The following is a 288,358-nucleotide window of genomic DNA, read 5'->3' as shown; positions in this document are numbered from 1 at the left end:
TTGAGTTTTTTGGTCTGTTTTCTTTTACAACCTGACTTATATGGAAATGTTTTGCATGACTACATATGTATAACATATTATATTGCTTGCCTTTTTTTTTTTTAGTGAGGCAATTGGGGTTAAGTGACTTGCACAGGATCACACAGCTAGTGTTAAGTGTTTGAACTCAGGTACTCCTGACTCCAGGAGCAGTGCTCTATCCACTGCACCACCTAGCTGCCTCTATCTATTGCTTGCCTTCTTAACAAGGGAACGAGGGTGGAGAGGGTGGAAGGAAGAGAATTTAGAACACAAAGTTTTTTAAATAGATGTTAAAATTGTTTTTACATGTAATTGGGGGGGGTAAATGCTAAATAAACCAAAAAGAAAAAGGAAAAAGGTACCTACTATATGCCAAGGCACTGTGATAAGCTGTGGAATCAGAAAAAGTGGGAAGACGAGGAGAAAAGAGCAAATACCAGATGGTTCCCAACAGAGCAAATGTGCCAAACAGGGTAGAAATTATGTAGGTTACAGTGGAGCAGGTTACTAGTACACTAAAACCCCAGATCTGTTTTGGACCATCTGCTACATAGAATACCTTCCCCATTTTGTAGCTGTAAGGTTTAAAGTTTTTCATTTTTCCCTATTATATTTCATCTTATTCAATTTGACCGAATGCTCTAGCCTGTCAATAACTTTTCAGATGCTGACTATTGCCTAATTTCTTAGTAAACCCAGGTGCAAACTCAAGGAAAAAGAAAGGCAAAGATAATGACCCTGGTACTAAGCCACTTGACCATAAAAATGGTTAGCACTGCCTGTAACTTAGATGCTGACAGCAAGGCTATGTGTTTAGGGAGATGAGCAGATGACTTGAAATCATCAAGGCAAGCTAGATGATCTTTTTTCTATTACCACTTATCTTAAGTATTAACTATTACAAATATTTTATCCTTTCCTGTCTAAATATTATTGAATTTGGCAGAAAAACATACAAAAGAACAACTCTGGCTTCTCTCCATCATCAGTTATCCCATCCACCAAGGACAATGTTTGTATCTCTTTTTCTGATTCTCTTTTCCTCAATATAGCTAAAGTGGAAAGGGCTACTTTTTGTTATCTTAAGCTTTCCAGGCCAGCCTTCCTCATTTTGAGCTTTAGTATGCCTGATGATAGTGATCCAAATTGAGTAGAGAGTTCCCTATGCATTCACATTTGTCTCTTTAAACAATGCTCCTTTCTTCTCATAAAAAATTACTCTCCTTATGATGAGTTTCAATAATTCCATTTCAATTCAGTTTTCAGAGCCTCCCATCCCTCCTGGGTGACCTTTCCATGTAGAATTTTAGTTTATGGGTTCCTTCTAAGCCTTTCTCTAGGCCCTGTGGAATTTGTTGTCCTAAAATCTAGGATATATGTCACACTATTTCTACCATAAACTATAACATGGAGTGGTCACTTACTCAAAGGTTTCCAGCATTTCCACCATAGTAATCAATTCCTCCATGTTTTTTAATCAGATTCAGAATAGAATTTCCCCTCATTGGTTCCTATACCCTTTCAATCAATCATTCAACAAACAATTATTAAATTCCTAGAAATCAGTCAATTAATTTAGGTACTAGGAATATGAAGTCAAAAAGTGAAACAATTCCTGATTTCAAGAATCTTACATTCTGTCAAGTGATACAACCTATGCATATGTAACTATATATCAAATATGTGCAGAATAAATGCAAAATGAATATAGGGCAGTTAATACAAGGTAGTAAGAGAGGAAGGGCACCAACAGTTACAGAGATCAGGAAAGGTTTTATGTAGGAGGTGATACTTGTGTCATGTCTAGGTGGAAGTTGGGAATGTTATGACTGGGGATAGGTAGAAATACAAAGACAAAAGTGAAGCAATCTCTGATCTCAAGGAATGTATGTTCTCTTAGAAGATATAATATATACATATTAAACATAGATATAAGGGTGGGGGTGGATTAAGTTAATCATATCACTTAACTTTAGCCCAGATACCTCTAACACTGAGGATACCTCTATCAAATCAACCATCAACAGAAGGCATTAAACTAATCTATGCCCAATCCTGACTAGGAATTTCAATATCTGTCAGCATAGAGGAGAGAGAAATTTCAGCCAAGTTCCTGAAAGGGAATCTCTTGGGCAGGGAGGAGTAGAGCCTCCATAACCCTACCCTCCACCATTGACTAGAGAATGACCTTGTGAATTTCAGAGGGTCAGAGGATTTAGGCTTCTCATCAGTGTCCTAGTAGCATTCCTAGGATGAAAATGACTGCCAGTATTAGCAACTAGGAGAAACTAAACACACTGATTCTTCAAGACACTATAAGGATCCCAAAAGAAAGCTTCACTATGTTTAAGGAGAACATATTGAGGACTCTAGTACGTGATCTTCTAGGAACTATGAATTAACCTCTTAGCAAAATGTACTCTAAGTTTGAGCACATTTTCCTCTAGACCAGTGGTTCCCTTTTACTGGTTCAAGAACCCTTTTGTGGGTCCACAATGATATTTCAAGGTATTCATGCTAAAATTTTTATGATGGCATCTGAAACAGAACATAGTTACCCGATTATGTTACAAATATATTTTTCCTCTAAGACAACAAGCATGTGCATTTTTGAAACACCATAGGTTTGTTTCTACAGCAATTCAAAACCATCATGATCTTCTGCAAAACAATTTTAGTGTTAGTGCAGCAATTACATAAAACCCTTATTTCTTCTGATGAAGAGCAATATGTTCTTTGAGTTTCTCAACCTGTCATCAAGTTGTTTCCAAACTGCCACAAAGGAATGACATTTGCATTTAAACTAATTCTGAACAAATGGTTAGATGCATATGCGTACCCTCATTTTCATTCTGTATACTGCACCAAAATAGTTCCCTCATTCCCCTCTGTTACCCTGTAATCATGTGATTGAGACATTACAAATGTTTGCATTTTTGCAGCACAAATGTCAAACTGTTTGAAAACTATGATCGTTGGTCACAGGGGCCATCTTGAAATCATCATGGACCATCATAAACATTCTGTAGAAACAAATCTTATGTTGCTTCCCTTTGCGGTATTAAGGTTGTTTCCCAATTTAAACTTATCATTACTTTTATTACTATTTGTTTATCTAGTGAATTTTTGAGCAAACTATTTGATAACACTGGTCAGTCATTCAGAAGAATTTATGTGGGTATGTATCTGGTGTGCCAGTTGAAGAATAGGAAAAAGTTACATCCTAGGAGATTCTTTCCTTACAAAGGTTAGCTTATATGTAAGCTTTGTTTAAAATCAAGCAATATATGCAATTGAATTTTAAGTACATTCTTTCATTTAATACAGTGCTTGCCATTAGCCAGTAAAAAAGTGAATATTTTATATCATAACTATTCATTTTCACTGTTAGTTTAGCTTGTTAAAAGCAAGAGCGCTTATAAAATTCTCCTACTATTTTCAAACACATATTTGTGTGAGCAAGCATTTTCATTTTATTCTTGTTTTAAATCAAAATACTGAAATAAACAAAATGCTGAACCAGATTTGAATGTTTGTCTGATGATGAGTCAAACATTGCAAACTTTTGTTCAGATAAAGAAAGCCCAATATCAAAATTAAGTTTATTTTTGATTATTATGTTATAATAAACATCTTCCAAGTTGGTCTATTTAGTGAAAATATCACTTATATTAAAAATATTTTATAAAATAACAAGAAGTATAATGTTTTATACATAATAGTAAGCATATGAGATCTTGCTGGATTACTTTTTGTTCTTAATGAATGCTCCATAAAATATTCATAATTAATTTTAGAGTTTACTCTTTTGGAGATGTTCATAATTATAGGTAGAATAAACATTTGTATGTTGTACTTATTGGTCACAAATAATTTATTGTTTTATCATTAATATAAATATTATTAGCAAATATAAAAGAATATTATGATTATCATATTAAATTATCTGGTTGTTGAAAGAGGTTCACAGAACAAAAACTGTTGGAAATCACTGCTCTAGATTCTGTATGTACTTATGGAAGAGCGTACCCCCACTTTTTTGGAGGATATGATATTCTTACTATACAACTTTAGTAAATAACTCTTTCTAAATGCTATTTAAGCATAACTAACTCATTGGTATTAAATGATAATCATGCAGAAAAGTGCACCAATGGGGATTTCTGAACTACAGTACTGGAAAACCACTTGCTTATTTCCTTGAGGGAAGAAAAGCCAGCCTTACTCTAGGGCTAGTGTCAGTAGGGGATTGGGAAAACGAACTTGGAGCATATGTTACCTAGCATATAGAAAATAGATATCAGGCCATTGGGTGTGTGGAGAGCACTGGTATCTGAATGGGTCAGGAGAGTCTTCAAATAGAAGGTAGTGGGGCAGCTAGGTGACGCAGTGGATAGAGCACTGGCCCTGGAGTCAGGAGTACCTGAGTTCAAATCCGGCCTCAGACACTTAACACTTACTAGCTGTGTGACCCTGGGCAAGTCACTTAACCCCAATTGCCTCATTAAAAAAAAAAACACAAATAGAAGGTAGTGCTTGAGTCATAGTTGTCATTGTCGTCGTAATCATCATCATCATAGCAAATAGTTCTATAGTATCTCCCATGTGCCAGAAGATGTTCTAAGCTCTTTATAAATGTTATCTCATTTGATCCTCACAGTAACCTTGGGGGGAGGTGGGTGCTATTATTATCCCCATTTTACAGATAAGGAAACTGAGTCAAACATGAGTAAAGGAAATTAGGGATTCCAGGAAGCAGAGTTAAGGAGGGAGTGCATGCTAGGCATGGAAGAGAGCCAGTGCCAAGACCTGAAGATGAGAAATAAAGTAAGTAGCACATGGGAGGCATAGTAAGAAGGTCAGTTAACTGGACTCTAGAATCTGTGGAGGGAATCAAATGAGCAATAAGGTACAAAAGATAGATCTGGTCCAGGTTGTCAAAGAGTTTAAATTCCAGCATATATTTGGTTCTAGAAGTAACAGGTAGACATTGGAGTGTGTTGAATACAAGAATGATATGGTCAGACCTGCATTTCAGGAAAACCACTTTGGCAACTGTGTGGAGGATGGATTGGAATGGGGAGAGACTTGTGGCAGAAAGACTCATTAGAAATCTATTGCAATAACTTAAGATGAGGCCCTGCACTGGGGTGGTGGCTGTGTGGGCAGAAAGAAAAGGACAGATGAAAGAGATTAAAGACAGAAATGGGGTGATCATGAGGGTAATCTGTTAGAGGAGACAGGAAATGTAGATATGAATACATTCAGCGGGGCTGTTTAGTGAGGAGAATGGCTACCTCACCATCAGAAAGGAGTAACAGAGAGAAAGATAACATCAAAGAACTGTGGGATGCCAGGAAAGGTCACTCATATCAAATGGTCCCTATGTTCTCAGTAAAGTATGGGTGTATCTGCAACTGAGATGTGGGAGTGATGTCATGGGAGGCTTGAGGAGTGAAGAGAAGGGAGAGAAAGTTTGGAATAGGTGAAGCAGAGAAGGAAGGAAGGAAGGAAGCAAGAAAGCAAGGAATCAAAGGAAGGAAGGAAAAGGGAAAGGAGGGAGAGAGGGAAGGAAGGAAGGAAGGAAGGAAGGAAGGAAGGAAGGAAGGAAGGAAGGAAGGAAGGAAGGAAGGAAGGAAGGAAGGAAGGAAGGAAGGAAGGAAAAAAGAAACAAACAAGGATTTATTAAAGTCCTGTTATGTTCCAGGTACTATTAAGCACTTTACATATATTCTCATTTGATCCTCACAACAATCCTGGGAGGTAGGCGCTATTATTATCTTCAATTTACAGTTGAGAAAACTGAGGCAGACAGAGGTGAAGTGACTTGCCCAGGGTTATACAGCTAGGTGTATAGAGCTGGATTTGAACTCAGGTCTTCCTGAATCTAGATCCAGCACTCTATCCCTTGTGCCATCTAGCTGCTTCTAGGTGGGATATGGGATATAGAGAATTGGATAGGGAATCAGTTAAGAAGTAAAAGGACTGCCATCTTGCAATGAAAGGCCAATGGAGAAGGAATGGCATCCATATCTGGTGTTCCAGTTCAGCACAGTTGTGTGACCTCCTCTATCTCTGTTCAGCAGCATGTGACCAGAACCAGAGAAAGCAAATGATGGAAGGTACCAAGGATTGAAGTCAGGAAGGGATAAGCAAGTACAGGACAAGGGAATGAGGGGGTTAAAAGTAAGTTGAATTGGGGTGGCTAGGTGGTGCAGTGGATAAAGCACCAGCCCTGGATTCAGGAGTTCCTGAGTTCAAATCCGGCCTCAGACACTTAACACTTACTAGCTGTGTGACCTTGGGCAAGCCACTTAACCCCCATTGCCCCGCAAAAAAAAAAAAAAAGTAAAAGTAAGTTGAATTGATTAATGAAAGGGTCGAGACTGGGAAAGGAGGAAAGTAAAGCCAGATCAAGAATGATGATCTGGGGAAATTGTTGAGAAGTAGAAAAATGGAAGGTCAGGGTGAGGATGAAAAACAGATATAGGAGCCCTAAGTTATAGAGTTGTTGCTTATTCTTCAACCATGACATCAGGAGGTGATGTCATGACTTGCAGTGAACTGGATTTAAGTGAGGGAGGGCTGTGAGAGATGTGATGAGAGGAGGTAATGATTAAATAAAGAAATTTCAGAAATTTTCATTACAGCAAAATAAGACATGATTAGCCACTCTACTAGAGAGAGACATTATATTTTTTAAGTCTTTGCAATTCTAACTGTTTAACATTCTGTTACAATGCCTGTTTTGCATATAGCATCTCTGAAAGATTTTTCATTGGGTTAACAGTTGTGTATTAACTGATTCCTCTATAAGGGAGAAAAATGCTACATCACCGGTGATAAGGCTTCCTAGCACACAGCAACAGAAAGCCAGAAGGTCTGTCACTTACCAGGCAACTTTTATTCAGCCCCCTACTTAGAACCATAAGCTCTACAGTTTCTTTTGGAGAACATTGCATTTGGATTTTTTGTTGTTGTTGTTGTTGCAGGGCAATGGGGGTTAAGTGACTTGCCCAAGGTCACACAGCTAGTAAGTGTCAAGTGTCTGAGGCCGGATTTGAACTCAGGTACTCCTGAATCCAGGGCCGGTGCTTTATCCACTGCACCACCTAGCCACCCCTGCATTTGGATTTTATGGAAGGATTTAAAAGTTATAGAAGAAATAGTAAGCTTATAACTGGCATGTCCCCTGATTATTTGTCTACTAACAAATCAAAATTACTGCCACTTCTCTTTTTTTCTTCAAAGGGTTGGCTCTTGGAAATATGGAGTTAAATGTAGGTGATTACATTTTATGGGTAAAATGCATACAATCAGTGACATTTACATAGAAAACTCAGGGCCCCCTTCTCAGTAACACCCATGTTTATGGTACTGCTGTGATAGTTATCTATTCAGATTCATAGTTCTGAGCCCCTACCAATGTATTTATTTTTTACCAGACCAAAACAGACAAATTTTAATTCAAAGGAAAGATGTTAAATTAAAACAGAATGGCAATGGACTGCAAGGGATTTGAACCAGGTGCTTAACATTCTTGGCACTTATTCCCAAATGACTATCATTTACAATATGTCTCCTGGGAGTACTGTCTCACAATTAGCACTTAAGTTTCCCCAACTCAGCAAAAGAAGGGCATAGATCAGTTTACTCATATCAAAGGATATGCACCACACTGCCAGTCTTGGGAGAACTCCCTCATTGACACAGAAACTAAAGAAAACAGTAGAGATCACTTCTCCCTTCTCTCAGCACAGCAGCAGCAGTCTAGGGTATGTTGGTTTCTCTTAGTCCCTCTGTCCTGCCTGTGCTGACCTCTTTTGACATACCATGTCTGTCAATGTCTAGTTATAGCTGCCATTTTACTGATTTATCTTACAATAGACTCCCTCATGAAATTCCGGTAGCCTTTTAAGCTGAATTACATTGACCCCTGAAGTCATGCCTTCAAACATAGGCTTCCAGGGACTGTAGTCCAAAGATAATTTCCACAAATGAGCAAGGCTCCCACAATCCTAAGCATTTTGATGACTTTTAGAGATGGGGGAAAGGCTGAAAATGTTTGCAAATATGGGAATTGTTTCATAGGGTGCCAAAGTTACCAGTGTAGGCAAACATCTAAGTAGGCTACAACCAACAAGGATGTCCATGCAGGAAGTGACCTAAATGGCATCAAGAAAAGGGATGGATAGGAAAGATGGTGGGCTTCTATTGTAGCCAGAGAGAGGGATAACAGATGGATGGCTTCAGTATGTCATCAATATCCACAAAATAATAAAAGATGCACAGAAGGGCCCCAAGCAAGAGTTTGGGCAAATCCTCCATGGAGAAATTATGAAAGGTTTGGACAAGAAGCAGAGCAGGTGAGATGGGATAGACAGTGACAATTTATGCCAGCACCCATACTGCTGAGATCATTGATCTATGACGGTATTGAAACCCATGAGTAAAATCAGTCAATGAGACACAGCTTCTTATGCCAGGCACTCTGGCAGGCCCTAGGGACATAAAGGGGTTGCATTCTCCTGGGCAGGCAGCTCTGCATTGATGAGGTTTTTGCCACCATTTTTCTCCCTGAACTATGAAATAGCTCAGGAAAAGGCCTGGTTTGAATTTCAGTACTTCTGTTGTCCCACCCCATCATCTGAAGGAAGCACTAGTGAGGAGTTGAATGGATAAAAGAAAGACCATTCAAGGCCAGAGAAGGTGAGGGATTCAAAATGTAGTTAGTCAGGGGCAGCTAGGTGGCACAGTGGATAGAGCACTGGCCCTGGATTCAGGAGGACCTGAGTTCAAATCCGGCCTCAGACACTTGACACTTAACTAGCTGTGTGACCTTGGGCAAGTCACTTAACCCCCACTGCCTAACCAAAAAAAAAATGCAGTTAGTCTCTTTATCTTTAATCATGACTCTTACATCATTTTCTAGTATTTTTCATAGCAAAAGGACAGCTTTTGAGTGGTACTTGTGATTTAAATAGGCTGCCCAGGGTTTCAGGGGTGGGGAGGGGGGAACCTACTGATCACATGCCACATTATTCTTATGAGTAAATGCATTTGGAATTCCAAATTAATTTGCAAGCGTTTGAAACAAAACCTGTTCATAGATGGGTGAATGCCTGTAATGATAACATTATTCCAAACATTTTCCTCACTACTCCGCACTAGCCCCAACTCCACTTCCAGTCCCTATGTTATTGTTGTTGTTTGTCCTTCATTCTGGAAGAAGACCATGACATCCAGAAGTGATGACATGATTTGCAGCGAATTGGATATGAGTCAGGGAAGGCTGTACAAAGTCACCAATCTCCCTCCTCCAGAGCCATCTGGAGCCAACAGGATGACTGGACATGGCCCTGGATGTTTGAGGCAATGGGGTATGTGACTTGGCCAGGGTCACACAGGTAATAAGTGTCAAATGTCTGAGGCTGGATTTGAACTCAGGTCTTCTTGACTCCAGGGCCGGTGCTCTGTGCCACCTAGCTGCCCCCCTCCTTACATACTTACAGCAAATGACCTAGCCTCGGAGAAGATGGCAGCCACCTAGTGGCAAGCCTCTCTTCTCCTTAAACCTTGGCATCATCAACCAGTTTCTCCTCCTTCCCTTTGGTTATCCCCTTCCTTCTTATCTCCCAAGACTGCCATCCCCTGTCTCATATATCTGCTATCATTTCTCTAACAGTTCTCCCATCTGCCAACAAACAGTTTCAAATTTTTTTTTTTATAAAATCCTTTGACCCTTCCACTTCACCCAGAGAGAATTCCTATCTCCCTCCTCCCAGTCAATACTAAACTTCTTGGAAAAGCTCTGCAGATCTATTCTTAGTCACTCCTCTCTCCTTAATCCTTTAGAATTGGGCTAATACTCCCTCTACTCAACTAAAACAGAAAACTAATTCAAAAGTTACCAGTGATTTCCTAATCCTTTATCTTTCTTGACCTTCTTCAGTGTTTGAAACTGTCTACGACTCTCCACCACCAAACCCATCCATCTCCTTTGATTTCAAAAACACCTTACTCTTCCTGGCTCTCCATTGTGTCTAGTTATTACTTCTCTTCTCCTGCATTGGCTCCTGCTCCTCTTCCCAACCCCTCAATCTGAATGTTCTTTGAGCTTCCTCTTGACCCCCTTCATTTGTCCCTTGATAATCTTAGACGTTCCCAAGCATTCCCATTCCTAGTCTCAATGTGTATCACTCTTCAAGGTAAAAGTTGCTATTTACGATCCTGACATATCTTCTGAGCCCTAGAACTATATAGCTCTATCCCACTATAACCACCTTAATGTTTCACCAGCACCTCAAACCAACAAGCTCTGTGATCTTGGATGAGTCACTTAATCTCATCTGCTCTTAGCTTCCTTAATTGTAAAATGAAGATAATAATAGCACCAAGCTACCAGGATTAGCACAATGCCTGACACATAGTAGGTACCTAAGAAATACCTGTTTCAGGGGCAGCTGGGTGGTGCAGTGGATAAAGCACTGGCCCTGGATTCAGGAGGACTTGAGTTCAAATCCTGCCTCAAACACTTGACACTTAATAGCTGTGTCACCTTGGGCAAGTCACTTAACCCTCATTGTCGCGCGCACACACACAAAAATGCCTGTTTCTTTCCTTCTGTTTATATGCTATAAACTTCAAACCCATGCTTTTCCTACAGATTATTTCTAGCTTCATTGCTTTCATTTGCTATAAAATCTAGTTCAACAAAAATGAAAATATACCTCTTCCCATCTTAGAACCTTGGGAAAAATTATATTGGAACATGTAGCTATAAAATTCAGTCTTTATATACTGTTTGCTATTTTCTTATTTTGCTTCTTTCAAATAGTCCACTAGGATTTTAGAGAATAAGAGAAGACTCTTTGAGAATCTTCAGTTACTCTAGGGGTAACAAATCATTGTTATTATTAGAAATATAAATAATATATTGTTATAAATACAAAGCAATTCTCATCATGCAAAAAAGCCACTCAATTTCATTTTTTCTTCCTTAGAGAAATATAAACCATTTAACTCTCTCATTTTAAAATAACAAACAAGGATTTTATTTTTAAACTAATATATGTATAGATATGCATATACATATGCATACAAACTGTATTGGTATATATATATGTGTTGCATGTTCCTCTCCTTTTTAAAAAAAATGACTTGTATAAAACTTGAATACAACAAATAATCAATGATATTTTTCAGTTTATACATATACATGCATATGTATGTATTCCTTTTGAAGAGATATGACTTGTTTTGACCATTAGATCAATCACCAAGCATTTTTAAAATACCTACTTCAGGTTCTAGGCATTGAACTAGGTGCTAGAATTACAAAATGGCCAAAGAAACATTAATGCAAAATCAAAAAAGAGTAAAATTAGATGAACACCTGAAATACTGACCATCACAAACAATTGACTTGGAAAATAGGAGACAAAGAGATTCTCTCAAATCAAGATCTCAGAAAACTATAATGAAACAAAAATGCCTACATGCCATATTTTAAGAGAGGTCAGAATGTAGTTTGATAGAGTCTACAGATTACTCCAGGAAGGGAAAAAATTGTATAGCATACCCAGAAATGTGAATGTTAAAATACAGAGTCCCCAGATCAAGGAAGTGTCCCTGTTGGCATCCAGGAAGAAAAAGGTCGAATTCCTAGTCAGGATGGCACAGTACTAGATATCAAGTACAAGAAAGTAAAGTTTAGAAGATGATATAACAAATGGAAAAAGAAAGCATGTGGACCCAGAAATAATTTATCATGCATATTAATATAGGATTAAATAAGATTAATATATTAGCCAAGAGGATTAAAATAATCCTCCAGATAAAAATGGGCTTTTAACATAATTGATGACTCTAGTATTTCTACTTTTTTTAAAAAAAAACATACTTTGAAAGAATTTTTGAAAAGTAAGTAGCATGGGGGACAGCTAAGTGGTGCATTGTATAAAGCACTGGCCCTGGATTCAGGAGGACCTGAGTTCAAATCTGGCTTCAAACACTTGACACTTACTAGCTGTGTGACCCTGGGCAAGTCACTTAACCCTCATTGCCTGGCAAAAACAAAAAGAAAAGGAAGGAAGGAAGGAAGGAAGGAAGGAAGGAAGGAAGAAAGAAAGAAAGAAAGAAAGAAAGAAAGAAAGAAAGAAAGAAAGAAAGAAAGAAAGAAAGAAAGAAAGAAAGAAAGAAAGAAAGAAAGAAAGAAAGAAAGATAAGTAGCATGGAAAAAAGAAATTCAAGAAATGTGAAAGGATGTTAGAGATCTAGCCTCATAATACAGAACTCAATTCAATCCTTACCTTGACACACTCAAGTTGTGTGACCCTAGGTGAGCCAACACCAGTATTATCTGCATGGTAGTAGAAATCCCTACACTGCTGAAATCATATTTCCAATTTTTTAAAAAATATATCAAACAAAAGTATACTAACATACTTCCAGTAGAGCTGTGAGTTGATTCAATGATTGAGGAAAAGAATTTGGAATTTTTCTAAGAAAGTAACTGTAATATACATACTCTTTGACCCAAAAATCACACTTCTATTTATACATACCAATTAGTATACATAAGGGGGAAAGTCTGATTGCCTTAGTTGCTTCATCTGTAAAGTGATGATAATAATAGTATCTTCTGAGGATTATAGTTAGAATAAAATGAGACAATTATTTATAAACTGCTTTAGAAACTTTAAAGGGCTATATATAAAGTTAGCTATATACCTGATCATATTTTTATTTGTTTGTTTGTTTGTTTGTTTGTTTAGCGGGGCAATGAGGGTTAAGCAACTTGTCCAGGGTCATACAGCTAGTAAGTGTCAAGTTATCTGAGGCCAGATTTGATCTCAGGTCCTCCTGAATCCAGGGCTGGCACTTTATCCACTGCAGCACCTTGCTGCCCCCTTAACATGTTTTTATTTTATTTTTATTTTTTGGCAGGGCAATGAGGGTTAAGCAACTTGCCCAGGATCACACAGCTAGTAAAGTCTCAAGTGTCTGAGATCAGATTTGAACTCAAGTCCTCCTGAATCCAGGACTGGTGCTCTATCCACTATGCCACCTAGCTGCCCCAGAGGAAAATCTTAATGAGAGGAGTGATCCCCAAATGAGATGGACTGCTCTGGGAGGCAGCGGCTCCCCCTCAATCTGAATGTTCTTTGAGCTTCCTCTTGACCCCCTTCATTTGTCCCTTGATAATCTTAGACGTTCCCAAGAATTCCCATTCCTAGTCTCAATGTGTATCACTCTTCAAGGTAAAAGTTGCTATTTACGATCCTGACATATCTTCTGAGCCCTAGAACTATAGCTCTATATCTACCCCCTGAACATGTTTTTAGAAGCATTTTTTGTAATAGAAAAGAAGCAGAAACAAAATAGATGCCCATTAATTGGGAAATAACTAAGCAAATTGTGGTATGTTACAACACTGTTAGAAATGATAAATATGATGGATACAAAGAAACATGAGAGGACTTCTACAAACTGATGCAAATGGAAATTATAACAATAACAAAACTGAATTGAAACTGAATTCTACAATCTTATAAAAGCAAATATGGCCGCAAACAGAACCATGAACATGTACTTCCTCCTTTGTAAAGAGAACTATGGGTGTGGAAGTTACATATAATGTTGTTTGCTTGATATGTTGGTTAGCTCTACTGATTTTTTTTCTTTTTTTTAAAAGTCTTTGTTACAAAGGATGTTTCTCTGGAAGAGTAATGAGGGAGGGATTTATGAGAAAACAGGAGAAGGAAAAACAAAATATATCAATAAAATATTTAATAGATTTCTTATATATTTTCTTTTTATATTCTTTTTATATAGATTTCCTCTTGTGTCCTCTCCTTCATCCCTCTCAGAGAGCTAACCTTTATAACAAAGAATGTTTTAAAAAGAATATTAGTGAGGCAGCTAAGTGGTGCAGTGGATAAATCACCAGCCCTGGATTCAGGAGGACCTGAGTTCAAATCCAGCCTCAGACACTTGACACTTACTAGCTGTGTGACCCTTGGCAAGTCACTCAAGTCTCATTGCCCTGGGGGAAAAAAGTTAGGAGGGGGAGAAAGAAATCAGCAAAAGCAATGAATATATATATTTTTTAAACTGACATTATATACCAAGTTCCACACCTATAAGATGCCTGATCTCTGCAAACAAGCAGGGGATGGGGAAGGGGGTATTTTCTTAAATCTTGTCTTTGGGTCCAAGCTTCATCTTTGTAATTTCAGAACATTAATTTTCTTTTTTAAAAAATAAAACTTTATTGACATTTTTGTTTTTATATTACCTGAATTTCCCCCATATCCTTTCCCTTTAAGATGTTGGAAATGACTACAAGGGTAGGGCCTTACAACTTCAAGGCTGGAAGTATTTATTGAAGTATATACAGGATTACTTGGAAATCAACAGCCCTGTGGTCCTTCCCTATTAGATCTTTCTTTCTTTTTTGGGGTGGGGTAGGGCAATGGGGGTTAAGTGACTTGCCCAGGGTCACACAGCTAGTAAGTGTTAAGTGTCTGAGGCCGGATTTGAACTGAGGTACTCCTGAATCCAGAGTGGGTGCTTTATCCACTGAATCATCTAGCTGCCCCCCCCCCTCCCCGCCATTAGATCTTAAATGTCAGTCCCATTCACTGGTCAGCCCTCCGGTTTCAGATTTCTGTATTCTGAACAATACTTTGTGCTCCACTGACATTTATAGGGATAGGGACTAGATCTGTTATGTCATTGGAATGGGAAACTTCCAGTTGATGAAAGTCTCTCTACCAATACAGATTGGTAGACAAAGAGGTTAAATGACTTGCCCAAGGTCACATTACCCATATGTCTCAGAAGCAGAACTTCAACTCAGATCTTTATAATGCCTCTTATATAACGTATATAAATACATATAAATGAAAACAAAGTACTCTTGGTTCAGAATGCAGTTGTTTGGTGTGTGTTCTTCCTCTTAGGCCTTGAGACCATATGCTAATGCTTTGAGAGACACAATGGGTCTGGGCTTTTTCTCTTGCCTGAAAACAAAGTAGTTTTGGGAAGGAGGGCACCAGCATCTGGGAGATCAGTTAAAACGTCATATAAAAACCAAATGAATATATATATAAATGAATTTTGCTATTCGTAATTAGCAAGCTGTGAAGCCCTACCTAAGAAAGAGAGGCAACATATACCATGTCATCCATCATCCTGACCAAATGCTCATTAACCACTTAGTGGCCAAGTATAAATGTCAATAAATCAGTCACCAGCCTGTTAATGTGATTCCGTCCCCCTCCCCCTCCAAGACAGCCCTGGATGACATATCTAAGGTGGGGACCAAAAGGCAAGAGCACTAGGAAAATGGTTCTTGCCTCCTCTGTCTCTGCAAGGGAGCTAATGGAAACCGGCTCCTGAGAATCAAAGACCTAAGCAGAAAAACAAAACTCAAGACATGGGTAGGTAAACGAGACAACGGAGTTACCAATAACCATTGTCTATCATATCTCTACATTTACTAGAAATACAACCCTCAGTCCTTGTCTTCCTTGTTACTAGCTCCTTTGGAAAATATATCCCTTTTTAAAAAAAAATCTAGAAATGTGCATTTTAGAAAACTACTTTCTCTCAGTTATTTTTAGTATAATTTTGATTTTTGTTTCGTTTTGTTTTGGACCTATGTAGGGAACTCTCAGCATGGAAACCCCCTTCAGTGATTCAGACAGGCAACTCATCTGTAACTTAAGACTACTTAAAGTATGGTCCATGGTACTAAGGAATTTAATGAATTTCTCAGGGTCATATAGCCAATATATTTAAGAGGCGGGACCTGAAGCCAGATGTTTCTTACTACATGGTCAGTTAGTTGTCTGTGTACTCCACAACACTTCCTCTGTGATGTTAAATTCAGCCCTGTTTAAGGTATATACACATTAAAAATCTTTCCCTTTCTGTGTTCTAGTTCTCTGAAGCCAATGGAGGAAAGCAAAAATTGTAAGAACAGTGTCAGGGGTTGTTTAATTTCAGAAGGAGCCTGGATAAGAGCCAGCTACCAAACTCTGCTCTAAATAAGAGTCTGTCGACATGTTTCAGTTTGAGATTTGAGATTAATTAATTATGGGAAAATTCGTAGGATTTATTTAAAGGGTCACATGGGAAAAGTCACATACTCACTGAGTAGCTGGGTCTAAAGTTGAGGAGGGGTTCCAAGATAGGACAACTTGCATATGGAAAATTACTAAGAAACAAAAAGATGGCTAAAATCCTTACTTTCCAAACAAGAATTGAGAAATTATTTTTGAAATTACTGTAGAGTAATGTTGTAAAATTCTTTGGATGGGAAACTTGGCTAGCGATTTTAAAAGCATTGTTCATATCTTCAAGGGATTGGAATACATTCACATATGTTTAATGAACAACTAGGTAACATCAAGTAAATTCAAATTGAGTTTCAAACTCTAACAGATATGGGGGGCAGGGAAATTTGGTCACTAGAATATTATTGTTATCAAGTTATTAATTTTTAAGAAGGGTAAATAGAAAAGAGAAAAAATTTAAAGAGAAAGGAGGGAGAGGGAGATAGAGAAGGAAAGGAAAAGGGAGAAGGAGAGGGAGAGGAGAGAGAGAGGAAAGGGAGAGGAGAGGGAAAGGGGTGGTGGTGAAGAACACTCAGGAAGAAACAACTAGGATGGCAAAGAAACCCAAGTTTATGCCATATAAGAATCAATATGAAGCAATGAGGGTTGTTAGCCTGAAAAAGAGGGGTATTAGAGAAGCATTATAACTGTGAAGGATTTCCAAATGGAAGAGGAATTAGACATGCTGAACTTTGCTTCAAGGGAAAGAACCAGGAACAATGGTAGAAGTGACAAAGAGGTGAATTTAGGTATGATTTAGGGAAAGTCTTCCAAATGATTAGAACTGTCCAAAAGTGACATGGGGGGCAGCTAGATGGCGCAATGGATAGAGCGCTGGCCCTGGAGTCAGGAGTACCTGAGTTCAAATCCGGCCTCAGACACTTAACACTTACTAGCTGTGTGACCCTGGGCAAGTCACTTAACCCCAATTGCCTCACTAAAACAAACAAACAAACAAAAGTGACATGGGCTGCCTCAGAGGAAGTGTGTTCTCCTTCACTGGAAGGCTTCAAGTCTAGATTGCACAACCACTTCATGGGTATATTTTACAGAGGATTCATTTTTAGGAATGAACTCAAATGGATGGCCACTAAGGTCCCTTCTGACTCTGTAACTCCATAATTGTGATTCTTTATACCATATTGGAAGCAGGGCAGATTCTCCAGACTTGTTCCTTAAGAGATCTTTCAGACCAAATAGGTCTGGAAAACAAAACACATTTAAGCCAACCTTATATGAATGAGACTGCTATAATACATGGAGAGACATAATTCTGTGGTGGAAAGGACACTGACTTTAGCATTAGAAGTCCTGAGTTTGAAAGATTGAGACATAGTGTAGGGAAGTGGATAGAGCCCTGGGGTTGAAATCAGGAAGATCAGCATTAAAATAACATCCTAGACACTTATTAGCTTTGGGTAAATCACTTCTCTGGCCACAATTTCCTCATCTAAAAATGAAGGGGTTGAATTTGATGACTCCTAAGAATGCTTCCATCTTGAAATCAGTGATCCTATAATCTTTTATTTAATTACCTGAGTGACCTTAGGGAAGTCATATAACATCTCTGGGGCCTCCTAAACTCCTTCCCAATTGTAAATCCTATATTCTTAGCAGTGTTAAAAATTAAAATAAAAGATTTCATTTCCCACATAAGTCTTTAGAAATCTTCTGTCATTTGTATAGCACTTTAAGGTTTTCAAAATGTTTTACACGGATTAAATAATTTGAGCCTCGCAATGACCCTGTAGTATAGCTACTACATATGTTAACATAGCTACTAATTTACAGATAAGGAAACTGAGGCCCAGAGAGATAAAGGAACTGACCTAAAGTCACATAGGTAGAAAATGTCAGATGTGGGATAAGAACCTAGGCCTTCCTAACTTTATGTCCACTTACTACACCCCCTCTCAATAAACTATGTTGTTCTGATAAGAACTATCCGCTGACAAAAGATGGAATTCTCTCCATGCCTTAATTGATGGCCTTCATGAATTTTTGACTGAAGTCTTTCTACCTCAGTGGGATCTGCTGGAGCTCGTGTTAAACTGACGGTTTTTAAGAACCCAGGAAGGTTGTCCTGATGCTTCAAGGAAGGCCTGAATTGGAGGAGATTATAGGGGCATAGATGGAGAGGTTAGAAGGGACCTTAGAGGGGAAGCTAGGTGGCACAGTGGATAGAGCACTGGCCCTGGATTCAGGAGGACCTGAGTTCAAATCTGACCTCAGACACTTAACACTTACTAGCTGTCTGACTCTGGGCAAGTCACTTAACCCCAATTGCCTCACCACAAAAGCTTGCCCTGCATCTTACAGATGAGGAAACTACAGGACAGAGATCACATGGGCAGTCAATGTCAGAGCCAGCATTTGAACCCATTTCCTCTAACAAAAAGAAGTTTCTGCGCCCTTTCTATATGTGCCATATTGCTTCAGAAGTGGCTTCACATGCTGAAATTCTTCTGTACCCTTGATTGAAAACAATAGGGTTGTTTCAGTTTGAGACTTTTATCATATATAAAACATCCAAGAAACTCTCAAAACTAAAAAAAAGTAAGAAACATTAAAAACCCTGAAATATGAAAGTATTCTGGAGAGTTAAATTAGAAAGAAGTTATTATCTTCCTCCTACCATTTGTCCTAATATTTCTCTCAATTCTTAGCACAGGGCCTGGCACGGAATAGGTGTGTAACACATGTTTATTGACTTGACTTATTCTGTTTATCTTAGCTTTTTCACAAATAATAAAAATAATGACATTGTGGCTATAAGAATTTATAGATTTCACGTTTCCTCCTCATTTCCAATGCCTCTACCGTCTCTGTCAGGATTCCCTTCACATTGCCAGTCACTCTAATTTAACAAATGTTCTTAGTGATCTGTTCCCTATATTAATTACCTTTTTAAGAAAAAAAATCCTTTCCACATCGAGCAATAGTTCATTCTTTTGTTAATGCAAACTGTCTTGCCCAATTCTCTTGCAACTTTTGGCTTTGCAATATTGGATACCTATTGCCTCATATCCTCTTTTGGAATGATCGATCTTTGAAAGAATCGCTGTTCTTCAAATAGATGTCTTTCTGAGAATGTCGGCATCAATCTGGGCAAGATCAATTCCCAAATCCATAATGTTCTTGGAGTACAAGGGGAGTAATAGAGGAGGCTTTCTAAAAAAAAAAAAATTTTTTGACGACTCCCTTCAAACATTCTTTGATCCAGCCAAATGGGGCTTCTTGCCTTTCTTCATGTATGACATTTTAGCTCCATCTCTCTGTCCGTGCACAAACTGGGCCCCATGCCTAGAATGTGATCCCTCTTCCCCTCTTAGAATCTCTACTTCCCTTAAAAGTTCGGCTCAATTGCTATCACCCACATGAGGTCTTTCCTGATCTGTTCCCCTTGACTCACTTTCCCCCAAAGTACCTTAAATTTATTCTGTATTTTCTACATACTTATATGTGCACATGTTGACTTCCCTCATAGAATGTAATATCTTTGAGGAAGGAAATGTAATTTTTTGGTGTTTTATGGATGTGTTTTGTTTTTACATTACAAACAGATTTTTCCCATTCTGTGAGATGTCTCTTATAACAAAGTACAATAATTAAGTATAACTAACAATATAGTGACTTCATTTGAAAGTATATTCAAGGGGGGCTAGGTGGCATAGTGGATAAAGTGCTGGCCTAGGATTCAGGAGGACCTGAGTTCAAATCTGACATCAAATACTTGACACTTATTAGCTGTGTGACTATGGGCAAGTCACTTAACCTTCATTGCCCTGGAAAAAAAAAGAAAGTATATTCAACATTCCAAATCTGCATCTCTCCCACCTCTTTATTTTAATCAAAATAAATCTATTTCCCCCCCTCCAGCTTCCCATCCCATTTATATTATAACATGAATATTATTTTTTAAAAATTTTAAGAGAGAAAGGAAATCCAAATTCCTGGTAACAGATCTCAAACAAGACAAATTCCCTCCTTGGCTCTTTACAAAAATATAGATGTCTCATTTTTCATCCTAAATCTGTTATCATCTCCCTTTTGGGAGGTGGATAGTATGTGTCATCATCAGTCCTCTGGAATCATGGGTGGTCATTGGATTGATCCCAGTTTTTACAGCTTTCAAAGTTGTTTGTCTTTATGATGTTGTAGTTATTGTATAAATTGTTGCCCTGATTCTGCTCATTTCATTTTTCATTTATTTGTAAAAGTTCTCAGAATTATTCACTGCTATGATATTGGTGTTACAATAGAAATTGTTCTGCCTCTGTTCACTTCACTCTGCACTAATTCATATAGGTCTTTGCACGACTCTTTGGAACCATTTATCTCCTCTTTTCTTATAGCACAATAGTGCTCGATCGCATTTATATATGACAATGTATTGAATCATTCCTTAATTGATGGGCATCCCTTTGGGGGTTTTGTGGGGAGGAGGGTTGCCACCACAACAAGAACTGCTACAAATATTTTTGCATTCATAGGACCTTTTTCTCTTTCTTTGATCTCTTTTGGGTATAGGCCTGGTAGTTTTATAGCTGGGTCAAAGGGTACACACTGTTTAGTCATTTTTGTGCATAATTCCAAAGTACTTTCCAGAAAGCTTATATCCATTCCACCAAGAGCACATCAGTGTGCTTGTTTTCCCATAGCAGGGCAGGAACTGTTAATTTTTTCTTTTTATCTCCCACACCTAGCACAGTGTCTGTTACGTAGTAGACACTAATTAAATACTTCTTGTTTGATCCCATTTATTTAAATCAATAATCAATTGTTGGCAGCAGCTAGGTAGCACAGTGGATAAAGCACCAGCCCTGGATTCAGGAGGACCTGAGTTCAAATCTGGCCTCAGACACTTGACACTTGCTAGCTGTGTGACCCTGGGCAACTCACTTAACCCTCATTGCCCTGAAAAAAATCATCAATAAACATTTGAATAGTGATAGTTTAAGGATAATAGTATCTCTGAGAAAGTTCTGCCCTGCTACAAAATCTATCCACAACAAACCCTTGCCTGGTGTAATACAATTTAAGAAGCCAGCTTCCTAAGAAAGAAATGTTGCCATCTGAACAATTCTAAACATTTGGCTCCAAGAACAAAACCCTCTTTTATGTGGGCTACCAAATGAGAAAGTGGTAGACCTCAATTATCTTTTCTAATTTAAGGGGACTATGTATTCCATCACTATATTTTTTTGGCCACACCTCAGGATACAGGTGCAGTTCCTTTCCCAGCATTCCACATTGGATGAAATGTTCCACATTTGGATCCAAAATATACTGTATGTTCCGCAGATGAGAGGAAGAGCTTCAAGTCCTGGGTTATTTTAGGAAAGCAGCACTTTAACTCAATGGGGGAAAAAAGAAAGTACTTTTTCATATTTAATACACATTGTGCTCATCAATGGGACTGCTGTTAACCTATGTTCTGCATTTTTAGATTTGTGCCTCAGACACAAAAGTTGTTGGTTAGTAGGATGCCTTATTGACCACTAGATATCCTAGAAAATGAGATAAAATTTGAATATCTACTCCTAAATTCACATACAAAATGGGAGGAAATTTCAAAGATTAAATGGGTCAGGCTGGGGTACAGAGGAGGCAGAGAAAGTGAAAGGTTATAAAGGCAGGATGGGATAGTAGAAAGAGACACTTGTTTTTGAGTCAAGAAAGACTTGGGTCCCAATCCTGACTAACATTAGCAATGTATATGACCCCTGGCAAGTCACTTAATCACTGTGAGCCTCAGTTTCTTCATATATCAAAAGGAATAACACTATCTGCTTCAGTGAATTGGTGTGATGTGTTATGCAAATGTTAGAAAACTATAGAAGGGTAGAATGTTACCACTTGGGCTAACAGACAAGAGGAGGAAGTCTGAATAAAGTGAACCTGAAAGTGAGGAAAACCTGATTTCCAATTGTGAATCATACAGTTATGTAACCCTGAACAGATTATTTATCCTCTCTGTGCCCCATCCTCATCTGCAAAATGAGGAGATTGGCTCCACAGCCTGGAAGGTCCTATCCAGTTCTAAATCTATCATCTATGAGATCTTAAAAGAGGTCATACATTTTCAAACGTCTTGACTTGGGTTTCCTCAGAAATGAGTCTTATGTTGGCATGTTTTATCAGAGAAGTTCATGATTTCATTTTTGGAACAATCATTATTGGCTGGTAAATTGTGAGTAAAAGTTTTTCAGAGATTATATTCAATATCGGTACCTTGGGTTTAAAAGATGCATGATATTTTTTTGCAAATGCTTTTCAAGGATCTTTTTAGGGCTGGTAAGTTCTTGGTGAAGAATCGCATCTTGCCCATGCATCCATAACAATGTAATTGTTTTTAGGACTTGAAACATTGTCAAGTTGGGTAGCACTTTTTATTATAACAATTTAGTATCACTAAACTAATGGACTTCAGTGTCTTGTGATCATTCCAAAAGAGACAAACATTTACTTCCTTTTCAAATTAAACAAACAAATGAATTCCTATGAAGAGTTTAAATGGGGGTAAGATTATGTTTGAAATAAGGTCTGGTACATTTAAAGAAATGCTAGTCATTTGGTGCATGTGCTCAGCTGACTACAAACAGGACATAATACTATATTTTTTAAAAAATAAAGTTTATATTTATTAATTTTGAATTTAAATACTAAAAGACAGAAAAAAGAATATCCCCATGTACATAGCACAACATAAAAAGAGAATTCAATATAAAATCATGAATTTCCATTTCACAGTTTACTTTTTAAAAAAACACTATGTAAATACTAGATACCATTTTCAAAGCTACCCTGCTTTTCAGTGCTTCCTTCTGAGTTTTCTGTTGTTCTATGTTGTGCACTTTTTTTCTCTCTCCTTCCCCACCCCACCGTAGAGAAGGCTACCCTTAGACACTAACATATGGGGGAGGGTGTATACACACACATGTATACATGGCATATATACATTATATGTGTGTTATACATACACATGTATATGTCTGTGTGTATACATAATTCACTTGTATATTTGTAAAACCATACTATACATATTTCTGTTTATCAGTTCTTCCTCTGGATGTGGGTAGCATCTTCCTTCATAGGTCCTTTGTAGTTGACTTGATTATTTATAATATTCAAAATAACTTAGTAATTCAAAGTTGTTCTAAAAACAATATTGCTGTTATATTCTTTCAAATAATGATATCTGGGTTTGATGGATTAAGGTCCAAATTAAACTCATTATGAAATGTTTCTATGTACAAAGTATTTCAGTTCATTGAAATGACAGCATGGGATGACAGTGGAAAGAATGTTAAACTTTGTGCCCTGGTACCTGAGTTCATAGAGCCCCTTCCTTATTCACTTTGTACTTTTGGGCCATTAAGTATTAGCTGATATGGGCGGGGGGGAGATTTTTTTTTTGTAGGTGCCTGTGGGAAAGAGGAAGAGACATTGACTGCCAAATATAATGGATTATAATCTAGTCCTTAAAATATTTTTGCAATTAACTTATGGATATGATCCTTCATTTCTGAATACCATGACTCATTCCATTGGCAATTCATTTTATTTTATTTTATTTTATTTATTTTAAACTTAAGAAATAAAACACTTCCATAACATAGTAGAGTAGGAAAAAAGATGATTGTAATTGCACTCTCTCTGACAATAGAAAATGTAATGTCACAAAGGTGAATTCTGAGATCCATATTGACAATAAAGGGTTGAAAGCACACAGTGGGCAAAAGTCCTAGCAAACTTGAAAAATATTTAACTGAACAATAATGGAGCAATGCCAGACACTAAAAGTCACCAAAGATAATTTTAATTGTTGTAGATATAATGGTGTTCAATGACAGATGTTTTGGAACAAAAAGGTTATTTCCTGCGAATTTCAGTAAGTTTTTTCTCCTAAAATAAACTCTCATTGATTGTGAAAATTACCAATTGTCCTCAATGGCTAATGGACACCAAGCTGGCTAATAACTTTTCATTTGAGTCACTCCTACATGTTGGTTTGTAAACATTATCTGGAGGAAAAATTAAAAGACATAATGTAACCCTGTGGTATTTCTCCCTATGGAGAAATTAAAGGACTCTTATGTAAGAGAAGCACATAAAAAAAAATTGAAGTTAAAAAAGTGCTTAAGGACTCAATGTTGCAATTCTCCCAGTGAGCATAATTTCCTCTCTCTCTTCCCCTCACTTTTTTTGGAAGTGAGAAGAATCTATTTTGTATTAATTCATTTTAACTAACATTTCAAGTAAATATAGTCCTGCTATTTAACAAGACACCCTTATTTTTATAATAATTTCTGTTGATTCTTGGTCTTCCTTTAAATGCTCAGATTATATTAGGACAAACCACACTTAGGAATTTGCCTTTGTCGAGTAACTCTAAGCTTGCTTTAAGTTCATCTGAGGTTTTCTGCTAGATGCGGCTATAAATTTATGCAGCATCAGATTTCATTCTTTGGTTTTATCCTCTTTCTTTGGCTTTTTTCCTTTGTGATTAACCTATGGAGTGTTGTTTTTCTTAAAGCATTTTTGTTTGTGCTTTAAGTATTATGGGGAAACTATTGAAATATTGAGATATATTGGCCCCGGTACCTTTGGATAGCATGAAAATGGTTCTCTTCCTATTAATATTTCAGAAAAATCGATCACTCCTGGGGTTTGTAAAATGGCCTTAAGCTACATATATTCCCATTAATTAGAATCTCAGAGTGGGGCTTCTTGGAGCCCATGACATGATCTTGCCTTTCTTATGAGATTAATTCTCCCTATTTTCAGGAGAACTTAGTTTTATAGTAAAATATTCACAAGATAGTTTTCACAAATAGTACTTCATATGGTATCTACTAGGACAATGTAAGACTGGAGGCCAGACCTGTGATTTCACAGGTCTTGGGAACTCCCTGGTGAGGAAATTCCCTTCGCCAATGGAGATTGGTAGCTTTTCTGCAATTCATAGTCTTAGAGTTGCCCAGAGCACAGAGAGATTAAGTTGTCCAGGGTCACACAACCAGGATGTGGAAGAGGAGGAGGAGGAGGACAAGGAGGAGGAAAAGGAAGAGGAGGAGGGGAAGAAGGGGGAGGGAGGAGGAGAGGAAGAGGGGGGAGGAAGAAATAGCCAATTGTCCTGACTTATGTCTTGCCACTGGACTCCAGTGACTCTGGAGGAGAGAGTGAGGCTGATGATCTTGCACAGCTCTGCCTCACTCAAATCCAGTTCACTTGCAAGTCAAGACATCACCCTCCTGATATTGTCAGCTGTTTTCAAGAATGAAGGATGATGAAGAATAACCGCAACCAGGATGTTTCCAAAATAGGGATAATTTCCCTAGTTCCTTCCAGATTTGAGACTTTCTCTCATAATAATGTATCAATATTTTTAATAAAAAGAAACAAACATATAGTGAAATTTAAAATAAATAAGGAAAACAAAATAATTTGAAAATCATATTTAGAGAAGCAATATGGTGTCCTAAATAGCAAACCAGCCTCTAGTCCAAAAGACCTGAATTCAAGTTCCTCCCCACTCCAAACTTAGACTGGTTGAGTGACTCTTTATAAGTCACTGAACCTATCCTGGCCCCTTACCCCAAAAAACTCTCTCAGATTCTCAAATGCAGAGCATTTGAAGATTTCTATTCCTAGAGGGAGTTTTCATCATTAGGAGTTCCTTACACAATGAAACCACAACTCCAGACTCATTTTTTGTTTTGGGGTTTTTTGTGGGGTTTTTTGTTTGTTTGTTTGTTTGTTTTTTGCGGGGCAATGAGTGTTAAGTGACTTTCCCAGGGTCACACAGCTAGTAAGTGTCAAGTGTCTGAGGCCATATTTGAACTCAGGTCCTCCTGAATCCAGGGCCAGTGCTTTATCCACTGTGCCATCTAGTTGCCCCTCCAGACTAATTTTTTAAAGGATCATTCATGAATAATTAGCAGTAATGAATGGTTCCTTGCTGTTCCTCTCATAAGATCTCCAACTCCCTACTTCCACAAGTATTCACAGGCTGGACCACATGCATGGAACGTTCTCCTTCCTCATCTCCACCCCCTGGCTTCCTTCAAGTCTCAATTAAAATCCTACCTTCTATAGGAAGCCTCTCCTGACTCCCCCTCAACCTTAATGCTAGTGCCTTCCTTCTATTAATCATCTCCCATCTATCCTATGTACATTTTTTGTTTGTCCGTAGTCATTTGCAAGGTGTCTCCTCCATTACACTATGAGATACTTGAGAGGAGGGATGGGTTAGATTATATTTCTTTGTTAGTTGTTGTTGCTATTGTTTTTTTTGTTTTTCTTTGTATCCCCAGGGCTTATCACAGTGCCCAGAACATTTAATAAATAAATGTTTATTGACTTGTTGAGTTAAGTAAAAATGATTTTAATAATTTTCTGATGTTTGATCAGTTGTTTCTATTTATTTCATTCTATTTTGTAAGTAGAAATAAATGTTGAATCTGATTATGAGAATGACCTAATCCAAATGATATTGCCAATTTTGAATCTATGTGTAATAAAGCTGTCCCCCACATGTAGCATGGTGGGTGTCATTGTGTGGCTCAAAAGGAGGCATAATTGATATCTCTAGCTTCTTCTACCCCTACCTTCCTCCAAAGAAGACTTGATTTCCTCCAAGGAGGAAAAACAAGAGGTTGGGGCCAAAAGATTGGCCAATCTGCTCCCCTCAAGGGTTGGCCTCTACTCTAACAGGCTAGGATTATATCTATCTATTCCCTTAAATATTATTAGGTTAGAGGATGTAGTTTTCAGTTCAAAACTAAACCTCTGATTGTTGTTTATTAAATAGAAAAAGAAGACCCAATTTTTATACCCAAGGTTTGACTCCCTTACAGCCAGTTCCATAGTGAATATATGTAGCCAGTATCAAAGAAACAGGTTTATCAAAGCCAATAGCAAAATAGAAATCAGAAAAGGTATGCATAGGAAAACATATATTAGACAATAAAGAATGAAGACACTCTCCTATTGGGAGCAAGGTAACACAGCTCAACTCAGGGAGAGTCCCACATCTCACCCAAGGAAAAATTGCCTGAAGTCTCTGTTAAGTAAGCTGGGTTTAAGGACATGAAGAAGACTGTAAGTTCTTCTCCTATCAGCTTCTACCCAGAGTCTTACTTTCCCTTCAGCAACCTGAAGTGGGATTGGCATCATCCATCTTCCTTCTCAAAGATGGAAGCCAAAGGGATTTCCTTCTGGCCACTGAAGTGACTATAGAACCCAAAGAGAGTCAGAGGCTGAAGAAAATTGAAGAGCTCTCCTCTGTCCTGATCTTGCCAACTCCACCCAGTAAGGGGCATTGATTTCCACCAATGAAGAGAAAATCACATACCAATGAGTTTTGGGATGAGGGTTACATAGGAAAATCATGAAAGTGCCTTGGCCAATGGTGTCCCTGCCTTGCGTCCTCTGGCACCAGTCCATCTTCCATATTTCTGTCCCATTTGTATTCTTTTGTTCCAGATCTGTGATTTCATCACAGTAGGGAACTCTCAGTATAGAAATTCTCTCCACTCATGTAGATCAGCAGTTCATCTAGAACTTAGAGTCTTCAAGAGGTGCCCAAGACACAAAGGGATTGAGTGACTTGCCCCTGGTCACACAGTTAGTATGAGCTGGAGCCAAGACTTGAACTAGATCTCCCTCCCCTCTCCTTGGCATGTCTTATTTCCTTCAAAGTTCTGTTCAAGTACCATCTCTAACAGCTCATTATAATTCCCCTGGTTATTAGAGCCCCACCCGAAACCAAGTTACTTTGTGTTTATTTGGTATATATTTTACTGTGTGGAAACTTTTGTTTTTGCTTTTTTATCTTCACTGCCCAGAAAGCACAGTGCCCAATATCTACAAGATACTTGAGTAGCTGAACTAGAACATTGAACATGAAGTCAGGAAGGACAGAGTTCAAATCCTGAATCAGACTGTCTGCATAACTGCCAGCCTCAGTTTTCTCATTCATAAAACGAGGAGAATAATTAAACCCACCTCACAGGTTTGTTGTAAGAATCAAATTATCCACATATAAAATGTTTTGCAATCCTTAAAGTGCTATATAAATGCTAAGTTGTTGGTCCTTTATCCTCAAAGAGGACCATGACAGATGTCATAACTTGCAATGAATTGGATTTAAGTGAAGAAGGGCTGTGCAAAGTCACTAGCTTCACTTTCTCCTCTGGAGCCATCTGGGTCCAGTGGCAAGATATACATCAGAATGACTGGAGATAGCCCTAGATGTTTAAGGCAATTGGGGTTGTGACTTGCCTAGGGTCACACAGCTAGTAAGTTATCTGAGGTGAAATTTGAACTTAGGTCTTCCCAATTCAGGTCCAGTACTCTATCCACTGCACCACCTAGCTGCCCCATATAAATGCTAGTTCCTGTTATTATTATCATCAGTAATACTAATAATAATAAATGCATGAATTGAATTCAATTTAATTCCTTACTCCAAAACCATCCCTCCATCCACATTCCCTAACCATTTTTATCTCCAATTACTATACTTCGTTGAAGTTTCTCGAAACACCTTCCCAAGTGGAAAGAGGCAGATTAACCAGTGGGAAGAATGCTGACAATATGTAGATGAGTATATGGAGCCCAGGTAGAGAGACTCAAGAGGTCTGGCTTCTAGTCTTTGCCAGGACATTGACTAACACTGTGACTAGAATCACTTCTCCTCAAGCCTAGGTTTTTTCTTTTGTCAAATGTCTATAAAACCAGATGATTTCTAAACAACATGATTCTGTGACTCTCAGTCAGACATTCTGTGTCTTAATTTCAGCACTAATGTGTAGAAGCTGTGTGATTTTACCAATTTGATCATCTTTTGGCTTCATCCAAAAATTTGCAAACAGCTATGTTACCTACTTCACATCAAATACCATAAATTACCTTCTCTGGGGGAAAAATGTATATATGACACACTTAAATTTAATGTGCATTGTAACAATGATCAACTGGGAAAGGTTTAACTGTTCTGATCAACACTGCAAAAGTCATTCCCTGCCTTGTTCACTGGACTCATGATGAAAAACGCTAACCACCTCCAGAAAGAGAACGGATGAACTTGGAGTGCAGATTGAGATGTTTTCTTTTTCACTGTGTTTTTCTTGCTTTTTTTTTTTTTGCAACATGGATAATATAGAAATATGTTTTGCATGACTTCACATGTATAATGGGTATCATATTGCTTGCCTTCTTAATGGGTGGGGCTGGAGGGAGAAAGAGAATTTGGAATTCAAAATGTTTACCAAATGAATGTAAAAAAATGTAACCAAGATGTTTGTGCAACAAAAAGTTTAATCTGCATTATTAATGTTGTCTCCATCACTTTCTTAAGTCTAGACAATCAGTAAAAGTGTAAATCAAGCCCTGATTTAGAACTTTTGCTGATTTCTGATGTGTAAATGTTCACCCAGAAGATTTAACAATTGACTCTCAGGAGGGGATAAGGATGGCTTCAGCACTTCCCTCTTTCTCCCAAGAATGACATCATGGCCTAGTCAGTTTCTCCTACCTGTAAAGTGAAGAGGTTGAATGAGATGATCTTTAAGGTCTCTTCTTGTTCTACATCGAGGACCCAAACTTCCCTCTCAACTCTAAAGCGCATAAGCCTATAATATCTTTGAACATTCTAATGTACATATCCTAACAGTAGTTAATGGTTAGTCTCTAACCATAAAGAAATAGGTAACTTCTGCATTGTAGTTATCTGTGTTTGTGTGTTATAGTTGCTGTATAATGCCTGGGGCTTTTGGGAATGAAGTGGTAGAAAGGGTTGCCCTGGGAGGTTTTCTGATATGAACAGAATGACTACTTGACTGACCCAAACAAGTCCTCCAAACTACCTAGAGGTCGCTAGTCCAAGTCTTTCCTGCAGAGATATCATATATAAATTCCATACCACATTACTATATTCAAAATCAAACAATTTTTATTTTTATACCCAAAAAAAGAGGGACTTGCACATGGAATTATAGAAGGTTATTTGTACTTTTTTGGAATAAATTTAAATTCAACTTGTTGAAAGACTATCAAGACTTTCTATATAATCTATATAATGTGTTACATAATTCATTATGATAGTTGTAAAAATATTTATTATTTATTTAAAGGATATGATTACCATAACAATGATTTCCAGCTTTTCCTTGAATTAGGACCACCTTTTGTTGCTTGGATGATTTTTGTAATGGTGCTATGTGATATCTCCATGTATTTGTTCATTTTAGAAATTAAATGTCATTTTTAAATCACATTAATTTTACTTTGGAATGTATTTGAGAAGGTAGCTACTTCACTTGAAATAACTTGAAATACTTTGAGATGCTGAAAATTCATGGCAGGGAATGACTTTTGCAGGTAATTGTAACAAGTAATCTAAGAGTTTTGAAAATAAAGTAATTTTTTAATCATAAAATTATTTTATTATTATCCAGTTACATGTAAAGATAGTTTTCAACATTTGTTTTTTTATACCATTTTGAGTTCCAAATTTCTCTCCCTCCTTGCCTTCTCTCCTCCCCTCTCCAAGACAGAAAATAATCTGATATTGGTTATACATGTACAATCACATTAAACATATTTCAGCATTAGTCATGTTGTGAAAGAAGAATCAGAACAAAAGGGAAAAAACCTCTAAAAAGAAAAAAACAAAAAGTAGAAACAGTTCAATCTGAATTCAGATTCCAGTTCTTTCTTCTGGATGTGGAGAGCATTTTCCATCAAGAGTTCTTTTTTGGAGGGGGGAAGAGTTCTTTGGAATTGTCTTAGATCATTGTATTGCTGAGAAGAGCACAATGTTGCTGTTACTGGGTACAATGTTCTTCTAGTTCTGCTCACTTCATTCAGCATCAATCCACTTAAGTCTTTCCAGGTTTTTCTGAAATCTGCCTGCTCATCATTTCTTATAGCACAATAGTATTCCATTATATTCAAAAATAAAGTAATTGGGCAGCTAGGTGGTGCAGTGGATAAAGCACCAGCCCTGGATTCAGGAGGACCTGAGTTCAAATTCAGCCTCAGACGCATGACACTTACTAGCTATGTGACCCTGGACCAATCACTCATTGCCCCGCAAAAATAAAGTAATTTCTACACAATGACTACAACAATGTAAATGGAAAGACTATATACATGAAAGTGAACACTAATTATAATGGCCAACATTGGTCTTGGAGAACAGGTGAATAAATGTACCCCGCCCCCCCCCTTCATGCTGTGACAAGTAAAAATATATGTGGTTGCCCTATTACTGTCCCAAGTATAGGGAAAATTAGCTGAGGTTTATAATATATTTGTTACTTAGAAATTAGAGGCTACTACACCAGTTTTGGGGCCTTAAGCATTTATTAAAGTATATTAAATATTAGTAAAGAGAGTGTTCATGGCTCTGAAAGATAGGAAAGCCTAGAGAAGAGAGAAAATGGGGAACCCCAGAGGGCTGCCTCTGCTCTCACCTAGTGCCAAAAAAGTGAGTATCTCTGCAAGCTTCCTGAGGGCAGGAGCAGAGCCCACCCATACACATTGTTCAAAGTTAATTGGCTAGCATCACTCAAATCTATTGGTTCACTGGATGCCCAGTCATGCTGAGGTCAGAGAACAGATATTCTAGCAGGAACAAGGCTTCCAGGCAGGTGTGGTTTTGAATGAGGTAACTTCCTGACTCTGGGCTGACCTTAAGAAAGGTCAGGTCCAGCTCTTTTGGTGGCCTCTGGGGAGTCCCAAAACCCCATTATTTTCTCACAATGCAGAGGTTGGGGGTTATACCAATATATGATTGCATATACTATCAGATGGTAATGCATTGGCTCATTGTGCTGAAATTTATTTCATTTTCTTTTTTAACTTTTGTTATAGGGGCAGCTAGGTAGCACAGTGGATAAAGCACCGGCCCTGGATTCAGGAGTACCTGAGTTCAAATCTGACCTCAGACACTTGACTAGATGTGTGACCCTGGACAAATCACTTAACCCCCATAGCCCTGCAAAAAAACCCAAAACAACAAAAAAAACCCTTTTGTTATAAGGGAAGACTCATCAGGTGTGTATGGTAGGATTAGGAGAGACATTTCCAGAGATATACCCATTCGGGGTTATGAGAATTACAGTTTCATTTTAGATTCCAACTGCAACCTACCAGGTTATTTTTTGCATTTACCAAGACTTTTTTACATTTCATTTTTCTTATGGGCAGCTGAGCCCTGCAGAAGATGAGCAGTAGTTATCACATTAAGTTCTCAGAGTCCTGCTGTTTTTCTAGTTTCTAATAGTGATAATCACCATACCTAACTCCCTAAAATGGAGGAAGTGTTCCAATGGATCTGCTCCCAGTCTCCCTCACCTCATCTTCTAGCCTTTCCATAGAAAGTTAACTTGTTTGGTGAGTAATATCATTTGTGCTGTTTTCATTTATTTCTTTTTGTCTTTCTAGTTATGGTTTTATTTTTAATGATGGGAGGAAAAAAACATCAATTAAGCACCAGCTAAGTGTTGGGTACAAATACAAAAGCAAAAGACAGTCCCTGCCCTCAAGGACCCTTACAATCTAATCTTGGGAGACAGCTCCCTGGGAGTGGTGACCCAAGAGGGATTTGGGAGCTTGGATTGTTCATGGCATAGTGGGTAGAGTCCTAAAGTACACTGCCACTCCTTTTCCCAAAGCTAAGACAAAGTTGATCTAATACATTTTTGCACATTAAGAGTTCAATTTTATCCATAGCATTAATAAATGCTTTATCTATCAATCGATCATGCATCAATGGACATTCACTTTAAGGTTCAGGAAGCATAATTTGTCTCATTTAAATAATTATGTTTTTCTACCAACACAAATTTATCCTACAGAGATTTTTTGCAGGGATGAATTTACTCTGTAAGATGGGAAAGAATGTTTTGGGAGATGAATGTGATACACAAAAAAAAGGAAGGAAAGAATAAAGGAATGAAGGAACAAAAGAGAGAGGAAGGAAATAAGCAATATTTGATTGTGAATTCAATAAATTCATCATAGTGCCCTTTAGTGAATGAATAGACAATCCAAATTGATTCACCTTTTTCAAACTCTGTACCATTTTTAAAAAAAAGATAATTCCATACTACTTTCAAACTTCCTACTGTTATCAGAGTAAATACCTCAGGAAGGTGTTCAGGAACTTCCCCCAAAAGAAATTCCAATGTAAAGGTCAGAATGAATGGGATTATCAAAGGAGCTTCAAATGTAAAGATTTCTTCCAAGAAACCCACGCTATGGTGGTGGAAAGGAGATCTTACCAAGATATCCTAGCAGTAAACAATACTCATCACTCTCCTTTTTTCCTGTCCTCTGCTGCTCCTACTAATCATATAATACTTTGCATAAAATAGATCAGTAATAATCTCCAGCATTTAAATAGTGCCAATCATTTGCCGGGCACTGTGCTAAGCATTTTACAATTATTACCTCATTTGATCTTCACAACAACCCTGGAAGATAGGTGCTATTATTATCTTCATTTTACAGATGAGGAAACTGAGGCAAACAGGCTAACTTGCCCAGGGTCACACAGCTAGTAAATGCCTCTCAGTATTTGAACTCAGGTGTTTCTGACTCCAGGCCTACTGTCTGTCTCCTAGTCCCTCCAATACAATTCATATCCAACTTACCAGGAGTTTTAATGTTAAAAATGGTGTAGAAATGGGGCAGCTATGGGGCAGATAGGTGGCGCAGTGGATAGAGCACCGGCCCTGGATTCAGAAGGACCTGAGTTCAAATCCAGCCTCAGACACTTAACACTTAGTAGCTGTGTGACCCTGGGCAAGTCACTTAACCCCAATTGCCTCACTAAAAAAAAAAATGGTGTAGAAATAAAGAGGAAATGCTTTGTAACTTTAAAACAATAATGAAAAATTGATCCCAAGGGCCAAAGTGCCAGTTCCATTGAAAAATTCTAAGTAAGAACTCTATGTCCTAGACGTTTGAAAGACTCTGAAGCAATTTTACCCACAGGTGCCAAGTTCTGGTAAACTAAAGATTGAGAAGGAACATGCTCTGATGACCACAGAAGTCTGCTTTCAATTTTGGTTACATTCTCCACTGATAACAGTATTTCTTAACCTGGAGTCCAAGTGGATGGACTTCAGAGGGATTTTGGATGGGAAAAAAAATTTACATCTTCATTTTCATTAACCTTTACCTAAAATTTAACTTTCCTTTTAGTTAAGAATTTCAAAAACAAAAACAAAAACATTGTTCAGAGAAAGGGTCCCTAGGCTTCACCAGACTGCTGAAGGGGTCCATGAAACAAAAACAGTTAAGAACCCTTGACCTAGGGCCACCCACAAAACAGACACCCAAGAGCCTAGAAGATTCTTAGATACAAGTTAGGCAGAGAGGGAAGAGAACAGGAATAAAAGCAAAATTTGGAATAAAAGGGAATGGCACATTTCTAATCATCCTAGTAAAAAAACTCACCTCCCAAGATTCCTCTAGGCTCAATTTTCCTAACCTATAAAACCTGCTTAGATGGAGAGAGTGCATATTCACCTATAATTGTTTGATGTAGCAAGAGCAAGGTTACCACACTGAGCCAAATGTTCTCAAGCACAATTGTGGTCAGGGAAACATGGATATAATAACTTTGAGTCACAAGTTAGGGCCTGTGGCTACTTGAGTGTGGCTCAAGCCAGCAGGTGAGTCTGGGAATAAATATCAAACACCTCTGTGGGTGTAAAGGATTGAGAGTATAGCACGCATCTGGGAAGGACAGAGTTTGTAATGCTAGTTTGTAACTTTATGTTGAGCTGTGGATTTCCAAGCTTAACTTTCTAGAAGCTGTTCATAGGTGAGCAATGGAAACTTGTTTTGGGCCACATGATCCAAGAAGCTTCAATTATGCATATGATTAACTAAAATGTTTTTTCTTGACACTTACAAGCTGTGTGACCCTAGGCAAGTCACTTAACCCCCATTGCCCCGCAAAAAAAAAAAAGTTTTTTCATTCAATTAGCCTTGCAATATTTAATAAAATGAACATCCGAATACAGTTTCCGCTAGGTGCTTAGGAGTCTCTAAAAGATATAATCTCTACTCCTCACTAACAAAATAAAAGGTGGCATAAGGTTCAGACACTTAATTCACTATTTCAACAGATCCAGCAACTCATCAATGTGAGCATTCGTTGCCTCCAATGTTGCAAATCTCAATCCATCATTTTTCATCCTCTGTGATTATCATCATTTCTTCCCATGAGTCTTTGATAGGGGTTCCACCCAACATGCATGACAAGCATACCAGTTTAACCCTTAAGGCTGTCCATCCCTCATTCTCACAATATCTACTCCTCTATTCATATGTCACCTAAATTATAGCTTTGATGCCTCCTCTTGCATTTGCCATGCTTTAAAATATATTGCAAACTCTTTGTGCTCATCATTCCTCTCACGTTGCCTTCTGGGTTGTCTACAACTTTAATTTCTTTATAAATTGTTATTTAGGGGCAGCTAGATGGCACAGTGGATAGAGCACCGGCCCTGGAGTCAGGAGTACCTGAATTCAAATCCGGCCTCAGACACTTAACACTTACTAGCTGTGTGACCATGGGAAAGTCACTTAACCCCAATTGCCTCACTAAAAAAAAAAAATAGAAATTGTTATTTAGAGCACAGTGCCTGGCATTTAGTACATCCTTAATAAATGCTTGTTGATTAATTGATTGTGGTGTTCCAAGATTTCCTGCAATGTGGAGCATCACTGGAAGAATATTGGTGTTAAAAGAGGAATATTTCAGGTAACAGATTGAGATCACTAGATACACTGTAAAACTTGTTAAATGAAATCCATCTTTCTCTCTTCCACTTTTTAATCTTTCTCTTTTTTGTCGGGGGGGGGGCAGGGAAATGAGGGTTAAGTGACTCGCCCAGGGTCACACAGCTAGTAAGTGTCAAGTGTCTGAGGTCACATTTGAACTAAGGTCCTCCTGAATCCAGGGCCAGTGCTTTATCCACTGCACCACCTAGCTGCCCCTCCACTTTTTAATCTAAGCCTAGTTCATTATTCATGTTTAGTCTATGTGTCATATAGTCATCTATGTGACATAGATATTAGACTAAGGAATCACTCAGTGGGCTGTCTGCCCCACTTGAGATTCTATACAATAAGCATTCTTCATCCACTTGGTTTTTCCAGTAGATACAAATAACCATAATTATAAGGTATAATGGAGAAGTGTGTTAAGAGATACTAAGCACTATGGTAGTTCAAAGAGACAGAGAGAGAATTACTTCTAGCTGAGAACATCGGGGAGGAAATGAATCAGGAAATGAAATTTAAACAGAGAATTTAAGACTGGTAAGAAACTGGGAATATAGACATTGGTGGTAAAACTGTCCAGAGGGGAAGAATAGCACAAAGACACAAAGAAGGGAATTAGAAGAGACAGAGGAGTGTGTTTAGAGGACAGAAGATAGTATGGTTTAACTATATTGTTATCCCTTCTACATCACAAATTTTCCCATCATGGTTTTGATATATTTTGGGTCAGCATAAGAAATTAAATGGGAATTTGGGGGGAGTTATATGGAAGCAGCAAATGGCACACAAAGACCAGCAGATGACGCAGAAAAAGTTTAGAAATTCAGAAATGCATGAAATATGTGTGTAGTAAACACACCCCCAAAAGAAAAAGAAAAAATTCGGACTTCTTCTCAAGTATGAAGGGAGGGTCAAAAAATTTTACATGGATTTTCCAGATCCAGGGGGCATTATGACCCTAACCCCTGAAATGTGGAAGGAATAATTATTATAGGTTTTATGATAGGAGAAAAAGACTAGAAAGGCACACTAAAGTCAAAGGAAGAACCTTAAAGAACAGAAACCAGAGTTCAGACTTTATCTGGTAAGAGTGTCATTGTAGGTTTTTGAGTGAGGTAGTCATATAACCTCAAAAAATACTTTAGGAAGAACTAACCCTAAATCTGACATGTGTATAGGATAGATTAGAAAGGGTGATATTTGAAGTTTTGAAACTAATGAAGAATAAGTGGGAATCATTTAAAGTTTGGCGGTAGGAAAGTGAAATGACTAGAGCTATGTTTTAGAAAGATTCATTTATGGCATTGAAACTTTTCCAGAGACATAATGGTATCATATTTTTCCTTCTGCATTTTTAATGCTCCATCTTTGTCTCATCTGCCTTTTCCCACCCTGTGGGGAATTGGCATTCCCCAGAGTTCTCTCTGAGTTCTCTTCTTTTCTCTCTCTGAACTCTTTTCTTTGGCTATCTTGTAGATTCCCAGTTTTCAACAATCCCCTCCATATAAAAGATTTATGTCTTGTGAATCCTGATCAAAAGGGATTGACTAAGAATGAAGAGGGGGTGGAAAAAAAAAACTACCAATAGATTTCTGTTGAATTAAACACCAAAAAGTGTAGGAGGTAGAACATGAGAAGAAGTGTAGTAGAGAGGTCCATTAATTCATAAAGATAATATACAGGAAGAGGGGCGATAATACAAATTACTTCTGCTCACAAATGCCTAGAATATATTTGTTTGTTTGCTTTTTAGTGAAGCAGAAATGTTAACCCAAGGAAGTAAATTCTGCCTCAAAAATGTGACTGAGAATTAAGAATATAAGATTTAGAGATGGAAGAGACTTCAGATATTTAGTCCAACTCCTTAATAAGGTATGTGACTCATTACCTGAATATTGCATGGAAGCATATACCTTAATCAAAAGGAACAAATTAGATCTTTAAAAAAAAAAAAAAGGACAGTAGGCTAGCATATACTCCTCTGAAGAAATCCATGAACAAGAGAGTGGTAGAATTTGGTTGAGATTATTTGGGGGTGACCAATGAAGGGATAATTTGATGGAAGTATCCTAGAAACCACCTTGCCAGATGGCAGAATTGGATGATGAGTTCAGGAAGGATGTCACAAAGAAATGGGAGAAATCTACTAACTGAATATTTACTAGTCTCTGATCACTATAGGAGAGTTGATAAATTCTTGGTTGTCCTTAATGATAATTTCTTTCTTTAAAAGGTAAATGGTCAGAGAAACTGCTATTCTTTCCCCCCCAAAAAAGTCCATTGATCTTTTTTTGCATTACTTTCATTTTCAGATATATTCCTCCCCCCCTCTTCTACCCAGAGTGCCATCCTGAATAGCAAAGCCTTAAAAAAAAAAAAAAGAGGAAACAAAAGTAATTTAGCAAAACTAAGCAACATAGCCGCTGAGTCTGGCAGTATAAACAATGTTTCACACTCCTAATCCCACACTACTGCAAAGAAAAGAGGAAGGTACATTTTCTCATCTTTCTTTCAGGGTCAAGCTTGGTCAATATATTACACAGCATTCAATTTAGTTGCTTTGTTTTATATTTATATTGTTGCAGTCATTGTGTATATTGCTTCCTGACTCTGCTAACAACTTTACACTAATCTATAAAAGTCTTTTCAGGAATTCACATATTCCTTATTTCTAATGGTACAGTAATATTCCATCATATTCTTGGGACTGATATTCTAGATCTGATTCTGACCAATAAGGAAGATCTAATTGTCCAAGTAGAAATGTCTGATTCCTTTTGAGGAAACACTATCTTTTTTTGGGGGGTGGGGTAAACGTGAAAGAGAAATCATAAGGGACTTGATAAGAGTAAACTGTTTATATTTCTACATGGGAAGATGACATAGTTCTCTCCTAAGAACTTTATCACTATTAGGGTATTTTAAAAGAGTCTACATGGAAGGAGGGTGTGAGAGTGAATTGATTATGTTGGGAGGATGTAAAAAACAAGGAAAGATGAGGAAGTAGGATGCTCTGGGAGAAGGGGGAAGGGAGAAGAATGGTGAAAATTATCTCACGTAAATGAGGCACACAAGGAAAAGCATTTACAGTAGAGGGGAAAATGGGAGTGGGGGTGACAGGCAACCCTTGAATTTCACTCACATCTAAATTGCTTCAAAAGGGGAAAAATATCTTTACATATTCAGTTGGTAATAGACTTCACCTGGGGAAGTAGGAGGGCAAGGCAAGAAGGAAAGGAGAAAAGGTGATAAAAGGGAAAGCAAACAAAAGAAAGCAGCAGTCAGAAGCAAATCAGATTTAAGAGGAGGGACAGGATAAAAAGAGAGATAGAGGGATACAAAGAAGAAAATAGGATTAAGGAAAATACATAGTTAATTATTGTAACTGTGAATATGAATAGGATTAATTCACCCATAACAACAAAAGTAGATAGCAGAATGGATTAGAAAACAGAAACTAAGTGAGTTTCCAAGAAACAGAGAGACACACATTAAAATAAGGGATTAGAGCATAATCTATTATCCTTCAGTTGAAGTAAAAAAAAAAAAAGGTAGAGGTATCAATCATGACCTCAGATGAAATAAAAACAAAAACAGAACTAATTAAAAGAGATTAGCAGGGAAACTACATTTTGCTAAAAGGAACCATAAGCAATGAACTAATACCAATACTAAATATATATCCACAAAATGACATAACGTTTTCTTAGAAAATTCTTAAAGGGAAAGTTAAATAAATTACAGGAGGAATTAGATAGTTAAACTATATTATTAAAGAACCTGAACTTTTTCCTCTTTGAGGTAGATAAATTTAACCATAACAAGAAAAAAATCAAGGAAATGAACAGAATCTTAGAAAAATTAGATATGATAGATTTCTGGAGAAAACTGAATGGGAATAGGAAGGAGTATGCCTTTTTCTTAGATGTACATGGCACCTTCTCAAAAACTGACCATGTATCAGAGCATAAAAACCTCACAACCAAATGCAGAAAAGCAGAAATATTAAATGCACTCTCTTCAAACCATTTTGCACTGAATAAAGGATTATGGAAGCACAGATTAAAAGGTAATTGGATCTGGGGCAGCTGGGTGGCACAGTGGATAAAGCACCAACCCTGGATTCAGGAGGACCTAACTTCAAATCCTGCCTCAGACACTTGACACTTACTAGCTGTGTGACCTTGGGCAAGTCACTTAACCCTCATTGTCCTGCCCCCCCCCCAAAAAAAAAGAGTGCAAAAAGAAAAAAGGTAATTGGAGAGGCTGTTAGGTGGTGCAGTAGATAAAACACTGGCCCTGGATTCAGGAGGACCTGAGTTCAAATCCAGCCTCAGACACCTGATACTTACTAGCTGTGTGACCCTGGCCAAGGCATTTAAACCCCATTGCCCCACAAAACAAAACAAAACAAAACAAAGGTAATTGGAAACTAAATCTAATCATAAAAAATGAGTGGGTCAAAGAATAAATCATAGAAAAAATAATTGCATTAAAGAGAATGACAACAATGAGACAACATTCCAAAATTTGTGGCATGCAGCCAACGATTTATATCTTTAAATGCATACATCAATGAAATAAAGAAAGAGATCAGTAACTTGGGCATGCAACTAAAAAACAACTAGAAAAAAAAGAATAAATTAAAAATCCCCAATCAAACACTGAAAAGGAAATCCTGAAAACCAGAGATTAATAAAATCAAAAGTTTTTTTTAAACCCTGTAATAAATAAAACTATGAACTGGTTTTATGGAAAAAATCCATAAATCATTGGTTAATTAGATCTAAAAGAAAGAAGAAAACAAAATTACTAGTATTAAAAATGAAAAGGGTGAATGCACCACCAATGAAGATAAAATTAGAACAATTATTAGGAGTTATTTTGTCCAATTACATGACAGTAAAACTGACATTCTAAGTAAAATGAATGAATACTTATAAAAATATAAACTGCCCAGATTAACAGAAAAGGAAATAGAATACTTAAACAACCCTATCTCAGAAAAAAGAAATTGAACAAGCCATCAATTAACTCCCCAAGAAAAAAATCCCCAGGACCAGATGGATTAACAAGTGAATTCTATCAAACACTTAAGGAACAATTAATCCAAATATTATATAAACTATTTGAAAATATAGGTGAAGGAGTCCTATCAAATTCTTTTTATGACACAAATATGGGTTGTAAAATTTTGTTTTTGTTTTTGTTTTTGTGGGGCAACAGGGGTTAAGTGACTTGCCTAGGGTCACACAGCTAGTAAGTGTCAAGTGTCTGAGGCTGGATTTGAACTCAGGTCTTCCTGAATCCAGTGTCAGTGCTTTATCCACTGTACCACCTAGCTGCCCCCACACATGTGGTCTTGATACCTAAACCAGGGAGAGCAAAAACAGAGAGAAAAATATATAGACCAATTTTCTTAATGAATATCAATGCAAAATTTTTAAATAAAATACTAGCAAAGAGATTACAGCAATATATCACAAAGATCATACACTTTGAGCAGGTGGGATTTATACCAGGGATGCAGGGCTGGTTCAATATTAGGATAACTAAAAACAGAATTGTCCATATCAATAACAAAACCAATAGAAATCATATGATTATCTCAATAGATACAGAAGAAAAACTTTAATCAAATGCTATATGTGCATGGATAAATATATATATATATATATATATATATATATTCCTATTGAAATCACTATAAAACATATGAATCAATGGAACTTTCTTAAAATGATAAGTAACATCTATTGAGAAACCAGAGCAATATTATCTGTAATGGAGATAAATGTTAAGCCTTCCCAATAAGATCAGGAGTGAAGCATGGATGTCCAGTATCACCACTATTATTCAATATTGTACTAGAAATGCTAGCTATAGCAATAAGAGAAGATAAAAAATGAAATTCCATTCAAAATAACTGTAGACAATATAAAATATTTGGGAATCTACCTGCCCAGGGATTGTGTAAACACAATTACAAAACACTTTTCACACACACACACACACACACACACACACACACACACACACACACACAAAAGACCTATCTAAATAATTGGAGAAGTATTCATTGCTCATGGATAGGCTGAGCCAATATAATAAAAATGACAATTCTCCCTAAGTTAATTTATTTATTCGATGCCATACCAATCAAACTACCAAAGAATTATTTTATAGAGTGAGAAAAAATAGTAACAAAGTTATCAACAATCACATGAAAAGATGCTTTAATTCACTACTGATTATAGAAATGCAAATGAACACATTTTTTAAATGTCATTTGCTATAATGAATGGTGGGGGCAGCTAGGTGGCACAGTGGATAAAGCATAGGCCCTGGATTCAGGAGGACCTGAGTTCAAATCTAGTCTCAGACACTTGACACTTACTAGCTGTGTGACCCTGGGCACGTCACTTAACGCTCATTGTCCCACAAAATATAAATTTATATATAAATACTGAATGATTCCATTTATGGATGGTGTGGTACTAGCTGATGGAGAATCTGTGTTTTCTTGGTGTTGTTAAGCCAAAATTATCACAAACAACAGAGAACTGAACCATACTTTGTTGCATCTGAACTTCAGAGGTTGCACTGAATTCACAATCATCTGCAAACAAAAAATAATGCACCACCACTCCCCCCCACTTTAGCCTTGGCTTGTAGACGTTTTAAGATGAAGAATTTGCCATTAGCGCAATAGCTGACCTTGATGCTGTGTTCGTCCTCATTGAAGGTATTTGACAACATGGCTGAAAACATCATGCTAAAAACCATTGGAGCAAGCACACAGCTTTGTCTCACTTTGTTGGTGACTGGGAAAATGCAATAGCATCATTCATTATATGCAAGCCTGCCATTGTGAAATTGCCATATGGTACTGATGAACTTCTCTGGGCAAGCAAGTTTTGAATAATTTTCCATAAGCCTTCATGACTGATAGTATCAAAAGCCTTAATGACTAAGAGAGAGACCCCCACACCCCACCCCCATTGTCGCAGGGCAATGTATTTCCTTTACCTTTATAGAGATGGACAATTGGAGAATGGCTGAATGAGTTGTGGTATATAATTGTAATGGAATACTATTGTGCTATAAGAAATGACAAGGAGGGTGCTTTCAGAAAAACCTGGAAAGATTTACATGAACTGATACAAGATGAAGTGAACAGAACACCATACACAATAACTGCAATATTGTAAGAATGATCAAATGTGAAAGACTTGGCTACTCTGATTTAGACAACGATCCAAGAAAATTCCAAAGAACTCATGATGGAAAAAAAAATGCTATCCACCTCTAGAGAAAGAACTGGTGAACTCTGAATGCTAATTGAAGCATATTTTAATTTTTATTGTATTATTTTGTTTGTTTTCTTTGGCCATATGGCTAACATGGAAATATGTTTTGCATGGCTTTACATGTGTAATCACTATCAAATCATTTGCCTTCTCAAGAAGGGGCAAGGGAGAAAATTTGTAACAAAATTTTTTGAAATATTTTTAAATGTACATGTAATTAGGAAATATCTAACAAAATAAATAAAACTGATTTTAAAAATTATTTGTATTTGTAATTATGTATTTGTGCATGTGTTGCATCCCACAAGTAGAATGTAAACTTCTTAAAGGCAGAGATTACTTCTCTTATTGTCTTTGTATCAACAACATCTAGCACATTACTTTATACATAGTAGTCTCTTAATAAAAGTTGGTTTAGTTTAATTTCATTTTAATGAGGAAGAAAATGCCAAGATGTTAAAAAAAAACACTTATGTGGATTCATCTGCAAAATTAGATTTTAAAAAATATGTTCCAAAGAAGGAAATGAAAGCAGCTGAGGTCTTTGCATTCCATACAAACTAAGCTACCAGCTGCCCCCTGGGATCCTCGTTTTCTTGCATAGGCTGTCCCATAGATGGCACAGTAGAGAGAGTGCTGGACTGGAAATCAAAGAGCTGACTGGAAATCAAGAAGAGCTGAATTTTAATCCTGCTTCAGACTAGCTGCATAATCCTGAGCAAATCACTTAACTTCTTTCAGACCTGGTTGCCTTCCACTTAAATTGGGTATGATCATAGACCCTACTTCACAGGATTGTTATGGAAACCAAATAGGATAGTATGTAAAGTGCTTTGCAAAGCTTAAAGTGATACATAAATGTTGCTGTTCCTGCTGCTGCCTACAATGATCTCTCTTCAAATTTACCTACTGGGGGCAGCTGGGTGGCACAGTAGATAAAGCACTGGCCCTGAATTCAGGAAGACCTGAGTTCAAATCTGAATTCAGATACTTGATACTTACTAGCTGTGTGACCCTGGGCAAGTCACTTAACCATCATTGCCCCACCAAAAAAACAAATTCACCTACTGGCTTCTCTAACTTGCTTCAAAATAGTTTAAATTGCACTTTCTACAGGAACTCTTTCCTCCTCCCTCTCCTCCCCCCCAGTGGCTTCTCTCTGTGATTACCTCCCATACACTCTATATTTTGTACATATATCATTTTTACCTCTTGTCTCCCTCATTAGGACATGAGGGCAGAGATTCTGTTTTTTCCCTTTATTTGTATTCCTAGAACCTAGCATGGTGCCTGGCACATAGTAAGTGTTAAAAAAAAAAAAAAAGATTGTTAGATTAGTTTGATGTCAATGACAGAGATTAACAGAGGAGTTATAATTCAATGAAAGGTGGTGGCAGCTAGGTGGCACAGTGGCCCTGGATTCAGGAGGACCTGAGTTCAAATCCAGCCTCAGACACTTGACACTTACTAGCTGTGTGACCTTGGGCAAGTCACTTAACCCTCACTGCCCAGCCAAAAAAAAAAAAAAAAAAGAATTCAATGAAAGGTGAGTAAGCGTGAAGGTGGCTTTCTCAAGGAATTTAGCTAGGAAAGGGGAGGAGAAATATAGGACAATAACCACCAGGGATGTTGCCATCGTTCAGTCATGTCTGACTCTTCATAATCCCATTTGGGGTTTTCTTGAGCAAGATACTGTTGTGGTTTTTCATTTTCTTCTCCAGTTTATTTTAATAGATGAGGAAACTGAGGCAAACAGGGTTAAGTGATTTGCCCAGGGTCACACAGCTACTAAGTGTCTGAAGCTGAATTTGAAATCTGGAAGGTGAGTCTTCCTCCAGGCCTAGCACTCTATCCACAGTACCACCTAGCTATCAGTAGAGACAGTAGGAAGGAAAGAAATAAGCTTTTATTAAGCTCCTGGACTCCAGTGACTCAGGAAGAGAGAGTGAGGCTGCAGCTTTGTGCAGCTCTGCCTCACTTAAATCCAATTCACACATAAAACAAGAAATCATCCCACAGTGTCATTGGTCCTCTTCTGTAACAAAGGATGAACAACAACAATAGCTTTTTGCTGGTCACTGTGCTAAGTGCTTTACAAATATTATCTCATTCAATCCTCACACCAGCCTGGGGAGGGAGGTTCTATTATTATCCCCATTTGACAAATGATGAAAGTGAGTCAAACCAAGGTTAAGTGATTTGCCCAAGGTCACCCTGTTAATAAGTATCAAAGGCAGGATTTGAACACACATTCTTCCTCAGTCCAGGCCCAGTATTCTATCCACTGCACCACCTAGCTGCCTAGTGGGATCCGGTCAGGGGTTTTCAAGGACAGGGGAGACACAGGCAGCAGGAAGGAGCCAGTAGATAGGGATCAATTTAAGATAAAAGAGGGGGGAAGTAATTTGCCAGAGAAGTGAGGAAGGGATGATGGGATCAATGGCACACAGAGAGAGGTTAGATGGAAAGAAGAGCCACTTCCTTATCCTAGATCAGAGTGAAGGAGGAGACCATTGGGAAAGATGTTCAAATGATTTGAAATGAGGTGAGAGGACAGCATTCTCAGCAAATGGCCTTCATTTTCTCAGTAGAATATGAGGTGAAGTTGCTGCTGTGGAGAGTGGGATAGTGAAAGGATTAGGGAGGGATGCAATATTGGCCTTGAGATTCTATAACGTACATTTGTAGCGCTCCCAGTAGATATGGTTTTCTAATTTCCCTCAGCTACATTCAATATCACATGAGTAGGACTGATGGAAGCAATACCAGGAAGAATCCGGGTTTAGGTCTGGTGAGGCATGATTGGCAATAACACAGGGAGGCAAGAGATTCTAGGATAGAGAATAGTGCAGAGTTGAGTTGGATCATCGAACAGATTAAAATAGGAAAGGGAGGACCATGCAGGAGCCAGTGCACCAGTGATGACCTTGCTGCGGTTTATTTGCTTCCACTTCTCCACTATGTACAAAATGGAACTCATCCCCTTTCTCTCTAAACTCACCTCTTTCAAAATCCCTTATTTTTGTTGAAGGCACCACCATCTTTCTAGTTATCCAAGGTCCCAATGTTGGAGTCATCCTTGATTTTTCTATTTTTTCCCCTATCCCCACTCTACCATACAGGTCAGTTGATAGTACTTCTTTTTGGTTGGGACACAGTGCACAAGGGTGGGTAATACGAAATAAGATTGGGAAATTATGTTATCCCAAAATTATAAAACACCAGACTGAAGAGTTTGTATTGTATCCTAAAGGTGAAAGAAAGCCCCTGAAACTTTTCAGAAAGGGAATGATATGATCAGAACAATATGGCAAGTGCATATCCAATTTATGGATGATCTTGGGCAAGGAGTTTAACTCTCAGTGCCCTGGGGAATCTCTCTTAAAAATAAAAATCGCGGGGCAGCTAGATGGCACAGTGGATAGAGCACCGGCCCTGGATTCAGGAAGACCTGAGTTCAAATTCGGCCTCAGACGTGTAGCACTTACTAGCTGTGTGACCCTGGGCAAGTCACTAAACCCCAATTACCTCACCAAACAAACAAACAAACAAACAAAACACAAAAAAAGAATATGGACATTAAACCTTCAGGGCAGGGGCAGGTAGGTGGCACAGTGGATAAAGCACCAGCCCTGGATTCAGGAGTACCTGAGTTCAAATCCGGCCTCAGACACTTAATACTTACTAGCTGTGTGACCCTGGGCAAGTTGCTTAACCCCAGTTGCCTCACTAAAAAAGAAATAAATAAAATTAAAAAGAAATAAAAATAAAAACAGAAATTGCAGAGCAGCTTCAGGCATGCATTCTTCATCACTGAATCCTCTGCAGTTCCTAGTGCCACTTCTTGCACATAGTAGGTGCTCAGGAAATTTTTACAAATTAAAACCAGTGGTATAATTTAAGTTTTAAAGTAGAAATTTAAAGTAGATTCATGACAAAGTCTGAGGGTTACAAAGTGACAGAAGCAGATGTTGATATAGTGGGTGCACTCACACATTGTCCTAGGTCCCTCCTTTCCTCACTGCGGAGGACTTTGTTCTGGCTTTGTTGATGTTTTCCTATAGAAGATGTGACCTTCCCTGGAAGTGGTTAACTCCTTGATAAGGTGATAATTCCTTTTCTACTCCAGGGTCCCCAGGACACTACTTTGTTAATGAGTTTTACATTATTTATAGCCAACTCTTCTACCCTTCCTCCCCAACCGCACCCTCAGGTTTGGCCCATTAAAAGAGATCGCAGAAAGAGAAGAAAAGGATTGCAAGATTTCAAATATTCAAGAGAAAGATGCCTATCAAATATGACTTGGTTCCCTGGCATTAAACTCAGAAGCCATGAAGTTCCTCTATCAAGTCTTATGCTCTAGAGAACTCTGTACATCAGGGAACCACATGGTCTCCCAAGAAAAGAGAGAAACTGGGTAGCCTAGAGATTACAGCTGATAGAGGGCACCACAGAGCAATAAGGGGTTCCTGAGTTCCTGAACTGAGAAGGAGCTAGAACCCCAGAAACCGCAAATAACAGTCATGACATGAAAGAAAAAAACCCGGACCTTGCATTTTACTTGTACTATAAGTCATGTGGAATGTGTAGTTATAGGGCAAAATAGTAGACAGTCTATCAAACTTGTTCAATTCATAGCTCACCCAGGAAGATACCATAAGTCCAGTAAACTATATAGATCTGTGGGGAGGTGGTCATCATTGAAAGGGAGGAAAGCTTTCTTCTCCCCCAACCTAGAGTATTTTCCCTTTGTGAGAAAGGCAAAGAAAAGGGAATACGAGAAGAAAGAAATTCTTTATCATTACTTTTGTTTTTTGTTTTTTTTTAGTGAGGCAATTGGGGTTAAGTGACTTGCCCAGGGTCACACAGCTAGTAAGTATTAAGTGTCTGAACTGAATCCAGGTACTCCTGAATCCAGGGCCAATGCTCTATCCACTGTGCCATCTAGCTGCCCCAACTATCATTAGTTTTAATATTATGTTAGATACATGTTTCAAAATTGTGACAAGTATAATAAAAATGAGCAAGTAAGCAACAAAAAACCATGAAATGCCCCATCTCCTTCAATGTCAAAGAAATAATGTTAAAGAAATAATATTTAAATTATGTCATTTTAGATTACTTCCAAAATGTCAAGGAAGTGTGGGGTGGGGTGGAGGACATCTGTGATCAACTGATTTCCTTCCTTCTGCCCCAAGCCCAGTTGATAAAATCACAGAAGATAAAGGGCTGGTAACAGAGACTACAAGGTGTTAAGGTATTAGATGATGTACAAAGAGGAATTTGTAGTTTGTCACCCCTGTGACAGAGGTATGATCAAAATTGTTGAAATTCCCAAGTGATAGACTATGTGAAAGTTAGACATTCCCTACCAATCCAGAGTGCCTAGGAAGAAGATAGCTTTAAGGAGAGTGGCCTCTGTGAGGTTATTTACAGAGAAGTGAGTCAGGTATAAGGACCTTATTTGAGTGACCTGCCCAAACAAGGAACTGCAACGAAGGAGAGCAGCAGAATTAGCATATCCAGAGATGGAGGATGGGAGGAAAGAGGGAGGGATAGAGGGAGGAAGGAAGCAACTGAAAAATACCACTGTAGGAACAGGGATTGGAAAACAGAGGCCTCTCCACAAAATGGAGGCTCTAAGAGGAACTGACCAGTGGGAGAAGAATGGCAGGCTTTATAGAAGAGTATACCAGAGTAAGCAGGCCACTGGGAGAGTAAGCTGTACTGGGGTGAGGAGGCTTCACATCTGAAGGAAGTTCAAGGATGAATGAACAATTGAAGTGTTTTTAATTTTAATACAGTTTTTAATACAGGTTCAAATCCAGACCATGGTAATAAAGTAAACATCACAATAAAGCAAGTCACATGAACTTTTTGGTTTCCTCATGCATATAAAACTTATGTTTATACTATAGTGTATTAAGGGTGTGATAGTATTATGTCTAAAAATGTATATACCTTAAAAATATTTTATTGCTAAAAATGCTAATCATTATCTGAGTTTTCAGCAAAGTTGTAATCTTTTGGTTGGTGTAGGGTCCTGATTTAATGTTGGGTGGCTCTGGCAACTTCTTAAAATAAGACAATGGGGCAGCTAGGTGGCGCAGTGGATAGAGCACCGGCCCTGGAGTCAGGAGTTCAAATCCGGCCTTAGACACTTAACACTTACTAGCTGTGTGACCCTAGGCAAGTCACTTAACCCCAATTGCCTCACTTAAAAACAAAAAATAAGACAATGAAGTTTGCCACATCCATTGACTCTTCCTTTCATTTGAACACCTAGAGGCCATTCTAAGGTTAATTGCCTAATTTCAATATTATTGTGTCTTAGGAAATTGGGAGGCCTGAGGAGTAGGAGAGGCTGGGGAAGGCATTTTTCAATTAAATTCATCATCCTATGTGGGCCTGGTTTGCAGCACCCCAAAATAATTATAATAGTAACATCAATGATCACTATAACAGACATAATAATTACTTAGATATGACACAAATATATGACATGAGCACATGCTGTTAGAAAAATGTTGTCAACAGACTTGTTCAAGATAGGGTTGCTACAAGCCTTCTATTTCTAAAAAATGCCATTTATTCAAAGCACAATAAAGCAAGATACAATAAAAAGGTATGCCTGTATAGAGAAACTCAGGAACAGAACAAAGATGGGACTGAGCTGAGTTGTGAGTTACCTCCAGCTATCTCCCGTGTATGTGTCCCATCTTCTCACTAAAGTTGTAATTGGGAGAGTACTCAAAGTTTCGAGGGAGATGTTTCATAGCTTATAATGACATCAAACTAACTGTGTCTCCTAGCTTGAGTATTTAAGGTAAGCACACTGATAGGGAAAATGAACTTTAGTTTTAGGATTATGAACCCTTGGGTACCTTGAAGCTGAGGTTAACAGCCCTATGGGGATAAAAACTTCAAATCCAAGTTGTGGGATGGTAAGAACTCAGGGGTTAGGGATGTTATGGAGAATTTAAGTTATTCTATCAGTCAAACAATCTTTATCTTGTCAGGGTCTTTTTGAACTGATATATTTTTACATTTGTATTCTAATATGACAATTTGTACATAATGTAAAGGCCAGGGCAGCTAGGTGGCGCAGTGGATAGAGCACCGGCCCTGGATTCAGGAGGACCTGAGTTCAAATCCAGCCTCAGACACTTGACACTTACTAGCTGTGTGACCCTGGGCAAGTCACTTAACCCCAATTGCCTCACTAAAAAAAAAAAACAAAAACAAAAACAAAAAAACAAAAAACAAATAATGTAAAGGCCACTAAATCCAGCCTGAGTTTACCTTTGAGACAGTCATTGAAATATTCTAGAAATGCCTTGACATTTATTGCTAACCATTAGACATATGTAATAGAGTGTCCTGTTAAGACTTCAGTAAAAGCTTAAGGTTGTAAAGAGTAAAAAAAAAAAAAAGCAGAGAGTATATTCTGCATCTTAAAGAGTTTGAGACTTGACTAATTCAATGACAAATGAACTTTGCTTTAGGACACGGATTGCATTTATACATTTGTACCTAACTTCTTATCTGGATAAAATCCCAAAGGAGTCTGAGAAATATAACTGAATTGCAACTGACCACCATAAGTTAAAAGGCAGCTATATGGCTCAGTGGATAGAGCTGTATGCCTGGGGTCAGGAAGACCTGAGTTTAAATCTGGCCTCAGACACTAACAAGCTGTGGGGCCCTGGGCAAGTCACTTACCTCCCCCTCCCTTTTTTTTTTTTTTGCTTTAATCCACTGGAGAAGGAAATGGCAAACCACTCCAGTATCTTTGCCAAAAAAATTCCATGAACAGTATGACCCATGGGGTCCTGAAGAGTTGGACATGACTCAGCAACCACAACCATAAGCCAAAGGGAGTACTTAATTAAGGGAATTAGCTTTGAATCAGGAAAGATTGTTAAATAAGAAGAGCTATCTCTTCTGCCTGGAGTTAACCTACCTCATCTCTGAGGGAATCAAAAAGGAGAGACTTGTGCCAATCCTCAGCTGAGGGTCGTTGACCTAACAGAAGGAGCATGGGTAACTAACATTCCAACCCAAAAGAACACTGTAACACTCTAGCTAAAGAGAGTTCAGGACCACCCAGCTGAGCTAACAGGAAAATGACCCATCTGACCCAGACAAAGAGCCACCATGCCCAGTGCCTAAGTAACCTGCTGAAGTGGAGCCAAGTGAAGATGTAAATTAACAGCCAAGCTAGGTGGAGACCTACAGGAGACAGTTGGTTAATTGACAATTTACTAGAGGGGTCTGGTTAGACTATATAGTTTGAGGAGTCAACTGCAAATGAAGGGTCATTGAATCAGTGGGATCTGATGAGGTCACTAAAGCAAAGAAAGTAGAAGACAGTAAGATCCAAGAAAGAGCCTAGTTGGATATTTATACTTGGAGGATGGGAGTTGCAAGATGATCCAGCAAAGGAGGCCAAAAATGAACAGTCAGATAATAGAAGAAGCAAGAGAAAGCATTGTCATAAAAGTCATTTTAGGCCAAGGGAGCCAAAAAGAGGATGCTGAACTGTGTCTGAAGCTGCAGACATGTCAAGATAAGAACAGAGAAAGGCCACTGAATCCAGCCTGAGTTTACCTTTGAGACAGTCATTTCTATAAAACAGTGGGGTCAGAAGCCAAACTGCAAGAGGTTGAAGATTAAGTTTGTGGTAAAGAAGTAGAGGCTAGAAGTGTAGTTTAGTTTGGTTGTGAACGTCTAGAAAGATCTGAGGGACATAACAAAGAAAAAAAAAGAAAAAAACCCAGTTGAGTAAAACAAATCATTACATCAATCTTGTCCATCTTAATATGCAATGTTCCACATCTATAGAAAAGGTAGAAATGCACTCTCATGTCTCTTCAGCCAAACTTGATCTTTATGATTAGTGTCCAGTTTCACTTTACATAGTTGTAGTCATATATATTTTTTTCCCAATTCTGCTTATTTCACTTTGTATCTGTTCATATAAGTCTTCTAATGATTTTTTTTAATGGTGTGGTACTATTCTATCACTTTCATATACTACAGCTTGATTCACCATTCTCCATTTGATGGGCATCTACTGTTTCCAGTTCTTTGCTACTGTGTATAATCTGGTTTTGCCATGCTCATAGACTCATTGCCATGGAAATGTGGTGACTGGAGTATTTCTTTGCTAGCCAGGCAGATTACCCAGAGTTCCCAAGGTTCTAATGGTTTTGGCATTGATTGTGAATGGACTTCTGATGGTTTCTAGGAAGAAGGGACCAACAAAGAGGCTGCCTTGAAAAAAAGGAGCCAGAAACAATCTATCCTTGCTCCTTACAGCTCACAGAGTGAATAGTTCTTCCTGTTTCTATCACCAATCCTATTTCTTTCTTTTCTTTTTCTTTAATTATGTAAAACATTTCCATATTAGTCATTTGGTATAAAAAGACTTAAATAAAAGAGGAAAGAAAGAAAGAAAGAAAGAAAGAAAGAAAGAAAGAAAGAAAGAAAGAAAGAAAGAAAGAAAGAAAGAAAGAAAGAAAGAAAGAAAATAAGAAATAGCATGCTTCAGTCTGTATTCAATCAATATCAGTTCTTTCTCTGGAGGCTGATAGTATGCTTCATCATTAGTACTTTGGGATTGTTTTGGATCATTGTATTTCTGAGAATAGCTAAGTCATTCACAATTCTTCATTGAACAATATTGCTGTTACTGTTCTCCTGGTGCTGTTCACATCACTGCATCAGTTCACATAAGCCTTTCCAGGCACCAACTGTCTTTCATACAGATCCTCTGTCACAGGGACCAAGGTCCCCACTAAAAGCTGCTGGTCATGCATGTCTTTTAGTAAGGAACCGTAGTACATATGTTCCCAGTGGAAAGGGCCAGGGCAAAGACCCACCCCCATACTTGTTCATGGGATGATCCTCCCTATCTACAAAAAGAAGCTGTGAATTTATAATGCCTTTAGGTTGATAAATGACATTTCAGCTAAAAAGAAGAATCATGGTCCTTGAGCAGAGATGATGAAATAAGCCTTTCTCCTATCAATAAAGAGGTAGGAAACAATAGGTATAGAAAGTTTCATGAACTGACAGATATAGTTACTATATGTATTGGTTGCTTTTCCATAACTGTTTTTCCTTGTTATAAGGGAAGATTTAAATGGGATGGGGGGGGTATTGTGATATGAATGTGGTGTAAAAGAAACGTGCATCAATAAAACTATAAAAATACAAAGAGAAGGAACAAGTATAAACACTGCTATACAAGACTGTATAGCTACCATAAATGAGTGGTCTGATTAGAAGAACATTCACTTTCCTAGTCCTAGAACGAAGCAATGGAAGACTAGGATAAGTATTAAATGGTTAATGTACTCTTTTCCTGAACCCTTGGCTGAGTCACCTTATTTGAAGAAAGATTATACTGAATTTTTTTAAACACAGCATTTTAAAAAATCATTGGTATATTAAAATGTCTAAAGTCTTTTTCCCAAAGGAGCCAATTTGAGTATGTTCAGAATCCTATGGAAATCAATTAAATTACAGTCAACCCATATTACTAGACCTCCATTTCCTCCCCACATGGCATGTATTTTTATTGCACAATTATAAACAGAAAGGACAATGTTTCCTTAGTGAGAGGGAAGGCATATATATGAACTATATACATATGTGAACTATATACACACACATATGTGTGTGTGTGTCTGTGTGTGTGTGTGTGGGGGATGTTTATATGCCGCTAGATGGCACAGAGGATAGCGATTCCTTGAGATCAGGAACTCATCTTTCTGAGTTCAACTCTAGTCTCAGATATCTACTAGCTGTGCGACTGTGGGCAAATCATTTAACCCTGTTTGCCTCATTTTCTTCATCTGTAAAATGAGTTGGAGAAGGAAATGGCAAACCACTCCAGTATCTTTCCCAAGAAAACCCCAAATGGGGTAACAGTCAGACATGACTGAACAACACATGCATACATGCACAACATATATATATATATATACACACATGTATATATGAATGAAATATATGTGAGTGTTTAATTCAGGTTCAAAAGAACTACAGCCTAAAATATACAATGTTCCAAAAGTCTCAGTGCAGTTCAGGCTTTGTTTAAGACTTTTGGGATAACATGTATCTAACTCAAAGAACCAACCGGAATAGGAGTGTGGGGAAGGAGGTGTTAGCCCATCAGTGGAAGGAGGAAAGAGAACAACCATAAAACCCAATAGATCATCTCAAGTCATCAGGACCAGAGTTGGAATCCTAGAGCTGCCCCCTCACTGTCTGGGTAACCTTTGACTAGTCACTGAACTGAATCTGTGTGTGAATGTATATCCCACAGGGTCATAAACCAGGAGATTTTGTGCCTGAGATGAGTACCACAAACTTTGCCTATCTCAGCAGCTTTAAACACACTTCCAGTTGGTGGGGGAAGGGGGTATTGTAGGGGGCAAACAAAGACTGGCCCCAGGACAATGTGACCTTAATACTGAGGAGACCAGCAGATGGGGTCATATGTCTAATACATGCCAGAGCCAGCCCTGAGCCCAAGAGCTTCTGACTCCAAATCTGGTGTTCTTTTCACTTATCCATACTGCCTTTCAGGGGTCATTTTTATATGAGATCATCTATAGCTCAGATAAAACAAGATTTAGTGGGAATGGATGGAAAATATGGTGTTAAGTATGAAGTAGGTTAAAATCTGGGACCTTTGTCTCCAGATCAGAGCTCTTCACACAATACCATGATACTAGGGAACTGTGAGCCTATTTTCTTATGCTCACATTGCTTCTGTTTTTGTACTAGTAGTGCTTGGCTTGGGTGGGATGGGCTGGGATGGGGAGAGGACTAATAAGTCCCTCCCAGTTGAAAAAGGTCCATGACTAGTAAACCTTGCTACTGCAGAAAAGGAAGAATAGTGTCATTTTGGATCTCAGATGTGAAGCTGAGGCACTCCCAACCCAAAGAAAGATTGCACCCCTGTTCATTTTCCCCTTCTTTCTTTCTTTTTTTTTAAGTGAGGTGATTGGGGTTAAGTGACTTGCCCAGGGTCACACAGCTAGTGAGTGTTAAGTGTCTGAGGCTGGATTTGAACTCATGTCCTCCTGACTCCAGGGCCAATGCTCCATCCACTGTGCCACCTAGCTGCCCCCCCCCTTTATTTTACTAAAGAGCTAACCTGCCCTCTAATTCCATTATGGAAGGGTTTGGAGATAGAAAGAAACCTTAGAGAAGGCCTGGTCCAGTCCAATTCATTCATTTTACAGTTAGGAAACAGTAGGGAAATGATTCATCAAGGTCCTACATGGGTTAAGTGAGTGACAAGGCTGGGCTTCCTACCCACTCCCTAGAATTCCAGGTGCTTTTCCCTGGGCCCATGCAGGAGGGTCCTTTGGACAAAGAGCTTGCTGTCTTAGTTTTCCGGGATTTGCCAGGTTTTGCCAGGTTTCCAGTCTAGGTTGGACAGTGAGGAGCTTCTGATCTAAGATCGACCTCAAGCAGTTTTCACTCCGTCTATTTGCCAGTCGAATTCTAAGTCGGTCTCTGGTTTAAGTTTGTCCCCCAGGAGTTTCCCGCCTAAGTCGGCTTTCCTGTCCTCAAGGGACTTCCAGTCTAAACCTGTGTGGAGGATGAGTTTGTCTAAGAGGAGCAGCTAGTCCAGCGGTTTGAAAAGAGAATGCCCTGAAGGAGTTTCACTAAGGGTGCTGGTAATTTTTTTGGAATTTACAATTGCATAGGCTAGTTCTAGTCTTCCTTAAATTGTATGCAACAAACCCTAGCAATTCTTCACATTTGCATGACTGCACTTGCCTATTAAGTGTCGCTACTTCCCCCACAACGTGCCTCCCCTCTAACAGCTTCTAGTCTATCGTTTCCCTAGGAACTTTCAGCCTAAATCTGGCTGTCTCCAAAGAGCTTCCAGTCTTGCCCAGGGTAACAGAAAGCGCACAGTTTGAGACTTAAGTAGCCGGAGAACTTCTGCCCCGGCTTTCCCTTCTAGATGCAAAGTCCCTACACATCTCTGCCCTGCCCTGCTTCCCACTCCCAGGACCCCTGGAGGCTCTCCAGGCGGACCTCCAGGGTCCCAGAGGGAAGCCGAGCTCTAGCCCCTCCTCTGCCACCCGAACCCCCAAGTTACTTCCAAGTGTGTGCACGAGGGTCACTCCTTGGGAGGCTGTGCTGTCCGCGGCCGGACTCCCGGCTGCCTTGGCCCAAGCTCGGAGGCGGGGACCGCCGGAGGGGCCGAACAGGGACCTGAGCGCTGCCGGGGCTGGCCGCGGGTTAGTGTGGTGTCGGAAGAGGCTCCCTCCTGGGTCAAGAGAGCCAGCCAGCGAGCAGCGAGCGCGCGGGGAGCCCAGGTCCCAGCGCGCCGCCCCCGCCCCCGCTCCCGCCCCCTTCCTCCCTTCCTCCTCCTCCTCCTCCTCCTCCTCCTCCTCCTCCTCCTCCTCCTCCTCCTCCTCCTCCTCCTCCTCCTCCTCCTCCTCCTCCTCCTCCTCCTCCGCCCCCTCCCCTCCCCTCTTGTGCTCCCTCCTTGCCCCCTCCCAGTCCAGGATCCTGCCCCCAGCCTCCGCCCCCGGCCCCGGCCGCGGCCCCACTTGGCGATCGCGCAGGAAGAGCGCGCTGACACTCCGGAGCCACAGCAGCCGACACAGCCACCGGAGCTGCCCAGTCTGGCTCGGCTCAGCTGGGGCGGACACCGGGAACCAGGGACGCCACCGGCCGCAGGTCAGAGCGCCCCCGCCGGGCTGGGCTTCGGGCGAGTGGGGAGAGGGCTGGCCAGAACAGCCTCGGGCTGGGTGCCTGGGGCCAAGAGCCCTCACGCTTCTGGGTGTCCTGTAGCCGGGAGCACTCATGTTGCTGGGTGTCCCAGGGACAGGGGCACACACACTGCTGGGTGTCCCGGGGCCAGCAACACTCTCGCGGCTGGGTTTCCTGGAATCAGGGCACCCTTCTTGGCGGTAGTGTGTCGAATTACTGGGGTCACGGACCTAGATGTACTGGGATAGATACACAGGCGTACCCAGTGTCCCGAGCCTAAGGACACGCGGGGCTGTGTGTGCCCGGGTCACTAAAGGGGACTCACAGCTCTTGTGGCTCCGGCTGAGGGGGACCCTGAGCCGAGAGGACGCGGCGGAGGGTGCGTGTCCCCTGTCCCGGGATAAGGCGCTTGGGTCGTATGTCACGGAAGAGAGAGGACACCGAGGCTTGTCTCCAGGGCTAAGGAAGGCAGGGGGCTGTGTCCTCGGAAGGGGTCATAGAATTTAATGCCCTGGGGTCAAAGGGAGCTGAGTCGGAGTGTCCTGGAATAAGGAGAGCTGGGGGAGGGGGTCGGTGTACCCTGAGACTAGGGGGAGAAAGTTTTCAGAGAGACTATGTGCCATGTGTGAAGGACAGACGCCGTGCAAGTGGTCCTCTCCCCACCCCCACTGGCCTTGCCGACCTAGGCATGGGAACAGAGCATCTCTCTCTTTTTGATTGTCCTTCCGGCCGGCCGGCCTGCCCAGGAGTTGTAGTGCAGGGAGGGAACAGGTGATGCCAACCCCCAGCCCTCATCAAGCGCAGGGAAAATGCACGGGGCAGGAGGGGCCCAGGGATGCCAGCCTGCGTCCGAGCGACAGAATGAGCGCGCCGGTCCTAGAAGCTACCAAGTGTGCCGGCCGCCGCCAAGCCGCGTCCCTCGATGCCATGTGGGCAGGGCGCGGGACAGCGGCATTCTGTGCTCTTCTGGACTCTGGTGCGGGAAACGAGGCCCGTCAGGTAAACAGAGGTGACAGGTCCCTCGGTGCTGGGGGTGGAAGGTGGGTGTGAGTGAAGAAGAGAAATGTGGTACTTTGTGCCTTGGCTTTTGGGGAGGGGCCAGGGAAAGGGAGCCGGAAACTGGGAGTCACCGAGCCAGCGCTTTTATATGGGGTCAGGTAAAGAGGAGGAGCAGCTGCTCCACTTTGATCCGGAGGTCTAGCAGGGCTGCGCCGGCACCTTCAACTTTACTAACTCTACAACTCGGGTGAGTCAGCTCGCATCAGCGACATTTTCTCGAAATGCCTTGGAGAGAACGTTTGCGGAGCGTCTGGCTTTTGCAATAGTTAGTGAAGGCTGAGTCGCCTGAAGCCCAGGAATGGTACTGCTAAGACCACTGGCCCATAAAACCAGAGGGAAGGGCAATACGTATGTCTGATCATACTGAACTCCAATGCTATCTGGACTTGTAAATATCTATTATTCTGACCAGTAAACATTAATGAGCTTAGGGCCAAAATGCAGAAAGGTGTATTCCTTTTGGTAATTTTACCTAAATTAATCATTGAAAACACTTGGACGGGGTAATGGACTGTCTTTGGACAGATTTTAATTAAAGTCTATTGTTTTATCAGCCATGCTACTTCTCACTCTGTGTGTGTGTGTGTGTGTGTGTGTGTGTGTGTGTGTGTGAGTGAGTGAGTGTGTGTGTGTGTTTACAAGTTGTAAAAAGAAAGTTTCCCTCTTCGGAGAGACCAATTAATTACTTGTTCATAAAAGGGACCCTGTTCAAACTAGTGTGTAAGCACACTGGACCTCAGGTGCCCAGTAGCCCTCCTCTCGTCCATGGTAAACTGATCATTCTCTGGGCTGAAAGCACAGCTACATGGCAATGGACGACTAAGAAATTGGAGATGCGTGTTCCATAGAAATTTCAGGTGAAAAAAATTACTTATGAAAGTAAATACTATAATAAGATTATGGACAACCAGCCTCTACATCATTGGCCATGATACCAAAAAAACAAACGAACAAACAAAAAAACCCAAACCCAACCTGATAGGCTTTTTTGATTATGCTTTTCCGGGTAAATAATATTAGACAGATTTCAGGATTTTACTTGTCGATACATACAATGTCTGAGTTTTTCATTCTTGTGAATAGCCTCAGCTTTAGTTATGATACAGTAATGTACAATTTTACATGAGAAATTAAATATTTATAATTACTAAATCTTATATTTAGAACTGGAAGGGCAATTAAGAAAACATTTTGGAGAGTTAGAGTCTTAGACTTGATGTAAGAACAAAACTTCCTGACAGTTTGAACTAACCAATCCAAAATACTATGGACTACCTTCCCTTCCCCTGGAGGTCTTCAGACAAAGGCTGATACTTGTCTTGGGGACTGTTACTCAGATACTGGTAGGGCTAGATGACCTCTGACATCCTCATTCAACCTGAGAGTAAGTAATTCTGTGACTGCAGTCCTAGTAATTTTCTCACTTAGATTCATGGCAGTTTGTCTAAATGTCTTATGATCAACCAGCCCCCCTTTCACCATTTTTATAAACTCTTCAATTGCAAAGTATTCTGTTATTTTTCTTTTCCCAAAGCCTGGTAAACAGTAGGGGCTTAATAAGTGTTTGCTCAATTCAATCTAGAACATACCAGTCAAAAAGGAAAATACAAAAACATTACCACACATTTTCTTCTTTTGTCATAACATACACTTTACACAAATGATTTTCTTCCTCCTTTATTTAAATCATATGATATATGATATTCAGCATGCTGATGATAACTTAAAAACCAGATGGGTATATTAAATTTTAAGACTCAGCTGGGGACTAGCATAGGTTTTTTGTTGTGTTTTTTTTTTTTTGCTACATGATATAGGAAAAACCCTACTTCTGTTGCTCTGATACCAGATTTTTATCAAATATTCCTCTTCAGCCTTTTGTTTTCTAGTTTTTAACCACAAGCACAGTAAAAACCAACATTATTGAAACTAACATTGGCATCAATGAAACAGGAAGCTGCTCAAAGTAGAAATTATATTCTATAGTTTCAGAGACAAAATGACCCCCTTTAAGAAGAGGGGGGGAAAAAGATTTCTCTAAAATTGCTTAAGTCAGATTCCAGCATGAGTATCTTGGGATGGGAAGAGTAGGTTTGAATTATTTAAAAGCCCAAAGAACCACCTAACTAATCCATAACTTTATTAAAACTGAAACACGGACCAGTGTCACTTCTTTTATTAGATCTTCACTACTCAACTACTTGGAAAACAACTTTTGGAATTGCAGTTTTAAATGATAAATGTAGCATTTTCTTAGAAAAGAGCTGGTTTCTTGTTCTTTAGAAATTAGGTCTCATATATTTCAGCTTGATTGATTTATTGATTTATCTATTTATCTATTTATTTTTAGTGAGGCAATTGGGGTTAAGTGACTTGCCCAGGGTCACACAGCTAGTAAGTGTTAAGTGTCTGAGGCAGGATTTGAACTCAAGTACTCCTGACTCCAGGGCCGGTGCTCTATCCACTGCGCCATCTAGCTGCCCCAGTATTATTTATTTTAAAAGAGTGGCAAATTACTCATAAAAAAATTACAGTGTTACTTTCACAGTCCCCAGGATATTTAAAATTTATACTAGGGAGAAAAAGTTTGATTTAGGGGTATGAATCAGAAATACACAATGATGCTCACTAATAAGCTACTGTGAACACATCTCTTGTCTTCCGTTCTCTTGAGAAGTCTGAATGCAAACTCTCTTCTCAGCCAGCTAATTTGTTAAGGATTTAGAATCAACTTAGAGATATTTCTATATAATTATGTAATCATATGATTATTACCATAGTTCTGTTACTTTTAGGATATAAAACAATATGTGGCATTAGTAACAGAAGTCTTTCATGAAACAAAAAGTTATGATACTCTCAAGTGTTTTATTTATTGAGGCCTGTACTCATTGCTTGAAATCTTCGGCCTTAATGAATTTGAATGTCACTTTATCCCTTTTTTTCTTTAGCTGTGTTTATACATAGTTAGAGACTAAGAAAGAAAGATTCCCTCATTTTAGTTTATCTGAATTTGGAAGTCAGTCCGGTTTTGACCTTTTGGGGGCTGTCCTAACAAGCTGCAGTCAATTGTATAGACTGAATCCTTAGGTCTCCTCTTATTCCATTAGGTGAGTACAAGTGGGGAGAGGAAGGTTCTCATAGCCTACAAAAAAGTTAAATTTTTAATATAAGTTCTACCACTGTTAAAAGTCTATTCATAGGGACAGCTAGGTGGCACAGTGGATAGAGCACCAGCCCTGAATTCAAGAGGACCTGAGTTCAAATGTGGCCTCAGACACTTGACACATACTAGCTGTGTGACCCTGGGCAAGTCACTTAACTCCAATTGCCTCACTCCCCCCCCCCCAAGTCTATTTAGTTACACTAATGAAGTAATAAGGGCAATGGAAAATGACCTCTTGAACACAAATTGGGACTAATTAACATCCCTTTTAATCTTGCCTTGCTCTTTACTGATCCACTTAAAGTCCTATGAGTGAATGGAATGGCCTTGTTTATTTGCAAAAGCCCTGTAAGACCAGAAATCAAACTTTTTTGACCATAAAAAGTCCTAAGAGCAATGGTAAGTAATATCCATCTTGGCAACCATGGCTAACCTCAGTATGTTACAGAACTTTTGTAATAAGGTATCGAGATTGGTGATGTTAACTGAGGGATGTTGGAAATAGGAATTTATAGAGGCTTTCTGATTTTGAATCCTTTGTAGCATTTTTTCTGAATCTTTTCACAATTACAGAAGCAGATTTAGGTTACTTTTGGAGGAGATACTGATGATTTATTCTAAAACTGTTTTTTTTTTTGCATTAATGTTTTGGGTATGCCAAAAGATAAAATATTCATTCATTCATTCATTCATTCAAGAGAACTAATTGAAGTAAGCATGTGGATCGTCACTGAAAAGCAAACCATTCTCAATTTAATAGATTATATTTTGGGAGTAATTATGCCTCGATTAACAGGGTGTCCCAAAAGTCTTAGTTCATTAGTCTTCATGCCCTTTTAAGCCCTGATAGTTTAACACAGCACTAAGACTTCTGGGCCACCCTGTATTAGATGGAACAATAACTTTTTTTTTTCTGTAATGAAAGATGCTTTAATTGTTTTTATTAGCACAAATAAGAAATAAATATTTCTTGCTATTTTTCTTCAGTAATAACTTTAACAAAACAACCATATGTGTTCTTTAATAATAACCACTCAAGTTATGAGTGTAAGATGTGTGTTTTAAGATGTAACTGGTGTTTTTAAATAGACTATTTCAGCAGTTCAGCAATCTGTGAAACTTAAAATATTGTGTTTTGCAGCTCACTCAGTCTTCACCTTCCTCTTCCTGTTCACTTATAGACTGGAAAAGAAAAATGATCTTTCCTGCTTTTTAAATGCCCAAATGATTGCTTAATTTAGAATAAATTAATTCCGAGGAAGAAAACATTCTACATCTGCTAAAAGAAAGTGTTGTTCAGTCAAATGGCCATTTTAATAGCCCCTGATGAATGGAGGTGCTAAAGAGGCTCCCTTTAGTTCTTGGGTGTGACTTTCTTTAACACCCCCTCTGCAAACATTTCTTCAGATATATGACCTTGGCCCAGAAATTAATTACATTCTGTATTATGGTAGGATGCTTGCTGGATGCTCATCTTCTAGTCAGCTCTTTTCCTACTGCTTAGAATGAATACAAATGCTAAATATTGAGATCTTTAACAAAAAAAATAAATAACTACAAATAGTATGGCCTGTTGTGAAACTGTTTATAGAACATTACAGAAAAGGTCATCTGGAAATAGTAACTCAAATACTATAGAATTTAAGTCTATAATTCCCGTTGCATTATAACATTTTTGGAATTTGATCACATTAAAATGAAAACTTTGTATTTTGTTTTTATACTAAGCATTTTTTATCATTGATTTTTTTTTTCCAGTAATGGTTTTCCTCCATTCCCATGAAGTGGTCGGTTTTTATAGCAGAAGCCCCTAGAAAGAAGAGACTACTTTTAACCAGCAAACGTTTAAGTTTTCTTTATGAATCATACAAAATCATTTTAAAATCCAATGAATTTTAAGAATTGCAAATACCAAGAAAAGGGGAGTGTGTGAGATGAATCAGTTTATTACTGAATTGTTCCCTTAGTGATTTCAGTTTATGTGCATCTCCCTAAACCTTCACTAACCTCCAGGTAGAAATGTCTTTTGGAAAAAGGGAGTGGGGGGGGGGAAGGGAATTCCTGTCCTGAGGACAAATAAAGGAGGTCTAAAATGAGCCTCTGAGGCCAAGACTAAATTGTCCTGGCAGTATAACCACTGTACTACGGAATACTGAGGAAGCGAAGAAAGAACATGAGCAGAGGCAGAAAGGAAACAAAGGGAGGGGAGGGATGGTTCATGTTGGGGGTGAGAAGGTGCAAATAGACACAGGAAGGGAGAAAGGCAGGAAGGAAGGAATGAAGGAAGATTTATTAAGCACCAACTATGTGATTCTGTGTCACGTGCTGTGCTAAACACAAAAATTATCATTCTATTTAATCCTCACAACAACCCTGGGAGGTAGATGTTATGATTATCCCCATTTTGCAGTTGAAGAAACTGAGGCAGACAGGTGAAGTGGCTTCTCCAGGGTCACACAGCTAGTAAGTTTCTGAATCAGGATTTGAACTCAGGGCTTCCTGAGTAGTCAGTTAGATGGATAGAGCACTGAGCTTGGAACTAGGAACATTCTTCTTCCTGGGTTGAAATCTGGCCTCAGACTAGCTGTGTGACCCTGGGCAAGTCACTTAACCCTGTTTGCCTCAGTTTCCTCCTCTGTTAAATGAGCTGGAGAAGGAAACGGCAAACCACTCCAGTATCTCTGCCAAGAAAAGCCTAAATGGGATCACAAAGAATTAGATTGAAACAACAGCTTCCTGATAGCAGTCCCAGAACTCTATCCATTGTATTACTTAATTAGTCAAAGGCATTGCCATGCTTCTAGTCACTCTGATATGAAGCCTCAGAGTTATTTTGTGCTCTTCCTTCTTCCTCATCCTCCATACCCACTCAGTTGCCATAGACTCTACTTCCATCTGGCTCCTCTCCACTTACACAGTAGAGAGAAGGAGACAGATTCGGGTTTTTAGACTATTGCTGGGACCTCTGTCTTGGCCTCCCTGCTTCCTGGCTCTCCCCACCTCCAATCCAACTTCCACATAACTTCCCAAACAGAGGTTCCTAAAGTATAGATCTAATCATATGCCTCCTCTGCTTAGAAGCCAACGTGGCTCTGTATCTCACCTGGGCTCCAACAATTCCAGTGGAATCCAGGCTGTATTTACTTCACTCTCCCTCAGGCACCACATTACTGAGAAATTTACCCACACTCTATTTCCCTGGTGAGAAGTTCCAATCCCTACTGGGATGGATGCCTTTATAGATGCAATTCCCCATTCCTGGAATGCTCTCCCACCTTCATGCTGCCTCTTGGAATCTGACTTCCTTAAAGAATTAGCATTAATTTTCCTCTATGTGATTTCCACAGATATTTGTTCCCCTCTGTCCTCCCCCCACCGAATTACTTCATGTTTACTTTGTATTTTGTGCATCTATCCATGTATAGGTTGCTTTCCCTGGTAAATAAATGCCTTGGAATCAGTAACTGCTTCTTTTGGTTTTCTTTGTATACCTAGCACCTAATACAATGAATGCCTGGCACATTGGCCCTTAATAAGCATTTGCTAATTAATTCCAAATGACTTAGCTGAGCCCTGGGCTCCTGTAGCCACTTCATCATTTGGTTGGATGAGCCTGAGATTTCTCAGAGGGAAGGTTCTTTTCTAAACTTCTGAGTACCCTTCTTGTGACAGGAAGAAATGACCTCATCTGCTAAGTCGACCAGAATCAATACAAATACAAATGTAACTTTGGAAGCAGGAACTTGACTCATGATACAGTGATTTGATTTATAGTCAGTTTGGTGAATGTAACTGGTGTCCAGAAATGTTTCAGCTCAATCATTTTAGGAAATAGATTGGGGTATTTCTAGTTTGGACTGATCAACTATGTATTTACATTTATTTTGGTTTGGTTTGTTGTTCAGTAAAATAATGAATATTGGGGTTTGATTTGGTGTAGGGCTCAGCAGAGGAATCCAGTTTTACCCAGTTTTTGATGTGTAGTTCAAGGCAGTTCCGGTCACAACTTTGAAGTAATATAGCTGGCTTTCTGGGAGAATTGTTTGGTGTAAATTAGACCTACCGAACCCAGTTCTTTGCCCTAGCAGATAGAGTTCAGATTCACATATACTTACTGAGAGAAATTCTTCCTCGTTTTACTCGAGAGATGCCAGGGAGGTGGAGAAATAGGAAAACACCTTGAACTTTGCCCCAGCCCCCACAATCTGTAGACTGTATTGTGGTAGGGCAGGCACCTGGCTATTATAGCTCACATTTTTAAGATCTGCAGTGTGTTTTAAATACCTTCTCCTACTTGAGACTTACAAGAGTAGTCTTGTAAAGTATTATCAGTCCCATTTTATAGATCAGGAAGGGGGAGGCTCAGAAACAGCAAGAGACTTGCCGAAGGTCGCACAGCTAGTGTCAGAGGAAGGCTTCAGACCCAAGTCTTCCTGACTCCCAAGTTCAGCATTCTGTCTGCTTTGTCAAGCTGCCTGTCAGGGAAGCAGAGTATAAACTGGAGCTTCTAAGAATCTATTTGGATGTTGAGGTTGGGCTGGGAGAACTGAGTAACTTTACAGCTTGTGGTTAATTCTCTTTCTGTTTGAGATAATGTAGCCCCTTGAAGACAGACACGATTTGACTTGTCTTTCTTGACCCTAGGTCTTTCTGGTTGTAGGCCTGCTCTCTAACCACTGTTCTGCTGGACATATAGTAAGTGTTTAAGAAATACCTATTGATTGATGGTCAGATTATGAGCTACCTAAAGGAAGGGACTGCGTCATTTCATTTTTGTATTCTCAGCACCAAATTGAATGTCAAATGGGAATAGAATGGACTGTTCTTACCTGCCCCTTGAAAATAGGGACCCCACAACCTGTCTTTCCACTATAGCTTTTCCTTTGAAGGTTTTCCATCTTCTACTTTACAACTTAAAAAATTTGGCCAACATCTTAGTTTGTCACTTTAGTCTCCTGGGATTCATTTCTGAAGAGATGTCAAGGATCATCTGATTTATACTAGGAATTTTGCAAATGAGGAAGCCGGTCTTAAATGTTATGTGGCTTGCTCAAGGTCACAACAAGCACGAGTCAAGATTCAAACCCCAAACTTTAATACCTTTCATCTTCTATTACTCTAGCTAATTAAGACTCTTTTGGGTTTGGAGACAGATTCATAGTTGTCCGTGAAGCAGGAACTTGACTTGTGCATGATACAGTGATTTGATTTATAGTTAGTTTGGTGAATGTAACTGGTGTACAGAAATGTTTTGGCTCAATCATTTTAGGAGAGAGATTAGGTATTTCTAGTTTGGACTGATTAACTATGTATTTACATTTATTTTGGTTTGGTTTGTTTTTCAGTAAAATAATGAATATCGGGATTTGATTTGGTTTAGGGCTCAGCAAAGGAATCCAGGAAGGAAGAAAAGGGGAAGATTTCTCTACTTAACAACTTTCCCTAGGGCTAGCCTTAAAAGGCTAATTGAAAAAAAATGAATTAGATTGTAAACTCCTCAAGGGCAAGGACTGTCTTTTGCGTCCTTTTTTGTATCTCCAGAGCTCAGCACAGTCCCTGCCACATAGTAGGTGCTTAATGAATATTGATTGATTGATTGAAAAGCATTGAAGAGTGATATTGCTTTTCCCTGCCCTCATTTTCTCTTTCATGAATAAGAGAAGTTAGATATTTCATCTCCAAGAATATTTTTCTCCCAACATCTGAACATGCACAGTGTACTATTTCCTAGTATTAGTCTGCCTAAGAATTATTTGAATTAGATTTGTGGTCTGGTGATTAATGTGTGGGGTGATAGAACTATCTTTCTTTTTACTTTTTCCATGACCGTGACACTCCTGTGCCATCAGCCTTAGCTTCTCCAGTCTTTAAAAGTGGCCCTCCCCCGACAAAGATTAGGATCAGATTTTAACCCTGTCCAAGTTTTTATGATGGAAAAAACGGGGACTGAAGAGGTATGACTATCAGAACTGTGTTCTTTCTCGCTTTTCTTTTTTTTTTTTAATTTTAAAGGAAGATTTAAAAAAAAAATTTCCTTCCTTTTTGTGGGGGCAATGAGGGTTAAGTGACTTGCCTAGGGTCACACAGCTAGTAAGTATCGAATGTCTGATGCTGGATTTGAACTCCGGTCTTCCTGAATCCAGGCCCAGTGCTTTATGCTGCTCCAATTCCTTTCTTTCTAACTGACAACACAGAGCTCCTAGTAATATTTCCTCCTCTCCTTTTTTCTTTCTCTTCCTTTCTTCTGTGTGATTCTGTTACCAGTAAAATGGGTAATTATTAAGTTGTTCTATCAAATAACCCCAACATTTGCTTCATTTATTTGTTTTTTTCTCAAGGATGTCATCAAATGATTAGAGCAAATCCACGTGCTTCTGTTCATAGAAATGAGGCAGTAACCTTGAAAGCAATGTCTTTTTTTTTTTTTTTTGGTGAATTGAGGAACAGGTTGTGTGTTACAGACAGGAATAGGTCACCACCTTCCTTCGTAATGAAGCGTATTGTGTCCAAGTCATTCTGTTTTTACACTTTAGTCAGACTAAAGCCTGTAAAATCTAAGACAAAGAATCTCAAAGTCCCATCTCGATGGACTGACAGCTTCTTGTGCTGCTGCTTGATAATTACCTCTTTTTTAAACAGGTTTTTAAACTCTGTATGCAAATATGTACATTATGTTATCCATTCTTTCAACGTTTATTAAACATCTGCTGTGTTCCAAGGTGCTGTGTTGGGGCTACAAAGGAAGCCTTGTCCAATCCCCTCTGAGATTACATTCCATCTACACTGTCTATGTCGTGCACGTACCCAGTTATTTTCACATTGGTTTCCCCTGTTGGAAAGTGAGCTTCTTAAGGGCAGGGAGCATTTGGCCTTTTGTTATATCCCTAGTGCCTAGCACTGTGCTTATGATATTTGTTGACTTACTGAAACAACCCCTGGCCACAAGATAGTTACTTTGAGGAGGGGGGCAGGTGAAGGAAGGAGGAACCCTGAGTCCATATAAATAAATATATAATATAAAAAGTAATTTTAGGGGTGAGGAGAAGGTCCTGGTAACTTGGAAAAATTGATGATTAGGATAGGTCTCTTGTAAGAGGTGGGCCTTGGGGCTGAGCTTTGAGGGAAGCTAGAGATTCTAAAAGGTGTGTTTCAAGTATGGAGGTGGGTGAGACAGCCCAGCCTGTGTGCATATTAACCTGTACATCTATGAGAAAGGTGCAGAGCATGAGTGATATGGATGTCCACAATGAGGTAGACTTTATCAAAATAAACATGTCATTCTGCTTTCAAAGAATAAGAACATAGCCAGGTATGTTGGAGGATCATTTTCTTCCATATTTCCCTGATGCATTAAGAAGTAATTGGGGGGGGGGGGCAGCTAGGTGGTGCAGTGGATAAGAGCACCGGCCCTGGAGTCAGGAGTACCTGAGTTCAAATCCGGCCTCAGACACTTGACACTTACTAGCTGTGTGACCCTGGGCAAGTCACTTAACCCCAATTGCCTCACTAAAAAAAAAAAAAAAGAAGTAATTGGGGGGCGGCTAGGTGGCGCAGTGGATGGAGCGCTGTGTGATCTTGGGCAGGTCGTTTAACCCCCATTGCCCTGCAAAAAAAAAAGAAGAAGAAGTAATTGGAGGGGGCAGCTAGGTGGTGCAGTGGATAGAGTACCGGCCCTGGAGTCAGGAGTACCTGAGTTCAAATCCGGCCTCAGATGCTTAACACTAGCTGTGCGACCCTGGGCAAGTCACTTAACCCCAATTGCCTCACTAAAAAGAAGAAGAAGAAGAAGAAGAAGAAGAAGAAGAAGAAGAAGAAGAAGAAGAAGAAGAAGAAGAAGAAGAGGAAGAAGAAGAAGAAGAAGAAGAAGAAGTAGTAATTGGAGGGGCAGCTAGGTGGCACAGTGGATAGAGCACTGGTCCTGGATTCAGGAGGACCTGAGTTCAAATTTGACCTCAGACACTTGACACTAGCTGTGTGACCCTGGGCAAGTCACTTAACCCCAATTGCCTCACCCCCCCCCCAAAGTAACTGGAAACATTATGGTTTCATACAACAATCATGCTTTGGAATTTTAGTTTTCATTGCCGAGTATCCTTCCACATGATGCTCTGGTTCTGCTTTTGGCCAGAGCAATCCTAGAAAGATGAGTCAATGGTGATTCTAGATCCCATTTCTGGGTTGTAACTGATGAGTTCAGAACTCATCCTTTTCTTAATGTTCTTTGTCTTTGCCACACAGCATGATCTTCCATCTCTCTGTGTCTGAACTCTGCTGCCAATAATTTTGTTTCCTGCCTGTTTACACAGATCTTTCTGCAGTCATCCAGCTGATGTGATTTTTCAGTATCTGGAAGAACTCAGTAGCCTCACAAAGCAGAGTTCATGAGCAGGTGGGCTGTAAGGAGGGAAGTACTGTTTGTCCACTTGCTAAGGCAGAGCCTCCCAGAATGCTTTTTGGTGAAGTGACCATGAATAGGTTCAAGGTCTGGTTCTCAGCTTTTCAGATTTAGCAACTTAATTGTTATCAATTGACTCAGGGTGGAAGTAGAGTGTCAGGTACCAAAGAACTCACAAAATGCTGATTTATAAACTAGAAGAGCATTATATTTATTTAGAATGGAATGCATGCCTTCCCAATGATGAGAATAGACACATGTATAGTTCAGGGCACCTGAGAAACTAACTAAAATTGTAATTAGAAGGTTTCTTGGTGAACCAGGAATGAGATAAAAGGGATTCAGATAGTCTTGGTCCTCTCAGATCAAATAGAATCTACTCTGTTTCTTTTTCAAATCCCTTCACAAGCTGGCCCCAGCCTATCTTTCCAGTCTCATTGGATGTTACACCTCTTCCCACATTCTGGGATCCAGCCAAACTGGCCTTCTCTCTATACAGTCACATGTCCCATGAGTCTTTGCACTGTCAGGCCTCCATTCCTAGAGTTCACTCCCTCCTTACCTCTGCCTCATAGGATTTCCCTCCTTCCTTTCCTTCCTTCTTTCCTTCCTTCCTCCCTTCCTTCCTTCTTCCCTTCTTTCCTTCTTCCCTTCTTTCCCTCCCTCCCCCTTCCTTCCTCCCTCCTTCCCTTCCTTCTTTCTTCCTTTCTCTCCCTCCTTCCCTCCCTTCCTTCCTGATTCTGGCCAAACCCAGTCTTCAAAATGTAGCCCTCAAAATTCCCTCAACTGCTAGTGTCCTTCCTGACAAATTACTATGTATCTGTTTACTTTGTATTTCTTTGTATTTGTTCTTTATGTACTAATGTATTTGTTTTCTTTACCCTTGGTATATAAGCTTCTTGCAAGTAAGGATTGTTTGATTCATGGTATTGGTATCCCAAGTGCCTAGCACAGTACCTGACACATGACAGGTGCTTTGTAAATGCATGATTGATTATAGTGTGCTTTCTCCCAGGTGTGGTTGAACCAGATGAACTAAATGTGTCCCTCTCTAGTGACAAGCATGTGTTTCTACCACATGTAAGGTCTTCTTTCCTTTGGACAGCACTGAATCTAGTCAGTTAAATTTGTACTCTTTGGAGATCCTTTTTCTAGACTTCATGTAGATCAGTGTTATAAAACTCAAATAGAAAGGAATCCTCACAGGCCACATATTGACTTAGAAAACTATAAATTAACATTATCTATGTGTTGTTTTTTTTTAATTTTGTTACGCATCTCCCAATTTCACTCACCACTTGGGAGTTTTCCAGCTGTTTGCTTCCTGGGGCCTCCAGTGTGACACCTGAGATATAGACTTTCTAGTACCTATAGCATTTCTTTAGCTATTTATTATTCATTTAAAAAACCAATTTCTCTTCTATTTGTAATAATTTAAATCTCTCCTTGAGTTGAGAGAGGCAACCTAATCATAGAATGATAGGATTTATATAGAGATAGATATACAATCCTAGTGCAATGATTCATATACATCGTTTGTTCATTAGGTGTTGAAACATCCTTTTCATTTATCACTATTTTATCAAATGCCTCTGACCCAGCGAACTCACCTAATTTCCTGTCTGTTTGGGCCATCAGATCGGTAGTTTGGGAAAAGACATTTGACAGGCTGTTGTTAGACAATAAGTTCCATAAAAACACAAGCCGTGTCACATTCTTTATTTTTTCCATTGTGCCAGTCATAGTGCTAAATAAATATTAATAGGTGATTAAAACAAATAGGGTGTCCCAAAAGTCTTAGTGTAGTTTTATCCTGTTAAAGCTTAGAACTGCATTAAGACTTTCAGGACACTCTGCATTTTTTCATTGAATGAATAAATAAATCAATGAATGAATAGCTTGGAGACTAGAAGGGAGAAATGGGGGCTTGATACCACATTTAAGTTGAAAAGTCATACTCAAAATCTCAGTCTCAAAGAAATTCCAAAGGTCTTCGGATGCATACCTATACAGGTTGAAGGAATCCAAGGATATTTGAGGTAATATGGCACAATGAGACCATAACTGGCTCTGGAGTCAAAGGACCTAAGTTCAAATCCCTCTTCTTTCACTTAATGGCCTGTGTGACCCTGGGCAAGTCACTTAACCCCAATTGCCTCACTAAAAAAAAAAAGAAAGAAAGAAAAAAAAAAAGAAAATATGCTGTTGTCTCCTTGTACCTATCAGTTGTGTTTCTATTTCCCTTTGGGTCACCTAAAGAGGTCTTCAAATATTTGAAAAGCTATCTTGCAGAAGAGAGATCAGGTCTATTCTGTAACTCCAGATATCACTTTTGAGGATCGTGAAGCGACAAAGCAGGTGCTGACCTTCATTGACAAGGGAAATTTCTATATCAGAAATTCCCTGTGTCAATGAAATCATGAGCATGAGTCTGATTCTCCCCCCCCCCCCAAAAAAAAGGTCTTGGTATCTCCAGATATCAGAATCTGGACCACTGCATGAAAATTACAAGGTAGCAGATTTTAGGTCAATATTGGGGGGGGGGTGGAGATGAAAACAATGCCCTACCAGAGCTATTGAGAATGTCAGATGATCTCCCTTATGAAGTAATAAGCTTCCCGTCATTGTCAGCATTTAAACAGAAACTGGATTCACCATCCATAGAGATGAATTCATCTCTTCATTCACTTATTAAGCAAAGAGTTATTGAGATTATAAGGCATGGGGGGAAGAGGGGAAATAAACAGAATAAGACATATTTCCTGTCTTCAAAGCTTACTGTGTAGTGGGGGAGTTAAGATTTACATGGGTAATATAATAAAACAAACATCAAAGTGTGAGCAGAGCAGTATATGCAAGGTACAATGAGAGCTGAGAACTAGAAGAGATTATTTCTGTTTGTGGGGAGGGAATGTGGGTAGGAAGCATTTGAGCTTCTATGTTATAGAGTTAGAGAGGAACCCTCCTCCTGAGTAGAATTTGAAGAAGATTGAACATTTGGTTATCTGGCTTAGCATTTGCCCAGTTCAATGTTTGTACATCATCACTAGTCTTTCTATGGATTATTTACTTGTTAGACCATCCCTTTCCATTCCCCTTCCCTAATCCCTTCATTCTGACAACTCACTTCTCAGATTAGATGTCTGGTTTTCTCTCCCTCACATTGAATTTATATTCATAATCAGTGACCAATAAAGAACTGTTATAGATTTTAGGTTACAAATGGCCATTAAGAGGCCTACATACCATGTTGTATAGTTTGCAGTAATAACCCAACAAATTAAACAAGGGTTTAAAATAGCAAGAGAACAGATGTTTCCCCAAAGCTTTCTTGCAGCAACCTTGGTCCTCTGTGTGAAAATTGTAAAACTGCCAGAAAAATATTTTTTAAAACCTATATAAATAGCTTTTGAATTAATTCAATTCCCCCTGCCCCTCCCCCTTTTTCATTGTATTGTACAAGAAATCCCAAAGGGAGTCCCTGGGAGTGCTTTCTCCTTTCTCCCAGATTAGGGGGTTGGACTTTTGCTTCTCTTTTTCTTTGGGACTGCTTTGAAGAGCTTTTCATTGCTTTGGAATTGGAGGACAGCCTTTATTAAATTATTAAATTTTATTATTTATTATTCATGCAAAAACATGAATAATCACCTTTTCAAAAGCTATTCTGAAGTTTTTTTATGTTAGTAACTATTCCTCTCATCTCTCTCTTCCCTTTAATTTGCGACCATTTGTCCAAGTTGTAAGTGGGGTGTTTTTCCCCCCTTCTATTTATATTGGGCAAAGAACAGGCTTTCAGTGGGAGAGACAATAGTGGAAAGAGCCCCAGGTTTGAGGTCAGGGGACTGACTTGTTGCTTACTACTTATATGATTTGGGGTGGTGCAGTGGATAGTGTGCTAGTCCTGGAGTCAGGAAGACCTGAGTTCAAATCTGGCCTCAGATGCTTATTAGCTGTGTGACTCTAGACAAGTCACTTAACCCTGTTTGCCCCAGTTTCCTCATCTGTAAAATGAGCTGGAGAAGGAAATGGCAAGTCACCCTAGTATCTTTGCAAAGAAAACCCCCAATGGGGTCATGAAGTGTTAGACGTGACTGAACATCAGCAACAACTAAGCTATATGACCTTGGACAAGTCACTGTCTAGTCTCATCCATAAAATGAGATTGGACCAAATCAAGTCTGTTTCAGTCTTTCCTTTCTATGTAACTATGACATTCTAATTTTAATAAAATAAAAATGTCGCCTCCTCCTGGAAAAAAAACCACTAGTCCCCAATCCAGTATCTTGATCTCATAGTTAATATTGGCTTTGAGCAATGGTTTTCCAATGTTTGGGAGGTTTTGTTTTCTTTCTTTCTTTCTTTCTTTCTTTCTTTCTTTCTTTCTTTCTTTCTTTCTTTCTTTCTTTCTTTCTTCTCTCTTCTTTCTTTCCTTCCTTTCTTCCTTCCTTCCTTCCTTCCTTCCTTCCTTCCTTCCTTCCTTCCTTCCTTCCTTCCTTCCTTCCTTCCTTCCTTCCTTCCTTCCTTCCTTCCTTCCAGGGCACAATATATTTCCTTGCCTTAAAGAATGCAGAACTGGAGAGGGGGAAACTTGGGCATCTGCTTGTGATTTTTAGGATAAATGGGGAAGGGGCACACCCTTTGAGAATCACTGGTTTAGGCTAAGTTTCAACTTTCAAGGGATAAATAGCAAGTGTCCAAATTAAGATACAATAACTCAGAATTTGATTAGTGAATCATCTGGGAAGAAAAATCATTTTAATGAAGTCAACATGAGGATGGTGGAAATTGGGTAAATCCTGGTCTCTTCCAAGGTGGGTTGCTGGTGAGCCAGCTGAGGCAGAGGTAGCAAGCGTTGTCCTGGGTACTGTTCTCTGGGCATATATCCCAGCCTAAAGGGAGGGAGAGCAGTCTTTCTTTCTCTACTCAGGCCCAGCCGAGTTTATCCTCCGGGTTCCAAACTGTATGTAGCTAAGAAGCCACAGGAAGGATTATATGAATATATGTTTATATATGTATATATTCTGAGGCATCGAAGGGGTGTAGTGTGGTAAGGATGGATATCTTGGAATCATTCAATAATCAGCTTCTATCTGAGTTACTTGTATCTCAATTTGGAAGAATTGGATTTTTGACATAGGTCTTAACTGTTAGTGCAGCTGTAGTGAGATGTAATCAAAAGATTCATTCTTTGCACTGTCTTATTCAGTTCAATGAAATTTGTGTTTATGACTTATTGTGTGCCCAGAATATATATATAACATATATGCTAAATGTATATTCTCATATGATAGATAGATATAGGTATGTTATATATTAGGCATTAAGACATATTCTGTGTAGAGAGAACCCCAAGAGTACCCCAAACTCCAAGAAGGGGTTGGTTAAGATTGATACGGTTAGCAAAGCATCTTTTGGCTTTAAAGATAATTTCCCTGTACTCAAATATTCATGAGATCTATGACTTCATCAATTTTCATAGCTCTCTCTGACAATACGTAGTTGACAACCCGTCTAGTGTGGCTCTTGCCCATATCTTCCCCAGATTTCATCACGGGGTCCTCCGCCAATATGTCCTTTCTTTCTCCTGACATCTTGAAGGTACCAATGAAGTCCTCTGGCTGTCCACCTGTCATTACTTATTCATCCTTGACATGTGACCTTGACATACCTTCTTTTCCTGTCATACATTTCTGTGGTAACATCTTTTTAGTTCTGTTCTTTGAAGAGATGCACATCACTTCTTGTCTTCTGGACGTTTCCACGCGGGTTCCCCAAAGTCATTTCAAACTCAGTATGTCCAAAATTGAAATCATTATCTGTTGTCCTAAACCCGCCCCTCTCCCTAAATTCCCTTTTCTGTCGAGGACACCAACATCTTCTAGGCACTGAGTCATTGTTAAATCTTCTCTCTCACCCCCACATCAAATCTGTTGGTCAAGCCTCCACAACATCTATCATCTCCACTCCCTTCTCTTTGAATCTACTCTGCCTCTCTTCACTCACAGGGACACCATTCTAATCTGGCCTTACTTGCTCTCTCTTTTTTTTTTTTTAGTGAGGCAATTGGGGTTAAGTGACTTACCCAGGGTCACACAGCTAGTAAGTGTTAAGTGTCTGAGGTCAGATTTGAACTCAGGTACTCCTGACTCCAGGGCTGGTGCTCTATCCACTGCACCACCTAGCTGCCCCCCTTACTTGCTTTTTACCTGGATTCTCCCAGCTTCCAAATGGTCCCCTCTCTAATTCAGCCTTCACACAGTTGCCAGATGGTTTTTCCTAAAATGGATACCAGATGGATTTTTTTCCTAACCAGCTCTAGAAGCTTCAGAAGTTCTCTATGTCCTATAAGACAAAATACATACTCTTATGTTTCACACTTAAGGCCCCTCACTCTAGGACTCCAGCCTTCCTTTCTGTACATATATCACATTACACTCACTCCCATATTCCAAGTATCAACCAATAGTATCTTACTTACTCTTCTCTGTACAAGATAATCACCCACCTACCTTCCTTTACACAATATTGACTTATTCACATATGTGTTGGAACCCCCCAGTAGAATGTAAGTTCCTTGAGGGCAGAGATTTATTAATTTTTTTGTCTTTGTAACCTCAGAGCCTGGGGAGATGTATTGCATATTTCGGATGCTTAATCAATCCTTATTGAATGAATGATGGCACAGTTGGGACTTTGGTGATTTCTCCTTGATGGGGTGTGACCCATTGACACTACATTGAAGTTGGTTGAGTCATGGCATTTGGGATAATTGATTGAATCAAGGCTGGTGTATATCTGAGCTACACCCTTGGACTTGACCTTTATAAGGGAGTAGAAACAGATGTAGAGAGGAGACAAAGACCAGAACTCATCCTCCACTCCCACCTCCTACCCCTACCCCAGGGATTTAAGTCTTCATTCTGTGTGTAGCCCCTCTCCTATCTGTATCACTCAGCCTTGCACTCTGATCATAAGTTCTACTAATGATTTCAAAATAATACTTTATGTCTAGAAATTATATTCACATTTACCTTTTCAGAAAACTTTTTTTTCATGATGCAGAGGTATATTTTTATATTTCCTTGGACCCGGAGTCATATGTTTCTTGGCTGTATGGCCAACTACAAAATTTACAGCTTTTCTTGGGTTTGTGCAACTTTAGACCTTATCTTAATTGACCATATTTTGAGTCATCTCATTTTCTTAGCCATAGCAAGTAATAACTGTGCTGCCCATCAGACCAGCCAGATCATTGATTCAATTTAGTTATTAAAACTACAGAATATATCCAAGTGACCAATTAAAAGCAGATTTATAACCATGTGAAACTTTTTTGGGGGAAAATTACCCATTCCTTTAAATTTTAAGAAGAAAAAGAACAGACATAAAGGGATTTTTAAGGAATCCAGATGGAGTTAAAAGAATTAGTGACATTTATACTGTAGTTGGAGATTTTCATTGCTTTTCCAACATGGTCTCCTTTAACGCTCAGACCAACCTTTTAAGCTGGGTTCTACAGGTATTGTTATCCACATTTTACAAATGAGGACACTGGCTGAGGCTAGTTCAATGACCTGCTTCTGTTACCATAGCAAGTCAGATTCAAGAGGTGAGGATTCGAACCCATGTTTCTTGAGATTCCTGGTCCAGTATTCTTTCTACTACACAACCCTGCCTTGAGGGATAAAGCGAAGGTACTGGTTCTGGAGTTTTGGCATTGGTAGTACCTGCTCATAAAGCTCGTGTCAGAAATAACTGAAGGATTCCATTTCATTTTTCCTGAATTCATTTCAGGTCCATTTGCATTGACTTGTTTGATTTATTGCATTCCTACAATGTACTCAGCACCAATCAGTCAGTCAATAAGTGTTATTTTAAGCCCCATGGGATACTCTCAAAGGAGCAGAAGACATTGTCCTGGTCTTTGAGGGGTCTATGCTCTTCCTGGAGGTGAAAAGACTGAAACACATGCATGAAAAGATAACAATAAACAGTGACTGTCCTGTGAATGGTAAGACTAGAGTTTCCTGTTCCTTGGCTCTAATCAAATTGTGACTGAGGGACTGAGTCTTTAAACCACAGCTACACACAATGGTCACAAAAGATTTGGCAATAGTTCTTAAGATCCGACAGTTCCTCACTGAGAGAGCTATTCAAAAGTGGAATAGGCTGCCTCAGGAAGTAGAGGGGTCTTCAAGCAAAAGTGGGGAAGACCTGAATTCAAATCCAGCTTCAAACTTTTACTAGCTGTGTGACCCTGGGCAAGTCACTTAACTTTTTTCTGCCTCAGTTTCCTCACCTGTAAAATAGGGGTAATAATAGCACCTATCTCGCAGGATTGTTATGAGAATTGAAGGAGATAAAATCTGCAAAGTATGCTTGCTACATAGTAGGTATTGATGATAACTCCTATTGTTAGTATTGTTAGTATTATTACCATTGCACCTTTCATGATCTCTTGTAGAGGAGCTTCTTTCTGAGAGGTAGTAGTAATTGGACTAGATGGTCTATGAGGTCCCTTTCCACTCCAAAATGTTCATTCAGGTTCTATGACTTTAAGTCTCAGAATGACCTTTGACCCTGAAGAAAAACACTGGATGTACAGTTAATTCTTGATGATTCACAGTAAATTTTTAATCCCTGCATGATTTCCCTAGCCATGTAGCATGACTATGGCCTGCCTTCCCCTGCATCAATTGATACACTAAGAAAATACAAAACAAATTTAGTATTGGCTCATGTTAAATACAGTTAGAAATGTAAATGTTTTGCACCCCACCCCCTCACCCCAAGTCATAGAATGGAATTGAACAAATGCTGCCATAGAAATCCTGAGAATCGTTAGTTCAACTCAGCAACAGATATTTACCATGGTCAAAGTGCCATAGCTGAATTAATTTCACACTTGGTTGAAGGAGGCCCGGGAAAAGCAATACTGCATTTAGAAGTTAGAAGATTTGGCATTAAATTCTAGTTTTGCTGCTTTGTAGATCTGGGAGAGCAAACCTTTTGGGAATTTCAGTTTCCTCTTTTTTTTTTTTGGTGAGGCAATTGGGGCCAAGTGACCTGCCCAGGGTCACATAGCTAGTTAGTGTCAAGTGTCTTGAGGCCGGATTTGAACTCGGGTCCTCCTGAATCCAGAGCCTGGGCTCTATCCACTGCACCACCTAGCTGCCCCAGTTTCCTTATTTTTATAATGAGAAGATGAAACTAGATGACTTCTACATCACCTTCTGGCATTTGCTATGTTATCCTACACCTATATCATCACTGAGGTCCCTTCCCATGATAAGCCTTGTTTTTTTACTATCTTAACATGGTTGTGTAATCATTTCACGTCTATGAGTCTTGGGCACCCAATAAGATTTTGAGTTCCAAGAGAGTAAGAATGTGACTTTATATTTCTTTTGTATCCCACTTGAAACCTACCTTGGTACCATCACTTAGTAGGCACTCAGTAAATCTTTGCTTAATTGACTTGATTCTAAACACAGGTGTGGAATTTTCTTAAAAAAAAATTCCTTTAAAATAACTGTGTTTCTACTGCTCTCCCTGTTGACGAGTATGAAAGAAACTTGATTGAATGTCTTTCTTTTATTTGAATCGATCTTATGATCTTACACGACAGTGGGAAGCACAGTGGTTTAAAACCCATGCCAGAACCTTGAATTTTCTAAAGCAGGTAAAATGGGATATGAAAGGGAAAAAATGTTAATTACAGGCTTTAACATTCTACCTTGGATCTTTCATTGTTCTGGTCAGAAGAACAGGTTTTTAGAGCCCGAGGGCTCTAGCTGTATATTACTGTTCTGGTTTGGAAACTTCCAGTGGCAACTGTAACCAATTCTGTTGGGTGCTATTGGCCTAGAAAAATCTCCCATTTTCCACAATCAACAATATCATCCTTGGTAGATATGGGAAAGGATGAATAGGAATTTTTTTTTTTTTACTTTCACATTGAACCATTTGCCAAGTGGCCATGAAGCTATTGGTCTTTTTTTTTTAAAATGATGGCGCAATAAATATGAATCGATCAGCTCACCCAGCTGTTCTATATGTCCTCGAATTGTTTTCATTATAGTATCAAACAGTTAAGCAGCCCCAGTCTTGCATAAGTCAGCAATTGTGTGTGACTTAAACAGTACCTAATCAAGATAGAAAATGAGGATAGTGATTTATATACACAAGAGAAACAATTTGAGGGACCAGTTTTCATATGGCCTTATGAAATCCACACCTACTCTTTCTCTGTAGGAATTAATCTGTTGATGTGGGAGTCTAATAAGAAAGAATAACTGTAGAGAGTTTGTACCTCTTCTCCCATGGGCAACCTGCCACCCTACTCCTACTGTTGCACCTGTTCATCTACTGGCAGTATTATCGATAAATAACCATAGCAGCTCTTATTCATATTGTACTTTACAGTTTGCAGAGTGGTTTCTTCATAATGAACTATGTAGGGCAAATGTTATCCCCATTTTGCAGATGACGAGACAGATGCCCTGAAAGGTTAGGTGATAAAACATAGCCACAAACTTTAAAGTGGCAGGATTAGGATTTGGGGATTTTGATCCCGGGACCAGCACCCTTTCTTGATAACTTAGTAGGGAGTTAGGATGTTCTAGAAGGAAAGGAAGAGAAATAAAGAAGTGAGAGTTACTTGAATCTATGACATTTTCCTTCATTTACTCAAAAAGAATTATAGTAATCACTGAGGGCAATTTAAAAAAAGGATTGTAAGCTATGGCCCCTTGCCCTCCAAGAGATTATAGTCAAGTGTGGGGCAACATATGGATATGTGTTAAAATTAGTAAAGGTAATGAGTTAGCATTTTGGAAAAAATTGTTGAGGTCCAAGTTGGGAGATTTAGTTTTAAATTCTTGTTCTACTCCTTGTTACTAATGTGACCACAAGCAAACCATATAATTAGTTTTGACTTCCATTTCCTCATCTGTAATAATAATGAGGATAAAATAATAACTAATATTCAAATGGCAATCAAAGGTTTGTAGAGTCCTGTCCATGTTATTTCATTTTACGTTTGAAACAACCCGATGAGGTAGGTGCTGCTATTATTACCTTATTTTACAGTTGAAGAAACTGAGGCTAAGTGACTTGCCCAGGGTCACACAGTTCATAAGTGTCTGAGGCAGGATTTGAACTTCAGTCTTCTTTGACTCCAACTCTAGAATCCTTGCCTGTCTGTCTAGCTGCCTCACATCTGGAAAATAATGGACACGTAATGAATTATCTCTAAAGTTCCTTTCAACTCGAAATTTCATAATCTTGTGAAGAAGTAAAACTAAATAGTTAGACAATATATAACATTGAAGATATGATGGGCCTGCAGCTAATTAGAAGCAGACCAGCCCCAGTGTTCTTAAACAATAGCAAATATTGTTTGTATAAGGCATGGTGACATTTTTTAGACTAACATCTGTGGTGTCCTGTTGGCATTAGTACCACTGTTGTGGTCCTGTATTGTAGTATCGCTATTGTGGTGGTGTTCAGTCGTTTCAGTCATGTCTGATTCTTTGTGACCCCATTTGGAGCAGAGATACTGGGGTGCTTTTCCATTTCCTTCTCCAGTTCATTTTACAGATGAGGAAAATTAGGCAAACAGGGTTAAGACTGCCCAGGGTCACACAGCTAGTAAATGTCTGAGGTCAGATTTGAACTCATGAAGATGGGTCTTCCTGACTTTTAGGCTCAGCACTCTATCCATTGTGCCTACTATGATTGTATTTTGCTGCATAATAAACATTTTTGTGTATTTATCAAATCTTAATAAAATGTCAGCTCTTAACCACTTTTATACATTTTGAATTTTTGAAATTCAAATGTACCTTCTATGACATAAACACTACAATGTATCATACATATCCCCCCAAAAATGGAGAAGGAAAAGACTAGTGTGGGCTGGAGTAGTTGAAAGGTGCCTGGACTTTAAAAGCTAAGTATGAGACCAATAGGCAGAAAGAAAGAGAAGAGCATTCCAGTGTGGAAAGCCATGTGGGCAAAATCAGGATGGACATTTCAAACAACATCCAAGAGTCCAGGCTAGCTGACAGGGGAAGCTTTGTTTTAGGAAATAATTAAAAAGAAACTTTAAGGAGGCGGAATCAAGATGGCAGAGAACAGGTAAGGACTCACTTGAGCTCTCCCAAGTTCCCCTCCAAACAACTTTTTTATTTTTATTTTTTTAAAATTAACTAATTAATTAATTAATTAAAGTTTTCAACCTTTGTTTAGATAAGATTTCCAATTTCAAATTTTTCTCCCTCCCTCCCCTCCCTGCCCCCCTCCCCTAGACAGCAGGTAATCTGAAATATAACATTAAACATATTTCTGCATTAGTCATGTTATACAAGAAGAATCAGAGCAAGAAGGAAAAACCTCAAAAAAGAAAAACAACAGCACCAAAACCAAAAGAGATAGATAGTATGATCCAATCAGCATCCATATTCCACAGTTGTTTTTTTTTCTGGATTTGGAGAGCCTTTTCCATCATGAGTCCTTTGGAACTTTCTTGTACCATTGGATTGGTGAGAAGAATCTAGTCTATCACCAAACAGCTTTTTAAAAAAGCCTTAAGAGGTACACTAAGGCCAAAGTGCTACCCAAATTAGGAGTCGACTATCTTGGTAACTGATCAGCCCCGCATTGTGGGTGGAATTCATGCATTGGCAGGTGGCTATCTATCAGAGATTCAGTAGGAGGGATTTGTGAATTAGATGGTATGGCAAGCCAAGTCTGACTCGGGCTAGTCTAGTGCTTCAGGCTTGAGATGGGAACAAAATGAGACACTTTTAGATGATGTTGCAGTTAACTAAAGGAAGTTTAAATGGCTTGGAAGTCCTATTCAACAACCATACAATCTACAATAGTAAAGCTTCCCTGCCTCCCATATTCACTATAGCACTATCGTGGTTAAATGCGTTTGAAACCTGATAGGGAAGCACTCAATCCCTCCTATTTTTGACTTTTCGTGTAGTCTACTAGGAGCCTCTAACAGTGTTTGGAATATTAGTCATGTGGGTCAATTAGTCTGGAGAATGATTTCAGTACTTTAAGGAAAATTGGCTTGAGGGGGAGAGCCTTGGGAAATGCAAGGCCAGCTGAGGTGACTGGACTTTGGGAAATCACTTCTATCATAGGTAGGATGTTGTACTGAGTGTTGATTAAATAATGAAATGAGTGAGCTCTAAGGCTCTTTACAACTCTGGAGCTGTTATGATTCCCTAATCCTATTTTGTTCTACCACTTTGGTAGAATGCATTCCTATTTCTTCCCTGAAGAAATTAGTATCATGTCCTCTGCTTGAATTAGACCCTTTATTCTATTTTCACAGAACCTCTCATTAAAGGCATTGGTTCTTAAACTGGAGTCTATGAATTTGTTTTTAAAAATATTTTGATAGCTGTATTTCAATATAAGCAGTTTCCTATATATGTATTTTATATCTTATTATATGCATTGAAAAACGTGATTCTGAGAAGGGGTCTATAGGTTTCACCAGGCTACAAAAGAGATCCATCTATACAACACACAAAAAAGGTGAAGGACTTCTGATTGAAGTTGAGAAGCTTTTATTAAGCTCTACCATGGATCAGGCACTGTGCTAAGTGCTGGGGATACAAACAAAGGTAAAAAGATGGTCCCTGATCTCAAGGAGCTCAAAGCCTAATGGGGGTGATAACACATGGACAACTATGTATTGGAGATGATTGATAGCGGGAAGAGAAGACGCTAAGCATTAAAGGGGATCCAGAAAGGCTTCTTGCAGATGAGATTTTAGCTCCACACCTGGGTCTGCATTAACCTGTAAAAAAAAAAGTGAAATCACCTATAAGCAGAATATACTTTAAAAATTAAGATTGGAATGAGTACTGCCTCAGAGAACAGAGAGAGACAGAGACAGAGACAGAGAGAGACAGAGAGAGACAGAGAGAGAGAGAGAGAGAGAGAGAGACAGAGAGACAGAGAGACAGAGAGAAAGAGACAGACAGACAGAGAGACAGAGAGAAGGAGGGAGGTATGAGGCAGTACTCATTCCAATCTTAATTTTTAAAGTATATTCTGCTTATAGGTGATTTCGCTTTTTTTTTTTTTTCATTTGGCTTCTGGTTTCCACTGGTAAGGCAGATTTCAACAGAAATCAGAGTTACATAAGACATCGTCAAAAACCAGCTGATCTTCCCACAAGTTTTCTCTTACTTCTTCTCTGACACATTACTGTGGTTATATGAGACTGAGCATTATACTCCATGAGAGGAAGCAGGGAGAGAGCCGTATTGGGGATGCCATTTTTCTGTGGGTGCAAGTTCAAACAAAATCCCATAAGGCTTAATGCCATCAAAATATCCCAGGATTGAAATAAGAATGGAGGGAAGAAGAAGACAAAGAAGGGAAGAAAAGGGACTCAGGATCCTTAACTGCCCAAGTGACCTTGGGATTGGTCCATGTGGCCTCTGAGATCTCTTCTAGTTCAAAATCTATGATTCTGTGCTATTTGGGGCATAAAAGAAAAAAATAATAGCTTGCATATATATATATACACACATATATAATATATGTATATATACACACTGTATAAGTATACATATATACGGTGTCCTTATGTATATGCATACATATGCATACTGCATGTATGTGTACAAATATACTATATGTGTATGCATACACATATAGTATACACACATGCTATATATGTACACACATATATGTAACATATAAGCTTATGTCTATAATAGTTTATGCATATCTTTAAGGTTTGCAATATATTTTATATAATGATCACATTTGAGTCTATTTTTACCCTCACTTTTTTTTTTATCTTTTTCTTTTTTTGGTGAGGCAATTGGGCTTAAGTGACTTGCCCAGGGTCACACGGCTAGTAAATGTTAAGCGTCTGAGGTCGGATTTGAACTCAGGTCCTCCTGAATCCAGAGCCAGTGCTTTATCCGTTGCGCCACCTAGCTGCCCCTTTACCCTCACTTTTATAGATGAGGAAACTGAGGGTCTGAGAGGTTAAGGTTTGTCATCTTTCTCTTTAAAAAACTAGCAAAATGCTGGCAGAATTGTGTTTCACAGTTTTTTCAAAAAGAATAGCCCCACCATGCCAAGGATCAAGGGAACTTTGTGAGACGTCTTTAAAGTCCCACCCTCTCTGTGTCTTTGGAGAATTCTAGCATGTCTAACTCGGAGAAGGGGCATTATGTTAGTTTTAGACAGGTTATTATAGCTTTTTTTACTATCATTTGAAGGGAAGAGATTAGCAACAGAACAAGATTGTTTAGATAAGCAAAACAGACTTCGGTCTGGGCATTTTGAGAGCCTTGGTTTTCTTGGGAAATTATTCTCTTTACTTTGGAAGAATATGTTGTTAATCCAACCCTTTTTGTGATATGGTCTCCCATATGCTTCTGTTCTGAGCTAAAAATAGTAGTCTTAAAATTTTCAGAGGTTTTTAAAAGTAAAACTTTTTTCTTGAAAATTGACCACATTTTTTTTCATTCTAGAAAGATGATTACATTTGATTCTCATCTTATCTGAAAGTATTACCTTAAAACTAGTCCCTTAAGGAAGATAGGGAGCTAAAAAAGTAATTGTCGGGGGCAGCTAGGTGGCGCAGTGGATAGAGCACCGGCCCTGGAGTCAGGAGGACCTGAGTTCAAATCTGGCCTCAGACACTTGACACTTACTAGTTGTGTGACCCTGAGCAAGTCACTTAACCCCCATTGCCCCGCAAAAACAAAACAAAAAGTAGTTGTCTTTCCTGTGACTACTTTTTCACCCCCCAAGACCAGTTTCTTTATGGCAATGTGGAAAAAATGTAAAGTGGCCTGTATTTGGAGGCTCAAAACCTGGTTTCCAATTCTGCCTACTTACTACCTACCAGCCGTGTGGCCTTGAGTAAGTCATTTAACTTCCATGGACCTTCTTTTCTTTATCTCTAAAAGTTTTGGACTTGATGGAATCTCAGGTCTCTCTGTGCTTTAAATCTCTGACCCTATATGCCCCGGCTGATTTGAAAGACTGCTGGTGACAGATTTTTTTTTTTTTGGTTTGGTTTTTGGGGTATTTTTTTGCGGGGCAATGAGGGTTAAGTGACTTGCCCAGGGTCACACAGCTAGTGTCAAGTGTCTGAGGCCAGATTTGAACTCAGATATTCCTGAATCCAGGGCCAGTGCTTAATCTACTGCGCCACCTAGCTGCCCCCCTGGTGACGGATTTTTGAGCTTTCATAATCTCTCTTTTTGATATGGTGTGTCAGAGGTCAGTGATAACTTCCTCTGATTCTCAAATTCCAAGTGGAAATGTGATGCAGTAGAATTTGAAGTCAGAGGAATTAGTTTGAATCTTAGCTCTGTCATTTACTGTTTGTATAACTTTGGACCTCGGTTTCCTCATCTTTAAAATGAGAGGGTTGGACTGGATAAGCTCTAAATGTATCTTTCTTTCTTTCTTTCTTTCTTTTTCTTTTTTTCTTTTTTTTTCTGGCGGGGCAATGGGAGTTAAGTGACTTGCCCAGGGTCACACAGCTAGTAAGTGTCAAGTGTCTAAGGCCGGATTTGAACTCAGATATTCCTGAATCCAGGGCCAGTGCTTTATGCACTGCACCATCTAGCTGCCTCCTCTTTCTTTCTTTTTTGGTGAGGCAGTTGGGGTTAAGTGACTTGCCCAGGGTCACACCGTTAGTGTCAAGTGTCTGAGGTCGCATTCGAACTCAGGTCCTCCTGCATCCAGAACCCGTGCTCTACCCACTGTGCCACTTAGCTGCCCCTAAATGTATATTTCTATTAAATAACTCCCTTTCTCCTTCTCCCTCTCTCTTAATCCTTCTACCTCCATTTTTCTCCCTTTCCTTACTACCTCTTCTCTTTGTCTTTTTCTACATGCTCTTCCCTCCCCTTTTGTCCCATGTTCTCTCTTTCTCCATCTTTTCTATCCTTGTGTATTTCCTCTCTTCCCCAATTTTTTGCCTCCTTTCTCTCTCTTCCTTTCTTTTTGTCACTTAGCCCCCATCTTCTTGGTTCTCTCTTTTAACTTTCAAAAATATGGAGCAGAATAATATTTCTGTTTCTTATTGAATAGGATTTGTATTTTCTTTTCTCAGTTTTAAAAGCAGGCTAATTTTTAAACTAACAAAGTTAAGTTTCTAGTTCCCTGTGTGTGGTTAAGTTGGGAAGGATAGGGTTGGGTTGTCAATGACCCTTGCCAATGTGTTTGGGATGAAGTTGGTTCATGGTGACTTCTTTTGGAGGGGGGGCACAGGGCAATGAGGGTTAAGTGACTTGCCCAAGGTCACACCGCTAGTAAGTGTCAAGTGTCTGAGGCCGAATTTGAACTCAGATCCTCCTGAATCCAGGGCTGGTGCTCTATCCACTGCGCCACCTAGCTGCCCCTAGTGACTTCTAAAAGTATAATTTCCCTGGATAGTCAATGCCCCTTGCTATTGGGTTTGGGATGAAGTTAGTTCATGGTGACTTCTAAAAGCATATATGTATTTTATAGGTTGTTGAAATATAAGGTATAGTTGCCGTCCATTTTTTAAAAAAGTGTCTCACACAATACTTTGCACATACAGTTGTAGATCCCTGATCTCCAAGAGCTTATAATGTTATTAACAGTTTCTCTTAAAGTACACATATTCAAGCATTTATATATAGACATTCTGTGTATGTGAGTGTATGAGTTTTATGCTATAGCTTCTGAATCCTCCCAAAAACCACCAACCACTGTCAACACATACAACCATTGACTGGTTATCATCATCTGGCTGACAATCATAGATATAATTTAAGGGTTTGAAGGCACGTTCTATACTTGGACTGTATCTCTGATGAAGTAATCCATGCAAAACTTATGGTCGAAATTGAATATGCTTCATCTTATACATCTTTGCATCTCTTAAAAGTGCTCTGCATATAGTATGTACCCAAGAAGAATCTATTGAATGAATGGAATATATCGATTGGTTTTTCTTGATTTAGGTTAAATTTTCTTGCTTAGGTTAAATTATCCAGGTTTCACCTCCAGTATCTAAATTGTTTTATTTTATTGAAGAATCAATCAAATTTGTCTTCCTGGTTTTCAATTGAGGAAGTATCTTTCATGGTTTCTGGATAGTTATGAAATGCAATTGGAAATTTTGTTTCAGATTTAAAATTTGATAGGATATGGAATATTGCCTAACCAATCTTGTTGTTGAAATCAGTTGTGAGTTTGCCCAAAGTGTTTATATAGGTGTAGATTAAAAAATTTTTTTTTCTTTTACAGTTGGCTAATTTTTTGGCTGATTCTTTGTTGGTATGCAAGTATTTTACATCTATTTTATTATGTCTTTCTGAAAATTAAATGCTAAGTAGGTTAAAACATTAAATTCTGGAGCAGCTAGGTGGTGCAGTAGATAGAGCACCCGCCCTAGTTTCAGGAGGACCAGAGTTCAAATCCAGGCTCAGACACTTGACACTTTCTAGCTGTGTGACCCTGGGCAAGTCACTTAACCCCAATTGCCTCACAAAAAACCCCAACCCCCCCCAAAAAACCCATTAAATTCTATGGTGATGCTTAGATAAAGTTATAGTAATATATTTTGGTCCTAGAGAACAAATTACCAAGGACAGAATGAAAAGGAATGATCCTGAGTTACACCAAGAGAGTTAAATGCCACAAGTAATAAAATTTTAGATTGGACTCCATAATTAAGTTAAAAGAGATGAACAGTTTGCCTATGAGGAGATTGACAGTAGATCATCACACCGAAAAATGAACAATTCTCACTAGCAACTAAAGAAATTAAAATTAATCAACTTTAGGCTAACATGATATAACTGTTAAGCTATTAAAATTGCTGATAAAATACGATGTTGTTAGGGATGTGGGAGAACAAATTTCTTTGATCATTGCTATTGATATTGTCTGTGTAACATTTTACAACTATAAAATGATTCATATCCATTAACCTGATAGCTCCATTTTGGGAAACTCCCTCCCTTTGGCCTCTCCCCCACCCACTGAGAAGCCAAGCAATATGATATCAATTAAACATATGAAATCATACAAAACATATTTCCATATCAGTCATGTTGCCAACAAAAGCAGGAAAAACGAAGAAAGTAAGAAAATTATACTTCAGTTTGCATTCAGAGTCCATCAGTTCTCTCTCTAGAGGTGGATATCATTTTTCATCATGGGTTTTTCAGAATTTTCTTGCATCATTGTATTGATCAGATTAGCTAAGTTTTTCACAGTTGATCATCATTACAATATTATTGGTACTGTGTACAATGATCTCCTAATTCTGTTCACTTCACTTTGCATCAGTTCACATAGGTCTTCCCAGTTTTTTTCTGAAACTGTCAGGCTCTTCATTTCATATAGCACAATAGTATTCCATCACAATTGTACACCCCAACCTGTTTATCCATTCCCTGATTGACAGGCATCCCCTCAATTTCTAATTCTTTATCACCACAAAATGGGCTGCTATAAATATTTTTGTACATGTGGGTCCTTTTCCTTTGATTTCCTTGGGATATAGACCTAATAGAGTTATTGCTGGATCAAATAATATGTCCAGTTCTATAGCCCTTTGGGCATAGTTCCAGATTGTTCTCCAGAATGGACCAGTTCACTACTCCACCAAAAGTACATTAGTGTCCCTCTTTTCCACACATCTCCTTTAGTATTTGTCACTTTCTTTCATGTGAGCTATTCTGATAGCTGTGAGGTGGTACCTCAGAAATGCTTTAATTCATATTTCTCTAATCAATAGTGATTTAGAGCATTTTTTCATATGACTATATACATAGCTTTGATTTTTTTTTCCTCCAGAAACTTCCTGTTTATATCCTTTGTCTATTTATTAATTGGAGAATTACTCTTATTTTTATAAATTTGACTCAATTCCCTATATATTTGAGAAATGAGGCTAAAGTGATTGAAAATGTTAAAATAGTACAAACACACTGGCTACAATATGTAATATGCATGTTATTTTATATGTTTACACACATAAGTATTTTTAAATGCAAATTTTGGGGGCAGGGCATTGAGGGTTAAGTGACTTGCCCAGGGTCACACAGCTAGTAGGTGTCAAATGTCTGAGGCTGGATTTGAACTCAGGTCCTCCTGAATCCAGGGTTGGTGCTTCGTTCACTGCGCCACCTAGCTGCTCCCATATATGGATTTTTAATAAGACTCAAGAGAATTTGGAGTGATATGAATAGAGTTTAAAGTAAAATAAATTCATTTTTGTAAAGTTGCTTATAATCATAATAAAAATAGATTTTAATTAGGGAAGTCAACCACTTATTTGGGTCAAATTAAGTAGAAATCAGGCCTATGAAGGCTGGACAATTGGTCTACACCTGCTTCCTTCATTTCCTCACTTGTAGCCCAAAATCTGGTTTTGGCCCTCAGAAATCAACTAACAGCTTCTTTCTGAAAGTCATCAGTGACCACCTCCCAATACAATGACCTTTTCTCCTTATCTTTCTTCTTGCCCATCTTTTCAGCATTTGGCACTCCTGACCACCACTCTTTTCTTCAGTCTCTGCTCCTCAGTTTTCAGGTGCCAGAGCTAGGCAAATTGTTTCCCTTACTCTGCTCATCCTTCTCTCTTTTGCTGACTTTTCTTCCTTTGATCTTCTTTCTGTGTCCCTTTCAATGCATATCAAGGTAGAATCCTCAGCTTTTGCTCTAGACCCTCTCTGCCCCAATGAGCTGATTCATTTGCAAGTTCTCATACTTTCATACTAATGACTCGGATCTTTATCTCTGGTCTTGCTCTGGAGATCAGCTAGTCAATCAACAAGCATTTGTTAAGGCCTATTTTGTGCTGAGCACTGTGCCAGATTCTTGCCATCAAGAATTTGGGATGATAATATATATATATATATATATATATATATATATATATAGAGAGAGAGAGAGAGAGAGAGAGAGAGAGAGAGAGAGAGAGAGAGAGAGAGACAGAGACAGAGACAGAGACAGAGAGGCAGAGAGACAGACAGAGACAGACAGAGAGATAGAGACAGAGACACAGAGACACAGAGACACAGAGACATAGAGACACAGAGAGAGAGACACAGAGAGAGATGGCTGCACAATAGATACAAACCAGTTTGAGGGGAAGGGTGCTAGCAGCTGGGGAAAAGGCCTAGTCCCAACTTCTCCTTTTACATATGAGTAAACTGAGGCCTAGGAAGATTAAATATCTTGTTCAGCCCTAAAACCCAGGTGTCCTACTTTTCAGTCCAAACTCTCTTCACTTCATCATACTGCCCTTCTCCCGTCCTGTGTCCAGTCTTACAGCTTCAGCTGCCTAATGGACATTTTTACATCCATCACCTCAAGTTCAATATGTACAAAATTGAAGACATCATCTTTCTCTCAAACTGGCTTCCCTCTCCTGACTTCCCTTTTTCCATAAATAACACCACTATTCTCCCACTCAGCGAGGCTCAGAAAATCTCTAGAGTCATCTCTGAAACTTCCCCCCTTATCTCAGTCACCAAATTCCATCAGTTTTAACTTAAAGTCTCTTGAATTCAGCCCTTTCTTTTCTACCTTCACTGTTGCTGCCCTAATCTAGGACCTTATCACCTCCTGCTCTTATTCCTGTAATCGTCTACCCTTGAGTTTGAGTACACACACACACACACACACACTAATCCATCCTACATACCACTACCAGACAGGTTTTCCAAAAACACTAATTTCATCATGTTTCTCTGCTCAAGAAACTCCAATGGCTCCCTTGTTGCCCATGGGAAAAGGGCATGTCTCAGACTGACACTCAAGGCCTTTTGCAATTTGATTCAATTCAACCCTCCTATCTCACCCTGTCCCACTTCACTGTCAACCTATTGTTCCAGTAAGAACTCTCTCAATGACATAGAATCTGGCCCTCTCATTTTTGCAACTGATAGTTTTGCGTAGGTTCTTCCCTACACCTCCCTATTCAAAGTCTATTGCTTCTTCATGGGCTGTCTTAGATCCGAATTCTTTCCCAAAGCCTTCTTGAGCACTCCATCCTACAATAATGTATCTTTACCTCTTATCACAATTATCTAGAATTATTGTGGTGCTTAATCAACCATATACCTATACACAATATATGTATTGTATATTTGTGTATAAACATGAGTGTGCAGATGTGCCTGTAGATTCATATGTCTGTACATGTACATATACACACAATACATATGTGTATATACATAAGAGAGACAGAGAGTTCTCACCCAGAGATTCAGGTTGTACTGATCTCATTAAGCTCCTGAACCTTGTTATTATTGTTGTTCAGTTATTTCAGTCATGTCTGACTCTTCATGACCCCATTTTGGTGTTTTCTTGGCAAAAGTACTGGAGTGGCTTACCCTTTCCTTCTCCAGCTCATTTTATAGATGAGGAAACTTAGGGAAAGAGGGTTAAGTGACTTGCCCAGGGTTACACAGCTAGTGTCAAGTGTCTGAGGCCAGATTTGAACTCATGAAGATGAGTCTTCCTGACTCCAGGCCCAGCACTCTTATCGTCTTCACCATCTAGTTGACCTCTCATTTAGTTTAATCCTTCCATTTAAGAAGTGAGGCTTGAAGAGTTTGGATGGTTATCCAGAATCACAGCCATGTCCTGGCAGAGCTGGGTTCCTCTATGTGACTTTTGTCTCATTCAGTACTGAATCCTAAATTAATTAACAACTTTAGGTTCTTGCCATCCCTGACTATCCAAGATCCTTTGACCTCTGTATCTCCCTATTCTAGAAGGAGGAGAGAGTAGGAACAGTTGATTTTTCTTTCTTTCTGTTTTTTTTTTTGTTAGTGAGGCAGTTGGGGTTAAGTGACTTGCCCAGGGTCACACAGCTAGTAAGTGTTAAGTGTCTGAGGCCGGATTTGAACTCAGGTCCTCCTGACTCCGGGGCTGGTGCTCTATCCACTGCGCCACCTAGCTGCCCTGGAACAGTTGATTTTTAAAGACAGATTTAATTGGCCATTTCCCCCAGTTTCAGTTCTCAGATGCAAATTTCCCATTTCTTTGCTATGAGGAATCTAACCAGTCTTCCTTTAGTAAGCTTTGTGCTCTGCAAAGGATGAGTGGAGTTGACTCATAGCAGGTGTTCACACTGCCATCTCACAGGGTCCCAGGATCATTGATTTAGAGCTGGAAGTACCTGGAATCCAGTAGAGTCCAACCCCCTCATTTTACAGATGAGGCACAGATGAAGTCCGGTAGGGCTGTAAGGGACTCTCTTCCAAGTTCACATAGGAAATAAGTAGCAGAGCCAAGGCTTGAACCCAGGTTTCCTGATACCGTTCCATGCTGCTTCCTTGTGGACTAACCGCTTTGGCCAAGGAAACAAGAAAAATGCCTCTAAAGCCACCAACTAGTTAAAGGAAGTCCATGAAAGACCGCCAACTCTAAACTCAACTCTCAAAATAAATGCTTTGTCGTAATTAAAGCAGGGATGGTGTTCTTATTAATAACAGCACTCAACACCAATAACAGTACTCAACACTTTTCATCTTCAAAGCCTGTGTATTCTCAGTATATGCCATACCCTGAAGGGTATTAGATAATAACTACGCAAGGAAAACTTGAAAAGTTCAGTGGGACCGGGTAGTACTTTTCCAGATTGGGACTGCTTTGACCTCTAACATGAAGGAACGTTTCAGCCCCGAAGTTTTCTGCTTCCACAGGACATGCTGGGGCAGTCCGACAGGAAGGGGGGAAGCGTGAGCCCACAGGTATCAGCATTGGAGAGAAGAAAGCTCAGTTTGTTTGTGGGTCAGAATGTGCAAACTGTTCTTCTTTGCCTGGGTGCTGGGACTGCTAGGCTAGGGCTGATAGGATTCCTGGCACTGGCATTATTTTGTCTTCCCAGGGAGGACAGCTTCTGTGAGATTCCTTCATCTTCTTCATAAAATTCTAAATGTTTAGGTCCCAAGTCTGTCCCTGATTCACTTAGGAAAAGTGACTAAGCCCTCTTTGCTTTTACTGTTGTTTATCTGCTGAAAGTAGACTGTGTCTCCACTGCCTTTGGGAAAAGTCTTTGTAGTAGATGGGTTATGCCCTCAGTTTCTTTCTTTCTTTTTTTTTTTTTAGTGAGGCAATTGGGGTTAAGTGACTTGCCCAGGGTCACACAGCTAGTAAGTGTTAAGTGTCTGAGGCTGGATTTGAATTCAGGGACTCCTGACTCCAGGGCCAGTGCTCTATCCACTGCGCCACCTAGCTGCCCCATGCCCTCAGTTTCTAAGCAACAACCACATGCCACTTCTATCCAGTGACAGAGTCCCCAAGGTAGGGTTGCATTTATCAAGTGGTCTTTATTTTGAGGTAATGAATGCTTCCTAGAGTTGATAGTAGAAAGAGAGATGGAAATAGAATCCAAAGACCTGGGTTTGGATCCTGTTTTTCCCACTTACCACCTCTGTGACTTTAGGCAAGGGGCAATGTCTCTGTGCTTCAGTTCCTTCACCAGTAAAACAAAGATAGAATTGTTGGACTCGATGGTCTATGAGGTTCTTTGTTGTTCAGATGTTTCCATTGTTTCTGATTCTTTGTGACCCCTTTTGGGGTTTTCTTGGGAAAGATACTGAAGTGCTTTATTTTCCATATGTAAAAACGGAGGCAAACAGGATGAAGTGACTTGCCCAGGGTCCCACAGCTAGTAAATGTCTGAAGCTGGATTTGAACTCATGAAGATGAGTCTTCCTGACTTCAGGCCCAGCACTCTGTGCACTGCGGCTCCAGTGGCAGCCCGTAAAGTCCCTTCAAGTTCTAAATCTGTGATCCTATGACTTCATAAATCCATGGGCCACTCTGTGACGCAGATGTCCTTATTTCTCCATGTAAAATGGAGAAGGGGACAGAACAGAGCACCATCCTTAGAGGCTGTAAAACCTGGATTCAGGTCTCTTCCCTGGCACATAATGGCCAGACAAGTCACTTAACCTCTCATTTCCCCACTCCCCTAACCCACTGGACAACTCTCTGAGACTGTTATAGTTGCAGAGCAGGGAAAGGGGGTTTCCTCACCAGGAATGAAATCACAGATTGAGTTTTTTTAAAGTGAATAAGAAATAAAAATAATAAATAATAGATAAATGCTGAAAATTTACATATAACTGGGGGAAAAATAAAATACTATTTAAAAAACAATTTGGGGGGGGCAAGGCAATGAGGGTTAAGTGACTTGCCCATGGTCACACAGCTAGTAAGTGTCAAGTATCTAAGGTCAGATTTGAACTCAGGTCCTCTGGAATCCAGGGCTGGTGCTTTATCCACTGCACCACCTAAATGCTCCCCCCAAAATACTTTTCTAAGGTGAATTATATACCACCTTGGAGAGAGGGAGATGGGACCCATTACATAATCAGTGACAAAGTTTGAAAGCCAGCAAAGGGAAACCAGGAGGTGCCTAAAATAGGGATTATTATAGTGTGTTCTCCTGGCCCTCCGTGATGTAGCATTCTCATAGGCTCAAAACTGCATGGGTTTAGGATAAGGGAAAAGTTCTTTCAGAGGGAGGCTGAATAAGTTCTCCCTAAGGACTTTGTTTGTGACCATATGTTAAAATCAAATGTTTTGGGTTTTTTTTTTCCTTTTTCAGATCTGAAGAAGGCAAAGTTGAAAACACATTTACATACAACCAGGAGACAGTTTTCTAGATTGAGTCAACTTTGAAGGTAGGTGAAAATTAATTTGGATACTGAATTCATATTTAAATGTGGCTCCTTAAAGAGCAAGCCATTTTTCCCGATGTTCTTTTCTACTGTAGAATTACTTAGAAAACTTTATTTTGACTATTATAGTACTTTTCATGATATCATTTTACCATCCCATTAAAGGAGCAAAGAATAGCACATTTTTCCTAAGACAAAACAAAGATAGGAAAAGAGACCTAGGGATGGTGAAATACATCAATGCTTGGAAACATTTCTCTAATCAGTTTTCCAAATTGTTCTTATTTTTCTGTGGCTAATAATACATTAAATCATTTTCAGTTTCTAAGCCTTTCACAAGAAGGCAATGTGGTATAATGGATAAAATAGTTTTGAAGTCAGGAAGACCTGACTCTGCCACAGTGGTCACTCAACCGTGGACAAGTCACTGACCATCTTGGTGACCTTGTACAACCATGTGAGACTCTTAGAGGTGACATTAAGGTTTCCACACTATGAGGTCAATCTGTGTATTATGAAACTAAAATCTTTTAAGCATATAGGCATTCCCTCCTTTCCTCTTCATGCTCAGCTCCAAAAATAATAATTACTCATCCGTTGCCAATAGCCTATATGTCAGAATAACTGCCTTCCCAGGGTTGGATTTATGACTGGGTGTGGTACTCAGCCATACAAATGATTAGATTTAAGGGATGCCAGGCAATGTCTCCTGTCCCTAAGTACCTCTCAGTGTCTGAAATTCTACCATTCAAGATTTTTTCCCCTTTTTTGGTCTATAAAGTGTGCTTTTCTCTTGAGTTCTCTAAAAATGTCACTGGGAGACCTGACCATTCAAGCTTCCATTAGGAAGTATGAGTCGAGAGCAAGTTTAAAGCAAAGGCCATGGGAAATGGAACGCGGAATAGACACCTCGCAGGACAAAAAGGAGAGTGACAGCAAGAGGAGAGAAGGATCTAGAAACGGGAGATAGAAACACTCAGGACAAACTTTGCCAATTTTAGTTTTGCTCAGGGTCTAGTACTGTGGTAACGGTGCTCAGTGTTATAGCTCCACTCTCATTCTAAACAAGGAAAAAGACATTCTTTCCTGGCCTGAATCGACCTGAGGTCATAGAGCTGGAAAAGACCTCAGAAGATGGCAAATCCAACCCCTTCGTTTTACTTCTCACAGAGGTTCCCCCCTTCCCCTCTCTGCATTATGCTAATGCAGCCCCCAGCATGGGATTGGAGAGTTGGGCAAGTTGGTCAAGAGACAGGTGATGTCAAATGTGATTTTAAGTTCTGGGGGAGGAAATCAAAAGATTGTCAAATTTGGAATCAGAACTTCTAGGTTCAAATGCCAACTCTGAAACCTGCCACCTGTGTAACCTTAGATAAATTACTTAACTTCTCTGGGCTTCGTTTTTCTCATCTGTAAAATGGATTTGGATAGGTGACCTCTAAAGTCCCTTTATCATTGTCATTTAGCCATTTTTCAGTCATTTCCAATTCTTTTTCTTTCTTTTCTTTTCTTTCCTTTCCTTTCCTTTCTTTTCTTTTCTTTTCTTTTTTTTTTAGTGAGGCAATTGGGGTTAAGTGACTTGCCCCCAGGGTCACACAGCTAGTAAGTGTTAAGTGTCTGAGGCCAGATTTGAACTCATGAAAAATGATTCTTCCTGACTCTAGGCCCAGCACTCTATCCCCTGTGCCACCTATCTATCCACAAAGTCTCTTCTCTAAACTCTAAATCTATAATCGTATGGTATATTTTTGTGGATTTGAGAAGATTACATTTGCTTTTGTGGAAGGAGATAGAGCTGTTGACTACCATGTAGTATTTTACAGTAAAAGTGAAATTATTGGGGTTCCTGGGTGGCTGGGTAGGTGGAGAACCAACACAAATGATGATTACTTTTCCTTGTAGCACAGTGCCAAGCCAATGTTTGCCCTTTGGAAGTGATGTATCAGTGTCTATGGCTGGATCATACTGCCAAATCCCCTAAGTCTTTTCTTGGAACCTCAGGGTAACTCCAGGAATCCCTAGGACTGCCTCTGGCGAGGTGTAGGGGCTCCTAAAATCACTAGGTATACAAACTTATGCTCTTAGGGAGCACGACAAATCCACGAGACTCATTTAGAATGCAAAATTCACTCTTTGAGAGTAAGGGTCATCTCACTCTCTGTGTTTGTCATCCCTAGAACCTCTTTAATAAATACCTGCTGTGGGGCAGCTAGGTGGCACAGTGGATAGAGCACCAGCCCTGGATTCAGGAGGACCTGCGTTCAAATCTGGCCTCAGACACTTGACATTTACTAGCTGTGTTACCCTGGGCAAGTCACTTAACCCCAATTGCCTCACCCAAATAAATAAATAAATACCTGCTGCTTGATTAATTAAACTCAATATATCTTGAGGAACCCAGGTCGTGGCTTTTCTAAAGTCATTAATTAGCACAACAAACAGAAGCCACCATGACTGACTGAGGAAGGCACTTGTATCCCAGACTTGAATTTCAGTTCTTCTAGAAACCATAGAAGGACAGAGGGAGTTGGGAGTTGAGTGTAGGTTAGGACTGTATTCCTTAATTTTGTTCACTCACCTCCCCTGGTTGTCCTCCCCCCACTCCTTCCGAGTTCCGCAACCACTTAAAATTGGTAATTCCCCATTCCCTTGGCAGATTTTTCCTATGATAAAGACCACATTTGCTACACTCTACTTTTGACTGCCCTCTCACACAGTTTTCGTTGGTACCAGTCAGTCAACAAGCATTTATGAAATGTTTTCCATGTGTCAGGCACTTTGTTAAGTGTTGGGGATACAAACAAAGGTTAAAAAAAAGTCCCCAAGTCCCCTTCCTTCCAGGAGCTCCTATTCAAATGTGGGAGACAAGATGCAAATCATTATGTAAATAGGAAGAGAAATACAGGGTAAATAGGAGGTGATATCTGAGAGAAGGCACTAGTAGTAGGGGGCAGAAGTGAGACTTGCAGAAAGTCTGGAACCAGGAAAACCGTAGCTAGAGGTGAGGCGGGAAGAGCATGCAGACATGAAATTAAAAATGGAGTGTTGTTGGGGACAACTAGGTGGCGTAGTGGATAAAGCACAGGCCCTGGATTCAGGAGGAGTTGAGTTCAAATCTAGCCTCAGACACTTGACACTTATGTGTGACCCTGGGTAAGTCACTTAACCCTCATTGCCCTGCCCCTCCCCCCCAAATGGAGTGTTGGGTGTGATAAGTAGCACATAGAGTAGGTAACTGGATCATAGAATACACAGAGGGGAATAAAATATGGAAGAAGATGGGCAGGCAGAGGCCAGGTTGTGAAGGGCTTTAAAGGAGAAATGAATTCAAAAACACTAACTCAGAACCAGAAGAATCCTGCCTAGAGTCTGGCTTGCAAACCCTCTTTTCAGTGTTCTATGAACCAGAATGTAACCAGAAGACTTGTATCTGAGCAGCAGGGTTGGTTAGACAAGAGAAAGCCCTCAGAGAAGAACCAACTGAAATTGAGGACTATCTGTGCCCCTAAGAAAATTAGAGCATTAATTCAATTAAAGAACGATTTATTGAACACCCCTTAGGTATAAAATGCTATGAGAGGCACAGATGGGGATACAAAAATGAAGCCCTACTCCTTGTTTACATTGTAATTATTTTAGGAAGGGTAAGACACCCCTCCCCCCGCAACCCCCCCTCAAAAAAAACCAAAAAAACAAAAAACCTAAGACAAGCATATAAATAACCAGTAACACAAAGTAGAATGAAATAAGTGTCAGTAGAAGGATATGTTCTAAGTCAATGGAGGTTCAGAGGAGGAGCTCACGTTCTGGTTAGGTGCCATTTAAGCTAGACAGGAAAGGGTGCATATGTCCACAGGTGGAGATACAAGGGTAAGGGTGTTTGAGGCAGAGGAAACAGCATGAGCAAAAGCAGAAAAGGGTTAGGAACGAGAAATAATATACTGCATCTGGATCCTAGAGTGCCTGTAGGCCAAAGAGGTACCTTAAGGCTGGGAAGACAGTTTCAGGTTCTATTTTTGAGGACCTATAATCTTTTTTTTTCTTTTTTTTGGTGGGGCAATGAGGGTTAAGTGACTTGCCCAGGGTCACACAGCTAGTGTCAAGTGTCTGAGGCTGGATTTGAACTCAGGTCCTCCTGAATCCAGAGCCAGTGCTTTATTCACTGTGCCCCTGAGGACCTTTAATCTTAAGTTGTAGAATTTAGACTTTTTGTTTGTTTCTTTCTTCTTTTTGGTAAGCAGTAGGGAGCCATTGAAGGTTTTGGATCACCACAATGGGAAGTGGGTTTTAGGAAATTTATTTGGAAAACAATGTATTGGTTGGATTGGAAAGTAAAGAAACTGGTGTCAAGGAGTCTAGTTAAGAGACTTCTCTGTTAGCCCGCTAAAGGCCTTCATTAAGGTAGGGATGATAGGAATGGAAAGGAAGAGAGGGATATGAAGGCATTGTAGAGGAAGAATCACAAGGATTAGACATATCCATAAGAACTGAGCATGGAGTAGGGGTGGCTTACTGAATAGGGGGGCAGGGACAAGAAAAGAGAACAAATCAAAGACCACCAAGTGTTCAAACTTGGGCAACTGAGGAAATTGGTGGTAGCAGTGAACAAAAATGAACAAGTCCAGAGGAAGTCACTAAGCTGGAAAAGAAGAGTTATAAGTTGTGCCTATTGGATTTGAAGTACTGCTGGGACAGAATATATTTCACTTGGAAAATGACAAGTTTTAATTTTTTGCAAGCATTTAATTTTTATGCAAACATTTACAAAAAAATAGTAACTTTTCAGATATGAAAGACAAAGCCAGAGGCCTAAATTTGACAGCTGTCTTTTTTTGTGTCTCTGTCTCTCTATACATTTGTGTGTGTGTGTACACACGTGTGCGTGCGCACACACACATACACACTTTTTTTTTTTTTAAGAAATCATAGATTTTTAGAAACAGCCTCTAAAATCCCTGGGCCATAACTGACTTCAGAATCCTTACACACTTTTACATGAAACAGGAAGTAGCAGAAATCCTGAGAGACTGCACCTCTCATCCCCTGGGAGTCACTCCTTTGTCTAGATGCCTCTCCCTGATCAGCCAACAAACCTTTGGGGTAGTTTTCCCACCCAGCTCCTTTCTGAACATTCCCCACCAACTGTCCACCATTAGGAATGGCTCCTACATCATAAATTTTCTAAGTCTGAAACTTGGTACACAGGAAACCCTGGAGCCCGGGCAGCTGGGAGAGTTGCTTGTGGGGTTAATTTGTAACTAAGACAAATGAATCTATAAAAAGAAGGAAAGCTCTGTAAGAAATATGTTAACTCATGGCAAAGGGGTGGGGGAGGGGGCTTAGATAAATGATATCTGAACTTGTTTGGTCCCAATGATTTTATGGCTAAGGAATTCAATTATAGGTGTGCTGGGTGCAGCAAATCACAATTCTGTAAATTACTAATGGGACACAAAGATCTTTATCATTTTCTGTATGTATCCACATGCAAAGTTCAGTCCTGCCCTCTGTAAATAAACTCTGATGCCTGTTTTATACTACCATGCCTTACCGCTCCAGGGGTTGGAGCATAGATAATATACACTTTTGAAACCTCACAGTATGATATTGGGCATATTTATAAATGAGATTAGAAATAGGGTGGATTGCTTTTCTTTTCAGGATCGGGACCATTAATTTGTTTCGTTTTGTATTATTAGGCCTTATGACATTTTAAAAAATGACTCTATATTGGCTAACCAATGCATTAAAAAAAAATCACCAGGAATTAGAAATTCTTTTAAGTAACAGAATCTCAGAGTTGGAAATTACCCCAGAGGCCATTTAGTTCAACTAGTACCTGTACAGGAATACTTGGATGTAGCATTCTTTAGAAGGGTGGGGGGAGACCCACCTAATAGCTTAGGTATGGGCTGACTTTTTATTTGACCAAGCAAGGCTGATTAACCTCTAGGCAATTGTAGATTTTTTTTCCTAAAGGGTTTTGTACTATATGTTGCTTAAAGTCCCTTCCGGTTCTAAATTTATACTAAATTTAAAGATTTTGACTTTCAGATGGTCCCATCTTCTACAAGAAGCCTTCCCCCATTCCTCTTAATGCTCTGACATTATCTCCCAGTTTTTCCTGCCTATATCTTGTTTGTGTGTAGTTTTTTTGCATGTTGTCTTTCTAATTGGACTCTGGCTCCTTTGGGGAGAAGGGAGGACTTTTGGTTGGCTTCATTTTGCTGTTTGTTTTGCCTTTCTTTTTTGCACAGTTCCTGGCATGTAATAAATGCTCATTGACTTGACTTTGCTTGTTGGCCTGAGCTTTCATTTCTTAGCTGGTTCCTAAAAGGCATGGCGGACCTTCTTCCCTATCTGTCACTAGAAAATAATTGCTGCTTAACAAGCCGTTTTACCAAGGGGATAAAAATCAATGATTTCTTAAAGTGCTGTTATTATTTAATTCACAAAATCATAGATTTAGTTATGAAAAAGCTCTTAGAAGTCATCTAGTCTGACCCTGCCTCCCTTGTTTTACAAACGAGGAAAATGAGGCCTTGAGAAGTTGTCAGATTTTTACAATTTAAGTTTAAACCTTTTTGGGGAGGGAGAGAGAGGAATTCATATAAATATAATTTAATTTAACTTGTTAAAGCTGAAAGATATCATCATGAAATAGGAATTGTAGATTCTCATTATGTAGTATCTAAAATATGTTCAGTGGGGCAGCTAGGTGGTACGGTGGATAGAGCATGGGCCCTGGATTCAGGAGGACCTGAGTTCAAATCCGACCTCAGACACTTGACACTAGCTGTGTGGCCCTGGGCAAGTCACTTAACCCCAATTGCCTCACCAAAAAAAAAAAAACCTAATAAAATATGTTCATATTCTTTTTTTAATATATAAATCTCTATGAATAGGTCACAACAGGCCATATCACATCTTTAACTATTTTTTCTTGTCAATGTTCTCAATACTTGGTACAAGGTCCAGTCATTAATTATGAACCTAAGTACCAAATCTTTCATGATGATATGAGAATTTAGCAATCATTTACCTATAAAACCAGCTTTGATAAATTTCAGGATAAAGGTGACTCACTCAAAAATACATAAAATGTTGTGATGAAATTTATTAAAAAATCAAATAAAAGCTATTTAAGTTTACAAATCCCTCAAACTATTGAAAGTACAATCTTTTAACAGCAGTAGCTTCTTCTGCAGATACAGAAAGATTTTTTTTTTAATCATTTGGACTTCAGTTTAAATGGAAAAATCATTTGGGAATCAAAGAGGCAGAAAAGTTCATTTCCAGTTTTGTATAAGCAAAAAAAAAAAGTGAAGGTTGAGTTAACTACAAAATACAATTTAGAATTCCCACACTGTTGGCTAGTCTGAATGGTCAATTTCATTTTCTTTAACAAAAGCAAAATTCACCTTTTCAGGTAGTTATATAAAATTGCTAAAGATTTTGAAATTAAATATGTTTATTTTATTAAAATAATTATACATTCATTATTGAAAAAAGCTACTGATACCATAAGTTTATTGATTGGTTAAATAAAACCATTTAAGTATCACTTGTTTTGGGTAATTAGCACTTCTGTCTAGTATAAAGTGGCAAGATTTGCCCTTGAATAGGACCTATTCACTTAGAGATGGTTCACCCTCCAAGGATTTCAGAAATGTTTTCTATCAGTTTTGCTAATACTTGAGTTATCCAGTTTTTTTGTAGTTGCCAAATTAATCTGAAAAAAATTCAAGTACGCTACTACTTGGAAATTATATACTCTCTATTTTGTAAGAATGAAATATTGATCTCTTTCTGAGTTATGAAGAATGTGAATCAAATTTCAATAGAGCTTGCCTTCTCAATGGGTGGGGGAAAGGGAAGGTAGGAAAGAATTTGGAACTTAAAAAAAAAAGTTAGAATATGAATAAAGATTTGACTAAGCCATAAAAATGTACCTTTTCAAGGAAAATGATTATAATGAGACTTCTTGATCTGATTAGTAAATTAAGCCTAGTTTTCTTGACCATCAATTCAATTAAGATCTATATCAAATCCGTATGAAAATAAGTCAGTTCCTTTCCAGTCAGCAAGTATTTATTAAGCACTTGCTCTGTAGTGGGTCTAGAGGTATCCAAAAAAAAAATGGTCCCTACCTTACATGAGTTTACATTCTACTGTGTGAACTGTGTTTGTCAATTTTTAAAATAATTTCCTAATTTTGGTTATTTGCAAAGCAATCATACTTCTGCCATTAACCACTACCACCATGACTACCACCACCACCACCATCACCATCACCATCACCACCATCAAAGGAACCAACCTATATTGCACCACTATAGTCACCACTAGCCTGGACATTGAAGAAGTTCAAGTCAGATAGCTTTTCCCTTTTTTTCTCAAGGGAAATGAGGTTTTTTTTCTATTCCTCATATCTACCACACACCCATTGCTCTGTCATACCAGGGGATCCAACTTTATACTACTGAATTTATTTTAAACAGATAAGCCAGAAACATGGTACATAGCTTCATTTTTCTTGAGCTCACAAAAAGGACCACGTCCACGCTTTTCCTGCACAAACCAAAGACTTGTCTTCTTTTCTCAAGGGCCATTAATAATCTTTAAGCTTTCTGATTTACTGTGTTCTTCCGATGACCTTAAAGGTAACACAATTGTTGTCTCTTTCATGTTATTTTCGGTGTTTTGATAGAACACTCGCCTTTTTCCTTTAATCCAAGTCCTGAGGACCAAAAGAATTTAGATTGTTAAAAGTTCATAATTTTCAGCCTTTTTTATCCCCAATAGAACACACATAGGAAACATGGTGATGTAAACATCTTCATTAATCTTTGAAAGTCACAAGACTTGGTTGTTGTGACAAGAAACAATTAGGAGTAAATTTCAGGGAAATACCGTAATGCTGTTGCTTTTGTTTTCTTTTGTTAACAAGCCACATGGCTTTCCTCTCAGACCTGAGGAATACAGAATTCGGACTTCTTTCAAGATCGCAATGTCATCAGCATTATAGGAATATACACTTTCCTAAGTTTGTTCCCTATAATTTGTGATTGCTATTTTCCTTATCTTCGAAGGAAGTACAGCAACTCCCACTGGGGAAATACCATGTTAACTCGATCCTAAAATAAATCTAAGGGAAAGGTCACATCCTAATAACTTGTGCAAATCTAAATTCCCATGGAGATTGAAAATCATTTTGTATGAGTAGGGCATTAACAATGCACTGTTGAACTTCTCCAGAGAGTGTCTTAGAATCCAAGAGCACTTTGTGTACAAGTGTAAGCACCAAAATATAGATACAACAGGCAAGACTAAATGTTTTTAGTGCTCTATTGCTATAAATATTCAGAAAAAAATTTTGACTTGAATAATAAACAACAACTTTAAAAAAAAAACTGCCACCTTTCAGTGGAAATGTAAGAGGTATTACTAAGCTGTTATTACAGTTACCACATGCTAATGTTGAAGATGCCTATGGGACTCTTCCTGAAATCACGAAAATGCCTTGGTAAATGGTGTGACCACCAGAAGCTTGCCAGGGTTGAAGACACATTTGGGACCTTGGTGATGAGAAGCCCAATCCTCCAGATGATGTAGGCTATGTGTCTCTCAGACCTCTATTATCTATCTCTGGCATTGGTTTCTGGGGGGAGGGAGGAGGTCTCCTCCAGGTCTATTTCGGAACTTTTTAAAAGGCTAATTCCAAGGGAAGAGCTCATATTTATGTGACTCATACCCTCAGGTGCCTTCATCAGGCACCCCCTATCAGTGGGACAACTCCATCAAGGAAATATTAAAATCCAAAATGTGATATCCTTGCATAAATTTATGCCTGGGCTGGAGGGACATCTATCAATCCCATGAGCTTCAGTTTCCTCCTCAGTTCAGTGGGATCAATGACAGCCCTGCCTACTTTATAGCCTCGTTGTAGGAATAAAATGGGATAATGGACATACAGTGCTTTGAGTAGCTTAAGAAGCAAACAAATATAAGGTACTACAAGTTTAGCAAGCCTTCATTCTCTCCCACTTAACCCAAATGATCTCCTGTCTCCAGCTTCCTTTCCGCTCCAAACCATGTGTATGATACTGCCAGATTCAATTCTCTAATGCACAGCTCTGATCATTAGTTCCAAAAAAACTTCAATGCTGAACGGGTAATAACTACTTATATCTAGAGTTTACAAAATGTACAAATAATAACATCTGACATTTCTGTAGCATTTTTTAGGTTTACAAAATCCATTACATGAATTATCTCATTTGCTTCTTGTGATCCCTTGTGGCAGCTCACACATGCGTTATTAATCCTGTTTTGGATATATGACCCAGGTCCTCATATCCAACCATGTCATTTTACAAATGAAGAAACTGAGGCATGAGAAGAGCAAATAGCTAGTCCTAGGTCACACAGGTAATTAAAATCAGAGGCAGGATTTGTACCCAGGTTGTTAGCCACCAGAACTATATCCCCTCTGCTGTCCTCCTGATTCCAGGGCTGGCACTTTATCCACTGTGCCACTTGGCCACCCTAATATCAAAGCCAGTCCTTTTTCCTGTCTCCCTTAGATTAATCATAGTTAGACAGTTTCCACTGGGTTAGTAGTATTATTTTCTGAAAATAGCTGCCTCTAACTAATGTCCAACAAGAGTAACACACAATAAATGTTGAATTTTGCTCATATCGGTAAAAGTTTCTTGAGGTCAGAGACTAAGTCTCCAGCATGGTGTCTCATACTATTTTTTGTTTTGTTTTGGAACTGTGATCTTATTGTCATAAGAAAGTCTCTATTAATATAAAACAGTAACCATAGTCTGCAATTTATATATACTCTGTACAATTACTTGAGGCACTGAGAAGTTAGGTGAATTATCTAGGATCATCCAGCCAGTATGTGTCACAGGTAGGACTTGAACCCAAGACATTATGACTCAAAGATCTGACTCTCCAGCCACACCCTATTCCAGAACACAGAAAATATTTAATAAATGCTTTGTTGACTGACTGCTCTGGTGATTATCTTCATTTTTCAAATAAAGAAGCCCAGAGGAGAGAGATGTGTCCACCTTCCCTTCAGGTAAAAGCTATGGTCCTAATAATCCCAATTCCGGGGCTCTCTCTCTGCTCCAATAATTGTCTTTGCTTCAGTCCATATTATCTTTTTTCTCTTCTCTTCTCTTCTCTTCTCTTCTCTTCTCTTCTCTTCTCTTCTCTTCTCTTCTCTTCTCTTCTCTTCTCTTCTCTTCTCTTCTCTTCTCTTCTCTTCTCTTCTCTTCTCTTCTCTTCTCTCTCTCCTCTCCTCTCCTCTCCTCTCCTCTCCTCTCCTCTCCTCTCCTCTCCTCTCCTCTCCTCTCCTCTCCTCTCCTCTCCTCTCCTCTCCTCTCCTCTCCTCTCCTCTCCTCTCCTCTCCTCTCCTCTCCTCTCCTCTCCTCTCCTCTCCTCTCCTCTCCTCTCCTCTCCTCTCCTCTCCTCTCCTCTCCTCTCCTCTCCTCTCCTCTCCTCTCCTCTCCTCTCCTCTTCAGCAGGGCAATGAGGGTTAAGTGACTTGCCCAGGGTTCACACAGCTAGTAAGTGTCAAGTGTCTGAGGTCAGATTTGAACTCAGGTCCTCCTGGCTCCAGGGCCAATGCTCTATCCACTGCGCCACCTAGCTGTGCCAAGAGCATAGAACCTTAATGTAAGTGGTTACATTTTTTTTAGATGCAGAGACCCTCCATTTTACAGGCAAGATGGATGACTTCCGTGAACACAGCTAACCTTGTCTGTGGTATGCTGTTGAATGCCAACATGTGTGTCTTTCAGATGCTTGTTCTAGATTATTAGTTCCTTGAGGGTGGAGACTTGGTCTTGTTTCCCTTTACAGTCTTTTCCATAGTACTTTGTACCAGCTATGTGCTCAGTAAATATTTGTTGCTGTTTTTCATTTGAATTTTGCTCTAGGGCAGTGTGGCTCCTCATTCTCAAGCCTCTACCCTCCCTCTGCCAGTGGAAGCCTGGAATGCTGTATTAGATTTTTTTTTTTACATGCTACTGCACATTTCCTTGACAATGATCATTTGATTCAGTTCGATTCAACAAGCATGTGTTTGCACACTTAAAGAGCATGTAAACCTTCCTGCTTGGATGCTCTGACTGATGGGTCCCAACCTGCAGTCTATTTGTATCAGCTACCTTTTGGTAAATCATTGAGAGTTTTCCTTACCCAACAATTTCAGCTTCAGCCAATTCTGCTAACATTACTTCACATAGGAAATAAAGGTGGAAGTTGCTTTTTGCTTTTTAACAGTTATTCATGTATTTCTGGAGCTAGCTGCCTGTTGTTGTTCAGTCATTTTCAATTGCGTCCGACCCTTCATGACTCCATTTGGGTTTTTTTTGGCAAAGATACTGGAGTGGTTTGCCATTTCCTTCTCCAGCTCATTTTAAAGATGAAGAAACTGAGTGAGCTACTTGGTACTTTTCATCTATGTTACATGAGAAGGAAAATCCAACTCCTTTTATTTCTAGGTTGCATGAGATTCATCATTTATTTCATGTTGCTATAGGGTCACAGTTTTGTTGTTGTTGTTGTTGTTACATTTAAGTTCTCAAGGGGTCATAGATTTTGAACTGGAAAGGACCTAAGAAGTCATTATACCTAAGCCTTCCCCATTACACATGAGAGACTGAGACTAAGGGAAATAGGATGGAAAAGGTTGACATGTAAGACACACTTGTGTCTGTATCCAACTTTAGATTCATAGAAAATGTTATCTGTGTACCAAGAAACTGTTTGTGAAATATGATGCTTTTAATTTTCATTTATGATATGTATTCTAGAATTATAGAGTGAGAAGAAACCATAGAGACTATTTGTTACAACCTCCCACATTTAAAAAATGAGCAAACAAAGGGAACAGAAACCAGAGATATTAAATTACTTTGCCCAAAATCACATAACTAGTGAGTGACAAAAACCAAGACTAGACCTGAAGTATTCTTCTGACTCCTTGCCCAGTGCTCTTTATACTCCATCATACAACCTCATACGTCAAAATGCAAAATAACAGCAATTTATATTAGGATCACATCCCTTTTAAGAATGACTGATCTACAGCCAGTGAAACAGCAAATAGTAAGATGGGATAATATGAAATATTAACTCCTACCACAAGTGACAATTCATTAAGCCATTAGATTTTTAAAATAGCTATGTCAAAAATAATTTTAAAAAGGGGATTCTACTCATCTATATTTCTACCCATAGTGCGCAAAGACTCAAAGAGTAAACAGCTCCACTGAGGAGGAAAAGGGGAGGTTGTCTAAAGGACTCATCAGCCCACTTAGATTTTTTAAAGATACATAAGGAAGATGGAAGTAAGGGTAGTGATGTAGTATAGCTTAGTATTGTAAAAAACAATGTCAGCATTGAGATAAGATTGGTGAGAAAAATTAAAGGATATCCAACCATATTGGGAGAAAGAAGGGGAGCAAAGAAGAAAGTGAATCACTGCTTAGTAAATGGGATAATGGAGGGTTACAGACGACTGAGACAAAATTCCACTTATTTTGCTTCTCTTTTCTCTGCCAATGAGCTTCATTTTGGAAATGACAGAAAAAAATGGCTAGTAGGGAGCAGATGTCCAAATCAGGAGATTATGAAAGAACACTTAGCTGTCCTTGGAGACATTCAACTTTCTGGCCTATCTTCAGGTACCAAAAGAATTGTCATGTGCAATTGCTGAGCCACTGTTAGAAATGTTAGAAATTCTCTTGGTGAACAGGAGAGCGGGAAAGAACAGTTGTCACCTTGACTTTCAAAAAGGGGAAGAAAATGGAGTCTGTAAATTCTAAGCCAGTGAGTTTGACTTTGATACCTGGAAAAATTCTGGAATATTTTGTTTTTGCGGGGCAATGAGGGTTAAATGACTTGTCCAGGGTCACATAGCTAGTAAGCGTCAAGTGTCTGGCCTTTGATTGCTTACCACTTTATCAATGATTTCATAGATGGTATATATATATATATATATATATATATATGGGTTTTTTTTGGGGGGGGTTGTGTGTGTGTGTTTTGTTTTTGTTGTTTGTGGGGCAAACTTGAGTGACTTGCCCAGGGTCACACAGCTAGTAAGTGTCAAGCGGCTGAGGCAAGATTTGAACTCAGTTCCTCCTGAATCCAGGGCCAGTGCTTTATCCACTGTGCAACCTAGCTGCTATTGATGGTATACTTATGAAATCTGCATATGAACACTAAGCCTGGAAGGCTAGCTAATACATTGGGTAGCAGAGTCAGAACCGAAAGATCTTGACATATTAGACTGTGGGGTCTGCCCCACAGAATGTAATAAGATCAACTGATGTAAAATCATATGCTTGGATTATAAAAATCAACCATAAAAGTAAAAAATGATCAGTGGGAAATCACCCAGAGAATAGCAATTGCAGTGATACCTCAAGTCATACTATATAGGGATTGGTTGAAGAAAATGGAGGCATTTAGCCTAGAGACAACTTAGAGGGGATGTGATGGCTGTTTTCAAGCACTGGAAGAGGTATGTGACCAATTGATGTGATCTGTTCCATTTGACCCCAGAGGGCAGAACTAAAAGTAGTGACTAGAATTTACAAAAAGGCAAATTTAGATTTGACATGAGAACAGAATTCTTAAAACATTAGTTCAATCCAAAATATAGAATGGGCTGCCTGGGAGGTAGTGAGTTCCTAATAAAGGGCTTAAAGCAAAGGCTGTATGACCACTTGTTAGCTATGAAGGCATTCTTTCTTTATTTTTCTGTTGGGGCAATGAGGGTTAAGTGACTTGCCCAGGGTCACATAGCTAGTAAGTATCAAGTGTCCAAGGCCAGATTTGAACTCAGATACTCCTGAATCTGGGACCGATGCTTTATCCATTGTGCCACCTAGCTGCCCCCTGAAGGCATTCATTTTTAAGCATTGTTAGATTAACTGGTCATTGGAGTCCCTTCATACTCTGAAGTTAGAACACCCAATGGATGAGGAGTCTGAAAAAAAAGGGACTCAGTCACTTTACTTAGCCAAGAACTCACTACGCGGCAAGAAAAAGGACTAGGATTCAAACCCAGGTCCTAGAATTACAAAATGCTGTGTGATTTCCACTGTGCTGCAGAGAGAATATGTGGATCAGAAAGTTAAGAAAAGGCCTATCTATCCTAGAGCTCCAGCCTGGCCTGCTTGTTCCTCCAAGTCCTCCACCATGAGCCTGTCCAAGAGCCCAACTGAGAGTTGAAGCTTCCTCTGAGTCCAGAGGAGAGGCGGTCCTTATATCCTGCTTCAAGCTAATTGGCTAGCATCACCCAAATCCATTGGTTCACTGGACTTGAGGGTGGTCCCTGTTGATGTCAGTGTTCACACCTTCTGAGAACACACCCTCTTGAGGGCCAGGCAGGTGTGGTTTTAATTGAATTAACTTTAAGTGAGTTAATCAGGGAAGTCAGTCAATCCAATCTAATCAATCTCCCCTTTCCCCTCTTTCCCTTCCCTTGGGTGGTCCAAAACCCATTATTTTCTCACAAGTAGATGATCAAATACAAATAGATGGCTGGGGAGACACTAAAAGTCTACTAAATTAAACAACACAAGAAGAACTTGATTTGATTTGTTAAGTGTTTCCAAATAATGAAATAGAGACAACATGGTAAAATAAAAATGGTGCTGGTTGGGAAGGGGAAGGTGAAGGCCAGTTTTTCTCTTTGTGTTCTTAATAAATCATAGCCACACCTTTGTTCCACATCTATAAAATTAGGGAGTGAAACTTTGATAAAAAATATGAATATCTCACATTGATATCATGCTTTGAGGTTGTCAAACAGCTTTGTTGAAGTGCTTGTCTGGATAACAAAAATTCTATGATTCTTTGAAATCGACATTGGTCTCCAGGTAACTTCTAGTCCTGACATCTCAACAAACATGAGGCAATCAGAGCATCAAAAGAACTTAAGACATAACTAACAAATGTATCTCAAAAATTATATAATTTCTAAAACTCATCATGTCTTCACACATTGGAGCAAATGTTTCCCGAAATATTACACAAGGCAATAAACTTTTTTTAAAACAAGGGCTCTTAACATTTTCATGCCCTAGACCCCTTTGGTAATTGGATGAAATCTGTAGACCCTATCTCAGAATAATGTTTTTAATTAAGGTGTTATTTTTTCCCATCCAATTTCATAGACCCCACCTTGAAATTTATCCACACACCCCTTGATTTAGATATATTTATTTAAAATTTCATTCCCCCCAATTACAAATAAAAACAATTTAAACATTCTTTTAAAAAAAATTTAAGTTTACCCCTTGATTTAAAAAGATAAATTTGAATATTTGAAAATGACAGCCAAAAAAAAAATGCCCCATTCACCAGGAATTGGAGGGGCATGATAACAGGTAATAGTTTATATTGGTCCCTGATACCCACAGCTCAAGTGAACAACAAGCTTGGGACCAATTTATTTATTTCCTAGTAGCACATTTAACTCATACCCTATTAAGTGTCTTCCTGTCTCCATGTCTAGCTTTTCCTTTCTAGCTTTCTTTGTATGTGTTTCTCTTTCTCAAAGTGCATGTCTCTGGACTCCTCCCTTTCCCCACCCCTCTGTCTCTCTAAGACACACTTTCACATACTTTAACTGGCTACAATATAGAAATGGACTATATGTATTACTGTTGGTTGTGTTTTTTCCTAATTTTACAAGTGAATAGAACCTTTTCTTTTCTTTTTTTTTTTAATGTTTGGGTTTTTTTTTTTACTTTTATATAGTTCTTGATGAGAAAAAAACTGTTTCCTATTCCTGAGGATATGGTTCTGACTGAGACAGAAACAACATTTATAATCTAAGAAAAGATCAAATTTGGAGTCAATACCCTCAAAGCCAAAATTCCAAAATATTCCTTCTGACCCTTGTAAACTAAAAAATCAAGGACTTCCCAATGAAAAGTGGCCCCTTCCCTTTGCTGTCAGCCTCACTCTTTCCCAGCCATCCATTTCCCAATCTCTTCTTGAGTTTCCTTTATGGCATTGCAGACTTAGTTTCATTTTGTTCAACTGGGAACTACTTTTTTTGTGAATTTACTTATTTGGCGTCACCATAATACTTCAATTCATTGCTTCATTGACATTTTGGGAAAGGATAGTTAAGCCTGGAAATTAGCTAAAATTCTCATGAGAGCTTTCGAGAATTTTTAAAAATAGACATTTGGTTTTATAGAACTTTAAAATAAATCTTTTTTTTTCAGTTTTCCATCTTGTTCCATTTTAATTGTATCAAGTATTTTTCCTTTGTGTAAAAAAAATTTTTTTAGATTATGGAAAAAAATGGGTGCAGAAACAGCAACAAAGAGAGCTATTTCTGAACAAATTTTGTGACACCAAATTGCTTCATTGCAGAAAAAGCCACAGTAAGTCATCCCAAATTTAGTAATCTAGCCTGGCCAAAACACATGATGTGAGCTGTCCATAGGCTCACTGGAAAGGTTACCAAGAGTCACCCGAAGAAGTTTTGCTTCCTCATTGGGTTCTTGCTTACACAGGAAATAGCCGAGTTGTAAAAAGTCTGAAATATGACAATATAACTTATTGCATTCTTAGTTAGAAGTATTTTGCCCAAGAGTTCAGGGGAACAAGAGGAAATTTAGCTTACAAGTACCCACCAGAGGACATTTTCTAGACCATCCCATAGGCAAGCCTGTGACTGTTTTCATCCTTCATGTGATAGAAAAGGTATAGCCAAACCCAGACCAACTCAGACCCCACTGGTTCATTTAAAAAAAAACAAACCAAAAAACAGAGTAGAATAAAACTGGGAAATTTTTGGTCCAAGCTCATGTCTTTAGGGCACTTTCCAGGAAACTATCAGTTTCAGTTAGTGCTTGGTAGAGTCTTTCCAGTCTCTGGATCTTATTGATAAAGGATTAGGGTCAGAGGTCTTGGATTGTGGTGTTAGCAGATTTTATCTCTGGTGGCCCAGGGACTGAGAGACATCCCTGGCCCCTTTCTGATACCCTACCCTTCCTGGTTCACTCCCCTAAAGATGGAATTCTTCTTGGCCTTTTTTTTTTTTCTGGGATAGATATTTGGAGTTATGTGGGGGTAGTTAAGATAGCTCACTGGTGGTGATGGTGGTGTAGGGGACAGAGCACTGGTTTCAGAGTCAGGAAGAGCTGAATTCAAATCTTGCCTCACACACTTGACCTTTCTTAACCTTTAGTTTCCTCGTGTTCAAAGTGAGAATGATAACATTAATTCCCACACAACATTGTTGTGAGGATCAAGTGAACTAATATCATGTAAAGCACTTTACAAACCCTAAATAAAGATTTGGTATTTATATAAATATATAAATGTAAACTGTTATTATTTTGGATGCAGACAAGAGCCCACAGATTACTACATATGCTCACTTAACTGAAGTTTAAAATGTTGGGCATGAGCTTGAAGTTGCCAACCAAGTGAAAGAACCAGCTCTTCTCTCTGAGGTTTCAAGTGAAGATAGTGAACAGCATCACATGTCTGTGTCATCTGCTGTTCTGGGAAAATGTGGACACAGAGATCACCAAAGAGAATTACAATTTTCCCCTCTACCCCCTCCCAATACATTCACCTTCTTGTTTTTGTTTTCTATAGCTACACAATAACAGTCAGAAAACAATACGATAAGTTCATTGTGCCATGGAGGCTTGGCTGAGGAAGGCTGGGTAATTATGTCATTTAAAATCTATTAGGGATGGGGTGTGAACGGAGGGTGCTGTGAAGGAGAAGGAAACTGAAGTATGGAGCCAAGTCTTTTTCTTCCTCTTCTTTGGTTTGAGCTGTTCTATTAGCACCATCTGTGTCACCATTTACATCACAAAGTCCTGTATTCAGGGAGTTTGAACTTAGCTGAAAAATCTGGCTTCTGGGTTGAATCTTGGCATGTGAGGACCAAGGCAGGAAACAAGGATTTTATTGATTTGTTTATATTTAGATCTTTTGAGTTAGTGTCTTTGAGCATTTAATTTAGATGATCAGTCAAGAGGGCCTGGAAAACACATTGGATATGTTACAGTAAACGTTACCTTGCTCCAGGTTGGGGATTTGATCCTGGGAAGCTTGGGAGAAACTGAAGTCATTGTCTGCTGCTTATTTGGCAAGCTGTTGAGAGAGAATGAGGAGCCCTGGCTTAAATAGACAAGAGGCCTTAGCAGAGAAGACATCCTCATAGCTGGTTTGAGTTGGCATGCTTTTTGGCATGCCAAGAGAGGCCTGGAACCCAGGGGGTCTACAAAGGTTGAAACACCAACTCTTCTGGCATGGAGATGGGTGGGTGACATTCCATGGGACAGCCCAGGAATATTCAGAAGCAAACAATAAACTTTGAAACATGCATGTTATAATGGAAAGCACACTGAGTTGGGTTGTCTGAGGCCTAGCAATACCACCAACTGGCATAGCTTTGCTGCGTGATCTTAGGCAAGCCTCTGTCAAGTGAGGGTATTACACTTACATAATCTTCAAGGCCCTTGCAACTCTGTTATTCTGTGATGATCCATGTCACAAAGACAGTTTTATAAAGTCACGGTGCTAATAAAGTTGAAAAGCCTTATATTTCTATTATAGGATTCCCATATAATGTGATAAGTTAGTCAAATTAAATATTTTATATGTTTTATTGTAATGAAAACATATTATCATAGTTATTAATTTTCTGGTCTAAGATTTTTGCCCATTGATTTTCAGTTTCTTCCAAGGAATGAATTCTTTTAGGCTGTTCTGTGATATATATTTTTTTTACTTTACTCTCAGTTCCTAGAATATCTTTTAACTTAGGGGAACAGGTGGCTTCTTATTGGGGCACATTATTCCATCCCCCATCTCTCTGTCTTGCTGTGCAGCTCATTACAATTGGCTCTGGATTGAACTAAATCAATAGTTAATCTATACAATGTAGCTTTAATAATGGGTATATATATTATTTATAACTGATTAAAGACTTGGATTAATGATTCCATAGTGAGGGTCAGGGATCCCTTAGGGGCCACATCTTGATTCTGGAGGGGGGTGGGTGTTTGTTTGATCAAGCAGCTGGAGAGTGAGAAAATGGATAGTATCCCACCCTCATCTCTATAATGAATTGTGTGACTTGTTTCCAAAATGAACACCAAACCTGTTCTTTCCTCTGACATCCCCAAATTCTGCCCCATTGGGCTTCCACTTTCACTACCACCCCCATTCTGAGCCCAGGGTCAGCCCCTTGGGACAATTATAACCCAACTGCTACCTGATACACCCACAGCTCCTGCTGCCCCCATTTTGAGGATGTTCTGATTGACCCACCATCATCACTTCATGGTTTTAACAGGCACCCCCTTGAAGCAGCCTCTATCTATGCTCAGGAGCTGTGACCAGTGAGTAAGAGATCCGCCTCCCCACTTTACATCTGGGGTGGAGAGGGGAAGCTGCACAGGATGAGCAGGCATGAATAGATTGTCATCTGCATCACAGATCTCCTTACATTATCTTTACCCCAAAAAGCATCCCACCTTCACATTTCTCTGATACTGTTGAGGGCTCCACCATCTTTCTAAACACTCAGGTTCATAAAACCTCAGTGTTATCTTACACACCTCCACACCCCACATTTCCAGTCCCTTGGCAAATCTAGTCAGCTGTGTTTCCACAATTCTCTACCCTTCTCTACTCACCCAGTCACCACCCGGTTGTAGGCTTTCATCACCTCTTGTCTGGACATTTGCAATAGCCTCCTCGTTAGTGTCTATGCCTCAAGTGTTACCCCATTCTTCTCCCTCCTCCAAACACCTTCCAAAGTCATTCTCTTAAAGGGCTGTTTTGAACATGTTACTCCCCTCCTCACTAAACTCTAGTGACTCACATTTACTCCAGGATCAAGTATTATTTGATCTCTAACTTGTCCTTTTTTAATTTCTATTTTGAGTGTGTTTTATAATGTACGTGATTATTAGTAGCATTTTGTTGTTGTTGTTGAGTCATGACCCTGTTTGGGGTTTTCTTGGTAAAGATACTGGAGTGGTTTTCCATTTCCTTCTCTAGTTCATTTTACAAATGAGGGAACTGAGGTAAACAGGGTGAAGTGACTTGCCCAGGCTCACACAGCAAATGTCTGAAGCCAGATTTGAAGTCAGAAAGATATGTATTTTTGACTCCAGACCCAGCACTCTATCCACTGTGCCACTTAGCTACCATAGTACCTATACCATAGTACTTGTAGGATGGATGGATGGATGGATGGATGGATGGATGGATGGATGGATGGATGGATGGATGGATGGACACATACATGGGGGGTGCTCTAAAGTTTAGAGACCACTAGTCTCCATCAGAGTTAATTATTTGCAATTAACTTTAGAGTAGGGGTCGGGTCCTACTGGTAGATGTTGAAAGCTTGGCACCAGATGGTACCTTCTCTGAGCTTTAGCATGGTTTAGAAAGGGGCCTGGCAGTGGCCTTCTGCTCAGAGCCTTGACTCTCAGCAATATGGACTCATACTTAAAGACTTCATCATGATCACCCTCCTCATATTGTCCATATTCGACCCTTTCTTTTACAGTCTCAATTATTGTTAGAGTTACGGGTAGATTTCAGAAAGTCCATGAACTTGAATGGGAACAAAATGACTTTTAAATTTTCTTTCATTTCATTTATCTTCCTCTGTCATTCTATGTATTTTATTTTGTTCCTTTAAGAACATGTCTTCTGAGAAGGGCTCTGTAGATTGTCAGATTGCCAGAGGGGTCTATGCCCCAGAAAAGGTTAAGAACCCCTTAGCTTAGAGGAAGGTTAACAGGGAATGGCAAGGTAGAGCCCTGGGAAGGTACTGTTAATGTTTTGAGCCTGTTAGAGGCTAAGTTGTATGAATCTCAATGGTGCCCCCATTTCCCTATATCCCCCTGATAAACTTTAGATGTGCAGTTGAACTGACAGTGTATACTGAAACAGGAAGAAAGGCCCATTGAGGAAAAGAATGCAATAGGGGAAGATAAGATCTTAAGACCCCAGTCTTCAACAGGGGGAAAAATTCCCCTTTCTTAGCCTTGGTGACAGTGAAGAGTTAATCTGAGATATTGTTTCATCACAAATACACCTGAATGGAACCTCCCAAATTAATTAGTCAGACTGGTTCAGTCATTGTGTGTGTGTTGACCCACCCACGTTGCGTAGGAAGAAACATATTTTTTAAAGTCCAAAGCAATATTATGATTACTTTTTTTTATAGCTCAAATGAGTCTAGTTAACTCATTCTAGCATTTGGCCAAACAAGCATATTAAGATAATCTATCGTTCCCAGATAAATCTCATGGTGAAATGACAGCCAACCAGGAGTTATCTTCTCTTGGATGGTTGCCAAAGCATGATAGAGACCTGAATCCATAAGTCTGTGAAGATGTCTATGAAATCAACCAAGGGGCTGAAGTACCTGACTTGCCTTTATTGTTCTCACTATGAACATTTCTTTCACTTCTTTTCCCAGAGACTCATCAGGTAAAACTTTGCTTAATGGGAATGTTCAGCGAGCGAGTGCATACTGGTTAACATGGGCTAACCAGAGCAAAAAAAAACCTTTTAGTTTCAAACTTTGTTGTCAAAAAACATTTTCTGAAATGTACCAGGCCTTCTCCTGCCTTAATGAGTTGAATCTTTCTTTGACTTCAGAGGACATTTAAGTTTGCATTTAGTTTGGAGTAGAGTTATTTTGTCCTTCTACCTGCCATCTTAACAGTGCCCATTGGGGCAGCTAGGTGGTACAGTGGATAGAGCACCAGCCCTGGAATCAAGAGGACCTGAGTTCAAATCTTGCCTCAGACACTTGCCACTTACCAGCTGTATGACCCTGGGCAAGTCACTTAACCCCAATTGCCTCACCAAAAACCAAACAAACAAACAAGCCAGTGTCCATTTATTTAAAACTTTATAATTAATAAAGTGCTTTCTTCACAACAACCCTGGGAGACAGTGGGAGTACAAGTGTTATTGCCCCAGTTTTACAGATGAAGAAATGAAGTCTCAGACAATTTAAGAGACTTTCTCAAAGGCACACAATTGAGTTTGAACCCTGAATCGAACTGGTTCTTTTTCTATTGATCCTTTCAATGTATCCTTTGGCTTCAAAGCCTTGACTCTGTGAGGACAAGACCCTATCTTATTCACTCAGCAGAGTGCTCTGTCCAGAGTAGCCAGTTAAAAATGATATAATTATTTTTTTTAATTGAATCAACTCTTAAAAGACTGTAGAAGAACTATAGCATGTGCAAGGACATTGAGGTAAATCTTTACCAGTTTCAGATAAAAACTGCCCCAAAACTGCATATTAAAATAATTCTTAGTTATCCACTCATTTTCTGGACATTTGGTTCTTTTAAAAGTCATGGACAAAATTCTGGTTAACTGAAGATTCTGTTTATCTAAGTTGCAGTTTTTACTTTAAAAAAATATTTTCTGCACAGGCTCCTATGGTGTCTCTAGTAGGACGACCCTAGTGTGTTAATAATCATGTTGATAATAATAGTCTGATATCGAGAAACCTGGAGGGTCTTGCGTAGGCTGATGATGAGTGAGATGAGCAGAACCAGAAGAACATTGTACATGGTATCATCAACATTGAGTGTTGATCTACTGTGATGGACTATATTCTTCTCACCAATGCAATGGTACAGAAGAGTTCCAGGGAACTCGTGATAGAAGAGGATCTCCAAATCCAAGGAAAAAAAAAAAAGAACTGTGGAGTATAGATGCTGATTGAACCATACTATTTCTTTTGTTTTTGGTGCTGTTGTTTTTTCTATTTTGAGGTTTTTCATCATTGCTCTGATTTTTCTCTTATAACACGACTAATGCAGAAATAGGATTAATGTTATTATGTATACACACACACACACACACACACACACACACACACACACATATATATATCAGATTACCTGCTGTCTAGGGGAGGGAGGGGAGGGAGGGAGAAAAATCTGAAATTGGAAAGCTTGTATAAACAAAAGTTGAGAACTATCTTTACATGTAACGGGGAAAAAACCAAAATACTTTATTAATTAAAAAAAAAAAAGCCTGATATTGAGGACGTCATTCAGCATAGTCTTTCCCTCCTTCCACAGTGTTATGCATGTAGGAGATAGGGAAAGTGTTCATTGTATTATTGGTTCAGAGCCAAAAGGACCTTAGAGATCATATAGTTTACAGATAAGAAAACTCAGACTGAGAGAGGTTAAGACATTAGCCCAAGGTTGTAGAGATATTTTAGTGACAGAGACAGGGTTTCAACCCAAGTCTTTTGACTCTGGATTCTTTGTTCTTTCTACTAAGTCTTGTTCCCCTCATGATAGACTGTTGACTTGATGAATTTTTTATTTGATTTTGGCAAGGTCAGCTTTTAAAAGGTTAGACTTTTTAAACTCGGTGCATACTTACATAATTCTAATGCATCCCTGAACATATGTGTCAGGGTCAGTGGCTTATGTGTGATCCCATTCATTTTCATTTAACAAACTATTCTTGAAAAAAAAAATACATGTTAAGAGAACTGTGCTGAAGAGAAGTAATGTCTGGATGTGGGATAAGATGCCAAGATAGATAAGACACAGAATTTGTCTTTGTGGAACTTATACTCTGATAAAGGTGGATATCTACCTCCATAACCCGAGTACAAAATAGAGCATGATAATTACTTATGAGAGACAGAACCAAAGTGTGTTATGTGATCTTCACAAAGTTAGGGATGGAGACTAGACCTCTGTTTTCACTGATCCACGGAACTCCCTCTCCCAATGCAAATTTCTCTGAAATTTGCAGTCAAATGACTTGCTGAGGATTAAACACCAGGATGTCCCAGAGGCTGCTCTTGAACCTGGGTCTTCTTGGCTCCAAAACTGGCTCTCTATCCATTATGACACAGCTGCCTCTTTTAATACAGAGATGGGAAGTGAGGTGGGAGCAAATCTTTATGTGATCTTTGCAAAATGAATTCCACCTGGTATTCAAATTCAAAGTGACCAAGAGCATGCATGATCCAAGTTTGTGTTCTCTTGTTTTAATAGCTGCCATACCTCCTATAATTATCTATGCTTCTTATTTACCCATTTTTCCCTATACTCTTCTTAGTGTGGGTTAGCCTCTCCTGGATGATTAAAACTAACATGTATCAAACATCCTTTTCTCAGGGCGTTCACAAGATATAATTTTACTGGTATAATCTTGGTCAAGTGATGCCCATAGGTAATATACAAGTTCATGTCTGAACTTACTGTTGGGCCCATGGTAGGTTTTCTGCTTGATTATACTGTCTGTCTTCCCAAATTTTAGTGTTGGAAAACTTTTTTTAATCATTAATTTATCTGACTTAGAAATAATCTAGGGGGCAGCTGGTGGTGCAGTGGATAAAGCACTGGCCCTGGATTCAGGAGAACCTGAGTTCAAATCCGACCTCAGACACTTGACACTTAATTAGCTGTGTGACCCTGGGCAAGTCACTTAACCCTTACTGCCCCCACAAAAAGAAAAGAAATAATCCAGTTATGCAAAATAGAAGTAATACAAGTTGATGCTGTAAATCTTTTTTTTTTTCTAGCCATAGGTTGATTCTCTTAATTGTAGTTTAGAGATTGATTTAGTGGGAGGTTGGCCACAGGTGATTAGATATTATTGATTTCCCTTATGATTGTATAATTATTTCATAAAACCAAAAGAATATGCTAAAATTGATATCACCAATCCACTGGCCACTTGACTTTGGTGCCCTCAGTCATTGCCAAAAGATTCAGTCATTCTGTTCATCTGTAGTTTAGGACCCCAACCTTACAAGTAGCAGAAATTTAGTGATACTAAATTGTGAGTTCCGCGAGGGTAGGGGTCCTGTCTTAGTTAATTTTTCTATTTTCTATAGTATTTAACACAGTAACAATAGCTAGCTATAATTTATAGAGTGCTTTAAGACTTGCAAATTATTGTACATATGTCAGCTCCTTTGATCCTCACAACAACTATATGAGGTAAATGCTATTATTATCCTCATTCTACAGATAAAGCAACTGAGGCTGAAAAAGGCTAAATGACTTGCTTAGGGTCACACAGCTAATAAGTCAGAGGCCACATTTGAACTCACATCTTCCTGACTCCAGGTCCAGCTCTCTTATCCACTCTGCTACCTAGCTACCTCCAGGTACTTAATGCATGCTGAAGTGGAATTCTGGATCTTCTACTATTTGTGGAGCTTATAGGTTGTCTGTTAAATTTTACTGACCTAGCCTTTCTATGTCTATGTCTTTCTATACCTATTCTTCTATAGTCATCTATCTAGACCAGGGCTTCCTAAATGTTTCCCACTTGCAAACCCTTTTTGCCCGAGGAATTTTTATGCAACCTCAGTTCTCTAGCGATATAAACTAGGTATACATAACCTTTTACTGTTGCCAAATTTTCATGATCCCCACAATCAGTTACACAACCCCATATGCAGTCACGACCCACAGTTTAAGAAGCTTTGATTTAGACTTAGCCTTAAACTTTTTAATATTTTTCTCCACATGAACTGAATGTTTCATTGGGGTATGGTCAATACCTATTACCTGGTAGAATCCTAGATATGTCTAAGTACAGTTTGTAATTCAAATGGGTATTGGTTATCTCACATCTGGCTGTTTGGTGAGAAGCAGCTTGATGCAGCAATTCCAGCTGCGAGAGAGCCCAGGGCAGAAATTATGCTCTGCCAGTTCCCACCCTCCTTTGCAAAAGAACTGACCTAAGTCTTTAATATTCAAAACAAACAAACAAACAAACAAGAAGGCACGCACACTCATACATGCGAGTGCGTGCACACACACACACACACACACACACACACACACAAGAACATTTTAATCTGTGGGTCCCCAGGGAAATGATGGTAGTATTATTTCTAGAATAAGGTGTAGCAATTGATCTGGAAGAGGGCAGTAGGTGAGAGTTAACTGGGCCAATCAGCCTACAGTGGAATGTCAACACAACTCCTGGCTTTAGGGACCCCAATTTCCACTGTGGAACATACTCATGTGCTAAGACCTCCATCTCCACCTTGGAGATGATGAAGGAGGTCTCTATTAAAAAACAAACAGTCTTCAACCAGCATCCAGTGTGCTGAGATAAATCGCTTGCTGATAAGCATTTAGGAGAAGCAAAATGAAAACTGATCAGACCTCAAGCTCTGAGTTGCATTATGAATCAAGTGCACAGACCACAAGATTTATTAGATTAGTGACTGCTGCTGATTTGTGGGACATTAATAAGGTCAGGAGTTTGCTGTATCTCACTTGTCTTCAATACGAATGTTGGGCTTCCTGTGTGAGGCTATTCACATTGGGATGATCTCACCTCTTGACAGTCTGTGAGTACTAATGATACTGAGTGACATCTAGCAGAAACCTTTTCAGAGGAAATAAGAGATAAGAGATAGTATGACTCTTTTTTAAATGAAAAAGTCCTACGCTAAAACAGAAGTTCTTAACTTTTTTGTGTGTCTTGGACCCCCTTGGCAGTATGATGAAACCTTTCTCAGAATAATACTTTTAAAGATATAAATACAGAGGATTACAAAGGAAATCAATTATATTGAAATACGGTTGTCAGAATATTGTGAAAATAACAAGTCCACAGGCCCCAAGTTAAGAACCCCTGCTCTAAAAGAAATATTGTCTAATAATCAAGTTTGAACCTGAAGAAAGGACAAAATATACCTCTTTCCTTCCCTTCCTTTCCAGAGAAAGGGAAATCTGAGTATGGCATATTGCATGTACCATCAGATTTGATTGATTTGTTGGTTTTGCTGAGCTGCTCCCCAAACCATTTTTTCTCTCTTGTTTATTCCTTTCTTTTTTAAGCAACGCATGGCTCTCTGAGGAGGGGAAGGAGAAGAATATTGGAAATGAAGGTGATTTTTTAAAAAACAGACTTTTAAAATACATGCATATTATATGTGTACATATATATATATATATATATATACACACACATGGGGGGGGGTGGAGAGAGAGAGAGAAAGAGAGAATATAAGCAAAAAACAACACATGTAACTGAGCAGTTCTGTGGTGGTCCCCATAGTATCCTTTGATTTCTGTAAAATGTTTTACTTTTGCTGTTTTCCCCTTTAAGGGATTTACCAAAAGGCTTGGGTGTCAATTTCATCATGATCATTTCCTAGATCATTTCCTAAGTTCGTAATGATTAACTTGTCAAATGTATTTTAAATGAAGCCCTTCAGTTATTAAATTACAAAATAATGCTTTCAGTGTCCTGGTCACAGTGTACTCTATCTGAGAGAATGAGTAACAACAGCAGGGTTTCCATGTAACAAAAACAGGATGAGATCCAAAGGACTACTTGGTGGCCAGAGGGTAGAGAAGGTGGGGAGGGGAGGAGGGAAGAGATGGATGGCCAATACCAAAAAAAATTATCTTTCCCATATACAGGCTCAATAATCAATGAATCATAGACTTTGAGTTGGAAAGCAACTGGTGTGTGTGGGGGGGTGTCATTTGGTCCAAAGCCATAATTTTACAAATTAGGAAACAGAGACCTAGAAAGCATGAGTGACTCAATCCATATTACACAGCATCAGAGCTGTGATTCAAATCCAATTCCTCTGACCCCCAAACAAGCACTCCCCCTACAGCATCAGTTTAATCCATCTCTTTCCTAACTTTCCCTGCCCTTACACCAAGTCTAAATTTGCTTCTTTGCCATTTCTATAGTGTCAGGTACTGATCTAGGTGATCAGATGAGGTAATATTATTAAAGTGCTTAGCACAGTGCTTGCACATAGTAGGCACTCTATAAATGCTTATATTCCCTTCCCTCTTCCCCCTGTTGAGGATGCAGGAATAAAAGACAAGTTCTGTAATGGGCTAACAGGCTGTATGAGGAATTGACCCCAGCAGACACAGGAGATTTCATTCTAAACTATACAGGTACATCCTCGATAACATTACCTCATTGACATTCAGTAGCAATTCCATTGATATGTCATCAGCAAACTTGACAGAATCATCTCAGAAATCCTTCCGTAGCATGTTTTGGCACTTTGCCTTTTTTATAACATTGTATTTCCATAGCCCTGGTAATGTCATCTTAGCAACTGTTGTGTTTTTGAGGAACAAACTGACATTAGGCAGAATACACTTGTGGGATTTACCAGGAAGAGAGGAGCATTTCTTAAAAAGGAGAGATCTTGGTGGCTTGGCATAGTTGGAGGAGGCGGGCTTTGAGTTGGAGCTCAAAGACTAAAATTAAAATCAATGGGAGGGTCTTGACTAGTTTTGCTAGTTGTTTTCCTCTTCCTTTTTTTTTTCTTTAAAATTTTTCTTTGTTATAAGATGACTGTCTGGGAAGGGATGAGGGACACAAAGGGAAATTATCAATTTTTTAAAAATTAAAATAAAGGAAAAGGGCAATGTGAGAAAGAGGGGAAAAAAGAACAATGACAAGGAGTTGGGGAGGGAATAGACTGAGTCTAACTGGAATTGGAATTTTCAAATTGTGGAGAAGAAATAACTATAGAGAACCTTTAAAAACTAAGTTTAGAATGACTTAGGTGTGGTATTCCCCGAATATTGTGGTATCCAATTAGTAGAACTCTTAGGGCCCCAGATTCCTAGAATCCATAGAATGTCAGATCTGGAAATGAACTTAGAAACCTTTAACCCAACCCCTTCATTTTACAAACTCAGAGAACCGAGAACTTTGCAGGTCCCTAGAGGTTAAATGAGGAAGAAGTCACTTTCCTGACATGCTTTAAAATTGAATGCCCTATGGAGACCAAATAACTACTTTTGGGGGGATTCTTGGTAATTAAATTAGTATTGGTATGTGAGTTCATCTGTTGATTCAATGAAAGCATCCTCAGGACAACTCCAGTAGGAGATGGGTTGGAAAGGGATACCATGCCCATCCTCGAGTTGCCACATGCCTTGATTTCTTTCACTAGGTCTCTATATTTTGAAACCTTTTTATTTCACACAGATTAGAAATTTTTGAGTATTTAGTGTGGTGACAATAAAAATGTTCAGTTCTTAATAGATGAAGATTTTTGTTGAGGGGGTAATTGTGGTTGATGGTTTTATCTGTGATTATCATTATTCTAGAAAAGTCATTCTTCTCATTTTGTTCTATGGAATTCAGATGAAAGTGGTCCTGGGACAAGTTGCTATTCTGACATTTATGTTTAATTCTCTAGAGATGTATTGTACAAATGGATAAAATTATGATAAATGTTAAATAAAGTATTGGGCTAGAAGTTCCTTCTCTTTCAGTGGCCTTCTCATCTGGGAACTTTCCTCAGGACAGGGACCTGTTCACCCTAGAACATCCCTTCATCATGGTAGCCCCATTCTTCCATTGGCTCATTTTGCTTTTTCTGATTCTTTAGACCTCATCAAGAGTATCTCCCCAACCCCAACCCCGACCCATATCCCACTTCCAGCTCCTTTTGGGGGGGGGCAGGGCAATGAGGGTTAAGTGACTTGCCCAGGGTCACACAGCTAGTAAATATCAAGTGTCTGAGGTCAAATTTGAACTCAGGTCCTCCTGAATCCATGGCTGGTGTTTTATCCACTGTGCCACCTAGCTGCCCCCCCCCCCAGCTCCCTTTTAAGGGACTATCTTAACCCACTGGAATGTAAGCTTCTTGAGAGCAGAAACTATTTTTTTTCTTTTTTGCTTTTATTTCTCTGTCCAGTGCTTAGCAAAGTGCCTTGGCACAGAGTAAGTACTTATTAAATGCCATCCTGTATGGCATGTGATAATACATACGATGACAAAGATGATATTAACCATATCTTCTTCCCACATGATTTCATTTTCTTTCGCCAGATCACTATGTTTTGAAAGCTCACATAGCCTGGAGATTCTGAATATTTGGTATGGTGACATTTATTGTTGTCTTAAGTTGTTTTATATACAGAAAATAGTTCAGGCTCTATGATAACACTCCAGTTTTTGGACAATCTGTGAATTGAGTTCTCAAGGATGTTTCTAGATCTGTGTCTATAGTATGGGGATTTGCCATCTACCAGTCAATGGAAGACTCAGGTTGTATAATTATAGACACCCACTTAAGTCTTGTTTGGTATTTGGTAGGTGAAAAATTTCGGTTGCTTTTGCAATAATGGTTAATTTGTTGCTGTTGTTATTCATGGAGGAGCTAGACCTGGAACTCAAGTCTTCTGACAGTCAATCAATCTGACAATCCTTTATACAAACTTGCACCTCACATCTTGATTTCAGTTCAGTAGCAATTTCCATCATTTAGGCAAATGAAGATCACCATCCGTGTAATCCTGTACAAGTAACAAAGCACTTAAACTCTATTTTCTAATTTAATTTTCACAAGAACCCAGTGACAGGTAGGTCAATATCATCCTCCTCCTTTTGCAGATGAGGAAATTGACAGTCAAAGAGATTAAGTGATCCGCCCATTCACATGTGGAGTAAGTAGAAGAGCAGGACTCAAACTGGTGTTATGACTTCAAACCCAAAGCCATTTCTTCTACAGTACAATGAATGTTTCGTCTCACGTCTGTTGGCATCTTGTTTATGTAAGGCCTGAAAATCCATCTCACTGCATGTGATGCTCTCCAATCATTCATTAGGGAAAATATTTCTTTTATTGCTATGCCTGGGCTTACCTTTTCATATCAGTCCCAATCAAGAAATTGTCTATATACCTTGAACTCCACCACTAACAAGTTAATGTGATCCGGCCTTCAGCCTCATTTTCTTTATCTGTGAAAGAAGCTGGAGGATATGATAGGATTCCACTTTTTTTTTAAAGTATATGATTCCTTTTTAAAATGGAAGACTTGTGTCTTTGAAATGTCAGAAAATGAATTTAGAGCTAGAAGGGACCATGGCTTCCATTTTTACAAATGAGGAAGGTTACTGGGGCTCACACAACTGACATGTCCTCTACCTGCTGAAGGTCACCCCAGTGAGTAAGAGACAGAGCTGGGATTTGAACTGGAGATTTCTAACAGTCTCCATTGCATACACTGCCCTTTCTCAGCAATTGGCAGAGGTGCAATTCAAACCTAGAGCCTTTCATTCCCAGTGATATTCAGCCCACCTGAAGTCATCACCCAGAGGGCACTACAACTCCTGGATGATAGTCTTCTTCCTTTGCTCTCCTTCCCAAGTCCCCCTTTAACTGCATGTATATGTTTCCCTAAGTCTTTGATCAGTAACATATATTGGCCTCAACTTGTCGCCCTATCATAGGCACAATTCCCAAAGTGTTTATCTGGTGTTCCTTTCTAGGGTGAATGTGCCTAGGGTCATGTTCTCATCCTTTCTTATCCTCTGTAGTCCCCAGTGGAAGTTCTCCCACAGATAACAATACACTTCTTCCTTGAGGCGGTACATGCGAGGAACAATGGACCATACAATAGAATTCTTCTCCAAACTGAGACTGAGAACCTGGCCCATTGTTTGCCCGCCTTAGGCCTGAGGAGGAGAATGTACTCTTTGGATCCTAGTAAAGATTGTTGGCATGTCCACCTTCTTGGATTCTGTTAATTTACCACAGAATCAATGAAGCAATCTGGACTTCTTCCCACTGCTCATTTCAATGTATGGGATCCTTGGACATCTGCCCGGAGTGACTCGAGGGCTTTTTTTTAGGGTGTTTGTTCACCTGATGGTATGCAAAAGTTACCAAAATGCCACTGATGGGAGCAGAAAGGAAGCGCATCCATCATAGCGTAGAGATGGATTCCAGAAACTGATGGCACCTGTAAGTAGGGAGCCCTAGAGAAAGGAACTTGCATGTTCACAAATGAATGTTCATTCATTTAGCATCTTGCTTTGTGGAATGCAATCTACCTCCAGCAAAGTTTCTGAGCATTAGATGGAAGATGGGATAGAAGGTAGCTGGACGAATCCACAAACCTATCAGGAAGTTTTGGCTTTCTTTCCAGATCCTGGCTGCTTCGCTGGGTAACTTTGGTTGGGGGGGGGGGGGGAAGGAGACACTTGTTATGTCTGTGCCTTCCTATGTCTTTTAGGAATAATCTACACCTTAAAACCTACTGATGTTCCAGGTGTCATTTGCATAGTTTTGGATTAGTGGCTATTTAATAAATGAAACAAGGTTCATAGGGTAGAATAATAAGAAAAAGAATTGGAGCCTTGTTAGAAATGAAGTCATAGCCCTCAGAAGGAAAAAAAAATGACATCGATTTGGTGCTTTAAAGGCTTGACATACATTATTTCATTTACGTGCACAAAAACCCTGTGGAGCAGGCACTGAGTATTATCGTCCCCATTGGTTCAGGGAAATTAACTGACTTGCTCATGGTTTCATAGTGATTAAGATCAGAAGCAGCATTTGGACCCTGGTCTTTCTGCCACCAAGGCCAGTGTTTTATTCAGGACATTTTTTTCTGCTTTACATTTTATTATGTGAACATCGGAAGAGTGGAGAACACAGATTCCCACCAAGAGCATTGCTGCAGAAAACAAAAAAATGGAATGCTGGTGTGAGAGTTCTTCACTGGGAAACCAAGTTATGTGTTGTTACTTAAATGGATACATGGTAAGGCTAGATCTGGAAACCACTTCAATAACCAAAAGGTCCAAGGCTCTTATTTTTACAGCTGAGAAAACTGAGGTCCATGGAGGTCAAAGGAAAGGCCCGACCAAGGTCACAAAATTAATAAGCACCAGAAGTGGAGTCCTCTGATTCCAAAGTAATTTCATTTCCTACTGTACTATGCTGTTGCATACATGGTTTATTATTTTTTTAATGAATGCATGTAATATGAAATGTTCTTTAATTAATTATAAAGCTAACCATCAATCAAAAAATTCTAGTTCTCAGTCTCAGTGTCTTTAGTATAGGCATATAATAGACAATTAAACTGAAAATGATCCTTCTCCCTCTCCTTCCCCCGCCCAGTTTTAGCATTCTTCCTCCCCTTTGCAAACTTTTACATCTTATAAGAAACAAAGTTGAATAATTTGAATTTCTACTTTTTTTACACACCTCCCTTGTCCGCCAACAAAGGTGATAGTGATTAATGAAATTGGCCCAGAATCCATCTGAAATCTGTGGACTTTAGATTTGACCCCTGGCTCAGTCCCTTTGCTACCTCTGTGACCTTGGGCAAACGATTTAACTACTATGAACCTCAGTTTCTCCACCTGTAAAAAAATAAAAGGATTGAAGCAGATGACTTCAGAGGATCCTTCTAGCTCTAGCTCAATGATCTTGTCAATTATGGCTTCTGGTGAATGTCATTAAGGAACTGATACTTAAACTGACATTTGATATTTATAGATTGGGGTTCATTTCAATATTCCTGTCCTCACAGCCTGTTTTTTTTTAAATATTGTATGGATGACTACAGTTTTCATTAGTCCATCAGAATGTTAATTGTCAAGCCTGACAGAAATAGTCAATATGCTTGCGTGAGCTCTTTTCTTTCCCTGAAACTAATTATTTGAGGCAGGCGGTATACTGCCATTTTTATTATTGTTAACAACTCTTGCGTCTTGAATAATTATTAATAACAGATTAAGAAACTGCATTTTCTAAGAAGCAATACCAGCTAAAAAGAAAAGAAAAATCCATTTGTGGTTTGGGAGTTAACCCAAGGGAATGGTTTCTGAAAGAAAGGCATCCACAAACTTTCTAAGTATGTTTTCAGCTTAGTAAGATTTTTTTCCCTGGTAGTGGGAAGTACCTTCTCATGAGCTGGGTCTGACAGCTGGCTCTAGGGAGCTGATATTCCAGCTTTCTGGGGAAAAGTCTGGAATCTGGGTTTCTAAACTATTTCTCTTCAGCATTCCATCTTCAGGAAGCCAGCAGGAAGCAAACGGCTCAATTTGGGCAAAGACCTACTACTATTGTGTGTGGCGAAATTACATATATTAATATAGAGCCATTATGACAATTTCAAATGTTATTGCTTGTGGGACCTATTCTTTTCATTGATGGGTTCCCTAATGTAGTCCAAAATCATCATCTTTCCTTTGGATCATTTAAAAAAACAGAAAAAAAAACCCCAAGTTCAACTGAGATTATTTTATTTATGTAATTATGAAATCTGCTTCATTCCTCGAATTTCTTGCTCTCTCAAAATATCAGGAATTGGAGGCATGACTGCCATATTTTTTTTACTGGAATATGTTTCCCCCCCACTAACCTGTTTTCAGAATATTCTCTAGAATGTAGAGACTAGAAAATTCAAAGCCTCGACTTTTCATGGAGACCCTCAGACCTACAACAGAATTTCTAACACCATCTAGTCACTATCTAGTACTATTCTAATACTATCAGTCACTTAACTAATCTAGTACTAGCAGTCACTTAACACTTCTAAGCTTGGGTTTCTTCATCTATTAAAAAGGAGGTTTCAAATCTGAACTCTGATTCTACTACCTGCATCATATTAAGCATAAAATATAAGCTCCTCAATGTTAGGAACTCAGAAATATTTGGGGGTTTTTGTAACCCTAGCATGATGGATGGCACATAGTAAACAGTACTTGTCACAATCAAGCAAAATGTAGGAGAGCAGAGTAAGCCCCTTAATTTCTCTGAGCACCAATATTCTTCTTTTTTTTTTTTTTTTGGTGAGCACCAATATTCTTATCTGAACAATGGTAATCATCCTTCCACCACCAAGGAAAGTTCTTCATAGATTTTAAAGTATCATATAAATATAAACAATTTTCATTTCTTAGCAATAATAATAATAACAGCTCATTATGCAGGTCTGTCGGATATCTGTTGACCTGTTGAATCAGAATAGGCACATTCACAAATAAATAACATAAAAAATGGGTATTGACCACAGTAATGACATATCAAAGGGATATGTTTTATTTTGTTTTTTGAAAGTCAGGCTATTATTGCTTTTGTATGTCAGCATTGACCCAGCTCTACAGAAAGACATTAACTGGTTGAGTAAGCTTGTTGTGAAACCTATTTTGCTTGGTTCCAACTTTCCCAGAGTACTAACATCATGCATCTGTGGTGAATTTTCCACATTTGTGATACATATGTTACAGGTTTCACCATTATGACCTATTCTGTGTGAGAAAATCTTTTCCATAGTACTATCTTCAAGTCAACTGACATTTATTAAGCACCTAACATATGGCAAACACTTTACTAAGGGATGAGGATCTACAGAAAGGCAGAACAAAATCAACAAAAAATCCCAGTCTCTGTCTTAAGGAGAAAGGCCTAAAGTTAGTAACTTTAATACCTTCATATTCAGCATTAAGGCCTTTCCAATGATTACTCTATACATTTTATTCCTGAAAGAGATTTATAAGTAGTTTATTAATGAGAGAGATTTCCTAATGCCCAAGTGAGAGCATTATCAACGAGCTGTCATTTCTACCATTTGGTCATCAGCGGCCAGGTCCAGGATGTAAAATTTTGAATATGCAAAAACAAATAGCCTAGCTAAAAACACAGTACATGCTACAAACTGTAAGCCAGATTCCTTAGCAATTTTTTTTTCAGTCTTGTTTAGTAATCACTAATATTTTCTGACTTTGTTTTGAATTCTTACCACCCAGGCATTGCACAAACATCAGGAACAGGAAATGGTAAATTCCAAACAGTAATTCCATTATTTTGGGAGCAACATGAACCATGTTAATTAGAGAGAAAACCTAACCTGATACTATGGGAAACAATACTTTTAAAATATGTCATTTCTCAGAAGTACCACGATACTTTATTAAAAGACCCTTGAATGGGGAAAAAAAAAATATTTCGAGAGCTAGATTCCTTCAAATATTAACCAAATTTCATTGTGACACTACCTGCTAAAGTGAATTACAAAGACTAGCATTCAAATCATGCTTCAGATACTTAAAATGTGACATGGGGGATAAGTCATTTAATTTCCTTTCCCTGTGCCTCATTTTACTCATTTGCAAACTGAACAAATTAGACCCCAAAGCCCCTTCTAGTTTTAAAATCTCCATAAGTGAATAATTGCATAAATGCCCTCAGAGTCAGACTGAATGAATTTTGGCATAGGTTTCCTTCAGTTTTCCAAAATCCATTGTGTGGTTTATCTTTTGATAGATTTCAAGTGACCCATACTTTGTGTTCTATAAATTCTGAATTGGTACAGTTTTAGGGCGGAGACTTCTTTCTCATAAACCTGTGAGTCTAAGCCCACCCTTCTCTAAAACATTTGTATATTTCAAAACATAACTCACTGTGCCCATGTGTGAGGACATAACAGGTCTGGGTAGAATTTATCTTCTTGGAAGATTGATGAAGCCAGACCTAAAAAGGCCTAAATACAAAATGTTTTCCCATAACATAAATAAGGGTTAGGTGACATGATAGCTTTGTTTACTTAAATCACTAAAACACTTCATGTATTTAAACCAATGGAATGCTATCAAAACATGAGTTATTATTATATGCAAAGACAAGTTAACATATTTGATAAACGATGTGGTGTTTTGTGGGGGTGCAGGGGTTGTTGTCTTTTTGGAGGATTGTTTCAAAACTCATTTTAAACGGCTTCAGTAAATCTCTAGGAAGTGGTTAGACTAGATGAATTAGGCCCTTTGTTAGCTATTCCAGAGAGTTTTTATTTAGAATTAAATTTTAGGTATTTTATTTCATATTGGGTATTCAGCACCAAATTAAGGCTACTGGGGAATGCTGTGTCTGTCTTCAGCTCTATAACTTTAAGGGGAGCAGTGGATAGAGTGCTAGACCTAGAGTCAGGAAGACCTGAGTTCAAATGCAACCTCACATATTTAATTGCTGTGGAACCCAGGCAAGTCACTTACCCATTGTTTGCCTTGTTTGTAAAGGCAGGATAAAAACAGCACTACACTACCAGGGTTGTTAGTGAGCACTAAAGGTTTGTACAGAGCTTTGCAAATCTTAAAGCAGTATATAAATGCTAGCTACTATTACTAAAATTTAAATGAAATTTAATTTAAATTTAAATTAAATTTTAACTTTTAAAAAAGTTTTATAAACTTAAACTCCAAATAAAAATGATCATATCTATAAACAGCATAGAATAGAAAAAGAGTCATAGACAAAACCATGAAATTGCTATTATGAACAGCCTGCTTTTCCCTTTAAATAGATAATAAATTAAACATGTAAATTTCAAACCCGTTCTGCTTATCTGTGATTCCTTCTGGCCCTTCCTCTGTTCTCTTCTCAAAAGTATTTCTTCCCTCAACCAGAAATAATCTCTCCTTCCTCAGAACTATCATGCATATAGCGCTTTGTATTTGTCTTAGCGCATGTGCATACTCTGCCTTGTATGACTCTGATTCCCGTTAATCTGTTATGTTCCCTACTAGGGAAGCCATGGAGCATCAAGGAGAGAGTGCTGGATTTGGAGCCAGGGTGCCTGCATTTGAGTTTCTGCTCCCCCATTTGGCATCTCTGTGTGGCCTTGGGTCACTTCATCTTGAGAGGAGGAAGGGGGGACTTTTTCCTCGTGTGCAAAACACGGAGGTTGGACTAGATGATCTCTTTGGTCTCATCCAACACAAAGTCTGTGATTCCCATCGTTAATCTCCGTGAGGGCAAGGAGGGTTCCTTATTTGCCATCGTACCTCCCAAAGCACCTCCTACCAGACCTTGCATATAACAAGTGCTCACAAAACGCTTGTTGAATGGGTGAATTTGATTGTCTAGAATGTGATGAGTTTCATAAGTAGTCAGATGGTAAAAAAAGAATCATGGTCATTGGATAAAAATTCAACCACAAATTAAATTGATGTTGTTCTTGGGTCCATTTCAGTTGTGTCCAACTCTTCATTACCCCATGTGGGGTTTTCTTCGCAAAGATCCTGGAGTGGTTTGGCCATTTCCTTCTCCAGCTCGTTTTACAGATGAGGAAACTGAGGCAAACAGGGTGAAGTGACTTGCCCGGGGTCACATAGCTAGAAAGTGTCTGAGGCTGGATTTGAACTCAGGGAGATGAGTTTTCCTGGTTCTAAGCCCACTGCTCTATGCACTATGGCACCTACCTGCCCGTAAAATAAATGGCTCCATGTAACTTTATCTCCAATGATTGAAGTCAGGCTGTTAAATATATCTGTGTGTAGAGGTGATTGTTAAAGCCAGAAAAAACCTTATGTGGTAACTTTATTATATATTTAAAAGGAATAGCAAGTTGTACATAATAGATTTGCAGTTTCATGTGCAGTCATTTTCTTTTTTCTCTTCTAATATGATATGGAAGTGCTTGTTTTATTCTGTAAATTAAAAATTAAATTAAAATTTAAAACCTTACATGGAAATCATCCCTCTCCATTTCCAGATAAAAGAAACCAATGCCCAGATGTATATCCATAGGACCAGAGATAGAGGTGGAGATATAAAACTGGAAGGGACCTTAGAGTCAAGTCAAGATAACAGGCATACATTAAACGCCTACTGTGTGCCAGGGGGAATAAAGGCAAAACAGACAAACAAACAAACCCAGTCACTGCTCTCAAAATAGCTCACAGTTAAATTAGAGGCCATCTAGTTCAACGCTCTCATTTTAAAGATGAAGAAACAGAAACCCAGAGAAATTAAATGACTTGCCCAAGGTCAAACAGTAAGCTGTAGAACCAAAATCAAATAACCTCTTCAAGGTCTCATAGCTCATTAGTGGCAGAACCCATACTAGATTCCAAGTCCTCTGGCTCTTGGCCCAGTGAATTGGGGGAGGGGAGAACAGGAGAGAATACTTTCTGTAGTTTGATTTAGGGGTAAAATATGTAGCATCTCCTGAGAGTCCTCAGTGGAACTAGGGAAACTTTCATGTGTTAATTAGCCAGAGTACTATAGGCACTAAGATTATTAATCACTAACGATAATGATCTTTATTTTGGAAAGTTTAAGGAAATGACAGTTTGGAGAGGACACCAGAACTGCCTTTGCCCCAAGAATTGGCAGCCCCAAAGCCAAGGCAAGAAAATGGTAGCAAGATTGGTGTGGTTGTGGCAGGTTCCTCTTTCCTCTCTTCCTGTGGAAAATGCCTGACTAGTAGGTGGGATTTGCATCCAGGATGCAGGTTTATTTGTTCTCCTAGAACTCATGGAGCCCACTGTCCTTTATTGCCTCCCCAGTGGATGTGAAGAAACCCCAGACTGATGCAACCATTCCTGGAGGCTAAGGTTTGGGGCCAATTCTTCTTGTACTGGAGAAAGACAGCTCGGTTGGGGAGAAGAAGAAGAGAGGCATCTCAGCATTCGTTCCAGACGTTAGCAACTAAATGGCTGGCCTATGTCAATGGGCACACCATAGGGAATTTAAATTTTCTTGTTGAAACATGAAGAGAACAGACAGGATTCTCAGTTCATTTGGTCTTTTTCTCATCCCCTGGTTGTGAGATTTGTGTGAGACAGGCAGTGTTTCATTATAGAAAACCAGTAAGGTTTTTTTTGGTGGGGGGCAACTGGGCAGTGAGGGTTAAGTGACTTGCCCAGGGTCACACAGCTAGTAAGTGTCAAGTGTCTGAGGCTGGATTTGAACTCAGGTCCTCCTGAATCCAGGGCTGGTGCTTTATCCACTTTGCCACCTAACTGCCCCAAACCAGTAAGTTTAAATATATGTGTGTGTGTGTGTGTGTGTGTGTGTGTGTGTGTGTGTGTGTGTGTGTATGAGATTGTTCTGGACCAAGTTTACTTACTTTAGGCAGCTACACTTTGATACAGATGAATAAGGAGAGAGGCCAAGACAGGAAGACAGAGAAGGGGAAGGCAGGGAGAGAGACAGAGAGATACAGAGGCAAGAATACTGGCTCAGGCCTCAGAAGACATCGATTCAGATCTTGCCTCTGACTATCCATGTGGCTTTGGGCAAGTCACTTATCCTTCCTTGGCTTTAGTTTCCCTATCTGTGAAATGAGAGGTTGGATCAGATGACCTCTTAGCTTCTCTCTCATTCCCCTTGGCCACCCTGCTCCCCCCCTAACTCCCTGTCCCCCTCTAGATGAGGAAACTCTCCCTAGAAACACAAATGGGCAGCGTTCTGAAATGGACAGTCTTACAGAGTTGCCTGAGGCAGTGGGAAGATGATTGATGAGCCCAGGATCACACGGTGCAGCTAGCATTTGTGTAGTCTATACGGAAGGCCTTCTTTCCCCATTGCTTCCCCACTGCCTTGTAAATTTCCAGGAGACTTCCTTCTTGAAGTTTCTATAGGTAATTTCCTTCTACCATGAGAGAGCAGGATCCAGTACTTAGGGACTCATGACCTGCAAATGGCTAAGGGACAAAGAGTATAATTAGACAAAACTGCAGGACCCTAAAAGCGTAACTCACCCTGTGTGCTCTTGCATCTATAACTCTTACTTGGATTTTGCCAATATAAAGATTATAGGATGCTATGGAATTTCTCTTTGTAAAATAATGCTAATAACTCCTCCATCCCTGTTTTATGGGGCTTTTCTGAAGGTCGAGTGAGATAGAAAAACATGGCTTGGAGAAAATAAAAAATCTCTGGCTTGGCCTTGGATGACTAGCATGGGACGAGTGACTGACTGAACCCATCCAACATCACATTCCTCATCTGCGAAATGGGGGCTTGAGCTCACTCCCATCACTTATTAGATAAGTCACTTTGCACAGGAACAAGATAAGCAGCAGGATGTGGTGGAAAGAGTGTGGGTCAGGGAGTCAAGGAAGCCTGGGTCCACATTCTGGTTCTGCCACCAATATCATCTACTGTTCACAGAGGCCGAGATCTTGAGATGTTTGGGTCTATTTTCTCATCAATTCAATGAGGCCAGCACACAGAATGATTTCAAAGGTCCCTTCTAGGTCTAAACTTGATAGTCATTATGAATATGAATACCACTATTAGAAGATAAATGCAGATATCTCTATCTCTATCTATTAGGGCAATGAGGGTTAAGTGACTTGCCCAGGGTCACACAGCTAGTAAGTGTCAAGTGTCTGAGGCGGGATTTGAAATCAGGTCCTCCTGAATACAAGGCCAGTGCTTTATCCACTGTGCCACCTAGCTGCCCCCTATGCAGATGGATATAATGAGCTATATTGTGGCTTTATCCAACTCTCTTTAAGAATTTCAAGAGAAAGAATAGTAAGCTGCAGTTCCGAAATACTCATCATCTTGTCAGGAAAGTCTTACCATGTTTTGCAAATCTACTCACATAAGTTCACACTCAATTTATAGGGAGAAAATGAAAGCAAAGAATAATTGTTAATTCACATATTCAGATTTTTTTTGGCATGTTAATAATAGGTTCATTCCAGGGTAACCTATTTCTCCACATTTTTCTTACCAGCCATTTTTTAAGCCATATACCTAAGAAGCAGTTGATGATAGAATATTCAGCCTAGAGTCAAGAAGACCTGAGTTCAGATGTGACCTCAGAAACTCACTAGCTGTGTGACCCTGGGCAAGTCATTTAACCCCTTTTGTCTCAGTTTCCTCACCTGCAAAATGAGCCAGAGAAGGAAATAGCAAACCATTATACTGTCATTGCCAAGAAAACTCCAAATGGGGTCATGAAGAGGTGTGAGCAACTGAACAGCAATAACCAATAATGATACATTCAGGTTATGGCTTAGTATTTATAATACAACTCAAGGAGTAATCATATAGTATAGTGAGACTTAGAATTGAAAAAAGAACCTTAGACATAATATAGTTCAACTCCCTCATTTCGTTAATGAGAAAATTGAAGTCCGGATTTTTTTGGGGGGGCGGGGCAGGGCAATGAGGGTTAAGGGACTTGCCCAGGGTCACACAGCTAGTACGTGTCAAGTATCTGAGGCTGGATTTGAACTCAGGTCCTCCTGAATCCAGGGCCAGTGCTTTATCCACTTCTCCACCTAGCTGCCCCCCAGATATATTTTTTCCTTCAGTAATGATGAATTTGTCTAAGAAAATGCGTTACTTCTGGTACCCATGTTCTGTTTGTGCTTACATGTGCGTATATTAATTAAGCTTCAGTTCTAAAGTATTAGCCATAATACTTTAGACATATGTAGCTAATTCTAATGGAAAGAATGTGTATGTTAATAATAGACAAAAATACTAGCAAGTACAACTTTAATCTCCCCCTAAGCCAAGGCCAACTCAGATGTAAAACCTTAATATCACATTATAAGGTAAGCAGATTTCTGAATGCTCACTGGGAAAGGAATAGTCCCTTTCTTGAGATTTTCAGGTGGGTAAAAAGATGGGACTTGTTCAAGGTGGCTCTAATTACCCATGTAATTAGGACAAAATAAAAACTTGCTTTGATTTGAGTTACCTCTTTAAAGAAAAGTTGGGTTTTTGTTGTTGTTGTTATTGTTTTGTTGGTGGTAGTTTGGGTTTGGGGTTGTTCTTTTGCTTGAAATAGCAATTACCTACACCTTCCACTTCCCTCTGTGTTTAAGACTAGCTAATAATGTTTCCCTACTAAGCTACCTCTCTGTAATAGACAAAGAAATTTTCACTAGGCTATCTGAAGGATAAATGGTTGCCCAATGTAGATTAGCCAGATCTATAGTGTAGTTGAGGGGAGCTAGGATCAGTGCAATTTAGAGAAGTGTTGCATTCGATTTAACCTACTCAAAGACATCCATATTGCGAAGTCGTCAACGTTTTGCCATCTGATATGCAGCCCTATGTGGGGGTATATTTTTAAATCAGCCAGTCACTGCAATCCTATTAGGCCACTTCTATGACAAGAGGAGGCCTGCTCCCACATTAGGAACTTGGCATAGAGAGCTTGTTTCCTTGCCAAAAAGGGCAAAGGCCTTGAGCAAGAAGACAGCTTTTCCTGATTACAAAACTGACCACAATTCCTTGCCAACCTATTAGTATAAAAAACTTTCTTCCTTTCTTTTTCCTTTTTTTTCTTTTTCTTCCTTTCTCTTTCTTCCTTCCTTCCTTTTTTCTTTCCTTTCTTTTTTCCATAGTATCACATAGTTTTACATAGAATAACAATTCAATTTTTTTGATGATATAGGATATATAATTTCAGCATTGGATTATGCAACATTGCTGCATTTTTATTGATTGGTGTAAAACTCAATCAAGTTTTTTTTAAAAAAAAAGAACTCTGACACAATGCATAAAGGCATTCAATCCATAATCAGATCTCTAGTCCCTTAACTAAATAGTTTTGTAGCTCTGCTTGTTGTTTTAGACCATATAGATCAATAGAACAATTTTTCTTCAATATTTAACACTCTAGTGTCTTAGAATTTGTAAGAAGGATTTAAATATCAATCCTGTCCAAAAGCATTCCTTAGAAACTAGAGTTGGAAGCTTTTCCCTGAAGATGGGTTATGAGAATACACCTCCTTTCCTTTTTTGTAGAGATAAATAATTATATGGGGCAGCTCAGTGGCACAGTGGATAGAATGCCAGGTGTGGAGTCAAGAAGACCTGAATTCAAATCTGACTTTTAATATTTACTAGCTTTGTGACCCTGGTCAAGTCATTTCACCCTGTTTGCCTCCATTTCCTCATCTGGAAAACGAGCTGGAGAAGGGAATGGCAAAACCGCTCCAGTATCTTTGCCGAGAAAACCCCAAATGGAATTGGGAAGAGTCAGGCATGACTGAAAATCACTAAACAACAACAAAAAGGAAATGTAAAAAACAGGCCGTACCACGGAATTTGGTTGCTATATTTGTTAGTTTTGCCAAACTTCTTTCTTTCCTTTTGATTCCTTATTATTATAAGGGGAAACTCTCCAGGTAGGATAGGGAGGAGGGATACATTAGGGAGTGAGGATAATGTAAAAATAGTTATCAATTTTTTTTTAAAGAATGAAACAAAACTTGAGATCAGATGCCTCTTTGAGTAAGTATAAGCCTTCTATAGTTTGGAGTTTTCGAACTGGAAGTGATAAAGATCTACTCCAATCGCCTGAAATGTCCCTTTTGGCTCCAGGATATAATGATTCCATGGAAATTAAGTTAATCTTGCAGTTCATAACACTAAGACCTAGAGTTTCCCCTTTTAAAAGGAAGTGAATGACTCTTAAACAATCTCCTCACTTAGATCATTCTGCTTATAGATCTCTTCCCTCACTAGACAGTTAGCATGTGGGCCACCAGTAAGACGATGTGGCAATGTTTATTTGTAACAGCCCCCAGAGTTGCCAAAGCAGCAAGCAACAATATGACCCAATGGCTTGAGTCAACAGCTGGCTCTCTCCAACACTGGGCAATTCTCTTTAACCAATGACTGGGCTTTGAAATTTGTCATACTCCCTTCTGCTTTTATTCCTGTATACACAAGGACTGTTTTCTTTTATATATATGAAATTCCCACTTAATTTATTCCTTTGGGATTTTTTCCCCCTTTTAATTAATCATTTAAAGAAAACAGTGAGAGTATCAGCATTTTGCCATCTTTCCCACTCTGTGTGTGTGTGTGTGTCTGTGTGTGAGAGAGAGAGAGACAGAGAGAAAAAGAGAGAGACAGACAGACAGACAGACAGACAGACAGACAGACAGACAGAGAGATATGAGGGAAAACCTAGGGAGAGTCCCTTACTGACACAGAAGATTCACTTACTGATACACAGCTTGAAAAAAGTGCAGAAGATAAAACTTCAGGAAAAGGCTGTGGAGAAACATTTTTGTCCTTCTGTTAAAAGGTTTATTCTTACATCCTATTTTTTTTAATATGATACGTGATTGCTGGAAGCTGACAGTACTGAACAACCTGCTGGTTGGCTTATTCTGTTTTCTTGCAAAATGTGTTCAGCTCCTCTAAATGTCTGACCCATACCGTCTTAGTTCTAGTAGCTTAAAAACTGCACTGAGACTCTTGTGATACCCAGTATTTTATCTCAACTTAACAATCTCTTCCACCTACTGAACATTAAGCATGAACAGAAATGTGTATCTAAAAGCACCACTATTCATTTTGATCATTTGCCTGGGTGCACGTTTCCAAAAAAGTGCTCAGGGCTTTTTAGATAATTTTTCTTTTAAAGGATGACTGCAACTTTTGTTTTTGCTTTTCCTGTGTATACACACAGACACGCACACATCGCTGATTAAGGAACCTTGTCATGTTTTAAAAAGTCATTTTCATTCATTTCATATATTTTCTTCACAGAATCTGCAAAATCGGATATTTCCTCCAGTTCATTCTAGTAGAGTTCCTCATCGCAAGATTAATTTTTTTTTCCTTCTTGGTCATAACTTCCATGTAAATTTTCCATATGCTAAGTCTTACATTTTAAAAACTGGAGAAACTAAAAGGGTTAAACATTAAGCCTGTTAAATAGAGAACCAATTAATTTTACAGAATATCTGCCCTGTTGATGCGGCAATTACAACATGGAGAAGAAAAAGGAATTTACTGGAAAATGTTAAATTATTTTCTAAAATCCTTCTATGAAGTAAGACCTTATTTCAAGGAATTGTGGTCATTTCAGTCAATGCTCATGTCTATACTTTACTCTCCAGCTAGTATGTTTTCATGAGATTATATAAAATGATGGCATTTAGTCTATTTTTGCAAACCATAAAAGTCATTGCTGTTTTTCCTCTGTTGTTAATTTAACCCACATTAGGGCAGGATGTCCTGGCTATTTTGTGAAATAACTCTTAGGTCAAAATTTGATAGCTTTGTCTGTTTCAAAAGAATATGTCTAGAATGCAACATAATGCCCCTTTTAGGTTAACTAAGGGCAATGCTGTTTATGGTAAGACCTATTTATGTGATCTAAGTTAGTTTTCATTCTCTGGTAATCTCTTATTTTACGTCTTGCATTTATTTATCCTGTGTTTAAATTTTCTCTCAAATCTTGAATCTACTTGGAAAGACATTTCTGAGGGGGTTTTTTGGCCGGGGGGGGGGGTGTTTTTGTCTTAGTTTTTGTTGGAAAGACTAGAATTGTTCCAAATGAAAACTGTGGTTAGCTATGCACTCTCTGTGCTATTCTCTGGTGGTTTCTTTTACCTAATCAATCAAAAAGCATTTTTAAGTACCTTCTGTGGTGTTGGTCACTGGGGACAGAAAAACAAATGCAAAAATGCTTGCTCTCAAGGAATTTGCCTTCCATCATAAGTCATTTCTATTGGATTTTTACTCTTTTATATTTCATTTACATTACCACTGTTGTCAATTACTTGATAGAAATCCATGTCTTAAAAGGTTGATTTAATTGAATAGTTTTATTTCCCCATGGAAATTTGAACCTGCCCAAGAATTTGCATCATCTATTTAGAGACAGAAGGGATTTAGAAGTCATCTAATCTAATCTAATCCAACCCCCTCATTTAACAGATTGGGAAACAGAGGTCCACAGAATTTAAGTGATTTGGCCTCGATTACCCACTCAGGTGCTCAGCTACAATTTGGACCCAGGCCCTACATCTCCCAATTCAGTATGATTTTTTTCCCCACTGCATTATAAGTCCAAACTTCTTTTATTCGTTCATATCTGCCTGAACCTAGGAATGATTGAATACAAGTCCAAACTATGGTATTTATTGAAATTTATTTTATTTATTAAATTTTATTTAAATATCTTCTGCCCATGAGTAAACTTTCTTAGCTTTTGTTAATGGTATCTTCTGTCAAGCCATCAACAAGTATTTATTAAACACCTACTATGTGCCAGGAATTGTGCTAGGTACTAGAGATACAGCTTCAAAGAATGGTATAATCACAATCCAAAATGACCTTACCTCTAGTGGAGGAGACAGCACATCCATGTAAAAAACATGTAGATGAAAATATAAAGTTAACAAATAAAAGCACATGCAAAGTTGTTCAACAAGATGTAGTTTGGGAGGGAAGACAATAACAGTGGTGGGTTTGAGGAAGGACTTCATAGAGAAGATGGTGGGCATCTTAAAGAAAGAGAGCAGGGCAGCTAGGTGGCGCAGTAGATAGAACACTGGCTCTGGAGTCAGGAGGACCTGAGTTGAAATCTGGCCTCAGACACTTAACACTTACTAGCTTTGCGACCCTAGGCAAGTCACTTAACCCCAATTGCCTCACCAAAAAAGAGAGAGAGAAAGAGAGAGGGGGAGAGATAAGGATAGAGTGCATTCTAGGCATTTGGCACTCACAGCACAAAGAGTTAGAGATGGAGATGTAATGTCCTGAGTGAAGAAGGCCAGTTGGCCGGATCACAGAGTGTGGGAAGGAGAGAATAAAGGCCAGTGAGGCTAGAAAGAACAGTTGGAGCCAGGTCATATGGGGATAAAGTGGTGGTTCAATTTTTAGCAGCTACTAGGATAATTGGGGCAAGAGAATCCAGTTATTCATTTTAAAATGACTTTTTTTTTTTTTGGTCTGAAGGGTACAGATTATGGGCTATAGTGCTACCATTTACTAGGCAACACTTCACTTTGCCTTGTGTAGACAGAGCCTCACATGACTATGGAGCTCTTAACACTTGCCCTCAGTTCCCAGCATTGTAGTTTTCCTTTTTATCAATACAAGCACATCAGACAACCCTAAGTAACCTTGTACTGGTTCCAAAGCCATTTCCACAAGTAAAAATTGGCAAAGTCAGTCAAGGGGAGAAGCTTCCACAAGTAGAACACTTGCCTCTTGCCTCTAGTGCCAGATTTGGGCCTGTGTGAATTTTCTGAATTTTCAACTGTTGCACCAGAGCAGGTGATAATCTTGATGACACTCTCATCCTCCAGAGCATGTTGAGCAATAAAAAGATGCCTTAGAGTCAAGATGAGTGATAAAGGGTGCCACGGAGGCTGCTTCCACTTGAGAGGCTCCCTTGAAACGCTAGGCGATTAGTGGGTGCCATTTTTATTTCAACAGACCTCGGTAATGTCTACCTAACACCAGGGATGGATCGTTAGAAGCAGGAGGACAACAGACTAAAATATTTACTTGTCCAGGTGTTTGAAGTCATGGAGATCAGAAGCTTCCGTGTCCCAAAATAAAAACTAAAAAGATTCTAAAAAGTTGGGACCCACACGTGGAGTATTTGGTGGCAGTTGTTTGAATTGGATCTGGCTTGTGATTGACTCTCATCAGAGCAGCAACTAGGTTGGAGCAATCGGGGCTTTCCCCAGGGCACGACAATTTAGAGGGGTACACAGCCTTCCCTTCTTCCTGCCATCCCCCCTTTCAGGACTCTTGGCCCTACACTACTGACCCATGTGTATTTTCAACATGGCAGCTTCCACTCCCAATGGCCCCAGAGGTCAAGGGTGATGATTACTGTTTTGTCTTGCTCCCACCAAGCTCCCTGCCTCAAGGCTTGTGCTTGTTCATAAGCCAAAATGGAATACTAAAGCCTTCCTGAATCCCCAGCCCAGTCCACCCGTCTCCCTATCCTCCTCATTCCTACCCCACATGCATTTTGTCACATTTGCCCCAGGCCCTACAACTGCTAGTTATTATTAGAAGACCTGGGCCTTGCATGTATCTCTCTTGCCTACTACGTGTGTAATGTTGGAAGGCCAGTTCTCCATCCACCACACCACAGCTGTCTCTAACTTACCTTTCTATCTTAGGTTACTTAAGGGGTTCCTGCTACTGCCCCGACCACGCAACTTTAAAATTAGGCTCCTCAGTGCTGAAATGGCTCTTTCATTTACCTTCCTAAAAATTGCTGTGCTTACATTCATTCCTTCTTTCAATGAACATTTATTAAGTCTATAGAGTATTTTGCTGGTTGGGTACAGACGGAGAGGAATATAGCCAGATGAAGAAGGCACAGTTCTTTAGCCTAAAGGAGTTTACATTCTAGATGGCTTCCAATGTTTTTCTTCCCAGAACCATCATTGGCAAGCAGGCATGGGTAATAGCATATGGAGGAGAAGGGGAGATGTGATTTAGATTCGGGCTTATTAACCAGCTGAGAATCTGCTCAGTACACTTGTAATAACATCTCTATATTTTCTCTTCAGAAGTTCTTAACATTCTTCCACAATGTTCCTTAAGGTTCTTCTACAAGTGACTGCTAAAGTTCTCTCCCTGTCACCTTCAAGAATCAGTGAGGAAGGTATTCATGGCAGGTTTTACAAGACAGTTTAGCAGTACTGAAATTCTACAGGTGGAAAAACATCACACAAATGGCTTTTAAAAACTCTTCTCCCTCTCTCTAATTATTAGAATTATAACATCAGAGCATTTCTTTAAATAGGAGGGATGGCCCCTTCTTGATTTTACAAATGAAAGTACTGAGGCCCAGACCTGCTTAACATAAATCCTTGTTCTTTCTTATTTCCTAACTCTCCTCCTTTTCCAGTTTACCCCTGATTTCCTTCCTTTCTGTACTCCTACCCCCTTCTCCAGTGAGGGTGGTGACTGTAACCATAGCCATGAAAATGGAGTTGGTGGTCAGGGAAGGGCAAGGTTGGTTCAGAATGCAAGGAAGCAATGGCAAGAAAGAAAGAAAAAAAACACCATTCCAATTCCTTTTGTCTCCTTTCAAGCCCAATCTTGTATCGTCATTATTTTTTTTAATAAATAGTATTTTTCCAATTACATGTAAAGACAATTTCTAACATTTAAAAAAAATGTTGAGTTCCAAATTTGCCTCCCTCTCTCCCTTCCTCCCCCCCTTAAACAGTAAGCAATTTGATATGGGTTATATATGTTGTACCAGCCTCTTGAGATCATCCTATATCACCAATTAGCAAACTCTGTTTCATTTCCACTTTAGTACTGACCCAAGCCAAATTGGAAAACTAGACAAGAACAACTAAAGGGGAATAGATCTTAAAATGATGGGACTAGCTGCACTAGTTGACCTTTTGGAGAGAGCTGTGGACATGGAGTTAGGAGACCTAGCTCTGACACTCATTCGCTGAAAGATTATAGCAAATTGTGAGCTTCAGTTCCCTTATCTGTAAAATAATAGCTGATATTAATATAGCACTGAAAAGTCTGCAAAGCACTTTTAAAATATTATTTCATTTGACCCTCACAACAACTCTGAAGGTGGGTGCCATTATTATCCCCTTTTTACAGTTGGGGAAACTGAGGCAGGCAGCTGCAAAGTGACTTGCCCAGGGTCACACATCTAATAAGTGTCTGGGGTCAGATTTAAACTCAAGTCTTCTAAGTTTAATGCCACCTAGCTTTCTTTTTTAAAAAAATGGAGATATGTATATAACCTTTAAGTGTGGTAAGAATCACTGTGACTCATGAGTGGACTATGTTTTTGTGGCTACCATTTTGTTTAGGAATCACCCAGGACGACTGCTCTTTTCTCCATCTTTGTTTTTTCCTTCCCCCTTTCAGACTTGGAGTTGAAAGATAAAATGAACAATTATAGAGGTAGTCTGGCTTGGTGGATAGAAAGCCTCCCTCCCCCACAATTAGGAAGAATTTGAGTGTGAGGCTGGTCTCTCTGACCAGTTCTGGCTGTGGGAATCTAGACAAATCACTTACCTCTTAGCACCTCAGGCAAGAGCCTTGAAGACCCTAAGTTGTAGAACTGGTGCTGATCTGCATTGATAAAAGGAGTTTCTTTGCTTGGCAGTTCCCTGTAGTTTCCACAGGATGGGACGTCCCACAACCATTTAAAGAATTATTGTTTTCATGCAAAAAGTGGATTGTTGATAATATGCCTATTACAGCTGCATGTTGTCATGAAATCATATTTTGGTCAATCTTCATACTTAGGATTTCATAGTGTTTCCCCATGGGGAAACATGAAATCGGCATGGCATATGGAATGGGGAAAGGGAGGAGGGGCTTATTCCCTTTTGTGAAAGAGAAAGCTTTGCTTATCTGGGAAGTAAAGGCAACAGAATGCTCCAGAAACTTGTCTTGACCTCCACCTAGGCCACCTACTACTGGTGTTGTTTTCCAGAGGCTGTCAAGTACCAAACATACCCTTCGGATGGAGCACAGGCTTCCCCAGCACAATAATACCCAGTCATCTTTGGTAAAGGGTGATTCATGTTCATTTAAATAGGGCCAAGTTGTCTCAGCCTCCACCAGATTACTTCTTGTGGGTGCAGTTTTGCACCTGCACCAGGTTAGAGATCTAGAAATTGTATGTGTCCCTGATTGCATCTGCCATCCACCCCTGGTGACCTCAAAATTAGGGCCAAATGGCTACCTGAGTACACAGTTTCATATCCATGTGATTTTTATATGAGCAAGGAATTGCCAGCCTCGGATAATAATGTGTAGGGTTCCTACAAATGGTAGATGGTGGCCATGGTTTACACTGTAAAGCAAATTGAGTACAGTTAACTGTCAATTACCTACATATGGATTGTCCCTCATTACCTCATGTTAGGGTTATTGCAATAGCTTGCTAGCTGACCTGCCTAAGTCCAGCTCTCCCTGTGGCGCCCCCCCCCTTTTCTAATCCATCCTGTGTAGATAAACCTTCCTCAAACATTGCTTTCATTATCTGTCAACCAATATTGAGCACTCTTCTTGTGCAAAGCATTGTGCGAAACCCTGGGAAACCTAATCATCTCCGTGGATTTCAATAGCTTTAATATGCTTGCTCCACCTCTTTTATGCCATTTTATTTCTTGCCACTACTCTAGAGGTTAATGTGTCTCTTCATCAGCCCAAGAACTACCCAGACTCGTGCCCTTCTCCACGCCTCCTTGTGTTTTTTCTTCACCTCACCAACCATCTAAGTCCTTTCTATCATCCAGTACCCTGCTTGAATCCCAAGATTTCTTGGGTTCCTGAAACCTTAATTAGGCTCCATCTCTTCATCTAAACCTCAGCTCCATTGTCTTTATTTTTCAAATGAAAATTAAGGACCAGTGGTTGGACAGAGAATATTATTCCTGAGCATCTTAGGGATGCCTGATGCTTTCTGTTCATTTATTGACTGATTAAATAGGTTGATAAGGGCAGTGTGGTCTCTTAGCTTTACGTTGAAAGGGAGAAAAAAGGCTTCTTATTTCTATTGCCCCAGACTGGATTTCTTTTTTATTTTATTTTTTAATACTTTTTTTTTTTGGTGAGGCAATTGGGGTTAAGTGACTTACCTAGGGTCACACAGCTAGTAAATGTTAAGTATCTGAGGCTGGATTTGAACTCAGGTACTCCTGACTCCAGGGCTGGCGCTCTATCCACTGCACCACCTAGCCGCCCCCCAGACTGGATTTCTAACCTCAGCTGCCCAAGGTCTCCTACTGCCTGATCTGGTGCAGAGAAACACATCCTTTTTCTCTTCATCTTCAAAATAATTTGGGGAAGAGCTTTTTTCATCCAATGAGCTACAAATGTGGGATCTCATTTCATAGCAGGGATGGATTTTTTTTTTTTGGACGGGGCAGTGGGGGTTAAATGACTTGCCCAGGATCACACAGCTAGTCAGTGTCAAGTGTCTGAGGCTGAATTTGAACTCAGGTCCTCCTGAATCCAGGGCTGGTGCTTTTCCCACTGCACCACCTAGCTGCCCCACAGGGATGGATTTCTACTGAGCCATTTTGCTTTTTTTTTCTTTTGAGCGAAGGGTAGCCAAGGCTAGAAATACATTTTAGGGCTCTTGAAGGTTTGGGTGCTACTGGCAAGAAATTACCCCCCCACACACACACACACAAACCAAACCCAGGGAGCCTTCCATTTGGGGAGGAGAAGGGACCAGGCTAATATGTTCATTCAAGTCTCATTTAAGTTCATAACTCTTAGAGAAAGATTTGTAGAGAAGACTAATATGTTTATATGAAGAACAGTTAGTATAACCACAGAATTTGGTGAGTTGGAAGGATGTAACCCTCTGAACTTCTTATTCAACATAAACGAAGCATTCTCAAAACATTATTGGCCAATCCAAACATAGACTTGTTATGGGCATTAAGCAGTTAGAACAGGAATTTTACACCAGGGGTCCTTTGAACTTGTTTTGGGTTAGATAGATTGATTGATTGATAAATAGATGGATAACTGTATACTTGGCTTTCTGTGAAATCCTCTGTATTTTATTGTATGGATTTCAAAACAGTCAGAGAAGGCTGCACAGAACTACCAAAAGAGTCTATAACACAAAAATGTTAAGAACCTCTGATTTAGTCTCCCATATCCACTATTATTTTGTTTGGTTTTTAATTTTTTGTAGGGCAATGAGGGTTAAGTGACTTGCCCAGGGTCACACAGCTAGTAAGTGTCAAGTGTCTACGGATGGATTTGAACTCAGGTCCTCCTGAATCCAGGGCAAGTGCTTTATCCACTGTGCCCACCTAGCTGCCCCCGATTTAGTCTCAAAGTCAAATGGGTTATTGCATATTTACTTCTAAAATGTAACTGTTTACACATAAAAACCAATAGATCTGGCTTAAGTTACAATTTTTCTTCATTATAAGTGCATTCTCTTTCATAGAGGCAAATTATGAATCCTTAGACTTTTCACATACCCCTAAGCCCAGATTCAAGGGACCCTGGCTGCACATCTGTTTAATGCATTAAAGCCAAGTGGCAAATAACCAGCTAAGTATTTGATGCTCAATCTGCAAGCCCGACTCCATGCTGGGAGCTGTGGGGTCTACCTAGAATGCCAAGACAAAAAGCATAATGATCTCTTTCCTCTAGTAGTTCACATTTCTAATGGGGGAAACGGCTTCAGGATATAGTTCTAGCTTTACATAAATTCACCTTAAGCAAATTCAACTTTTTGTAAAGAAATCTGCATTCCAAAAAATCCTTTGTTAACTTAACCTCATGGTATTGTGCTCTCTCTCCCCTTGGCCTGGTGCTCCAAGGCCTCTCATTGGCCGCCCCCCCCCCCAACTAACCTTGACAAAAACAACCTCCAAGTGAAAGTAGAAGAATTTATGCTCGGAGAGACCCCAGACCTTCTGCGCCAGGATACCACGTGTCTGTTCCCAGCCTGGCTGTTGACCATCCTCTCCTGTCTGTGTCCCTGTGTCCCTGTCTGTGTCTGGTCCCCTCCCCAATGAGGCTGGCCTTGTCACCTTTGAGTTTCTCTTCTTGCTCTCAGCTCTCTGTCCCTACCTGGTGGGTCCCTACCTCCACAAATGAGCCCCTCCCCCCTCTCAGTCCTAAAGCCCGAACTGTCTAGTAGGTGACCTTTTTGGAGACTCCAAACCAGAGCACTCCTACCTGGCCCCGACTCCCCTGTAAGCATTAATTCTCCAATTAGGATGCAAACTGCTCTATAGGGCAATTTCTGTCTCTGTTTTTGTGTTTCTATCCATAGCACTTAGCTTGGTGCTTGCTATGTGGTAAGTGCTTTTTCATTTGTATATTCATTCCTTAGTTCCTTCCTTCCTTCCTTCCTTCCTTCCTTCCTTCCTTCCTTCCTTCCTTCCTTCCTTCCTTCCTTCCTTCCTTCCCTCCTTCCCTCCCTCCTTCCCTCCCTCCTTCCTTCCCTCCTTCCTTCCCTCCTTCCTTCCCTCCTTCCTTCCTTCCTTCCTTCCTTCCTTCCTTCCTTCCTTCCTTCCTTCCTTCCTTCCTTCCTTCCTTCCTTCCTTCCTTCCTTCCTTCCTTCCTTCCTTCCTTCCTTCTGTAGACCTTTTTGGGAAAAGATAATGACCTTGGCTTCCTCTGCTTTGCTCAGTTTCCTTCTTACTTTCCCTCTCAGACTGCTTATCTGCATTTATCTAGCTTTTCATCCCTGATAGAGCTTTTGATTATTTCTTCATTATTCCCTGTTATCCAGCCTTAAAGAAAAGGGATCTGTATTTGTTGCCTAGAATCTGGTTCTAAGGTCATGAATATTATTGTTTTGGGTTTTGTTTTTTTTCTTTTTCAGTTTTTTTTTTTTTTGGTTCTTTTTTTTTTTTTAGTGAGGCAATTGGGGTTAAGTGACTTGCCCAGGGTCACACAGCTAGTAAGTGTTACATGTCTGAGGCCAGATTTGAACTCAGGTACTCCTGACTCCAGGGCCGGTGCTCTATCCACTGAGCCACCTAGCTGCCCCGGTCATGAATATTAAGTAAATACATTTGAGGATTCACATTCTCCTCTGATGCTCCCTGTAGTGATGGAGAGGCTCTCAGTGCCTCTCAAAGGCTTTGTCTAGGGACTATAAATTCTGACACCTTTTGCCACTTTTAGAAAGACCCTTAGTCTTTCTCACCCCCCACTACATCTGTCCTCCAAGAAACAGCCATTCCCAGGTCAATGATTCTCAGCACCAGAATTTGTCTAGTACGGAATGTTTATACCTATAGAAAAGCTCCCAAAGACCCCCTACCAAGGCATAATGGGGTTTTAGTCTGCACTGATGGTGGGAATATCCAGCTATGTAATACCCCCTTAAAGGTGTTAAAATTTTAGTTTTAATATTTTAATATCACATCCATAACACAGGCAGCTAAAGCCTGTGAACCAGTGAGTGCCCAAATAAGTATACTTTACCTGTGTTGAAAGTATTTGTTCATATAAGCAAAGGCTGCTGTTCCTATAAAGGTCATTCATCTAAAGGATAACAATCATAGAGGAGGGAAAGAATTAGCCCAAAGATAACATATCCTTTTTGCTGGACTCAGTACAGACCTTGAGACAGTGGCCTTCTGCTCCCAAACAACTCCACATGACGTTGGCTTCATTTCTCTTTCTAAGGCTTTTTTCACAATTTCCTTCTCGCTGTCTCTGCCCAGCTGCCCCAGAGCTTTTGCTAGTGCTTAAGATGGTGGAAGACAGCAAGAAAGTGTCATCTTCAGTTCCTTTTAAAACGGCTTTAATTCTACAGCCTCATTTCTGAGCCAGGTGCAATCATCCACAATATCCTTTTCTCTTCCCCTCCACCCTCCACCTCTCTCTCCATTTTCCCTCCTTCCACCATGAACCAGTGAAGACCAGTGTAGCAGATATGTTGAAGGATGGAACCATTCCAATTTCTTTTTACAAATTTCAGGCCCCACTCCTCTCTCTCTCTCTCTCTCTCTCTCTCTCTCTCTCTCTCTCTCTCTCTCTCTCTCTCTCTCTCTCTCTCTCTCTCTTTGCAGGGCAATGAGATTTAAGTGACTTGCCCAGGGTCACACAGCTAGTAAATGTCAAGTGTCTGAGGCTGGATTTGAACTCAGGTCCTCCTGAATCCAGAGCCAGTGCTCCATCCACTGTACCACCTAGCTGCCCCCACCCTTCTCTCAGGACAAGTGTGTTCTGAAAGAAAAAAGGCAAGGAGAGTGGTATAAACCAAATAGCTACTTCCACAGCCCTTCCTCTTTCCTTACTAGGTGATTTGGATTCCCTTCCTTTAGAAATAAAGTGAATTTTGGCAGGAGAACTAGCCTTTAATCTAGTTTGCCTGTCATGGGAAAGATGGCATGAAGTTCCAGCTAAGGAGGCAGAAATTAACATGCATGAAGGCATTATCCTCTAATCTTTGGATTTTTTAAAGGCCCCAGGATTGCATTGTGCAAGTTATCAACACAGAGACTGGCAGGCAACTCATGCCAAGGTGTGGCCTAGGCCAAATGAACTGCAGTCAAAGGAAGCGTAAAAACAGAGTCATAATCTGGGAAACATTCAGGAAGCCCTGAAGAAAACCAGATTTGAGGTTTTGCAGTGAGTGCCTTCTGGGCTGATGGAAAGAAATGAATATATCAATGTACGCTGGAATTCTTCCGTTCTTGCCAAAGCCGAGCTCAGAAGCACACATAGGGGAAATCAAGCGGCAGAACCAATGAATTTAGATTTCTCAGTATTGTAATACTGTAAAGGGGAAAGAGTATGAAATTATACAGTAGAAGGAAGATTGAGGCACCAAAGAATTCTATCCTTTTTCAAATCTATGGTGTCCAAGTCTCACTAACCAAAAAACCTCTTGGCATTAGAAAAGAAGTTGATCAAAGAAAAATAAAGAGAGAGTTGTTTTATTTGAACAATTTTAAATTAAATCAAGGATATTTAATCTGATTTTTCCTTTCTTTTCATTATATATGTGTGTATACATATATGTGAAAAAATAACCCTGCTTTCCCATTAGTTGCATGCTTGTAAAAAATCTGCTCAGAATATTTTTGCTTCCTCTAAACAGAAGTCTCAGGAATTCACCTGCTAATTTTTCATGGCATTTAAAATGTACATTTAAGGGAACCATCACTGCTTTCCCATAGAACTTAGTTAAAAAGCTTGAAACATTATTCCTTGGTGTTTTGTTTTTTTTCCAACCAACATAATTTCTTGGCTTTGGCTATTCCATATTTAAAGGGTGATTGAAGGGTAGCTTAATAATAGTCTTCAGGGTCCCACAATATGTGGCAAAGGACAAATATGCAAAGGATGCTGGAGTGGATGGGGGCGGGGCGGGGCAGTCAAGGTGGAGAATAAAGGGCAACTCAGAGAAATTAGGATAGACTTGAGAAAGTTTCTATGAACTGATACAGAGTGAAGTAAGTAAATCCAGGAGAACAGGATAACCACACTGAAGTATCGAAAGTCTTCAGATCTCTGATTAATGCCACAACCAATCTTGACTTCAAAGGTTGTGATGTTTAAAATCTAAATGTGTGATCACCTTAAATTAGAAGCTTTAGCACCAATCTTTGTGCATTAAGTATTTATTAAAGCATACTAGATATTAGGAAAAAAAGAACACATGGAGTTAAGAAAAGGCTTATCTAGCCTAGCATTCCAGCCTGGTCTGGTTCTTTCTCAAGTCCTCTTCCACGAGTCTGCTTCAACCATGAACTCGTCTCAAACTGAGTGTGGAAGCTTTTTATAGGTCTGGAGCAGAGGCAGTCCTTACACACTGCTTCAAGCTGATTGGTAGGCTTCATCCAAATCCATTGGTTCACTGGACTTGAAGGTGGTCTGGAGTTGAGTTCAAAGTCCTTAGTTTCTGAGAACAATGCCTTCTTGAGGGCTAGCCAGATGTGGCTCCCATCCAATCACCCTTAAGTAGGTACTTAGTCAATTTCTCATTCTCACCCAATTCAGACAATACTAAATCAATCAGGTGGGACCCCTGGGTGTCTGCCAAATTCCATTATTTTATCACAAGGCCCAGTGGTGTAGCATACCTCCTACCCCTTAGGAGAAAGGTGGTATATCTGATGTGCAGAATGGAACATACCTTTTCAGACATGGCAAACGTGTTTGTGAAAATTTTTTACAAGGCAGAGTTCTTTGGAGAGTTGGGGAACAATTCAGAAGTTTCAGTGATATTTTAAAAATATTCATTCATTCATTCATTTATTTATTTTTGTGGGGCACTGAGGGTTAAGTGACTTGCCCAGGGTCACACAGCTACTAAGTATCAAGTGTCTGAGGCCAAATTTGAACTTAGGTCCTCCTGAATCCAGGGCTGGTGCTCCTGAATTCTATTTACTTTTGGGTTTTGTTTTTTGTTTTTTGTAGGGCATTGAGGGTTAAGTGATTTGCCTAGGGTCACACAGCTAGTTAAATATCAAGTGTCTAAGACCGGACTTGAACTCAGGTCCTCCTGAATCCAAGGCCAATGCTTTATCCACTGCGCCACCTAGCTGCCCCCTGAATCCTATTTACTTTTTTTCTTGCTGTTTCCCCCTTGCTTGGAATTCCCTCTTCTACAATGGTTTGTTGTTGTTGTTCTTGTTGTTGTTTTGGTTTTTGGTTTTTGTTTTGTTGTTTGGGGGGGGGTTTGGTTTTTTGTAGGGCAATGGAGGCTAAGTGACTTACCTAGGGTCAAACAGCTAGTAAGTGTCATGTGTATGGGGGTGGATTTGAACTCAGGTCCTCCTGAATCCAGGGCCAGTGCTTTATCCACTTCTACACCTAGCTGCCCCCAAGATAACCTTTTTTGTATTTTTCACATACTAATGTGTGTACGTGTTGTTCCCACCATCCTCCTTCCCCCAGAATGTAAGCTCCCTTAAGGCAGGCTATGTTTCATTTTTGTCCCCAGCACTTAACACTTTCCAGGCTCAAACAAGGAACTCAATAGATGCTTCTTTCCTCTTCCTCAGAGGGTCTGGCACAGTGCTCTTGGTCAATGTGGATTGTTTAATAGTTGCAAACCAAGCTTTTCAAAATGATAGTCCATTGGACTATAAGCTCTGCAGGGTTTGTGGTAAAAATGTTAGAATAACTCAAAGGAAGAGAGAGCTTTGTGTATGTAGTACAAGACCTAGGTTCAAGACTTGCTCTTGAAACTGACTCTGTGACCATCTGCAAATTATTAACCTCTCAATGTTTCCAAGAAATTCTCTAAGGCTCTGAGCTATAGACAGCTACTACACTTGAAGTTCCCTATGCAGATAAGACCACAGATCTAAGCTAAAAAAAAGGAGTTGTGTACGTGTCAGACAAATTGCATTGATGTACTCAGAAAACTCATGTATATGTGTGTATTTATATAATATATGTATGTATGTATGTATACTTATATGTACACATATAGATATGTGCATGCATGTGTGAGCATATACTGTTGGAGAGAAAGAACCAACTGGCAGAAGAACACCACAAATTACTGGACCATTTATTAGTCAATTTTCCTCTCTGTGTCTTTCTTGCCTCATCCAACAATTAAGAGAATTGGATTTGTTGATCTCTAAGGCTGGTTCCTCTGTTTGTTGGCAGTGGAGAATGCAATTTGTGAACCTTTCGAGTCAGGGTGGTTTTGTTTTGTTTTGTTTTGATTGTGTGTAACTATGTTAAAGACCTAAAGTCTAATATTGAAATCCTTGGGATAATATAATGTCATGTAGAGCCTTTCTCAACCTGGTCCCTTTCCACCTTTTTCCTTCTGTTCCATTTAGGGGGAGGGAAGAGTGTAAAGGGCATCATTACTGGCTAATGTCAGGGCTTTATTTATATATTCATTTATTCATTTGTTTATTCATTCATTCATTTATTTAATGTATTTAATTCATTCATTCATTTAATTAATTCATTTATTTATTTATGTCATTTATTTAATTTATTTATTCATTCACTTATTTATTTTATTTATTTAATTCATTCATGCATGCATTCATTTATTTATTTATCTTAATTAATTAATTAATTTATTTATTTATTTAAAACACTTTTTTCCCCCGGGCTTTATGGTAAAAGGTAATTTACAGGATATATGCTAAGAGCAGTACACATTTAGCACTATCTCCTATTTCTTTAATAACAACAGTGATGATGATGATGGATAGTATTTGCATAGCATTTTTTTTTACAAATAGTAACTCATTTTATCTTTACAACAACCCTGAAAGGTAGGTACTATTATTATCCCCATTTTACATTTGAGCAAACTGAGGCAGACGGGTTAAGTGATTTGCCCAGGGTCAGGATACTTACAGCTACTAAGAATCCAAGGAAGAATTTGAACTCAGATTTTGCTAACTCCCAGACTCAACATGCTATAGATTGTGCCACCACACTGCCTTTTTGCAGTGAATAGAGTGCAAGACCTGGAGTCTGAAAGACTCATCTTCTTGAGTTTAAATCAAGCTTCAGACACTTAGTAGCTGTGTGACCCTGCAAAAGTCACTTAACCCTCTATTGTTTTTTGTTTTTTTTCCATAAAATGATCTAGAGAAAGAAATGGCAAAACCACTCTAGTGTCTCTGCCAAGAAAACCCCAGATGGGGTCATAGAGAGTTAGACACAACTGAAAAATGACTGAACAATAGCAACAAAAATGCTTATGGCTACTAAGCCAAGAATAGTATTTAGAATGGTGGCTCTAAGTATACTACAAAGCCCTTCTTCATTCAATATAATTCAACAAGGTACTAGGGACCCTGAGGCAATAACCAAGAAGCCCCTCTCCTGAAAGTGGTTATCTTCTGCTGGTGGGTTATAACCTATACACAGGTAAATCAAAACAAATTAACTTGAGGGATGAGAAAATTCTTTAGATGAGGCCTAAGGGATTGTTAGAGGCAGAGACAAAGAGTACATTGATAGCACGGCATGTAGTGACTTTGAGTCCATGAAGGAGGGGGATGGAACATAGTCCAATTTGGCTGCAACATATTGTACTGTACTTATTAAGAAAGGAAAGGAGACTGACACAACCCCCAGTTAACCAGAAAGATCAAATGATCAAAATACTCCCATTCACTGAGCTTTAAATTTTATTTTAAAATAATAATGAATAATAACTTTTATAAGGTTGTAACATTTTATTCTTTTATAGTTTAGTTTCTGTTTTCATAAGTAGCAAATTGTGTGTCTGAAATAATTAGAACCCAGTAGCATCTGAATACATGGAAAAAGCAATATTCAAAAGACTCTTCTGTGTAGTTAATTGGCCAATCAATCAACAAATATTTATTGTTTATTAAGTGCCAGTCACTGTGCTAAGCACTGGGATACAAATAAAAAAGCAAAAGACCATTCCTGCCCTTAAGGCACTTACCTTCTAATGGGGAAGACACTATATAAATCAGTCCACAGAAGATAAACACAGAGTAGATGGATGGGTTTACTTCGGGAGAAGTACTAATTAGGAGAGGTGTAGTGCATAAGATGGTGAGGTAGTAAAGGGGACTTCGGGGGTGGAGGCACCAATTCTTTTTTTTTTTTTTCCTGGGGCAATGAGGGTTAAGTGACTTGCCCAGAGTCACAGAGCTAGTAAGTGTCAAGTGTCTGAGGCTGCATTTGACCTCAGGTCCTCCTGAATCCAGGGCCTGTGCTTTATCTACTACACCACCTAGCTGCCTCCAGCAGCACCAATTCTTGAACCCAGATAAGGTAAAATCAGGTGTTAGACCTTGTTTTGCTGTGAAGTATACCACTGTGACCTTGAACCACTGCTTCGTCACTTGGGATCTCCATTTTCTCATAGGAAAACTGACAAGACTGGAACTAATGACCTCCGAGCTCCCTTAGGGTATCACTTCACACAGTGAAAGAGGAGCTGGAGGGTTATTACTAGGCAAGTTACTTTATGGTTTGGATGAACCGGAAGCTAGAATAAATTGGAGAAATGAGTTTCCTCTCTTTAGTATAATTACTGCACCATAAAAAGCAAAACCAATTTATATATGCCAGGGAATGAAAGAGATTGAAAATTAGTGAGATCAGTGGCTCCTAATTAATTAAACAATAATAATAAATGACCTCATGAGGTCACTTCCTCTGGGTTTGGAGGTGTCAGTCACAGTTGGGTTTTTTTTTCTTAGAATGCAATTCTGGGGGCAGCCAGGTGGTGCAGTGGATAAAGCACTGGCCCTGCATTCAGGAGGACCTGAGTTCAAATCTGGTCTCAGACACTTGACACTTACTAGCTGTGTGACCCTGGGCAAGTCTCTTAACCCCCATTGCCCCACAAAAAAAAAAAAAAAGAAAAGAAAAGAAAAGAAAAAAAAGGATGCAATTCCGCCCCTATAACAAATCACCATTTCACTAAAAGCTTTCCAATACAAATTATCATGCATTTATCAACAAAGGAACTAAGAGTATGTCCTTTAATAATATGGAAGTACAGGACTAGGTGCTTCTGGGAAAATATGCTTAATTCAGAAAAGAATCAAATTTTAGTTTGTTCCCTTCAAAGAAACAAGGAATCAAACCATCATTCTGGCACTTAGTTTCTGAGTTGATGTGCTATTCTTTTCTCCTCTTCACATACACCTCTCCATTCCCAATCTCTCACAAGTGACAAAGATGCCTATCAGATTGGAGAATGTTGGGTTTTGTGTTTTGTTTTTTTTTTAACTTGAAATTTATCATACTTTGGTGTATTGTGAAAAATATGCCCATTGGCCATTATATAGCTTGAGGCCAAATTTGATGGCGTAAAATGAATGGCACAAACCCATATCCTTCATTGCAAGGTGGAAAAAAATTATTTTCAGTCTCCTTGCTTGAAACACATTGAAAGGTTGTGAAACGCTGGGCAATGCCCTGATGCAACAGGGCTCCGTGTCACCCAGCTGGAGAGTTGAGACATGGTTCCATGTCCCTGAGAAAGGGGCCTGTTATTCATGCAAATATTTTGTTCATTTGTCCTTTCATGGATAATTGCACTGAGTAACAGAAAACACCTACTCGATTTACAATTTGGCAAGAAACGGTAGCTTATGTTTTCTAGAGACCAAATTAGAGGCAGGCTCCTTGGACCCTTCTCTAAATCAAAATAAAATGAAAATGTCCAGGGAATCTCTGGGTCTCTCAGTAACTGCGGTCCGTGGTGTAATACTGGTTAGGTCAGGATGTCCCAGAGAAAAGAGAAAGGGATGCGTGGAGAAGGAGGAAGGATGAAAAACAGTTGGAGGGAAGCGTCCATCCGGGAAGAATGTTTTCTTAGAGGGCACAGGGGGTGGACTGTTTTCTTTGCTCACCTACTTAGTAAAACCCTAATCACCTTGTTGTATCCTATTCTTAATCTAAGAGAGACCATCTATGGCTGCCTAAAAGTGCACATTGATGGGGGAATTGCACCCAAATTAACATTGGATGTGCAACATGCAACACTGATTCTTATTGTTAGATGGTCATAAAGCATAACAAAACCTAGCAGATAGAGGCAGTTGGTAGTGCAGTGGGGAGAGAGCTTGGAGTCAGGTAGACTCGTGCTCAAATCCAGTCTCAGACACTTAGCTGTGTGATCCTGGGGAAGTCACTTAACCCATTTGCCTTTGTTTCCTCAACAGTGAAATGGGGATATAGATAGAATGCCAGGCCTGGAATTAGAAAGACTCATCTTCTTGAGTTCAAATCTGGTCTTAGACACTTGCTACCTATGTGACCCTCCTTGCCTTAGTTTCCTAATATGTAAAACAGGGGGTATAGATAGAGTCATCTTCCTGAATTCCAATCTGACCTCAGACACTTACTAGCTATGTGACCCTGTTTGCCTCAGTTTCCTCATCTGTAAAATGAGCTGGAGAAGGAAATATCAAACTACTATAGTTTCTTTGCCAAGAAAACCCCAAATGGGGTCATGAAGAGTTGGACACAACTAAACAACAAAATGCACGTATCTTGCAGGGTTATTATTACAAGGAGCAAATGAGATATTTGTAAAAAGCCCTTAGCACAGTGTCTGACACATCGTGTATGCTACATTCCATTCCAGATAATTTTATACCTTGTGTTATAGATAAGCTAAAATTTCTCCTGTTGCATTTTGCCAAATATGCTTCAAAAAAATAACAGTTTAAACCAAGTATATTAGTTACCAGCCAGTTGTTTCTCCAAACCTGGTTTTTTCTTATCCTTTCCCCCAGCACACCATTTCTGTGGTTCACTAAGAATGATCCCTAAGGTCCTTTCTATCTCTTAAAATCCTGTTTCTCTGATTCTAAGCAAATGTACTTTATTTTTATTATCTTGGAGGCAATCAAGGTTAAATGATTTGCCCAGGGTCACCATAGCTAGTAAGTGTCTGAGGGTAGATTTGAGCTCAGGTCCTCCTGACTCCAGGGCCAGTTGCTCTATCCACTGCACCACCTAGGTACCCCTAGCTCATGTACTTTAAACCTGACTTCAGATAAAGTCTGCCCCAAACACTGCAATGCACTGGGTAATGTAGGAAATTACATTAGGAATATTAGGCAGCTAGGTGGCACAGTGGATAAAGCACCAGGCCTGGAGTCAGGAATACCTGAGTTCAAATCAGACACTTACTAGCTGTGTGACCCTGGACAAGTCACTTAACCCCATTTGCTTCAGTTTCCTCATCTATAAAATGAGCTGGAGAGAGAAATGGCAAACCACTCCAGTATCTTTGCCTAGAAAACCCCAAATGGGGTCATGAAGAGTCAGGCACACCTGCAAAATGACCTAACAACAACTAGGTAGACAAAGAATCTTTGAGTTTAAATAGATTTGTATTTCTGGGATCATTGGTTTAGAGTTGCATGAGACCATAGAGGCTGTCTAGTTCAATGAGAGATGAGGAAAACAAGTAATAAGAGAGGTTAGGTTACTTGCCCAAGCTCACACAGATAAGTAGACAGCAGAGCTAGAATTCAAACTAAGGTCCCCAGACTCCAGATTCAGTATTCTTTCTACTCTACTCTTCTCTGTCCTTTGGACACCCTTGACCAAAGGCCTGCTTTAGGGTGGCATGGAGCTGCTCATAGTTTTTCAAAGGCTATGCGAGTGGAACACAAGCCCTAGCTGGCCTCTACTGAACTTGGGAGGAAACATGATATAAATGGTGGAAAAGCACTCAGTCCAGATGTCAGAAGCCCTGGATTCAAATACTGGCTGTATTCCTCATTACCACGGGGAGATAACTTCCCGAACTTCAGTCCAAAGTCGTCAGTTGAAATAAATTGGGCTAAATGATCTCTAAGGTTCTTCCTAACTTAAAATTCTATTATCCTATCATCAAGTGCATTTATTAAGTGCCATGTATACTGCCTAGGACCTGGTCCAAAGACAAAATGGCAGCCTCTGCTTTGTCAATGGTTCCCCCAGTGCCTCTCAATTAAAGACCAAACACGTTTTCCTGACTTTACAGTTCTGTTCCATCATATTCTAGCCTTAGCTTCCGTCCCTTCCCGCCATGTACTCTGATATAATTTTTTTTTTTTTTTTTTTTAGTGAGGCAATTGGGGTTAAGTGACTTGCCCAGGGTCACACAGCTAGTAAGTGTTAAGTGTCTGAGGCCGGATTTGAACTCAGGTACTCCTGACTCCAGGGCCGGTGCTCTATCCACTGTGCCATCTGGCTGCCCCTACTCTGATATAATTTTGAGAGGTGTATCACTAGAAGTTTGGCCATGGCGCAATGAACATATGTGACCCTGATATTCATGAAACCGTCCACTAAGGCATGAAAAGATTTTAGTCAGCACCGGTGATGTTCATATTCCCCAAGATTGAGCTCATGGGTGTTCTGAATGCTTTAAATAAATAAATAAATGGATAAACACACACACACACACACACACACACACACACAATGAATTAACAAACCAGTGTGGGGAGGACATAGAGGAAGCTGAAGTAGGTTGGTAGAGGCATTAGAATGGCCTCCAGGCCAGGCTTCTTAGGTTTAAGCTCTATCATGGGGGTGAGTTTTGAAAGGGGAAATGTCATTTGGTGGGTTCCCATCATTCAGAGGACTGACTTTCTCTAGATGTCATTGAGAAAGAGAGAGATGACCTTTAAGCCATCACCAACACACATTCCCCTTTCCTGTACTGTTTACACTGTAATCCAGATAACTTGGGGTTGTTTGGGTTCTTGTTTGTATAGACATTCAGACATGTGAACAGTGTGAGTGCCCAATATCCCCTCCTGGGACCACTGTAGCATGTTCAAAGTTCCTTTCTCTCTCTCTCTCTCTCTCTCTCTCTCTCTCTCTCTCTCTCTCTCTCTCTCTCTTTTAAAATAAATGCTCTCTGGGCACTTTGTTTATTTCATAAAGACTCCAAATTGCAACTTATTTTAGCTTGACTGTTCCCTAACCTTTCAGAATGGGTCCTTGGCTCATGAGATTGAAATAAGTCAGAATAAGGGATGGAATCAAAGAGTCCTGGCATGTCACAGCAAGGAGAGATCCCAGTGATCAGCATATCCCACCACCTCAGTTTTCAGGGGAGAAAAACCAAGGTTCAGAGAATTGGGCTTGTTGAAGATCTCAGAACTATTTAGCGAAAGAACATGGTCTAGAACCAAATGGGCTCTGCCACCACCCTGTTGTCTTTCCCATCAGACCATAGTGTTGTATCCTCTCCATAACTACATTGGAGAAGGATCTCTTGAATATTGCCCATTCCCATCTATTCAGATTCTACAGGGCACAGATCATTCCAGATGTGGGTGGGGTTTTGTTGTTGTTGTTGTTTGTTTTTTTACTTAGCCAAGGTCAGAGAGTGCTTCCTCCTCTTTCTTAAACCTTTTCATCACTGAGAAGGCACAGAGGATATGTTCATTGCCATTTAATTCAGGACAGGGATTCTTCACCTGCACTTTACACATTATGTGCTATAATTTTGATAACTTTTGATAGGATTGGCTTCCTTTGCAATCCTTGCTTTTTATTTTGTGCATTTAAAAGTGTTATTCTTTAAAAAAAAAAAAAGTATTATTCTGAGGAAGGTTTATGGACTTCACCACATCGCCAAAGGGGGCTATGAAAGCCCCTCTTATGTGGAGCCATCCCATTCCCGTTCCTCCCACTATGCCACCATAGCCCCTTACTATAGCTACTAACCACGCCACCCCCTCATTGCCCATGGCCTGTTTGCCTCCACTGTCAGCCCTCCCTCCATTTCAGAGTGCCAGAGCCCAGCCCCCTCCCCATATCCTTGACAAAAGAGTTAAAAGTTAAAATTTGTAGTGACCGATATTTTTGGCTGCACTCCTGAATCGTCAGAGCTGGTTCCAAGTAAACCAAGTCAGACAGATTCCTCTTATATAAAGGTTTAAAGTCTAACAGACAGCAGTGAGTGGGTCACAAGTCCATGCTAAATGCTCAGAATCGAGCCTGCCTCTGTGTTTTATTTCACCAACAATGATTACTCATCAGAGATTTAGGAGGCTATGTGTCATCCAACATCCCAAGCAGAAAACCTGGGAAGGCAGCTCTGTTTTGCCTTATTGAAATAGCATTGCTTCCCAGGCCTTTTGGAGGAGCAGCAATTAAAATGCAAGGCTAAATTTTCAATTTCAATAACTCTCAGTTCTTGTGACATCTGTTTCCAAAGCATCCCCACTGTCCTCCACATCTGGTTAACTTGTTCAAGAAAATACTTTTAAAAAGTAGATATTATGAGACAGCCCAGTGATGAGTGCAAAGAACGCTGAATTCAGACCTTGGGCAACTCATTTGGCCTCTCTAACCCTCAGTTTCCTTATCTGTTAAATGGGGATGATAACAGCACGTCCTTCACAGGGTTATTGTGAGGATCAAATGAGATAACATGTCAACAAATGCTTCACAAAGCTTAAAAGTTCTATATAAATGCTGTTACTATCCATTAAAAAGAAACCCTGGGGGCAGCTAGGTGGCGCAGTGGATAGAGCACTGGCCCTGGAGTCAGGAGTACCTGAGTTCAAATCCGGCCTTAGACACTTAACACTTACTAGCTGTGTGACCCTGGGCAAGTCACTTAACCCCAATTGCCTCACTAAAAAATAAAGAAAATTAAAAAAGAAAAAAGAAACCCTGGCCTTTAATGACCTTACAGTTATCTTCTTTAAGAAAACTAAAGATTTCAGAAAAACCTGGAAAGACTCATGAACTGATGTATAGTGAAGTGAGCAGAACCAGGAGAACGTTGTGCACAGTGATAGCATTATTGTTCTATGAGCAATTGTGAATGACTTCACTACTCTCAGCAATTCAGTGATCCCAAAGACTATCCACCTCCAGAGAAAGAACTGATATTGATGGAACACAGACCGAAGCATGATATTTTGTGCTTCCTTTTTTTTTTACTTGAGTCTTTTTATATAAAATGACTAATATGGTAATGTTTTACATAATTGCACATGTATAACCTATATCTGATTGCTTACCTCCTCAGGGAAGGGGGAAGGGAGGGAGGGAGGGAATGAATGAGAGAGGGATAGAATTTGGAACTCAAAACCTTAAATGAATGAATGAATGAACAAATAAATGGATGGATGAATGAATGAATAAATGAATGAAAAAAAGAAAAAGAAAACTAAAGAGGGGGCAGCTAGGTGGCACAGTGGATAAAGCACCAGTCCTGGATTCAGGAGGACCTGAGTTCAAATCTGGATTCAGACATTTGACACTTATTAGCTGTGTGACCCTGGCCAGGTCACTTAACCCTCATTGCCCTGCCCCCCCCAAAAAAAAAGAAAGAAAAGAAAACTATAGAGTCTACATTGCAGAAATATTAGGGGATCACATTTATAGAATGCTTTCAGATTTCCAAAGTGTTTTCTTCACAACCAGCAGATGAGATGGGTCATATAAATATTATCATTCCCCTATAACAGATGAGGAAACTCAAAATAATTTGCTCAAAAAAGTGTTGTAGCCAGGATTATGCTCTGGATCTCTCTTCTAAACTTTCCTAACACTGTCTAGTACCACCACCCTCCTAGTCATCCAGACACCTCAGTGCCATGCTCAACTCCTCATCTTCACCCAGCCCACATGTCCAAACTGGTGTCATGTCTTGTCATTTCTCTCTTCTCAGTATTTCTCATCCATTTCCTTTCCATTCACACTGCTACCACCCTAGTGGAGGCCTCATCTCCTCTCACCTGGATTATTACAATACCCTTCCTTTTTTTAATTTGGTATTTTATTTTTCCCCAATTACATGTAAAACAAATTTTAACATTCATTTAAAAAACTTTGGAGTTTTGCAATAGCCTTCCAACTGGTATCCCTACCTCAGGTTTCTTCACTCCAACCCAAACTCCACTCAGCTGCCTAAATGATTTTTATAAAGAATACAGTTGGGGGCAGCTAGGTGGCACAATGGATAAAGCACCAGCCCTGGATTCAAGAGGACCTGAGTTCAAATCCAGCCTAAGACCCGACTCTTACTAGCTGTGTAACCCTGGGCAAGTCACTTAACCCTCTTTGCCCTGGGGGGGAAAAAGGGAAGGAAAAGGAAGAATACAGTTGACTCCCTCCCCTTGCCCCTCTCTCTTTGTGTTTGTGTCTCACTCTTTCTCTCTGTCCCTGTCTGTCTCTCAATCAGAATCAAATGCAAACTCCTCTTTGGCACTGAAAGTTTGTAATAATCTGGCCCCTTCCTACATTTCTAGTCTGACACATTGGAAAGCATTCCATAAATGTTTGTTGACTGACTGAGTCAAATCTAACCCTCTGAGGAAGAGATTTCCGAAAGGTATTTCTAAATAGTATTCTTTCTCCCTGACACAATTAAAATATGAACCAATTCACTAATATGCAAATAATGTCCACTTTTCAAGAATGTTGTAGGACATTAATCTACATTTTTCATGCCAAGGGGATATATTTAGGGCCCTCCATTTTGAGAAACCAAATGAGATTCTGGATACAAGGTTATTGTTTTCTTTTTTTTTTTTTTCAGGGCAATGGGGGTTAAGTGACTTGCCCAGGGTCACACAGCTAGTACGAGTCAAGTGTCTGAGGCTGGATTTGAACTCAGGTCCTCCTGAATCCAGGGCCAGTGCTCTATCCACTGCGCCACCTAGCTGCCCCCTATTGTTTTCATTATTGATGACCTATATTGGTGGAGTAGTAGAAGTTGCAATCACTAAAATTAAATGAGAGCAGGGCTATTTGCGAAATACTGTACACAGCACTGTTGTTTTAAGATTGTCTTGAGACAAGGTGAAGGTGTGAAACACCTGCTTTCCACCAACTCAGATGCAGAAAATGGTATTGGAAAAGTGCTCCTGAAGACAAGACTTCCATTATTGTGTTTGCCTAGAAAAGATCAATCACTATCAAAGCTTCTTCCCCTGCCTCCCCTTCCCACCCCTTTGTTCCCCTCCCCATAGAGTCATTTCATTGATACATTGCTTCGCTCTAGGTCTCAGTTCTAAATCCCATACCTGGGGGGCCAGCTAGGTGGCACAGTGGATAAAGCACCAGCTCTGGACTCAGGAGGACCTGAGTTCAAATCCAACCTCAGACCCATGACAAGTACTAGCTGTGTGAACCTGGGCAAGTCACTTAACCCTCATTGCCCCATGAATGAATGAATGAATGAATGAGTTCCATACCTGTTATCAATGTTCTTGTTTTTTGGTTATAGGCTTTGCCATGGTTGACACAGAGATGCCATTTTGGCCCACCAACTTTGGGATCAGCTCCGTGGATCTGTCTGTCATGGATGACCACTCCCACTCCTTTGACATCAAACCCTTCACCACTGTTGACTTCTCCAGCATTTCCACCCCACATTATGAAGATATTCCATTCACAAGGGCTGACCCAATGGTTCCTGATTACAAGTATGACCTGAAACTCCAGGAGTGTCCAAGTATGAACTTTATTTCCACTTTTCACATTGCTCAGAGACTAATTATGCTAGACTGTAGCTAGAACGTTATACCTCATAGACAGACACACTGGAACAGGCATTAGAACTCCTGGTGTCCCAGTAGGTCATCTCAGTAAAGGGTTAGGAAAGGAAAGAATCTTGAATAAGATAATTCTAGAAGGCTTGAATAACTTAATTTTCCCAAGTGCTTAGGGTTAAGATTAGATGTTTAAATAGGGTTATCATTTTAAAAGAGGAATTTAACCCAGATACATCTCTAAATTAGGGGACCTTTCCGAGATGTCTTACCTACTTACTGTTTATATATCTCCTTCCAAACACAATAGACAGAAGATAAAGGTGTCAGAACTTCATTCTGCACTTTGGAAATCATCAGTCCATACTGGAAGCTTATGCTCTTTCAGGTTCTCTTACAATGAATCCATCAGCCAACATTTATTAAACACCTACTACATATGTGCCAGGCACCATGCTTCTCACTAAAATCTATCTTAATTTTTCAGACTTCTTTCATACACCTTTTAAATCCTTCTGGCTAGTAACAGATTTGGCCTATAATACTAGTTGTATTCCAACCTAAAGAGACCTTGCCTCTTAAGTTACTTTGGCCTTATTGACATTCAGATGTCAATAAACAAACAATTCAAGATTCCAGCATTTATTAAATATCTCTTATTTGCTATTATTTATACTGGGCAAAGTTTGCTGTTTTCACTTTAGTCATCCTGAAAACACTACAGGTCTCATTGAAATCTTATTCCCTGGCACAAATATAAGTGTAGAAGATTCTAGGGTTTTGCTAAGTCTTGTGTGTTGTTTTTTTCCCAGATTGAATCTGGAATATTACTAGAATAGCCTTGTCAAAATGAAGTACATTTTCTTGATTTTTCTTTTTTGCATACATATATGCTCATAGGCAAGGTTTACAAAGCTATGACTACAATTGACAATGCTCTTGTTTCGGTCCAATTTTACAAACGTCTTCTGGGGATTCATGGGGATTCATGAGCTTCCTGTATTTCTAGCTTCTACTTGGGTAGATTTATCTGTGTGGCTTCTTGGGCCTGGTTCTACTGGCAGAAAAGCAATAAATAAATTGCTTTCTCATTAGAGGTACCCTGACTCTTAGGAGATTCACTTTTCAAACTACTTCTCCTAGTGCAACAGCTGGGGGATGATTAGATGTCCCTCCAACTCAAGAACACCTGCTCCATTGGCACTGGGAAGCCCATGTAGTGGGTTTATTTTGTAAACATAATTTAGAGCTACATCTAAAGAGCAACATCTTATCAAGATTTATCATAACCTCTTGGAACTCTAAGGAATCTCAGGGGCCATGTAATCCAATTCACAGCTGAACAGGAATTCCCAACAAGTAGTCATTCAAGCTTCTGATTGAACACCTTCAATCTTGTGAAAGTCACTGATTGAAAGCATTATTCCACTCTTGGACAGATCTGATTGTTCAGAACATTTTCCTTATACTGGGCCCAAACTAGTCCTTGTTCTCTACCCCGTGAGCAGAATATGCCCAACCTGTTTGTCCATGACTACTTTTCATTTATTTGAAGAGAATAGTAGGAACCTGCCAACCCCAACCAAGTTCCTAACATCTTCCTAGCATTATAGTGCCCTGATTGGGCGCTTGCCTAACTCTCCCTAACAGTGTCCACTCCCACACTTCCATCCTGAGCTCCAAGACCAGTTCCCAGGAGTTCTAAATCCTCAAAACCTATTATATAAGGGCCGGCTTCCCTGCCTCCAGATGTACTGAACTTGGAGACCACGTTAACACTGACAAAAGACTGATACTCTCCATATTCAGCAAGATCGCCATCACCATTCCTGACACCCTAACATTGGTATTAGGTTATGTGATCTCCAATACCTGTGCTCCCTCTAGCATTTGCTTCTAGTTAAAAACCTGGTCTTTTCAATGTTCTTCCATATGCAGGTGCTATCAAAGTGGAACCCCCATCCCCTCCTTATTATTCAGAAAAAACTCAGCTCTACAATAAGCCCCACGAAGAGTCCTCTAACTCCCTTATGGCCATCGAATGCCGAGTCTGTGGGGATAAAGCTTCTGGCTTCCACTACGGAGTGCATGCTTGTGAAGGCTGCAAGGTAAAAATGGCGACCTCTCTTTTCTTGGTCTTCAAAGAACTTGCTGATCATTTCTCTGCTCTGCTCACATTCCAGGGAGATGATTCAAGGGGATACCTTGACATGACCACCTATAGCCTTTATCCTGGTTCCCTCAGCAAATCTTTAAGCAGACCCACTGTAATGACTGCAGAGTACACTGAGAAGTATTTTTTAAGGACAGAGAAAATAATGCAGCAATGGAGAGAAAAAGGAAAATAATTTTTTTTAGTAAAAATTTAGAAGTTTCTTAATCTCTAAAATGCAGAATAAGTACATTGGTCTCAGTTTTGCATTGAAACCCGAAGCTCAGTTTTGTTGTTGTTGTTGTTGTTTATTCTTGGCACCAGAAGGGGCTGGTAGAGACTGTACAGGGGAAGGAATCACAGAATCTTAGATTTTGAACCGAAAGGGACCATAGAGATCATCCAGTCTGGGGCTTCTTAAACTTTTTCCACTCACGACCTCTTTTCACTCAAGAAATTTTTAGGTGACCCTGGGTATATAGGTATGTAAAATAGGTATCCGTAACCTCTTGCTGTTGCCAAATTTTTCATGACCCCCACATTCAGTTATGTGACCCCATAGGGGGTCACGACCCACAGTTTAGGAAGTTTTGATCTGCTCCAATGTCTTTGCTTTCAGATGAGCAAACCAAGCCCCTGAGTGGTTAAATAATTTGACCCAAGTCATGCAGGGAGAAGACAGTGACAGGATCTGAACCCGGATCCACTCTTGTCACTCCATTGGATGAAGAGTATACTTTACCATTTGTCATTCCAATTGCAAATGTGTTTCATAAAAAGCTTGCTCTCTTAAGTTTTGAACAAGAATAAGAACGTCAATTCATCCACTGGGGAAAAATACACAGAACAGAAACTTTTTTCCTTCCAAGTCTAAGATTCACTCTAACCACCTCATTTTCATTTTATTTTTTTTCATATAAATATTTTATTTTCCAGTTACATTTAGAGGTAGTTTTCAACATTTGTTTTTATATGATTTCTAGTTTCAAATATTTCTCCCTCCTTCCCCCCTCCCCACAACAGCATCACTTTCATTTTATAAACTTGATCTAGTTGTCTAAAGCAAGGAACATTCTGGCTCCTTATTGACAAGCGTATCAATTCAGCTACATTTCAGCATGTGCGTTCTTTTGCAATAATCACTCATGGAAATATTCTTGGAATAGAAGAATTCAGAGAAATACAATGACTTGCACATATACCCCCTGTCCGTGCTTGGAGCAAACCAAACATGAATAAGCCCCCTGTGGAATAAGTGCACTTTCTCCTGCCCCTCTTCCCCCCACCCCCACCCCCCAAAATAATTTTTTTTAAAGATCAAAAGCATATTGTATGCGAGGAAAGACAAAGAAACTGAAAACTATAGACATTTATACAATCAGACTGCCATTGCTGGGCATCAGGAGACCTGGGTTCTGGGTTCAACTCAAAAGCTAACTAGTTTTTTAGTTTTTGGGGGTTTGTTTTTGTTTTGGGGTTTTTTTGCAGGTCAATTACAGTTAAGTGACTTGCCTAGGGTCACATAGCTAGTAAGTGTCAAGTATCTGAGGCCAGATTTAAACTTGAGTCCTCCTGAATCCAGGGCCAGTGCTCTATCCACTGTGCCACCTAGCTACCCCCAGCTAACTAGTTTTAGAGCCTTAAGCTACCTACATTATTGTGTGAGGTCTCACTTGCTTCATCTATAAAATGAGGGATTTGAACTACATAGTTTCCAAGGGTCCTTCCAGCTGTTGCCTCCTATGGTACAGAATGATTCCTTGAAATAAACTTTGTAGGGGAATAGAAATTGCTATTTAAATGGGTACTTGGATTTTCAAAACATTTAACCCACCAGCTTAGCCTCACTGTGGGAACGAACAGGAAGGATGATAATGACCAAGACTCATGCTTACCTGGTTCTGCAAAGGGTTCTTACAGGGACTCTTTTCCTTAATCCTCCCAACAACCCTGCAAGGCAGGTACTTTTATTATTCCCATTTTCCATCCCAAGCTCTGAGTGACAGATTAGATTTGTCCACAATAATACAGCTCATGACTGAAGTTGGATTTGAACCCAGATCTTCCGTATTGCAAGTCCACCATTCTATCCACTCTGCTCCTCTAAATTGAAGTGTTGTGATCCTACTTGAAGTCATATAGAGTTTTTGTTGTTATTGTTGTTGTTGAGTTGTTTCAGTCATATCTGGCTCTTTGGGACTCCATTTGAGATTTTCTTGGCAAAGGTATTGGAGAGTGTTTGACATTTCCTTCTCCAGCTCATTTTACAGATGAAGAAACAGAGATAAACAGGATTAAGTGACTTTCCCAGGGTCACACAGCCAGTAAGTGTCTGAGGCCAGATTTGGACTCGGGTCTTCCTGACCCCAGAGCTAGTACTCTATCCACTGCTGCCACCTTGCTGCTCCTCATATAGAATTAGAACTGACTGCAGAAGGAAGAACTAAGAACAATGAATGGAAGATATAGAGAAGTAGAACAATGTTTAATGTCAGGGAGAACTTCCTAATAACTAGAGCCGTGTAAAAGTAGAATGGCCTATGTTGGGAGACAGTCAGACTTCCCCCATGGGAAGTCTTTGGACTGAGGCTAAATAACCACCTATCAGCTAGGTTATAATGGCAATTTTCTCCCTAGCTTTGGGCTGGATGAGGTTGCCATTGCGATTCTTTGTAATTCTTAAGATTCTGTGATTCTGGGAATTGTATAAAGCTTCACCAAGTGAACATGTCAGCTTTTATTGACTTTTGTTTATAGCATCATTGAACGAATGGCTTGGATGAATTGTTGCTAGAATCCAATCAACCCTCCTACCTGAATTATTCCATTTTGGTCGTCTGGAAAATTGAGAGTAATAAAAGGGAGTGGTTAGCTAGTTGGAGTTTAACCTTTCCATAATTACATTTTTTTTAATGTATAACAGTAAACCTTTAGCAGTTTAATATGTATAAAACCAGAGGCCTTTAAGCATCCAGCACCCATAGTGAACTCATGGTTTCAGGGAGCAGATAGCATCGGAATAGAACTTAAGATGTAGCATTAAGAGACACAGTTGTTAGTTATTTTATCTACCAAAAAAAATCCATTATAATTGATGGCTAATACTCTTAGCTACACCCCAGATTGAAAGTACTTGTTGAGGGCAGCTAGATGGTGCAGTGGATAGAGCACCGGCTCTGGAGTCAGGAGTACCTGAGTTCAAATCCGGCCTCAGACGCTTAATACTTACTAGCTGTGTGACCCTGGGCAAGTCACTTAAGCCCAATTGCCTCACTAAAAAAAAAAAAAGTACTTGTTGAGTCATCATTTATTCAAAACTATAACCCGAGCGCCCACTGATTCATTTCTATGCCTAGCCATACCCAAGTGATACTTGTATTCAAAAGCATGAACCATTTAATTAAAACTTTAACAGGGATCAAATTAGGTGGTAACATTCCCTGTACCCATATATAAATGGCTACCATCTGCCACATATCCCAGAGAGCACTAGTCAATTCCTTATTTAATTCTTCAGCATTTCCAACACAAGGAAATATGCATAGCACATTTGGCTTACACTAGAAGGCTAAATGTATCTAATGACGGATGACTAGTTAGCCATGAAACTATACAGTATTTTTTCTTTTAGAGATCTAATTCATTTTTTCATTTCATAAACATCTAATAAACACCAGCTATGTGCAATGCACTAAGATACTTGCTGGCAAAGTTGCAAAGATAAGTTGACTTGGGTGAATTATTGGCTCTCCCTGAACAATTCTATAATATTAGTAAAAGAGGTCTTTGGAGAAGGAAATGGCAAACCATGCCAGTATCTTTGCCAAGAAAACCCTATAGGCTAGGGTCATGAAGAGTCAGACGTGACTGAACTAAACAACAACAGAAGAGATCTATATTGGTGATATTTGCCAAACATGACCTTTTGAAGTAAAAGTGATTCATCTTCTATTAAATATATGAGAAGGATAAGGACAGGTAGATTGTGCTTATATTATTCTTCCTAAAGGCTAACAAAAAATAAAATCTAGGGTGACTAACAGTTATAATTGTCTTAACTTTCAAAATGCCACAGATTTACTCATCATTCACAAAATCCAATAAATAATTTTTTTCGTTCCATGGTTTCATCCTATTTTGGTTGCCTACACATTGAAAGATGATCTTAGAACCTTAAACTCAGTGCAAGATAATTGAGCTGTTTATATTTGGTCAATAACACAGTGACACCCTCAGGAAACTAATCTGAAGTCTTTGGAAGAAGAATTTAAATTTAAAAGGCATATGTTCTCAGAAGTTCTGAAAATGCTAGGAGAAAGCTGCCCAGTTTACAAACTTAATGAAAGTTTGAAGTAAACTAGAAGGTCAAAGGGGCATATACTGTATGACAGCTGCTGCAGTGATTACATTGAGAATGCTGTTGAAAATTCAAAAGACACTATTAAAGACAAAACTTGGGGAAAACGCTGACTTTGCTATTTAATTTCGCAAGAAGGTGTTACATTTATATGGCACAGAAGATCAGGAATTTTCATGGTCTTCACTGTGGTTTTTTTCTTTTATTTTAGTGAGGCAGTTGGGGTTAAGTGACTTGCCCAGGGTCACACAGCTAATAAGTGTTAAGTGTCTGAGGCCAGATTTGAACTCAGGTACTCCTGACTCCAGGGCCAGTGCTCTATCCACTGTGCCATCTAGCTGCCCCGTCTTCACTGTTTTTAATGAGAAATCATCCATGGTTTTTAAAAAGCTGATACCAGAAATTGTGGTACAGAGGGCAGTGCAGAAAGATGAGTTCCATGTTCTGAGGTCATCCCTGACTTTGCCTGAAGACCTCCAGTGAAGGAAAGCCCAACATCCCCATTAAGTCTATTCCACTTTGTTGTGGTTGAGTTGTTCCAGTTGTGTCTGACCCTTCGTGACTGCATTTGGTGTTTCCTTGGCAAAGATACTGGAGTGATTTGCCATTTCCTTCTCCGGCTCATTTTACAGGCAGACAAGGGTAATTTGCCCAGGGTCACACAGCTAGTAAGTGTCTGAGGTCAGACCCGAGCTGGGATGTTCCTGATTCCAGGCCCAGCACTCTCTATCCACTGTGCCACCTAGCTGCCCTACCATTCCACTGTAGGTTAACTAAGATTGTTGAGATTTTTTTTCTCCCTTTTCTCAAACCCAAATCTATTTCTCAGCAGCCTTTGCCTATTGCTATTAGTTCTGTCCTCTGGAGCCAAGCAGGAAATAAAGCTAATTCCTCTTCTACTTGACAGTAAACCCAGAGTGATCCTTTTGGGAAGATTATAATTATAATAGTATAATCACAATAATCATAATAATGATATTTATATAGCATTTACCATGTGCCAGGCACTGTGCTAAGTGCTTTATCATTGTGATCTCCTTTGATCCTCACAATGATCTTGGGAGGTAGATGCTATTATGATCTCCATGTTACAGATGAGGAAATTGAGGCAAAGAAGGTTAAATGACTCGCCCAGGGTCACAGAGCTAGTATGTGTCTGAGGTCAGATTTGAACTCAGATCTTCCTGACTCTACTGCACCATTTACCTTCAGTGGAGTTAACAGATCTCAGCAGCAGTCAGTACTCCTGTCCCATCCTGTAAAGCTCAGGCGTTAGCTTCCTCTTGTTGAAACTTAAAAGGATGTTATTATGCTGTGACTTATATAGGTTTATATAGCAAGTTAGTGTCAGTGTTGAAAGTGCAGCCCAGCTCTCCTGATTTATAGTCCAGGGTGGTTGTTTTTTTCCTGTGTCACAAGAGTAGATCAATTCTAAAGAAATGAGGTGCTGAATTCCAGTGACCTACACCCCATAGAAAGGAGCAGAGAAGTCCTTCACTGATAAATCCTTCTCCTTCTGTTGGTCTTTTTGTTGTTGATAGGCCTCCCAGTCCCCCAGGCTCATTAGCTCATCTCCTTTTTCCTCCCCCCCCCCAAATCCCACCTGCTCCTAAATCCTGCTGATTCCTCCCTAAGTGATACCCATCACGTCTCTTCTCTTTCAATCCCACTGCAACCAACCCAATTTAAGCTCATTTAATTCCCTTTACTTCCGCCATCTCAATTGCCTTCTTCCTAATTTCCTTCCTCCACACTTTCTTGTTCACAAGTCACCCATTACCATGCTTTCCAAATAATCTTCCCCATGCACATAGAGCTTGGATGCTCAAAAACATTCCATGACTCCCCATTAGTAACCAAATTAAATATGTATTCTTTAGCCTGGCATTCAAGGCCCTCCAACAATCTGGCTATGACCTTTCCTTCCAGGCTCATCTCATACTTCTTCCCTGTGTACACTGTGTGACCCAGCTAAACTGAATTAATTACCATTCCAACTTTTAGACTTAACTCTCCCGCCTCCTTCCTCACCTTTTCCCATATACTCTATCATGCCTAGAATGGATTTCCCCGCCTGCCTGCACATTTCTAGTCACTATTAAAATCCTTCCCTTCCTCAAAGGCCCCCCTCCATGGAGACTTTCTCTGACCCTCCCAAACTTTGTGATCCCTTTCTCTCCAAAGCTCAGGACACTTGGAACTAGAGTACAGTGAAGAGGGCACTGGACTGGAAGTCAAGCTACTATTCTCCCCATTTTAAAGATGAGGAAACTGAGTCAAACAATGACTTGTCAGGGTCACACAGATAGTAAGTGTCAGGTCAGATTTGAACTCAGGTCTCCCTGACTCCAGGCCCATTGCTCTAGCCACTTCACCACCACCAGAAAAAGTTGCTGAAGAGAATGTTCTTTAAATCTTTCCACAAGGCACCAAGTCCATTTCAGTGGAAGCAGTGTTCAGGATGGCAGACCTTTCATTTTGATGGGTTTTCTGTCCAGTCAGTATTTATTGGATTAAAAGTTCATGGAGGAGGAGTTTTTAATGGATGGATGGATGGATGGATAGATTCATTGATTCATTGATTGATTTTCAACCTTTACTGTCTTAATACTGTGGAAACAATCAACTTCAACTGTCAAACCACATCACCCCAACTTGGAAAAATAATGCTTATAAGTCATCAGTTGAAAATAAACTTGGCCAGTTAAAAGCTGCCAGATCACTCTTTTTTTTCCTCCAGGATCATTCACATATTCCTAGTATCATGTGAAATTTTTGGCTCCTTCCTAATTATGCCTTTCCTGAGCCAACACCACTCTCTCACCCAAGTTGCTAACACCTTCTCCCCCAAATCACCTTTCATTTGTGTGTGTGTGTGTGTGTATGCGTGTATATCTCTATCTACCTATATATCTAAAATTTATGCTTATGTGTACATGGTTTCTCCCCAAGATAATATTAAGTCCTCAAAGACAGACATTATTTCATCTCTCTTTGCATCCTCAGAAACAAGCATAGAGGCTGGCACATAGTAGGTGCTTACTGATTGCTTGCTTATTGATTGCTTGCTTGGCTGATTATAGTCCAAAGGCCTGCACTACTTGTCTGGCTATAGGCAAGACACTTTACCTTTCAGTAGGATTCTGTTTCAGGAGAAACATCGATCTTTCTACATGTCACTGTTCCATTCTGCATCAGTGGATATGGTTTCAATGCCTGCCCTTCCGTAAATCAACGAAATACAGGGCTAGACATTTTAGAACAGGAAAGGACTTTAGAGATCACTTGGTCCAGCCTCACCTGGCCCAGAGCTGCTAAAAGCATCCAAGAGTTTCATTCTGGATCTTGACTTTCTTTTTTGCCTCCATGACAGGGCTAGGTTTCCTGGGGAATTCTGTCAATTCTTGCATGTTATTCCCTCTTATGCTTTTATGCCTGGGGGCTACAGTAACGCAGGGCCCTCCTGCATAAATAAATGAAATGAATTTCTGCAGGAAATTATGCAATGTGGTGAATTCCTCAAAATTATCCGCATGTGGATTTTTATTGGCCCCGATCACAGCTTCAGATGGAACCACTCTGCTTTTGCCAAACCGCTTAGTGCAGTTAGGAAGGATGGGGCCTGTGGCTGAAGTGATTTGCAGGGAGGTTAAACTGATTACATGGTGGTTTATTCTCATTACATTGAATCCAGAACCCTTCTTGATCAGACTGAAAACCAAGGGGAGGACCAAGATGGAGTTAGGCCTGTGTGACCAGATTGAATGTGGTCACAGTTGCAGAATCATAGAATTGGAAGGATCTTACAGATTCCTGGATGCAGTCCACCATTTTACAAATGAAAAAGGGAAAAAAAAGCAAATAGACAACCAAGATCAAGACTGTGTAGGTAGTAGCAACAGGCCACATTTATTTTATGTGTTAAGGTTTACAATACCTCTACAAAGTAGGGTTCAGTCATTTTCAGTCATGTCTGACTCTCCATGACCCCATTTGGTGTTTTCTTGGCTGGACTACTCTGCCATGTCCTTTTCCAGTTCATTTTACAGATGAGGAAACTGAAGCAAACAGGGTTAAGTGACTTGCCCAGGATGATATAGCTAGTAAGTGTCTGAGGACAGATTTGAACTCAGGTTTTCCTGACTCCAGGCTTGGCTCTCCATTTACTCTGGCATATAGCCACCCCCATGAAGTAGTTAGTAGAGGTAGGGAGAGAGAAGGAAGAAAGTATTTATTAAGCACCCACTATATGCCAGGCATTATGCTAAGTGCTTTATCAACATTATCTCTTTTGATCCTCACAACAACCCTGGGAGTCAGATGCTATCGCGATCCTTGTTTTACACTTGAGGGGTTGAATGTATGGCCTAGAATCACATATCCAATAAATGTCTGAGGTCAGACTTGAACTCAGGACTTCGTGATTGTAAACCCAGTGCTCTATCCAATGTGAACGTAGCTGCCCCATTTCATGGCTTGGGAAACAGAGGTTGAATTATATTTAATGACTTGTTCCTGCTCACATAGCCAGCATTCAAACCTGGTCCTCTCCTCACTTTCTACTTTTACTGTTTATTTTTTTTCCTTTGCCTTCTTTAAACGGACACTTGCAAGTTCACACAGCAAGTTAGTGGTGGGGCTGGAACAAGGAGCCAACTCAGTGTGTGTCTCACCGGACCATGTACCATGCATCCCTTCAGGAGCCTTGACCCCTTATAAGATGGACTTCTTCTCTATGTCCTTTTACAGGGTTTCTTCCGGAGAACAATCCGTTTGAAACTTATCTATGACCGGTGTGACCTGAACTGTCGGATCCACAAGAAGAGTAGAAATAAATGTCAGTACTGCAGGTTTCAGAAGTGCCTTGCTGTGGGGATGTCCCATAATGGTGAGTGTGGGTTTTTTTATTTTAATTTTTTTTCAGGGAAATGGGGTTAAGCAACTTGCCCGGGGTCACACAGCCAATAAGTGTCAAGTGTCTGAGGCCAAATCTGAACTCAGGTACTCCTGAATCCAGGGCCGGTACTTTATCTACTGCACCTCCTAGCTGCCCCCCAAGTGTGGGTTTTTTAATAATCCAAGACTATGCAGGAACTACTAAGTGAAGATAGACACCTACAAGTCAGTCATTAAGCATCTATGAAGCATCTGCTATATGGCAGAGAATACAAAGAAAGCCAGAAACATAGTGCCTGCCCTCAAGAAGCTCACATTCTAAGTGAGGAGGCTACCTGCAAACAGCTAGGTACATGCAGAGTAAATAGAGAATAGGTAAAAGGTCACCTCGGAGGGAAGGGGGTTGGGAGTGGGAGAGGAGAATGAGAAAGTCCTGGCAGTTGGTGGGATTTGTGTTGAGTCTTGAAGGAAGCCAACCAAAGTGGGTGGGCAGAGGTGAGAGAGGACAGCATATGGGGCATGGAGGATGTCCAGGAGATGAAATGACATGGATAAGGAATAGCACCTGCTGCTGGTTCCTAGATTACAAAGAAGGGAGTAAATTATAACAAGACCGGAAAGGTAGGAAGAGACCAGGTTTTGAAGAACTTTAGATGCCAGACAGAGGGTTTCTATATTTGCATAGAGATAACTGAACATATTGGGAGCTGATGAGACCACCAAGTAAAATAGCATAGAGTGCTGGGGACACAGACTTGGGGGAATATCCATAGTTAGTGAGCATGACCTGGATCAAGATCCAACAAAGGAGAATGAGAAGGAGCAATCAGACAGGTAAGAGAAGAATCAGGAGTAAGCAGTGTTACAAAAACCCAGATAGAGAATATGCTGAAGGAGGAGGTCCTGGGGTCAATGATGTCCAAGACTGCAGCAAGATCAAGAAAAATGCAGATTGAGTAAAGGCCGGTAGAGATGGCAATTAAAGACATCACTGGTGACTTCGGAGAGAACAATTTCTGTTCAATGATGAGGTTTGAGGCCAGATTGTAGAAGGTTTAGAATCAACTGAGAACTTGCTTTCTCAAGGAGTTTAGCTAAGAAGGGGAAGGAGGGATGTGGTATGATAGTTCCAGGGATGGTAAGATCAATAGAGGGTTTGTTTGGTTTTTTTTGAGAATGGCAAGAGATGGGGCAGCTAGGTGGCGCAGTGGATAGAGCACTGGCCCTGGAGTCAGGAGTACCTGAGTTCAAAGCCGGCCTCAGATACTTAACACTTACTAGCTGTGTGACCCTGGGCAAGTCACTTAACCCCAATTGCCTCACTAAAAAAAAAAAAATAAAAAAAAAAAAGAATGGCCAGAGACATGGACATGTTTGTAGGCAACAGAGGGGCCAGTAGATAGGGAAAGATTGGGGATGAGAATGGAGATGATAGAGAAGGCGGTCTTCTGGAGAAGATGAGATAGATCAAGAATGCTTGTAATGGATTTGCCTGGACAAGAACCACCTCTTCGTTTGAGATAGGGATGAAGGAGAAGATCATGATGAAAGGTGGCTGAGTATTCTGAGTTGAAGAGGAGGGAAGAAGAGGGAGTTCTTAATTTCTCAGTGAAGTATGAAGAGAAATCCTCACCTAAAAGGGTAGGGAGTGGATGTTATGGAAGACTTGAGGAGGGATGAGAAGGTTGGGAATAGCCATTGTGGTCAATGGTAGAGCAAACTAATCAGGAAACCACACAAGGATTGCCTTGCTGTAGTGAGGGCCTAGTTGAGATTATGTAACATAAATTTGTATTCACGGATTTCGAGCTAGGAGGTGCTTCAGAAGTCATCTATTTCAAACTCCTCATTTTATGGATGAGGTAACTGGGGCCCAGAGAGGCAAAGAGATTTGTTGAAGAGACGTCACGCAGATAGTCAAGAATGGAAGTGGAATTTATTTTATTTATTTTTTATATTGCGGGGCAATGAGGGTTAAGTGACTTGCCCAGGGTCACACAGCTAGTAAGTGTCAAGGGTCTGAGGCTGGATTTGAACTCAGGTCCTCCTGAATCCAGGGCCGGTGCTCTATCCACTGCGCCACCTAGCCGCCCCCTTCGTTATGTGTTACAAATATCCTTAAGAGATGTTCACAGGAATATTTCTGTAGGTTACAAGATGTGTTCTTTGCCTCTTTAATATAGTGAAGTGATAGGTCTATGTTGGAACTATAAATTCTGTTCTAAATCGTAATTTAGCCTGATTGCACATTTCTTTCCCTACTTATTAGGGAAAATTAAGCACCTAAATCCTTGTTTTTCTCATAACATGCTTTACTTTCTAATAACAACAACAAGAATAGCAGCTGGACTTTATACAATCCAATGAGGCTTTTAAGTCCGTTTTTATACATTAGTACTGAAAATCCATCTCTCTAAACCTTCTACTTTTCTATCAATATAGGTGTTTATAATGATGCCAAATTTCATATCACTCATACATTTCTTTTCAAAATGCTTTCATATATTTTTTTTTCCATTTTATCTTCACAGCAACCCTGAAAGAAGGTAGGCCATATGTTAGTATGCTTCTCTGGTTATATGTTTTCTGTCTCCAGCACCTAGCGTAGCTGTCAGTTGACTAGTTGAACATAGTTCAATTGAGCAAGTATTATTAAGCGCCTCCTATGTGCAAGACACTTGTGTAGGCTCTGGAGATATCAAGGCAATACAAAAAAAGCATCCTCTATTCTCAGGGAGCTCACATTCTGCTGGGAGAATACTTAATAATGCTTATTGAATTGAGTTACATTAGATTAGCCTCAGATCTCTATCAATAGCTATTCATAGAAAGACATTTAAGAATCAACCAAAGAAAGGTGATAGACTCAGTCTAGATTGAGACTTTTTATTTTTTTGAGCATAGCCAATGGGGCAATTTGTTTTGCCTGACTGTACATCTTCATAAAAGGGGTTTTGCTTTCCTTTCTTTCTTGGTTGGGGGGAGGACGGGAAGTGGAAGAAAAGACATGGATTTTCGTTGATTAGCAGAAATAAAATTTAACTTACAAAAGGATCAATTCTAATATTCTTATCAATCAGAGCAGCCTGGATTCAGAAGGCACACAAGAGAATATAGCAATTTTTTCTAAGTATTTCTGTCTTTTATGTCATTTGATAATCTATTCAGGGTTCAGATTTGACAAGTCACAACAAAGAGTAGCTTTAAAAGATGTCTAATGCCAGATTGGACTCATGGTTCTATGAACAGTAGGCCTCATTCAGTCCAGGCATGGAAGATGTGCTTTTTTGAAACATTCACTTCCAAGTATGCCAACTCACCCCAACTCAAGCTTAATATATATCTTGATGCCTTTTGCCTTATATTAAAGGGAGTCAAAATTAGTCCATTTCTTCCCAAAACTGTTTTGGAACAAACAGTAATAATAAACCAGAATTTATGTCATACTTTTAAGATTTGCCAAGCACATTACATATGTTTTCACAGGGGATCCTCACAACAACACTGGTAGGTGCTTTTATGCTCTCTATTTTTAGGAAACGGAGGCCAAGAGACTTAGCTAGGGTCACACAACCTGAAAGGTCTAAGGCAAGATCTGAACTTGGGTCTTCCTGATTCCAAGTCAAGCTCTCTATCCACTATGACACCTTACTGTCAAATGTTAAATGCCAAGGCGTAGAGACAAAGCAGAGCCCTTAGTCAGTTTACTAAGACTCCTTTCCCCCATCCTTCACCCCCTTGAAAATTTAATCTGATGAGGTGACATTTCCAGGCACTAACCTGAATTTCATCTACCTCAGACCAAATTGTTTTCTAAGAGGTGAGGAAAAAAATAAATCAGTCATTTATGCAGATTTTATTTCTATAAGAGTCTAGGCTTCCAAATATGTGAGTGATACTCTTTTTGCCCCTTCTTTTCATCTGCATATGCAGCATCAAATCAGCACAGGCTTTCAGTAAACAGTGACCCTATGGGCAGGCCCAAACTCAGCCCAGTGCCACCAGGGATGCAGGGACAAGAAAAGAGGTTGGCTCGACTTGTCTTCACAATGGACTGCAGCTGCCGTGCAGGGGTACACAACGGCTGCCTCTGGTTGCAAAATAATCTGCTGATTAAATTAGATCAATTTCCTTTTCCACTTTTAGGCCTCATAAAGCAGAAGGCCCTGGTTTCCAAGCCAGGGGTTATATTTCAGGTGATGCAAGCAAGTTGTAATAAACTTATATCATCTTTGTGGGGAAATCATTGATTTCAAGGTCATTATCACTGAGACAGTTAAGGAAAGCTGGCCAAATCCCCTTTATGTGCTGTTTGGTTTTAGATTTAAAAAAAAAAAAAAAAGCATGTGCACCGGCCCTGGATTCAGGAGTACCTGAGTTCAAATCTGGCCTCAGACACTTGACACTTACTAGCTGTGTGACCCTGGGCAAGTCACTTAACCCCCATTGCCCTGCAAAAAAACCAAAAAAAAACAACAACAAAAAAAAGCATGTCATCTACATATTCATGGGAAATCTAGCTCTCATTGCTTGGAGGCAAATAGTACCTAAAACCCAACCTTTGTAGAATTCATGCTATAATTAATTTCCTTTTGCCCAGAAAAGTCAAAGTTATTGTGAACTTGAAAGTCCAGTCATTTTGTGACTTCATGTGAAATACTCACTTCAGAATCTCTGAAGTGAGAGACAGTCATAATGAAGAGTCTTCCCTCATTCTTTTTGGCAGAGTCAAGAGAAAAACAGGAATTAAATGTCATAACATAAAAGACTTATGCAATTCGGCACTTTAAAAAGATCCGCAAACGTATCTGGGAAAATGAATTCTTAGAGGTTCTTATAGGAATTTATTTGCTATGCAGAAAAAAAAAATTGAATTGAGTTGTGCACAAGAAAGTACCTCCAAGCAGTAGGTCTGGATGACATTTGTCATATCATCCCCAACAGAGAAGCTTCTAGAATGCTAGCAGCTCCTTTAAAATATATTGTGATGGGGGCAGCTAGGTGGCGCAGTGGATAGAGCACCGGCCCTGGAGTCAGGAGGACCTGAGTTCAAATCCGGCCTCAGACACTTAATACTTACTAGCTGTGTGACCCTGGGCAAGTCACTTAACCCCAATTGCCTCACTAAAAAAAAACAAAAAAAAAATATATTGTGATGGCCAGCAGGATGCCATTTGACTACATTTCCAGGTAGACAGTGGGGAGAATTTCCATTCACCTTGATTACCATCTTATTATGAAAGCATTTTGATATTATTCCCCTGATCACCAAACCTTTTGTGGCTTCAGGTTGTCTACAATTAAAGGTACAAATTCCCCCTCCTACTATTCAAGATCCCCCATCATCTGATACCATCTTTATCTTTCACTTCTCTCCTACATGCATTCCACATCCCAACCTGATATAGGGGTATTTAGCCTTCTCCTTATACCATATACCCCTTGCTTCCCCTCTTTGGTGTTTTCACTCCCACACTTCCTCTTGATTGAAATTCCTTGTTTGTAGGTGGGTATTTGTATGTTATCTTCCTCCATTAGACTATAAGCTCTTCAAGGGCAGGGCCTGTCTTTGTTTTTCTCATAAAGGTACAGATTGGGCAAAGTGTAGAGTATATATGGAGAATGGTGTCTGCTACTTGGTAAGTGTTTAATCAATGTTTCAATGTTAGGTGCTATTTAAATTATGACTGTAGTTCCAGAGATCCCAAGATACCATCAGAAAATCTATGGGGAAAACCTTTAGAAGAGAGGCCCCTCCAGGGGGCAGCTAGGTGAGGCAGTGGATGAGAACCGGCCTTGGAGTCAGGAGGACCTGAGTTCAAATCTGGGATCAGACACTTGGCACTTACTAGCTGTGTGACCCTGGGCAAGTCACTTAACCCTCAGTAGGAGCTCTGTGTCCTCACACAGGCCAGACTGAAACTCAGGTCTTCCTGACTCCAGGCATATTGCTCTATCCATTATGCTGCCTAGCTACCAAGCTATCTTTGCATGTTGCCTCCTGTTTGTTCATTCTTTACCAGATGGAAACTTTGACTTTGGGTGATTTTGGTCCTGCATTTTTGAGTTAGGTGAGACCCTCACTGTGCTGGGTCACTCGATTAAGTCCCGGATATTGTTTATCCGTTATAGAATATTAAACACTCTCATTGTGCCTACTCTATGAGGATATATTCACAAAGCAAATGAGTGCGAGTCACAGGGTAGTTCAGTTGCCTAGACTTGTTCAGATTGGTTCCCAGTAGCTTAAACTTGTGCTTTGGTGTCTCTTCTGTGAACTTGCCTTTTTAAAAACAACAAACAGCCCACCTCCAGAGAAAGATCTGATGAACTCTGAGTGCAGATTGAAGCATTTTTTTTTCACTTTCTTTATGTTTCTTGCTTTTTATTCTTTGGGCTGTTTTTTGGTTTGGGGGGGTTTGTTTTTTGCAATATGGCTAACATGGAAATATGTCTTGCATGACTTCACATATATAATTGATATCATATTGCTTGCCTTCTCAATGAGTGGAGGAGGAGCAGCGGAAGGGAGGGAGAGAATTAAGAACTCAAAAAAAATTTTTTGATGAAGGTTATAAAGTTGTCAAAGCAAAACAAAACCAGAATAAAAACAAACACAACAGGCCCTCTTTGTCTGAGGCCACTTAGCTTTTGTATATTGGATTTACCAAAGAGCCTCTCTCCCAAGGTGACTGCCTTAAAAGGTGTGGCCACCAAGTAATGATTAGTCTGAGTGTTTGGTTTAATTGACATAGAAGATAAGCAATGCCTTCAGAGTTATACCCTTGAAAGCCTATGCATTTAGTCCCCAACAAGGCTGCCATTACTCAGGACACACAACTCTCAACACCTCATGAAGAAACCCGTTCAGGACCACTTTCTGACCCATGCAAAAAAAAAAACAAAACAAAAAAACAAAAATAAGATGAAATCATGTTATTTTACATTTATACCTGGTAAGAATGGCTGATATTGATTTACATTAGCTCATTTGGTCCTCATACCAACTCTGAGAGGCAGGTACTATAAGAATTGTTAGCCCCATTTTACAAAAGAAGAAAATGAGGCTCAGAGAAGATAAGTGTCATCAGTCAGTCAATAAACATTTATTTAAGTGCCTACTATGTACCAGACACTGTGCTAAGCCCTGGGGATGCAAAGAAAGGCAAAAGACAATCCCTACTCTCAAGGGACTCACCATCTAAGTTGGGGGACAATATGCAAACAAATATGTGCAAACAAGGTATAGACAAGATAAATTTGAGGTAATAAACAGAGGGAAGGCACTAGAATTAAGGGAGGTTGGGACAGGCCTCTTGTAGAAGGTGGGATTTTAACTAGGACCTGAGGGAATCCAGGAGATAGAGATGAAAGAGGGAGGCAATTCCAGGCATGGGGAACAGCCAGAGAAAATGCCCAGGCTGGGGCTGCTAGGTGGTGCAATGGATAAAGCCCCAACCCTGGATTCAGGAGGACCTGAGTTCAAATCCAGCCTCAGACACTTGACACTAGCTGTGTGACCCTGAGCAAGTCACTTAACCCTCATTGCCCTGGGGAAAAAAATGCCCAGGCTGGAGATGAAGTGTTTTATGTGAGGAACAGTGAGGAAGCCAATGTCATTGGCATCAGGAGACCTCCCCGCTACCCACCCACCCCCCAAAAATGAGAAAGCATTCAAAAAATACTTAAGGATTCTTAGGACCCAAACTGGAAGGGATCCCAGAGGCCAATTGAATCCAACCTCCTCATTTTATCAATGCAGAAAGTGAGGCCCAAGGCAAGTAACTTGCTTAGGCAAGGTAGGGTGTGGCAGAGCTGAGATTTGAACCTAGGTTTACTGACCCCTAATCTAGGATCCTTCCCAGTGCATAATGGATTGCCATGGTTCACATATCCTCAGTTACTTTGTGGTCCAATAACAAAAATTTGACTAAAGAGGTTCAATAATTTGCCCAGGGTGGGTCACATACTGTCTAAGTGTTGGAACACTGGGGTGTTCTGAAGAGAGAGCAATATAAGGGATAGAGTGGTAACCAGGGAAGGTCTTATGAAGGAAATAGAACCTGAGTTGAGCCTTGAAGAGATGGAATAAGCAAAGGAAGGTGAGGAAAGGGTAGGATTGGGGAATAGTAGAAAGGAGCCCATTTTGACTGGAATGTAGAGACATGAATTTACACAAATTCATGCTAGAAAGACTGTTTGGGATCAGATTGTAGAGAGCCCTGAGGGCCAGAATCAGAAATTTATCCTTTCTTTTGCACACAGCGGGGTGTGTAGAAGAGTAGAGTAGAGAAGTGGTATGAGGCAGAAAGCTTTGTGAAGAATGGTTCAGAGAAGAGAAGAGACTGGAGGCAGGCAGGAAAATCTTTTGGGTGGCTCTTAAGCAAGAAGATGTTTTATAGCATCTTACTGATGTACTGGCTCAATTTTTACATTTCTGAGCCAGATGTTTTAGTGCCATCCTAATGCAATTTCTGTGATTGAATCAGATTGGCAACCCTCAGACTGATGTGTGACTTAAGACCTGTCAATTTGGTGGTCATGTAGAACCCTGGCTTCATCAGCCAAGCAAAATACAGATTGGTTCAAGGAAAGAGAAATTTAGTTTGAGTAGATGGGAAAGTCCTCCCAATGGGACTCATGTTTTGACTGTGGCCTTCGATTTAATTCAATCATAGGAAGACATAATTAATTTGATTTAATGAATAGTTTCTTGTTACAGTCCTAAATCTAAATGAAAGAACTCAAGAATTTTCTCACTAGAAATCTACCCCAAAGCTTTCCTTCAGTGTCCTGACAGTCTTCATTTGCCTTACTACTGGCTCTATGGGAGGACGGTTGGGTATAGTATAAGAAGACCTTTGGATTTGGAGTCAAAAGACCTAAATTCAAATCACAAACTCTTGACAGTTACAATCTCTAAGACTTTGGGCAAGTCATTGTCTCCGTGGCCCTTAATTCCCTCATCAATACAATAAGGATAAACTAACACATGTACATAAGTAATTGTGAAACCAATAGAAGGTAAGAGTATAAGGGAGATACTAAGAGATTTCTGTAAAAGCTGTGGTCCTGGTCTAGGAAAAGAGATCTGATAATCTCTCTGTACTCCACCTTGCTCAGACTAATTTACAAAGTGTTGTGTTCTGTTTTGGTTGTCACATTTTAGGAAGGACATTCAATTAGAGCAAAGCTGCTGCTTCTTTTTTTTTTTTTAGGCAATGGGGGTTAAGTGACTTGCCCAGGGTCACACAGCTAGTAAGTGTCAAGTGTCTGAGGCCGGATTTGAACTCAGGTCCTTCAGAATCCAGGGCTGGTGCTTTAACCATTGCACCATCTAGCTGCCCCAGAGCAAAGCTTCTTAAACTGTGGGTCGTGACCCCTATATGGGGTCATGTAACTGAATATGGGGATCATGAAAAATTGAGAACAGTAAAAGGTTATGTAAACCTATTTTACATACCTACATACCTGAGGTCACATAAAAATGAATCAGGCAAAAAGGGGGTGGCAAATGGAAAAAGTTTAAGAAGCCCTGAGTTAGAGGGTTTGTCTAGGGGAGAACAAGGATGGTGAAGAGCCTCAAAGAGTCATCATGCAGGATGAAGACTGGTCAATAGAATTTTGTGCTTTCCTGGGAGAAGGGAAGATTTAGCAGGAACATGAAGGCCATTTTTCATCAAGTATTTTTAAATTTTCCATGTGGAACAAAGGATTACCTATTCTGCTCAGCACTTAAGTCTAACGTATGCTCTTTCTTTCTTTCTTTCTTTCTTTCTTTCTTTCTTTCTTTCTTTCTTTCTTTCTTTCTTTCTTTCTTTCTTTCTTTCTTTCTTTCTTTCTTTCTTTCTTTCTTTCTTTCTTTCTTTCTTTCTTTTTAATGGGGCAATGAGGGTTAAGTGACTTGCCCAAGGTCACACAGCTAATAAATGTCAAGTGTCTGAGGCTGGATTTAAACTCAGGTCCTCCTGAATCCAGGGCCGGTACTTCATCCACTGCACCACCTAGCCACCCTAATGTATGCTTTTCTTTGGGGGGGGCAGGGCAAGGGGGGTTAAGTGACTTGCCCAGGGTCACACAGCTAGTAAGTGTCAAGTCTCTGAGGCTGGATTTGAACTCAGGTCCTCCTGAATCCAGGGCCAGTGCTTTATCCACTTTGCCACCTAGCTGCCCCAAATGTATGCTTTTTAATAATTATTTGGCGTGGTATAATGGAAGGAGATTTGCATTGGAAAGTTAAAGGTCTAAGATTTGAATTTTTGCTTTTTCTACCTTCTTGCCCCCATTTCCTTATCTTTTAAAGGAAAAGGTTGCACTAGATGACACTAGAGTCACTTCTAGGTCTACATCAGTGATCCTACAATGAAGTATCTTGGTGTCATGGTGGATAGAGCCCTAGACCTGGAGTCAAGAAGACCTGAGTTAAAAAATTCAGGTTCAGATACTCACTTGCTGTGTGACCCTGGACAAGTTACTTAACTTTTCTCAGCCTCAGTTTCCTTAGCTCTAAAATGGGGCCAATAAGAGCACCTACCTCCCAGGGTTGTTTTGAAGAGCAAATGAGATAATATTTGTAAAGTCCTTTGCAAACTCTTAAAGTGCTACATAAATGCTAGCTTCTATTGTGTAGCATGAATTATTGAACCCATCACCCTCTGCCTGAATGCTAATCAGATTTGTGAAATATGTATTCTTAATGGTTTTTTAAATATAAGACCTTATCTTCAGGAGGCTTGTATGATTAATGTTACTGTGTCGAATATTCATAGCTGTTTTTCATTTGTGAATTAGGGGAAAAAAGCTTAAGCTATAATTGCATTTTGAAAAATAAACTTAAGCTTGTGTACTTAATCTTTACATCATATTGGCACTGTGAGAGCAGGACCTTCTGCTAATCCAAAATATACTTTAAAAAGAAGTAATTTATAGGAATGTTACTCATATGTCAGTCAGATAGGTTTCACCCCAGTGCCCCTGGGAATTGAGTCAAAATTAGATTATTCATAAATGCTTAAACAAAAAGAAAAAAGAAAAATTCAGTTTTCCGGTGTAGGGGGCCCAGTGAGGTGTATAATATTTTTCCTGGAACTTAAAAAAAAAACCTTTGAGGGGAAAGAGGGAAAAATCAAAGGTTTCATAGTAAAAATTGTCACTTATTTTGTTGTGTTGCAGTTTTGGCTGACTCACGTACTACTTTCACTATTTCCAACATTCATTCCCCCTGTTCCCCTCTTGCCTTCCCCTGCCATCTCCTCCCCTGAGCCCAAGTTTTAATGTATATTTGTTGGGAAGCAGAGAGCAAGGAGGAAGAAAATAGTAAATCGGTAAGTGGAGAAAAAAGCTTAGTATTTTTAAAAGTGACTTTCTGTGGCACAAAATAAAAATGAACAGAAATAAACACATTTTTAAACAGTGATTAGAAGCCAAAGGGATGAGTTTATGCCCTACCCCCACCTTCCAGGCGTGTAACTAGGTATTTTCATTTTAGACTTTTTCATAGGAAGGTTTTTCAGTAGAGTTTATGTCCCTGAGGCAAACTAATGCCCATTTATTCAAAATCTGTCACCCGTCCTTTGAAAACTTGGATGAGTGACTTGGTTCAAACACTTTAATCCTTCAGAAGTTTTACTCTCTATGGCTCAGGCCCACACAGGAGCACAGGTTTGCCCTCTTTGGCCCCTGGGAAAGGCAGCCACCAAAGAAGCTTCCAGTGACTTCACCGAGAAGGAGGCTGAAGATGAAGATTATTTTCAATTTTCATCTAGGGATCAGCAGCATTTCCTCAAGCAGTTACTTAGCAGGAAATGTGACCAAAATGTTCATTTTAAACATATTCACGTGATTTCATTTACCACTAAAAAACAAGAAACAGTTTCCTAGTGAGAAACTTACTCCACATTCTTCAGAAGTGGTTTTTTTACTCCCCCCCCCTTTTTTTAATTTCATGGTCACCCACAGGGGTCTGCGTGAAGCTCCAACCCCTCTGTTATAGCTCCTTACCTGCCAAAAAAGAGAAGAAAATAGGAAAGCTAGCAGCTTGTCTTGTGGTTAATGACCCTATGAGTATTCATACCTCCAAAGCACTAGGGTCACCCTCAGGGTCCCCACCAGTCTTTTTTTTTTTGTGGGGCAATGAGGGTTAAGTGACTTGCCCAGGGTCACACAGCTAGTAAGTGTCAAGTGTCTGAGGTCACATTTGAACTCAGATCCTTCTGAATCCAGGGCCAATGCTTTATCCACTGCGCCACCTAGCTGTCCCCATGGAGAGTCCATTTCTATGGCTCCTCAGAGCCTTTTTGTCATCTCCCTGAGGGTTCTTGACCCACTAAACCTACAAAGGAAAAATCATAAGAACTGAAGTAAGATTTCATGGATAGTCAGGATAGATGTGTTCATGAATTCACAGGAAGATGGTCAGTTTCTCATCCTGGCTCTCCCGCTAACTTAAGGCATCACCCTAGGGAAGTCACTTAAACACTTCATCAACAATTCAATTTAGTGTAGCAGATAGAGCATTTTTTTTTGAGGCAGTAAGGGTTAAGTGACCTGTTCAAGGGCACAGGGCTAACAAGTATCTGGGGTTGGATTTCAAACAAGGTCCTCCTGACTTCAAGGCTGATGCTCTCTATCCATTGTACCACCTAGCTGCCCCTCGTAGACTCTGAAGTCAGGAAGACTCAAACTAAAGTTTTGACTCATATGCTTTCTAGCTCTGCATCCCTACGTCATTTAGCCTCAGTTTTCTCATCTATAAGACAGAGGTGATAATAATCGCATCTACCATATTTCACAAGATTGTTATGAGGATGAAATAAAATGATGTTTGCCAAACATACGAAACCATAGGATGCTATATAAGTGTTACCTATTGTGGTGGTGGTGGTGGTGGTGGCAGTGGTGCTTACTCATCTGAAAAATAAGGGTTGGGTTTCTAAGAGGTCTTTTTTCTGCCCTGACATTTTCATGATCCAATGAGCAATAGCTATGTCTAATATCACACCTATTCATGCCCGTCCCACCTCTTGTAGCTCAGGCAAGAATAAACAGCAGGCAATGGTTCCTAGGCTAGAGGGCATTGAGGGAGACAGAGATAGGGGTCCTGGCTCTCACCTTGACTTATTGGACTTTTCATGAAACCACTTAGGAAATCTTCCTTTCACAGGTGGGGACATCCACCACATTTGTGACTCAAGGAGAGCTGACAACTAAAGAACTTCATCTCATTATCATTTATCTATGCCATATGATCCCCATGAGCCATTGCTATTCTCTTTTCAAGGGATAAGGGTGTAGGAACTGGATCTCTGATTTTCGTTGGCATGGGGAACTCCCAGATGAGAAAATCCCCTCTTAAGGTACCATCTTTTCAGTGACAGTCTTGGAGTAAGCCTTGGCAGAATCATGGAGCCAATATATATCAAAGGTGGGACATCTGTGCTCCAAGGTCAACTTTCTACTACTCAGTAACAAACAATCCCCATCACCTGTGATTTCCTACCTCTCAAATTATATCCTTCCTAGAAGGCCTAATACAGTACCTATGACTTCGAATAATTCAACCACTTCCCTAGCCCTCCTTTGCAAGTTGTTAACCTTGTTCCTACTTCTTCCTTAACTCTAAAAGGCATGGCTGGTCACAAGCAGCTACCAAAGTTATCCCCAAGTTTTACTAGGGGGTCATTTAGGGTATACTCAGCCAGATCGATAATGAATAAGTGACTGGTTCCTTAAAGAGGATTGTATGTTGTTAGATTCCTTTTATAATTCTGAGAACTCATAAACTTTGGGGTGGGGAAGGGTGAGGGGAGATCCAGATCTATAATTTATTGGCATAGAGAACTCCCAGTTGGGAAACACCTTCCTTCAATGAAGATAGCTACTCATCTGCAATTTATCATCTCGGAGAGTTTCTTGGATCACTGAAAGTTTGTGTGATTTACCCATAGTCACCAAGCTTGTGTGTGTTATAGAGAGTACTTGAACTCCAGGCTAACTTTCTATCTTCTGTGTCGTGCTAGTTTTCCATGGATACTTACTGGAGTTGGGGTGAAGGAGGGCAGATTAACTGAGAACTGAAGATAATGGAACTTATACTCAAAAGTTTAGACTTTGGAGTCTCATTCCCCTAAATTCCTCCCCCTCATATTTCCTATTGCTTTTACTCTATTAAAAATCGAATTTACTTTTAAATTGCCAGGGGGAGAGAAAATTATGGCTTAATTGAAATAAAAAATTAAATCCTCTAGTTAATTAGCATCCATCTTCCTCTCTGCCCACAGATAGGCAGGGGTTTTAAACATCAGGTTATTTATTCTCTCCTTGCTGCAGTATAGACCAATTCCTATATTTCCACATAGGGCTAATCGTGATGAATTACAAGATAAGACCATACTATAACCACTGGCTTCTCCCTTTCCAGAGCCAGCCACCAGATATGTGAGTGCCCTCCATGGGAGTTCAACATTTCCCTTAACCCTACAGCTGTCCATTACCTTCCCTTTAAAGAAAAATCTTTTATCCCTGCACTCCCAACCCCTAGTAAGAATAACGATGTTGGTGCTGAAGTTGTTTCTCGATTTATTTTGGAGGAACTCGGAAAAGAGACCTTGTTGATTGCCAAATCATGCAAGGCCTCATTTACACTGCGCCATCAACTCCCAAGTAAGTTTCTTTCTCAAGAGAGAGAGGTGGAAAAACATAGCTTATTGGCAGCAACAATATGAACAGCACCAGAGCTCTGCACCAGCCCTGTGTTTGCACGATGGGACTATTGCAAAACAAGAAAACATATGTAAAAGGGGGATGAATTAATCTTGGGACACATCCCTATTCATTGTCAAGCGTCTGACACAATTTCAAGTTCACCATTTGGACTAGTATGCTTTAATAGGATATTTAGCATTAGTCCGTGTTCCCCGCGTGTTTCCTATTGTTCTTATTCTATTAAGAATCCACTTTAGTTTATTAGCATTCATCTTTCTGGCTCCCCTCACATCTAGGTAGAAGTTTCAAACATTGGGCCAGTTTGCTCCTTAGTATTATACACAAACCCTAAAAACATAGAACCTAACTGTCCTTCATGCTTGGAGTTTGTGTGTTTTGTATTAAGTATATAATGCTGAAATCTGTCCCTGGCCAGTCATGTGCTAGATGAGTTTTGTTAAGTGTGTTCCACTGTACCATGTACCCCTCGATACTCTGCCAGTTGGTACATATAGAAAATGACATCACTCTCGTTCCTGAATTCTAGGAATTGACCAGTCTTTTCTATCAGAGTCAGACTTCCAAAGGCAGGAAGGGTGCAAAAACCTACTGTAAAGATGCCCAGAAAGGCTTCCACCCTCTGCCCTAGTGGGTAGAAATGGGTATAAGGTCAGATCCAATACAGAATTGCTTAAGTGAGAAACTCAGTTTCATCAGTAGCTTCAGGGAACATTTGAGAAGTGTTCTATCAAGTGTGCAAAAACTTCATTTGTCAGGGGCAGCTAGGTGGCACAGTGGATAAAGCACCATCCCTGGATTCAGGAGGACCTGAGTTCAAATCCGGCTTCAGACACTTAACACTTACCTGCTGTGTGACCCTGGGCAAGTCACTTAACCCCCATTGCCCCGGCAGGGGAACTTCATTTGTTCCCCCCAAAAAAACATGCAGGGGTGTGTATGCTCTGGTTTCCTGCCCCTTCTGTGTCAGAGATGCCCTAAAACTAAGGTAGTTGTGCCAGAGCCTTGCAAATAAAAGTGGGGAGTAAGAGGGAGGCAGAGGGAAGGAAGGCATTCATCACCCCTCTTCTTCCAAAAATGCATGAAGGTTTTGCATTGGGGGCCACCTTTTGTACCTTTTTGCCTCTGGAAATCTTGTTCCTTTGAAAGGAGTGGTAATAAATCTTCAAGGGAAGCAAGATAAAATAATAATGCTTTTGTCCATTTGTTTTAAGTGCATAGGTTTAAAAATATGTTTCATTTCCCCTGAAATTTCAGAACTCTCTCCACTTGGGATGCAAACTCAGTCCTTTTAGGAAGATGCATGACCCTCTTCTATAGTAGGCTCTGAGCTTGCAACACACTTAAAAATTGCACCTATAATTCAATGTCCCTACAGATGGTTCACAGATCATAGAATGTTAGAATAATAAGGGATGTTGGGGATTATGTAGCCCAGCCCTATCATTTAACAGACAAGAAAACTGAAGCCCAAAGAGGTTAAGGCACTTGCCCAGAGTCATACAGGGACTTAGTGGTAGAATCAAGATTAATTTAATTGAGCTTAATTTGTTGCATAAACATTTGGAAGGATCTCAGTGTTGGAAAGGCCCTTAGACCATCTCACGCAATCTTTACCCAAACAAGAATCTTCTCTACCCTTTCTTCCACATGAAGTCCTTCAGCCTTGCCTCAAAAGACCTCCAATAAAGAGAAAACCTGCCAACTCTCTGAGGCAGTCCATCCATTCCATTTTGGCAAAGCCTTAATCAGAAAGGTTTTCTGCACGTCAAGGTAAAATCTATCCTTTTGCACATTCAGCCTATTGCTTCAAGTTACTCCTGGATCCAGCAGAACATGTCAAATCCCTCCCCACAGGACAGACCATCAGACACTTGAAGGCGACTATCAATTCTGCCCTGATTCTTTTCTTCTCCTATGTTAACATCGAATGGGATCATGTGGAATGATCTTCGGGTCTTTTGCCATTTTGATCACCCATTCAGTATGTCCATGTCCTTCTCACAATGTTGTATCCAGACGTGAACAAGGACCTCAGATGTGGTCTGACCAGGGACTAAGACTGAATTCACTTTTTTCGTGGCCATGCCACATGCTCGACTAATAGGGGGTTTTCAGGTTACCGAAACTCCCAGATCTTTTTTTCAAATAATCTACTCTATCATTGATAGACACCAAAGCTGATGGGTCAGAAAATTGGCTTCCTCCGATTTAGTCTTTTTCAGAGAGATCGGCATACAGAGGTTCGTGTTCATAGTTGAATTATAGCAGTTAAAGAAACTCTTTCATATCCCAGGAATTAAAAAGTTAAAAAGCCTCATCTTTTTGATGCATTCTGTACTTTTGAGGAAAGTAGCATGAAAGCACTCTCAGAAAATGTAAAATACCAAAGTTTTTGTTTGATGCTAGTGTGATTGGGAATCAGGAGGCCTGGGCTTTAGTCCAAGATGCCAACAATTAGCTGTGTGACCTTGGGTAGCTCAATTAACCTCTCTGGATTTTAGCTCCATCTTCTAGAACACAAAGCAACTAGTTAAGATGATTTCTCAGAGTTTTTCCCAGGTCTAAAATTCAAGAAGTCCATGACAGATTTATTTCCTCCTTAGTGGCATTTTAGTAACACCCTTGTCCTTTTCTACACGTTAGTCTCTGTTATTCTTAAACAAGCCGTCGCACCGATTTCTACTGGACTATTAGACCCAAAGCATCATGAAACCTAATAAGGCTGAGATTTCTTTCTGTTGCACAACATGAGCCTAGAAATAACCACCAGTGGGTCATCCTGACCACCATTTACTTGCTGTATCATAGCCCTGGCTGGTGGTCAATTCTAAGACTTCCTTCTTTCTTTTTTTTTCTAACAAGAAAACTTCTTTCCCCAACACACTCTGCTGCTTTCCTTGGCCATCTCACCCACAACAGAGACATATGGTGGAGTGGGGGGGGGGCAGGGGAGGGGAAGGGGAGAGAACAGGATATAGAGTTAGAAAATCTCATTTCAAATTCTAGTTCTGCTATTAACTACTTCTGTGACATTGAATATATCACTTTCCCTCCCCGAACCTCAGTTTTTTCTGTAAAGTGAGAAAGTTGAAGCAGGGGGGTGGGGGGTCCCCTCCAACTCTAGCCCCCATGACCTTTCTCTATTGATCTTTTTTTCTATCAGTTTTGTGAAACTTGGCATTTCGGTAGGACCCCAATGACCCAACAATCTGGATTGGGATTATACCATTCCATTGGGCATTTCCCTAACTTCCAAGGAAAACTTATCTACCAGCTGTATGGGATCAAACAGAAACAGAACAAGAAAGAATAAATAGTTGATCTGTGTATATATCTATCAAATGTCAATTATGAATAAATTTACACTAAAGATAGCCATGTACGGAGGACATGTTAGGAAATGTCTGAATACAGGCTTACTTAAGGGATCTCTAGGTGCCATAGTGGATAGAGTGCCAGGTCTGGAATCAGGAAGACCTGAGTTCAAATCTGGACTCAGATACTTACTAACTGTGTGACCCTGGGCGAGTCACTTAACCCTGTTTGTCTCAGTTTCCTCATCTGTCAAATGAGCTGGAGAAGGAAATAGCAAACCACTCCAGTGTCTTTGCCAAGAAAAGCCCAAATGGGATCACAAAGGGTTGGACACAACTGAAACAACCAAACAACAAGAAGTGATCTCAGCCATGGGATGAGTTTCTCTTTCCTCCTGACTCTTCTCTTTCTGTGTATTCAGAGGAAGCAAAGGAGATTTCTCAAAGAAACAGGGCTTATATGATAAAATGAGCAGCATTTAGAACTAGAAGAATCCTTACGGACCATCTATATCTAGTTCTGACTTTCTCATTTTCTTGAAGAGGAAACTAAGACGAATGCTTGCCCACGCAGAACATTTGAGATGCAATGGTAGTTTTGCAACTTCAAGATGCAAAGGGGCTTTTTCTCTAGGAGAACCCTGTAGTAAAACCCACCGCACAATAGTTTTGCAGGGAACCATAGAACTTAAAAGCTGAGAAAGCCCTTAGGAATCCTCCAGTCCAACCCTTCTTCCCTCAACTTACATGAAGAAACTGAGGCCTTGAGAGGGGAAATGACTAGGCCCAAACCACAAGAGCTCCTCTTGAGCCAGTACAGAGACTCCTTGACCCCTAGAGCCCTCTGCTCCTTCCAATCATCGCATACCTCAGATTATTGTCATTCTTGATGGAAATGCTATTTCTGGCTTAATAGTATGTTGTATCAAGAAGCGATCCAAATCTCCTTGTAACAGGAACAAGTTGCTGTCCAAAATATGCACCCCCAAATTAGCAGTTAAGAAATGCTGTGTAAGGAAAGGCCTTACAATGGGAAAAGAAGGTACCAGAAGTTGGAAGGGTTACAAATGGATCATTCTGCCTCTACCCCAGGCCCCCACTTCCTCCCGAATGGCTCTTCCTTTCTTTCTTCTAAACTTCCTCCCGCCCCTGAAAAAATATACTGTTACTTAACCCTAGTTACAGAGCCCAAATGTGAGCAGAGAAATAGTCCTTTTTTTAGGCCAAGGGGATTCAGCCATAGGCCCAGAAACACAACCTTTGTAGTTGGGGGAGGACTTCCATGGACTTCTCTCCTCTTCTGGGTTGTAAGTTCTGCCAAGATTTAGGGCAATGCCTTGTACAGATCGAGTCCCACACACATGCTTGCCACAGTGCCTTGCCCTGAGCTGGTACTTGATTTGTATTCATTCAGAAGAAGCGTGGTGTGATCGATCAGACAATCCACAGACATTTATCAAGAACCTGCTGTGTGGAGGGCACTGTTCCAAGCACTGGTTGACGGCTGTGAGGATACAAAGGGAATCCCTGCTTTCAAGCTTACATTTTAGAGGAGACAACATATGTGTGTGCACATGTGTATGTATGTGTATGCATATATATGTGTGTATATAAAATATGTATTAAATGCATAAATTCAAGGTAATTTGGGGGCAAGAACACGGGGAGACACTATTTCCTGGAGGGATCAGGAAAAGCCTCCTGAAATAAGTGGGATTTGACCTGAACTCAGAAGGAAACTAAGGATTCCGAGAAGTAGAAGGAAGGAAGGAATCCCTTCCAGGCACAGGGAGAGTCAGTGCAAAGAGACGAAAGGCTGGAGGTGAGCTGTGCGTGAGGAGCCATGAGGAGGCCACTGTGGCTAGATTGGACAATGTGTATATAAAAGGAGGAGGTGTGATGACGTCTGAAGGGTAGAGAGGAACGGAGTAGTGAAGGATTTCAAACGCCAAATGAGGAGTTTGTATTTGACCCTTCCACAGTGGAAGAGGCACCTTTGTGATCTTGGGCATGTCAGTGCCCTTGTCTACACTTCAGACCCTCCTCAGCCACGTCACAGAGTTACACCACATTGTCTCTAAGGTCTCTTCTAACAGGGGAGCCTGTAAAAGAATAAACTACTGTTTTCCTGCTTTTGCACTTTCTCTCGCCCCTTTTCCCCTCTTTCTCTGTCTCTCTCATATCCTCCTCCTCCTCTGTCCCCTCCTCTTTCTGTGTTGCTGTTTCTCTGTCTCTCTGTCTCTCTTTCTCTGTCTCTCCTATCTTCCTCCTCTGTGTCTCTGTTTCTCTTTGTCTCTCTCTTGTGTCTCTCCCTTCCTTTGGCTCTCTGTCTCTGTCTTTCTCTCTCTTAGTGTGTGTATGTGTGTGTAGTGCATGTGTGTAAATATGCACACACATGTATACACATGTACAATAATAACCAAGTACTGGATTTATTAACTAAAAAATACACACATATTTATAAACATGTGTGTATATACTACATACATATATATATACATATTTTTTTTTTTTTACAGTTTTTGAATCCAATCATTGATCATTATTTATTGTTTGTGGCACTCCGGTGACATAGCAGTTTTGGAAGGCCCATTGAAAGAAACCAGAGCCTCAGATGGGGAGGGGGGGGGAGGTTAGTTTATGAGGACTAGGAGAGGAGAACATTATGAGCACCAGGAACACAATGATTCATTCTGTCATTCCTTTTTCCTCTGCAGCGATCAGGTTTGGGCGGATGCCACAGGCCGAGAAGGAGAAGCTGCTGGCGGAGATCTGCAGTGATATCGACCAGCTGAACCCAGAGTCTGCTGATCTCCGGGCCCTGGCAAAACATCTGTATGACTCATACATCAAGTCCTTCCCTCTGACCAAAGCCAAGGCGAGGGCGATCTTGACAGGAAAGACGACAGACAAATCAGTTAGTTCTCTTTTGCTATCTTCATTGGCGGGGCGGATTTTCTCTTTCCTTTGAGTAAATGATTTACCGTGTTCGCACACATACACACACACACACACACACACACACATATACATACACACACATAATACCCTTCTGCTCTTGGTTATTACATATTTCAAGCTGAGTCTGAATACAGGAAATGTTATTAGATAGGGTAAGTAAACATGCAGAAAAGAGGAGGGGGAAATCCAAGTTCACCTAATAAAATCCTCTAGCGTTCGTAGGTCAGCTTAACCTTAACAAAGCAATCCTAGTCCCCCATGCTGCCATCCCTCTTCTTCCATTGGGGTATACATTCATCCCTTTTCCTGATGACAAAAGATTTAACTACAACATCCCTTTAGGCGGGAGCACCTGAGCAAGGGCCTGGGAAAGGCATTCGGCATACCTTCCTCCTCTCAACAGAGAGGCGGTGGACTACAGTTACAGAAGGGGGCATATGTTGTCAGATGGGGCAAATCAATTGACTCATTTTGCTGAATTGTACTTCCTTGTTACTTAGAAGAGTTTTAATTGGAAGAGGGGCAATCCTTGGACAGTAGCAATGACCTAAAAAAGGATCTCTATAATATTTTAAGGTCATCCATGTAAGGAATAGCTCCCCACGAGGCAGAGATATTGGGAAATGTAGTTGATGTAAAAATGAAAGATACCAACAATTTTTTAAGACATGTGAGATACATCATGCCTCTCAGTAGAACTTCTAGAGTGACCCAACATAAAATGTGAAGATGAAGCATAAAAACACTTCTCAACTTTTATGCTCCCATCCATTCCTTGTGGTGCTTCATCAATTACATCTGCAGGACTCAAAACCAGAATGCTATTAGGAGAAGGCATTAACTTTTTATTTTTTTGGTGAGGTAATGGGGGTTAAGTGACTTGCCCAGGGTCACACAGCTAGTAATTGTTAAGTGTCTGAGGGCCGGATTTGAACTCAGGTCCTCCTGACTCCAGGACCGGTGCTCTATCCACTGTGCCACCTAGCTGCCCCCGAAGGCATTAACTTTTGGAGCCTGGGAACGTGGAATTAGGTAGGAAATGTGTTGTGGTAAAAAGAGCTTGACTAGGAAATTAAGATTCTTGAGTTCTAGTCCCAGAAGTACCATTAACTAGCTCATGATCTTAAATCACTTCTCCTTTCTGGGTCTCAATTTCCCCATCTGTAAAATACAGCGGTTGGATTTATAGGATCATAGATTTCCAGCTGGAGGGATCTCACAGGTCACCTAGTGAAACTCCTTCATTTTACAAATGTGGAAACTAAGGTCCATTGAGGTTAGGGTGGCATAGGTAGAAAGTGACAAAGGAGCCCAGATTCTACAACTTTTGAGTGAGGGCTTTTCCCTCCTTACCATCTTGAGTTGTTTATCTGAGATCTCTCCTTATTCTATGGCAATATGTCCAGACTTTGACCTGTGTTCCCCTGGGCACACATCGCAGTGGTTTTTCAATTACCAGAAAGACTCACTTTCTCATTGACTTGATCATCCAGGATGGGACACCTTTAATGAGCAAGAAAAAAATGGTGATTAAGTTAAGATTCTCCAAAAGGTAAAGTTGTTTCCAGAGAATAACAAGGAGCCAGCCAGCATTCCATTCCATTCCATTCAACAAACTGTGATAAACACATCCTAGTATAGCAAAAATGCAATTTATTTTCTTCCTACATCAGTCTTGTCCCCAATAATGTTGAGGCAGTTAATCAAGCTCCCTTGGCTTCTTGTTTGAAACCAGAGAGCGGCTAAGGCAGAGCCAAAATTTAACCAGATCCTGGAGTGGCATCCACATGTTGGGCATGCTCAGAGTGATAAATACCATGGTGTACCCCCACCCAAAACTGGCATTTCAAGGTGACTCTCTTAAAGCCATTTTTTTTTTAGTGAGGCAATTGGGGTTAAGTGACTTGCCCAGGGTCACACAGCTAGTAAGTGTTAAATGTCTGAGGCCAGATTTGAACTCAGGTCCTCCTGACTCCAGGGCCGGTACTCCAACCACTGCTCCACCTAGCTGCCCCAAATGCATTTTTTTTTAACCCTGAGCTCACAGTAGACCCAAGCATTTCTAGCTTAGGTGGTATAATGGAGGAAAAAGGAAGAGGGGGCTGTACTTGGAGAAAGGAAGCCTTGGGTTTGAATCCTGGCTAGATACCATTTCAGTGCTATTGTGAGTCTCAGTTTCATCATCTTGGGGGGGGGGATGGGCATGAGGGTTAAGTGACTTGCCCAGGGTCACACAGCTAGTAAGTGTCAAGTGTCTGAGGCCGGATTTGAACTCAGGTCCTACTGAATCTAAGGCCGATGCTTTAGCCACTGCGCCACCTAGCTGCCCCCCCCCTCAGTTTCATCATCTATCAAATGGGGATTGTAATAGCACTTAGCTTAGAAGATTGTTTGGAGGCTCAACTAAAATGTATATAAAGCACTATATAAATGAGGAGTATCAGTATTTTATCTTAGTGGGTATTACAAGTTGTTTTTATTTTTTCAGTACATCTCCACAGGTCACTCATAAAAATAATTGTCCAACTGACAAGTCCTTAAGCCCAATTAGAGCCAGGAGCCCAGAACTTGGAACCATAAAGCCATCACAGTATAACAGATAATGCGCTGCATTGGGAAGCTTGGCTCTGCTACTGATAAGTTGTGCGACCTTTAGTAAAAGACTTAAGCTCTCTGGGTCATAGTTTCTTCATTAGCAAAATATGGGCATTGAATTATCAGGTGTTGTCCTTTACAACCCCTTCCAGGTATAGATCCTTTTCTTAGAGTGTAGAAGTGATCCAGGAAGATGGTGTGTGAAAAGAGAGGCATCCATTGGGAAATTCCTACTCATCCTTTATTGATGCCTTATGGAAAAGCAGAATTTGTCCAGTCCTAGCATGCCTAGAAATATGCATCAAGGGGCAAAGTGAAATGAGTAGAACCAGGAGGGCATTGTACACAGTCACAGCAATATTGTAAGATGATCTTCTGTGAATGATTTGGCTGTTCTCAGCAATACAATGATCCAAGACAACTCTGAAGGACTTAATGATGAAAAATGCTCTTCATCCTCAGCAAAAGAACTGGTGGTATCTGAATACAGATCAAAGCATACTTTTAAAGTTTTCTTTATTTTCCTTAAGTTATTTTTTTTCTATGCTTTCTTTCACAACACAACTAATATGGAACTATGTTTTGCATGACTACACACATATAACCAATATCAGATTGCTTGCCTTATCAATGAGGTGGCTGGAGAGGTAGGAAGGGAGAGAATTGGGAACTTAAAATTTGTTAAATGAATGTTAAAAATTATTTTTACATGTAATTGGGGGAAAATAAAATACCAAATAAAAAATAAATTTGTTATTTAGAAAGAAAGAAAAGAAAGATAGATCAAGGGAAGCAAGACCAAGAAGTAGTTCCTTCTAGTGTTTCCTTGCTCTGAGTGAGTAACAGAGGATGTGGATATACTGACCTTTGCAAGCACAAGATTTCAGTCTAGAGGTGACAAGGAGATAGTGCCCATCTTTATGAAATTAACTGAGGCACAGCCATCCCAATGATTTCAACCTCTTTTACAATGGATACCTATTCCTAGTAGTTGAGTTAGCAGTAGTAATGGGTATTGGCTGGAGTAAAGATTGACTTCCCACAATGTCAGTGATAAAATTGGACTGGTACAACCAATCCATGTGAAATACTGAATTTACATCACAAGTAAATCAAGCGGTCGTTTGTTTAACCAAAAATATAGTTTTGTTAACAGATATACTGGATTTTTTTTTTAAAGAGACAGAAACTGATACCCGAATTCTAGTGTCTGATCATCATGGGGGAAGGGGGGGCGGGGAGGTGATCTCTTTAGTTTGCATATTAGAAAGAGTGATTAACTGAGTATTCACTGCTTCCCAGGCTCTGATCAAATGAAATTTTATTCAAGTTCCAAAAATCATTATTAAGAGAAAAGGCAGTAAGTAAGTTAAGCCTGATATCCTTTGGTGTCCAGCCAGGAAAGAGGAGGAAGATCCACAGAAAGAATACAATAAAATTAGTACTTATGGATGTGAACTGACCAAATGTTTTACACATCTTTGTTTTCTTCCTTATCCCATCCATAACATTTATCCCCATGTTCCTCTGTCCTTTTTCTTCTTTCTCTCACCATATTAGATGTCTGGAAGGGCCAAACTAGACTGACCAGCCAAGAGCCTAGTGTTCTCATTCAAAAGACACTGGAAATACCCCATATTGAAAATCCTCTCACCTGTCACAGTGACTGGAATCCCACCATTAGAGATTAGAGATCTTTTAGATCTATGAAAATGCTTATATGGCCCCATGAGATATAATTTTCCTCCCTTAGATGAAGTTATTGTAGCTGGATGATAGCGAGAGAGTCGAGGCCGGAGGACAAGAAACAGGAGAAAGGATGCTCATTGGGGAAGTAGAAAAACCCAAAAGAAAACTCCATCTGCTTTCTAGACTTGTCTAGAACCAGGCTGGCTTTCAGAAGCCCCAGCCTCTTCAATTTCTTCCCATCCCAGACCTACAAACCCCAGCTACAGTTAGTCTACATCCTCTGGGAGACTGATAAGTATAAAAGCAAGACGAGGGAATATAGCATGGTGGAGAAGTTCTAGAGGTCTACTTGGAGTCAGGAGGCAGTGGATTTGAATCCTACCCAAGACACTTACTAGTTACTTAACATATATAATACCTAATATTTATATAGCACTTTAAAGCGTGCAAAGCACTTTACAAATATCTCATTTTATCTTCACAGCAGCCCTGGGAGTTAGGTTGCTATTATGAGCTCCATTTTGTAGATGAGGAAATTAAGGCAAACAAAGGATAAGTGACTTGTGCAGGGTCACACAACTAGTAAATGTCTGAGGAAGTATTTGAACTCATGTCTTCTTGATTCCAAAGCCAGCGTTTCATCCACTGTTCTAAGTGTTGCCTCTTCTCTGAATCTCAGTTCCCTTATCTATAAAATTGGAGTAACCTTAATCGTAGGACTTATTTCCCAGGGTCATCATAAGGATAAGATGAAATAATGTATGTAAAGTGCTTTCCAAACTTTGAAGAACCAGATATATGCCATTGATTATTATTCTTGCAACTTGCTCAAGGCATCTAGAATTTCAGTTAACACAACTAACTGCTCCTCAGCTCTCCTACACATTTCAGAGGGTTACACAGACCAGGCCCATCTTTCTCTCTCTCTCTTTTTTTTAAAGTGGGTCAATGAGGGTTAAGTGACTTGCCCAGGGTCACATAGCTAGTAAGTGTCAAGTGTCTGAGGCCGGATTTGAACTCAGGTACTCCTAAATCCAAGGCCGGTGCTTTATCCACTGTGTCACGTAACTGCCCCCAAGGCCCATCTCATTTCATTTTTAAAACTCACTCCAGGTAAATCCTTTGGCAGTGAGCCACTGCAGACAATTCGAGATTCTAGCGACCCATTGTGAGCTTCTCCTTTTGTGGTAATAACTGAAAACTGTTGCCTAGCTCCCAGGAGATTCTAGGATCCAAGCAGAGGAGCCTCGACTTCTCTCTGCAAACCAGTCCCACCAAGAGTGCCCTGGGGAGGGCAGCGCTCCCAAGAGTGGGGGGACATGGAAGGACATGAAGGGAGGTGGTCTGAAACTAAAAGAGCTTATCCCCTAGATGGCCAAGGCCGAAGTAAAGCTGTTTGGCATCTTGTTCTCGATAGCCTGCAAAATCCAATTAGGCAGCAGGAGAATGAAGTAGTTGCAAAGGGGAGGAATATGGGAGAGGAAAACCAGAAAGTAATTTCCAAAAAGACTAGCAGTTCATTCTTTATTGACACAATCATGTTCTTTTGGTTGAGTCTATCTCCAGGGTGTTGTTCTGTTATCTTTTGGCCAGGATTTATGGAAGTAGAGATCGCTGCCTGGAGAGGAAACAATTTGCAGAAGTCAGGGCTCCTTAGAGGGTGGAGATCACAAAGTGGTTATGGCTGGTGTGGTGGGGCTGTTGGAATCCCATTACACACCCTGTTGGGACTGAGATCATTGCTGCTGCTCAGGCCAGGAGGAGAGAAGCCTGCTCCCATAACCCAGAGGTGGGGGGGGGGGGGCGGGGAGTGGAGAGAGATTAAAGTGACTTTCTCAGAGGGAACATTTTTTAAATTTGCATTATTGCTTGCTTTCCCATCAATAGTCATGACCTCTTTTAAGAGATCTTGTTGATAATATCCCTATCAGTCCTGGACTTTTTTTTTCTATTATGAGGAAACTTCATCAGTCAAAGGGATCATAAGACTGGTGTGGCTGAATTGGGAATCAGAACAGGGTTTGTGTATCCCAGCTTTGCGATTTACAACCTCTGTAAACCAGGACATATGACTTTATCTCTCTTGACCTCAGTTTCCTCATTTGTAAAATGAGAGAATGTTCCAGATGACCTCTTTCATCTCTGAAGTGATGATCCAGAGATCCTATGCCCTAGAGACAGTCTTTCTCTAGATCATCTGGCCTGACCCCCATTTTGTGAATATTGAAAACCAGCCAAGAGAGGGGAATGCCTAGACCAAGATAACCCAGGGAGTGCAGGGTAGAATTAGAATTTGAACACAGTTCCTCTGACATTAAATCCAGTGTTCTTTCCATGACACAGGGTTGGTTCTCAGCAAATGTAATCGAGTATTCATATAAAAAGACCTGTTGATTGAGCTGCAGTGTTACACTGAATGACTCCTTTGTACCATCTGTGCATGTATACATTTGCTCAGTTACTACCTTCAAGCAAATTTGCCAAATGGACAAGGTTTGTTTTTTAGCATTTCCCCCTCCCAGGCATTTATCTGCAGCATACAAAGCAACCCTAGCTTGTCCTTCATGGGCCTGCATCCAAACCTTGCCCTGGATTGCCTGAGTTACATCCCTACTATACTTCTGTCCTGACCCCTTCTTCATCCTCTACCCTTGATCAAAACTGCTGGGTCTTATGTCATGAGTATATTGTAAAGAACATAAGTATATTCCAATACACTTATGTCATCATATGTAGGAAAGAACACTGGACATGGTATCAGGACACCTGGGCGCACATCCAGGCTCTGCTGCTTTCTGGCTGCGTGATGACATCATTGTCATCTCACTGCTCCGACCCTAGATTTTCTCATTTGTGAAGCAGGGGTGCTCCTCTCTGCACTGCCTCCCTTTATTGGCCCATTGGGAGCAAAGAACTCTGAATTTTAAAGCCATAGAAATCAGAGTTGTTGGAGAAGAAAGTTAGAGGGCATCTAGTGCATTGCAGGCATCTCTCTCCCCAGAAGACCCCCCCGATATGTGGTCATATAGATTTTCCTTAAGTTCCTGCCTCAAGAGGCAGGATCCCATCCCTTTAGACGTTATGTCGCATCACTTCCTAGATTAAGGACTCTTAACCTGGGGTCTGGGAACTTAAGAGTTTTTTAAATATATTTTGATAACTGCATTCCAATGTAATTGGTTTCTTTTATAATCCCATTTATTTTATTTTATACATTTAAAAACATATTCTTAGGAGGGGTCCATTGGTTTTACCTGACTGCCAAAAGGGCCCATGACAACAAAAAATGCTAAGAACTTTCCCCCATTCTAGATGATCCAAAGTGATGATAACTGGCTAATCTGATAAATAAATATGTCAGAAAGTTAGAGAAAAAGGTTGCCCTATCCTGTTAGGGAGCCAGGGAAAACTATCTTTATTTAAGATTGACATTTTTTTTTTTTAGTGAGGCAAGTGGGGTTAAGTGACTTGCCCAGGGTCACACAGCTAGTAAGTGTTAAGTGTCTGAGGCCGGATTTGAACTCAGGTACTTCTGATTCCAAGGCCAGTGCTCTATCCACTGCGCCATCTAGCTGCCCCATAAGATTGACATTTTGAGTATTGTGTGCCCACTTCTATTATCTAACTGGGAGCACTGCTACTGTAAATTTTAAACAGGGGGCAGAGGAAGTGAGAGCTACTCCATAGCATTCCAATAGGACAGATGTTTAGGAGGAGACTGTCCTTCCAACACACTTTCAAGTACATAGAGTAAGTGGTCATCTGTGAGAACAACTCAAGATTCCTCCAATAGCTTGACCCATTAGAAGAGGTCTCTGTGAACTCTGGCAGTTGGGAGAACTAGTAGAAGAACTTTGGTGCCCTGTTCCATGAATGGCAATTTGATAACCGGCTGGACTTTGGAAGTACCTCATGTTTGACTATTACCCTGGAGTGATATTCACATAAGGTATATCATTGTCACATGATTCCATGTTTGTGGATGAAAACAAACAGAGGGCAGCTTTCAAAAAAACCATTCTCAGCACTGTGGTTTGTCATAAAACAATAAATAAATAGACAAACCCTTGGGCTCTGCCTGCCAACTTTTCACACCATATCTAAGAGATGGCGGCTGTGCTCTATCTACAAATAGTGAGTAAAACTTTTTATGCTATTTGTACTATTTTAGACTTTGAGCCCCAGAGCATTACACTGTTTACTATGGGCACATTGGAAGTTAAGCTCTTCCTTTCTGATGGAACTATTTTCACCAGAAAAATGATTGGTTCTAAGCAGGATAAGAAATACAAAACTACCAAGGAAAAGGTCTTATGACTGGAAGTTTACCATATTCTTTGGGGATAGAAATGTAAGTTTGGGGGGAGGGAATGCAACTCTAAGGCCATTTCTAGTTCTAATTTATGGGATCAGGGATTTAGCGATGGAAAAGGAGCCTAAGAGTCATCCATCCAACCCCTTCATTTTACAGATAAGGAAACTGAGGACAAGGGAGGTGATGGGAATGAGTAGGAATTTACCCCAATTCTGATCAAAATGATGTTATCAGTCCAGTCTTAAAATCCTGGAAGAGAAGCCAGGAGAACCTGGAAAACAAAAGAATTAAAAGTAGAACAGAGGCTTCTGGAGTCATTAATCCATGCAAATATGGTTATTTATTTCTAGTTTTTAAACATCCCTATTGCAGGGCTATGGAAAATAGCCCTGACCAGTTTCTGGATTTGTTTGATCTAAGCTAATACATCTTGGGTTCATTATGACAGACATTTAACTGCCTACTACAAAACAAACACTACACAAGGTGCTGAAAAAAAGACAAAAATTAAGCTATGCTTTCTCCTCAAGAAGTTTGCGGGTGGGGAATCCAAGGCCATTTCTTCTGGAGGATGTAGAACCAAGAAGGAAAAGTAAATAGAAGGGAGATAGATCTAACAAATTGGGGTCATTGTCGGAAGAGGCATATGATCTGAGCCTTGGTGGAAGACAAGAAAAGTAGAGGTGGGGAGGGTATACATAACTCTAGAAAAGTAAACTGTGGCCTTGATATAAAGAGCACTTACTATTAGGCTGAGGAGTTTATATTTTATGCTAGGACTAATAGAGTTCCTGAAGGCTCTTTGGTCAGTCAATAAGCCATTATTAAGTTCCTACTATGCACCAGGCACTGTGCTAAGCATTTTTGAGCTGGGGAATTAAATAATCAGATCTATTTTGGCTGCTGTGAGGAGGGTGGATTAGAGCAGGGAGACAGTGGAAGCAAAGGAGACTAATTAGAATTCTGTTTGAGTGGTCCAAGGGAGAGGAATTGAAGGCCTGATTTAGTAATAAAATGGTGTCTCTGTGGTTGGAGAGACAGATAGGAGAGATGTGGTGGTGGAGGTACAATTGACAGGTCTTGGCAGAGATTTTTTTTGAGAGCCCTGTTTTAACATTCACACATCTTAAAATTGTTTTTAAGATAATGCATTATATATAGCTAATTAGCAAACTACTTGGATCATTTGTTTTTGCTCAATTGTTGGGCCAACATTAGTGTTTATGCCAGCTGAGTGATATTCAACTGGCATGGACCATTTTAAGAGTTGCGGTTATGTTCTAGCTTATTGGAAGGCGGGTAGTTGGACCCATTAAATTTTTTGTTTATTTGTCTCTATTTATTTAAGTCTCCAAAGGAGCCAGGAAAAAAAAATTGAGATTTGATAGGTGTTCATGTTTACCTCTGTCTAATACAGGACTAGCCTGGCAGCTGGAGGACCTAACGGTTTCTAGTTCAAAGGTACCACCCCTAGATCCCCAGGGTATATGAACCTCAAATAAATAGACCTGACCCCTAGGATAGTCTTTTACTAAAAGACAGGAGACCTGAATTCTAAACTTGGATCTATTTCTGTCCATTTATCTTGTGAATTTGAGCAAGTTCTTTTCATTATCTCGAGTTTGTTTCCTTTTCTGTAAAATGAGGGTTGGGCAGGATGGGACAAAACAGGATGTAGGAGGCAGCTTGGCATAGTGGATAAGAGAGTTGGTCTCAAATCCAGGAAGACTTGGATTCAAATCCTGCCTCTGACACTCCCTAGCTTTGTCACCCTGGGCAAGTCACCTAAAATTCTCAACTCTCTAAGACTAAGTTGAAAGAAAAGGTGCTGACCTGCATTGGTCAAAGGAGTTCCCTATGTCAATGAAATCCCAGTTTTAATTCTTATTCCCAAAACAAAGGGCTTAGAGAAGGAAAGAACACTAAATCTGGAGTCCTAGGATCTGTGTTTTGGTCCCAGCTCTGATACTTCTTGCCTGAAAGACCTCAGTTTCCTCATCTGTAAAATGGGTGGGTTAAAAAAAAATAGATGACTTCTGCAGTCCCTTCCAGCTCAAAATCTCTGGTGCTTCCATGATCCTGGGCTAGATAACTTCTCAGGTCCCTTTCATTTCTACAAATTGAGGATCATAAACAAGGGAAAGAGGAAAAATAGGGGGTATAAATCAGCAAAGGGAGAGAGCTAAGCTAGAATGTTTGGGGCTTATTGTCTTAGGAGAAGCATGTGTAATTTGACCAATGAAACACATAAGAGCTATGCACTCAGAAACATGGAGAAAAATAACCATATGGGGCTACATTATACTATGTGACAGGAAGCCAGGCTCACCTATAGTTGGTGATCTAGGTAGCAGAGGTCTTGCTGCCTTCTCAAGAGGCAGTTTGTGGTAGGATATGGTTGCCCTCCTAGATGTCAGATAGCCCCAGACATCTTGTTTTTCCTTGACAACCCTGTATGAATCTCTCATTCTTGAATTTATCTGAACCATTTTTAAGGTATTTTTATTTTCAACCTGTATCACACCTTGAGGTAATGAATGTGCGCCATAGGTTTACTGTCCCCTGGATTAAACAATGTTTCCCTCCCTTTGTCTTATACTTATTGTTTTCAAACTTTAAATAGTATGTCCAAGTGGTGGGATACCAGGATTTGGCAAACAGGTCTGGGTACATGTTTCCCATCACCCGTGTTTCTTACAGACTCCTTCCAGCTCTCAGTTTATAATCCTACAACCATGACTTTTTCAACCTTTATCTTCCCAGATTTTTTGGTTTGTTATTAATCAGCATCCGGGCCCCTTTCCTCCCCCCAATTCCTTGATGATTTCATTAACCTTTTCTTCCTTTAAGCCTTTCTTGAAGTGCTAGTGACCACAACTGGGCACAGAATTTCCAGGTATCCAGCTGTACCTTGTTCTATACAAGGAAAAGATAATGTGTTCTGGTTGGTTTCCTGTAAATTTCCTGATAATGCCCAGAATTTTATTGACCTTTTTGGCTGCAGCTGTACATTAGGATGATATTTCAGGGAACGGTTTTTAGTGATTTTCCATTTCCTTTTCCTGGGTCATAACAGGGGATTTTGAAACCCACAATGCTCTCAATATAGCTCAGATTATTTTCCTCCAAGCATATTCTTTTGCATTTGCCTCAAGTTGATCTGTTCTCAAACAGACCCAAGAGACTTTCCAATATTACTAGCCCATGAGAGTCACTCAGTCTGTCCCCATAGGTGTGTCATCCCACTAGCCAGAGAAGTTAAATGTCATCTACAGACTCACAAATCACTTAAAAAATCTCTGATGTAGACGGGGTCCCTGTGGGTTTACATATTTCTATCTGGACAAATGGCCCTTCATTCCTACCCTTCATTTCTGTCCTTTAGCTGTAACCTTGTCCTCTCAAAGAGTCCCTAATGCCAGTGCTGACTCATTTTTCTTAGTAGCACAAGCTCTAAGACATTTCTGAAAATCCAAACCAATTACCTTCATGTAATCCAAAGGTAAATTTCCCTCACCTAGAATTCTGGTAGATTGGTCAGCTTAGTTTCCCCTTGTAGAAACCATACTGACTCTGATACAGTAGGTCATATTTGATTTGGAGTGATAGGGTTTTTGTTGTTCTTTTCTTGACATTTCCTGTTTTCTGTGTCTGTAACTCTAGCTTTGCATTGGGTTAGAAACTTTCATGTGGCTGTGCTTTCTATCCTGGTCAAGCCAGATGTGCATCTTTCAGTTTGACGCAGCATCTTCATCTATGTTGTTAGCACCAAATTCTGGGCATCAAATCTTGAGGCTAAATGTAGAGAGAAGAGGGTTCTTTCTAGCACAATAATACTGCAGATGATGTTGTATACCGGACAAGAATGATATTAATAATATATCTCTTTTAACTGTAGAGAAGTTAGCAGGGGACATTTATTGAATGACTATTATGTATAAGGCAAACACGATTCCAGCCCTCAATGAGCTTACAATCTTGGAAAGATATGTCCACAAACAACTATAATAACAACAAGATAGGTGCAAAGAAAGGTACAAAGTATTTTGGTAGTTCAGAGGAGGGAGAGCTCTCATGGTGGAATAGTTAAGAGGACATAGAAGAAATGACACTTGAAGTAAGACTTAAAGAATGAAGAGTATTTTTGCAGACAGAAATATGGTAGCTAGGAAATTCTAGGTGGCATAGGAGATGTTGACTAGTCCAGTGGGACTGGCCCACAGTGCATATAAAGGTGAGTTAGTAGAAGATAAGGTTGGGAAAGCTGGTTGGGAATAAATCATGAAGGACCTTAAATGCCATACCTCAATTCTTTATGGTTCAAAAAAAATGTATTCAATACACAGAAAAGTTAAGTATGCTTTATCAGGAAAAACTTGGCACAGAGGTACAATATTAATTCAGTGATTCAAGATGAATTCCACAGGCCAAATTCCACTCTCAGTTAGGAGAGATCAGCTCTCACTAACAGCAAATGGACCGCTATCTTTTCACTAAGTTTGAAGATAAGCAGCAGATTTCAGCATTATTGCTTTGTGTAAAAGTGATGAATAGTTTAACTGTTTACAATCCAAGGATTGGTGCTAATTAATTACTCATTGGTACAGCCTGGTGACCCCTAACTGGCAGATTTTCCTAGAAGGGAAATATTCTAGGACAGAGGGTTTGTGTACATATTGTCAACACAACAATCAGAATGTCCACCCAGAGGCCAAAAAGGCTTGGCCTGTATGAATTTCCAAAGTACAATGAAAATATCCGAGTCTGCCTAGCAGCCAAGATCAGTGTTGTGACTAAATGGAAGGATGATCTCCGTGGTCAAGTGGGCCCCATGTGCCACTCATTTGCATGCACATACCCAAAATTCTCTTCCAGCTCAGCACCATCAGAGCAAAGTTGGCACGTGAAATGCTGAGGGGAGAAAAACTGGAATGGCTTGGTATGGTGTGGTGGGGGTGCTAGATTCTTTTCTTTGTCCTTGAGTGTTTATTGCCAGGAAATCCTGACCACCATCGATTGCCAAGGGGTTAAAGACACATTGTTGTTAAATAGGGAGAAAGAATTAGCTGGATTTTTGTGCCCAGAGTTTAACTATCACAGTCTCAAAAACAGGAACCAAGAGCTGTGGTTGGAAGGAGAGGGGGAAGAGCAGAGTCACAGGGGTGACTTATTAGGGCATGATTCCAGATAAAGGGCTTTCATTGAGGAGAAAGCACTCTGTGCATATGGTCAGGACCAAGGGGGGTGGGGGGGATGGGCGTGCCATTGGACAGAAGCACATCCAAAAGAGAAAGCCAGAAGTTCCATATGCATTGTTTGCCCTATGGGAATGGGTGGTGGTTTTACAACCGTGTTTATGTGCAGTGCAACATCATCTTGGAAGTTTTCAGTGGCTATCTCTTCTAGAGCTACTAAAGAGAGCCGACACTTCACTAGCATGAATTCAGATAGACCATAAACTCCATGTGAGCAGGGGCCACGCTTTGTCCAGCTTCTATCAAGAGTATCACCAGCCACCCATTGCACAATCGGTCATTGAGAAAGACTTCTACAACGGGGCAAGGGGGGAAAAACACCAAACAACATTCTTCTAGGACTTTACATGTGACAAAGTGTTTTCTTCTCAGTGGCCCAGTGAGGTAGCCAGAGCAAATATTATTCTACCCATGTTATAGATGAACAAGAAAAATCCCAGAGAGAGGACATGACTTAAGACAGAGAGTTAGGAAGTAGAAAGGCCAAAACTAGAATCCAGGTCTCATGACTCCCAGCCCAGTTCTCCTTCCACTCCACCACTTTCTGCTTTTTGAAATAGTTTTATTCTGGGACCAGAACTGTGATTTTTGATAGCACAGGCAACTCCTAGTGAGGAAATTCTTTCTCCCCAAGCAGATCTACCACTGTGTAGAATTAGAGAGAATTGCCTGGGAAGATTGAGAGCCTGAAGTGACTTGCCCAAGGTCACACAGTCAGTATGTATCAGGGATGCGGTGATGAATCCAGGTCTTCCTGAGCAGAACCTAGCAAAAAATCCTTAAGTCTTCTCTGGAATTATCTCTAAACCAGTTGGAGCCACCACGAGCCCACCTTAGCATCAGAGTTTGCCAGGGTTCCCATCTGGGAAGGAAGGCAGTTGAAGAGACATCCCTTTGTCTCTGTGCTCATAGACTTTGCTGCCTCTTGAAAAATAATCTGATACAGTACACCAAACATTTACTAAGAGATTTGCAAAGATGAGATAGGAAATGATCCCTGCCCTCCAAGGGCTGACAGGGTAGGAGAGAAATAAGATACCAGCATATTTAGCTATCATGTCCCATAATACATACTAAGTGCATGAATGGATTTTTTTTAAAAAGTTCTGTGTGAGATCCAAGAGTCATTCTTGACCTCATAGAAATCTACATTCGAGAGCACATGAAAACATGGTGTAGTGTAAGACGGTGGAGCACTTAGCACACAGTAGGTGCTTAATCAGTGTTTATTGACCTTGTTATTTTTATTTATTTGTTTTGGTTTTGTAAGGCAATGAGGGTTAAGTGGCTTGCCCAGGGTCACACAGCTACTAAGTGTCAAGTGTCTGAGGCCATATTTGAACTTGGCTCCTCCTGAATCCAGGGCCAGTGCTTTATCCACTGCACCACCTAGCTGCCCCCTGTTGATCTCTTCTTGATTGAGGTGGGCAAAAAGTTCATTGGCATTTGGAGTCAGAATATCCATGCTTGAATCTCAGCTCTATCACCAGTGACTTGTATGACCTTGGGGCAATCCCTGCCCTTCTGTAGGCCTTAGCTTCTTCCTCTAGAAGATGAGGAGGGTGGGCTAGATGGCCTCTGAGGTGCCTTCTAGCTCTAAGATTGTTTCCCCCAGGAGCCTCAGAAGACACAATCAATATTGGTCCAAGACAGTCTGTCCCCTGGTCTCCTCCTCTCTCTTCTTCCCATGATAGCATCATTTCTGAAGACAGAAGTCCGAAAACCACCTTCTCTGCAGAAATCCCAGAAAGCATCCTGACAAGATGCAAACTGCAGATTTGACATGACAGAGTAGCTCATGTCTTAGAAACCCAGGAGGAAGCTCTGTCATTGAAGGCAGGCTTACTACCCTCCCGGGCTCCTACTTCCTGCCCAAGGCCGAGCTAGAGAGAGTGGCCGCAAGCCGTTCCAGGACCCGTTAACTCCCTCTTGGCCTCCTGAGCCCTTTGCTTAGGGTGGCTGACAGTGTCACTAAACTGAACTGCTTGTCAGAGAATGTTCACAGTTTTTGAGGAATCCCTCTAAATAGTTGGACTCATTTGGATTGTCAAGAGATTGGGACTTCTAAAGGACTGTAATGCCAGTACTATTTCTCCCAGTATATAACTGACTGGCCTGCAGTCAGAAGGACTCATCTTCCTGTGTTCAAATCCGACCTCAGACACTAGCTTTGTGACCCTGGGCAAGTCACTTAACCCTGTTTGCCTCCGTTTCCTCATCTGTAAAATGCTATAGAAAGAAATGGCAAGAAACCTCCTCACCCCTGCCAGTATTTTTGCCAAGAAAAATCCATATGGAGTCATGAAGAGTTGGACATGACTAAAACGACTGAACAACAAATAGCTGACTTAAGGCTTCGGTTGATGAGAATGATAGGATTGGGTGAAATCTTTCCATTCATCCAGTTCAATTCCTGCCCCCCCCATTTCATACAGGAATAAATTAAGATCTTCAAGGTTACCCTGGTTAACCTTGGTTCATCATTCAGCAGACCAAGACCTAGAAGGAAATGCTGAATGATATTATCTCTAAACCAGTTGACACCACCATGAAGCCAGCTTCACATTGGAGTTTGCCAGGGTTCTCAGCAAGGAAACAACTCAGCTGGGGTGAACTTCCTCTCCCTGCTCTGTACTCACAGGCTTTCACGAGCACTCTGCCTGCCCCTCCAGGGATGCTATTCGGCCTCATCACCTCTGTTTCACCGTTCATGCCTTTAACTATCTGTCAGATGTAGAGCTGAATGGGATTTTAGAGGCAATCTAACCTCTCATTTTACAGATAAGGAAACTGAGGCCCCTAGAGATCATGGGATCATAGATCTAGATCCGGACAGGAACTGAGAGCCCACCTAGTCCCAAATTCTCAGTTTATGGATGAGGAACTCAAGCCTGGTGGTGTTAAGTGACTTGCCCGAGGTCACACAAGTACCAAGTGACAGAACCATGATTCAAACTCAGGTCCTCTGACTCTTTGCACTGCAGGATCTTGGACTGCAACTCAGGTCACCTGATTTCCAGTCCCCTGCTCTTTCTTTACACTCTACCAGCTCCCTGGCTGTATCTGCATGATGCTGTAATGAGCAAAGAAAAGCCAATTACTTTTCAAATACAACTTGCTTTTCCCAAGTAGTCTGCTGCAGATCCACATAAATGATGCATGTATTTTACTAGATAATTTGTCCCTTAAGGATTCACATTTCTAAGATAAATTCAGACCTTTTTTTGGCCACTTCTTTTTGCAGTTTTTACCCAGAGGCCTTACATCTGTTCTTTCCGAAACTGATTGCTTCCAGAGTGTTTAAAAAAAAATTGACGTTTTCTTGGCCTTGATTTTCTAATCTGTTTTCTGACTGATTTATTAACATTTAGTATGTTTCATATGCAAACTTTGAAGCCTTTGAGATTTCAGATTTAATCTCAAGTTACAAAGTGGATCTTTTTAGGTTGAGGGGAGGTTTTAATGCCCAACTTGATCCACTGGTGATCATTTACAATGAAAGAAAGTTAGAAGTTTGTTCATGTATAATAGAACAACCAGGGGTAATTAGTTGGTTTTGCACCATTAAGGTACATTGTTGTACCATGGGGTCAGATGTCTAGGTGTATAGAGTCAAGGTCAACTTCTGACATTTACTCACTGTGTAACCCTGAGTAAGTTACTTAACATTTCAATATTCCAAGAAACTCTCTAAGGCTGTAAGTTACAGAGGAGGTGTTGATGTATAAGTTCATTAATTAATAGGACTGATTTGGTTTTATATCTGTATCCCTAGCACCTAGGACAGTGCCTGACACATAGTAAGCACTTAATGTTGATTGAAGTAGTTTCCACACCATGTACTACCACTATATCATAGAAATCATAGTTGCCAACCCTCCTCCTTAGACTCCCCCTCCCAAAAAAAGCCTGCAAACATGAAAGATTGTCCCTAAAAAATCAACCAGCCACAACTGAATGGTGGAAAATGGTGGAAAAGACTGAAATAGATTAAGCGTGGTTGGTTTCAGTAGATTATTTAAATGAGTGGCAAGTTAAGAGAAGTCTCATCAAGCATGTCCAGCTTTGAGGATTTTGGTTAACAAAGACAAATTTATAGTGGGGGGGGGGACCTTTTATAAACTTTGATGTTACAGTACTCTAATTAAAATTAGGTTAACCCCATCCACTTCTCCCCCTTTCTGTTTTCAGCCATTTGTTATTTATGACATGAACTCCTTAATGATGGGTGAAGACAAGATCAAGTTTAAGCACATCACGCCCCTGCAGGAACAAAGCAAAGAAGTAGCCATCCGCATTTTCCAGGGGTGTCAGTTCCGTTCCGTGGAGGCTGTCCAGGAGATCACTGAGTATGCCAAGAACATTCCGGGTTTTGTCAACCTTGACTTGAATGACCAAGTGACCCTCTTGAAGTATGGTGTCCATGAGATCATCTACACTATGCTGGCCTCCTTGATGAATAAAGATGGAGTTCTCATATCTGAGGGTCAAGGATTCATGACGAGGGAGTTTCTGAAGAGCTTGAGGAAACCCTTTGGTGACTTTATGGAGCCTAAGTTTGAGTTTGCTGTAAAGTTCAATGCACTGGAATTAGATGATAGCGACCTAGCAATATTTATAGCTGTCATCATCCTCAGTGGAGGTAAGCTTCCCTTATGTTTTTCCGTGGAGGGTGGGCTCAAGGGTGGTTGACTTCCTTGTTCCCTCTTAATGTACTTTTCCCCTTTGTCACCCCTTACCTGCTGGAGTTTTCAGATATAAACCACTAATGGTTTGCCTAGTTATGTGATCGCAAGTACAGGACAAACTCACATTTAAGGGGTGCAGGTGTCTACTATATGAGCATGTGAAGAAGACAAGGGACTTTTATTGTCCTTGTTTCTACATCCTATCTTTACCACCAAAATCCAAACCCTAGTGACTCCTTCACCTACAGCAAAGCTTCTCCTCCTCCAGCTATATTTTATTTTAATAATAATGGGCTATACTTCCTAAAGGGGGTGGAGCTGGTGACCCCCTCATCCAGAAGAGCAAGTCACACCCTGGCTTGGTTAGTACCCTCTTGCCCCACCCAATACTTTTTTTAAGTATGCTTTTAAAAGAGACAACTGGCTGGGGTGAATGTGCAGAAAAATAAGCTGGTTTATTTAGGGATCAAAACCATGCCCTTGGTCCTATTAGAGCCATGATCCAAATGGAATGACTGGTCTTTAGACCTGATGAGAATCTAATTTACCTCTCTGATTTTGTGTTCTCCATACTCAACAGATACTTTGAACAGATTAGAGGCCAGGTCATCAGGATAGGAACAGTAGACGGTTGGCAGTAACTCTCTTCTTCTTCTTCTTCTTCTTCTTCTTCTTCTTCTTCTTCTTCTTCTTCTTCTTCTTCTTCTTCTTCTTCTTCCTTCTTCTTCTTCTTCTTCTTCTTCTTCTTCTTCCTTAGTTTGTTTCCAATTAATGAAAAGGCACCTTCTCTTCTTCCCAACTCCCCCTCTGCCCATTGAAAAAGAAAGAATAACAAAACCCTTATAACAAATATGCATAGTTACCTCCCATCTTTCTTTTAAAGAAAATGTTCTTGAAGGTAAATTTATTGCTTGGTAAATTGCAGGTTTTAGGTGGGTTTTCTGTGGGCTAATTACAAGCTTCCCTCTGTTTAAGGTCATCAAGACCTTGGGAGCCAAGTGCATTGAATGCTAGAAATGAGAGAGAGAGACAGAGACCTGGCTTGCTGATGAGGCATGAGGCCTAATTGCTTGGGCTAATGTCTTCTTTTTCCATGTGTTGAGATTTGAATGACTTTTCCCAGGTGTTACCTGGGCCTGGGGCTATTTCTGCAGCATGACCAATGTGTGCAGAAAGAAGCCTTGCAGGTTCTTTGGAAAGAAGTCCTGGACTGGGGGGGTTACTGTCAAGTTACCATTCCTTCCTGTCCTAAAAGCAGAATTCCTCTGGAATCCAGGGGGCAGGGTATCATAACTGAGCAGAACCCCCTCCAGCCTATTGGCATCTCAGAGGAGTTTAATTAGAATCCAACAGTTTACTTTTGGAGGCATAAATCTCATTAAAGTGACTCTGTTAGGTTGAAATTAATTTAAAAGTAACTTTCTGACATTGGGTTTCATTCACCAAAAATATATACTGGAGGATATCAGCATGTTTTATTGGTCTCCCTGAAGCCACTTCAAATGAGCTCAGTTTCCTTCAGAAGGCTTTGTTCACATTATTAAAGCAATCTTTAGCCTCCGAGAATTTTAATTAATTCCGTAAAAAAGAATGTGAACTCAATTTATTGTAGTTCATAGTGAGAAAGTATAGCCTTTTGACAAAAACAATCAATTTTAGAAGGCACATTGTCTGATATTTCGGGAAAGTGAACGGCTGGGACATGAGCCAATCGAAGGTTTCTGGTTCCTAATTCAGTGGGGGAAGGGTGGGAGGATGACCAGGGCTGCTGAGGCCCTGATGCTGAGCTTTGTGAACTTGGGCAGTGTTATTTTTCTACGATTGGACGCTTGACGAGAATGAGTAATCCTGCGTCTGGGGTTCCAAAAGTGTAGTCATCAATAAAGGGGCCGTGAGTGTACCCTGCTGTATTTCTCATCTGTGAGATGGTTTTATAAAGTGATTTATAGCCCATTTTGACATTCACTAATTAGCCTAGAATTTTCTCCAAAAATTGTTTTAGAAAAATATCACTAAGTACCGTTGCAGGAGCATGGACTCACTGAGCTTTAGTTTTTCATCTATGAGAACGTTCCGAGGCTAGCAGCCATCTAGATCCTAAAATGCGACTTATCTTAACACACAAAAGAAAACCTTATAATTAGTCTAACACAATAACAAGTCACATTTATGTAGCTCTGTTAAAAGAGTTACAAAACTACCTCATAAATTAGATAATACAAATATTTATTTTTCCCATTTTATACTTGAGGTACCAGAGTCTGAGAGCTTATGACCTGCTCAGGGTTAGAAAATGGCATTTATAGAAGCAATCTGAGGTATGCAAAACACTTTACAAATATCTCATTTAATGGCTCACAATGACACTAGGAAATAGGAGTTGTTATCATTCCTATTTTATAGATGAGGAAACTGAGGCTGACAGACATTGGGTGCATTAGCTCAGAGTCACCCAGCAAGTGTCTGAGGCTGAATTTGAACTCTGGTCTTCCTGACTCCAGGGCTAGAGCTCTATCTATATCACCATTGTCCAAATCTAGAATTCATCTAGCCATTTTAACCCCAACACCAGTGCTTCTGGCTTAACCAATGGTGCCCAAATCTGGATTTCCTGGTGGCTTTGAAGAGTTTTGTCTCCTGCATTCTAGGTACATCTAGGCCGATTCTATTCTGAGCAAATATGGCATCTCTTAACACGAAATAAACAGAGCTGTGTGATTCTTTTTTTTTTTTTTTTAGTGCGGCACTTGGGGTTAAGTGACTTGCCCAGGGTCACACAGCTAATAAGTGTTAAGTGTCTGAGGCCAGATTTGAACTCAGGTCCTCCTGAATCCAGGGCCGGTGCTCTATCCACTACACCACCTAGCTGCCCCCTAAGCTGTGTGATTCTTAGCTCCCAGCAGGAACGCAGTTCAGTTCTTTGCTTAATTCTAGGGACTAGTTACTCTAAAGAGATATTCAGCGTGGTGCCATGCTCATTCCCCATCAACAAAAACCTGTTGATCTCAAGACTGAGCCAAAGATTCGTATTTACTCCAGGATGGGCTTTGGAGAGGTGTTTAGGCCCTAAAGTAAACCAGATGACCTAGGCCTAATTTCCAATGAACCTGTTTCCTCCAAATAGTCATAGAACCCCAAGGGTCCCCTAGAGAGCTGGCTCACATTGTCCAGGCCTACTCTCAACCGTATTTTCACCATCATTTAAGATAACCTATATAAAGCACTTTGCAAACCTTAAAGTATATATAAATACCAGGCATTGTTATTAGTTGGGTGCAAGAGCTAACACTTAGGCAGTGTGGCATAGCAAAGTGACCTAGATAATTACAAGATCACACCAAAGTTGCCATCTTGATGTTCACTTAACTCCTACCATTTAAAAAAAGTGACTCAGTGAGTTAACTTTAAAAACCCAGTGAAGGGGAGGCAGCCTGGGAGAAATGGCTTTGGAACCAAGAAGACCTGCCACCTGGGGCATCACCACCAGCTATGTGCCCTGAGCAAGTGATTGAACCTCTCAATGCCCTGAGACAACTCTGTCATCCAGGCATTCTAAATCCTTTATTAGTCCAGTGCCATTCATGACCCACTTCTCAAAACAGTGTTCTTAAATGCATAAAATGAAATATAATGGATTACAAAGGAAACTAGTCATAGTGAAATATAGACATTGACGTGGTAAGAACAAATTTATGAACTCTTAAGTTAAGAAACCCCGCTGTAAAACTAAGTTGGAAAAGAGGTGTCATTTTGCATTGGTCAAAGGCATTTCCTCACTGGAAGGTCCTTAGACCAATGAAATCATAAGTCCTACCAAAGAAAATAAAGCACAAATACAGTAATAGATAAGCACATATAAGTTCTTTTCTACTCAGTTGCAACTATCCAGATGTGCACTAAAGGATGCTCTCAGTTACATAGATATCTCCAAGTATACAAGGTTTTCCTATTGCACAACCAAATATTTGGATACTTGGTGGAATGTTGGGTAGAGCAGACTCTAACTAATGAGCATGCTGGCTCAAAAGGAAGTTGGTTGAAGCACGATAGAGTCCATCATTCCATCTTTTAGTTTACAAGAAGGGGGTGTGGGAGGGAATCTATGCCTGAAAAAAAAAAAAGCCTCTCTTCTCATCAGACTTCCCATGTTCTTCAGCTCAGCCTTAGCAACTGACAATCTTATCCCCTTCACTACCCCCTGCCTCAGTGATTTCAGAAAAAAAAAAATTGGGGCAGGGATCTGACTGACCTCATTCTGGTTGAGGTTCCTGGTCTAGGTAAAGTACAAAAATGGGGAAGCCCCTTGGGGAAGTGAATGGCAGGTTGGGGGTTTTTTTGGATGTTACATATCTGATTTGACCTAGCTCGGTATTTAGCAGGGTGAGGGGTGGGGGAAAATGTGATATAACACTCATATCACTGTTATTCAACATTTTGTGCCCTGAGAACTGATGACACCTTCAGATTAGTTTGCTTCCATTAGAGCATTTACACATTGTAAGTCAGTTCTTCTAAAACCAGGTTTGCTGAAAAAGATGACTCAGTTCCTACCAAGATCTGTTCACTTTACCTTCCATTTTGTGCAAAAATTGAGCTAATTTTTTTAAAAAGACCATCCAAAACAAATAAATAAATAAATAAGACCATCCGAGTGACAGCTACTTAATAAAGTAGCAGGGTTTAAAGAGTCTGGGGTCAACCACAATCACTTGTAGGTCATGTCTAAGTCTGGAATTTGATTTCTTTCTTTATTTTAACCCATCATGCCAAACTCTAGGATAACCCAGGGATATGTTTGTATGATTTCCTTGTTAATTAATTAAATATCACCACATCTCTCAGTCAGTGAGCATTTATTAAACACTTACTATGTTCCAAGGACTGTGCTAAGAGCCAGTGATACAAAGAAAGGTAAAAAGCAAAATCTACAGTCCTTGCTCCCAAAAGATTATAATATTCTAACATTCTAATAATCTCATTATTATTTAATAAACTGACAAAATCTCCTTTCACTATGATTGTTACTCATCTGTGTGTGTATACACACATTAAATCCCTTAATCACCTAAGATTTTTAAATATATTACTGAATAGAAGTTACCAAGTATAATTTATAAGCAATAATAATAGTATCTAGCATTTATATAACAACGAAATCAATAACAAAACAAAGATATCGATAATTACGTATCATTATCACAACCACAGTTCCCTCAAACCCTCACTGTTATGGCAAATGACTTCACTTCTGAGAACACAGTTCTACACCATTTAGATCCTTCAAGATAACCAAGTCTCTTTACAAGAAAAAGGTGAAAAGAGTTCCATCAAGAAATGTCCCTCTCCATCCTCTTCCTTTCAGTCTTCTCCATAGTCTCTCCCCAGACTTAACTCTTTACAAAGTTTTCTTCATATTATGTGATCAGAAAATAGCAGTTAATATAGTTCTAACAAGAAAGAATTTTGTCCTCCCCTTTCTTTTTGTGTTTTCCATAGTTTATCTCATAGATCTTCATAGTCAAAATTAGACTCACAACAGAGAGAAAACTGAACAAGGAGAAGCACCTAGTAGAAAGACGGTTATAACTATAACCAAACTGCCTTTACCACAACATTCCATTCGGCTCTTAAATAGACAGTAACAGTGTTTGTAGCCTCTATGGGAAAGTCAAGTGTAGGAGGTGTTATGGTAATAAATAGTAATATCATTTGAGGCTCACAACAACCCTGAGAAGGTATGTGCTATTATTCTTCCCATTTTACAACTGAAGAAAATGAGACTTAAGAGAGGTCACATGACTTTCCCAGAGTCACACAGCTAATCTGTGTCACTAAAGCAGGATTTAAACTCAGGTCTTCCTGACTCCAAGTCCAACTCTCTATCCCCTTTACTACCTATTTCTATATATAGTACATGGAGCCTGAAAAAATATGAGTTGATCTTCTTTGGTCCTCATAGGCAGTAAAGGAATTATCAATGAGATGAGTTGAGAAAAGAAGTGCAAAGAATTCTAGTCACTTGTTAAAAGTTCCATACTGGTGGAGTCTAGTATAGAATCCATTGCTCCAGACCCCTAAGCTAGTGCTCTTCTCAATGTGTACCCCCAGCCCCTTCCTTCTAATGGAAGCTCCTTGAGCGTAGCTTTAACTGTCTTTTTTATTGGCAACTCTAGCACCTAGGACAGTGCCTGACACATAGTAATGCTTGGTGTTGACTAACTTGATAAAGGTTTGGTGTTGACTAAAAGAATAAATAAATGACTGAATGGGGGAGGGGGAGCATTGATTAAACAATGTTATATGTACTAAGTCCTGGAAGGCACAAATGCCAAATCATTTTCTTTGTCCCTCTATCCTCCTTGGTAAATCCACCACCAGCACCATTTTGGGGAGTATAGGATAGTGAAAAGAACATTGACACTGCAGTCAAATGAACTGAGTTTGAATTCCAACTCTGCCACTTACTCTCTGGGCCTCAGTTTCTTTACACATAAAATAGACAGCTGGCCTTTAGATGCCCTTTAAGATCCCTCCTAGCCCTTAATCATATGTACCTATGATCTCACACACATAGACATTCATAGCCTGTGTTGGGGGTATTGTTGATGAGAAAAGGGTATTGTTGATGATAGCCATGACCCACATTCCTCTTCATTGCCTAAACTCTCCAAGTTTAATAGACCCAAAGTAGCAGACCCTTAAAAGCCCAGACATATTGAGTAGAAGTTAGAAGCTTTGAACTGAAGCTTTCCTTCCACCTCCCCCTTCCCATAACCCCATTGACAGGGTGGGGTGTGTGCGGTGAGCTCTGAAATTACCTCCAGCCCAAGCACCCTCATGGTTGGCATTGCCCCAGCAAGGCCAACAAGTCCTCTAAAAATGTGCCCAAAGTTGGAAGCCAAGGCTGTGTTTTTTCTTCCACCTCAGCAAAGCTGACAAGCCCTGAGCCATGATACTGGACACACTGCTCCCTTGAGTACTGGACCTCATACTGCATGGCAAAGGAAAGCAGGTGAGGCAGCCAACTGGAAGGAGTCCACACCTAAAAAAGGTCCTCTCTGTGAATTCAGAACAGTTGGAAGGCCAGCAAAGCTCTTCCCAAACTCCCAAGTCATAAGGGTGGGAAATTCACCATTTTAAAAAATTGTTGCAATTTAATTTCTGAGGCAAAATGCCTGCCATTATCATAACAATGGGGAGAAACTGAAAAATGATTGCAATGGAAACAAATGGGAAGTAATCTGACCTTCCCAGGTACTCACTTCAATTTGAGTTGGATTACGCAAAGTCCCATGAGCCAGCTCATTTATTTTCCATCAATCCTAGCAGCACTTTAAAAAAAATCCACTAACATTAAACCTTCTGGGAAGGGCAGTTGTGTACATTTGCACAGTGTACTGGGACCAAGTGGAATGAATATTCTCCTATCTCCACATTGGTTTGTACATGATGTCAACCCCCCACCCCATGACAGTTAGGCAATGCAAGCCCATGCGCCTGCCCACAGGTGAAACGTGCTCATTTTTTCTTCTTTCTCAGAATTAAAGTTCAACCAAATGTTGAACCCCAGTGAATTCCCTCAAGATGTGAACATAGATCACATCACTGGGAACAGTCTCACTCTGGTGATCAGACCTACCTGTTTTTCATCCTGTCTTTGAAAGACTTCAAGGGAAAGGCTCGCTTATGTCTCTCAACCCTATAGCTTTCTCATAAGGGACTATTTTGGTTGAAAAGCTGAGGAAAAGCAAAGTTCTTTGATTATTATTGCCTAAGGTCAGATATCTTTCTGATCATTAATTATAAGAAAGCCTGATGCAGTGTTAGGATCAGTCAGGCTTTGTTTCATATCTTTATTATTATTATTATTATTATTATCATTATTATTATTAATGTCACATTTAAAATTCAACAAACATTTATTAACCAAAATTTTTCATGATCCACATCTTCTCCAGTGTTGCTAATAATCTGGTCCCCAAAAAAGAGAATGTGTCTCTGAGACAATGTCACTGCCCTGGCTCAAAAACCTCTAAATGTTCCCAATTGTATCTGGAATAAAATACAGATTCCTCTGTTTGGCTTTTCAAAACCATCCCAGTCTGGCTCCAGCCTAACCCTTCCAGGTTTATTGTATCTTAGGGCCTGTCACAAATTCTACATTGCAGCTCCCAGTACAATATATAACATTTCACATCTCTTTACCTTCTCTTTATGGTGGAAATTCTCTCTCCTCGCCTACACTTCTTGAAATATCTAATTTCCTTCGAAGCTAAGCTTACCTGACCCCTCCCATATAAGACCTGAGCCCTCTAGTGACTAGTATTCTCTCCCCCTCCCAAAAGAAATTAAACACACATATGCCCCACCACCACCAAGCGACAATGACTGTAAGCTTCTTGAGAGCGGTCAATGTTTCTTTTTCAATTGTGGAACAGTGCCTGGTACATAGTGGCTGCTTAATAAATGTTGGTTGAATGAATGAATGAATGAATGAATGAATGAATGAATGAATGAATGGGTAAGGGAGGGAGGGAATGAATGAAGTATGGTATCTTCACCCCTGGTTGTGCAAATGTTTCTTGACACCTCCTTTATATGCCAAAATTGCCTTTTCTATGGAGCTGTTCTTTTTTCTTCTTAAGTTTTCAGGCTCCTGGGAGGATAAAAAAAAGGGGAAAGATGACCAACCAACCTGTTTTTTTGTTTATTTGTTTGTTTTTTAATCTTAAAGTGAAGCCCTGACTGAACAGCAACAGAACACTTTTTTTGGTTGTTTTTGGTTTTTGGTTTTGGTTTTTGGTTTTTTGCAGGGCAGTGAGGGTTAAGTGACTTGCCCACTTAACCCTCGTTGCCCTGCAAAAAAACAAAAAACAAGAGTCACACAGCTAGTAAGTATCAAATGTCTGAGATTAGATCTGAACTCAGGTCCTCCTGACTCCAAGGCCAGTACTTTATCCACTACACCACCTAGCTGCCCCCCAACCCATTTTAAAAAATGAAATATGAGTTAAGACAAATAGAAAGATCATCTCCCACCCTCTTCCTTGAGAGTACTGTTTTGCAACAGGATTGGTTTCAGGGGAGAAAAGATTTTGAGGGTAATGTCCTTAAAAGGAATCCTATTTCATTTTCTTACTGAATTTAAGACTCTTGTCCTCTCATGGTCCATAGCCTTATAGTAAATCGGTGATGAGAAAACAGATGTGATAGAATCAGCTCTTTTTTTTTTTCTTCAGGGCAATAAGGGTTAAATGACTTGCCCAGGGTCACACAGCTAGTACATGTCAAGTGTCTGAGGCTGGATTTGAACTCAGGTCCTCCTGAATCCAGGGCCAGTGCTTTATCTACTGTGCCACCTAGCTGCCCCCTAGAATCAGCTCTTGTAGTTTTAACCCCTCCCCAGTCCCCTCCCTCTGCCTCTTCATCTCTTCTGCTGCTTTTGCTGGCATTCAGATTTGGATAGAATCATTTCTATCCTGCAATACCAATACAGGTTTAGGCAAGTGAATTCATAACTTTTGTATTTCACACACCATCATCTAGATGCTAGTAACAGCGATGAGAAGATCCATCCAAGGGAGGTACAGGTCATTGCACGAAGCAGAATCAAGACATATTGTCGTTTGAGTTGTTTTTCAGATTCTCAAACTGACAAAATCACCATAGAATGTCTGGATTCCTCCATTATCTATGTCCAGAGAACCCAGTTGGTGGTATAGATTTTTGACTTCTTCCAGAAATATTTAGGAAAAGAAAAGGCAAGTGGTATGGAGAGTAACCCAAAGTTGAGGCCTGCAGAATGGGACAAATGAAAGAATGAGTTTGAAAGAGTTTTGGGAGTGGGGTGAATGGAGGGGAATGAGGCATGTTGTCCACTGGACAATAATTGTAGGGGAGTGGGGCCCATTGTGTGGTTAACTATGGGGTTTTGATTTAAGAGGCAAGGAAAGCTTTCCCAGGGTATGGGTAAAGGACTGGGAGAACAAAGAAGGCACTGAAGATCTTGGGAAGAATGACAAATGGGTCTAAGTGTAATGAAACAGAAATGGAAGGATAGGTTTAGATGATGACAGATTCAGGAAGACAGAGTAGTTTGGGGTGATGAGACCTAAGATCTGACCACCCCTGTGGGTGGCTGAGGTCAGTACAGTGACAATGTAGGTCGTCTAAGCTAATGAGGCCAGATGATCCTTTTAATAAATAAAGGACACTAGGTTCTAGAGGGATCATGTGACTCCCTTAGGGAACCAGGGACAGAGCTGTTGTTCAGTACAGGCTACAATTCACTCTAGTCATTCTGCCCACAGTTGATAGGAATACTCTACCCAGTGGGTGAGTAGTGGGAAATGACTCACCAAACCAATGAAACTAGAAGCATCGCTGATGTTTGCTCCTAATAACATTGCTGTCTTTGCTTTAGCTAGGGCCTGGCCATGGGCCTGACAACTATGGCAGAGTTTAGCTATTGTAGAATTCTAACTTAGCCTATATTGTAACTGAGAAATATTTAACCCCACCTACTATGACTACAAGAGGAAGATGCCTATCTTAGCAGTCAAACCTGGCCGTCTGGGAGAAGGTACGTGAGCAGACAAGCGGTCGTTTGTAAGCTTCAAGACTGTGGTATGTGGTGCACAGGGAACTCCGATTCAAACCACTAAATCATTCCCCCCACCACTGGAGGCTGTGTGCTCTGGTGTATTTGATCATTTGGGGTTCTCAAAATGTGTGTTTAAACTCTGCATGACCCCTGGAGGAGATGGGGCATCCTCCTGACTGGTATAACATGCCCAGGTGTCTGGACAGCCTTCTCTTGGTGAGGAAGAATGAAACTCCTGGCTAGGTCTGAAGACACTAATGGAAGTCACCCATGAACAGCTATAAAATGGAGGTGGTTGTGATAGATATATGAGAGAGAGAGAGGGAGGAGAGAGAGAGAGAGAGAGAGAGAGAGAGAGAGAGAGAGAGAGAGAGAGAGAGAGAGAGAGAGAAGAAGAAGAAGAAGAAGAAGAAGGAGGAGGAGGAGGAGAAAAGAAATGAGGGAATGAGGGAGAAACAGAGGGGAGAGAGAGAAAAGGGGGAAAGAAGAGAGAGAGGAGGAGGGAGAGTTGGGGGGGATGATCCAGCTTTCTTACTAGGTTGAAGAGTTTATGTAGTGCAATTTGAGTGGGGGGGGCGCACTCTGCTTTATTAGAATGGCCTAATATTCACCATTACATATTCATTCCTTTGGTAATTGAAATCTTTTGTGTCATTTAGCATTCCCTATCAAAATACAGATAACCCTAGGGGAGGGACAACACAAGTAGGAAATGGCATTTATTCAATGTGTTTAATCCTTATAACAAACCAGTGAGGGCAGGGCTCTTATATGTCCCCATTTTACAGAGAACACTGAAAGTCAGAGGAGCAAAGTGATTTGCCCACGCTCACAGAGTTTAAAAGTGTCGGTCAGGATTTGAACTCGGGTCCTTTCTGACATTCAGACCAATGCATGTTCCACAAAACTCCCACTGTCATCTGCTAGCTGAAAGCAGGGCCCTGAAAGAATGAGGCAGAGAATGAGGGTTGAGAAGAGATTGGCCAGAGAGGAGGTGAGAGGAGATTGAATGCTGAGGCCCAGTCAACCCCCACACTTCTGAGAAGCCTTAGAAGTCTTTTACTGCCTCAGAGTCATATTTGAGGATCATGCTTGTCTGTCTGGGGCTGGTAGATTCTTCACTGGCATCTTAGCAGGGAGGGGGAGAGCAGGAGGCCTCTCTGGCCAAACTCCATTTTAGCTGCTTTTTCCCTTTAATTTCACATGGGCATTACCTGAGTTTTAGGGAAGGAGAAGTTTGTTTTCCTTCTGCTGCTACAGAGGAATAGGGGGAAGGAGGGTCTCAGAAGTGGTGCTGGGGGGGGGGCAGCTAGGTGGCGCAGTGGATAGAGCACCGGCCCTGGTGTCAGGAGTACCTAAGTTCAAATCCGACCTCAAACACTTAACACTTACTAGCTGTGGGACCCTGGGCAAGTCACTTAACCCCAATTGCCTCACTAAAAAAAAAAAAAAAAGAAGTGGTGCTGGGGGGCAAATCAACATAGTTCCTACTGCCCCAAATTGTCCTATCTTCCCCCCCCAAAAGAAACCGTATAAAACACACACACACACACACACACACACACACACATACTTTTCTAAGTTTGGGCATTGGGAAAGTAGGCAACGATGTTCATACCTCCATTGTAGAATCATAGATTCATAGTTCTGCTCCATGGCTTTCTTTAAGACTCAGCTCAAACCCCATCTTCAAGAGGTCTTTGACAGTCTTTGTCTCCCACCCCCACCTCCACTCCACACACACTCCCACCCTTCCCCACACCCACACCCCCACTCCAGGGGTGCCAGAGTTTACCTTCTATCTACTCGAAAATGTTGAGATCTTGGGTGTTCCTGATTATTTACCGATTGCATCTCCCATTAATTAGACTGTAAGCGTCTTGAAGACAGGAACTATTTTTGCCCTTCTTTGTATCCCTAACACGTATGAAGTATTTGCCACAAAGTAGGTACTTGACTTGTTGACTGAGTGAATCCTGGCCCTGGAACAGAGGAAGAAGATAGAAAGGGTGAAAGGGTTAAAAGCTGATGACTGGGGACAGCTAGGTGGTACAGTGTCTCTGATGTATCCATAGTGTATCCAGACCACTGGCCCTGGAGTCTGGAGGACACGTGTTCAAATGTGGCCTCAGACATTTACTGTTGACCTCAGACAAGTCACTTAAACCCTGATTGCCTCAAAAAAAAAAAAAAAGCTCATGACTGGACTTACATGACATTGTTAAGGGCTTCAGTCAGAGGGAGCAAAGGGAAGAACTTCTTAGCAGGCCACCAGGACTCAGAAATCTCTTTCCTCTTCTCAAAGACCTAGAAATGATAGACTAGACTGGAGGGAATTATCAAGTGAAAATAAAGATTTCAATCCTAATAAGGAAAGGACAGAAAAGTGCTGGGAGGCTTACTGTTATTCTTGCACATAGTAGGTATTTATTAACGGCTTATTGTCTTGAATTAAATTGCTATTATTAAATCATAATTATAATAATTAGCAAATTATTACTGAATTATCTGCCCAAAACTGTCCCCTTCCCCTCCCTTTAGCTACTGTGTGTGTGTGTGTCCGTGTCTGTGTGTTGTTTTATGCTTAGGAAATTAAGGCCAGTGATCAGAATATTTTAGGGAAGGGGTTGGTGACCAAGTGAACTGTGTGAGATGTAAGGAGGGACACTTGCTACTTAGTGGAAGAGCCAAACCAGTGAGCTATTCAGCCGGGTTCTCTTGCCCTGCCCCCCTAAATCCAAACAAAACATAATCAGGTATTTTATTTATAGAAGTGACTGTTACTTAGACCAGGACCAGAGAAAGCATTAATAGCACCATTACTCTAACAAGGAAAATGTTAACATGTGAAGCCTCCTTAAGAATGAAGGACTTTGGCAGAAGCTTTTGCCTTCAGACAATGAATGTGCAAATTATAAACAATTTTTTTTTGTCTGTGGGTTAAACACTTAGGAGATTTACCAACTATCATTCTGCTTTTCCCTGTCAGCAGTTCCACTTGAGAGTAATCAACCGCCTGGACTGGATAGAGTCCCGTACTTGGAGCCGGGAAGACATGGGTTCAAAACCTACCTCTGTCACCTACTAGCTGGGTGGACCCCTGGCAAGTCACTTAACCTCGGAGTCTCAGTTTCCTCATCTGTAAAACAAAGGAGTTGGAATGGATGTTTTTCAGATCTTGACAACCTTATAGCTATGCTCTGATTAGTCTCTGAACAGCTTTACTTCTTTAGACGTTTCATTAATTCAAATGAACTCCCCCCTCCCCCAAAGCCAGCAACCAAGGGCAGAAAGTCAACAAGTGGATGCCAAGAGGGAGAGAGGTGTAGAGGGAAAAGACAAAAAAGGACAAAGATGTGGAGGGAGGAAAGTGAAAGGAAGATGGAAGAGAACAGACAAGAGGGCAATAAGGGAGGGACATGGGAAGATCACAAAAAATTGAAGAGACAAATGAAAAGTAGGGTGTGTTCATATGTGAGTGTCCGTATTAGCTATTAATCAATTAAAATATTGAAAAAAATATATAGGAAATTAATTTTCCCTAAAAGTAAGGAAGGAAGAATTCATGAGGAAGGGATGACCATAGTAAGCAATACCAAAGATAGAATTTGCCTGGATTATTGTTTTGCCTAAATCTCCCAGTTTGAATTGGCCAAACAAGATGTGAAGATGTCTTCATATTCTCTCTCTCTCTCTCTCTCTCTCACACACACACACACACAAAATTGGAGTTAAGTGACTTGCCCAAGGTCACACAGCTAGTACATAACTGAGGCTGGATTTGAACTCAGGTTCTCCTGAATCCAGGGCAAGTGCTCTATCCACTGTACCACCTAGCTACCCCCATATTCTCTCATAGAAATGGAGAATTCTTTCATCATGCCTGAGGATCTCCACGCTAACTTATGGGGCCTCAGTACCCCCAAGCCTGTGTCCACAAATGATCTGTCCTATGTTACAGATGATACATGAACTTCTTTCCCCTTTCCTCCTTTCTACCTATTCCCTGTTCTTGGGAAATGACCAGCTTAAGTGGGCAGATTGCAGAATGTTCTGAGAATTTGGATCCACCTTGGTTCAGTACCCCCATGACTAACCCAGACATGGGATCGTAGCCCTTCCGGATTCAACCATGATTGACACTAATCAGCTCCAGGGCTCTCAGCATCGGGCTAGGCAGGACTTCTTTCCCAATCCTTTATTAGCCTGGGGAATGACAAACCAGTAATTGATTCCAGGTTCTTTGGGTGACTTAATACTGCAGTGTATAAGTCACAAGGTTCTCTTCCAAATGGGGCCTTCTAGGAGGCCTGGCGTCAGTATGGGGCCAGTAGAGATTTAAGGGGAAGGGAAATATTGACCTTGATCCTATCTTGGACCCCAACTTTAATCCGCATCACAGTTTAGAAGAGGCTCCTCATTTGGGGCAAAATCTTATCTAGAAAGATAATGGGAAACTGAGGAAAAGGAGCATCAGGGACCTGGCTGATATAAATAGAAGAAAGAGGTGGGATAATTTAGCGGATAGAGGGATGGAGCCAGGAAGACCATCATACAAATATCTCCCTGATACTTACCAGCTGCGTAGCCAAGGACACATCTATAGCCTCAGTTTCCCCATCTGTGAAATGAGTATAATATTACCCATAGCACCAGCTTCACAGGATTGCTAGAAGGCTCAAGCCAGATAATTTTGGTAAGCACTCTGACAAACTTTAAAGCATTAAGGGGGTTAGCTAGGTGGCACAGTGGATAAAGCACCAGCCCTAGATTCAGGAGGACCTGAATTCAAATCCAGCCCCAGGCACTTGACACTTACTAGTTGTGTGACCCTAGGCAAGTCACTTAACCCTCATTGCCCTGCCCCCCCCAAAAAAAGCATTATATTAATGTCAGTTATTTAATAAAAATACTGCTTAGAGTATTCAGAAAGGTGCCACTGTGTCAACTAGACTATTACTTTGCTTCCTGGAGATTAAGGGAGCAGGATAGAGGCATTCCAGGTGTCGAAGAGAGAAGAGAACAGCTGAGACAAATAATATAAGTTTAGCGCTAGAAGGGACCTTAGAGGTCATCGATTCCAACCCCCTCATTTTACAGATAAGGAAACTGACGCTCAGAGAGAGCATGATATACTCAAGATCAGAATGGAAAAAATGACAGAGCCAAGATTTGCACGTCTACCTTGGATTGCAGACCACTGCTTCATAAAATCATAAACAAGGGCTGAGGGAGACCTCTGGGGTCACCTAGTCCCACCCCTTCATTTTACAGATGAGGAAAGTGTGTGGTCCAGGGAGACAATGTGTTGCTCGAGGTCAAACCGGTTGTGAGAGTCAGAGAGGGAATTTGCACTGCAGACTTCTCTATCCAAAGACAGGAGCTTAAAATCAGAGGAACCTTACTAAAAGGAGTAGCTGGGTGAGGAGTGTTTTGTTTTGATCCATACACCTAGAATAATTCTGCATGAGAGCTGGAAGGGACTTTATAGCTAATATCTAGGGCAACCTCTCCCCCCACCCCCATTTTACAGATCTGGAAACTGATGCCCAGAGACTTGTCCAATTTTCCACAGGTACCATTGTTTTAGAACCCAGATGATTCCTGATGTACCCCATGAGTCTATCATGCATCTTTCACATTACATTTTTAATTTCCCTCTCTTTTTTATTCTATGAATTATGCTGAGAAATAAGTATCCAATAATGAAAGCATTTTGGAGCAGGAAGCACTGGAAAGATTTTCGAGTGGGACAGGACTATGGAGGTCATGTAGTCCAGCTCCTGCATTTCCAGACAAGGGAGAAGTCATGTGCCCAATTTCTCACAGGTGGTAAATGATGGAGCCAAAATTTGAACCCAAGGCAGAAACCTTGATTTCAGGTCCAGGGCTCTCTTCAGTGCCCTCCGTTGCCAGTCCTCGTATGCAATACTCTCTCCCATGGGCTATTTCTGGAAGTGAGCTAACTGGTCTTTGGAGAGAAGGTATTTAATCAATGGCCACAAAACTCCAGCCCTTCAGCCAAGCTTCCCCTATCACATCATAAAGAATAACTCTCTAAATGGGGATTTGAAAATCCAAAACAGATCCTCTTCCACCTTGGCTAGTGGAGACCAGTTCCATTACCAAGCAATAAAGCCAAGCATTTCCAGCAAAGCTGATCAGTTGAATATCAGTTGGATCAGCCCGAGGGCTCTGTGTTTGTTGGTCTGTTTTTTAAACTTCCATAGAAAAGTTAAACATTAGATTGATGTGATGGCTTCAGCAAGTTTGGCCCTCTTTGTCTAGCTTCTATTAGCTCATGGGGAGGGAGGCTTCATTCCCTACAGCCACAATCTGAATGAATGGGATAACCCTGCAAGAGAGGACTATGTCTCTGGGCATGCTGCTAACAATACCTCTCTTCCTGCATTCTGCACAAGGCCGCTCCCCCTCCTCCACCTCCTGTCTCTGTAGAAGCGACTGCCATTTGTTCAGAGGCCACTGTGTTGTGTAGCCAGTGGACTTGGAAGTGATGAGCCTCCCATTTCTTGGTGGGTTTTTTGTAAGATATATATTTTATTGGTGCCTTTTGATTCTTACAACATAGTAATTTCTGGAAATATCCTCTGTGCCCCAGTCCTCCTCTCCTCTCCCTCCCTTATAACAAAGAAAAACAGATGACTGCATCTGAAAATGTATACAACATTCTGCCCTAGATGTCCCCCACCTTTCTGCCAGGAGAAGCCTTGAGCCTCCATTTTTTTGAGCCTCCATTTCTTGCAAAGAGGCAGGAAAACCAAGACATCAGCACACATGAAGCCCAAAAGGCATCGGCCCAGAGTCTGAGTCTGCTTACAGCATGGATCGCTGGTGGTTTTCATTAGTGCAAAGTAACTGTGGGAAAAGTACGGCTTTTCCAGGGGTATTCATTACTCCCTTGGCCAGGACTAAATCATTGCTTTCTTCCCTAGAATCTGACTGAGATGGTTATTATTCCAAGCCTAAATGCTGAAATCCCAAAACCACCAATACTCGAGTCAATAGGGCGTTAGGAAAGCTAGAGTGAAGGCAAGCTAGCTTCCTCCTGTGCCGCAAAAGTGAAATTAAGTCTGAGCCTCCTTGTGATTCCAGAGAAAGAAGGGACGTTGGAGAGGATCTAATGGAATCCTCCCCTTTTACAAAGAGGGGGTAAATGACCTGTCTAAGGTCACACAGAAGTAGATCCTATGAAAGGTAGGAGACCCAGGTCTCCAGAGTCTTTCCATCACACCATACTCCAGGGTTTAGCACCATGCCTGGCACATAGTAGGTGTTTAATGAATGTCGATTGATCAACTGACTGACTGACTGACTGACTGACTTCCAGAGATAGAGCCAGAAAGCCTGGGCTTTCATATCCCTTCTCTTCCCACAGGCAGGGGCTGCAATCTAGTTCATTGGTGGCTACTGGCAAAGCCCCTGAATTCGAGTCAGTGGCTTATTCACAGCTGAATGATTCAGGCTTGCTGGCTTAATGAGGCAGTAGTAGCTTTTGAGCCAATGTTCCAATCTGAGATCAATTCTGCTGAGAACCCTTCAGTATCAACCAGAGCGATTGAGCAAAAAAAAAGCACAGAAATGTTGTCATTTTCCCCAAATGAAATTGGAACTGAAAAGGACAACAGGGAAGTATTACCACTAAGGGCCAGAGCTAATCATAGAAAAGAAAGAGGCATGCCTGTCACCTCAAAGAGTGAGATTTGGGGATTACTGCTAGGAATATTGAGGGGCTGTGGCCTGTGGATAAGTCAGGTCCAAAGATCTGCAGCTCTATAAGGAAACCACTGTATAATTATGTTGGAAAACGATTGTGTTCCCTCACTTGCAAATTGTGTTAAAAATGGTTGAAGGAAAAACGCTTTAAAAAAAAATTCTGGTTTTAAATAGATGTGAAACTGCTAGAAAAAATTTTTAAAGTCTGTTGAAATAGTGCCTGCCACATAGCATTTAATAAATGCTTATAGATTGAAAGTAGGTGGAGGTTTTAAAGTGTAACTGAAGTGTTAATAAGGAAGCCAGGTGGTTGAAAACTAATTAGGTAAAGATCAGTAAGATTGGCCAAAGAAGACTGATTGGAGACAAGATAGTGATGGAGAAAAGACACTTTTAGGGACTTCCCATTGTCCCCCAAGTTGAGACTCCTTTACTTAGAGTTCAAGGCCCTCCATGGTCTACCACCACACTTCCTTTCCATCCTTATTTTCTATCACTTCCCTCCATACACTATGCTGCCCGGCCCTGGTCTACTCTCTGTGCCCCAAATGGTCCATACTCTCTCCAGCCTCCTTGCCTTGATTCATGATGTCTCCTGAGTCTGGAATGGTTTCCTTTCCCCTTCTTCACCTATTGAATTGTTCTCTCCATCCTTTAAAACACAACTCAAGTACCCTCTTCTCCATGAAGCCTTCCTGTTGGCAACAACTGTCCACCCGGGAGTTTACCGCATGCCTTGTTTTATCCTTCTCTAATGACAATATAACCTTGTGTGTTACAGTCATCTGTGTTTGTGTTGTATCATCCAAGACCATCAACTCCATGATAGCAGGGACCCTATCTTAGCTAAGATGCCTATCTTTCCCCAGCACAGGACTCTGTACACAGTATATGCTTAATAAATGTTGAATGAATGAGGTGGTAGGAGCTCTGGAGCCGAAAGGGACCTCAAAGCCTCTCTGGTGTGTACAAACACACACACATACACACACACACACACACACACACTCAAACGTGTCTTATTGGGACTTACTTTTTCAAAAAGAAAGAAAGAAAACTCAATAAAGATTTATTTAGGCTGCTTCCTTGGCCAAGGGTGCCTTGGGGAACCATTGTCACTGCCTCTGCTGCTGTCCAACTCCTGACGTGTTTTCCGTTCTTGTTCCCCCAGACCGCCCTGGTTTGCTAAACGTAAAGCCCATTGAGGACATCCAGGATAACTTGCTGCAGGCCTTGGAGCTCCAGCTCAAGCTGAACCACCCCGAATCCTCCCAGCTGTTTGCCAAGTTGCTTCAGAAAATGACAGACCTCAGACAGATTGTAACAGAGCACGTGCAGCTGTTGCAAGTCATCAAGAAAACAGAGACGGACATGAGCCTTCACCCACTCCTACAAGAAATCTACAAGGACTTGTATTAGCACAGGAGTCCTGACCCACTGACAGCGTGTTCCTTCTTCCAATTGCACTATTTCTTTGAGGGAAAACATGACATGCCTAAGAAATTACTGTGAAAAAAAAAAGCATTTTAAAAAAGGAAAGAGCTTTAGAATAATAAGGTCTATTTTATGCATATTGTTTTTAAAAGACACATTTACAATTTACTTTTAATATTAAAAAGTGACTATATCATGAAATTGCTGGCAGTATTTGGAGAATGAGTCTGGTGTTCTGGGGTTGTGTCTTGTTTTCGTTTTTATTTCAGCCTCTCTTTTTTTCACAGTATTCTGATTATTTTTTTAACTGTGGATGGCACTGCCCATAAATCTTCATCTTAAAATAAATTAATTTCTTTGACTCCATCTACAGGAACCATTCTAAAACATCTGATATCATGTGTTCCTAAAGACCCCTGGGGATTCTACTGTGGCCCTCTCAAAATTTGTATTTCTCAATCTGGATTGGATTAGAAATCAGGAGTAGACTCTTTCCTAGGATGGTGGACTTTATTAAGAAGCCAGCCTTTTTTTGTGACCCTGTACCTAGTTTCCAATGCTATGAGATGCACCCTATATATGCATCCTGTGCATATGTTATAAATGTGCTCCATGATCCAAGATCTAGAAATAAAAAAAAAAAAGACCTCAGAGGTCAACTAGTTCAATCCTCCTATTTTATGGATGAGGAAACTGAGGCAGATAAAAGTGAATTGCCCAAGGTAACGTAGGGAGAAGGCAGGATTTGAACCCAGTCCCATTTATCTCTTGAACCAGTGCTCTTTCAACTATACCGTATTGCCTCCTTCTCTGTCATCTGAACATCTATTGTATACTCAACACTGTGCTAGGCACTGTGGGAGAACTGAATGACATAGTCCCTGCCCTTAAGGTTAGAATCTCCTTGAAAAGATAAAACCAGCATTCATGCATACATTCAACAAGCCTTTGCTAAGCACCAGTTATCTGCCAGGTACTGTACTTGGTACTGAGAAGACGAATAGAAAAATGAAAACTCCCTGTTCCAAAGACCTTACATTCCACAAGAGGAAACCAAATGGACCCAGATGAATCATTACAAAATATAAGTCATTTCCAGAGGAGAGAATCCTAGCAACTGAGGAAAATGAGAAAGGGCTTGGATATGAGATGAGTATTAAGCTGAGTATGAAAAGAAGTTAGAGAGTCTAAGAGGCAGAGGTGAGGAGGGAATTCATTCTAGGTGAGAAGGACAGCCATTTCAAAGGCCTGGGGGTAGGAGATGGAATGTTGGGCACCATAGGCGACTAGCTAGCACTTATCCTGCATGCAAGGGGATGAGGTAAAAACAACTTGGGAAGACTGGATGTAGTTAGATTTTCAATGGAGAGATTGTTCTAGAGATGACAAAGACTTGCTAAAGCTTCTCTAGCAGGGAAATGACTTGATTAGACTGTGCCTTAGGAATATTCACTTGATGGCTATAAGGAAGATAGATTGGAGAGAGGAAAGATGAGGCAGAGAGACCAATTAGTAGGCTAGTAAAAGAGTCTGAGTAAAAGTGAGTGAGGGCCTAATCAGAGAGACAGTGGTGTGAATGAAGAGAAGGCAACAGATGAGGGGGCCAAATCAACAAGACTTGGAAACAGGTTAAATGTAGGAAAGGATAGAGAGAAGAGTTGGGAAAGTTCTGAGATAACAAATGTCAGTGAGTGACTGGAAGAATGAGGGTGTCCTTAACAATCATAGGCCAGTTAGGAAGAGGGGAGTGGGTTAGAGGGGGAAAATGATTATTAAGTTCTATTTTGAATATGTTGAGTTTTAGATGCCTGGTAATGTGTAATTAAGGGCCAAGTGAGTGGAACAAGCCATAAGTGTAAGAGGAATCCAGAAGAGGCAGGGATCACTGAGAACTGGAGTCTCAAAAGGCTACTGAAGTAGGTTAGAGTTAAGCTAGACCTAGGACAGAGGTTCTTAACCTTGGGGAACGGGGCATGGAGCCCTTTGGTAGTTTGATGAAACCTATGGACCCCTTCTCAGAATAATGTTTTTAAATGCCTAAAATAAAATATCACATGATTACAAAGGAAACCAATAATGAAATATATTTGTCAGAATATTTTTTTTAAAGTTCACAAACTCCAGGTTTAAGAACCTTTGGGGAAAGATGGCTTTGATTTTGGTAGAGAAATATGAGAGAGAGCATTGCAGGGTTTTTTTAAAAAGCATAAACAAAGGTACAGAAGTAAAAGGTAGTAAGAGAAGTAACCTGACCTTTCAGGTTCTCCTAGCCATGACCACTCCTGGCACCAGAACCCTCTAGTTCATGCTTATGTCTTGACTATATTTACCCTAACTTGCCTTCATATATCCACTGTGGGATCTCTCTCCTCAGAACTCACAGCTTTTACCGTCTAATTGTTCATTTAGTGGCCCAGTTGAGGGCAACTACTGCTTATCTAAGCCCTTGAGTCTTGGTGCTTTTTTCATGCCCCTCACCAGTGTTCTTTCCCTTCTCAAATTTTCTTTGAGCATCTTGAACCTCTGTCCCTGTTACCCTCTATCTTGTATTATTATATTTATCTGAAATAGGAATGGGTATGTTGGGGATATATGTTGTATCCCCCAATAGACTGGAAGCTCTTTGAGGGCAGGAACTGTCTTTTTTTTTTAATCTTTGTATCCCCTGCACTTAGCACAGTGTTTTGCACATAGTAAGCACTTAATAAATGTTGAATTGAATTGAACTGAATTGGCACTAATCACACATTGACTTATATAATTACCTTTGTGCATGGAACTTGTCCCCTCCACCCCCAACTAAGCTGTAAGCTTTTTTGGAAAGGGACCATATCATATTTCTTAGATCCTTCACAGTACCTAGCTCAGTACTGAGCACACAGGATGTGACCAATAAATCAATGTCGACTGAGTGACAGCCATCTTAGCTCTCGCTGGATACCTTTAACCTCACCATCCCTTGACTTTGAAGAGATCTTTATCATAGCTGCACCACCTTAGAAGTCTTTCTCCCAGGAATTGGGTAGAAGATGACCATTAAAGTCTTGTTCAGTGCTAATATTCTATTATTCTAAGATTCATTCATCTCAATGAACATTTATCAGCGCCTACTATGTGCCAGGTATGGTGGCAAGTGCCCAAGAGGGCACAGGAATTAAAGGTACCCTCCCTGCTCTCCAGGAACTGATAGTCTACTAGGGATAATAAATGCATGTACATGGCTAGCTGTAATACAAATGAGACTATGCTCAAGTATGTGGAGTACAGAGAGCTTAGGTCAGATGAGGGAAAAATGACTTCCTTTTGAGAGCCGGGAAGGGAGGTAGTGTTTGAGTTCAGCATTGAAAGAGTACTTACGTTAACCTAATGAGAGAATAGATGAAAGGGCTTTGAAAGCTATAAATATATTATGAAACTGGAAAAGATGATAATTAGGGCATCAAAATGATTTCTTCTAATGGTCATTTTCTGGGGAATCTCCTTTCCTTGACTATAGTTTTACTTAAGAGCAGAAGTTCCAATGAGGACTTGTTGTCACACACACCACCAACCCCAAGGAGTAATGTCAGAAAGGGCTACCTTATCCTCTCTTAAACATAAACTAAACACGTTTAAGGGGAAGACACCCTCATCTATCATTATATTAATAGAGGTGACATGTCTCTCATGTCTAAAGATATAATCATATCTTTATTATATCTGTAGACACAATGATACTGCTATCCTGTCCCAACTCTGGGTATAGTAAGGGCCTTTAATTTAACTTCCCCAAGCAGCTCTAGAGAAAACCTGAACTTATCCTAGACTTAAAAGCCTAGGAAATGCTTCTACTGCCACCAATGAGCTATGGGTGACCTGGGGCAAGTCACCTAATTGCTTTGAGCCTGTTTCCCTATCTGTAAAACCAAGGGGCTAGCCTGGATGATCTCTAAGGACCCTCTTAGCTCTGAGAAGTCTTTGATGCTAGGATATCCAGTATATCATAGATCCACTCGTTGCACTTTCTCCTGAGACTGTGGGACCAGATACAAAGGCTCTCTACACTAACAATGAAACATCTGGAAGAAGTGATAGAGCAAATCAGTCAGCTGGATCTTCTAGGTTTACACGATGCCAAACATCTGGATGTTTTGAAACATCCGGATGGCTGACTGGCGTTTTCACTGTCCATCTGAGAGCTTGGTTCCATGGAGACCCAGCCAAGGAGAGAATGTGGAAAAAGCAGACGGGAAGGTAGGGGTCCTACCTCCAAGGGAATCACTTGTTTGGTTTTTTTACTGGATTTCTTGAACAAGAAGCCTTTCATTTCAATTCATTTCTCAGAGCTGGTTTCCCATCGACTCTATTCAGCTGTGTCCAAGCCCTTTCCACATTATCAGAGCTGTCCTTGCCAAAGTAAGAAAAAGGGGAGAGAAACTCTTCCCCCACCCCCCAAGCTCTGTTCCTTGGCACCAAACACTAACATTCAATAGCTTTCAAACCCTGGCTACTTCTGAATTCCCATCTTTCTCTCTTTTTCCCTGTGGTTTGGATGATAATTTCCTAAATACTTTATGACACATTATGTCCCTCTTACAGGGCTTCAGCTCCTCTCCCTGAGGATGATTCACATCTTAATCACTAACTGTATCATCAGTTATTTGTAGGATTTTCTTGAGGCACATAAATACATTAGGGGATTTGTCCTAATGAAAATAGGAAGAAAAATAAATTTAGTCAAAAAGCGGAGTTTCCAGGTTTCCACAAACGCCCTCTCCCCTTGTTCAGTCTCTTGCAGCATGGTCTGTGCCCTCTCCCATTTCTCTGGACCTTGTATAGCCCCAGGAACCAGCTGTTATGCCCCTCCGTGGATGGTAGCATTAAAAATAGTGCATACATCTAACTACCGGAAAGCTAAGCTGAGCTAAATTCATTATTACACACACACACACACACACACATACACACACGCATCAGCTCTGACCTTGGCTGAGGATCTGAATGGTTAGGTTCTTTAGGGAAAACTGGAAAAGTTTAGGTAAACTTAGAGAGATAAATTGCCTCCATTTACATAACCAAGCTAATCTCTGAGCTACATGCTTAGAGGAGAAAATGGAAGGAGGTTGCCCTAGAACCAATATTCTATTGGTGTAGTTATAAATGGGTCCAACAGTTCCAAAGAATATTTTGGAATTATGCTAGAAAAGTCACTAAACTCTTCATCCCAAGAGTTCTCACTCTTGACCATAATGTCCCAAGGAGGTCCAAGGCAATAATTAAGGTCCCCAATACACCAGAATAAACATAGCAGCAATTTTTATGTTTGCAAAGTACTGGAAGCAGAATGTCCATCGGCTGGGGGATAGCCGAACAAATTGTGGTATGTGAATGTAATGGAATATTACAGCACCTTAAGAAATAACAAGAATGAGTGATTCAGAGACATGGGAAGATCTGTGTGAACTGATGAGGAGTGGACTAAGCAGAACCAAGAAAACAACATGCTCAATGACTGCATTGATAGAAATGAAAAGAACATTAACATGAAGTTGAATGCTATCCAGTTGTAATGACTAATCTTGGCTGTGGTGAAAAAGATGAGGCATCTCCTGTCTTTCTTTGGAGACATGGGGACTATGGGTGCAGTATGTTGCATACTCTGTCAGAAGAGTTTAGTGTAATGGTTGGTTTTGCTTAATTTTCTTTGTTACAAGGAAAGCCTTGTTGTGTTGGAGTATATCCAGAAATGACTGTAATGTAAAAACCAAAGACATCAGTAAAAACTTTAATTTTAAAAGAAAAAGGGAAAGGAGAGGGAACATCTCCCATTTCAGGGAAAATGAAGAAATGAAACCACTGTGACTGGGCCACTTGAAGTCTGCTTGTCTTTCACTGAGAACTTTCCATCATTCCTCCTGGAAATACTGAACCAACATCCTTTTTGTGGAGCAGAGACAAATTCCTGTATAGCAAAAACATCCCTCACACCTATAGCTTGGTGTTACAGGGGAAGGGATGCACTAGGGGGTGGAGATGAAAGAAATTGACCTTTACTTTGGCACCCAAAGTCTGGGTCTACCTACATGACTGACCCCACAAGTTGCCCCAAACCTGTTCTATTAGTAACTTCTTTGGGTCCTGGTTACTTTTCCATTGGCGATCAGATTTGTTATCAAGCCTCTAACTTAGGGACCATTTGGTGACAAGCCCAAACCACTCTGGAAATTCAGGGCTGTATGTGAGGAAATTTTAACTCCAGGGCCTGGAGCTAAGACTCAAACCTCAAATCAGTCAAACCAATCAATAAGATGGCAATGATGACATGGGAGAGGGGCACAGAAAGGAAACTCAGCACACCCAAAGGCAAATTGCCTCAGATTTGAATTTTGTCCCTGGTAGTCTTGCTCCAGCCCAGAGAGAGTGATTGATCTAAAGGGGATGATGTGTTGGGACATTGAACTAAATAGATTCAAAATTCCATCAGGGGTTTGGGGTGAAAGCAGGAATAAAGTCAGACCTGGTTTCTTCTGCATCTGCCTGGGAATGGAAGGTCCCCCAAACTGGACATTTCTGAATTATATTCCCTAGTCCCCACCTGCCTCCTCCCATGCACCCACTCCCTCTCCTACATTCACCAAAACAATAGACAGGTGAGTGATTCTTCATTAAGTAAATGGACGATAAATGAACCAATAAACACTGGTCCATGATCCTGGAGTCCTGGGTTCTGATCCAGCCTCTGCCACTAAGTCACTATGTGGCCTTAGACAAAACACTCTCCTGTATTTCCTCATCTGTAAAAATGAGTGGGTTGGAAATGAAAACCTAGAGAATCCACAAGGCTTTTGTAATGTTGAATGATGGGATAAGAGCTGTGCATTAGGAAGATCCCTCTGACAGTGGTTCTGTAGGAGAGAAGCCAACATCCCCCTCACTCTCTGTGTCTCTTCTCTCTTCCATTTGCTAGCATCCAAAGTAACAAGCAGAGGAAGAAAGGATGGTCCTAGTGGAAAGCTTTATTGCATTTGCTTTGGTTTTCCATTTGGTGTGATCTGAGCCTAGAGGAACCCAGATGATCTGAGATAGGAGACTTTGGATAAAGGTAAAATGAGACTAGTGAGGAATATAATTCATAAATATACAATTTCAGGACCTTCCATGCCCAAGCAGATTCAGAGGAAACCAGGTCCCCCTTTATTCTTGCTTTTAACCTAAACCTCTAATGGGATCTTGAGTCTAATGAGCTCAAACTCACATCTTCCTGACACAGACGCATCATCCCCTTTAGATCAGCCACTCTCTCTGGGCTGAAGCAAGACTACCAGAGGCAAAAGTCATTTGACTTTGCGTCTGCTGAATCTTCTTTCTGTGTCCTTCTCCTGTGTCACCATTGCCACCTTCCTCAGGTACCAGTGTACTTGTCTAAGCCCTAAAATGGTGGCTCTGCCCAACACTTGGTTTCTTTCCCTCAGTAGACCTACCTCATCTTCTCTCCTGGCTCCAATGATCACCTCTATGCAGATTTAAATCTGTCTCTAGCCCTCAGTTCTTTCCTGGACTCCAGACCCCAATTTCCAACTGCCTGCTTGACATTTTCATTTGAAAATCCTGCCAAAATCTCCAACTCCACATGTATGAAATCGAACTTCTCTTTCCCCCAAAAGAGTGTTCCCTCTTTCTGTCACTGGCAGCAATCCAAACTAATAAGAATTTATTTAGTACTTCCTTTGTTCAAGGCACTATGTTAGGTGTTGGAGAATAGAAAAACAACCCCCCCCCAAATTGTCCCTGTCATCAGGAAGCTTACATTCTCTCTGTGTCTTGACTCCAAACAGTATTATCTTTGATTCCCCATTTCTGCATTCTCCCAATCAATCAACAAGCACCTCCCATCCCTGCCAAACACTGTGCTAAGTACACTTGAGTTCTGTCATTTCAAATTCCACTGTACAGGGGCAGCTAGGTGGCACAGTGGATAGAGCACCGGCCCTGGAGTCAGGAGTACCTGAGTTCAAATCCAGCCTCAGACACTTAACACACACTTACTAGCTGTGTGACCCTGGGCAAGTCACTTAACCCCAATTTCCTCACTAAAAAAAAAAAAATCCACTGTACACCTCTAAACTAGCTCCATCCCTGTCCCCTTATTTATTCCTATGGCCACCACCTTAAATTCAGGTCCTTATTATGTCTTGCCTAGATAGGTAGTACAGTGGATAGAGTGCCAGCCCTGCAGGCAGGAGGACCTGAGTTCAAATCTGGCCTTAGCTAGATTTAGCTGTGTGATCCTGGGCAAGTCACTCATCCCTATTTGTCTCAGTTTCCTCATCTATAAAATGAGCAAGAGAAGGAAATGGCAAACCACTCCACTCCTGCATCTCTACCAAGAAAACCCCAGATAGGGTCACAAAGAGTCAAACATGACTGAAATGACCAAACAACAATGATAATCTTTGTAGCTTCTTAATAGTTCTCTCCATTTTCTCCAATTTCTCTCCAACTCTAATCCATCCTAAATTCCACTGCCAGAATCATCTTAATGTACAGCTCTCTTCTCACCATTCCCCTTCCCCAAATCCTTCAATTGCTAACTAAATAATATCCCTTAGGCTGACATTCAAAGTCCTTCACAATCTGCTCCTAATTTACCTTTCCAGCTTTATCTCCCACTAGTTGGCTTCACACATAGTGCTCCAGCCAAAGCGGACGACTCTGTTTCAATGAACACACTGTGCTATCTGCCTGCTTTTATTCAGTTCATTCTCAACATGCAGAATGCCAACTGTCTACTGAAATGTTAACCATCCTTTAAGATCCAACCCAAATGCCACCCCCTCCACAAAGTCTTCCCTGATCATCCGAGCCAAATATAAAATCTCCATCCTCTGAAGTCCCACAAAACTTTGCACCTCTCTCAAGCATTTGTCACATTCTACCTTGTATTCCACCCAATACTCATTTATTAAGAACCTACTGTGTACAAAGAGCTATGCTAAATGATGGGCATATGAAGAGGGAGCAAAGGTTCCCGACCCCGAAGTGTTCAGATTGTCCTCAAATTGTATTATAGTTAGGTCATCTCTAGTACTGGACTCTAAGTTCCTGGAGGGTGGGAACTGGGTTACAGTCTCCTTTGTATACCCCAGCGCTCACAGGGTATCTTGCACATAGTCAGTACTCAGTCTTGATGGTTAAAAGAATGAATTGAGGGAGGGTAGCTAGGGGGCAAAGTGGATAAAGCACTGGCCCTGGATTCAGTTCAAACTTGACCTCAGACACTTGACACTTACTAGCTGTGTGACCCTGGGCAAGTCACGTAACCCCTCATTGCCTTGGAAAAAAAGAAAGAAAGAAAAAAAAAGAATGAATTGAGCCAACCCTTCTCAGCAGAACTTTAATTCTGAACCTGTCTTTCCACTCTTCCCCTAACAAAACTTTCCCAGTGTATGTGTCACCCCCAAAGGACACTGCCCTCAGCACAGAATCCTTAAATCCCAGAATTCAAGGATTACGGCTGGAGGGGACCTAATGAGAAAACTGAAACCAGAGAAGGAAAGACACTTGCTTGAAGTTAGTGCAGTCCTTTTCTAAATGAATTTTTATATCTTAGGCAGATCTCAATTTGGATGAGGAAATCCTGGAGAAAGGGAGCCTTCAACATAGCTAATGGTAAGATTTCAGGCACTGTGGTTGGCTGAGGGAAATCTTTGTGGTCAAGAAGGAACACATTGGTGGTGCCCTTCAAATAAAGTAACTTGATGACAGAGAGAAGGATAGAGCACTTATGAAGCACCTACTGTATGCTAGGCAACTATTCGAAGCCTAAAACAGTTATGTTCTGAGTTTCCTGAGGATTAGATCACAGAACTGAGGACCAAGCTTTCTCAATAGCAGGATGAGAACTTTTCCAGTTCTGTGCTGAGTCCTAGTAGGTACTCAAAGATACTGAACCTCCTCTGAACTGAATCAAGTTCAAAGCATTTCCTTTCCAGGCATGAGCCTTAACAGAAAAATTCTCATTTCAAAAGTAATCACCGTATCCTGATTTAGAATAAATGATCAGCATAAGGATATGAAAATATTTTCTCCAAAGGCATTGGGCCTTTTTTAATTCTCTTGTGACTTATGTTCCTAATTTTAGGTTAATTTCACATATTTTGGGTTTCCGGTGGACAGGGGAGGGGATGGAAGTTATGAAAAAATAGGAAACTTGCTAATTTTGGTTCATATAGTGGACTGTGCTATTTCCAATCTCTCTTTTCCCACTCCTTAACAACTCCCAGGATTCTGTTTTTTTAAAAATTAGGTTTCAGGCCCATTGATCCTCCAGAGGGTTTCAATCCTGGGATCAAGCTATGTTTGGGATTGTGTTCTCTGAGAAGCCTTTGGGGTCTTCTGGTAGAGCCAGAGAATATCACCTCTAAAGACCACTTCTCAAATGGGGCTTCCAAAAGACAGGTGTCACCCGGCCCAAGTTCAGGCTTACCTTGGTCATCAATGCTGTAGATCTTGGCACTTAGTTATTCTCCATGAAGGTTAGTTTTATTTCCCCAACTAGATTCTAAGCTCCTTGAGGGCAGTTTATGAGGTCTGATATTTATATCATGATCGGGCCATCCTAATTCTAGGGCTGGAAAGGACCTTGGAAGCCATATGTAGTCTTCATTCTAAAGATGAGCAAGCTGACACTTAGAGAGAGGAAGGGGTCTTGCCCAAAGTCATACCAAGTTAACAACAGAGCTGGGATTAGAAACCAACAGGTTTCCCAACTCCCAGAGGCAGCTAAGTATCCAAGCAGATGGAGTACTGGGAGTGAAATCAAGAAGCTATGATTTCAAATGTGGCCTTAGACACTTACTAGCTATATGACCTTGGGCAAATCACTTAACTTCCACCTGCCTCAGTTTCCTTTTAATGCTACTATCTTAAAATGTAAATGTATTACCTAGGAGGCAACACAGTAACTCATCAGCATCTTAGTATACACCAGAGTACATAGAAATTCGCCCAGCCTATGGACAAAGCACTGGAATGGGAACCGGGGGAGACTTGTGTTCTGTTTTCTGCTCTGCCACTCATCAGTCAGTCAAACATACATCTACTACACACCTGTGATGTACCAAGCACCTAGCCAGTTGCTTGCTAGCATACATGAGGCAAGTCTCTTCCCTGTGCTGGGACTCATTTTCCCCCTCTGTAAAAACAAGAACATCTCAGGTCCTTTCTGACTTTAAAGTCCTGTGATTCTACCTCAGCTATAACCCAACTGCAGGTAAAGTCCTTGGAGACAGAACACCAGACAGGAAGAGAAGCATTAGAAGGACCAGAGACGTCCAACACTGCCTGGAAAAGACAGGCCTATGGGTCTTGAATATTGAGACCCCAACAGAGGGCATCAGACAAGAGGAGGGTGCTTGAAATGTAGGAGGAAGGCAACAAAGAGAATTTGTGAATCCTTCTCAATTTTGTTCTTAGTCCTATAGGGAATTAGTGGTAGAACCTGGATCCTGGCAGTTAGCGCTGGGAGAGACATCAGAGGTCCTTTAGCCTGACCCCCTTTTTTGACAGAGGCCCAGTGAGATTATGGGACTTACCCAAGATGGTGCAGCTAACAAGAATCGACCTTGATTCTCTGATGCCTAAACCAATGTTTCTTCCACTCCACCCTCCTACCTCTTTCCCTGGGAACCAGATCTCCTGATTCCCAGGGGAATCGTCTACCTTACCACCCTCATCTCCTGTTGAGTGAAAATAAATCGAATTTAGGCATCACTGTAGTTAACTCATGTTTGTCAATGCAAACACCCCTGGAAAGGGTGATATATTGAATTCCCTGCTCCTCAGTGTAAATGAGAAACAGCAGAAGGGTACTTGGCTCCTGGAAATTGAGGGGAGCAGAGTGACCTTGAGCTGACCCTGTCTACTCCACAGAGTTCAGGCACCTCCATCTGCTCACTTGCCATGTGACCTTAGGCCTGGTCTGGGTCTCAGTTTCCCCACATATAAAATATGGGGTTGCATTGGATGATCTTTAATATCTTTTCTAGCCCTAAAATTCTGGGATCTCAGAGTGAAGGCTAAAGGGGTGTCCCCCTCAGCAATGGCTTCCCCCATCCCATTCCTGGCCCGACCTGACCCCCCCATGCGGCCAGCTGGTTGAGAAGCCTGACTTGGAACCCCTGCTGGTTTTCTCTCCCTCTCTCTCTGAGCTGTCCAGGGCCAGGAAGCAGCCAAGACTCATTAAATGAAACAGTCTTACCCAACCAGGCCAGGGCCTCAGAGGAAGAAGGGATGGGGGAAAGGGAAAGGGGGAGAGAGCAGCCTGGGAGAGCCACCTCCCTCCCCAGAGAGAGGGGAGGGGAGGGAGGGGAGGCCAACCCCCAGCTCCATTGGCTCCTGGCTGGGGGAGCCGAGCTGGGCCACAAGCCCTGCTGCTACTTAGAGCACATTGTACTGAGTCAGCACTTTGGCCAAGCTCAGGGCTGGGGCTCCCCTGCCTGCCTGACCCTCCTGCCAGATGAGTCGGAGCCAGGAAGGCCTCAGAAGAGCCCAATCTTAGGACATCACAAATGATGCCATACTTTGAAATGTTTCCTGAAAAAGCCTTTCTCCAATCAAGCCTCTCAGTTGCCTCCCCAGGAGGGTTTTTTCTTTGGCAAAGGTGGGGGAAGGGGGACAGGGAGCAGGAAGAGAAAGGAAGGGGAAGGGAGGGGAGGAGACACCAGCAAGCTCCCGCTGTCTCTCAGAGCCTTCAGGCCTAACCCACACTGGGGGCCAAGGGCAGAAGCACTGTTCTAAAGGAAGGTTCTCGGTGGAGATGAGAGGTAGGGGGCAGCTGGGAGAAAGTAAGGACAGGGAAAGGACTAAAGATTTAGGAATATCACACAAGGGGAGTGGAGAAAGTGAAACCTGTGGTTCCTAGGGATGCATTGAGGGACTGGAAAAGATCACAGCTCCAGTGCTAGAAAGAACCTTGATATCCATCAAGTTCAACCCTTTTATTTTACAGAGGAAGAAAGTCAAGTCCAGGAAGAGAGGTAATATCTGTGGAGCAGAGCAGAAACTTGAACTCAGTCCTGTTACCCCAAGTTCAGCAATCCTAGTTAGGGGCCTTTTCTAATACCCAACGAGAGAGAATCTTTCCCAAGCACCATGGCTAATTTAAATTCAGTTCTCCCATCACATCATTCTTCAGCTTTCCCTCCTCATCATTCCATGGCTCCCCAAACTCCTTTAACCCTTCTCCATCAGTGCCACTGAAGACACTTAAGCAAAAACTAATTCCATAGAAGTGAATCATCTCTCTTTGTTTTCTCTGTGTAATGAAGGTAGAACCCACCACAAGGAGAGCTGAGCTGAGCTCCCACCAGCACTTCTGGAGACACAGGTAGTCACGGACACTGGAGGTTTTTGAGATGATCCAACAATCCCTAGATCAAGGGAGGAGGGGGCTTCATTAAAGTGGATTGAACATTGAACCAGGAAGTGCCACTCACTTCAGTAGACACTAAGAGGAGTAACTGCCCCCTGGTCCTCTCTCTCTTCTGGTCTGTCAAGCTCTGTGAAGACTCCTAGAATTCCCGTGTGCCATGGCAGAGTGCCAAGTAAGTCCAAGGAAACTATTCACACATGGAGGTGAGCACCTCAGCCTGAAGCTTAGGCCTCAGGGTGGCTGTTCCCTCTGATCTGCTTATGTCTCTTTCCCTGCGCAGAGGTAACTAAAGAGGGATCCTGAGATGGATGTTTCTAGCCTTAGAGGCAACCTCCTGAGTTCAAGATTTCAGGAACTCCTGGTTGAAGCTGGCTGGCAGCAGCAGTTTTATACATTTAAACCCTTATTGAAGGAGATGGTTTGCAATAGGAGGATGAGCTTGACTTGATGGAAGATATGGATCTTGAGGGGGGTGGTTCAGACAATTTGGAGCTAAGGTCAAGGTGAAATGGTGTTCAGTAGTACTGTAAAAATGTTTTGTGTTTTTATGATTTAATTATCAAGCTCCTAGAAGATTGTAACAGCAGTTATAGGTTACTGTTTCATGTTTAAGTCTTTGTCAATACATGACTGAGTCTTTTGTGTTTTAGACACTTATTTTATGTGGAGGAAATAAATAGCTGTCCTATACCCGAATTAAATTATACACTGAGTTCCTTCCTACTGCCCCCTTCTCGAAGACATTAGACATGACCTAAACTTAAGCTTTAATTGGTTTTCCCTAGCACTCTAAGGGTGCAGATACAACAAAAAAAGAACCTGACTCCTTTTTTTTGGAGGCCAGAGACTGAACCTGGTCCATGTGTGTCTAGAACTGAGAGGCCCTTTCCCGAGTGAAGTATCTCTTGTAATCTCTGAGCAGAAGCTCTGTTGTTACAACTGCTAACTTGCTCCAAAGAGTAATCTAAATCCCTTAGTTGCTCCACCTCTTGAACTCACACCTTAATCCAGGAGTTGGTTCTTCACTTTTTTTTTTTTTGTCAACCTTCCTGGTTAAGCCTATGGACCCCTTTCTCAGAATCATGTTCTTAAATGCACAAAATGAAATATGTTCATTACATAAGAAACCAATCCTATTGAAATAGTTGTCAAAATATTTTTAAAACAAGTTCACAAACTCCAGTTGAGAACACCTGCATACAATCTGGTTTACATTCCCAATATTCTACTAATACTGAGTAGAGACATGTAGGTGGTCCAGTGGATAGAGAATCATGACTGGAATCAAAACCTGACTTCAAATCCATCCTTACATACTAGCTGTGTGACCCTGGGCATGCCACTTAACCTCTGTTTGGCTCAGTTTTCCTCAACTCTAAAATGGGGATAAGAGCATCTCATTCCTAGGGCTGTTGTGAGGATGAAAGGAGTTAATGTTTGTAAAACACTTAAACCCATGCCTGGCATTCAATACTGCTGATGAGCCCCTTGGCTCCTCCCTTGGCTTCCACTGCACTGCACTTGCCCTCTCAATTCTTACCACTATTTCTCTATCTCCTCTGCTGACTCTTGACTCTTCCCACACATAAACATAGGTGTTCGCCAAGGTTCTGTCCTCAGCCTTCTCTTTTCTCTCTCTGTTCTCCCTCTTGGCAATTTGTGGGCCATCATTCATTATATCAATACAACAAAGATTTATTAAGTGCAGGGCACTGTACTAGGCACTAAGGACACAAAAATTAAAAAATTGTAACATAATAAAATATGTAAAGCATAATATGGAGGATATGACATACCCACAAACATGATATCAATTAGTATCTAATAAGGGCTATCCCTCACATTAGACATTCTATTTCCCATTTCTGTTCCTTCTCATAAACTGGCCCCCACATTTGATTTTCCATTTGATTTCCAGTTCTTGAAATCCATGGCCCACTTTAGGGACTAGCGCAGTGTCCGACATGTAGTAAGTGCTTAATAAATACTATTTTCATTTATTGAAGTCTTTCCTGATTTCCCTGGTGGTTGGTGCCTGCCCACCCTCCACTCCAGTTTACTGGATATTTATTTATTTAAAAGCAGCTTTTATCTCCCTAGCATAATGTAAACTCCTTAAGGTCTGGGACTTCTCACTTTTCTATTTGTGCCTGGCACATAGTAGGTACTTAATAAAAGTTCATGGGTTGATCAGTTGATTGAATGAAGCACTCAAAAAACTTTGTAGTTGACTTCCGAGTGTAGGAACCTCTAGCCCTCCCTGTTCTCCTGCCTATAGAACACAGCCTCGTAGATTTAGAGCTGGAAGGAACTTTGGACGCAACGTCTAGAAGCAACTGAGGCCCATAACTGAAGTGACTTGCCCAAGATCACTCAGCTGGTAAGTGGCAGAACTGAGATTTGAACCCAGGTCTTCTGAGTACAAATCCAGTAGTCACTGCCTCAAGAATACTTGACCCAACTAAGGCCAAACTGAACCTCTTTTCCTGACTTCCCTAGTTCTGTTCCTGGCACTGCTATCCTTCCAGTCCTGTGGCCCTAGACCTCAGAACGACCTTTGACTCCTCCTTCACCTCCCACATTCAGGGCACAAGGCCTATTGATTCTTCCCCATCAATCTCTCTCCAACCCTTCCCCTCCTCTTCTGTTATGCCATGAGGACAATGCATCCGAGTGAAGAATCATCAAAGAGAATACAGGAAAAGATATGATCACCTCATCTAAGGTCTTGATTGTTGGTTGGTCATCTTTGCCCTGCAGTTGACCTGAAAATGAGAGGTCTTTGTCATTAGATAAGAAGCAGATTTGTGAGCAGGCCAATAAGGGTTATGAATTTTGAGATGGGATGAAATAATAATGATCATTATTGTTACTATTATTGACATTTAGATAGCCCTTTAAGGTTTGCAAAGCATTCTGGATACATTGTTATAGACATCTCATCTGAGAGACACAACAACCCTATGGGGTTGGGACCATTGGCATTATCATCCCCATTGTACAGATGAGGAAAATGAGAATTAGTAGATGAAGAAACTTGCCCAGTCACATAGTAATGACCCCAGGCCTACACAATCCATCAAGAATTCTATCCACTACACCCACTACCTCTAGAGATGGCAGCTTAATGCTGTCTGTTGGAAGGAGCTGATGAGTTGCAGATATGCTCAGACGATTGGATCCACCATCAGAACCCAATGGCTTCCAGGAAGAGTAAGCCAAGGTTCCGATGGATCTTAGGGGAAGAAATTGAGGTGGTCTGAGGGTAGCATCCACCATAACAACCAAGTGAGTCATTTAAACTCTTTGTGCCTCAGTTTTATTCAAATGTAAAGTGTAGGATCCTTCCAATGATTCCGTGACTATGAATAAATTTCAAGAAGACCAGAGTAGACTGACAGAAATGGGTCAGACTTCCAGGGAATGGATCCATACATAAGTTCCAAGAGAGAAGAGAGAAGAAAAAAAGGGCAGGGTCCTTAAGAGTCAGAACACCCAAGCTCAAATCTCAGCTCTGCCACTTTGAGCCATTCCCGTCATTGCTCAGAATTTCAGGTTCTTCATCAGTAAAACAAAAGATGATCTCAAAGGTCCCTTCAGGGTGATTCTGGAGTGAAAAGGGCCTGAAGCCTAGAGGAGGATACTTAGAGCCTAATGAAGAAGTGCCCTCCTTCTATGTGGGGCCCAAGAAACAGAGGAGATGCTGAGCCAAAGTCTAAGGAAGCCCCAGACCAGAGGGGGCTGCAGTTAAGACTCTACAAGAGGTTCTGAGCAGATGCCACCAGACCCAGAGGCCAAGGCAGGCCAAATCTAGTTCATGCTGGGGGTTTGAATGCCTTGGACCAGCATCCAAGCCAAAAAATGGAAGCTGGAACTGATACCCCATCGGCTATGCCCGTCACACCAAACTGTGGCTGGACTTGAGTTACTTTGAGAAGGGAATTTGCCATTCATTCATTCATAAAGCCTTCCTTGCACTATCTATACTTCTGATCTTCCTGTGGAGGAGGAGGTTGTTGGACCATCTCCCCGACTGCTTCTCTTTCCATCAACCAGTCATTTCAGAAGTGCAGGTGCCAATGTGGTGATGACAACATTCACATCCTCAGCCACTGTCTTCTGAGGACTTCCTTGGTCTCCCAGTCACCATCAATCGCTTAAGCCATCAGGGAACCTGCCTCCCTCCAGTGGCCAACTGGATAATGGGGAAAAGGCAGGTGGAAAAAAATGAATTTAATTTCCTGTTCCTCATCAGTTTAATGGGAGAGGGGGAGTGAGGAAGGGGGGGGGTTGGGAGAAGAGTAGGGAAGGAGGAGGGAAGGGGGAAAGAACGGGGAGGGGAGTGGGGTAGGAGAGATTCTAAATAAGCACAAGGCTTTCTTCTCTTTCTGTGATTGATGAGCCAGGGTAAGCATTTCACCCTCAATATATTGAAAACATATTTTCCCAGTTACCGCTGCTCTTGGCTTTTCTTTTTCTCTCCTGGAAACCAATTGATGCCCTGGGAGGATGCCCTGAGTTGGCTGGCATGGCTGAGCTAGAACATTCCCAGGAGCAGGGGGAGGGGGAAACCCAGGGGTGATTGACAAGGAGCAGAGGGTCCCAGAAGTAATAAACCTCAGAAAGATGAGTCAGGGGAACCATGTCCCTAGGAAGCTGGTCTCCTGCCCCACAGAAGGAAGGAGTGAAGGGTGGGGGTGGGGTGTGGAGGGGGTTAAAAGGGGGAACAGAGACAGAGAATGAGTCAAACACTTACTTCCCTCTGCCACTGCCCCCAAGTCGGCCTTGGGTGTGGGCACTGCTGCGCTGGTGCAGGAGCAAGCACAGGTGTGGGCCATCACTCATTAACCAAGGCAGGGTGGGGAGGCTGGAGGGGAGGGAAAGAAGGAGGGAAGGAGCTCCCTCTGAGACCAGGAGGGCTAGACTGGATTGAACTGATCTGACCTGAAACAACCAGGGGGCCTGCTGGTCATTTTTTGCAATTTTGCAGAAAAGTTTGGGGCCACTGTCAGGGGAAGTGCCCATGTCACGTCAGGGGAAGTGCCCACTCTGACTCAATTCCTCCTATTCTCCCCCTGGCTTTCTTTCTTACTCCCCTCCTCCAGAGGTGGCAGGGATCACAGATATAAAGCTACCAAGTAGAGTTCCCCTCCCCACCCCCACCCCAATCCAACAGAGCAATCAATCAAGTCTGCATTAAGCACCTACTATGTGTCTCTTGGAGAGACAGCTTGGCATAATGGGAATGCCCTGGATTTGTAGCCAGAAAAATCCAAGTTTAAATCCTGCCTTTTCCACTTACTACCTGGGGAAGTTTCAACACCCCCCCACACACTCAGTGTCCTCATTTGTAAAATGAGGGGTTCGGACCTCTCTGATCCCATATGCAGGCACTTGGGGCATAAAAACAAAAAGGAACTCAGAGGCAAGACTAGAAGCTAGTTGGGGGGTGCTTAAGGTTTTTTGTGTCATGGACCCCTACAATCTGGCAAAGTTTAGGGACCCCCTCCCAGAATAAAATACAACTGATTATAAAGGCGACCAATTATGTTGAAATAGAAGGATCAAAGTCTTTTTTTTTTTTAGGAAAGCTTATAGATAAACACCAGGTGAAGACCGCCCCCCCCCCAGGTCTTTTGTATCCCAGATTTGTGATGTAACAAAAACAAACAAACAAAAAAAACCCAGAACCTTAAATTTGGAAATCTGGGTGCAAATCTTGATTCCAGCTTCAGCGAAAGTGAAGCTAAAAACATCCGTGTGTCCCCCAAACGAGTCATTTAAACTCTCTGGACATCAGTTTCCTCGTCTGTAACATGCAGGCTTTAAACCCGGCTATCTCTCAAGTTCCTCCCTACTCTAATCCCTATCATCCTATCAGCGCCCACAGACAGACCGACGCCAGAAAAACCTGCTTGTGGGCCTCCTTCCTTCCTCGTCTCAGAAGGCAAGCCCTTTGCCACCTACCCCCTGGCCTCAGGTTCATAACTCAGGTTATGAGTAAGAATCCTACGAAACGGGGAGAGCCGGCTGGCAGGAGGAGCGCAAAGCCAGCACCCCAAGTGTCCCCCTCCTCCCCGATCCCCTGGTTCAGCGGCACAAGATCAGATTCAATGAACATCTAGGCTGGCCTAGGGCTCAGAGAGAGAGACAGCCCGAGGATGGAGCGAAGAGGAGCATTCCCATCCCACTGGCCAGGGTGAGGGGGCGGGAGATTTGGAAAACGGACCACGTGCGGATGAGACACAAGAAGTGAAAGTCTAAACTGCTAAAGGTTAGCCTCAAAGACAGGGGTCAAGAGGAAGGGTTTCATCATCCGAGGCTATTAGTCAGACATACCATCCCACAGGGGAGGGGGCGTGGGAGGGGGCGTGGGAGGGGGAAGGGGACGGCATCCGGACTTAGGAAAGACTCCACTAAGACCCCTCCCCAGCAGCCTCCCGGGAGCGGGCTCGGTGGACAAATATTTATGGAGCGCTGACTGCACTCCAGAAGGCCTCCCATTATGCTTCGTCAGTTTCCTTCTTTATCAGAACCGTGTTCCCCCGCCCCGTACACACACCCATCACCTTCACTTATTTGGTATGTACTTTCCTGTTCGTGGCTCCTCGGAAGATTGTAAGTTCCTTGAAGACAGGAAGTATTTTGATCGGATCTTTGTGCCCCAACCTGCTACAGACCTGGACAGATCCCCTCTCCCCACCCCCTATTAATTTGTATTACTTTCTTCCCTTTTTTTTTTTTTTTAAACTGGACCAGTGATTTCATCCGGACAGAGAACTTCTGGGGAGGAACTTCCTCTAGTCATTTAGTGTTTTAGAGAGTTGCTTTGGGGTGTGTGGGGAGGGTGGGGAAGTAGAAATGACTTGTTTCAGAGGCACAGAACCTCCAGGTGACAGAGGTCGGTCTCAAATTCTGGGATTCTCAATCTCTACCAGAATACCTCTCTTATCTTGTATAAATGACTACCCGTGTGCACAGTCCCCCCCCCCCCATACAAGCTTCTAGAGGACAGGGCTGTTTCATTTTTGTCTTTGTATGCCCTCCACCCCCACCCCCCAGCATCTAGCACAGAGCCAGGCACTTAACAGGGGCTCAATAATGCTGTTTGATGGATCAGGCGATTGATTGAATTGTTGTTGGGACAGGAGCCAGGGGGCTCAGCCTCACCCCACACAGGGGCTTAATAATGCTTTTTGATCGATCAGGCGATTGATTGAATTGTTGTTGGGACAGGAGCTAGGGGGCTGAGGCTCACCCCCACACACTTTTCATTTTCCAGAGTAATTGTCATTTTCACTGTCCCTACCACCACAACAAACCTTCAACACAGACGGTACAAGTATCATGATCCCCACTTTGCAGAAGAGGTAACTGAGAACAAGGGAGGTGACTGTGCCTTGATGGAATAACTAGTGTTTCTATAGCACGTTAAGATTTGCAGAGCACTTTACAAATGTTTTCTCATTTGAGCTTTACAACAACCTTGTGAGGTATGTGCTATTATCATCTCCATTTTACAAATGAAGAAATTGAAATTGAGAGAAGTTGAGACTTTCCCAATGTAGGTAGTGTCTATGGTTAGATTTGAACTCAAGCCCTGAACCCAAGCCCTGGGCTCCACCCACTGTATCACCTAGTTGCCTCTAACTGACTAGCCTAAGGTCACACATTAGGAAAGTCTCCAAATTATTGAGTAGAGCCAAGGGATAAGTGACTTGGAAGACCCAGTTCAAACCCTGCCTCAAACGCTAGCTGTCTGGAACTCAGTTTTAGAAGGGAGAAGATGACAGCACCTACCTCATAGGGTTGTTGTGAGGCTCAGCTATGAAAAGGGCTTTGCAGACCTCGGAGTGCTATATAAATGCTGACTATTATTGTTATTATTTGATCTGAAATCCTTCCCGATATATCCTTGCCCCAACTCCTGGACAACACCAATCAGAAGAAAGTGGCCTCTTCTCCTTCCAAACCTGTTTCTCACCGGCCCTCCTGCACATACTCACACTCAAACACACACACACACACACACACACACACACACACACACACCCTAGCCTGAAGTGGGCCTGACAGCAAACAGGCTCCTACTTCCTCTAGGTCTTCTTCCCTATGTGAAAAGGAGGCAATAGCTGCTTTCTCCTTCCAGATCTAGTTTTATTGCAGGGGGAAACGTGAAAGTTGGCCAAGCAGGGCCCCAGAGAGCAGAGTCCCAGCTCCTCTCACTGGGGGTGCTTATCCCCTATGGACATTTACCCAGAATCCCCCAGGTTAGGAAGAGTCTGCTGGCCCTCTCCCCAGCCTCTGCTGGCCCTGGCCCACTCCTGCCTGGGAGGAGAAGCGGGACACAGAAGGCCTTCTCTGAGGCCCAGGGCCAGAAAATGGGTTTTCATTTTTAATTGAAATGGGACACTCCTTGCCCCTTTTCTGAGTCCTCTCTAAACTCCCCTGGCCCCTTCTCTCTCTCTCTCTCTCTCTCTCTCTCTTGTGTCTGCATCCCTGGGCCTCCCAATGACTGACTCAGGCAGATGTAGAGGAAGAGGTAACCTGAGGCCTAGATTGGGCCTTGGCCTGGGAGGACACACACTTAGGACTGATTCCCTCAGACTATATAACCCTCGCAGGAGGGAATAAAGTTTTACCCTGGGAGCTGTAAGAGTTGCTGGAGCAAACTCTCTGGCCCAGTTTTTACAAGCTCAGGGATATGGCTTTATCCTGTGAGTAATTTCCCATCGTGTGGCTCCTGGGCTGTTTCTACCTGCTGGGCAGGAAGTCGGCAGGGCAGTCTCAGCCTCAGAGTTCACCTCCACCTCCACATGACCCACCTCAATCACTTGGCTTTACAGTCATGTAAAGCTAGTCCTCAAACTTTACTATCTCAGGGGCTGGGAGAGATCTCTGATAATGGCTAATGGAGTTTGCTTGCTCCCACACCCTGGCTGAGGCCTGTGCCGAGTCACGCAAGCTAGGACAGTCAAGGAGGTTGGGAATTAGAATCACACATCAGAACCTTCCCTTCCCCCCATCTCATTCCCTCCCTCCCTCCCTCCCTCTAAAAGTCAGGAACCAAACCTTCTTCACCATGTAAGCTAGCCCCAGGCAAAAAATCGAAAGCCTTGTCCCCCTCCTCTGTTCCCTTTATATACCTGTTCCACACTTCATTGGTAATACTTCTAATGGATGGGGCCTGAGAAGAAAGAGATGGTGTCTCTACCACTGAGGTCTCCAATTTGAACTCCAAGCCTCATGCACCTCCATACAGACACCTAATCCAGGAATGGACTTAGAGAGGGGAGAGAATCTCACTTGTTTATTGGGTGCCCCTAAATATGCACTCCATCCCAGAAGAGACCATGGGGGAAACTGAGGCCGCAATGGATTCTCCATGTCCATGGTGAGGAGAGAGGGTTGCTCTGCTCATCCTGGTAAGATGAATGACAGTAGAGAGGTCATCAGCTCTTGGCTCGATCTTAGGAAGGGAACATAGGGGCACAAAGGCACTGTCTTTGCTCCTAAGTCCATAAACCTGTGTCCAGATGGATAAATTGATCATTAATTGGTTAAAAAAGGAGGAAAAATACTTTCCCCAATTCAAGTCAACTCTAATCAACGAACATTAAGTGTATGAGGTAACGTGTGTGGTAACGGATAGAAAACTAGCTTCTGTGCCAAGAAGACTTGGGTTCCAGTCTTACCTCTGATGCATGTTGGCTCCCACTTTGCCCTTCCATGCCCTAGGTTACTCTCTAAGACTATAAGCTGCCAAGAAAAGAAAATGCACATTTTTATGCAGAGTCAAGCAAAAAAAAAAAAGCATTTTACACAGCACAGCAAATTTTATGACATAGTTTGCATAAAATTTAAGCATGTAACTTTCAAAGCTGTCCAGCTTGTCTGTTTCCTTCTGGCTGGCCTCTTGTTTTCATCTGTATGTTCTGGGGGTGTTTTTAAATGCTTCAATGACTTTCATTTGTTTTTTGCAATCTATTCCTGAAGACCCATTGAGAAAAAGAAGTAATAAAATAAAATAAAAACTCTTGTAACAAATGTTCATAGTCAAGCAAAACAAATTCCCACACGTGCCCTGTTCAAAAATGTCCATCTCGTTTTGCATCTTCAGTCCATCCCCTCTGTCAGGAGGTGGTTAAAGATGCTTCATCGCCGGTCCTCACAGTGGTTCACTTCATTGATCAGTTTTTCAGTCTTTCAGACTTATTTGTCTTTACAATGTTGTTATTGCATAAATCGTTCTCCTGGTTCTGCTTACTACACTCTGTACCAGCTCATATAAGTCTTCCAAAGTGTCCTGGAACTATCCTTTTTATGATCTCTTACCACCCAATAATTTGTTCTACCATGTACCAACTGATGGGCCCTTCTTTATTTTACTCTAACAAAAAGATGTTGAAAATATTTTTGTACGTATGAGTCCCTTTCTTCTTTTCTTCTTTCTCTTCATTTTACAGATGAGAAAACTGAGGCACAGTGACTTTCTTTAGTTCACATAGCCCTCACACATCAAAGGCAGGACTTGAACCTACCTCCTCTTATTGCAAAACCAGAGCTCTTTTGGTAGAAAGAGATATTGCCTCCCTAGAGAGTTATTGAGTACATTTCCAGAAGTCTCTTCTGTAAGATGAATGTAATAAATTCATCCACAATAAGACTGAATGTGCATTCCACTCCTTAGATGTCTCTACCTTCTTATTGGGGACCTTTAGTGAAAGGACAATGCTTAAGCCAAAAGAATGACCCCCTCTTGGTGGAATTATAGGCATCCAAGGGGGTGCTGTAATAGGAGCTGGTTGTCCCCCAAGACCAATCACATCCAAATTGTGTAGATGACCCCCTACTCTACCCTTCATCGGTTCAACTCTATTCTCTCATTCTGAACCAGCAGAAAAGCTGCCCTGGCCCTACCCCTGCCTGGGTGCTGAGTCATGGTTTGCAAAGGCTGCTGAGAGTTCTCATTGGGAAGGAGATTGGGGGAAAGGAAGGAAGGTCATATTTTCCAAACGTAGGCAGTAAAAACAAAAAGAGCAGGACTTGACCTCAGCCGGTCCAATTAGGACGATGCTATCAGAGCTATCAAAGCCAGTAAAACATTAAGGCTTTTGAGAGCAGAGTTCAGCATCAGCTTTGAGGACCTGCTAATGCCTTTAATGATTCTTTAAGCCTCCACTGAAGGAAGGAGAAATAATAATCGATAATATTTATATGACACTTACCTACTATATACCAGGCACTGCGCTAACTGCTGAGTACTGATCCTCACACAACACTCCTGGGAGCTATGGGCTATTATTAGTCCCATTTTACTGAGGTTAAATGACCCACACTAGGGTCACACAACTAGTGTGACCTCCATCTGAGGCTGGATTTGAACTCTGGTCTTTCTTACTCCAAAGACAGGGCTCTGCCACCTGGGCTGGAAACATCTTGGAAGCTATTGATGCTTTGCTTTAATCCAGTCTAATCCAGCTAGGTGGAGTACTGGGCCTGGAATCAGGAAGGCTCAACTTCCTGAGTCCAAATCTGGCCTCAGAAACTTACTAGCTGTGTGACCCTGAGCAAGTCACTTAACCCTGTTTGCCTCAGTTTGCTCATCTGTAAAATGAGCTGGAGAAGAAAATGGCAGACCACTCTAGTATCTTTGCCAAGAAAATCCCAAATGGGGTCACAAAGAGTCAGATGGGACTGAAAACATTCAACAGAAATCCAGCTACCATTTATTGACTGTTCATAGCATGCCTAGTGGGCAGCTGGTAATGGTGGTGATGTGATAATAACAATACCACCTCACCCCACTCCTTTGCTGAGAAGGGAGGTCCAACCACATGGAACATTGCATACAATGTTAGATTTTCTTAATATATTGATTACCTTTGCTAATTTTTTTCTCTCTTCTTTTTTATTTTTTTTACATCTTTATTCGAAGGGAAGGCTCTCTGGGAGAGGGAAGAGGAATTGGTATCGTGTTCAATCTAGACAATGCAAACACATAAGGTATTGCTATAACCTATTTTAAAAGAAAAAATAATAATTTATAGCCAAATAGACATTCGTAGTAGTGACGCTGAATAGGGGTCACTGGACTAGGAGGGAAGAAGGTCGATGTTGAAATATTGACTCAGCTATTGTGAGAGCAGGGGATTGCTACATGGGATCATAGATTGGAGGATGAAAGGGTCCTTGGAGATATTCTAATCTAGCTCATTCATTTTATTGATAAGGAAACTGAGGCCCAGAGCTCCAGTAATATAGAGTAAATGATAATTCAGTTCCAAATCCAATGACCTTTCCTTTTAATATGCTAGTTTACGGAGGGCATCTAGGTGGCACAGTGGATAGAGCAGTGGGCCTGGAATCAGGAGGATATAAATTCAAATCCAGCCTCAAACATTTGACACTTACTAGCTGTGTGACCCTGGGAAAGTCACTTAACCCCAATTGCCTCAAACACGTGGGGCCATCTCCAGTTGTCCTGATGTATATCTCGCCACTGGACCTAGATGGCTCTGGAGGAGAGAGTGAGGCTGGTAACTGCACAGCCCTCCCTCACTTAAATCCAAATTCACTGAAAGTCATGACATCACCTCCCAGAGAAGGACAAACAACAACGACAACTAGTTTCTGGCTCTTTAAAATGAAGAGGGGGCAGCTAGGTGGCACAGTGCATAAAGCATCAGCCCTGGATTCCGGAGGACCTGAGTTCAAATCTGGCCTCAGACACTTGACACTTACTATGTGACCCTGGGCAAGTCACTTAACCCTCATTGCTCTGCAAAAAAAAAAAAAAAAATGAGGAGGAAGAATAAGGTCATCTCTGAGGTCTTCTTCAGATCAAGTCATATGGTCTTAATGTTATTGTTTGAGGATGGAGAACTGTGATTTCAATGATATAGGGTCCTCCCTCTAACATTGTCAAGAGATCCTTGTTTACAAAGGCCTTATGCCTCTCAACTGAAGCCTCACACCCTTTTCTCCCCCAAGGAAGTAGTGCAAATAAGATTATCCCCATTTTACTGATGAGGAAACTGAGAATCAGGTTACATGGCTTGGCCAAGGTTCCATGGCTAGTAAGTGCTACAGCCGAGACTCAATTTTGAGTCTCCTAACCCTTAGCCCATTACCCCTTCAATGACGCCATGCAACACGGTCCCTGTCACCGAAAGTTTATAATCTTTGGAGGATAGGCAGTTTCCTCATCTGTAAAATAACAAGGTTGAGTTTGATGAGCTGCATCTATGATCTTGTGAAAGCACTTTGCAGAGTATGAAATGACACATACAAATAGAATAGAAACTGCATTAGGTAGCCTATCCTTCCAAAACTCAGCATCTCTGGGTTGGAAGGGAACCAAGTTGGATCTAGTCTAGCCTGTCCTCTAAAACATACATGACAAGTGGATGTCCCGCCTTCCACTGAAGACCTGCTCCACTTTGGGAAGGCTTCTCTCAAGCCCAAGGCAGCCTCTTTGCAACGACCACCCAGTGGCCTTAGTTTGCCCTTTTGGAACCAAGCAGAACCCATCTGTTTCACATACCCGTTCTTCCAATATTTGAAGACGGCTCTCATGTTTCCCCTGCGGCCCCTCTCTAGGCTACCCATCCCTAGTTCCTTCAGCTCATCCTCCTTTGACATGATCTCAAGGCCCTCCACAGCCCCAGTCACTAGCCTCGAATCGTAGGTTATAGATGTAGTTGAGAAAGACCTCAGAAGTCTTCTAGTCCTACCTCTGCCTTTTCCAAGCCCCGAGCTCTTAAGTGATTTGTCTACAGTCTCATAGCTATGGGTAAATGTTCTGGGCATTTGAACCCAGATTTGACGACTCCCGATCCAACATTCTTTACACTATGGCATGCTTCCTCTCGCTGATTTTTAGTTTATCAACATCCACCCTGAAATGTGGCACCAAAAAGTGAAGATAATACACCAGGTGTGGTCCGAATGGAAAAAAGCCCAATAGACAGGCTCAAGGTCATAGACTGAGAACTGGCAGGAAACTTAGGAGTCTCTCCCTCCTTCTAGAGGCTATACAATACCTTTTTTAGATTCACTGTTATTGTTTTCAATTCACAAGCATTTGTTTTCTTCTCCCTTCCCCCACCGAAAAAGAAAAAACCCCAATCTTGTGACAAATATGCATAGTCAAGCAAAACAGATTCCTGCATCAGGTCCTCGTCCAAAAAAATATATAGCTTATTATGCCTTTCTTGAGGCAACCTCAAATCAAACCCCCCTCCCCTTTTTGCCTTGCAAAATGCATTGTTGAGTGATACTGACTTTGCCATTCACACAAACCCCACCCTCCATCTCTTCCAGACAATGACCATCTAGCCGCTTGTCCTTCATCTTTACCTCCAGAAATCAGGCCTAAGAGGAGTTAAGCTGCTCACTTCTGTCCTCACTGGGACTGTGTCTCCATTTCTCTGTCTCCCCAGTGTGAATGTAAGCTTCTTGTGGGCAGGGACTATCTTAGTTTGGGATTTGTATTCCCAAAGTTTAGCACAGTTAAGTTTGGCATATAGCAAGAATTTAATCAATGCCTTTCATCCATTATTCACTTAGCACAGTGCCTGGCATATAGCAGGTACTTAATAATGCCTGTTGACATTATTACTTAAAAAGTTGCATTTTTGAACCTAAGAGTATAACTTCATAATGGGTCCTATCCAATGTCATCTTATTGGGTCAAGTTTATGGAGATCTTTTGGGATTCTGATTCTGTCACTCAAAGTGAGAGAAACACCTTGGAAGCTACTAGCCATCACCATCTACCAGTTTAGACAGTTTGACATTTATGCCTCCATCGGAATCATAGATATAAGCTGTCCAACAGTACATGACCAAACACAGATATCTCAGTCACTCCAATGGACCTCTCCTTCCAAATTGACATCAAACCATCAATGTCTCTGTAGATCCAACTGTGAAAGAGATAATAGGTGCTTAAGCAGTATTTGACCTCTTGGTGGGGAGGCTGGAGTCACAGATCAAACTTAAGTGACATCTAAAATTCTTTCCCATAAACACGCTTTACATGATTGCACATGTATAACTCATATCATATTGTTTGCTATCTTGGCTGGAGAGGGGAGGGAGAAAGGGAGAAAAATCTGGAACCCCAAATCTTATAAAAAATAAATGCTTGGGGGGCAGCTAGGTGGCACAGTGGATAAAGCACCGGCCCTGGATTCAGGAGGACCTGAGTTCAAATCTGCCCTCAGACGCTTGACACTTACTAGTTGTGTGTCTCTGGGCAAATCACTTAACTCTCATTGCCCATCAAAAAAAAAAAAAAGAGGGGCAGCTAGATAGCACAGTGGTAAAGCACCGGCCCTGGATTCAGGAGTACCTGAGTTCAAATCCGGCCTCAGACACTTGACACTTACTAGCTGTGTGACCCTGGGCAAGTCACTTAACCCTCATTGCCCTGCAAAAAAAAAACAAAAAAACAACAAAAAAAGAATACTTGAAAATTGTCTTTACATGTAATTAGAAAAAATAAAATAGTATTTATATATTTTTAAATCCCTCCCATGTGATAATCTTCTGACCTTCCTCTCTGAGCCTCCATTTTCTTGTATAAAATGATGGAGTTGGCCTAAATTATGAATGTTTATTATATTTTATATTCTGTATTATAGCTTTCTGTTGATATCCTATCCTCTCTTGGTCTATAAGTCTCAGGGACATAGGGGGAAAAAGTACAGGATTCAGAGGCAAAGGGCCTTGTTCCAATCCTGACCCCTACCATCATGGACATTGGGCTCTTGGTCTCAGTTTCCTCATCCAGAAAGCTGGTCCTGTCCGGCTCCAAGTCTATGATCCCATGACTCCTAAAGGCAGAGGCTGTGTCTGATCTGAACTTTGTCTCTCTCTGGCTTCACACAATGGTCAGAACACAATCGGGAGTTCTTGCAAATCCCTCAAGCCTTTTTCAAGCCCTACGATTCTATGAAGATATAACTCTACTAGACAAAAAGAGGGTTTCTGGCTACTGATCAGCTTTGTCTTACAACGTGCATCTCATAACATGTGGCCTCGTCCTTAGCAAGTTCTTTATCTTCAATGGGGCAGACACTGACAGGAGGAGCATGCCAGTTCAGGGGTGAGGCAAGGGGTAATAACCTGTAACTCTTGGCCACATCCATACTCCAGTCTACAGGGATGAATCCAGCCACCATTGCTACATGCGTTTTGGAGAGAGGCAGGGGGCTGTCATTTTTAAATCATACCATGGGGACTCCAGAGACTCAAGCCTGTGTTGCAAAGAGCCACGTGATGGCAATGCAGATTTTGCAATGACCAAGTCCTTGCCATCTCAAATTGTTATTGACATGTGGTTGTTCCACCATATGGACCCATGTCGTTGCTTTTACTGGGCAAACACAAAAAGAGTCTTTTTTGGGGTGTGTGATTTTTATTGCTTCTCACAGTGACATATTCCTTCTCTTTGTCTGCTTCCTCCCTATTCCTGGAATAAAGGTGGGTGAATCTTGGTCCTTGAGAACAAATAATAAGACTTCCCTCCTTTTTCTCAAAAGAAAGGTGGGGCACCACAGGGATAGAGTATGTGGTCATAGCATCTGGTTATTTTTAACTGTTTTTCCTTGCTATAAGGGGAGTGAGATACCATATCCAGGAATTACCATAATATAAAAACAAGAAACATCACCTAAACTTACTAAGGAGGAAAAAAAGAAAGTGAATGTCTATCACATCCAGGACATTGACTATAGATTGATGAGATAAATAACCACCTTCCAAATGGACTGTGTTCAGTATTATTCATAAGAATAGCAATTATTACAGTTAGCATTGCCATAGTTTTAAAGGTCTTTTCTTTTTTCTTTTCTTTTTTTTGGGGGGTGGGGAGGCAATGAGTGTTAAGTGACTTTTCCAGGGTCACACAGCTAGTGTCAAGTGTCTGAGGCTGGATTTGAACTCAGGTCCTCCTGAATCCAGGGCCGGTGCTTTATCCACTGTGCCACCTAGCTGCCCCCTAATGGTATTTTCTCTTAATAACCCCTGAGAGGAACATTAGGCAAGTATTATTATCTTCAATTTACCGAGGGAGAAAATGAGGCTTGGAGAAGTTAATGAGGCTTGCTTACAGCTATCCAGCTGATAAGTGTGAGAGCTGGAACTTCAAGCCAGGCTAACACCAATTCCAGTGCCCTTTCTATTCCCCAGCTTCTCTCAAAATATATCAGAATGGTACATCTTTTGCCATAAAAGCAAAAAAATCTTTTTGATGAAACATCATATTATGAAGGACTAAAAACTACAGTGGCAGGGGAAGGGGTTTCTTGGGCATATGACCCTCAGGGGGATCAGTGGGCCTTTTTCATGAAGGAAGCTTAACATAGTCTTATTAAGTTCACATCTTATGTGAGGGTGGAAATTTCATCTAGGGCCCCATGGATATAGCAATTCTTGTCATTCATTATTCTGGCTGGTTTGGAACTCCCAGTGAACTTTCCCCACTGTGACAGGTCAGCCTGATGAAGCAACAGCCAGAATTGGGACCACCACCCCTAAACCAAACAAATCCATCCCCACCATAAATGTGGGCTGATATATAATTGACAAGAACACATCCATAGACCTTTATCCAAACAGTGGTCCTTTGCCTCCATGGGATGACTCTCCTAAAACCTCCCACCTCCATTGGCTTTTCATGTATAACCCCAGGGCTTCCCTAGTGTTTGTAGTCAACTTATCTCCTATAGCCAACTGACCCACGAGGTCTGAACCCTGCCTTCCACCTCACAAACCCATATGCCTATAGGGTCTTGTAACCCTCTTGGTTCTATGACAAGAACTGGACAAATTTAGGGAGGGAGGTCCTCAAATGAGAAGTTTGAGAGACATAATTTCTGGGTAATTAATAATCAATTTATTAATTATGACTAACAGATAACTAATAAAATGATGGTAATTTGGCTTTCTCTTATAAACCAAAAACAATCATGGAGGCCAATCAATTTTTTTTGTCCTTGGAAAAGTGGGTATTCCTGACATGTGGAAATCAATTATTATAATTGATAAATAATAATTATGAGAGAATTAATATTATAATGAGAGGGGGGCTTAATCTAATGAGGGCTGGGGATATGACTTTGATTATGTCACTCATGGACAAAGAGAGACTCATCTCTAGCCAGACTACTCCCACCTTGGACAATCTATACAAAAGGATCGATCTATCACCCACTCAATGAACAATGAAAGATGGTGGGGGTAAGAATTCCACTTAGAAAAGAGGGTCTGGGTAGGGTAAATTTTGGGGCTAATTCAGAGATGTCCTTACAAGACTGGATTATGAATGAGGAAATGACAAGGGGAAACCTTAATCCTAATTTAATAATTGGTTATTATTATAAGAGAAGAATTATTTCTCTCATAATATTTAGATTCCATAGGATAGGAGTAGGAATGAGTTGGTGACCCCAACCTTTTCCTTCCACTTCTCCTGATATTTCTTTTTTTTGTTTGGTTTTGGTTTTTTTGGTGAGGCAATTGGGGTTAAGTGACTTGCCCAGGGTCACACAGCTAGTAAGTGTTAAGTGTCTGAGGCTGGATTTGAACTCGGGTCCTCCTGACTCCAGGGCCGGTGCTCTATCCACTGCACCACCTAGCTGCCCCTGCTCCTGATATTTCCTAATGGAGGTACTAAAGGACTGGCTACTAATCTCCATCATGTTGTATAGAGCACTGGGCATGCAGTCAGAAAGATCTGAGTTCAAATTTGACCTCAGATATTACTAGCTGTGTGACCCTGGGCAAGTCACTTAGCCCTTATTTGCCTCAGTTCCTCATCTGTAAAAATGGGAACACTGGAGAAGAAAACGGCAAAGCACTCCAATATCTTTGCCAAGAAAACCCCATGGAGAAAGCCCACAAGGTCATATAGAGTCAACCACAACAACCACAACCAAAAACCACAACAGACAACTACAGGCTTTATTCACCAGATCCACAATTCCTGCCTACCCAAAGCAAGGAAAGGTCTAGCGATGCACCCAAGGCTATTTGGTGAGCACTAGGATCAGTATCTCTTGACTCCCAGGTCTCTGCTCTTTCCATCACACCACGGAATAGTAGAAAGAGAGCCAGATTTGAAATCAGAGAACATGAGCTCATTTATAAGCTGGGCAACCTTAAGTAACTCAGCCTCCCTTAACCTTGACTTCCTTGTCTGTGAAACCAGTGGAAGGAACAGCAAGCTACCTAGGTCAGAGGCGAGAAGTAAGGATATGGGAGTTCTTTTTCACACCATGAAACGGGGGTCCACACCCCGCCCAGTACCACTGAGATCTGTCTGCTGGGGGGCGGGGGGGGGGGGGTTATGTGCTGAGAAATGTAGACCGGAGTCTGCTGCCCATTTGGAAATGCTCAAACACAGAAGGATGGAACGGCACCAGTCCCTTTCCTAATAATGAGTCCAAAGCCACTTGGGCAATTCCCAGCAGATTGCCACCAAATAGGATAAGACTTTATTTTATGGTGCCCTGGAGTCCAGAGAATACCATGGAATGAGGCCTTGCACCATCGTTGGCGTTTGTGAAAATGTCCTTTTGGGAGGCTTAACTACGTTCGGTTATTTACTTTTTAAGATTCATTTACAGCATCTAGATGTTTCTGTGAAGTCACTCTTGCTTGAGGAGGAGATCCTGAGATCTGAAGGCCTCTTTGCTAAAGCAAAGTGTGGCACAGTGGAAAGAACACTGCATTCAAAAACCACCTTTTTGGCCTACCTGCATGACCTTGGGCCAGCCCCTTAATATCTCCAAGCCTCAGGTTCTTCCACTGAGACAAAAGATCTGAATCTATTCTCTTTCTGGCCCTACTTAGCTTCATAGTGCAGAATTGGTCGGCTATCTGGATATTTGGTCCCTACATCATCAAAGGCAATGTGGTACAGGAAAAGAGGAGCCCTGGACTAAGATAGGAGACTCAGGGGTGCATCCCTGCTCAGCCACCAGTGAGCTACATGGCCTAGGCAAGTCATCCAACATCTCAGAGCCTCAATTTACCCATCCATCAAATGGGAATAATAATCTCCTATCCCTCATGGGGGAAGAATGCAGAATTTGGAATCAGAGAACCAGGGCTCAATCCTAGCGTTGAGATTTATTTTTTGTGCCACCTTGAGAAATCCCTTAGCTGGGGGCAGCTAGGTGGCACAGTGGATAAAGCACCGGCCCTGGATTCAGGAGGACCTGAGTTCAAGTCTAGCCTCATACACCTACACTTACTAGTTGTGTGATCCTGGGCAAGTCACTTAACCCTCACTGCCCCGCAAAAAAAAAAAGAAAGAAAAGAAAAGAGAAATTCCTTAGCCTCTCTGGGTCTCAGTTTCCTTTTCCATTAAATGAGACAGTTGGGTTGGGGGACCTCTGAGGTCCCTCCCAGCCCTAAAACTATTAGAATAGGGGTAGCTTGAGGGGCAGCTAGGTGGCGCAGTGGATAGAGCACCGGCCCTGGATTCAGGAGGACCTAAGTTCAAATCCGATGTCAGACACTTAACATTTACTAGTTGTGTGACCCTGAGCAAGTCACTTAACCCCAATTGCCTCACCAAAAAAACAAAAAACAAAAAACCCCTATTAGAATAGAACCACAGCAACAAAGGTGTGGTGAGGGCCAGCTGACATGATGGATGTGACAGCATTTTAAAAACTGTAAACCTCTATGCCAACTCACATTCCTACATTTCACCAGGCCTTAAAGAAGTTATTTTCCATTAGATCATTTCTCTGGATACTCAGAATAGTTCTCTGGGTTAGGTTCTTACAGGGACAATTATCACCCCCATTTTATAGATAAGGAAGCAGACACAGGAAGGTTAAGTGATCTGCCCACAGTCATAAAGCTGGTAAACATTAAAGATGAAATCTGAACCCAGGACTACTGGACTTCAGGTCCAATACTCTGGACACTGTGGCAAGCCACCTTCACAAATATGGAGCCTGGTTATGGATCCTGTTGTAACAACATTGTCTCTATCGCCTATCATTTCCTCTTTTCTGATATGGAATTACTTTGTGTAAATACCCCGGGTTTATACTCAACCCTCAGAACATAGTCTAAGTCTGTGTCTGGGCTTCAGGAAGGAATCTTGTACTAACCAGGCCCTAGAAATGGTTAAGAGGCAAATAAAAGTATAAGTAAATGAAAATAAATAAATAAATATATAAATAAATAAATTGGGGCAGCTAGGTGGTGTAGTGGATAAAGCACTGGCCCTGGATTCAGGAGGACCTGAGTTCAAGTCCAGCCTCAGACACTTGATACTAGCTGTGTGACCCTAGACAAGTCACTTAACCCTCATTGACCCACAAAATAAATAAATAAACAAACAAACAAACAGATAGATAAATGAAAGTATAAGTAAATATAGGTAGAGGGACCTGGAGTGGAAGGAGAGAGGATATGAGGGCCTGACTGACCCGTCTACACTGGTCAGCCCATCAAATCAATGCCTGGTCCAGGAGAGGGGTAGTTCCATTTCTCCTATTTTCCCCAAGAAACAAGAAATTACCATTCAAAGAAATCATCACCCACCACATAGAAGTCAGACCAGCTTCAGAAGATATCAAGCTGATCAGAAATGAAAACTTTAATAATTAAAAGGGAAAATAAGCACCCAACTCTGGCCTTACTCGCAGCCATCAGTGCTCTGGGAAGTAGAAGAAATCAAATCCAATTGAAACAAGAAGTTTTGAATGAGCTCCTGCCGTGTGACATCACAGTGATCATCTATCAATTGCTCAATCAACAAGCATTTATTGTGCCCATTACCTGCCTAACACAGTGCAAAATGCTAGGGATGCAAAAACAAAAACAAAACCCAAAAACAAAAACCAATTCCTGCCCTCAGGGAATTTAGATTCTGCTTGGAACCAATGAAGCAACTTGTACATAAACAAAATAATACAAAGTGATCTGAGGTTTGGAAAAAACACTGAGAAGCTTGGAAAAGGCTGCATGGGGAAAGGAGAGTTTAAACCTAACTTTGAAGGAAATCAGGAATTTTTAGAGAGAAAATGATGAAGAATAGAATCCCTGCCTCTACAGGATTTTCCAACATCCTTGAAGAGGCAAGAGCTACAGAGATGCAAGGAGGGGCAGGTGAGCAGGTATCAGTCTACTCAGTTGATGTAATCCCCCATGGGGAAGAGGCTTAAGGAGTTTGCTCCTGGAAAAGCGTGACATCCAAAAGACACTAGCAAGCAGTCTCTTTCTCTCTCTCTCTCTCTCTCTCTCTCTCTCTCTCTCTCTCTCTCTCTCTCTCTCTCTCTCTCTCTCTCTCTTCAGGGCAAAGAGGGTTAAGTGACTTGCGAAGGGTCACACAGCTAGTAAGTGTCAAGTATCTGAGGCTGGATTTGAACTCAGGTCCTCCTGAATCTAGGACTGGTGTTTTATCCACTGTGCCACCTAGCTGCCCCCCAAGCAGTCACTTCTCTTGGTGCGGCGTTTTTTTTCCTGGACTTGCTGGCATTGGAGGAGAATGAGACGCCGAGGATTTTCAGGTCTGGGAGAGATCTCAGGCCCTGGCTCACCTGAAGCTAACACGAAGCTAGGAGTTCATGGTCTTGCTGAGGCTTCTGTCTCTATCTATTACACCCATTCTTTCCTGTTTCTAGCTGGCGATAGGAAATGGCTCATCACATTGGGAGCTTTGGAAGATTAGGAGAAAGGCACCATGAGTTCTAGAAATAGAGCCCTTACCTGGTTTTTCAGATAGGCAGTCCAGCACCTAGGTTCAAGGAGAGTCACAACTCTCGGACAGCCAGCAGTGGGACAAGCCAGCTTCTGTGCTGCATGTTGGATGTGAACTTAGTGGGACTTTTATGATATAGACTCAATATTATATGGAAAGTATGTTAAATTTGAGCCCATTCCCTCCAGAGAAAAGGATGGTATAGGGAAGAGTGTGCCTCCAGTGTCCTGGAGGGAAATGTTCATTCATCTGTTCTTGCTACATCTTCAAAGGAATACCCACTTGTTAAAACGAATTCATTTTAATTAGCTAAATGGAACTGAGGTTTTCATTGCTGGCACAGTAAGAAAAGTGTTATCAATACCCAGAAGAGATAGAACTGGATTTAAAGGAAAAGATCCCTCAAGTTGGGGAAAGATATGGAGGAATGAGGAATAACCTCACTTTTTCAAAAATCTCTCTGCAAAGGAATTAATTTTAAAGAATGGCAATCTCTAAGAATAAGGACCATTTTCTCTCTGTTCTGGAAAATCCCAGTAAGCATCTTACCCAGTGCCAAACATACCGGGGGCATTTGTTGAATAAATATTCATTTTCAGTACTGCATAATTCAAAGAATGCTGGATTTGGAGACAGGACGTGGGTTCAAGCCCTGGCCTTGCTATTTAATACCCTTGTGGACCTGTCTGGACCTCGGCTGCCTCAGGTTCAGAGGATTTCAGAGCTGGAGAGAAGCTCACAGGCTATTCAGCCCAAACCATACCTGACCAAGGATCCTTTGTACATTATGCTTGTACAAATGGTCTCTGTTTAAAAGCTTCCCAGGAGGGGGCAGCTAGATGGCACAGTGGATAAAGCACCAACCCTGGATTCAGAAGGACCTGAGTTCAAATCCAGCCTCAGACACTTGACACTTACTAGCTGTGTGACCCTGAGTAAGTCACTTAACCCTCATTGCCCCACCAAAAAATAAAATAAAATAAGGAAAGGAAAGCCACAACCTCTCAAAGCAGGGGCCTTGGGGCAGCTCCAGATGCTGAGTTTTTCCTTGTTCCTTAAAACCACCTCTCTGAAGCTTTCACCCAATTGCTCTTTGTTCTGTCCACTAGGGCTAAACAGAATGTCTAGTCCCCCTTCCATCAGACAGCCCTTCCGACACCTGAAGACAGCCATGATGTCTCTGTTCCAGGCAAAACATCCCTACCTCCTTCAATTTATCCCCATGCACAGGCAGCTAAGTTAACACAATGAGTAAGTGTACTGGACTTAGCATCAGGAAGATCTGAGTTCAAATCCTTCCTCAGACTCTTAAGAACTGTGTGAGCCTGGGCAACTCATTTAACCTTTCTCAGCCTCAGTTTCCCTATCTGTAAAATGGCAGTAATAATAGCACCTACCTCCCAGGATTGTGATAAGGATCAAATAAAAAACATCTGTACAGAGCTTTGCAAACCTTAAAGGACCATGTAAACGCTAGCTATTATCATTTTGAATTGTATTATATTGTATTATATCATATCATATTACTATACTATACTATACCATACCATGTCATACCATTTTATAATCTATTATATTATGCATCTTGAGATCTTTTACCTCCCTGTTCCACTTTGGTTGGACTAGATGATAACTAAGGTCTTTCTCAATTTTTAATCTTATTGTTATATTAAATAATAACTCACATTTTATCAGTTAGAACCACAGGGTAACTTATGGCCTACCCCTCCCCCTTCATTTTACAGAGAAGGACAAATGACTTATCCAAGGTTGCTCAGTTAGTGGCAGAGCCAAGACTAGAATCCACATCTCCTGCCTCACAGTCCAGTGATCTTTCCATCCTGTTCATAAAGCCCAGGGAGTTCTTCATTTCTCTAACCTAGGTCAACACAGCTTGCCTTCATCTCAGTCATCCAGAGATGGACTTTCCCATAAGCAAAGTCACTTGGGGGACTGTTTGTCATTGTCCAAGGTGGAGATAAGCTTCAGAAGGAGAGGGTGGAATAGATCCAGAAATGACTAAGAATCCAGTTCTGTCCAGGACAAGGGACAAGGCCCCATGCTTGTGACTCTCCTTCATAGTTTCCAGGGGAGTAACTCTCCCTGGAAACTCCCCCCAGTACCTTTTTTCAGGGTGGGCATGTAAACAAGGCCACAGCAAACTTTCTGCTGATTAGAAGTACGTGCTTGGACACACAGAGACCACAAAGAAGGCTGGGAATAAAGCTCTCACAGGAAACATTATCATATTGACTCACAGTAGACCCATCCATAAAACAAACTTTGCAACAGCAAGAAATACCTGGGGCAGGGCCCTGGGAGCTAGAAGTCTCAGTATACGATCCCTGGTGATATCAATCAGGGTTCATTCCCCACAACCCTCAAGGTAGAAGGAAGTGTATGAACCTGGGAGAGAGGGTGGGTGCGGGAGCCTAATTTTCTTTGGGCTGTTCCTACACTGGCAAAGTCAGGTGAATTACTTGAGAGAAAAAAAAAATCATGGAACTCTGCAGTTGCTACAAAGTCACAAGTAGACTGTGAAAATGACTGAAGCAATAAAGATTTGAAAATTATACCATATGTCACTGAAGAAAACGTGGTCTGCAGAAGAGTATTGTTTAACAAATAATAATAGCTAAAAATAGCTACCATCAATATAGGGCCTACTATGTTCCTGGCACCGTGTTAAGCACTTTATAAATATTCATTTGATCCTCATAAAAACCCAGTGTTGGGGCAGCTAGGTGGCGCAGTGGATAAAGCACCGGCCCTGGATTCAGGAGGACCTGAGTTCAAATCCGGCCTCAGACACTTGACACTTACTAGCTGTGTGACCCTGGGCAAGTCACTTAACCCCCATTGCCCTGTCCAAAAACAAAAACGAAAACGAAAAAACAAAACAAAATAATATAATAGATTATAAAATCAAGATGCTTACATTCTAATGGGAAAAGAGAATGCATACAAGGGAGCCGTAGGGTGATGAGACGGGGGCAGTACCAGGCAGAGCCAGGAGCAGAGCTGGGACAGAATTGAGGATAGATGGCTTGGGCTCTTCCTGAAGCAGTGGTGCTACGGTAGAAATCACCAATGACAGGAGGGGCTGCAGGGGCAGAGGCATCTTCGAGGTGAGAGGGCTGTTGGTGTAGAAGTCAATGAAGCTAGAGAAGCTTTTAGGAAGGATGGGTGCTCCCATTTAGAGCTGGAAAATGTACAGAATGCTTTCGTCATATTCATGTACTGGACAGGATACTATCTTTGGAATCAGGAGGAAGTGGGTTCCACTTTTGCCTTAGATCCTTAATAGCTGTGTGACATAGGACAAATCACTTGATTTTTCTGTGCCCTTCTGCACACTGGGGTGGGGGTTATATCTGACAACCTCTATGAGCTCCAAATCTGCCACCTCATGATTGTATGAGCAAGCCTGTGGGGGAGAGAGGAAGGAAAAACCGTATTAAATTAGTCACAGAGAACAGAAGAAAAAAGGACCCCCGCCCTTCTCAGCCCCAAATCCTATGAACTTGTGGATTTTTCTGATTATCGAAACAGGCAACACCTGGGTTCTAGACCTAACTCTATTTGTGACCTTTGTCTCTATAACTCTAATTTTATTCCAAAGGACATAATATCATAACACATTACCAACAGAAAATTGCACAAGAGAAGTGGGATAAAGGGTTTCTACAGAAAGATGTATGACCATCAGAGAGGTTGGGCTAGTCCTGTGTCAAGAATGGGAAATAACCAATGAGCAGACCACGGCCTCCATTGGTCACCAAGTAATGTCAAGAGACCTAGAGGATCACTGGACCATAGATTTAGAGTTAAAATGGTACTTGGAGGTCATCCACCCCTCACTTTACAGATGAGAAGACCCAGAGAAGTGAAATGATTTGCCCAACATCACCTAGGTTACAGAACTGAGATTTATACATGGGTCTTCTGATTCTATATCACTGTTTCTATCACAGCTGGGTAGCATTTTTCTGGGATGTGGACAGGAAGAATGTGAGGGCATGGATGGTCTGTAATCTGTATCATTGGAGGGAGCTCCTACATGAAAGGAAACATAGATCTAGTCAACTAGGAAGAAGAGGAGAGGCTTAGGGAGAGGATTAGAGTTAGGTAAATTAGGGTTAGGGTTAGAGTTAGAGCTAAGGTTAGGGTTAGAGTTGGGGTTAGGATTAGGTAAATTAGGGTTAAGGCTAGAGTTAGGGTTAGGGTTAGAGGTTGGGTTTGGGTTAGATCTCTCAAGGTTATTATGAGGATCCACTGAGAGATTCACATGAGGGGAGCTGCTTTGCCCACTCTAAAAGGATACATGAAAGGCCCTGTGACTTCTGTGGAAGGAAGAACAATGGTCATGTGGCTATTTGAGCAGAATGAAATCTCTCTCTGCTCAGAGAGTTCATGGGCCATGGGCCATGTTGCAATATTGTCTGAGTAGCTGATATTTCTCCATACTAGAGACAGAGCTTTTCCACTGCCATGAACTCCTGTTGTCCTAGGGTCTGGCCCCAAGAGAAGAGAAATGTTTATGTTTTCCAGTGGTAAATAAGTAAGCAAACGTCTGGTTGCTGGGGCGGGTTCAGGCATGGGCACAGAAACTCTTTAGCTTGTGTCTCTACTGGATTGTAGGTTTGCTTGGGGAGTGCCATCCCCTCACCCCCAACCCCTGAGCAATGACTGAATTCACATTTCTACATTGACCAAATGCCCATGGCATGCACTTAGTCAACCATAAACACAGCCCTGACTTTGCCCTTCTGGGCTCAGTCCCCAGGCCTCATTGCAGAAGTCTCTCCCTAATAGAATGAGAAGAGCACTGAACTTGGATATGAAGACCTACTTTAAAACTTGGTACCTCTGAGACTTTAGAGAAGTCATTTCCCCTCTTTTGACCCTCATTTTCCTCCTCTTTAAAATGGACATGATCATATTTGCACTAACTAGTCTCACAGAGTCATGTGACCATAGATTTAGGATTGTTCATCTAATCCAGGTTTGTCAAATTCAAATAGATAATATATAGGGGCTGCATATTGACTTAGAAGACCACACATTAACATTATCTATGTCTTGTTGGATTTTTATTTATTTTGTTAAATACTCCCAGATTACATTTTAATCTGGTTCAGGTGAACTGGGGAGTGTCGCCAGCCCCAATGCAGCCCAGTTTGACACCTCTGAACTAGTCCATCCCCATTCCCCATTTTAAGTATGAGAAAAGTGAAACCCAGAGAGGTTTTGAGGTTATATAATTTGTACATGGTCACATAGGGAGTAAGTTGTAGAAGAGGTATTTGAACCTGGATCATTGTTGTTCAGTTGCTTGACTCTTTATGACCCCATTTGGGGTTTTCTTGGCAAAGATATTGGAATGATTTGTCATTTCCTTCCCCAGCTCATTTTGCAGATGAGGAAACTGAGGTCAACAGCATTAAGTGACTTGCCCAAGGTCATACATCTAGTAAGTGTCTGAGAACGGATTTGAATCCACGAAGATGAGTCTTCCTGACTCTAGACTCAGTGCTCTGTGCACTATGGTGCCACCCAGCTTCCCTAGTCACAAACCCAGGTCATCTGACTCTAAGGTTCTTTCCACCATCCTGGAGTGCCTTCCAGAGTTCTCGAAAAGAGCTTGTTTTGTATACCTTTAATCACCAGGAAAAGGTGAGCTGTTTCAGATTCAGTCTGAGGGAGGGGGCTGATTCAATGGCAAGTGTAGCATCTGAAGATGAACAGGTCAAGTGGCTAGCGTGTAAGACCTAGAGTCAGGAGAGTTGGGTTTGAATCCTGCCTCAGTTTCCTAGCTGTGTGACCTTGATCTGCTCCTATAACCCCCATGAGCTGTGTACAAAAGGATGAGAATGCTTATATGGCCAGCCTTGCAGATTGTCATAAGGAAGGCACTACATAAGTAGGAGTGTTATTCTATCACGCTCCACGCCTGGGATGCACTCCCTCCCTCCTCATCTCAGCCTTTCAGAACCCCTGGATTCCTTCCAAGCACAGGGAAGGTGCCAATCTTACACCAGAGCCCTCTTGATTACTCCGCAGGTAGTTACTCTGTGTGTGTGTGTGTGTGTGTGTGTGTGTGTGTGTGTGTGTGTGTATACTTTTTGCTAACTGGTCTGTGTGCATGTTGTATCTCCCCAATAGACCCCACCCTACCCACCCAACTTTACCTCTCATTATTCCTTAGCAGGAGTCCTCTGCTACTGTCCGTGCTTTTGCAACTAACTTGGGCCCAGAGCAAACATTTCCCACTCCCAGCCTCAGTTATATCCTCTGTCAAAATGGCTAAAGTGATTTCAAAGTGCCATTGCAGTCTAACATTCTACAATTCCATTGGGCTGTTCTGCCAACACCCCCCTCACAATTTCCCACTGCCAGGCCTTTGCTCACCCTTTCCTTCGGAACCCTTCTGCGATTCAGTTTTCAACATCATCCTTTGCCTTCCTTCTCCTACCACCAAGTCATGTGGCCATATGTGCTCAATACATAGCATCAGAAAATGTCAGAATTCGAAGGGCCCTCCCAGATCATCCAACCTCCAATTTTAGAGATCTACGGACCGAGGCCCAGAGCAGGGAAATGAGCTGCCTAAGATGATGTGGCTGCCATGTTGATCCACTCCTTCCCTGAAGTGTTTTATACTAAGCTACTTCTTTTTCACCTTCACTAATCCCACCTCTAAACTGGATCGGGCCACTCACTGCCCTCTGAGGGAGGCCCCAGCCTCTCCTGGACCCCTGCAGGGGCTCAGACTTTTGTCCAAGGGCTCTTTCAAAAAGGACAGACTTCACCTTTCAGCTTCAGTAACTTGTTTTTCCCACAAAGAAAATAGAAATGGGTCTGGAATGGTGTATACTGATGTTTACTGATGCATATCCCACATATAAAAGTTTTAATGTGTAACTGTTTAATTCCTTTCAGTGAGATATCTTCTAGGTGATAGAGATATTTTGTAAATAATATACTTATTTAGTGTTTGAGTCAAATCAGAGCATAAAAAACCCAAAGCACGTGGGGAGAAAATTGTTTGGGCAGTATAGTAAATAAGGTTACATTAACTAGAGATAAATGGCATTTTCAAATTTATGGGGTGGGCCACAGAGGCTGGCCAGAGCAGCCTTGACAATTTCTTAAGAGGCTTGAATTGCTATAAGTAAAGAAGGTTAAATAGAGGGAAATACAGGCTTTACAGGTGAGAATCAAAAGTGTATGGATTTATCATGGCTGCAAGAGGGGCTTTCTATTCCAAAATTTAGAAGAAAGCAAAGATTTGTTGGTGACCCTTCCCAAACCTTCTTCTCTCCCCGACCTTGCTTTCAAAATGCTTTCCGGCTACTTCCGTAGTCCTGCTCCCTCCCTATTCCAACTTCCCAAGTCTCCTTCCAACCCCTTTTCAAAACCAAACCTACAGTCAGCTCTTTCATTTGTCTTAAACTGGGTCAAGTCACTTCAGTCTTCTGGGCCTGGATTTTCATCCCTGTTGTTGTGGTGGTGGTTTGTCCTTCCATCTCGAAGAAGACCATGGCACTGGGGTGATATCATGATTTGCAGTGAATTGGATTTAAGTGAGAGCAGGTTGGACATGCTCACCAACCTCACTGAATAATATAAAAGTCATGGAATATTTTTGAGCCCTAAGGAAGTAAAAAAGTGAATTCAGAGAAAACAGAACCAGAAGAACCACATACACAATGCCTACCATGTATAAACAAGCACTACGCTAAAAGGCCATCAACTAGACTTAATTGAAATGACTGAGAACTGATGACAAAACACATTTCCCTTTCCTCAGTAGAGAGGTGAGGAACATGGATGTAGAAAGTTACACGTGCTATTTATTAGATATGACCTTTGTGCCAATTGGCTTTTTTCTTTGTTCAAGAGGTATATGGTGGGGGATTGAAGGAAAGGGGAGTGAGAAATACTGGGAACCAGTTTGTTGTAACAACTAAGGGTAATAATTATAAAAAAATTAAATGGAATCATTTAACTTAATCATGAAAAATTAAAAATGGAATCAATGAAAAAATAAAATTCATCCTATGGTGCTAATTGACAGTGACAGAAAAGAGGACAGTCAAGTCATTCCTCCAGGAAATGAAAGGGAGTCAAGTCTTTCCAACCAATCTCCTCTTCGATCTACTCTTAAAACTTGACCTACCTAAAAACTCAGAGTTGGGAGACGGGGTAGAAAGAGGCCACGGACTTTATAGGCCTTACATTATTCCAGATATTTGCTGAAAAAGGCAAACAAGCCTCAAATGCCAATGCACCAAGGAGCCGTCCGCTCACTACATTTTTGGCATTTTTCTGCTAAAGAGAGACAGCGTGATGTTGGGGAAAGGGCACTGGAGGAGGCTGTAACCTCACAGCAGGGACTATGTCCAATGCATCTTTGTATGTCCCCATGGTGCCTAGAATACAGTCGATCTTCAATAAACAGCTTTTGAGTGGATGGATAGATGGCTAGGCAGATGAATTTACATCTTTAGCTACTGACTATAATTATTTTAAATAGTTCTTAATGTACTATATACCATTTTAAAAATGATTATTTAAAAAAGGCCATACAGAACTTTATTCAATAACCAAAAGGTACCTCTTTTCAAGTCCTTCAATTGGATATCAATATAATATATAGCTATATAATTTTATATTACATAATTATATTATATATTTTACATACCTTTATATTATATAAATATATAATTTATATTGTAGATGTGATACAGCAGAAAGAACTCTAGATTGTAATCGCAACTATGACATTTACTTGCTATGTGACATTGGGGAAGTCATTCATCTCCCAGGACCTCAGTTTACTCCTCAATAAAATGAAGAGATTAGGCCCTATCATCTCTAAGGTCTCTTCCAGACCTATGAATCTACACTTTCCATGACCACAAGAAAGGAAAACTGAAAACAGAGAGAAACAAAGATTAACGAATGGGAAAAGGGAAAGAAGAGAGAAAAAGGATTCCATTCCCATCCATGCCTCAGCCCTAGTCCATTTCCTCTTCTGTTCAGCTTTCCCTGAGCCACTGGAGAATTTATTTCAAGCATCCAGCTTTATGCTGCTGGATCTAAAAGCTGAAAATTAAAGTCCACGATCATACAATTCAATTCCATGTAGACCCATAGATCCAGGGCTAATTTCTCATCAGCACTCCGGGCCCACATCTTGGATTGCCTTTTGGACACCTTCACCAGGATACTCCCTAGGATCTCAAGCTCAGCATATCCCAAACAGAACTTATCCTCTTCCCTAAACTGCCACCTCATAACTTCCTTATTTTTTTGTGGAGGATACCACCCTCCTCCTAAACAAACCCAGTTGGAAAGTTGGGAGTCACCCTGAACTTCTCCCATGACCCTCTCTCCAATTGTCTTGTTGACTTCAACTGCTGGTAAAATCCCAGATTGTATTATAAGAGATGGTCAGTAAACATATAGAAAAGGAAGCAGTGATACTGCAAAGCTAGAATAGATTCATTGAGAGCCGGTCATGCTCGACTGACTTTATTTCCTTTATTGGCAGGCTTACTAAACTGGTAGAGCAAGGAAATCATACAGAGTTTACCTAGATTTTTTATGAGTCATTTGATAAAGCCTGTCACGAAATTCTTGTGGAAGATAGAGTGATGTGAACTAGACCATGGCATAGTGAAGTGAATTCAGAATTAACTAAATGATCCTATCCAAAGTGTTCAAAGTCAATCCAATGGTTCCATGTCAACCTAGAAAGCATTTTACAGTGGAGTGCTCTATGGGTCTTTGCTTGGTCCTTCCTTGGCTGTTTAATATTACCATCAATGGAGACATTTAACAGAAATAAATGTAAAGTGTTACCTTTAGGCTCAAAAAAGTTGACTTCTCAAGTACAAAATGGTGCAGGCACAGCTAGACAGCAGCGTACCTGAGAGAGGACCTAAAGTCCACTGAAAGATCAATGAGTCAGAAGTGTGTTGGCTAGCTGAGCAAGTTAATACAGTCTTGGGCTTCATTGAGAGTGGTCTGGTATCCAAGCAGAAAAAGGCAATAGTGGGGCAGCTAGGTGGCGCAGTGGATAAAGCACCGGCCCTGGATTCAGGAGGACCTGAGTTCAAATCCAGCCTCAGACACTTGACACTTACTAGCTAGGTGACCCTGGGCAAGTCACTTAACCCTCATTGTCCCACAATAAATCAATCAATCAATCAATCAAATCTATAAGCCAAAGTGTGTCTCTGTTGTTCAGGGGATCCTTTTTTTCAGGTACAGATTGGACTGGGTAGATTCTGAAGTCCCTTTGCTCTCGGGTTCTGTGATTCTACTTCTACAATACTTCTCAGCTCCCTCCCCTCTTTTCTTACACTGAGCTTACCGAGTGCAAGCTCTCCCCACCTCTCAGCCAGTCTATTTTCTTATTAGCCTCCAAATTGGTCTCCCTGCTTCTAGTCCCTTCTCTCCCAACAGCTGCCAAAATGATCTTTTGAGGTCCCAGTTCTAGCCATTACATTCCCCTTCTTGATGACCTGCAGTGAGTGGCTGGAGCTCCAGCCATGGTATGGGTCAGGCCTCTCCAAAGTGGCTTCTGCCAATCTTTATCTTCCATTAGTCTCTCACACATTCTCCATTCCAGCCAAACTGGATGACGTCCAGGTGTCTGCTCAGCTGTTCCACGTGCCTGGAATGCACCCCCTTCTCCTCACTTCCTCTCAGAATCCTTCCCTTCCTTCATGGCTCAGTTTCAGGTACCATCTCCTATGAGAAGCCTTTCCTCCTCTCCCCAGTCAATCGTTAGCACCCAAGCCTCCTCAAATAACTTATCTGTCTGTATCCCCCAGTAGAACACAAACCTCTTGAGGGTAAGCACTGTCTTGGTTTGGCCTTTCTTTCTCCAATTCCTAGTCTGCTGCTTTGCATATAATAAGCACACAACTAAACGAATTTTTCTTTTTCTTTTCAGTTTTTTTTGTTTTTGTTTTTTTTTTAGTGAGGCAATTGGGGTTAAGTGACTTGCCCAGGGTCACACAGCTAGTAAGTGTTAAGTGTCTCAGGTCAGATTTGAACTCAGGTCCTCCTGAATCCAGGGCCAGTGCTTTATCCACTGCACCCCGTAGCCACCCAACTAAACGAATTTAATCAAACATTTATAAATTTATAGAATATTGCAGCTCAGAGATCATCTAGTCTAATCCTTTTTTAAAAATGTATTTTGTGGTTAAATTATGTAATAGAAGTAGCCCTATACAATAATATTATCTGACAGTATTTTTGACAATATTTTAAATAATAATACCTAATGCTTTAAGCCCTTTATAAATATAATCTCTTTAAATATTTAAATACTGTTTTAAAATAATAAACATTATATATCTTATGTGCATGTAATAGACATATGTTGATTTTACTGTTAAAGTAGTAAAATAGATTATATTAAATAATTCTTGAAACATAATAGAGAAATAGATTATTGTCTCCATTCTATATTACGCAATCGACATTTCCTATGGCATAGTTTGCAGATTTTTTTTCAAATGCTTTATGAAGCGGGTATTGTGGGATGAGTACTGTGCTAGGGACTAATGATTTTTGCCTTGATGAGGCTTATGATCTAGTTGAAGGAAAAGACAAAGAAATAAATGGAGTGGCTGGAGCAGCCCCCTCTCACACATTGGCCCCAAGAATATCGAGATTCAACAAGTATCCTGTGCAGTAAGTATAACATTTATTATTATCTCCATTTTACAGATGAGGAACCCAGTTCAAAGAGATTAGATGGCTTATTCATGGTCAAATAAATAGTTTCAGAGAGATGATGGACTTGGGATGTAGACTGAGACATACTTTTTTTGAGACGGACAATATAGGAATGTGTTTTGCTTGACTGACTATTTTTTAAATAAGTTTTGGTGCGTGTTTTTTTCCAGTGAAGGAAAGGGATTAAAACAAAGACTTTTTTCTTACTTGAAAAAAAAATTTTAATTAAAAAAAATAGCAGGGGCAGCTAGGTGGCGCAGTGGATAAAGCACTGGCACTGGATTCAGGAGGACCTGAGTTCAAATCTGACCTCAGACACTTGACACTTACTAGCTGTGTGACCTTGGCAAGTAGTAACCATTTGCCTCAGTTTCCTCATCTGGAGAAGGAAAATGGCAAGCCACTCTAGTATCTCTGTCAAGAAAACGCTAAATGGGGGCAGCTAGATGGCACAGTGGTTAAAGCACCGGCCCTGGATTCAGGAGTACCTGAGTTCAAATCCGGCCTCAGACACTTGACACTTACTAGCTGTGTGACCGTGGGCAAGTCACTTAACCCCCACTGCCTAAAAAAAAAAAAGAAAAAGAAAAAGAAAATGCTAAATGGGGTCAGCAAGAGTCAGACATGACTGAAAAACAACATGAGAAGTCTTCATCAGTGTAAATTCCATAGTGATCAAGGAGGATAACAATTGGAAGATGCTAGATAACCTGAAAGAGAGCAATTTTAGTCAGGTGGTAGGAATCAAAGTCAGACAGCCAGGAGTTGAGAAGAGAACAAGTATAGGTCAGAAGACAGCCAGAGACAGGGGAGGAGAAATTCTATTTTTTTTTCATAATTTGCAGAATTCATTTGAGGATGGCAGAATATCTATCCTGAGGGATTTTACAATGACACCTAGTGACACATCCAAGTAGTAGCCCCTGGGGTCAAAGGTAGGTGTGGAGGAAAGTGAAGTGAGAATGGGGAAGAAGGACTGGAAGGATAGAGGTACGTGAGGGGGTCATGTTACAAGTGAAGAGCAGGCGGCATGTGAGGGTAAGCAGAAGAGATGAAAGTGTGGGTGGTTGTGGACAGGAGTTCTACAGGCTGGTAGTGATGCAATGCCAAGAGACGTCCAAGGAGTGAGTGTGTGGCTGAAACAAAGTCATGTGCTCAGACTGTCAGAGGAGTAATCCACGTGGATACCGAAGTCCTCAATGGTGATGTGGAGAGGAAGTGAGTCAAGCACCGGAGTCATTGAGAAAGCCAAAGAAAGTGACCTGCATGACAGTAAACAAAAGCAGCCCAGATGAGAAGAGAGCAATATAAACTGAGTGCTAGGGAGCAATGGTGGCTAAAGTATGGGACTTGAAGACCTGAGTTCCAAGCCTGCCTCAGACACTCACTAGCTGTATGACTCTAGGACAAGTTAATTTCACCTTCGCAAACCTCAATTTTCCTATCTGTGAAGTGGGCATAATAATAGCACCTCCCTCCCAGGGTTGTTTCAAGAATAAAATGACATAATTGGCAAGTACTTGCAAACCTTAAAGTGCTCTGTAAGAGCTAGTTATCATTAGATTCTATAGATTTTGATTGATTGATTGATTTATTTATTTATTTATTTATTTATTTATTTATTTATTTATTTATTTATTTATTTATTTATTTATTTATTTATTTATTTATTTGCAGGGCAATGAGGGTTAAGTGACTTGCCCAGGGCCACACAGCTAGTACGTGTCAAGTGTCTGAGGTCAGATTTGAACTCAGGTCCTCCTGAATCCAGGGCTGGTGCTTTATCCACTGCACCACCTAGCTGCCCCCATAGATTTTTTAAAAGGATGGGAAGTGTAACGATTGGAATGACGCCACCTGCTGGAGACTTACTGTAGAAGAGTTCTGCCCATGAAGCAAAGGTCTTTGAGGGCAAGACCAGGCTTCAGGAAGTGACGCGGACTAGTGGGAGGAGGAAGGAAGAGACTGGCGCTCGGTCTCACGCTCTTTCCTCTGGACTCTGGCGGAGAAGGGAGCTAGAAATGTGCTCTCCCTTTAATAGATAGGAATCTAGGCCTTTTTCTCTCTCTTTACCAAATTCTTATTCTCCTTAATAAATGCTTAAAAGTCTAACTCTTGCTAAAGCTTATAATTTATTGGCGACCACTCATTAGATATTTTAGACAGTTTAGCTAGAATTTTAGCCTTAACAGAAGGGATGAAAATGCTTTTCAAGTGACAACAGGGGCTGAGGAAAGAACCAAGTTCTTCTCTTCCTGGCTCTGAGTTAGAAGGAATGAGAGACAAAGTGGTACCCACTGGAAAGGATGGCTGGGGATGCCCGTCCTCAGAGCAAACCTAGGAATACTCTAAATTGAGGACATGGAAGGATGCTCCAGCGCTGATGCCAAGCACTCTGCTCTACACTCAGTAGCTGCTTAGAAAATATGTCTTGGTGAATCAATTGCCATTGCTACCTTACATACGCACAGTGCTTAAAATCAATTGCCAAATATCAAGGCCTTTTCTTGAGACAAGGTCTCCCCTATCCCACCCAGGCTGAAACCACAGTAGACATGCATGGACCCAGTCCCACTTCTGATCAACATGATATTTCATTTCAATTTAATTTAATAAACATTTATTAACCGCCCACTATG

The 288,358-nt window shown here is 40.7% G+C and overlaps 1 protein-coding gene across 3 annotated transcripts; it reads left to right on the top strand.

Annotated features, from left to right (window-relative positions):
* The first annotated feature begins 56,869 nt into the window (after positions 1 to 56,869).
* PPARG (peroxisome proliferator activated receptor gamma) lies at positions 56,870 to 240,502 on the top strand. Of its 3 annotated transcripts, none has more exons than XM_043979532.1 (8): positions 56,870 to 56,989; positions 95,258 to 95,333; positions 166,829 to 167,056; positions 169,032 to 169,201; positions 178,352 to 178,490; positions 199,254 to 199,453; positions 217,543 to 217,993; positions 237,548 to 240,502. In XM_043979532.1, the coding sequence occupies exons 3-8, from the start codon at positions 166,837 to 166,839 to the stop codon at positions 237,793 to 237,795; spliced, it is 1,428 nt and encodes a 475-aa protein (XP_043835467.1). In that variant the 5' UTR covers positions 56,870 to 56,989; positions 95,258 to 95,333; positions 166,829 to 166,836; the 3' UTR covers positions 237,796 to 240,502. The 3 variants fall into 3 exon arrangements, with proteins under 3 accessions (XP_043835467.1, XP_043835469.1, XP_043835468.1); XM_043979534.1 differs by lacking the exon at positions 56,870 to 56,989 and adding an exon at positions 57,930 to 58,021; XM_043979533.1 differs by lacking the exon at positions 56,870 to 56,989 and adding an exon at positions 58,180 to 58,268.
* The last annotated feature ends 47,856 nt before the right edge of the window (positions 240,503 to 288,358 follow it).

Source organism: Dromiciops gliroides, chromosome 1, assembly GCF_019393635.1.
Source record: "Dromiciops gliroides isolate mDroGli1 chromosome 1, mDroGli1.pri, whole genome shotgun sequence".
Lineage (NCBI taxonomy): Eukaryota > Metazoa > Chordata > Mammalia > Microbiotheria > Microbiotheriidae > Dromiciops > Dromiciops gliroides.
Note: the sequence above shows the minus strand (reverse complement) of the source record. Positions and strands in the feature narration are given on the sequence as shown.

Bases quoted from the DNA above. Each gene is read 5' to 3' on its own strand.
- PPARG (XM_043979532.1), top strand. From the start codon at position 166,837: ATGGTTGACACAGAGATGCCATTTTGGCCCACCAACTTTGGGATCAGC. The intron at 169,202-178,351 runs GTAAAAATGGCG...GTCCTTTTACAG, and splicing joins ATGCTTGTGAAGGCTGCAAG to GGTTTCTTCCGGAGAACAAT. The intron at 199,454-217,542 runs GTTAGTTCTCTT...TTCTGTTTTCAG, and splicing joins GAAAGACGACAGACAAATCA to CCATTTGTTATTTATGACAT.